Raw genomic sequence first — 283,082 nt, 5'->3', positions numbered from 1 at the left:
TACTATTGAATATTACTGCAGTTTAAAAGTCCAAAACATGCCAACTGTTAAGCTAATTATTTTAGAACATCTTATACACAACCTTTTCTCAGGTATAAAAGGTATTAACTAGTTTGTTTTTTCCTGAAAAAGAGCAAGTGCGTGCGCGTAAAAATTACCCCGGATCAATATTAAGACTTCCATGCGACTAGAACTAAAACGGCCGCATTTTTATCTTTGTATTATGACAACGGCTGAGCAGAATCAACAAACGCTTATATGTAAACGACCCTTTCTTTTTAGGATGATATAATTTAGCATTATTTAAAAAAAACACGAAAGCAGTTCGACAACTTTAGTAGCTGATTTTCATAAGCACAAGCATAAACAAAGAAGATAAGTTATGCAGTGGCGTTATGCAAAATTGCAATATACAAGAACGAGTGAAAAATACATCATTATCGACTAAGGGTTACATGGAGCGAGTTATCCCGGCTAGGCGAGGTAAAAAGCGCATCACATGCATGAAAGGCTTAACCTGCATGATTAGTCTTTCATTATATGCAGTTCACCTCGCCTATAGCCGGGATAACTCGCCCCATGTAAACAGGCCCTAATTCTCCTTTATTATTCGTTTAAAATCTATACGCTCGGTGCAATCTGAGCCTGGTAACTCTTTATTTCATGGTCCAGTGGTTCAGGAGACTGCCGGACGCTCCTGATGCCATTCATGGGTATAGACATGCCCGCGATCATTAAGTTTCCTGTTGTGGAAAAGTGCAACTGACCACAGCACCAATTGCGATACTCATAAAGGCTGCTTTTATAAAAGTTCGTGTCTATTTTATAGCGCCGCCTACTTAGAAAAATAATTAGATGTGAACTTGAACGATAATTCGGCCGCCATCTTTGAAGCCGAAGCGGTCTCTTTCGATTGTTTTTGTCTTCACGGTAGACGATCGCGATAAAAAACAACAAAAAAGGACTGGCACTCGTATCAATTTCGGCTTCAAATTGACTTCAAAGATGGCGGCTAAATTACCCTCAGTTATCGTTCCATGGTTTATAGAGTTCGCTGTATGTTATTTCTGAAAATATTGAATTGAAAGACATAAATTAATGATGCCGTGATATAGGGTGGCACTGTTTACATCATCTTTAAAAATTGATAACATATATATTGCAAAGAAATGCAAAATCAATGCAAGAAAACGTGCAGTACCTTTAACTAGAATAACATTCTACGATTGTGAAAAAAATGGCGGATGTCTGCGGTCTGAAATGAATTATCACCTCCCTGAGTTTGAAGGACAGACATAAGAATAGAGGTTGTTTTGCTTTGGTTGCCTACACCGCTACCACCCTTTTTGAAATCATAGATTGCATCAGGCTCAAGTTGCTGTCGTACAAATGTCTCTTTCCCTCACCAGTGACTACACCGGTCCGACTAGATTTTAAGGCAAGAGACGTTCCCAAACTCCAATTATATTTTTCATTTCCGGCCTTGCCTTAGGGTCTTTATTCGTACACGCTTTCACAAGCTGTTTAACATTCTCATATGGAATTTCATTCATTTGATTTCTTCTATTTTGTGGATCAGGCATTTCGCAGATGGACATCTCACAAACAAGAATCCCATAGCTATATATAGACATCTATCTGTGTAAATAAATTAATCGCATTAATACAAGTCAAGTAAATTAAAACATTCGGCTTCGAAACCATCAGAAATTAACCGCAGGAAGCCCTCTAATTAAGGGAACGCATAGAAAAGTTTACTTAAATTTTATTACCTTTGGGCCGTGCCTATCTTCGTTACCTTCAGGTGCGGCATAAAGGAACGCCCCTGGAATTGATGTGTCATTTCTTTCTTCCTGAAGTAGCGGAATGGTAATCTCCGCTCTGATCTTATCATCCTGAAGTTGCATAAATTTACTTTTCATTTCATTCTTTTCTATATCTTTGTTCTTGTTTTTTTCACAAATTTCATCAATTTTGTCATTCATATTTCTGTTTTCTTGACGAAGTTCCTCAACTTCTTTATTCTCATCGTTGTTTTCCTGACGAGGTTTCGTAGACTCGTTATCGTTTTTGATGGCGTTTGTTTCACGAAGTTGTTTGATTTCCTTGTTTTTGTTATTGTTTTCATGACCAAGATTTACAATTGCGTTATTCAATGCGTTGATAGATTGATGAAGCATCTTTATTTCTATGTTTTTGTCTTTGTTTTCACGATCAAGTTGCTGGATTCTGCTATTTTGGTTGTGGTTTTCTTGGCGAAGTCCCGTAGTTAGGTCAACCATTTCCTTAATTTGTTCACGTAGATGACCAATTTTCTTGTTATTGCAGTTGTTTTTGCGACAGAGGTTTTTAATTTCGTTATTTTTGGCGCTGTTTTCCGACTCCAGTTGGCTAATTTCGATACTTTTGCTTACGGTTTCTTCCCGTAGTTGATCAATTATTTTACCCATCGTTTTCTTAATTTGATCAATGTTTTTAATTTCTTTACTCTTGTCGTTATTTTCTAGACGAACTTGTTTAATTTCGTCTTTTTTGTTGCTATTTTCGCGACGAAGTTCCATGATTTCGTTATTTTTGTTGGTGATCTCATGACGAAGTTGCTCAATTTGGTCATGGCTTACGCTTTTATATTTACGAAGTTCCTCAATTTCGTTATTTTTTTTGTTGTCTCCTTCGCGAAGTTGCTCGATTTCCTTTTCTTTATCGTTGTTTTCTTGACGACGCTTCTCGACTTCTTTATTTATTGTGTTGTTCTCTTGACGAAGTGACGCGATTTCATTATTCCTGTCACTATTTACCTGAAGAAGTCGTTTGATTTCCTTGTTATTGTCGCTATTTTCTTGGAGAAGTTGCTCAACGTCGTTGGTTTCGTTGTTGTTTCCTTGACAAAGTTCCTCACGGATTTCTTCATTCTTGTTGTTTTGTCCACGAAGTTGTTCAACTTCTTTTTTTCGGTGGTTGTTTTCTTGAAACAGTATCATGCTGTTTTTGCTCAAGCTGTCTTGTGTAATATGTTGCATTTCGGTGTTTATGCCGTCATTTTCGTTTTGAAGTTGCTAAATCTCGCTGTCTTGGGCTTTACTTTTTTGTTGAAGCTCATTGATTTCATCTCTTATTCGCTTTCCGTTTATTATTTGAAGACGAAATTCTTCGGCCTGCTCTTCGTCTTCTTTATCATAATTTAATACGCATTCTGTACAGGGTGTATCAAAAAAAAGGTAATCCAACTTTGGTGCGCTATTGTACGTGAACTACTCATTCTATTAACGAATTTCTTTCACATTCCGAAAGGTTAGGCTTTTAACTATCGAATGACATGTTTTTGATACCAAATGGTGAAAAAATGAGCAAATAGGAGGCTGATAAAAAGTGTTAGTCAAAATCGCATATTTTCACCTCTGAGAGTTGGGACTAAAGCCATTGAAAATTAACTCTCTTTGGGATTAAATTGAAGAATTTTGCTTTTGAATAAACTACCCGCATATGCATATTAAGTAGGAATAAATCACATCAGGAGAACATTTTAAGCAATGCGGCATAAAACCAGTGCAAGCTGTGACATGTTCGTGATTAATTGTTTTTTTCTTTTGTTATGCACTGCTTTAATTAGGCTCAAAGGTGAAAATATGCGATTAGGACTAACATTTTTTATCAGCCTCGTATGTGCTCACTTTTTCACCATTTGGTATTAAAAACATGTCATCCGATAGTTAAAAGCCTGATCTTTCCGAATGTGAAAAAAAGTCGTTCCTAGACTGAGTAGTTCACGTACAATAGCGTGTTGAAGTTGGATTACCTTTTTTTTGATACACCCTGTATAATTAGAAGGCAAACAGGAATAAATATTTTATAAAACATAAAGGAAAGTGTACAATGTAGCTGTGTTCTATATGTGTGATATTCACATTGTGACGTTTTAATTCGTGGTTTTTGCCTTCTACCATTTTCGGTAAACAACTAACTACTCGTATGAACTAATATAACCAGGGAGCAGCGTGGCAGCGTCTTCAAACAACTTAGCATCAAATATGGTATAACAACTGCCTAAAATAGACAAACCCCCTCTCGACGTTTAGACCTGAGGGCCTTCGTCAAGGGTCGGTACGTACCTATATGAACAAGCTTTGCTATTGGTTGATGATAAAAATAAAACAAAATGAGCTATAGAATTGATTTTTAAAAGAACGAATCATGAACACTGTTCACTTTTGTTACAAAAAGCCAAACACAAAACTCGTTCATACTAGGTAGATACTTACTGTTCGTCAGGAGAGTTAGTGTGAAAATAAATAGGGAAGAATAAATGTTTTGTATGTGGAAAACGCGTGATAAACACGTGGGAAAACACGTGGCCCGGATATTTTTAAAGAGACTAAGGGTTATCGGTGAAAGTGGAAGATGTCTCGGGATAACGCTGCAGGATATGAAATTCCTAAGTATGACATCCCTAACAGTAACAGCAAAATTGAGGGATGACGTGTCAGAACTAATTAAGCGGGTGTAAGAACTAATGCTAGGGGTGGTAGAGACAGGGTTTCTAAGGGTGTCTAAGAGGGAAATGTCGGAAGCCTTAGAAAAGACAGTGCCAATAAGTGAGGAGGGATCGCCCGATAAAGAATGTCCAGTCTCATCTCCAGACACTTGGCTTGGATAAAATGAACCCAGTTATAGAGTTGACCTAAATAAGCCGGAAGTACTTGCGAATTGTTTGTGTTGGAACGTCCGGGAGAAAAATGTTCAACTTCAGCTTGGAAGATCTTTCCTCCAAAAAAGAGAAAAATTTGATTAATTAAAGATATGCAGAGGAAATCTGTCACAAAGAACCACGTCTTTTATTCTTATAAAAATTCGTTTTCGCCAAATTTTGTTCACATTTTTCTTTTTCCTACAAACTATCGTCTCGGGAAAAATGAAGGTAACCATATAAGTACTTGTTAAACTTCGTTGTTACAATAACTTATGTGGAAAGCTGGATTGTGCCTTCGGTTTGTTTACTCGTGCATGTTCAATGCTTTTTATCCGTGTACACGCTGTGAAAACCCTGTTTAATTTTCCATGTAGTTATTACTTTCAATTTTTTATATGGTTATTACCTTCATCTGTCTTTCGTTCATTTCTGACCTTTTTCCTGACCTAAATGAATGATCGTACAGCTTTTGTGAGATAGAGTTTACAGTTTAACCACCGAGCGCGTACCCAGACGCTTAATTGCCTTCGCCAATATTCATTGCGGCAGAATATAATGAAAACTAGCACTTTTGCTCTCCTGCCTGGAGTAAACTGAGTCCTCTTCTAACAATAAATTAAACTGATTTATGTTAAACTGATGGAGATAACTATGCATGCAGTTTACCTTTGATACATCTACACTTGGTTGGGCTCTTTGACTTGACACGGTTGGTGTTCGAAAAATGGGTCTGAAAACTCGATGCCATATTAAATCCCAGGGCCCACGGTAATCAAGACTATCGCTCCCAGACGAGGCCATGTTTGTATGCTACACAAATAGTGTAGCTTCATTCCATCTTCAATAGTAGACAATTTTTCGTTGTATATCTAAGTATTGCTCTCTAAATTCAAAAAATATATGTGCAAAGATGTAAGGCTGGTTCCCAGTAATCTGTTTTCATACAAAACACAAAACATGAAAAGAAAAATACTAACAAAATTACATTAACAAAATGTACACAAGTATAAAGTAAAACATTAAGTCCACATTTCCCAAGCAATCAACGAAGAAGAATATTTACTCAGATGGCAAAAGTACATTGCGAATGTTTGGGATGGCTGATGCCGTAAATTCTAGTTTAGAAGGAGATGGTGCTGGATTAGAAAAGGTTTTAAATTGTCAGGTCATGTGATTTATGTATAATAAAAAGAGCATTGCAAGTGACGAAGATAGAACAATCATTGGATATATTGTGGTTTAAAAGATTTATTTCACTGAATAGTTATTGACATGCAAATTAAATTGGTTACATGCAGCAACGTTTCCTAGCGGGTCCGCTAATAACAATGTGTATATATAGCTAATTGATTTACATTGCTTAAATTTTTCCGCATGTCAGTTTTTTTACATCGAAAATCTTATTGATTATTCCTACACTATATATGATATTAATGATATTATATAGAATATATAGCAACTAAAAATGTCAACGAACTGAACGAAGTGTTGCATTTATATTACGGACTGTGAACCACTTTCAAATCATCAAATAGCATCCAATCTTGGTTTCACTTTCGATTTACCGCAGAAAAATCCATAGTTCCCAACATATATGAAGCAGGCTTGTCGCAAATGTGATAGCTCAACTGTCAACATGGCAGACAGGTTAATTTAATACACGGCTATGATACGACTATATATAAACCCCGATTCATACGGCTACTTCGTATAGTAATAGCTAATAATTAATACTCGAGATCGAAGTTTGTTAGCCAAATTTCGGTCTATTATCTGTGCAATTTTTGGTGCGATTTTATATGTAATTTTCTTCTTTTGAGAGATGTGAACGAGTGAATTAATTACTGATGTTCAAGTAAGATTTCGTATACAACGTTCACATTTATCAAAAGAAAATCGCAGCAAAAATCGAAAGTGTAAACGAGCCTTAACGTAACGACATGAAATTCTATACGTTTGCCCTATATAGGCCTATGTTTCAAATGTGCAGCCCGAATATAGCTATCATTTTCGTATAACAAACGAGAGCAAAAAAACTGAGACTGAAAAGAAATATCTGCACGACGAATGAGTTATCGTTTTGATAACTTGAGTAACTGAGAAAGTGATGACAATTTTTTGCATAAATCTACCTCAACATATACAGTTGTATTGTAGTTTTATGTGGTCTCAGAACCATGTATATTCTACTATTAACTGTGGGTGAATAATGAGCAATCGCGTTACCAACGGCTTACGTGAAGTTCAAAAGAAAGCGAATATTTAATCAATACACTATCACGAAACCATTGAAGCGGGTAATTTTACAGCACTTTCGATTTTAAAAATGATAGTGCGAAATTTCCCGAGGAAAAACCCCTGGCTTCTTGTGAAGAACCCTTAATAGTTTTACAAATGTAAAAACTTGCAACCAATGTCAATGTGTGTAAACTTGCATGGGCGCATGGAATATATTTTCATGAAAACGTTTCATCTTGGAAGGTACTTGGAATACTTTTCCATCAAAACTTGCTATGGAACAATCATATTACCGAGCTAACCTCGTCCTGTTATGGTGTTTTAGCAGTCTTGAAGAAATTAAAGCGGTTTACGCCATTTCATATTAGAAAGAAACTTGCGGAAGCTCTGGTACTTTCCAAATTAGATTACTGCAATGTTTTATATAATACTTTGCCAATCTACCTCATAAAAAGGTTACAAAGAGTACAAAATGCGGCGGCTGGTTTCGTACAAGGTCGATTTGCAGACACGGCAAATGTATTGGACTTGAAATGGTTGCCTGTCAAGGAACGAATTGAGCTAAGTATAATGAAATACCTGCTTTTTCTAAATAGTTACGTCTTAAGTGTCCATAATCAATCATGTAACAAACTAGCCAGAATAAAAAATGTCTACAAAACGATCGGGAATGGCCCGATCTCCACATTAATGAGGCTGATTGTTCGCTCTCGCGCCACGATGCAGGATAACCATAAAGAAATAAAATAAATATAAACAAACCTGGCGAAGTTCGTCAATAACGCAACTGTGTATACTTTTACTTCCTGCTGTTCGGTTGCTGGCAAAACCAAACAGTTGTCGTTTAATATAAGCTCTGTGTCGACTCTACATCATTCTTAATTGTGACGCGTAGGTCATATGAAACGTTTGAAAAGCTAAACCGTTCCAAATCTGTCTCAAAGACAACATTCACAAAAGGCAGGCTGCAGTCCAACAGTTGCAAGCTAAATGCTCGCACAAGCTGAATTTAAGGAGTTCCAGGCGCGGATCTAGGGGTAGGCAACATAGTCAAATGACTGTGGTAAATTATCCAGATATTAATTACAAAATTCCCAGTTCCCAATTCCGAAAGTATTCATTCATAAGTGGAAACATGCAGTTCATTATTCATATTTTCATATCACAGTCCAGTTATTTATTGATATACAGCTCATTGGTATTTAGGCAAGCCATGAAGCAAGCCAATGAGAGGCAGCTATTTTGCCTATGCCTGGCGGCCGATACAGCCTTTTGATTGGCTAATAGCTTTTTTGCCTAACCAAGACGAATTTGCCTAACTTGACGTAATCAGGAAGCCTTATGATTGGGTAATTTTTTTTAAATCTATTCTTTCATTGGCTTGCAGATTTTGCCTATCTTTGGCGAGTTGAACCAATCACTGTGCTTCGTAAGCATGCCTGTGTTAGTCATGTTAGGCAAAGACTAGGCAAAGAGTGGAAACATTCCCTTTCAATCGCTCTGAGCATCGAAGGATTAAATTTCGCGTTCGCTTATTGTGTTATTTTACAATGTCTTCATCGTCTTGTAGTGATTTGTACGAGCCATTCGAACGATTTAGAGTGTCTAAATGACGCGATATTTATGCGACGTTTCGATCTTTGTATTTATGAAGGCGACACGCTCTGACAAGGCTTTTTGTGTGGAGTTATATGTGCCGAAGCACGCTCGTAATGGCAAGAAAAAGGCTTGTACTGCAATAAGCTAACTATATTTTGTTTATTCCATGCTACGCTTCTATATAACTGTGTTTTTAGATCTCAAATCGGCAAAATGATTGTCGAACAACAACAAGCATGGCTAGTCTTTATGTATTCAAATATAAATTTACATATGTCTGCGCTGGCCGGGTCAAAGGTTGCTGTATATGAATATATAACTTAAATATGATAAGAAAGACACAAACTTAGCATGTTCACTTTTAGTTACTTATTATTATTCGTATTCCTGATGTATATCACATGTATAAATACGTTCATATGAAAATTATGAGTGAATATACATCATGATGTTGACATTGTAATTCTGCCGTCAGTACGCGATATAATTGTTAGATACTTGATCTAGGCTTCTAGCGTGATTTTAATTTCCTGTTTTGAATATTTTCCTACTTCTCCTAAGTTCTGATGCTTCAGCTTCGGCCCTAGTACTAGTAGGTAACAATAATACTCAAAGTTGGGACTACTCAAAGTAGAGACTAAGGAATACTTTGGGAGTAAGTAGACTCTCCCCTCAATGTCATCTCAAAAACAATTATTAGCGTATATTTTTAAAAGTATCCTTAAAAAATCGAACATCTTTTAATATGCCTGACACCATACGTGACGTCATAAATGACGTCATAAAATTTGACTAAGGTATGAAAAATCCTAGATCCGCACCTGAGGAGTTCCCTGTGTAAATTATCATTGTTGGAATGCGTGACGAGAAATATTTTCCCGCGGATTCATGCTGTTATATTTCTGAAGCCTTTGCTGCTGTCAAAGTTTATATTTAACTTCTCGAACGGTCGGTGTCGCTTATTAAGATAGTGCTTTCAAAATCCAGCGGTATTTTAACGTTTTTATGACTGCTTTGGATATATTTTACACCGTCGCCTTTATTATATAAAGTTTCGTTCGGCTTCATAAATGTGCTTACATGATAAAATTCCTGGATGCTGATTGGTCGAGAGGCGTACTGTCATTTCATTAATAATAATTTAACCAAAATAAACAAAACAGCGCGAAATTATTTGCATACAAGATAAATAGCCCAGGAGAGTAACTAAAAAAGGTCAGAAAGGAGAGGGAAAATTAATACTGTCAAAGTAAAAAATAATGGAAAAGGCCTAAAAGGGCTATGTTTTTACAAGAAACGTTCATGTATGCGTAAAAAATTACGTCCTAAAAGATCTCAACGAGGAGCATAAAAAATTTACGATTTTATTACGCTAATAATGAACAAATAATCATGCGACGTTGACAACATCATGTTGTTCCTGCAAGAAAGGATTAGTAGCACTTGCGATCTATATATTTGCAATTTTAAACTTAAAAGTTTTACAATAAAATTTATAATCTGTGCACGTTCTGCTATCGGCAGTTCACGCTGGAAGATTTTATTACATCTTGAAACTGGAAATGTTTTAAAACTTATGAATTACGTTTCTTTTTTTTAACATTATCGATGTTCAGATATAGAAAATGGAAAATAAAAAATAGAACAAAATACGTGAATATTGGATTTTGCGGACTGAAAGTGTTCGCTTTTCGAAAGGCGAGATCGAATGCAACACGCTTTTAATGAGCTAAAATAATTGCATCGCAATTACTTTGTCGATCTAGACACATCATTTCTTCTTAGAGCATTGGGAAAAATTCCTTCGCCATTTCCCAAGAATTGCTTTGCCATTTCCCAATTATACTCTGCATTGTAGGTCTGTCTTGTGGCTTTGGTTCCGTACAGGATTTTACCAGCTTTTTAATACTTTTGCTTGAAATTCTTTCTCTTTGCATTTCTCTATAGCTGGGATCAGGCAGTTCACAGATTGCTATCTCACAGACCAGAATTCCATAACTGAAGACATCGATCTATGTTGAAAAACAAGAACATTATCCCTTTAATTAACTGCTTTAAATTAAGAAAACTGTTCCCGAACTTCCCATTACATCATGGTTTATAGAATATACATTCTTAGAAGAAAAAAAAACTACAATACAATTCAATAACTATGTTGAGGTAGATTTATCAAAAAAATGTTCGTTTCTCATCACATGTCGATTGTATTTTGTACAGATAAACCAATAACAATATTTTAACATATTTTTCAGGTCAAGGTTGAGGAGCTTAGCAAGACGAATGCCATTGTTAAATTTGGCTAAAATACAATAGACAAGAAAGGAACCATTTTTTCGATAAACCTGGACAATAGCATATTTAATAATTTGTATTGTACTTTTATTTAGTCTCCAAACCATGTCAGGGGCGGATCCAGAGCAAAAATTGACCGTATCATGTACCCCTTGAGCACCGGAGGTGCGAACCGAGCGCCGAAGGCGCGAGCCGCCTAGAGGGGTCCGGGGGCATGCCCCCCCGGGAAAATTTGAGAAGAAGAACCTCAAAAACCGCAGTTTGCCGCAATCTGGGCGTCGAATGTTAATAAATAAACATCAAAATGACCAACCCTCCTCCTTTCTCATCCGGGCTTGGGACCGGCAATGGCGGAGTAAAGGATCTGCTTCTCGCCATGAAACAGCACCACGATGCAAAGTCTTATATTTATATTAATTGTTGTTCTTTAAAATCTTGAAAAGGAAGGGAAAATGTTCAAATGTACTCCCCATGAAACAGCACCACGATGCAAAGTATTATATTTATATTAATTGATGTTCTTTAAAATCTTGAAAAGGAAGGGAAAATGTTCAAATGTACTCTCCATGAAACAGCACCACCATGCAAAGTCTTATATTTATATTAATTGTTGTTCTTTAAAATCTTGAAAAGGAAGGGAAAATGTTCAAATGTACTCCCCATGAAACAGCACCACGATGCAAAGTATTATATTATTAATTGATGTTCTTTAAAATCTTGAAAAGGAAGGGAAAATGTTCAAATGTACTCTCCATGAAACAGCACCACCATGCAAAGTCTTATATTTATATTAATTGTTGTTCTTTAAAATCTTGAAAAGGAAGGGAAAATGTTCAAATGTACTCTCCATGAAACAGCACCACGATGCAAAGTTATATTTATATTAATTGTTGTTCTTTAAAATCTTGAAAAGGAAGGGAAAATGTTCAAATGTACTCCCATGAAACAGCACCACGATGCAAAGTATTATATTTATATTAATTGTTGTTCTTTAAAATCTTGAAAAGTAAGGGAAAATGTTTAAATGTACTCTCCATGAAACAGCACCACGATGCAAAGTATTATATTTATATTAATTGTTGTTCTTTAAAATCTTGAAAAGTAAGGGAAAATGTTTAAATGTACTCTCCATGAAACAGCACCACGATCGATGCAAAGTCTTATATTTATATTAATTGTTGTTCTTTAAAATCTTGAAAAGGAAGGGAAAATGTTCAAATGTACTCCCCATGAAACAGCACCACGATGCAAAGTATTATATTTATATTAATTGATGTTCTTTAAAATCTTGAAAAGGAAGGGAGGCTTCACGATAATTTTATTTCTTGCGCAATCAAAACACAGCAAAGGTATCGAAGGGTATCCAACGTCACAGATACACGACCTATGATTGGCTAGATACCCTCAAAGGTATCCAAATGCCTTATTTAGTTACTATTTTTAGTAAAATTTGAACCGCGGACCGTATCAGTACACCGTGGACGCATAAAGAATATTTTCCCGATCAATTTCCGATTGAATTTAATTCCTCGGTTCGTGCTTTCGGAAAGTTCTCGGCTTTTTTCGGTAAAGCTCCATTTAACGACGTAGAAACGTGTTACGTTTATACGACAATATACGTTAAGAGCTGTAATTACTCGAATCTTCATTATTTTTTGTGAACAGAAATAGCATGCGATAAAATGGAATATTTTCGGAATATTTTATAGAAAATATTTCACGGGAAAATCTGACCGTATCTCGAGCTACGCTCGATACCCTCTGGATCCGCCCCTGCATGTATATTCTATTAACTGTGATTACAACACCTTCACGTGTTTACGAGGTATTTCCTAAGCAAGGTGTAGAAAGGTAGTTTGGTAGACACTTGGTAAACGTGTTCCTGTCACATGAATCGTTATCGAAATATATATATCGAAAAATATTTTTCTATAGATGTCGGTTCAATGCCTTAGGTGATGAAGCAATTATTTTGTTGCATGTTATGTGAAAACGCAGCCACGCTGCAACTCGATAGTCATGGGCATTTAGTAAAAAAATATCACATCGAGAAGCCGGCGTTTGCCATATGCAGCATACAGCACGATGAGTCACTTTGATATAATTTAGTTCTACATTATTTACCTTAGGGTCCTGTCTAGCTTGCCCGGCTTCAGGTGCAGCGTAAAGAACTGTTCCTATATTTGGTGTGTTGCATATATCCATGTAATTAGCTGAGCCATAATCTGATATCTTCGCTCTTATAACTTGATTAGAAGTGTCCATCAATAACAATACGTTGGAACTGCTAACATCGCGATGGACTATTGTGTTTTGTTTTGAATGAAGGTAGTTAAGACCACACGCAACGTCCAAAGAAATCGATTTAATTTGCTGATAACTCAATCGCAAATTCACGTTCGCTCGTTCCTCGAGAAAACAACGCAAAGTCATATCCATCAGTTCTGTCACGATTAACAAATGATTTTGTTCATTTCTTGTTGCGCATATGAACTGAAGTAAATTCGGATGACGACACTGCGATGCGATATATACTTCACGTTGGAGAAGTTGCAAGTTATAATTAGATATAAGAACTTCGTAGTATTCTTTAACCGCTACTTTAGATCCATGAAAGTCTCCCTTGTATACAGTGCCATAAGCCCCTCGTCCGAGCACATTAGTTGAAACCACTACGGCACTTTCTTCAACCTTAGACGCAGCATCTAATGTCATATTGTCGATATGTCTTCGAAGTTGCCCATTTCTTTCTCCCTGAAGACGCTGTATCTCATTACTCATCTCATTCTTTTCTTTCTTATGTTGCTGAATTTCATTGTTCATCTGGTCGATACTGTCCCGAAGTTGCTGAATTTCATGGCTCGTCTCATTTCTTTTTTCCTGAAGTAGCGGAATGGAAATTTCATCAATTTTGTCATTCATATTTCTGTTTTCTTGACGAAGTTCCTCAACTCCTTTATTCTCATCGTTGTTTTCCTGACGAAGTTCCGTTGACTCGTTATCGTTTTTGATGCCGTTTGTTTCACGAAGTCGTTTGATTTCCTCGTTCTTTTTATTGTTTTCATGATTAAGATTTACAATTGCGTCATTCAATGCGTTGATAGATTGACGAAGTTTCTCTATTTCTATGTTTTTGTCTTTGTTTTCACGATCAAGTTGCTGGATTTTGTTATTTTGGTTGAGGTTTTGTTGGCGAAGTCCCGTAGTTAGGTCAACCATTTCTTTAATTTGTTCACGTAGATGAGCAATTGTCTCATTATTGTGGTTGTTTTGCTGACGGAGTTTTATAATTTCGTTATTTTTGGTGCTGTTTTCCACCTCAAGTTGGCCAATTTCGATACCTTTGCTTATGGTTTCTTCCCGTAGTTGATCAATTATTTTACCCATCGTTTTGTTAATTTGATCAATGTTTTCAATTTTTTCACTCTTGTCGTTATTTTCTAGACGAACTTGTTCAATTTTATTCTTTGTGTTGTTCTCTTGACGAAGTAACGCGATTTCATTATTCATGTCACTATTTACTTGAAGAAGTCGTTTGATTTCCTTATTCTTGTCGCTATTTTCTTGGAGAAGTTGCTCAACGTCGTTGGTTTCGTTGTTGTTTTCTTGACAAAGTTTCCCACTCATGTCTTCATTCTTATTGTTTTGTCTTCGAAGTTGCTCAATTTCTTTTTTTCGGTGGTTGTTTTCTTGAAACAGGTGAAGTATCATGCTGGTTTTGTTCAAGTTGTCTTGTGTAATATGTTGCATTTCGGTGTTTATGCCGTCATTTTCGTTTTGAAGTTGCTGAATCTCGCTGTCTTGGGCTTTACTTTTTTGTTGAAGCTCATTGATTTCATCTCTTATTCGCTTTCCGTTTATCATTTGAAGACGAAATTCTTCGGCGATTTCTGTTTCAGCTGCAAACTTCTTCTCCAGCTCAGCAATATCTTCCTGACGTGCGTTTTGCAGCGTCGTAATCTGTCCGTGAATTCCACTCATTCGCTGGATAAGTGCATCGCGATTTTCTAACATCGATTGATTAAATCCCTCAATCCTGAATATTATTCGATTCAAAACCAGATTCATCCACCTAAGAGAAATAAATATCATTGTTGAAGTCCAAATTTGCCGTAACTGTCGTGAAAAAGTCATTTTCTATGATGCGGAATAGTCTGGTCGTAGTTCCTCCCTCGTGTCTCGTAAAACGCCCCCTACAGGCCTACTGCTTTTCATTGCAAGCATTGCAAGTTCTTACTTTGTTATAATATGTGCACTTACGCCCAATGGTTGATTAGTCTGCTGTTGATTGCTTTCAAAACCATCGACTTGATCCCTTCAATCAAAGCATCGTATTCTTCGCTCTTTTTACCTTGCCTTCGTTTGTCTAGTGCCTCCTTAGTGGAGACGTAAACTGTTTGTTCAAGAGGATTACCGTCTGGCCAATACTGCTTCAGTTCCTGCACAATACGTTGCTTCACCTCATGCTGTTCATCTTCGTCCACCTGATCCCACTTGTTGGCAACGAAAAGAGCGCACTCGGCCAAATGATTTGAATTCATTTCATCAGCAGATTCAAGACTTCGAACTTTATCCAATATTCTTACCAACTGCAGAAATAAACAAATCCAGTATTGATTCTTTGACACAATATCAACACTTATCCTTTTCTTCAAAAAGAACCGGGAACTGGTAAACTTATCACGGGTAATCACTAGACCTCAGACTTTCGACTTAAGGAAAGTTGGTGTGGAAAGAAAGGAAGTTTGTATTCGGTGAGTGGGCATGTGTTGTCCAGTGAATCAAAATCAGGCAACTGACTATGTCATTGTGAACTGGACTGATTCGCAATGATGTCGGCTAGCCTTTGTGTTGCCTGCCTTGTCAGTTGATAAGTGATTATTAAGTGAGATCAAATTTAAGTGGACTGGGTGTGCGAAATGATAAATTGGAAGAAGACAAAAGGATATTCAGGAAAACTAGGAGATCATGTGTTTCAGTTGTTTTCTACGGTCGGTGAAACAATATTAAATTCGAAAAGAGAATTTGGCAATATCTACCCTGTCTTTTTGTATTCCACCAGCATTTGTACTATTTATGACATACATGAATGCAAAAGCATTTGGCAGGTAACTCATCAAAGTTTGATCCATTATTTCGGATTCGCCAACACCTGGGCTGTCGATTATGACAACGCCGACCTACAATATGTGATAACTATTATGATTAAGTGTCCTTTCTAATTCCCACCCCTCTCCCCACTTTCCGCATGATTTCACTTTACTATCAACAACTAGAAACGTATAAAGCCTCTTTAGACCTCCCCACAATATAATAGCAAATTAGATTGCAGTCGCATCCTGCAACCTCACCATGCATTTACTCATCGCATGTTTTTTTTTCAAACGCTCAGAAATTGCCCGTTGTTCGTTATAACTTGCGTTAAAGCTTTGTAGCCGCGTTATCCAGCTTTCGTTAGAACCGGCCCTAGTACTCTTTTCTTCTAACCTGTAACAATTCATTGGGCCAGAAAATTTCCACTTTTTCATACGAGGATCCTTCCCCCCTGTCTTTCTTCTTGTGTACGTAAGGAGCAATTTGTGCTTTGTAGCTCTTCTCACAAACGCGAGGCTCCTTCAAACGCACCGTTTTCGGCGGCAAAGGTGGATAGGATTCTGAATTGTCGCTGGTAGCTTTGCGGTGTGCCACAAGTTTGGGGTCGATTCCGTATTTTATTTCGCATATGGTAGATGTTGTACTGAGACAGGAGTAAGGAAGCAGCTCCACGCCAAGCAACAAGTTTATCAGACAGCTTTTCCCCGAACTTGTTTCTCCTAGAAATGAGTCAAATTGTCATTTTTCCAAACTTACCGTAATTTAATCAAACAAATCAGTTGAAGAAGGACTTGGTTTTCGAAGGTCGAATACACCGGTATATGGTATACTCGACCTTGATAATAAAAAAATGAGTGAAGTTCAAATATACCGAATAGGGTATACTGTCGGCAACTGACAGATAAGATGAGTCGTATTTGCCATTTTCTGGCGAATATCACCATGGTCGCATTCGGCATTCGCCATTTTCCGGCTAATATGACCATGGTCGTATTTGCCATTTTCTGGCGAATATGACCATGGTCGTATTTGCCGATTTCGATCCGGCGAATATGACCATGGTCGTATTTGCCATTTTCCGACGAATATGACCATGGTCGTATTTGCCATTTTCCGGCGAATATATGACCATGCATGGTCGTATATTTGCCATTTTCCGACGAATATATGACCATGGTCGTATATTTGCCGTTTTCCGGCGAATATGACCATGGTCGTATATTTGCCATTTTCCGGCGAATATGACCATGGTCGTATATTTGCCATTTTCCGGCGAATATATGACCATGGTCGTATATTTGCCATTTTCCGGCGAATATATGACCATGGTCGTATATTTGCCATTTTCCGGCGATAATATGACCATTGTCGTATATTTGCCATTTTCCGGCGAATGTGATTATATAGACAAATGTCTCTTTTACTCGATTATATTCTAGTGATGTAACCGTGATTGATAGGATGAAGGTGTATGTGGTGTGGTCACGAGAGCGAGAGAGTTTGTTGGACTGAGACATTCAGTGAGTGAGGAACTATGGCGAGCGAGAGAGAGTAATTTATAGCCCGTGTGCTATCTGACGGTGTGAGTGGTGAGATTCGTTTGGAAAGTGTTAATAGACATTTGGAATTCTTTACTGGGTTGAAATATAAATATACTATGAAGACTATGTAACTTGTCGAGGATCACATTTTGAGGCAAATTCTCGACAATACTCCACCTTGGTAATAAAAATATAGTGAAGGTCGAATATACCGGAATAAGGTATACTCGACCTTGGTAATAGAAAATCAATTTAAGGACGCATATGCCAATCAATATTTGGTATACTCGAGGGGACTATATAATAAATAATTATTGAAGGTCAAATATACTGGTATATGCCTATATCAGTGGTATATTCGACCGTTGTGGTATAAAAAAGTGATATAATAGAAATACCGGTATATAGTATATTCGACTGGGTAATAAAATATTCACTTCAATCGCGGGTTAATTGTCACGGCAATGTCAGTAACAGGAACTTAGATACGGAGCATTAAAAAAGAAATTATATCTCAATGGTTGGATTCACACAGGCGGGGAATATTGAGATTATATATACATACCAGCGACAAGGATGTAATAATCTCTTTGCTGTAGTCTCTTGATTCGTTCTTCTAACGTTTGCATAACGTCTGGAAAATCTTCCGATAACAATTGCTCCAGACGAGTTCTTTTCAACCCATCCTCTTCCTTCGCATCCAAAATTATCGAAAGACCCTGAATGAAAAACGGAAATTGTTACTGGTTCTTCTTCTATTGACGAGTTTGCCTGTTTGTACTACAGTTAGCCGGATTTTAAGAGGCTTATTAATCGTGATGGAAACGAACAATCATTTGTAGGAAAACAATATTTTTAAGTGTTTTAATTGAAAAGTTATGCATGCGTTATGCATGCATAAAATCGCGACGATGAGGAAGTATTGCCACTCGTCGCCAATATAGGAATGTATCAATAGTACTCGACTAAGATTCCTACAAGTTTAAAATATTGTTAGTTTAAGAGTACACACATAGCTACATTATATTTATGTATTATACTATACCAAAATAACTAAATTCGTCATAGCTAATATTTATATGTATATAATTATTCAAAAGCCTTTGTAATTGATATTATAGGCTCAAGATATCTCAAGTTCAAGTTGTCTCAGCTCAATTCATTTCAAGATATAACTTCTCTTACGAGTTTATGGCTCTCCTAAACGCCATACATATGCATGCTGGGCATGATTGACTTCTATCAGAAAAATTGACTCCTATAGTATGCTGATAACGCGTGGTGTATTTATAATTCTTTAAAATCTTTCTCTACATGCAGTGGAATACTATGAGAGTTTGAAAGACGCCTTTGACAATTTCCACTTCTCAAATTTTGATAGATGCGAACGAGTTGCTGATGCTTTCAAATGTAGAATTAAGTAGAATTACCTAAATACAATTAAGGGAGCATTTACAAATACGTTCACGAATGCATCAATTCGAAGACTGACAAATATCGGATGAAAATTCAAAGAATAAATGGTCTTATGTCTTTCTATATGTATACGTCGTTGACATACATGTATAACACGCATCTCTTTGAACTGCATGTTTACTCGCTGTAAGATTTATTGAGAGTCCATACACAAGAGTCATATGTATTGCATCGCATATTACATAACAACTCTTGTGTAGACAATGACGTAATAACTTTGAAGCATGATTTTCATGAAGAGTTATCCTAATTTTGCGAGTAGTATTGCTCATTGGTTCGGCTAATTTATCTAGTTTCATGTATGAGCAATATCATTGGGATCAATTTCCAAAAAAGCAAATAAATACCTTTTGGAAGCCATTATAAGTCGCTTCTCTTGAACCTCCGGAGGACATCTTTGTAGACGACATTACCAGAAATTTGAGACATTTTGCGTCCGCGTTCGTGGGCAGCGTCCGCTTCTTGACCCAAGGAATTGGTGAAAATTTCATAAAATGGCTCGATGGTATAATTATGCAATTATAATTATGCTTCAAATGTGTATGGCCGGATGCTTAACACACTGAAAAATCATGAAACGCTGTGGGAACCGTGGCGGTAAAAAATACGAAGATACTTATGAGTTATATCGGTAGCTATATCACAACCAAAGACATTTCCAACTCCGAACTTTGCATCGTCCAAAAGGAAAGTGGTGTATTTGACCAGATTGTAGAGCATGTTTACCGATATTACTATGGTTTATATAGCCGAATCATTCAAATTGGACTTGTATATAAATCGCACTCAGGAACCTAGAGGATTTGCTAGTGAGTGAATTTTTTTGTTATAACTCTTCCTTTCTGAGCGATTTACAGAATTCGAACTCCGAACCAAGAAAAAAACACACATAGGAAGCGTAATTTAAAGTTTTGTGATTAAGCCATATTGTTTCGCATGAAATTTGGCCGCCATGTTTGTTTTTATCCCAATGCAAGACGCCATCTTGTCCCAAATTTCTGGTAATGATTGAGTAAACTAATGTTCGATGTAGTTGTTCATTTCGTAGCCTCGCAATTCATGATATTAATACATTTCAAAAGATTGACACTTCACCAAGACTGACCAAAGTCAGCCAAGAGCAATATCTATTTAACTATATGATATTTTGATTATATATACCCACTGCACTAACAAAATCATGCAGGAATTTCAACACGGATTGTTGAAGAATGCTACAATAGTCTTTAGTGCGAGTTCACGCTGATAAAATTCTATGGGTTTATACAACACGAGACATAATAATAATTAACTCATCATGTTGAAGTCTATAATTTCTTTATAAAATATGCAGTTCATTGCCTTTCAAATCCGTCTCCGTGATTGGTCGAGAAACGTGTTTTTATAACTGTATAGAAACACGGGAATTTTCCCGCCGAAAGTGACAAGCGAAGTAATGTAATGAGAATTTGTAATTGAATCGAATTATAATATTTGTAAAGAATCTTTTTATTGAGTTATACTATAAAAAAAATAGAAATAACGTGGAAATAAGCCTTTTGAGAGGAACAGAGCCAAATAGTTAATTTTATAGTTCATTGAGCCTTGCCTCTTCTTTCTAAACAAAGAGTTTGCCGGCAGCCTGCAGCCGGCTTTATTATCACCTAATTATTCGACAGAATCGATTAATAACAGGCAGTTTTCCATGCATATATAGCTAGGATTCATTGCTTGTGATTTGAAAATGTACGAAATGAATTGTATGTAAAAATTGTTTAAACAGCATAGCAGGGCGCAATAATTAATGCCTTTTGCGTAGAGATATTTCAAATCCTTAGAAATTAGACCTTGTTTCCAAGTACTGCACGATTAGATAGCCATCTATGGAGAATGCTGTAAATAGCAGCTTCGATAGTAGCTACTTCTCAAGTTTCTGAGGGAAACATATACTTCACATACGCGGTTCCGTTCATGGGCTGCTTTGTTTATTTAACCTTTCGAGACGAAAAATTTGACGGGAATTTTTTTACTAGCTGGAACGGTTTTCATTGTATAAAACTACGTAGCGCCGTGTTAATGGAGTTTGTTTAGGCCCATTATGCGTACACTTTGCAATTTGTCGCGTATACGATTCTTACCCTGGAGCACGCGCGTACTATAAATGTTATATTATAATCAAAAGTCGATGGTGGCTTGGAAAAACGAAGATAGAAACATACGATTATTGTTGTAAAATGTCTTAAAAAGGTGAAATGTCCTAAATGTTTAAGCTTACGTTGTTTAAAATCATTCTCAACACTTAATTTTATGTTAAAATGAAACAAAGGAATGTAACAAACAATTAATAGCGACTACGCTTTATTTAAGAAACAGTTTTAACTAAAAACTGTTGCCTATGTTTGTCTATATTTTAACTCATGTAATATATATTGCTATACATGCCGTGGTCGTAGCTATATTGACACACTTTAGATCTTTCTTACAGCTAGTTAATGTAAGAAATATTTCATGATTTACATCTTTCAAACTATCAGCTACGATCATGATCTTTGTTGATTACAGTGTTGATTAAATTGAGTACAGTGTTTTGGCTGTGAACTATTCATTCTTCGACTTCGTTGTTTAGCTATCGATGGCCGAACAGTTTCGAATATATCCTTATAAAGTAAATAATTGGTTGCTAGAGTTCTAGAAAAAAATTAAGAAGAAGATATTATATAATAGATTTTTAATTTTTTTTTGTTATTTTGCACTATAATGGCATCACATTTACGTTACCGTTACACAAAATTTCACTTCACTTCCGCAAAAAGGGAAAACGGCCCGTGTCTTGAGACTCGTAGCGTTTCCAATGTTCAATCACATCCTGCATCGTTGGCCTTGCTGGTGGTTCAGGTTTCGTGCAGGTCTTCACCAGTTGTTTCACATTCCTGTTTGGAATTCTTTCTCTTTGATTTTCTCTACTTTCAGGGATAGGTAGTTCACAGATGGACATCTCACACACCAGAATCCCATAACTGAAGACATCGATCTGTGTGGGAAAACAAAAACATGCCATAATAAAAAAGAACGGCGTGCAAAACTCGTTTTTAACTGCCTAAATTAAACAAGGAAAACTTTGACTCGAGAAACTTTGCCAAAACATCAAGACTTTTCGCATCCATCTTAAGTAGTTTTAAAGTAAATACGCCGGTGTTAGTTAATTAAAACTACTTCTCAACGACGTCCCTATTATCTACCACATCTCAACTGATCGTGATTACCTAGGTTATAAAGAATTCAAACAAGCTAGCTTTATGGAGGGCACGACAATAAATTGATCTCTGAAGAATTTTGTTCTATTCTCATTACCTTAGGGTCCTGTCTAGCTTGCCCAGCTTCAGGTGCAGCGTAAAGAACTGCTCCTGGATTTTCAGTTTGACACATATCCATGAAATTGGCCGAACCATAATCTGATATCTTCGCTCTTCTTGGTGAATGATTTCCAATTTTTAACAATACGTTGGCACTGCTGATGTCACGATGGATTATTGGCCTCGGTTTCTTTGTATGAAGGTAGTTGAGACCACATGCCACGTCCAAGGAAATTAATCTGAGTTCCTCGTAATGCAGCCGCAAGCTTAAACGTCCCATATATGTACGTAAATTCATATCCATCAGTTCTGTCACGATTAACAGATGGTTATGATTATTTCTCTCCGCGCATATGAACTGTAGTAAATTCGGATGACGACACTGCGATGCAATATACACTTCACGTTGGAGATGCTCCAGATTATGTGGAGATATGATTAGTTCGTGATATTCTTTAACCGCTACTTTAGATCCATGAAAGTTTCCCTCATAAACGGCACCATAAGCCCCTCGTCCGAGTTCATTAGTTGAAACCACCACATCACCTTCTTGGATAGGGGTTCTAGACATAGCCTCTGATGTCATATTGTCGATATGTTTTTGAAGTTGCTGTATTTCATATCGCATAGCATATCGTTCATCCTCAAGACGCCGTATTTCATTACTCATCACGTTCTTTTCTATCTGATGTTGCTGAATTTCATTGTTCATCTGGTCGATACTGTCCCGACGATGCTGAATTTCACCTCTCATTTCATTCTTTTCTTTCTGAAGCTGCTGAATATCAACCTCCATTTTGCTGTTATCGCCCAAACGTAGCCGAATTTCACGGCTCATCTGATTTCTTTCTTCTTGAAGACGATGAATTTCATTGCTCATTGCATCATTTTCTGCCTGAAGTTGTTGCTTCTTACTGTTCGTCTGGTCCATGCTGTTCCGAAGTTGCTGATTTTCATTTCCCATCTCATTATTTTTTCTCTGAAGCTTCTGAATGCTGTTCTCCATTTTGGTCTTATCACTCTGAAGTTGCTGAATTTCATTTTTCATTTCATTTTTTTCTGTTTGAAGCTGCTCAATACTGTTCTCCATTTTAGTCTTATTGTCCCGAAGTTGCTGAATTTCATTTTCCATCTCATTTTTTTCTGTCTGAAGCTGCTCAATACTGTTCTCTATTTTGGTCTTATTGTCCCGAAGTAGCTGAATTTCATTTTTCATCTCATTTTTTTCTTCCTGAAGCTTCTGAGCACCTATCACTATTTTGGTCTTATTGGCTTGATGTTGCTGAATTTTAATTTTCATGCTATTACTTTCTTTTTGAAGCTGCTGATTACTGTTCTCCATTTTGCTCTTTTCACCCTGAAGTTGCTGAATTTCAATTTTCATGCTATTACTTTCTTTTTGAAGCTGCTGATTACTGTTCTCCATTTTGATCTTATTGGCCCGAAGTTGCTGAATTTCAATTTTCATGCCATTACTTTCTTTTTGAAGCTGCTCATTACTGTTCTCCATTTTGATCTTATTGGCCCGAAGTTGCTGAATTTCAATTTTCATGCCATTACTTTCTTTTGAAGCTGCTGATTACTGTTCTCCATTTTGAGCTTATTGGCCCGAAGTTGCTGAATTTCAATTTTCATGCCATTACTTTCTTTTTGAAGCTGTTCATTACTGTTCTCCATTTTGGTCTTGTTGGCCTGAAGTTGCTGAATTTCAATTTTCATGCAATTACTTTCTTTTTGAAGCTGCTGAATACTGTTCTCCATTTTGCTCTTTTCACCCTGAAGTTGCTGAATTTCATTTCTATCCTGATTCTTTTCATTCTTAAGCAGCTGAATTGTATTATCCGTTTTGATCTTATCGCCCTGAAGTTGCCTAATTTTACTTTTCATTTCATTTTTCTCATTCCAGAGTTGCTGAATTTCATTTTTATTGCCAATGTTTTTTTGCCGAAGTGTTTCCATTTCAGTCTTCAACGCCTTCTTATCTTCTCGAAGCTGCTCAATTTCATCTTCCTTACCAGCGCATTCATTGTTGATTTTTTCCACTTCTTTCTCCATTTGATTGATATCTTCTTCATGTTCCCGTATTTTCCTGTTCTTACTTGCGATTTTCTCTTGGAGTTCCTTCACTTCACCCCATATCTCCTTGTTCTCTTTCTGAAGTTGCTCAATTTTGTTGCTCTTGCCAATATTTTCTTGCCGAAATGTCTCCTTTTCCTTTTCCGACGTCTGGTTTTTAAGTTGCAAATTTAAGATTAGCTGCGAAAGTTCTTCTGTTTCATTCCCCTTTTCATTTACAACTATCTGGAGTTCCTGAATTTCTTGTTGCAGATCATCGTTCTCTTCTTCCAATTGACGTCGACGGCTATTTCGTCCAAAAAAAGGTAGGCATCTCGAACTGTCGTTCCTTGACGTAGTCATATTCGAAGTCATAATCTCGTTCTCTAACGTATCATCATCCCAGCCAACAAATATCGTATCTATGATAGCATCTAAACGGAAGGATTATACGATGTTCAGCCCAGGGCTCAATTGTTCGAAAGCTGTTTAGGTTAAACGGTGGATAAGCCAAAGTTTCAAAATACTCTCATAGATCTTGCGAATGACTGAACTTGCATCTTATACGTTTAATTTGTACTTCCATTGAAAATTAAACAATTTACATCAAAATATTCCAGCCCGGTTGTTCAATAAATCGATAGTTTTGTTTTCCATTTTGAACTTATCCATCGTTCAAGCTAAACGCCTTTCGAATAACCGGTCCCAGGACCTGTGCTGCGTTTTTTTGTTATTCTCGCAAGGAATTTAACTGTTTTCGTGTTGAGCATTATTGAATACAGCATTCCAGGTGCTGCATACTAAGCATTTGATGAAGCATTTTTATCTCTCTACTAGATATCAAAAGTACGAATTGACATAAAGGTTAATTTTGCAAATATAAGGTTCTTTGTCAGGTGAAAAAAAAATTTAGTGTAGGGCTAGACTTTTTTTTGGAAACTGCAGTTTTAATCCGCGTTTATACTACGTGCTTTGACCTGGCGTCGACCAGGCCTAGGCCTAAATGTGAACGTTGTTTATCCAGCCTAGACCAAGCCTGGACCTGGTCTAAGCCACAAAATCCAGGCCAACAGTAGTAGGTGGCTTGGATCAGACATGGACCTGACCAGGAGCAAAATGTTGGTAAAGTGAACAGGCTTTACCCACTCCTGACAAATTTTGAACTTAACAATATGATTTGTATAGGATACATATAGTATTACCACTTTTCGGCGTGGTTTGGATCTCTTTCCAAGTATTTTGCCAATTACTTTGGCTTTCCGATATCAGCAACAAGTAAGACAGTGTAAACGTGGCACATATTACATAGATTTTTCCTAGACCTGGTCCAGGCCAGGTTTCGGCCTGAAGTGTAAACGCGGCTTTAGTAACTGATTATCATTGTAAATCACCTGGCATGGATGGTAACCTTCATAGTTTATTTGGGAGAAAAATTACAATTAATCAATTATTTGATTTCAGGTAAATTTTCATGGCATCAAATGGTACGTCAGCAGACAATATATACAGATACAGCATTGATATTTTCGGAAAGCTGATTTGGATGAGGAAAAAAAGAAAGTTTTGATGGTGAATTTTGAGTTTTGATCAGTGGCAGAAAATGATATAGAGATCAGGTGATCGAATAATGAGCAATCGCGCCACCAACGGCTTACGCAAAGTTCAAAAGAAATAAATATTTAATCAATACACTATCGCAAAACCATCGAAGCGGGTAAATTTATAGCACTTTCGGTTTTAAAAATGATAGTACGAAATTTCCCGAGGAAAAACCCCGGCTTTTTATGAAGAAACCTTAATAGTTTTACAAATCTAGAAACTTGCAACCAATGTCAATGTGTGTCAACTTGCATGGGCGCTTGAAATATATTTTGCGAATACCTATGTAACAATAGTAATAACGAAAGTGCGGTAAAAATTCTCAGAAAAATTTCGCAATTACTGTCAATGTATTCGTATACATGCAGAATTCTCTCGATTTAACTAAGATTTAGCTTTAATTTCTTCGGCGTAGACGACTGTTATCCTCAAATTAGAATTACTTTGTGAAAAGCAAAGATTAATCGTTACATGGTAAAGCTTTGCGTTCTGTCTCGCTTTCGATGCACAACTCTTTATGTCCGCGATGAATAAAGCCACTCAGGTTTTATCAATGAATACAAAGTGTATTAACTTTCTAGGGCACCTGTACTTTAGTTATATTTGTTAACGAGAGACAATATGACGATCTCTTAATCGAAAATCGTACGCCCTGCCTCAAAATAGTTACGTCTCAAGTGTCCATAATCAATTATGTAACAAACTAGCCAGTATAAAAAATGTCTACAAATGTCCGCGATCTCCCCGTGAATGAGGCTGATTGTTCGCTTTCGCGCCACGATGCAGGATAACCATAAAGAAATAAAATAAATATAAACAAACCTGGCGAAGTTCGTCAATAACGCAACTGTGTATACTTTTACTTCCTGCTGTTCTGTTGCTAGCAAAACCAAACAGTTGTCGTTTAATATAAGCTCATTATTGACTCTACATCATTCTTAATTGTGACGAGTAAGTCATATGAAACGTTTGAAAAGCTAAACCGTTCCAAATCTGTCTCAAAGACAACATTCACAAAAGGCAGGCTGCAGTCCAACAGCTGCAAGCTAAATGCTCGCACAAGCTGATTTCAAGGAGTTCCCTGTGCAAATTATCATTGTTGGAATGCGTGACGGGAAATATTTTCCCGCGGATTCATGCTGTTATATTTCTGTAGACTTTGCTGCTGTCAAAGTTTATATTTAACTTCTCGAACGAGGTTGCTTATGAAGACATTTCTTTCAAAATAAAGTGGTATCTTAACGTACTTTATCGTTTTAAATAACTGTATTGGATATATTTCACACCATCGTCTTTATTATATTAAGTTTCGTTCGGCTTCATAAATGTACTTATAATTAGCATGATAAAATTACTGGATGCTAATTGGTCGAGAGGCGTACAGTTATTCCATTAATAACAGTTATTTGCATACAAGGGAAACAAGTTATTCGCATACAAGTTAAACAAGTTACTTGCATACAAGTTAAACAAGTTATCAGTTTGCATACAAGTTAAACAAGTTATCAGTTTGCACACTGTTATTTTGAGGGAGTTATTTTAACTCCTAAAATAGGAGTTACGGAAAAAGGTACAGAACAACTCACTTTTTGGAGTTAAAAGCAGGGGCGCCGGAATATCGATAATAACGGGGGCAGATATTCATATATTCGTGTTCGCAGATCGTAAAAACAATCGATTTCAAAAGGAGTTAATAATGCGGAACACGAATATATGAATATCTGCCCCCGCTATTATCGATATTCCGGCGCCCCTGGTTAAAAGTAACTCCAGATTTGGAGTAAAATATTAACTCCGTTTTTGCAGTCAGAATAACTATCATTTAGGGGTTAAAATGTAACTCTTAAAAAGGAGTTAAGCAGTGGTAACTCCACTATCGGAGTTATATTATTTCTACTTTCAGAGTTCTGATGCAAATTGTGTTTGTGTATTGGATTATTAAACTAAAAACATTAAAGCCAAAGGTTCTCGTAGTGTCATATTGGTAAATTTATCTCACAAAATTTTTTATTATCAATTCACATGCATTTGTATAATATTGTGAGTTGTATATTTGAAAAGACAGATCAATACAAAAGCTCTAAATTGCTATATTAATTGTCTGAAAGGATCACCTTTTCATAGCCCACTTTTAAATAATTCTAACATCAGTTGTTGCTTTTAACCTCAATAATACTCTTCCTATACCCTTAATTATGAATTACTTCTGAAAGACTTTGATTACTGTAAATTTTAAAGTGATAAAATGACCTATTTAATATTGATTTTTGCATCCGGCCCGCTTGAAATGCATCCGGCCCGGTGTGAAATGTGAATAAAACGGCCAAACCAAAGCAACGTAAGGCTAAAATGTGTAAAAACCTTTCCGGAAAAGGCTAAAAGTATGTTAGAAATAAAAAACATACCCGAAAAACGTCTTAGTTTGGATTTTTTACTCCTTTTTTCGCTGCATTTTACGTTGTTTTTCTAGTCGATTTGCCCGAATTTGCCGTGATTTAGTTGCTATGGTAACAATATCTGCCATTTCATTGGCTGTTTCCCGACTAGAATATCCTTTTAAGGAGTTGTTGACGTATTAAAATTCTGAAATGGCTTGTAGCCTTGTAGATTGCAGAAATTATAGTTTTTATATAGTTATTTGCTAATTTTTTTGCTTTTTTTGTGTTTCATGAAGTCAATAATGTAAAGGTAAAAAAATAAACACGTTATATACCGCAGCTTCAGCCCGGAGGCAAAAATCTGTGCTCTCGGTCTCGAAAACTTCCCTCGGCCAACGGCAAAGGTTAAAAAATAAACACATATTTTACCGGCAGCTTCGGCCCGGATACAAAAAACTGTGCCGACGGTCTCGAAAACGGAAATAACGACCTCACAGCCAGAAATAACATATATAATCAATAGATCATCGTCAGCCCTGCCATTTTTCCCTATTTTATGGGGGGAATGGCTTTGATATACAGATGAACAGAACAGCCTTATAAACTTGAACTTAAAAGTTAAATGCCGTAGGAAGAAACTTTATACACCGGGATGAAGAAAGCGATATAAGTTAAAATATAGGGTTTAGAAGTCAAATTATATTAGTGGCACAAACATTCGTAATTTTTACAAGCCTTTTCCGCCTTTTTCACTCCAGAGTTAAATCAATTCACGTTTATAAGACTAAAATTTATAATAAACTATTAACCCGCTCCTCTTGTGCACGCCATTTTGAATTTTATTTAACTCCAAAAAGAGAGTTGAATTTTTATCACCCCCAAAAAAGGGTAATAGGTGAGTCAAAATAACTCATAAAAGAGGGTTAGATTGCTTAACTCCCCCAAAAGGAGTTAATTCTGCATAGTTAATAAGGTCTAAAAATTATTAACCCCTCAAAGAGAGTTATTTTTACTCCAAAACTATAGTTAAATTTTTAACTCCACTAAAAAAGGATAATGGGAGAGTTAAAATAACTCCCTGAAAATAACAGTGCATACAAGTTAAACAAGTTATCAGTTTGCATACAAGTTAAACAAGTTATCAGTTTGCATACAAGTGAAACAAGTTATCAGTTTGCATACAAGTGAAACAAGTTATTTGCATACAAGTTAAATAGTCCAGAAGCAACAAAAAAGGCCAGGGCCCAGTGGTATCAAAGCCGTTTAGCTTAAACGGCGGATAAGTCTTACATCTCTCTTGAATGAGTCAACTTGAATATTATGCACTGAATATGTAGTTGTAAACATTATCTTTGTATTAAGGTTAAAAACATTTAGTTCGCTTCTTGAATAAAACGTTAGACTTGCTTTCTATTTTGAACTTAACCACCGTTTAAGCTAAACGGGCTTGATACAAGCGGCCCCAGAAAGGTGAAGCTCTGTATCGGCTCTAGTTCACTGCAATGAAACATATAAAACTATGATGAAACATTTGAAACGGCAACACTTACAGAAGGCTTCAGCTAAATAATAGCAAGCTAAATAATAAGCCGTCCTGATTTCAAGGAGTTCCCTGTATTAATACTCATTGTTGGAATGCGTGACGGCGGATTCATGCTGTTATATTGTAGCTCTAAAATTTATATTTAACTTCTCGAACGGTCGGGGTCGCTTATGCAGACAGTGCTTTCAAAATTTAATGTATTTTATCGATTTTATACAACTGCATCGGACATATTGACGTTGTCTTAAGTCTCTTGTCTACCCAAAATCAAGTCGCAAGCTCGACTGTTCGCATTTAATACAGCCAAGCATTGTAATTGGACGAAATTACCCGCGAATTCATCTAAATAATAGCCGTCGTATGATTTCCTCTAGACAAAAAACTTTGGCCTTTTAGTTGCATTGTTACTTTTCCCAAAAACCGTCTGTCCCTGGAGCCGGTTGTATAAAAAGGTAGTTAACTTTTAACAATATAGTTAGTGGCAGAAGTGGCTAATCAGAACCGTGTATTTTCTAATAACTACGATTTACCTAGTTAAAATGTATTGTAGTTAAGAGCTTTTTACAGCTGGCCCCTGATAACTAAAATATCTAAAATATCGGCTATAGTGTGCAGATTTAAACCTAAAAGTTTTGCGCATGCGTACACTTCATCCACAGGTCTGCTGTTCACATTTTTGATTAAAACAAATTTGTGCACGTATACCTCATCTGATGGTCCGCTGCCGACGTTTTCGGAATTTAAACCGAAAGACGAAGTTATTTTGTGATCGATTGGAATAAAAGCTAAAATTTAGAAGCTAAAAAATCTAAATATTAGATTTTTTGGACTGAACGTGTACCCTACTCGAAAGGCGAGATAGATCTCAACCACATGTGTTTACAGATATTCCCCATGTGAAATACATGTGTATCCCATGTAACCACATGCGCATCACATGTGGTTCACATGGAGACTCCGTATAAGCACATGTATTCACATGTGAATCACATATGATCACATGGTATGTACATGTGACTCACGTGTGATTTGAATGTGATTTTCATGTGTCTTTTTCGTAAGGGCCTTTCTTTAATAAGTTTTAAGATAATTGCATCGAAATTACATGGAAAGATCCGTTCAACTTAGTTTCGGCAAAAAGCGACGCCGGCCGGTGTTGTCTGACGAGTTGCGTTGCCAGTTCTCAAGTACTTTCTGCATTGTAGGCCTGTCTTGTGGTTCTGATTTTGTACAGGATTTCACAAGTTTTTTGATATTTTTGTTTGAAATACTTTTCCTTTGATTTTTTCTATTTCTGGGATCAGGCTGTTCACAAATTGCTATCTCACAGACCAGAATTCCATAGCTGAAGACATCGATCTATGTGGAAAAACAACAAAAAAACATTATCACTTTAACTGCTGAAAATAAACAAGAAAACTATTCTAGCTTTCGACTTATAGGCCTTTGTACGTGGAAGCATAGAAATTCCCTATTTGTAATCAATATCTTTACGACAATTACGATTAATTGGAAAGCAGACCAAAACAGGGATACAAAGGAAGTTTGGTAGACACTTGGTAGATGTCTTTCTGGCACATAAATCGTTACGGAAATACAGTGAATGACGTCATAGATATAGTTTTACGGACATATTTTGCGTTTTTGGAAAACCGTACTAGGTAACTCAATGTGTTTTTCAGATGTCGTTTCAAAAGCGGCTCGCGCGTGAATATGGTACGAGAAAATCCGCTTTGAAACGTCGGGAAATTTTATCTCTCGTGAAACCCTAATACAATTCATTTTCATTTGTTACCGTTTTCACTACCTTTGGGTCTTGTGAATTTTGGTTTGCTTCAGGTGCGGCGTAAAGCACTGCTCCAGGATTTGATGTGCTGCACATATCCATGAAGTTAGCTGAACCATAATCTGATATCTTCGCTCTTCTTGGTGAATAATTCTCGATCCATAACGATACGTTGGCACTGCTGATATCACGGTGGACTATTGGGCTTGGTTTGATTGAACGAAGGTAGTTGAGACCACATGCCACGTCCAAGGAAATTAATCTGAGTTCCTCGAATTTCAACGGCGAACGAGGGCTTGCATGTCCCTCAATATATGCACGCAAAGTCGTATCCATCAGTTCTGTCACGATTAACAAGCGATTTTGATCGTTTCTCGTCGCGCATATGAACTGTAGTAAATTCGGATGACGACATTGCGATGCGATATATACTTCACGTTGGAGAATTTGCAAATTATAATCAGATATAATAACTTCGTGGTATTCTTTAACTGCTACTTTGGATCCGTAAAATTCTCCCTTGTAAACAGCACCATAAGCCCCTCGTCCGAGAACATCATTAGTTGAAAATACCACTGATTTTTCCTGTATGCGGTAGCGAGACTTAGCAGCTTCTCGAAGTTGTCGAATTTCATTGTTCATGTCATTTTCATATTCGAGAAGTTGGTCAACTTCATGTTTTTAGCAACGATTTCTTCTTGAAGATCTCGCAATTCAATGCTCGTCAAATTCCTATCTTCTTCAAGTTGGTGAATTTGATTGTTCTTGCCAACAATTGTTTTCATGAGTTCTTGCATTTCATTGCTCATCCCATTCTTATCTTCTTCAAGTTGGTGAATTTCATGGCACTTGGCTACAAGTTTTTCACGGAGTTCTTGAATTAAATCGCTCATCTCGTTTTCATTGCCTCGACGTCCCTGACATAACTCTCATTTTGTGCCCTGACATAACGTCTGTGGTGTACGATCTAAATGAAAAGACCAGCATGCAGTACTAAAACTGAATATCAATTTCAAAAACCCCACACGTTTGAAGAATACGATCAAGCACTATCACAGCATCAACATTTACATTCGTTAACACATTACACGTATATTAAACGCTAATGTAAGTTATATATGATGTTATCAAATGAAAAAAATAATACAAGCACAAGTGTAAGACCATAAAGTGAAAGTCATGCCCGTATGTAAACATATGGTTTATTTACATTTTTATACTTCAATGATTTTCAAAGTACGATGTCCTTTCTAAATGTCGAACAATACTTAAGTTTGCGAAGCTTCTGAATGAATATGAACTGTAGTATTTATAGTTCAAAAACTTTGTATTGGAAAGACTGGACTTGCGCGCGCGGAGTTAACGTCAGAGCAGGAATGCTGTTGTATAGATATGTCAGTCCTACTTTTATAATTGCTCAAATGTCCGTGTCTAGTATAGAAATAATGTGTTGAGACTAAAGTACTGAACCAGGATGAGCCTATATCGCTCAGTTAACGAGGCGAACTGTTTCTGCTGTTGCCATAGTGCAGGTTAACTATAAAGAAACATCTAAGTTATATATACAATGCATACCTGGTAGAGTACGTTGATAATGAAACTATAACTACAATCCCTTGTTTATGCCAAGACCTAGCACTTGTCCACTGTAACTCTTCACTACAGATACTCTACATCACTTTTAATTGTGAAGCATGGCATATAAAAGAGTACTCCGAAAGGATAAACAAACATTCCGTTCTCTGTCAAAGACAGCAATTAAAAAGGTAACAAACTGAATGGCAACACAGATTTTAAAAATTTGCATAAATTATCATCAGAACGATGTGAATCTTATTTACAGATTCATGCTGTTATGAGTTGCATGGCTTTCAAAATAGAATGAGGTGATCATTAAATACACGTCAAAAAGGAACTAGAGTTAAAGACCCTGTTTACAATAGAACGAAAGTTTCCAGATACATGACGAAAGCGGAATGTTTTAGTATACCGGGTTCATGTTTCTGTTTACACACGCAGCAACGAATCCGATAGAAAATGTACTCGGTTTTAAGCCGTATCCGGAAACTTTGAATCCGTAAAAGTTTGTGGAAACTTCGTATCCAGAAACATTTGAATCCGGAAAATTTTCTTGTGTAAACGCTTTGCACGACGAATCCGAAGAAATTCTATATGACGACCAAACAATTCTCCAAAGAACAAGTAATGTGAGTGTAAACGGACAAATCCGCATACAGAGACAACTAAAGTGTAGTGTAAACACCTGACGAATCCGATACATGTGTGTAACAATGAATCCGGAAAATTTTACAAATCTGGAAACTTTCGTTCTAGTGTAAACGGGGTCTAAAAGTATAAAAAATGAATATATATATATATATATATATATATATATATATATATATATATATATATATATATATATATATGAAAAATGCATATATAGGGGTATAAAAAATACAAACGTTTCAACAATGCTATCTTTTTAGAGTTCTAAACATAAAAGTAGGTGCAAACAGAATGCAAAATCTAGTACAATTAATAAGGCAAAAATACGGCATAATAAGGCAAAAAACCCAGACTTTTGTATATCGCATGCAAAAATTATTACTGAAAGTATATAAGTTTCGGCCTAAAAGGTGTTTAAAGATGTTAAAACCGTTTCTGTCCCTAATACAAAAAGTATACATGCTAATTTCATTTCGATTTTTTTATATTCTTCGTTGTTCGGATATTGCATGGTGGCTCCCATGTACAGTTTCGAATATATTCTTATAAAGTTATTAATCGGCTACTAGAAAAAATTGAAAAAAAAGAATATTATGTTTAATTGTTATTTAAAATATTTTTGATATATTTTACCGTAATAACATCGCAATCACGTTACCGTTACACAAAAATTCATTTCACTTCTGCAAAAAGGGAAAATGGCTCGTGTCATGAGACTCGTAGCGTTTCCAGAGTTCAATCACATCCTGCATCGTTGGCCTTTCTCGCGGTTCAGGTTTTGTGCAGGTATTCACCAGCTGTTTCACATTCCTGTTTGAAATTTTTTCTGCTGTTTGATATTCTCTACTTCCAAGCTGTTCACAGGTGGACATCTCACATACCAGAATCCCATAACTGAAGACATTCATCTATGTAGGAAAACAAAAATATGCGAATAATAAAAAAGAACAGCATAACCGGTTTTTTGCTGAAATTAAGCAAGGAAAACTTTTCAAGATTTTGACTTGAGAAATTTTGCCAAAACATCAAGAAATTTTCGCATCCATTTTAAAGCATCTCTCTTATATACCACGTCTCGACTGATCATTTATTACACAGGTTATAAAAAAATTCAAAAAAAAATAAATTGATCTCTGAAGGATTTTCTATTTCTACTTTCATTACCTTAGGGTCCTGTTTTCCTTGCCAGGCTTCAGGTGCTGCGTAAGGGAATGCACTTGGGTATACAGTTTTAGACATATCCGGCACCATGAAAGTGGCCGAACCATAATATGATATCTTCGCTCTTCTTGGTGAATGATTCTCGATCCATAACATTACGTTGGCACTGCTGATATCACGGTGGACTATTGGGTTTGGTTTCATTGAATGAAGGTAGTTGAGGCCGCATGCTACGTCTAAGGAGATTAATTTTAGTTCCTCGAATTTCAACGGCAAACGAGGGCTAGCACGTTCCTCAATATACGTACGTAAAGTCGTATCCATCATTTCTGTCACGATTAACAAGCGATTTTGATCATTTCTCGTTGCGCATATGAACTGAAGTAAATTCGGATGACGACATTGCGATGCGATATATACTTCACGTTGGAGAATTTTTAAGTTATAATCAGAAATAACAACTTTGTGAAATTCTTTAACCGCTACTTTAGATCCATGAAAGTCTCCCTTGTAAACAGCACCATAAGTGCCTTCTCCGAGCTTATCATTAGTTGAAACCACCACGGCACCTTCTTCAATAAAGATGCTAGCCATAGCCTTTAATGTCACATTGTCGATATGTTTTCGAAGTTGCTTTATTTCATTGCTCATCTCATTTCTTTCTTCCTGGAGACGCTGAATTTCATTTTTCACCTGGTCGATATTCTCCCGACGTTGCTGAATTTCGCCATACTTCATTTTCCTCTTATCGCCCCAACGTTGCCGAATTTCATGGCTCATCGCATTATTCTCTGTTTGAAGTTGTTGCGTTTTGCTGCTCGTCTGACCCATGCTGTTCCGAAGTAGCTGAATTTCATTTTCCACCTCATTTTTTTCTTTCTGAAGTTTCTGAATACTGTTCTCCATTTTGGTCTTATTGTCCCGAAGTTGCTGAATTTCATTTTTCATCTCATTATTTTCTTTCTGAAGCTTCTGAATGCTGTTCTCCATTTTGGTCTTATTGTCCCAATGTTGCTGAATTTCATTTTTCATCTCATTATTTCCTTTCTGAAGCTGCTGAATGGTGTTCTCCGTTTTGATCTTATCGCCCTGAAGTTGCCCAATTTTACTTTTCATTTCATTTACTTCGTTCTGGAGTTGCTGAATTTCATTTTTAATGTCAACATTTTTTTGACGAAGTGTTTCCATTTCATTTTTTAACGCCTTCTTATCTTCTCGAAGCTGCTCAATTTCATCTTCTTTACCAGCGCATTCATTGTTGATTTTTTCCACTTCTTTCTCTATTTGATCGATATCTTCTTCATGTTCCCGTATTTTCCTGTTCTTACTTTCGATTTTCCCTTGGAGTTCTTTCACTTCACCCCGTATCTCATTGCTCTCTTTCTGAAGTTGCCCAATTTCATCCTCCTTATCAGCCAATTCATGGGTGATTTTAGCGATTTTCTCTTGGAGTTCCCTAATTTTATCTCCCTGAAGTTGCTCAATTTTGTTGCTCTTGTCAATATTTTCTTGCCGAAATGTCTCCTTTTCCCTCTCCGTCGTCTGGTTTTTAAGTCGCAGAGTTTCGATTTGCTGGGAAAGTTCTTTTGTTTTATCCCCCCTTTCATTTACAACTTTCTTGAGTTCCTGAATTTCTTGTCGCAGCTCCTCATTTTCGTTGTGCAGATGACGTCGACGGCTATTTTGTCCAAGAAAAGGTTGGCATCCCGGACTGCGGTTCTCTGACGTAGTCCTATTCGAAGTCATATTCTCGTTCTCTAACGAATCATCATCCCAGCCAATATCTAAACGGAAGGAATATACGATGATCAAGTCAGGAACTGAGCTGCGTTTCTTGTAATTCTCGCAAGGAATTTAACTGTTTTCATGTTCGGTATTATTGAATACGGAATGCCAGGACTGACCAAATAGCTATCAAAAGTACGAGTTGACATAAACGTTAATTTTGCAAACATAAGGTTCTTTGTCAGGTGAAAAACAATTTAGTGCAGGGCTAGATCCTTTTGTGTAGACTGTAGATCACTTGGCATGGATGTTCTTATCATCTTTGGGCATTAGTTTATTTGGGAGAAAAGCTACAATTAATCAATCTTTAATTTCTGCTAGATTTTCATGGCATCACAGGTATACGTAAACAGACAATATATAAGATACAGCAATGGTTTTTTAAAAAAAACTGATTTGGATGAGGAAAAAAAGAAAGTTTTAATGGTGAGTTTTGATCTGTAGCAGAAAATAATATAGAAGTGTGTCATGTGAATCACAATTAATAGAATATACGGCATGGTTTGGAAACTAGATAAAAGTGCAATACGACTCACTAAGAACACATGCCAAAAATGGTTCCTTTCTCGTCACGTGTCTATTGTATTTTAGCCAAACTTACCAATGACAATCGTCTTGCTGAGCTCCTCAACCTTGACTTGAAAAAATGCTAATTCAAAGATCGCTATTGGTTTATTTGTACAAAATACAATAGACATGTGATGAGAAAGGAACAATTTTTTGCATAAATCTGACCTGAATTTCTGACCATTTTCGTGTCTTTTTTGTCCCGATGGACCTAAATGAATAATCGTACAGCTTTTGTGACATAGAGATTAGAATTTAACCACACAAGGCGTACCCAGACGCTTAATTGCCTTCGCCAATATTCATTGCGGTAAAACATAATAAAAACTAGCACTTTTGCTCTTCTGCCTGGAGTAAACTGAGTCTCCTTCGCCTCCTTTCATTCGAAACTTACAATAAGTTAAACTGATAGAGATAACTATGCAGTTTGCCTTTGATACCTTTACACTTGGTTGAGCTCTTTGACTTGTCGCGGTTTGTGTTCGAAAAATGCGTCTGAAAACTCGATGCCATATTGAATCCCTGGGCTCACGGTAATCCAGAGTATCACTCCTAGACGAGGCCATGTTTGTATGCTAATCATTGATTACTACACATTGATTTCATCTTTAATAGTGGACAATTTTTCGTTGTATCTAAGTATTGCTCCTAAATTCAAAAAATATATCTGCAAAGATGTAAGGCTGGTTCCCAGTAATCTGTTTTCATACAAAACACAAAACATGAAAAGAAAAGCTGATTTCTTGATGTGTGCAAACAAATGACATGATGGGTGCAAACAAAAAGTACACAAGTATAAAGTAGAACATTAGGTCCACCTTTCCCAAACAATCAATGAAGAAGAATATTTAATCAGATGGCAAAAGTACATTGAGAATGTTTGGGATGGCTGATGCCGTAAATTCTAGTGGAATAGAAGAAAATTATCAGGTCATGTGATTTATGTGTAATAAAAAGAGCATTGCAAGTGACAAAGACAGAACAATCATTGGGTGTATTGTGTTTTCGACAGTAGCCTATTTTACTGAATAGTTATTGACATGCAAATTAAATTGGTTACAGCAGCGTTTCCTAGCGGGTCCGCTAATAACAATGGGTATATAGCTAATTTATTTACATTGCTTAAGTTTTTCCGCATGTTTTTTTTATATCGAAAATTTTACTGATTATTCCTACACTACATAGAATATATAGCAACTAAAAATGTAAACAAACTGAACGAATTGTTGCATTTATATTACGGGCTGTAAACCACTTTCAAATCATCAAATAGCATCCAATCTTGGTTTCACTTTCGATTCACCGCAGACTATTTCAAAAACTATTTACCATAGTTTTCAACATATATGAAGCAGGCTTGTCGCAAATGTGATAGCTCAACAGTCAACATGGCAGACAGGTTAATTTAATACACTGCTATCATACGACTATATATAAACCCCGATTCATACGGCTACTTCCTATAGTAATAGCTAATAATTAATACTCGAGATCGAAGTTTGTTAGCCAAATTTCGGTCTATTATCTGTGCAATTTTTGGTGCGATTTTATATATAATTTTCTTCTTTTGAGAGATGTGAACGAGTGAATGAATTACTGGTGCTCAAGTAAGATTTCGTATACAACGTTCACATCTATCAAAAGAATCGAAAGTGTAAACGAGGCTTAACGCAACATCAAGAAATTCTATACGTTTGTCCTATAGGCCTACGTTTCAAATTTGCTGCCCGAATGTAGCCATCATTTTCGTACAACAAACGAGAGCTAAAAAACTGAGACTAAAGAGAAATATCTGCACGACGAATGAGTTAACTTGAGTAACTGAGAAAGCGATGACAATTTTTTGCATAAATCTACCTCAACATATACAGTTGTATTGTAGTTTTATGTGGTCTCAGAACCATGTATATTCTACTAACTGTGGGTAAATAATGACCAATCGCGTTACCAACGGCTTAAGTGAAGTTCAAAAGAAAGCGAATATTTAATCAATACACTATCACGAAACCATCGAAGCGGGTAATTTTACAGCACTTTCGATTTTAAAAATGATAGTGCGAAATTTCCCGAGGAAGAACCCCTGGCTTCTTGTCAAGAAACCTTAATAGTTTTACAAATGTAAAAACTTGCAACCAATGTCAATGTGTGTAAACTTGCATGGGCGCATGAAATATATTTTGCGAAAACCTATGTAACAATAGCAATAACGAAAGTGCGGTAAAAATTCTCAGAAAAATTTCGCAAATACTGTCAATGTATTCGTATACATGCAGAACTACTTTGAAAAAAGCAAAGATTAATCGTTTTAAAGTACATGGTAAAGCTTTGCCTTCTGTCTCGCTTTCGATACAACTCTTTATGTCCGAGATGAATAAAGCCACTCAGGTTTTATCAATGAATACAAAGTGTGTTAACTTTCTAGGAAACCTGTATTTTAGTTATATTTGTTAACGAATAACGAGAGACAATATGACGATCTCTTAGTCGAAAATCGTATACCCTGCTTTTTCTAAATAGTTACGTCTGAAGTGTCCATAATCAATCATGTAACAAACTAGCCAGTATAAAGAATGTCTAGAAAACGATCGGGAATGGCCCGATCTCCACATTAATGAGGTGATCGATTGTTCGCTCTCGCGCCACGATGCAGGATAAGCATAAAGAAATAAAATAAATACAAACAAACCTGGCGAAGTTCGTCAATAACGCAACTGTGTATACTTTTACTTCCTGCTGTTCTGTTGCTAGCAAAACCAAACAGTTGTCGTTTAATATAAGCTCTTTATTGACTCTACATCATTCTTAATTGTGACGAGTAGGTCATATGAAACGTTTGAAAAGCTAAACCGTTCCAAATCTGTCTCAAAGACAACATTCACAAAAGGCAGGCTGCAGTCCAACAGTTGCAAGCTAAATGCTAGCACAAGCTGATTTCGAGGAGTTCCCTGTGTAAATTATCATTGTTGGAATGCGTGACGGGAAATATTTTCCCGCGGATTCATGCTGTTTTATTTCTGAAGACTTTGCTGCTGTCAAAGTTTATAGTTAACTTTTCGAACGAGGTTGCTTATGAAGACATTTCTTTCAAAATAAAGTGGTATCTTAACGTACTTTATCGTTTTAAATAACTGTATTGGATATATTTCACACCATCGTCTTTATTATATTAAGTTTCGTTCGGCTTCATAAATGTACTTATAATTAGCATGATAAAATTACTGGATGCTAATTGGTCGAGAGGCGTACAGTTATTCCATTAATAACAGTTATTTGCATACAAGGGAAACAAGTTATTCGCACACAAGTTAAACAAGTTACTTGCATACAAGTTAAACAAGTTATCAGTTTGCATACAAGTTAAACAAGTTATCAGTTTGCATACAAGTTAAACAAGTTATCAGTTTGCATACAAGTGAAACAAGTTATCAGTTTGCATACAAGTGAAACAAGTTATCAGTTTGCATACAAGTGAAACAAGTTATTTGCATACAAGTTAAATAGTCCAGAAGCAACAAAAAAGGCCAGGGCCCGGTTGTATCAAAGTCGTTTAGCTTAAACGGCGGATAAGTCTTACATCTCTCTTGAATGAGTCAACTTGAATTTTATGCACTGAATATGTAAACAGTATCTTTGAATTAAGGTTAAAAACATTTAGTTTGCTTCTTGAATAAAACGATAGACTTGCTTTCTATTTTGAACTTAAGCACCGTTTAAGCTAAACGGGCTTGATACATGCAACCGACCACGGAAAGGGGAAGCTCTGTATCGGCTCTACTTCACTGCAATGAAACATATAAAACTACGATGAAACATTTAAAACGGCAACACTCACAGAAGGCTTCAGCTCAATAATAGCAAGCTAAATAATAAGCCGTCCTGATTTCAAGGAGTTCCCTGTACTAATTATCATTGTTGGAATGCGTGACGTGAAATATTTCCGGCGGATTCATGCTGCTGTTATATTTCCGTAGACTTTGCAGCTCTCAAGTTTGTATTTAACTTCTCGAACGGTCGGGGTCGCTTATGCAGACAGTGCTTTCAAAATTGAGCGGTATATTTTAATGTATTTTATCGATTTTATACAACTGCATCGGACATATTGACGTTGTCTTAAGCCTCTTGTCCACGCAAAATCAAGTCGCAAGCTCGACTGTTCGCCAGCCAAGCATTGTAATTGGACGAAATTACCCGCGAATTCATCTAAATAATAGCCGTCATATGATTACCTCTATACAAAAAACTTCGGCCTTTTGGTTGCATTGTTACTTTTCCCAAAAACCGTCTGTTCCTGGAGCCGCGGTTGTATAAAAAGGTAGTTAACTTTTAACTATATAGTTAGTGGCAGAAGTGGCTAATCAGAATCGTGTATTTTCTAATAACTACGATTTAGCTAATTAAAATGTATTGTAGTTAAGAGTTTTTTACAACTGGCCCCTGATAACTAAAATATCTAAAATATCGGCTATGGTGTGCAGATTTAAACCTAAAAGTTTTGCGCATGCGTACACTTCATCCACAGGTCTGCTGTTCACATTTTTTATTAAAACAAATTTATAATTTGTGCACGTATACCTCATCTGATGGTCCGCTGCCGACGTTTTCGGGATTGAACCGAAAGACGAAATTATTTTGTGATCGATTGGAATAAAAGCTAAAATTTAGAAGCTAAAAAATCTAAATATTAAATTTTCTGGACTGAAAGTGTACCCTACTCGAAAGGCGAGATAGATCTCAACCACATGTGTTTACAGATATTCCCCATGTGAACTACATGTGTATCCCATGTAACCACATGCGCATCACATGTGGGTCACATGTAGACTCCATATAACCACATGTATTCACATGTTGATCACATATGATCACATGGCATGTACATGTGACTCACATGTGATTTGCATGTGTCTTTTTCGTAAGGGCCCTTTAATAAGCTAAGATAATTGATCGAAATTGCATGGGAAGATCCGTTCAACTTAGCTTCGGCAGAAACCGACGCCGGCCGGCGTTGTCTGACGAGTTGCGTTGCCAGTTCTCAAGCACTTTCTGCATTGTAGGCCTGTCTTGTGGTTCTGGTTTTGTACAGGATTTCACAAGTTTTTTGATATTTTTGTTTGAAATACTTTTCCTTTGATTTTTTCTATTTCTGGGATCAGGCTGTTCACAAATTGCTATCTCACAGACCAGAATTCCATAGCTGAAGACATCGATCTATTTGGAAAAACAAGAACATTATCCCTTTAACTGCTGAAAATAAACAAGAAAACTATTCTAGATTTCGACTTATAGGCCTTTGTACGTCGAAGCGTGGAAATTCTCTATTTGTAATCAATGTCTTTACGACAATTACGACTAATTGGAAACCAGACCAAAACAGGGATACAAAGGAAGTTTGGTAGACACTTGGTAGATGTCTTCCTGGCGCATAAATCGTTAGTGAATTACAGTGAATGACGTCAAAAATATAGTTTTACAGTCGTATTTTGCGTTTTTGGAAAACCGTACGAGGATAACTCAATGTGTTTTTTAGATGTCGTTTCAAAAGCGGCTCGCGCGTGAATATGGTACGAGAAAATCCGCTTTGAAACGTCGGGAAATTTTTTTCTCTCGTGAAACCCTAATACAATTCATTTTCATTTGTTACCGTTTTCACTACCTTTGGGTCTTGTGAATTTTGGTTTGCTTCAGGTGCAGCGTAAAGGACTGCTCCAGGATTTGATGTGTTGCACATATCTATGAAGTTAGCTGAACCATAATCTGATATCTTCGCTCTTCTTGGTGAATAATTCTCGATCCATAACAATACGTTGACACTGCTGATATCACGGTGGACTATTGGGTTTGGTTTCATTGAATGAAGGTAGTTAAGACCGCATGCCACGTCTAAGGAAATTAATTTTAGTTCCTCGAATTTCAACGGCGGGCTTGCATGTCCCTCAATATATGCACGTAAAGTCGTATCCATCAGTTCTGTCACGATTAACAAACGATTTTGATCATTTCTCTCTGCGCATATAAACTGTAGTAAATTCGGATGACGACACTGCGATGCGATATATACTTCACGTTGGAGAATTTTCAAGTTATAATCAGATATAATAACTTCGTGGTATTCTTTAACCGCTACTTTAGATCCATGAAAGTCTCCCTTGTAAACAGCACCATAAGCCCCTTGTCCGAGCACATCGTTAGTTGAGAATACCACAGATTTTTCCTGTATGTGAAAGCGAGACTTAGCATCTTCTCGAAGTCGTCGAATTTCATTGTTTATCTCATTCTTATCTTCGAGAAGTTTGTGAATTTGATTGTTCCTGTCATCAATTGTTTCCCGGAGTTCTTGCATTTCATTGCTCATCCCATTCTTATCTTCTTCAAGTTGGTGAATTTGATTGTTCTTGTCATCAATTGTTTCCCTGAGTTCTTGCATTTCATTGCTCATCCCATTCTGATCTTCCTGAAGTCGCTGAATTTCATTTTCCATATCTCTTTGAATTTCCATGTCGACGTCACCGTTCTCTTGTTCCAGTAGACGTCGAAAAAAAAAAATTACCGTCCATAGGTCACCGTTCTCTTGTTCCAGTAGACTTTGAAATGAAAAAATTACCGTCCATACAAAAAAAATCATGCTAACAATACAGCAAAAATCTTTAAATCACAAGCTTAACAGACAAGACGTCCAAGAATGTGAGATGGCGTTAGCAACCGCGTATTGACGGCGATTGTAAATCGCAAATAGATTTCCCTCGCTTTACGTAAGCTTTGGCTTTGGTTTTTCGACGTGAATAATTGTTTTTCTTTATTGACCTATCAAGATAAAATTGGTGAGGAGAAAATTTACCGTCGAACGTAACAACTGCCTAAAATAGACAAAGCACTTCTCGAAGTGTCGAACTGAGGACCTTCGTCAGGAGAGTTAGTAAGCTAACTCACCTAATAATTAGTTATGCTAACTAACTCTCCTGACGAAGGCCCTCAGGTCGAAACGTCGAGAAGTGTTTTGTCTATTTTTAGGCAGTTGTTACACCAACATTTGATGCTAAGTTATTTGAAGACGCTGCCATGCTGCTCCCTGGTTATATTGGAATGTTATACCCTATTTTTATAATTGTTCAAGTGTCCGTGTAATTTAATTCCATCACAAAACGAAAGCTAAAGAGGTAGTATAGAAATGTTTTGAAACCGAACGAGGATAATTTTATCGCTTAGTTGACATGCAAGGCAATTAAACTGTTTCCGCTCTTGCTACAGAGCAGGTTAACTGTAAAGAAATACAAGTAATATACAATATGCATACCTATAGGCATAGCGTAGTACGTCGATAATGAAACTATATACCACCTTGTTTATGCCAAAACCTAGCACTTGTCCACTTTATATCGACTCTATATAGCCACTATAAATCACTTTTAGTCACTTTTAATTGTGAAGCATAACATATAATAGCATATAAAAGAGTAACCTGAAAGAATAAACAAAATATATGAAAAATAACCCGTTCTCTGTCAATGACAACATTTACAAAGGCAGCGAACTAAACGATGATACAGATTTAAAAAATTTCCATAAATTATCATTATTATAGATTACGCAATCCTGCGCAGAAAACGATTTGGTAATCGCCTTAATGCATGCAGGCAAGGAATTACAGGAAACAGCAGGACACGAATGTCGTATAGATGTTTCTTTCTATCTAATTTTGCGATAAGTACCTCCTTATGAGATCACTGATTGACAGATACCCTGAAACATAGGAATATCACACTGGATATATATATAGCGAATATGGTGGGTAACGACATAGTTCTCAAATTTCCGTGTTAGTCATATAATATAGTTTGATTAGTTTTGTTTATAGTTCTAGCACGTAATGCCACGTATTCAAGCATGCACAAGAACAGTTCCTGGTTTGCTATTGCTATAAGTACACCTAAGCCAATACTTTAGCTGTTTTCAAAAAATAGCCTGCCGGATTTGTGGCTATTCAGATTACACGAGTAACTTAGCAGAAGTAGGGAAAAATGCCACTCTCGGCGCGAGTGTACGCAGCTATATGGAAATAATAATAATATCAATTGTACATTTGCTGAGAGAAATGGCCTACAAGATGACCTGAATTCCCTAATAATTATTGTTTGCGGCTATATCGTGGCTTTCCCAAGACCATTCGATTTGCAAAACGTATAGATAATTCTCGGATTTTCGGCATGACATAGCTGACAATAGCATCAATAAATCGCCAAGCAAGCCATCTTTGATCGAGGATCATCACGAGAGCCGTTATATAACTATTAACCACGTGAACGGTTTGTCTTGCCGGCAACGTGCGCGACAGACTACGTTTTTTAGTTGTGGATAACTTTTAATAAGTATAAAAAGATTGAAATGGAAAGTATTATACAATTACTTAATGGTTTCCGTGTTTGGATGGCCTGATCCAAAGTTCAAACATGGGCTTCGACCAATCAGAACACGCGTTATATACATGTTATTTTATATTAATAAGTCATGGTCGTTTAGACAACGGAAACCGGAAATGACCGAAACCGGAAAAAATCGGTGGAAACAATACAAGTTAAAATTGCGTTCCCGCAAAATTGCCAAAAATAAAGAAATAAAACTAATTAAAGAAATACGACTAAAATTCCTACTTGTCCAAGTTTTGCTTAAAATAATCCATAAATTTTCAACTTTTTTGATTTAACCATTTAATTTATAATAGCACATTAATTGTCAAAGTTGGTGATGTTTTGTCACAATTAATGACGATGGTTGTATTAATGTATCCCTAAGATATTTAGGATATAATAAAGGCCAAGTTAAACAAATACTACCGGTTTATGATAAAATTTTCTGATTTAAATTTGAGAACTTTTAAATTTTAGTTTTACTGCATTAGTTTGCGGCAAAAGTTGCACTTTCATCTGAAAATGAAACCACTCAGAATTGCTGTAGGCCTAAATAATGATCTCCTATATAGTTTGTTGAGTGGTATTTTTTGGGACACCATACATAAAAAAATATTCTTCTAGATTTGGATATACATTGTCACTGGATCGTGTGGAAAAGATGAAACCGATTCAATATATACTGTTTGATTGGTATGAATAGTAAATGGCTGAAAGGTCGACGTTTTGGGGGCGCCTTTTATCTAGCTTTAATGCAATTAATAATAATATATCCACGACGAACGTAAGGGATGAAGGAGACCAACCCGGTGAAAAGGTATGAACTTGCTTTTCCTCACCAGCGAAAACTTAGCTCTGTGCATTGTAATATTGATACTTCTCTTAAATTCGTCCAAAAAAATGCCCTTCATCGTATTCATTATTACAATATAAAGGCACGCCACTCTTTTTATATATGGTCACAAAAAGAAACTTTATAAAAGGGGTGATACGACTGTCCACCAAAAGAGGAATAAGCACCACTGTAAACACCACCACCCATCCCCAGTATCTTTTCCCAGTAACGTCGCTCTGTCATTTGCTTTATAGAAAGAAGAATGTTGCGAGCCGAAGAACAATGAACAAAGACTGACCAACGTTGAACAAACAGGTAGAACCTTGAAGTTATAATATATCTAAATATGGATGTTTAGAAGAAATCAAATAATTATATACTCTCGGGTTTTAAGGGGTTCGGGTGTAGGATGTTCGCTGAGAATTTAAATGCTTGACAGACCATAGTAAAGGATTTGAAATACCCTGGCCCGTCGGAAGCAGGGGTGCGGTGTGTGTGTGCGAGACAAATACGACATTATATATAAAAGTTAATTGTAACTGACAAAAATTCACGTGACGAATTTTTTAGCTATTCAGTTTAACCGTTAGGCGTTTAGTCCAATGCAAATAAGGCATTGCGTGTTGGAAATAAAGCTGCTATGCTTCAAGCCTTGCTTTAACTTATTCATGGTTAAAACTTGATTTGATTTTAAGTTAGAGAAGTTGAGCGAACAACAGAAACGGAACCTCTTCAAGATGAGAATGTTGACCTCAAAACGAAAATGGAAAGTCTTCAAAATGAAAATGAAGATTTGACCACCAAAATTGAGCATGTTGAAAATAAGAATAACAATCTAAGTATTAACGTACGACTCCTAGAAGACAGAATTGCTGTAGAGAGGAGAAAAGTAAAAAGACTTCAAGATGAGAACGTTGATCTTACTACGAAAATGGAACGCGTCCAAAATGAGAATATTGATCTGATCACACAAATGCGACGCCTGGGTAACGATAACGAGGATGCACGCAACGAGAATAGAAACTTGAAACTAATTAATGAACTTATGCAAGAAGATAACAAAAGAGTTCAGTTAGCGAACCTAGGTCCGATGATGGAGTTGCAACTTAATGGATTGGAGTACTTTAAGAAGATAAAGGAACTGCAAGAAGAGAACAGTATGCTTAGCAATGAAATTGAACAACTCAGACAGGAAAAATGTTGCATGGTTCAGCAACATGAAGAAGAGGAAGGTAAATTAAAGGATCAAATTGAACAGTTGCGTGGAGATAAGAGGAAAGTGAAGCAAAAATATAAGCAACTTCGAGAAGAGAAATGTCAAATAAGCGCCCAAATTGAAAAACTTCGTCGAGAGAATAAGGAGAAAAACAACGAAAATCGGCAACTTCGAGAAGAGAATGCTTCCAAATATAGCGAGATCCAGCAAAATGAAAGAGACAAGAACGCTATGAGCAACGAAATTGAGGAACTCAGGAAAGAAAGAGAAGCAATGGGCAGTGATTTGCAAGCACTTCGACAAGAGTGTACCAGCATGAAAATAGAAATTAAACAACTTCAAGATACCACAAAGTCAAGCTTTATAACAGAATGTGGGACAGTGAGAGTTTCTGACGTTGAACTGGGAAGAGGAGGTTATGCAGCTGTGTACAAAGGAGACTTTCACGGAACGGAGGTGGCCGTAAAAGAATATTATCACGTTATTATTTCCCCGCATAATATGAAAATGCTGGAACGGGAAATTAATATCGCTGCACAATGTCGACATCCTAATTTGTTACAGTTTCTATGTGCGACTAAAAATGAACGAAATAATTTGTTAATCGTGACAGAATTGATGGATATGACATTACGTTCTTTGCTCGAGCAACGTGGAAAAAAGAATTCGCGGTTAAATGAACAGGAAATTAAATTAATTTCCTTGGATGTCGCACGGGGCCTAAACTACCTTCATTTGAAGAAACCAAGCCCATTAATACACCGTGACATCAGCAGTGCCAACGTGTTGTTGAGCATCGAACATGGCGAAGTGAGACGAGCCAAGATATCAGATTATGGTTCAGTAAATTTTATGGAAGTCTGTGCAACACCGAACCCAGGAGCAACCATTTACGCCGCACCAGAAGCAAGACACGCTCAGCATAGCCCAAAGGTAACGATTAAGTTATGATTAACGGTAACGATTACGTTATCGAGTTGTCAAAAAATTGCATTGGCGGGACAATGCCTAGCGCGATAATTGGGGGGGGGGGGGCGTTCTTATGGACACGTATGGGTTTTCTAAGGCATCTGTCGGACGGAACCGGAAGAAGTTTCTCGCCTATCGCGCTAATTATTGGCCGGTTGTACGAAGGCTGGATAGCGCTATCCACCAGGTAGTGATTTTTTCAAACGTTCTAAAATGCTTGAAAAGCAATACAATTTCTGCTTTGAAACCAGCAATTGTTAAATAGGACCCTTATTTTAGGAATACTAAGATTTAATCAAAGTTATACCCAACAACGGGAGATTTTAAAGCGACTGAAAAAACCACTATCCAACTTTCTTACAACCGGTCCCTGTACATTAGACTAGTTGAGTCAACATAAATTTGGGAACCTTGAAAAGATGTTCGACAAAAGATTAGTTTATTTGAAAGTAAAAGTTTCATATTATTTTGTTTATATTATGTCAGATTGACGTCTTCTCTTATGGGCTGCTGGTTTGTGAGATGTTCATTTCTAAGCTTCCCAATAAAGACATAATTGGTTTTCAAGTGAAGAGAATTAAAAATGAAAGGATCGAAAGCTTGGTAAATATTTGTACAGCCATGGATCCACAAAAGAGACCAACAATGTCGCAAGTAATTAGTTCATGGCAAGAGATGTGACCAGAATGATGCGACCAATAATCTTGACGCAACTTGATTTACCTACTATGACTTTAGCCTGCACAGGTTGTATATATAAATATGTTATTGAAAATGTCTAGTTTGCTAGACTCTCAGATCTCAAAAACTGGTATCGTACTGAAAGAGTCTGCGTGCGAGCTAGTGAGCTTTTAAATAACAGACGGTAGAATAACATTGCACTAAATTTAATCAAAACTTGCATTCTTTTCAAATCTCAAATACCTTTGGTATGGTGCCTAAACTCTTCACAATTTAGTATTGCAAGTTATCTTCTATGGTAGTCAAGTACTTTGTAGGTCCGCCAACAGGGAAGTGCGAAGTTTATGTTGCTCTCACGAATAGCTATCGCGGGCGCACATGCAGTAAGAAATATAGAATCAGGGTGAGGGCCAGCGGTTAAAAACCATAAACGAAACCACCAAAGGCTTCGCTTCTCACCTGTAAGTTTGAGGGCAGAAAATCATAGGGTAGTTTTTAGGTTTGTGATAAATGTTATGTAAATGGTGTTTGTGACCCAATTTACATAGTTGAACGAATAGCATAGTTAATAATTAAACTGTTAATTTTATAATCTCAAAACGATAATTCTTTATAACAAACACTTTCAGAAACTATCGAAGTATCATACGCTGACAAACCGACTTAATCTCTGTAGTGAATACTACACTCGCGCCATAAAACGAAGTGACAAACTCTTCCTTTATAGCAGTTCAAGGTGGTGGAATCAATATATTGTCACGTCATGAAATTTAAAAAGTATTCCCCTTTCATGCAATGTTTTGATCAGACTGCGGTTGCTTTTTAATTTTCTTTTGATCTTAACTTGTATTTGCATGTCAGAAATCGGAGGCATCGGAGCCTCTTCGTCCACTACAGCATGCACAGATTTTATTTTAAGTATTCTTTGTTGATAGTGCATTAAATACTTAATATTTACTGTTTTATTGCCGTCTCCTAGCCGTAAAAACCTCCCTTGACCTCTCTTGACCGCGAATTAAAATGACACTGCAAGTCTAGGAAATTCGATTGCATTTCCAAGTATTTGTCAGATATATTGTGTTCGTAGTGTAGTTATGGTTGGTCTGGACGTGGTTTATTTCAACAGCGATTTGTATTAAATTTATGGTAAAGCCGATTCGTATATTCTCAGCTAGTCAGGTACGTGCACATTCATCGTGATTAATATGCTGCAGTTGTTATTTTATCTCAATCAGACAAGGAATGTCGGTACTGAGGTATTGCTACATGTATCGACATTAGCCTTGTTACCAAATTTCAACTCTTTCCCGGAATACTAAACATTTTCAAACATTTTAAAATAACGTTATATTGCAGCTAAATATGGACAAAAAACCCCACTAAAAATACAGATAAAATTTATACGGATAAAATGAATCATTTCGGATCTGAAGTATTGTTTACATATAGTTATAGTCTGATAGATATGCAATTCAATTTCGTATATCTTTCCTACTCGCTAAAGCAGTGCAATTCGCGTCGAATAGCAATGTCTGCGATGATGTTGTACAATCACGCACGACATATATTTAATCCTGCCTAACATATACTGTATAGATCAAGATCAGTGATTAAGCTAACAGTATTATATACTGCTTGTTCCATTCAAAATTCTTGAAATCGAAAGTAACTGCCATATCAGTTCAATACCAGGAATTGTAATCTCTGAGGTCTATATATATCTGGAGTATTATGCAGCGTAAATTGAAACCAAATCAAGTGGGCGTCATTTGCAAAGTGAAAGCTGCTATATTCATATATTCATATGCAGTTAACCTCTAATTTTTGAGAGAATATATAGAAATACATTAATTATTGTGTTATCATATTTACTTTATTCGATAAGTATTGTTAATAAATGGGTTTAAATAAGCTTTACGTTTGTATATTTCGGGAAATAAGGATACTAATTGCGTTTTAAGCTCCGTGCAGAAGGCAAGTTTTCCTTGCCAAGTTTTATTTGCTCGTGTGTACGGGAAAAATTGACAAGTTTTCCTTGAAAAGGAGCCTTGTTCAAAAGCTAGCCATGCCAGCTTTTCAAGTAACAATATATTCGAGCCAATTGAGCGGTTTTTGGAAGTTTTATCATTTCTGTTTGTTTTGAGATTCCATCGTTAACTCGTCTCATTTTATCATATTGTCGTAAATATACTCGACATATATATTATCCGTAAAACTTGTCAAGAAAAACTTGTCAAGGAAAACTTGTTCGCCATACACACCAGTAAGTGAACTGGTCAAGAAAACTTGTCAAAGAAAACTTGCCCGTCTGTACGGGGCTTTAGTATTAAAAACGGCAATTAATCTTTCGTTTAAATAGATACATGAAACTGTCTGGAAATGGCCTCGTCAAGAAGCAATTTTTCTAATGAACATGGTCGCGGAGTATCAATATGGCGTCGAATTTCCAGATTGTTTTCGCCACTGACGTCAGTTGCTTTGAATCAAAGAGCTCAATCCACTTCAAAGGTATCTTAATCTAAGATGGTGTATTCGTTTTTAGCCAATTTATACCCAGTTCTTTTAAACGTTTGGCGAACTGACGTTTTGTTTTGCACCACTTGATACTCTGTGCATTTCATCCATTTGCTCGCAACGCGATGCTAGGATATGTCGAAAAGAGTTCGCTATATAAGATGCTGTATATTTGGTTCTTGAAACGTGAGAAATAACAATAGGTCTGCATCATTCATCTAGGAAACTGAGGAAGAAGACAGACAAAAGCTCAAAAGCGAACAAGAAACAATTAAAGGTAAAATGATCATTTTTGCTACCGTGAAAAATCATCGGTAATCAGATGTTGAAAATATTAACAAAACATGAAGACATTGTGTTACACAATTAGCGGACTTGCATCGAGCTGGAAAACTATGTTCATGATGGAAGGGACCACCAAAATTTGTTTTCGTTCCGATTTCCAAAATTCTCTGTAGAACTCTGCGATTAGCTTATGTTGAAACATGTGCCGTAAATGATGCGATACATGAATATAAAACATGTACCTTAAGGCTATAATTTATGTTTTGGTCAGTAATACGTTATTTGCATTCTTCTCTTCCGCTTTATGACGTAGAAGAAGATCTCATCGACGTTGCTATAACAGATGAAGGGCAGAGTGAGGAGCTTCATCTGGATTTAGAAATATTTGAAGACGCAAATGACGAGATGAATGAGCCAGAACAGGAATGGAAACCAGCTGAACCGGAAATACAGGAGGTGAAGGATGAGACTAGTGACCATCGTGTCCGGGAGAATATTGATGTTACAACGAGCATGCTGTGTTTGAAAGATCAAGGAATGCAAATAAGAAATAAAACTCGCGAACTTCAAGAGGAGAATGCCAAGAAGGATAACAGAATTTTTCAGCTTGAAGAAGAAAGTAGGACCAAAGATGTGAAGATTCAGCAACTTCAAAACGAGCAAGTTAACACGAAGAACGAAATACTGCAGGTTAAACAAGGGAATTGCGACAAAAACAATGAAATTAATGAACTGCAGGAAGAAAAAAACTATCAATCTAACGTTATTAAACGACTTCGACAAGAAATCACACAACTTAAACAAACAATCAACGGAAACGAAAATAAGATTAGGCAAACTCAAAACGAAAACACCATTAAAAATAACGAGCTTCTGCAACTTCATGAAGAAAACAGTAACAAGAATGATACCAACGAGCAACTTCGAAGAGAAAACAACCAGAAAAATGACGACATTGAAAGACTCCTTGCAGAAAACAATGACAAAGATAACGAAATTGACAATTTGCGACAACAAAACAAAGATAAAGATGAAGAAATAGGGCAACTTCGCGAGGAAAAGAACATTACAAAAAACGAAAATAAACGTCTTTGTCAAGAAAACAGTATTAAGACTAATGTAATTGGAGAACTTGAACAGAAAATTAACATAAAAAACAACGAACTTGGGCGGCTTCGTGAAGAACTTAACAACAAAAATAACGAATTAGAGCATCTTCGCCAAGAGAACAATACCAAAAATAATGAAATTGGACAACTTCGCGAGGAGAAGAAATTTGAGATAGAAGAAATTAAACAACTTCGAGAAGAGAACAAGAACAAAAAAGACGAAATGGAACAACTCCGTCAAGAAAACAACAACAAAAATGACGTAATTATGCAACTTCGTCAAGGAAATAACATTAATAACAATCAAATTAAAAAACATCAACAGAAAATCAAGATCAAAAATGACGAAAATGAACAACTTCGACAAGAAAACAACAACAAAAACGACGAAATTGAGCGACTTCGTGAAGAAAACAACAACAAAAATGACGAAAATGAACAACTTCGACAAGAAAACAACAACAAAAATGACGAAATTGAGCAACTTCGTCAAGAAATTACCGACATGAATAGCGAAATTCAGCAACTACAGCAGGAACATCAACAACCTCAGGAAAATACTACGTCTACTTTCATGACAGAATATGGAACGGTAAAAATTTCAAATGACGATCTGCTTGGGAAAGGTGCTTGGGGAGCAGTTTACAAGGGAGACTTCTATGGTACGACAGTAGCAGTGAAAAAATTTCACGAAATAATCATCTCAGATTATAACAAGCATATTCTTCAACGTGAAATAGATATTGCTTCGCAGTGCCGCCATCCGAATTTACTACAGTTTATATGCGCGACAAAAAACGCTCAAGATCAACTCTTAATCGTAACAGAACTGATGGACACCGCTCTACGTACGTTACTTGAGCAACGAGTCAGAAAAAAGTCTAATTTTGAGTACCAGGAGATCAAAATTGTTTCCAAACACGTTGCCCTTGGACTCAATTATCTTCACTCGCAAAAGCCAAGCCCAATCATCCATCGTGATGTGAGTAGTGCTAACGTGTTGCTAACGGTTGAAAACGGTGCAGTAAGACGAGCAAAAATGTCCGATTTTGGGTCAGCCAATTTCATGCAAGTTTGCAACACACCGAATCCAGGAGCGGCCCTTTACTCCGCACCAGAAGCCAGGGGAGCACACCATGACCCCAAGGTAACATAAGTTCTGTTTATATGACAGCCGGGGCGGGAAGTTTACTGGGACTGGACGATGCTCGGAATTCCATCATGTATATGTATTTCTATAATATTTCTACTCCGCATTCCCAGTTTCGACAAGTAGGATCCCAATTTAAACGGGATGTTTTCTGCCATAGTGAATGCTCCATCCTGCCTAATGCAACATATTATGCTGACATGCATAACTGACCTTTATATAGCTATCAAGGTTGTTTTGGTAACCGTCTCGCTTGCTTAAACAAGAAGCGACAAACATGAAATTCTGGTAGCAAAATAAATTAAAAACTGCTAAACAGCCCTTAGACGAAAAAATAATTACAATTCCCCGAGGATGAATTGTGTTTTACGCACTCTTGAGATTATTTACAGTCCTGCAGCTTTCATACTGAATAACTGACTTCAAAAGAGCTTTCAGTTTTGATACACTGTGTATAAGTATAATTTATCTCATTTCTTTATTATAAAACAGATCGACGTTTTTAGCTACGGAATACTGGTGTGTGAGATGTGCATTTGTGAGCTGCCAAATCAAGCGAAGAGAAAAGAACAATTTGGAAGAATTTCAAATGCTAATATCAAAGCTTTAGTTGAAGCTTGTACGAGGAGAGATTCTAAAACAAGACCGGCAATGGAGGATGCAATTGACTTTTGGCGGTGTGTGTAGTGCAAAAATTGTACTGAGATATGTTATACGGAGTTAATAAATTTGGGTTATAAAGCGTTTAGTGTTCTGTATATTCTTATAAAGACTTACCTTGCAACGTCCACAGCCACGAGGTTGAACATTTGTTGAACGTCGTTCAAACAAAACACACTTGATATAATCCAATCCTTGCTATAGGCTATAGCATGTTGAAATCCTCTTTAAACTGGCTTCAAGATCGTACATTGCTTTCTTTAACCAAGTTATTAAATAATTTATCGTCTAGTAGAAACCATTTGCAAATTGTAAACATCAAATTTCCCGCGTGACATACCGGAAGTACATGCATCGTATCCCGGATGTAATGATGCAATTCGACCGTAAAATATCACAAGGTAGCTAGAGCATAATTTTGCAAACCCCAGAACCAACGTAACGCCACGACCTTAATATCTTGGTGAAAAATTTTTGAGTACTAGATTTATTTTCTGATTGAAATCTGTGTTGAGATTAACTTCGTTTCGAGTTAATTTCTGGGCAGCTATTTTCCTGTTAAAATAATAATAATAAAAAATTCTATTCGAATACAAGTTCGATGACAAAATTAAATATTTATATTTTACAACTGCCCAATTGAAGTATATAAAAAAAACGCGAAGTCCGAGAAAGCCACACTCATATGACAAGGGGGAATTTCGTTTAAAACCAATCAACAAGTTTGTTTACACTTTCAGACATCTCAGTAACCTAATCAGAATGCATAAATTTAGACTACTTCCAGTGAAAAGGTACATTATTTGCTATTTTACATGAAGTATTAAAAATGTAGGCATTCTGATTGGCTTTGCCTGAAAAATGTAAACAAATATAAGTCGATTAGTTTAAAACGAAATTGTTCACTCCTTGTTCACTCATATACACTTTTTTAGAACATTTTAAATTACAATGATAACTAATTTGTGCAGTGAGAAATAGATATGTGCGGCGATAAAATGCGATATTAATAATTTATTTTTTATACATACACTTTACGCACATATGGGTATAGTACATGTGTATTAATGCATAATTTAGTGGAATAGAATTAGTCAATTACGTAAACTTTGAATGAGTTCGTAAAATATGAATTATGAACCATACTCATCGTGATGAAAATGGCTCACGAGCGCCACGAAAGACCACGTACAAGGCTAAAATGGCCTGAAATGCCGATTCTGACAGGAGAATAAAAGAAGATAATACATAAAGAAGATAAAATAATGTTGATGTTTAATTATTTGTACCACATAATGGGGGATTATCACCCCTATAGGGCATTCAGTCTCTCCTAGTGGGGCTTATAGATCCCACACAGGAGGAAAGCATAAGGCCTTAATGAGTCTTTTGGGATGTACAACAGTACAGTATGCTAATCCGGAGTACCTCACCCCCATGACCCATTCTCCCACACAAAAAAATTTGCATCAATTGTGTCTGATTTTAGCTCATAGTATGTCTCTCAAGAGCAATTGATCATTAACGCGATGGGAGTCCATTTCACTCGCTGCATGGTGTTAATTAAATTAAGTTCATATCAGGTCTGAAGAAAGATTACATTATAAAATAGAAGATACCATCGCAAAAGTCTCATTAAAGCGATGTCATTTTTTTATTTTGGTATATGATAAATCATTATTAGACGCTCTGCTCGAGTGATTCGGCGGAACATTTCACCCTAACTTCCTTAGTGATAATCCTATATATCTAGTGAATTGTGTGAATTGCGGTGTTTATTTTTATCACGCAATACGGGTAGTATTCCTCTTTAAAACAATTGTGATATCTCACTTTATATTTATAACACCGTTCCAACTAACTATACGATGTGCTTTAAATAACACAACTTGGGGTTACCAATGTCTCGATAATACGAAATTCGAGTGTATTATATATATATATATAAAAAAAATCTAATTCCTAAATCATACTTAAAGAGAAAATAACCATCAAATGCGACAGAGAATATTGACATAGTGTCCATATTGACATAGCAAAACAATTATTAGCTACCGTTCATCAATGACAGTTTAAATATGCATTGTGGAAAATTTGCGGAACAGCACAGTAGGATGCAAAAAATTTACACGCCCTATTATGTTAAGGTATTGCAAATCTTAGAAATTAAACTGTGGTTTTCAAGTATTGTGTTTATATCGACAGTATATTTCTCAAACTTCAGATGGAAACTTTCAATCCGGTATGTTCGACAACTTTTAGAAGGTTGTGCTTTTTTCAATTTTCAGTATATATAAGGAAGGGGACGAATTTTTCGTAGTTCATGCTAGTTTAATTTTAATGTATGTTACGGTTTTGTGATTCCAGTCGGTATATAGGCTACATTGTATAGAGTTCTGGCACTTTTTTGGTATATGATTCATCTATATTTGGTATATAAATCATTAATAGACGCTCTGCTCGAGTGATTCGGCGAAACATTTCACCCTAACTTCCTTAGTGATAATCCTATATATCTGGTAAATTATGTGAATTGCGGTGTTTATTTTTATAACGCAATACGGGTAGTATTCCTCTTTAAAACAATTGTGATATCTCACTTTATATTTATAACACCGTTCCAACTAACTATACGATGTGCTTTAAATAATCCTACTTGGGGTTACCAATGTCTCAATAATACGAAATTCGAGTGTATATGTATATGTATTGAAAAAAAAATCAGATTTCTAAATTATACTTAAAGAGAAAATAACCATCAAATGCGACAGAGAATACTTTTTATGAAACCCTATATATGTTAGATATATATGTATTTTTTACTGTCCTGTCCACCAAAGCAAATAATATCGTTCATCAAAGACAGTTTAAATATGCATTGTGGAAAAATTGCAGAACAGCACAGTAGGATGCGAAAATATGCACCCCCTATTATGTTAAGGTAATGCAAATCCTTAGAAATTAGACTGTGGTTTAAATGTGAATTGTGGAAAAATTGCGGAACAGCACAGTATGATGCGAAAAATTTGCACCCCTATCATGTTAAGGTAATGCAAATCCTTAGAAATTAGACTGTGGTTTTCAAGTATTGTGTTTATATCGACAGTATATTTCTCAAACTTCAGATGGAAACTTTCAATCAGGTATGTTCGACAACTTTTAGAAGGTTGTGCTTTTTTCAATTTTCAGTATATATAAGGTAGGGGACGAATTTTTCGTAGTTCATGCTACTTCAATTTTAATGTATGTTACGGTTTTGTGATTCCAGTTGGTAGGCTATATTGAATACAGTTCTAGCTGGCACTTATAGAGTTTGGCATTTAAGAGTATTTCTCAACAGTTGACACGCAGACAAGTCATAACTGATACACTGTGTATTTCATTGTTATGCATCGTAAAGCAATACTGATATCGCATATACCCGTTCAAAAATGCTATTATAGTGCGTGGTAGACACTAGGTATAAACGCAATTAGTCATTGTTAGTAGATGGCGCAAAACATGAGATAATACTTGTTTTATCGCTATTAACTTTTTGTTAAAATTGTTAATTGTTAAAAGACTCGCATGGTTTCCTATATGACCAGCATTGTCCAAATTATATTATATATAGATCGTGTTAAAGGTATATAGCCTGACCCTGTGTGAATTTCTAAAATGTTTTAAATAATTTTATAAACATAAAAAACGGAATGTGTTATCATAAATGTTGAAGCCCAAACGTTGAATAGACGGTCCAGGCAAAACTTAATTTCTAGAGCGAATCTCTTCCTAATCCCATATAGTTTATATTATGGGTAGCTTTCAGTAAATAATTGTAAAATCGACTGAACGGCTTTGCTATATGGAAGATGTTAAGGTGACAAAGATAACAATTAGAGACTACAATCGCGACTCCAAATTTTGAATTTCAAAGAATTAGATGCGGCATCTATTCAAAAGCCGAGTGGTCTCACAGTCTCACAAAAGAATATTGAAAGAGAAAAATGAACACACAAATCATATACTTTTTCTAGTTTTACACTACATCCGAAAGTTTTATTTATTCACTTTTTTAAACACTTTTTCAAACCGAATTTATCAAACCTATAGATATTAAACAGTCATTAGTATTCTTAAATTTAGGCTTCTTTTTCACAACAGTTTGCTCCAAATCATTAATTTCATTTCTTTTTAAGCATGTGCTCCCCTGATTTGAGAAATAACATTAAAACTGCGTCACGAATCATTTTAGGACGCAAGGGAGGAAACGCACAGGGAAGAAATCACAGACGAACAAAATAAAGCTGAAGGTAATAGTTAATAATCGTTTCAGCTAAATAATGTTGAACTATAGAAATGTAATCTTTCCCCAGGATGGACCCTAATGGGGAAATATAGGCGACACTCAAACCTAGCTAACTATACAGTCCGATATTTTACCTCTCCTATAATAATAGTCTCTGTGATTAACAGATTTAAGTGATGAAGAAAATGTCGAGCGTGATACTGTCATTCCTAACGAAATGGAATACCAACAATATACAAATGTTCAGTCAACTCGGGAAATGCAGCACCCTGAAGATAAGAAAGTTAATCAGGCTACAAAAATGGTTCACCCTTCATGTGACGAGTACATGGTCCTAAACAACGGGAAACGAACCCAGAAAGCACCAATACCAAAACCAAGAACCGGTAAAAGTAGCAAAATTCCGAAAAGTGATAGAAAAGAATTTTCTGGGGGAGCGCCAGAGAAGGTAAGCAACTTACATTTTTGGACCACGAATGGCCACATAAACTATTATAAATGCATCCATACAAGACATGCACCGTCTTATGAAAAGCTATTTTGTCCAAGACATGAGCAAAAACACCAGGGGCCGGTTGTATGAAAGCCGGATAGCGCTATCCACCGGATAGTGATTTTTTCAACCGTTTTAAAAATGCTCGAAAAGCGATACAATTTCATTTTTTTGGCCAGCAATTATTAAAGAGGATACTCGATTTAGGAATACTAAGATTTAATCAAAATTGTAGCAAACAACGGGCGATTTTAAAGCGATTGAAAAAATCACTATCCGGTGGATAGCGCTATCCGGCTTTCATACAACCGGCCCCAGCTATTTAAGTCAAAATCGAGTTTAACTAATATTTCCACCAGATCGTATTATACCATTACAACAGGGCTTAAGCATGCATGATCTTTTTCTACTGAGACAGTTATCTCAAATAAAAAACATAGACTTGGGGAATAATAAAATCAGTTTTGCACCATCCATTGAACTGCCGGAATATTTAAGAATACAAGTTTAATTTCGCTTCTTATTTAATCCCTCTGCGACCATCAATTAAGATATGAAATTGCTAGACGCTTTGCATCTCTAGTAATGCAGCACACAGAACTTAATTGTTTTCCTTCCACTGACTAGTATGTTCCATCATGTTTTAGGACGCTAGGGAGGAGAAAAATAAGGAAGAAATCAAAGGTGAACTGGATACTTTCAAAGGTGATTGATTGATTGATATATGAATTTGCAAAAATAAAGAAATTAAAAAAAATTTAACCGTCAAAATCTATCTAGCATGTTTGCAACCAACACCACAATCCTATATTTGTAAGCAATCCGCAATAATTCTGTTGTTTCAAATTAGAAGGACGAGCCCCACTGCATCCAAAACAAATGGTAAAGAGATGGGAAAATGAGGGCAGCGACTATGAAGACATGTCTTCAGCAGAAAGGGATCACGGGAAACAGTCAGCAGAAATTAAAGTGGAAGGAGCAGTTGCCAGCAACTCAAATGCAGCAATTGAAAAACCAGCACTAGATACTGATTCTCTTTACAAGGTAGATAATTTGACCTAAAGCTAGGATATGATTATAGCCACAAAAACATCTTTTTTGCTAATAGAAAAATGTTACAAAATAAAGCAATGGTTACAAAACATTTACATCGAACCACCACCACTTATTTATTTGTCGCCACCACCTGAAAGAGCAGTATACATGTGCCCGTTTTGGAATGCAGTATTCAAACTGCCAAACAACCTATATCTTTAATACATCAAACAGTAGCGTAGCCAGCCTGACGATTTGTCCCGCTATGCTAATATTTTGGTCTTCACTGTCTGTGAAAATAATAAATATTTACATAGCGGGACAAAATCGTCAGGTTGACTACGCCACCAACACCAAGGCTTGTTAATTGACCTTTTTTAGTAATTTACCAACTAGAATATTCTTTAAATATCATATTAGAATATCCCACAAAATCCACAAACCTCCTCAAAGCCTATGAGTGACACAGTGCGGGAACCTAGTAAACATGCATAGTAACGCCTTACTGTGAAATTTTCTGTCACTTATATATAAGAAGATAAAATATTAAACCGCTTTATTGAAGTGAATGTTTTTTTCCACAGCCAGATTACCAAGAGGAAAAGGTGTCTCGACGTTACCGTCAAGAAAAAACGCCAAGAAAAAGTGTCGACGATATAAAAAACATCCGCGATATGTTCGACGTTTTTGATCTCCTTCATATAGAACACGATCCTGAAGAATTAAGTCTTAAAGAAATGAAAAAGACGGCGAAGAAAGTGATCGAAGATCAAAGTTCTGGTAGCGGGAAATATTTAAATGGAACAACGGTGATCTACACATTTTCCATACAGTTATTAGACTATTACAACTGCAAATCTTTCGGTCTGTTTGTAGCAGTATAGCTATATGATTCAAAAACAAAACGCAGATTAAACACCCAAAAACGGGACCCGAATATTTTTTAAACAATATTTGCAAAAAAGTTAACTGCAGGCAATTTTTCCTCTCATTACCTGTTCTATTCGGACAGCCATTCATTCACTATTGAAAACCTTGTTTTGTCAAAAATTGTAGATACCAGAAATAATACTTTACATGAGTAAGTCCAATAACGATAACAATATTGATTTTTCTGAAGTGGTATGCGATTTAAACACAAACAAACCATTGCTAGAAAATTTAGAGCGCGCCTCGTTTTGAATAAAATATTACATGCCTGAAAGGCTCTGTTTATATAAAACAAAAAACTGTTGTATCCGAAAGAATATTCGTTTCATACCTCAATGTATTTTCTACTACATTTCAAAGGGACTTGAGGTGATTACCAAGGCTAAAGACGAGGATAAATTGAAAAGAAAAAAACTGGAGGAGTTTTATTTTGACGTTGAGGATTGTGTCAAGAAATTGGATGAAGAGGCAATTGAGGTACTAGACGTCTACTATGGCGATCGTGGTGTCCTGAATGTTTTAGCTGAACAAAAAGAACGTTTAACGAACGGAACGGAATACAACGTTCTTATTGCAGGTATTGAACGTTTCATATACTAATACTGTTGGACCATTCTGCACTGGTCTGAAATATTGTACGAAAATCCTATTACAACTTTTTAGGTGAAAGTAGCGCAGGAAAAAGTAGTTTATTGAATCTAATTCTCGATGAAGAGCTTCTTGCACACCATGTTCTCAATACCACATCGACAATGTGCGAACTGAAGTTTGGGGAAGAACGAAAACTCGTCGTTCACTATGAGTACGACAAGGAACGAAAGAAGCGGCCCTTACCTGCAACAATTCCGTTGAAAACCGAAAAGGAATGCGGCAAAAATTTTTGTGATCAAATAGCACCTTACGTTAAGACGGAGCCAGACCAGCGACAAAAGGGACCGAAATACACTAGAGTAGAAATCATTTGGCCGCATGAATTACTCGAGGTGATTTGTCTTCCAAAATGTATATATATATATATATACACCCATTTGCAAAAACGTTGGCCGCAGATAGATAGATAGATAGATACTCGAAGTCTAATTAGAATTGCATATGATTACATTTGCATGGGATTTCAATCATATTACACAACATATGCAATTCTAATTAGATTTTGGGTATCTATCTATATATCTATCTGCGGCCAACGTTTTTGCAAACGGGTGTATATATATATATATATATATATATATATATATATATATATATATATATATATATATATATATATATATATATATATATACATGGTTTCAGAAACGTTCACTTCCCCATCTTCTTCGAGTTGTTGACGGAGTAGTGTTTTTAGTATCGTAGTAATTGGACGTACCTTAATTGGTATTTTTGACGTATTTTAGAAAGGAATTGCTATCATTGATAGTCCAGGCCTTGGGGAATCGGATGAAATGAATAAAGTTCTGATGAATTATCTTCCATATGCTTTTGCGTTCATTTATGTTCTTGACGTTTCCCATGCTGGGGGAATGCAAAAGGATATCAAAGAAAAGGTAGATATAGAAAAACCTAACTTTCAAAACATATGTTTAAAAATAAATTATTAGAATGCTTAAATACTATTTCGTAGTTGATGGATATCGTGAAAAAGGTGCACTCGTCCAGTGGTAGTGTTGAAACCCTTCAGTATTTAGCCGATTCCTCGCTTTTCATCTGCAATAAATGGGATCTAGTGAAAGAGGCTGAAAAATCAGAAACGAAAAAACATGTCGTCGCAAAGCTCAGCGAGTGCTGGGAAGATTCCAATTTGAATCATCAAATTGTGTACATGTCAATAGAGAGAGCCATCAAAGTACAGGAATATGGCGGAGTCACAGAAGAGTTCAATGATTTACTCCAAAAAATTAAGACGATGATATTGAAGGCAATAAATGTCAGACTATACAACCACTGGCTGTAAGTACATCTTATAGCATATTACTATTGCAACTTACAGACCCTACCTCCCAAAGTGAGAGCCCTGGGTCGGATCAAGGGCCGCTAGAGACTATTAACAGGGGAGCTTGACATTAAATTTTAACAAGGGGGGATGAGCCCCCCCGATGAGCCCCCCTCCAATACACAAATCAAACAATAGCAAATATTTTACAATATGCAAAACTACATGTATATTTTTGATTAAATGAAAAAGTTCCCAAATGAAAGGGATGGAGTATGTAAGGTGAAGCATTCACATTTTTCTTTATTTTGCAGAACAGAAACAAAAAGTAATTAGAAATATTCTTAAACACCTGTGATTTTTTATATTATTCGCTCGGGATTTAGCTATTTATTGTTACAGGCAATTTCTTGAAGGAGAACTTTTTTCTTCCAGGTGGTTGTATGTAGCAATGCATCATATATATAGATTAACATATTTCATCAACCAAGAGACACAATCATCTCACCAAGAAACTTTTGAACGAATGGAAGCAATCGAACGACGCATGGAAACAATTGAAAAACAAGAGCAAGACGTCAGAGAGAACATGAAGGCGAGACTAGAGGATCAGACCACAGTTCTCCACCACAAATTGGAGGCGTACATCAATTCGACTGATTTCAAAAGAAATTTCTGCACGTGGACTAACAGTCCACTTCCACAAAATGGAAAAACGTGGGAGATAACAAAAGGCAACGTGAACAAAGCAATTGATTCCAGATTCAAAGAATTGCTTATTCAGTGGGAAAATGAAAATCAAGTGTACTTTGAAATTCACAAGCAGCTTCTTTACGAATTTCGTACAAGGTTTGGCACACTGTGTGTATATCTAAAACGTGATGGTGCAGGAATATTTTCTTCCCACGTTCTAAATAGTTCTAGCTGAAGATATATTCTTTGCTATAGAACTCCTTATGAATCACTTACCAGTTATCATACCATTTAACAACGTGTCTCGCAGTGAAACTGTATATAAGTACGTTGTTTTACAACTGGGGCTGGTATAACTAAGAAATACACGACTCTGATTGCCTAATTCTGTACTTAACTAAAGTTATGCAACTGGCCCCTGCACGAATTGAATGAATCCATTCATCAATGTCATCCATAATTATCCTTTATCGTAATAATTCATTTAATTAAGGTTGAATCTTTTGGAAGAGGAACTTCAAGGTGTTGACAAAGCGATGCATAGTATGGAAAGACAAGCTGATTATGCAAAGAATAGAAGAAAATTTTCGACAAAAACCAAAGTTATCTTCGGTGCAACGAGCCCTCTTTGGATTCCGTTTGGTGTGGCGGGTTTGGTGATTGGTATGCCCGTTTTAGGAGCAATGGCAGTAAAACGTAAAGTTGATGATAACAAGAAGTTGGATAATTACAAAAAAAATCCCAGTGACTACGTGGAAAAAAGATCACGAAAATACCTTGAGCGACTCTCAAAGGAACACGTGTTAGCATATGCCCAACGACAGATGGAGAACACCAAAAAGGTGTTGTCAAAATATGGAGATCAAATTCCCATCCTGATAGAGGCAGGTCGAAAACTGGTGAAGCATTTATCTAATGAGACTCGAACACAGGATGAAGTATTGAGACTTTATGCCCCAATTGAGAAGAAAATTGTTGAGATGATAAACAAGATCACACCCTTGGGAATTGAGCTATGTCCTGAAACAGTGAATACAAATGATCTTGAATGGAAGGAAGAGAAGGAATCATGTTTCGGAGAAGGAGAGTTTTCCAAAGTTTACAAAGGGAAGTTGAAGAATGCTGGTGGAGCCAAATTACAGAATTCAGAAATAAACGTGGCAGTTAAAGTGTTCAAGCAACCATTTGATGATCTAAATACTAGATTCTTTCTGGATGAAGAAGTGAAAATCAGGTATATATGTATATTTGTGTATTAAAATATTTTCAAGTGTCAGTGTGTAAATCTTCAATTACATTGAACAATAACAGAACTTGAATTATGTAAATTGTTCAAACAAAACTCTCTTAAAGGAGTACAATTTATTATAGAGAAAGATTGAGGACACCTGTCTAGCTGCCATAGTTTACGTAATTGTTGTCTTACAGGCAGAGAAAAAAATGGTAAAAAAGCTGGCTGGCTTTCCGTACTATCGTTTGATTTTCAACTCAATTCATTACGAAAATTTTAGCTCATTTCATTTCGAAATCTCCTGAGAAAGCCACTGGAAAGAGAGACATCAAGATATTTTAGCCAGGGTACTACCACATTTGATGAGAAGGTAATCAAACAACATATATGACATTTTCTTTTTTTTACTAGGGATCTGGAACATAAAAACGTTCTCAAGTATTTCGGAGCAGCCAGAGTTAGTACTCCTCATGAAAGTAACAAGTACAAATTTATATTCGTGATGAAAGCTTGCCAACAAAACCTGCGAAATGTCATTTTCGGAAATGCGACTTTTGCACCTGCGCAGTCTGAAAACTCCAAACAAGCAATTGACAAGTTCAAGAAATGGGCGATGGAGATAGCGGATGGTTTAAACTATATTCACGAACGAGGACTTACACACCGTCATCTGAAGCTGGAAAATATTTTGGTTGGTACCATGTAGATACATCTTTAACTGCTTAGATTTGCATTTCGACTTAGTAATACTTGGCTAACGATGACTAAAAAGTTGGAATGATGAAACATTTGCATTTGCATGCTATATATAACGCGAAAACTTCTAAGTATAACTTTTTTAAAGTACTTTACTGCATTATAATAACCTAATCAATGTCCAGCCAAGACATTAAAAAATTAACGTTCTAACGGATCCTAAGGCTCACATCATTACGATAGCACACCAGCTCTTACACTATATTTTTGCCCGCTGCCGATCGGTAGGGATGGAGACGGTATCCGAGCGAAACGGTCGGGCTAGGGGTGAAACGGTGTTTCTTTTGAGTTTGCTGTTTTCGGCGCAGATAATAACTCAACGAACCATGCTATTTTAACGGTACCTCCTCCATCCCGTGATCAACTGTCACACGTGAGTCACTGAAGTGAAACCGTGGAATAAACGATACGAACATCAAAGTACACACACACACGAAACAAAAAAAAAATACCTGTAAATGTGGCGATCATTAATGAATTTACCTTTACCCCAAACACCAATTCCACGACCAAAACGGGTGTGAAAAGAACTGTGCTTAATCCTGCAAAACAAACTAACAAAAAAACAAACCCCAGCGAGATTAATAAGACGCTTCTCCCGTAGAGTTCACAACATCGCCTGAAGTCGTTAGGGAAAGGGGCGGGATGGGTCACGCAAGCAACTAACAACTCGATCAGGCAAACTGGGCTCATATTTGTACTCACCGGAGGGGGCAAGTAGCCGACCGGACAAGCGTCCTAGGACCCGCGACACTACGATACGAAGACCCGTATAACATTAACTTCCTTTATTATTTAATAATAAATACATGTAAAAAAAAAATCCTAATGAGCAAGCAGTGTTCTTTAATTCCAAAGTTAATAGTTCTTTTATGAATAATATATTGTATTTTCAAGCTTCCTTGCTTTTTCGGAGTTCGAGTTTTAAAAAAATAACTTCATAGTTATACGTGACATATTTGTCTGGTTGCTGTAACTTAGCTGTGTATATAGCTAGCTACATGAAATATCGGTCAACCATCTTTAAAAATTTTCAAAGTATTCATCTGTTTATTTACAGGAAGATGAGGACGGGACGGTGATGATATCTGATATTGGAATTGTGGGTCAACATCTGGAAACAGAGAGAAGCATAACTTATCTTGCACCTGAGGTATTTGAAGATCAGATGAATTGTACAAAAGAAGCAGATATTTACAGCTACGGCATCATGTTGTGGGAAATGTGGTATGGAAAACAGGCGTTTACAGAACTAATGCCCATTGAAATAGTTGAATTCCGAAAAGAGCTAGCTGATGGGCATCGCCCAAAGACAGGCTTCACGACGATCAGCATTCCAGCAATACATGCTGTCATGGTGAAGTGCTGGGCGACTAAAGTTGAAGAACGGTATTCCGCAAAAGAATGCTGCAGGGTATTTCAGGATATCATAGAAGGCTGAGTCAGCAAGAAAACAATTCGCACGACTAACTATAATTTTAACTTTCCAAATGGGGATAACACATAATGCATTCAACTGAGCGACTTTTAAACTGCAAATACTGGGAAAACAATAAAAATATAGAAATAAAGTAAGCTATAATATAGTCTAGGTGGCTAATAGCAAAATATTTTAAAAACCGTGACGTACGTAGCACTATCCAGCTTTCGTAGAACATTTACATTAATCAGGCGTAGTTTGAAGTATTTAGTAATCTAGCAGCCCTGCATGGTATAGTGGTATATTTCTAGAATTTTTGCACGCGGACATTGGATATCTTCTTAAAGTCTGCACTATAAGCTTACTTAATCGGGCATATATAGTTGTCATTATAAAAGTCATACAATTCAACATATAATAACGAAGAAACAGATAGACATTAACAACTAGAGCGGGCGGGTAAATTAGAAGAAAAAGTAATATAATTGCTATCCCCGTGTCCCAAACCATAGATATTTGAACGAGATGCATGGATCGGCATCTATAGTATTTTGTATACTTCAGTAATCTTAAATCCAGAAACAAATACATTGCATGCACAACTTACTGAGATAGTTATATATGCGCAAGATTTCTGTATATGAGCATATAATTTCCATAACAGGTCGTGCAATATTTGTTGCCGGATCTGTTCAATGCCTCTCTCTTCTGCTCAACGACACCGCGGAAATGGGTTTGCATAATTGCATTCATATTTGCATTCTTAATTTCTTACAGGCTTCAAATCAGGTGAGCAAAAAGTGTTATAAATGCTCAACAAAATATAACTTGCACAGGAGATTTGAAGCTTGCACACGGCAAAAACAAATCGTCTGAATTAATAACCTTGTGCATGTATAATACGCTGTTTCAAAGCTGTCAGATCTTTTTCATGAGCTTTTAAAATATTTCAGAGCACGTATTGAGATAAAATTTAAACTTGTTTTTCAGTAGTATTTTCTAAAATTTGATAAGCAATTTCAGGGATGTCCTCTCTAATATCTATGCTTAAACTAAATGTCTATTCTATATACCACCATTCATAGGCTTTCATTCTATGCCTGTTAAGATACCCTACAGTATAAAATGTCATTATTCATAAGCCTCAATACCTCATAGTAATACATTTTTTATTAAGCATAGAAAACGATAAAGCTATAGAATACAATAAAAATAAATTTTAATGCAGGCAAAACAAATTTCATAAATGTCATGAAAACTTTAGTAACACATTTAGTGTCTGCCGATGTTCAGCTGAGGCGAGGATTTATACTGCATGAATGCAGGTATTACAAGTACAAAATAATCTCTATAAAAATGGTATCGCTTGGTTTAATACATGGAATTCATATAAACGGCGTCCAGCCGGGCAATTATACAATTATCTTAAACTGTTTATCAAAATCTTATTTCAGTCTATAGTTTTATCAGAGCTATGCAATGAGATCTGTGTATTTGTTGATCTAATTTATTGGAAAACGAACTAGGAGCCAACAGATGTGATTAGTCCGTAAGTACATCCACAACTAAGCATGTTATATATTTGTTAAATTTAAGGTTGTATGCATGAGATACTGTTCTACCGATCAACAAAGTGTAGTTGGCATGCAGTTTGTTTGATTTATACCAGAGTAGGTCGCCCTCTTCACAAACTTTACGAAGAAACTACTAATTACACACTGAGTAAAGTTTCCAGACATTCGGTAATGATTGGGGGCGATATATGTCTATTTGACTGCGTATATACATTTATTCATACAGATTATCAGGCGCATGTTATATACATTTCCTATTATACTGGATCGTCTATTATACTGGATGATCCGTCCTTACTGTATATATTAATCAAGCTACTGTGTTTGTTACAGCTAATGTTACTGCATGCGTGAGAACTGATGTATCCGTTTGCTGGACAATAACGCGAATGTAGGTTCGAACTAGACTGATCTAAATGGAAATTAAAAATGACGTTAAGTCGAAGCCTTAATTATATCATCATTCAACATCGCTTTAGGAAATTCGGCATCGTTTTTTCTCACTTCGGATCTAGAGTTTGTCTTCCATAAACATTGCATTCTTATATAGTTTCTGGGTGGTTAGGATAAAGAAATATTGCTTAGTATTTATAAATATACGTCGCATTGCGAGTTTGGCTAATATTTAGGAATGTTTGACATGCTTCACCGCAGCGGTAATAAAACACATTTTAAGAGACTTGAGCTAGCTTCTGATAAACAGAATATTATAATAATTCCTTATTATTCATCATGATTTTAACGTTTTTGCTTTGATTTATGTAATAACGTCTAAGTTTCGTGAATTTAAAGAAATTTATTTTAAAGTTATTGAAATACAATAATTTTGTGTGCGGGGGAGGGTTAAGTTGAGAATATCCGCTGCACGCTTTGCTTAGGATCATATATTGCTTGAACAATTTGTGCACGTTCGTAAGGGTTTCTTTTTGACGGGCAATCATATCTATCCGTAGCGAGAGGTAGCGGAATTCTTTCTATATCGTGGGTATTCACTTGAATTTTTCACTATGAACTAGATCGTAACATATATTTTATTAAAGCACGCGTCTACACATTGCGATTTTCCCGCTACGATTCGTAATTAGCCACATGTATTCCAGTTGACCCTCTTGAAATAACAGGGTTTTAGAATTTGAAATGCCATCGATTTGAAATACATCGATCAATAGTAATCTCGTCAATAATAAAAAGAAGCGTGTATGACAAATCGCAATGTGTAAACGTTGCTTTTGGGCAATTATTATTTCTTTTTCAACAAAATATAAAGCACGACGATTAAACGTCTCTCTTAAAATTGACTCATTCAATCTAACAGGTCCGTCTTTTTCTTATCTGAAATATTTTGTCTTTGCTTAAGGAATCAAAGATTTTATTTTGTTCGTTTGGTATGTACCATAGAGTAGCATCGAAATGGCAGAAAAACGTTTTTCTATAGAAGAATTGAATTTCTTTAAATTCGCATCAATCGTTTACGATGAATTTCCCAAAATGTTACGTTCGATATTTGTGAGACTATGGAACACCAAAATTGCGCCGTTATCAGGTTACCTAGAGTGGGACGACACTCCCCTAGTGCGAAACCTTCTCTTGGCAAGAGAAGGAGGTTCAACGGACATACCAATCAATAAATCGTTCGAGGAATGGGATTGTACAGCTCTCTTCAAAGCTACCATCTACTCCAAAAGTTTTAATACGACGACGACGACGACCACCATAAAACGTCCCACAATCAAGACGCTGAGTGACCAATTTATAAAAGGAAAAAGTCCCACTTCTTTTCACCTGTCGCTTACCAGTGCAACTGGGAACCAGGATGAAACGATAACTTTAGCAATCGACCAAGTTCGACTTCTTAGAAACACCTTATGCCACATGCCGAAGTCTACAATGGCAAAAGCTGATTTTGATAACTATGTTCAACTTGCAAAGGATGCTTTTGCTGCGGTTGGATTCCCAACATATAAAATTGACGAAATTGGTGAACTCAAAGAGGAAGACTTCCCAACTATGAAAGTCGATGAGTTGAATAAGAAGATTAGAGATGATCTGCAGGAGATCAACAAGTTTCTTCAAGATATGATAAAAAAGCAGGAAGACAACAAGCTTTTCCAAAAGAAGGCTATGCAAAAATTGGATATGATTATAGGTATAGTTATATATGACATAAATATCAGACTAATACTTCCGTTTGCATGCTCTGGCTAATGAACATGAATGAATGCACCAGCTACGAAACACGCATTAATTGTTTAGTCATCGGTTTCCAGAATGCGTTGGAAAGACTATTATGAAAAATACACTACTCTATATTTGTAAGAGAATGTCTTCAGAAAGTCTTATTAGAGACCATGAGATCCACAGAAGCTCGACGGCGCGCGACGTCTATTTAAACTTTTGTTTGACAAGGAAAGCTACGCGAGGAAAGCAAGAATGTTTATCACTAGTGGATTTAGTAGAATGTAGAATAAGCGATTTGATAAGAAACTAGATTTTCTAGACGTGTATAGGATTAAGTTGAGAAAGGACATTCAGCCGAGAAAAGTGGTCTCGAAGGTTTATGAGGAACTCGGCGTGCTTTAGTCTTCAGAATTTGTTGTTTTTAATCTCTAAAATTCTCGGCTTGGTGTTGTTTTCGCTTTAGTAGGTTCAGAGAGCTAAGTTGCCGGGGAAGTAAAGACGGTGACTGCCGTTAAGGTAACTTAATTGACGTAGCTAACCTCGCGTCACAGATATATATAACATTCACGTTGCTAAGGGGCTGTTTACATGAGCCCGGTTACCCGAGATTCAACGAAGCATGAGATGATTTTGAGGTATTGAACTGAGCAGTTAACATGATCCTGGCAGTCGTATAATCACCACAATAATAGCATGTGCTTGTTTGGTGTCATAAAGACTTTTTTCAATATCTCAAAGTCCTCTCACGCTTCGTTGAATCTTGGGTAACCGTGTTCATGTAAACAGCCCCTAAGAAAACGCAATTATGCTGTAAGTTTAACGTTGTTTCAATAACAGTAGCGTTATCAAATTAATTATATATATACTTCTTGGACTAAGATAATTATACTCTTTGGATCACTCTTTTAATTTTGTTTTATACAGAAAATCCCTTTGTACTGAAGGCGCGCGCGTCGTCGAGCTGTCGCTTCGAAGATCTTAAGGTCTCTATTGTTTCGCGACAGCTAGCGTTTAAAACGCTTAGAACCAGTCTACCTAAAGTCGTGCGTTATTCTGGGATGGTTTAGTGGAATCTCTTTTAAGAGATTTTTAGAGCTTTAAAAAGCTCTAAATTCAGCTTTATATACAGAGCATTTCGCTATAATAAACGGTTTAAAATACCAAATGATGGTAATGTCAGTACGCAACTGACGACCATTGTAATTCCTTCCTACCCATTCGCACATCAAACGCAAACAACATTTATATACAAATAACTGACTAATTTTGCATTCAACTTTTCCAAAATTTTACATAAACATCACTTTCCTCTAATTTTCCTCTAATGGTGTGCAATTAAACAAGGAAAGATCGATGATTTTTGGTCATCAGTTGAAATGAGCCGTGAAGGAGGTAAGGTCGTTATCTCTACTGACTCTGACGAAGTTGAAGGGAATAAAAATGAGGTTTTCAATGATTTTCAATCTGGGAGGCTGAAAAAGCGTTCGCTGGAGGAACCTTCGCGGAATGGAGTTGAAGTGAAAGGAATGAAAATTGAGACAGTGAACATGGAGAATGTAAACACAACGATGGAAGCTATAAATAAAAGGTAAAAAAATTTGCTCACATTTAGTTCTGTCCCCTTATAAGAGTGGTCAAAAAGGGGTGACTGAAATGATGTTTGGATTAAAAATACAATAATAAATTCCTACTTAACCTATAACTACTCGGTTGTAGGTGTTTTAGACGTTACACAAACCCAGTTATAGAAGCTCAAAAAATTTAAAGATAGTTTTATACTAGATTTTTAGGCCTGTTTTCATGTTGTACGTCAAAATCTAGAATTTTTAATCGTCGGCGGCCTACGCGTAATTTCTAAAACTTACATAGCTCATATTTTATTGAGCATGCATTTAATCCCGCAAGATGTAACAAGTGACATGCCGGATTTTTGGCAAGGCATAGGCATTTTTTTCTTTTAGTGCATAATGCATTTGTCTTCCAGGAATACCGCTAGAACGTGGAACGCAATTAAAGAAGGAAATCTCGAGGAATTAAGAAGCCTTGTTGAATCCGGTGTTGATGTGAACCGGAAAGTTACGCAAGAATTATCATGGCTTCATCTCGCAGCACAATTTGGTTCTCTGGACATTGTCAAGTATTTGGTTGAACATGGTGGCAAAGTGACAAGTGAAGACAACAGTTTCCGAGAAACAGTTTTGCACTCGGCTTGTCGCGGGGGAAATGACGCAATTGTTCAATATCTTCTTCAACATGGAGCTGCGAAAGACATTAATAAGAAAAATCCTCCTGGACTTACACCGTTGAACATAGCTTGCTCTGAAGATCATACAACCGTAGCTCAAACATTAGCAAAGGCATTGAATGGTGATGATAAAATTATTCTTATGCAGGAGTTAACTGAACCTTTCGAAGAATATCATAATCGGGAATCGAGAATTGAGAAGACTGCAAGGTAATACAAACTTAAATTTAATTTACATTACGATACACTCACTCGACTCACTCGAGAGTTTTCTCAAAGACGACAATAGACCTTTTGCATTATAAACTACATTTTGATCTGGGCAAGGAAATGCAAATAAATCACCATAGCTAAAGAGAGTTGCGAATTGGAGCCTTTTAAAGTTTGCAAATTTGTGTACTTTTGCACTACGCACAGAAGTGTTGCCAGATTTAAGCCAAAAACGCTAACAATTTTTTATTTTGAATTTGGCCAGTGAAATTCAAGATCTACAAGATGAAAATGTCAAAATGACCACCGCAATGTTACGCCTGCAAGATGAAAATGTTGACCTTATGCCCCGAATACAACGCTCAGAAAGAGAGGATGCAAACGAGGATGACATTATGTCTTTACCAGAGAAGGTGAGATTACGTGAGAACGAAAAAAATTGAAGCTCTGTTGGTTATTTTAATATTTGTACAGCCTCGTACCCAGGCGCTTTAATAGTAAAATATATAACGTTGCATTCAGGTATTATATAGAGGTCGGCTGAAAAATTGACTGTTGATGGGCTAGCCAATTATTACGAAAGTTTCCTTTGGCGAAGAATCATCTAAAAGTACTTTTATTTAAATGTTTTCCGTCGGAGTGACTATATCGTAGAGCACTCGAATAATCGCCTGCCGTATTTACTTATTTACTATTGGGAAAAGCAAGCGCATTTACAACATATTAAGAGGTTTCTGTCCATGACATAAAAGATAAACTTATATTCCTTTGTTTACCGGTTTATTAATCTGATGATTAATTCAACGCGATATGGCAACAACTTGAATATAATTATAATAACTTGTAAACAATTATAATAAAGTCGCCATGCAATCATACAAGAAAACTTGAATATAATTTGTAACATGAAATGTTCAATATTAATCAACTTATCACATTTTTAAAAACCAGTGTATCTGAAAAAACCTGAATCTAATTCAAGTAATTATAGTATATAATTATATAGTAATGTATTATACTGTATAATTCATTTGATTGTTTACATGTTGAATTCATTTTCTGCCAGGCGCTTCCTTTAGCAAAACCACACCAAGCAACCCGCGCGCTCGCGTTTTTTTCAGCTGACCTCTACACAATAACTGAATGCATCATTATTTTTCTACTATTAAAGCGTCTGGGTACGAGGCTGATATTTATATGTTATATTTCGACAAACCGTCAACAGGAAGTGGACATTCGGAATCAGATTATGAGGTGCATCGTTTGATTCTGAAGGTTGACAAAGGACAAATTGAAAATATTGTTAATAAATATTTTTGCTTACAAACAAATTTTACTGCATCATGCATAAAAAATAAAACTGCTTGTGGCAAACATTTATACACCTGTGGGTCCCAACAGAGTGTTTAGACATTCAAACTCTAACAATTACACTGTTATGGGCGATTTCAATAGTTTTCGGGTTTTTTGAGACACCCTGTTCATTGTTTGTTTGTTTATTAACTGAGATAAATATTTTCTATTTTTTAAACATCATTTATCAACAGGACATGTCGGCATATCAACACATCTCAGAAGATTATAACCCACAGGTGAAGTAGCAGATATATGGCCAAGTATAGTTTTTATCATTTATGTCACAAAAATGGTGAACAACTTTTTGCCGAGGTGCTAATTATATTTATTATCAGCATGAAAAAATCACTGGAAACTGACTGGTTGAGAGAAGAATAGTTACATCATTAATTCATCTTTTGTAAGCTTGAAAGATTTTACTAAAATATATACGAAATAGCAGAATGTTAGCTATATTTGCATACAAAAACGTCCTGTTTATCACTGAGCGAAATTAACACCAGCTAATAACTCACGAAATCAACTACGAAATAGATCTAATTAATCATGTGGACTGGCATAGTGCCAGACAGGCGTAGCTATACCTTTGGACAAAATATGTGAACCAGAGCAGTCTAATTATAAATACATTGTTTGTTATTAACTGAGATAAATAATTTCTATTTTTCAAACATATCAATTATCAATAGGACATGTCGGAATATCAACACCCCTCACGACGATATATTAACACATCCACGACACCAGAAGATTCACGTTCTAACCCACAGGTGATGTAGTTTTAATCATTTATGTCAAAAAAATAATAAACAACTTTTTTGCTGACGTGCTAATTATATTAATAATAAAAACGTCCTGTTTCCTGTTTATCACTGAGCGAAATTAACACCATGCAGCTAATAATTTACGAAATCAATTACGAAATAGATCTAATTAATCATGTGGACTGGCATAGTGCCAGACAGGCGTGGCTATAACTTTTGGACAATATATGTGAACCAGCCGTCTAATCATAAAAACATTGTTTGTTTATTAACTGAGAAAAATATTTTCTATTTTTCAAACATATCAATTATCAATAGGACATGTCGGAATATCAACACCCCTCACGACGATACAACACATTCACGACACCAGAAGATTCAAGTTCTAACCCACAGGTGATGTAGCAGATATATGGCCAGTATAGTTTTAATCATTAATTTATGTCACAAAAATGGTAAACAACTTTTCTGCTGACGTGCTAATTATATTTATTATCAATATGAAAAAATCACCGGATACTGATTGGTTGAGAGAAGAATAGTTACTTCATTACTTGTAATGCAGTACAATCAAAGATTTCCCTAAAATATATATATATACGAAATAGTAGAATGTTAGCTATATTTGCATATCAACTAGGCCGCCCTATAAGAGCTAAAAGTGCCAGAGCGCTAAACGAAAATACTGGCAGAAAGTACTTGAATATAAATGATCTGGCAGAATTTGGAACGAAAATGACGACAAAAAATCCACTATTGAAATCGTTAAAGTTTAACTGTAAATTCAAGTGGTCCTTTTTTTAGAAATATGAACACCGCAGTGCCACAACAAGAATTCGTCGTAGACACCAAAAACGAATATCCGGAAAAACACCCAAAAAGAATGTGGAGGACATACAAGACATAAGCGAAATGCTTGGTTTATTTCGTCTGCTCCATATAGCTCACGACCCTACTAAATTAGATCTTTCCGAAATGAAGAAGACGGCTAAAAGAGTACTAGAAGACCAAGGTTCTGGTAGCGAAAAGTATTCATATGGCACAACGGTGATTCTTTTACGAATTATTATATTTACGAAAAGTAAACGCATGCTTTGAGAACTTTTGCCTAGTACTGGTGATGAAATGTCCCACAAAGCGATAAAGTTTCAGTAAAGGGTTAGCAGGCCAAAGCATGGTCGAGCGACCTTTGCGTCACCTTTCGAGCATACGGACGCATTTAATCACTAATATACCCGAAAGCTTTACGTTTAGATTGTAAAAACAAGATTATAACGAGGTTGAAAATTGCCTCAGATTTAACCCTTCAAATTTCAGGTGTTCTCGTCGTAACTCGTTGTCATCACATTTAACATTTTTTTGATGAGACGAAGTCGAGGTTTTTATTCAGTGATTTTAAACAAGACTGCGGCAAAAATTATCCACACTTCAACATATTTTCTACTATATTTAAAAGGGATTTGGGGTAATAGCCATGACTAAAGACGAGGATATGTTGAAGAGAAAAACACTGCTGGACTTTAATCTCCAGGTTGACGATTGTGTGAGGCAATTGGGCAGCCACGCGATTGAGGTTCTAGACGTTTACTATAGCGGTGGAAGTGTTTTGAATGTTTTGGGAGAAGAAAGGGAGCGCTTAACGAAAACAGAATATAACATCCTTATTGCAGGTATTGAAGGTTGTAGTTGGTTATATATTGTAACGGCAGGTTGTTCAAACCCAAATTATCAGTGCCAACCCTGTCCTAAGGCTAAAACTTTTACCTGCTGTTTTCGTTCTTGCCAGTCGAACACAAAGAGACACAGTAATACATTTCTGGATTTCTGTTCTGTTCAAGACTTAGAAAATCGAGTCTCTATCGAATCGGACAAGATTTCTGAAACAACCCCTTCAAATTTATAAATGAACTGTTAAAGCCTGAGCCAGTTGTAAGGCTGGAGAGCGCTATCCACCAGGTAGTGACTTTTTCAACCGTTTAAAAAATGCTCGAAAAGCGATAAAATTTCATCTTTGTAACAAGCAATTATTAAAGAGGATCCTCGATTCAGAAATACTAAGATAGAATCAAAGTTATGGGAAACAACGGGCGATTTTAAAGTGAATAGAGAGGTTAAGATACCCCGTTCCGGTGTACGGGTACGGTATGTTTATGTTTAAGGTATAGCGAAACCGGGGTATCTTAACCTCTCTATTGAAAATATCACTATCCGGCTTTCACACAACCGGCCCCAGATTTTGAATGCATTAGCCATGCAGCTAGAGTTAACCTAACAGACATTTAAACACATACCTCGTGCAGCACCATGCAGTATGCAATAAAACATTGAAAAAAATTCTCTTTAAAATTTTTTAGGTGATAATAGCGCCGGAAAAAGTAGTTTAGTGAATCTTATTCTCGGAGAAGAGCTTCTTCCACACTATTCTCTCCATACCACCTTCACAATCTGCGAAGTAAAATATGGGAAGGAACGAAAATTGATTGTTCACCATAACTACGATGAGGAACAAATGACGCCGCCCTTACCTGAAATTTATTTGTTGAAAACAAAAGAAGAATGCGGCAAGAATTACTGTGAACAAATCGCTCCCTTCGTGCGAAGGAAGTCCAACGAGGGATCTAAATATACTAAAGTAGAAATCTTTTGGCCGCATGAATTACTTGAGGTGAACCGTTGCTTTCAAAGTATTAAGAATTCTTAAATTAAATTAAGCAAAAATATTTAGAATTCTCTTCGTTTGACCCATGGTGGAAATGTAGGATTTCAGAATATCAGTCTATCTGTTCCTCTGATACATGTGCATATGGTTACCGTTATTGGTTTTAAGAAAAAGAAAATTGGAAGATAGTACCTAAAATATTTCAATAAGGATTGGAAAAACTTTGGTTACAAATGTGATTATTGAAAATTCTGGCCTCTGATTGGTCGAGCGACCTCAGATTATTATGCGACTGAGCGGAATTCTCAAAAACAAATCCGGCGAGTTGTTTTTGTCAAAGTGACGGATGAAGAAATATGTTATTTTGACGAAAATGCTGTGCATGAAAGCGCAAAAGAAGTGAAAAAATTAGACATAAAATTATTTTCATGGTAAATACTACTTTTAGAACGCTTTTCAACTTTATTTCGCGAAAATATGCATTGTTTTAATTGAATCGTCGTAAAACTGTCGCTTCTACAGCAGATTTTTCTTTCAAAAAACCACCTTTGTATTATTAATACTTTATTCTGTATTTTAGGAGGAAATTGTTATTGTCGATAGTCCAGGTCTGGGTGAATGTGATGAAATGGATGAAGTTCTGATGAATTATCTTCCGAATGCTTTTGCGTTCATTTGTGTTCTTGACGCTTCCAGTGCTGGAGGAGTACAGAAATATATCAAAGAGAAGGTGAATAAAGGAAAACTTATTAATATTTCAAAGTCCATAATATATTATAATTAGGACTTATTGACAACGGGTGAAAATACGCGACAAAAACGTTGGCTGAACTCTGAAGGTCATATGTCGCGTGTTGTGACGTAGCATCACGACTTCCAATTAATCCTGGTGGTTAAAGTATTAACCCCCTATCAAACTGGTTCAAACCTTCGACAAACGAGATTCTGCGGTAAACATTCGGATTTCCCGCCTTTCACGTGACGTAGTCAGATTCTGGAACAGATAAACTTCGAAGCTTGCTATATAATAATAATAATATTTAATACCATAATATAATTGCATCTTGACTGATACAATCGTATCACTCGTATATTGCAGCTAAGGAACATCTTAAAAAAGGTGAAGTCATCTGATGGCGGCTTTGAGACCCTTCAACATTTAGCCGAATGTTGGCTTTTTATCTGCAATAAATGGGATCAAGTAAAAGAAAATGAAAGGTCAGAAACGAAGAAATATGTCGTCGCAAAGTTAAGAGAGTGTTGGGAAGATTCAAATTTGAATTATCAAATGGAGTACATGTCAATAACAGACGCCATCGAAGTACAGGAATATGGCGGAGTCACAGAAGAGTTCAATGATTTACTCAAAAAAATTAAGACGATGGTTTTGAGGGCAATAAATATTAGGTTATACAATCACTGGCAGTAAGTATACAACTTTTTATTACATGTGATGAAATAAAAACCATTTTTTCAGAGTAAATTAACTTTATACATATTTTGGACGTACGATATTTCCACGTGTATAGAAATGCCATATACTTGCTATATAATGCTTTGGCATTTTGACCGCAATTTGTTGTCATTCTTTTCAAATTAAGATGGCGTCGAGATATATAGGAGTGAGAATCCATGCAAACGTAATTCTTAAATTTCAGCACATTTTCTTTATATTCGACACATAACAAAATCTTTAAGAAAGAACATCTAACTTCCATTGAACAAAATTACAAAGACGGTAATAAATATGTGTTGATGCGTAAAATTTTGATTTTTGTCACTGGCTGTATTTTTGTGTTTAAAAGGCGTTTTCAAATTAATGTCTATACACATTTAAGAATATCATTATAGCTTAGATTTATGCACAGACATTCGTAAATTGCGATGAAAAGACACTTTTTAGCTACTCGTTATCTATTTACGAAGAAATGAAAATGTTTTCGAGATTCAGGCTCAAAAAGAATATTAACAATAGGTTAAATCTCTATATGTGATTTAATGACGTTTATTAATATTATTTTTATTATTTTATGTACAAGTTTTTCATTTATTAGCGACCCCATAATGTCTGAAATAAATTAAAGTTATCTGGCTGGATTAACTTTGTTATTCAGATAACCTGCACTATTTAGTTGAATTTCACTTTGTAATTGTATAATGTATGTTTTTCTATGGCGCTAATAAAGTTTATTATTGCCGTTATTGTTGCTACTGTTGTTATTAGCTATAATAGACAGGATTGCGAACGTAGCAGTAGGCTACTCTTTTTATATGAGAAAAGTACCTGATGAAAGGAGCAGTATTTAAATTCCTAATTTGGTAGTGCAGAAGCAAAATTGTCTAGATGAGTCTCCAAAACTGTTGACTCTTGAGCAGACAATTATATTACGCGTTTCTTTAAAAGAAAACTATTTTTTTCTAGGTCGTTATATGAATTGCTGTATCAAATTTATAGAGTAACCTACTTCTTCAACCAAGAGGTGCAATCAACTCACCAAGAAACCCATAAACGAATGGAAGAAATCGAGAAACGCATCAAAGAAATTGAACGAAAAGAGCAAGATGTAAAGAGAGAAATGGAGGAAAGAGTGAAAACCCACACCAAAGTTCTCCAAGCCAAACTTGAAGGTTATATCAACTCGATGGATTTCAAAACGAAATTCTGCTCTTGGACGAATTGTGCACTTCCGAAGGGAGAAATAACTTGGGAAATGACAAAGAGAAACATCAAAGAAGCAATTGATAGCCGATTCAAAGAATTGCTCATTGAGTGGGAAAATGGCCATCAAGTTTATGCTGAAATTCATAGGGAGATTCTGGACGAATTTCGTAAAAGGTTAGGCAGATCCTGTGCATTTTCAATTGAAGAGCTTACATAAGTATCGTGGCAATTTTCATGTCCAAAAATTTTATGCTAAACTAAATGCTTTATTTGGTAATAAATCACGATCTGAATCGCTCAAAAATGTTAAATGTAGCTAGTATATATTTCAAAGGCACCTTTCGCATTATAATTCTTTTATATAAAAAATAAAGGTCTTACAGGACAGGGCAACGTTTTCGAGAGTTTTTTTTTGTTTCCAAGCAAAAATGGATGCTTAAAGGATACTTGTATAATGCCCTCGTAGGCTAGCATAGCAAAAAAATATCTAATTGTTAGCGTTGTAAAAAAAACTAACAATTGGACGAGTATATCGGGAGAGAATACAGAGTAGGGGAACAAAACCTAAGAAAACACTGTACAAAAAGATCATTAATCAACTACGACCAGTCATATAAAACTTGATTTTGACAACGCGACTTTTAATATAGTACATTTAATTGTTGATTATTTTCGGTTATTTATATTTTCACGCCAATTAGTTAAGTTAAAGTACATTGTGTACTGCCTGTTTTTAAATGTTATCTATATAATTGCCGCTTTAGTTTGAATCTTTTGGAGGAGGAACTTGAAGGTGTTGATAAAGCGATATATAGTGTGGAAAGACGTGCTTATCATTCAGGGAACAAAAATAAAATTCCCTTAAAGGCGAAAGTTATCTTCGGAGTGATTAGTCCTCTTTTGATTCCATTCGGTGTGGCGGGTTTGGTGATTGGTATGCCAGTTTTGGGAGCATTGGGTATAAAAGGTAAAGTTGATAAAAAAAAGAAGATTCACAACATAAACAATCCGCTTGAACAACTTAGAAAACGATCCGAAAAATTTTTGGAGGAACTTCCAAAAGACTACGTGTTACAATATGCCCAACGCCTGATGGAGAACACCAGAATGGTGCTATCAAGGTATGGAGATCAAATTTCCACCCTGATCGAGGCCGATCGAAAACTGGTGACGCAATTATTTAATGACAGACGAACACAGGGTGAAATATTGGGAATGTATGACCCAATTCAGAAGAAAAGTCTCGAGATTATATATAAAATCCTACCCTGGGGAATTAAGCTCTGTCCAGCAACAATAAATGCCAGTGATCTTGACTGGAAAAAAGACCACAGTTCATGCCTCGGCGAGGGGGAGGTATCCAGAGTGTACGCAGGGAAGCTAAAGAATCTTGGAAAAAATAAATCACAGACTTCTGAAATGAACGTGGCGGTAAAAGTATTCAAGAAACAATTTGATGAACCGAATTCAAGATACTTTTTGCAAGAAGAATTGCAGATTAGGTATGTATCTTGTTTTGCGGAACCAACAAACGTCATTATGATCGAGAAAATTTTATTGTCCTAAGCCTTAAATCGAGCGCACACTGTTACACTTTTCACGCATCGACACATCACTCGACCTACATGTGTTCCTAGTGTCACTCGTGTTATAAAATTCAATGCCATCAATGCCGAATTCCATTATGATATTTTGTTCAACACATACGTTCCTGCATGTCCAACCCATTTCAAATGATCCTAACGTGTACGATATCCTTTTTTTCTCTAGAGATTTGAGACATAAAAACGTTCTCAAGTATTTTGGAGCAGCCCGAACTAGTGATACTCTTTTATCCAACGACCACCAATTTATATTCGTGATGGAAGCAGCCCGACAAAACCTGCGAAGTGTCATCTTCAAAAACCGAATTCTGACCCCAGCGGAGTCTGAAAACTCCAAACTAGCAATCGGCAAGTTCATTAAGAGGGCGATGGACATAGCGGATGGTTTAAACTACATTCACGAGAGAGGACTTATTCACAGACATCTCAAGCTGGAAAATATTTTGGTTAGTACACTTATACAGTTATTATACTGCATATTTATATTGAGGCTATTAAAGCTATACTTTTCGGCCCTTTAATAGGTAACCTGAGTTAAAAAACTGAGAGATCACCATAAGCTTAATTTTTATTATTGCTATAATGAAGCGATTATTATCACTTTTTAGAAATAAGTATATATAACGCACTTTAAGGAATTCGCGTGACCGAGGGTGAACAATTGTTTCATTTCTGCCTTTGAACTGTTTTCTTAGGTGTTTTTTAAATTTTGAAAAATTTAAAAATAGTAATTTATTTTTTTGCCCAACAGGAAGACGAGGACGGGACAGCGATGATATCAGATATTGGAATTGTGGGCCAATTTTTGGAAACAGAGAAAAGCATAACTAACCTTGCACCCGAGGTGCTCGAAGACCTCAGGAATCGTACAAAAGCAGCAGATGTTTACAGTTATGGTATTGTATTGTGGGAGATGTGGTATGGCGCCCATGCGTTCAGAGAATTTATGCCTATCGAAAAAGTCCAATTCCGAGAAAAGCTGGTTGAAGGGTATCGTCCAGAAATGGATAACAACAAAATCAACATACCAAAAATACATGGGGTCATGGTGGCAAGCTGGGCTACTGAGGTTGAAAAGAGATGGTCAATGAAAGTGTGCTATGATACATTATCGGATGTGACAGAATGGAGACTGGAATGATGAATGTCCAAATGCGGGGGACATTTAAGCACATTTTACTCTATGAAGAACATAGGGCCTATAGCCTGCCATAAACATATATACAAGTAGATAAGCATAGAGGACAATGTTTTGGTATTTTTTGATATAAATTGCACGTTTTAATTGAAATATATAACGCAAACTTAATGAAGCACGAATAGTACTGTCAAAATAGTAGTTGAAAGTAGTTTTTCAAAAACACTCGCGATGTAGCAAATAAGTATCGATTACAGTGTAGTAGTTTGTGCATTTTTAAATATATGTTAACTTTTCTTAACCAGTTTCTGATTTGTTATCGAGACCAACAAACCACCGAGCTAATGATCATTTGTTGTAATAAGTTGCTTTGCAAAATCTGTCATATGAGAACCGCTATTGGCATATTTTTTTGTTTTAGATCGACGTTTTTAGCTACGGTATACTGGTGTGTGAGATGTGTATTTGTGAGCTGCCAAATCAAGCGAAGAGAAAGGAACAATTTGGAAGAATTTCAAATGCTAATATCAAAGCTTTAGTTGAAGCTTTGTACGAGGAGAGATTCTAAAACAAGACGGCAATGGAGATGCAATTGACTTTTGGCGGCGTATGTAGTGCAAAAATTGTACTGGATATGTTGGAGTTAATAAATTTGGGTTATAAAGCGTTTAGTGTTCTTTATATTCTTATAAAGACTTACCTTACAATGTGCACAGCCACGAGGGTTAACATTAATTTTGTCGAAAGTCGTTCAAACAAAACACACTTGACATAATTTAATCTTTACTATAGGCTATAGCATGTTGAAGTCCTCTTTAAACTGGCTTCAAGATCGTACATTGCTTTCTTTTACCAGGTTATAAAATAATTTATCGTCTGTAGGAGCCATTTGCAAATTGTAAGCATCAAATTATCCGCGTGACATACCGGAAGTACATGCATCGTATCCCGGATGTAATGATTCAATTCGACTGTAAAATATCACAAGGTAGCTGGAGCATAATTTTGCAAACCCCAGAACCAACGCCACGATCTTCATTCATATCTTGGTAAAAATTTTCAGAGGAAAAGCTTTATTTGCTGATTGAAATCTGTGTTGAAATTAACTTCGTTTCGAGTTAATTTCAGGGCAGCTATTTGATGAAAATGGACTGATTCTAATTAAAGAATATGCATGCATGCACGTAATGTACATTTCCTTAAATCATTTCATTTGGGAAAGAAAAGAAAACAACATAATTCAATTGTATGAAAATATGATTGTTTAATCGTGTTTTAAATAGTAATTGCATCTACTGTCACATTTCCAGTGTGAAAAAACCTGGAAGTTAACAAAAGGCAATGTCGACTAGGCAATTACAGACTTCAAACACCAAGTATTTGTTTATTCAGTTTGAAAATCACAATGAAGCTTGTGAATGAATTTTGGTACAAGGTTTGGCATATTCTTTGCATTATAAACTATAAAGATTTAGGCATATCGTTAAGGTCTCTAAAAACCGAGACAATTAATATTCATGGTACATAATTATGCCATGAATGATTCATTATACCGCTTGGCAATTAACACACCTGTGATCCTTTATCAAAAAACCTACCGCAAATATTCCATTTTGTATACTGCGCTACGTGAGCCAAAAATTACCACTGATTTTTGTGTTGAGGTATCTAAATTTCTATAGAAATTAGAGGTATCTACGTATTGCGTGACTGTTTAAATAGGTCGGTATAGAAAATGCTTATCGTATAAATATAATAGTGTCGCTGAACAATACTGCACGGGTAGGTAAACGAAACAGCATCAAAAACATGGCAAAAACTTAAAGTCAGGTATGTTGGACAACTCTTAGAAGTTAATGCTCTTGCTTCTTTCTATATCTTGTTTGATATAATGTTTGATCAAGGTTTGATATAATGAAACTAAATATTATTTTATATGGTTCTGCGATCCGGAAATAGGTTTAGTATATTGAAGTTCCCGGTATACATTCAAAGACAATTCTGCAACAACTTACTGAATCTGTCACAATTTACCATGTACCTTAAAAAGCTATAAAGTTGAACGCGTTCACTAATAAAATAAGCCGAAAATATTGTCTGCAGTGAATACAGGAAATTATGCCTTGTTTAGTTAAAAAATACTTTTGGTTTTATCTGGCTAATTTGACTACCATTAATATACTCTATATAAATGTCATTAATCTGCTCTATTTCTTACTGTTATATTACCATAATATACTTAAGCGAGTGCAACAACATTTATCGGTTTACGTCTCGTGAGGAGGCGGCAATAGTCTGACAAACGATAGCGACACACCCGCATGATCTTTTCTCAAAGAACATACCTGAAATATTCAAAGTTTTAACACTGCACTGCGGGAGACAAATATTATCACTGCTTTTTGTGTTGAGGTATTTAAATCGTATAGAAAATGAGATTTAAGTCTCACAGTATTGCATAAGTGTGAATAAGTATGTACAGATCGTAATTAAAAGAGCGTCGGCAATATACTGTAGGTAAATGAAATCTCATCAAACAGTATGGCAACTTAAAGTCAGGTATGTTCGACAACTTTTTGAAGGTATATAATGCTCTTGCTTCTTCTATATATCTACGTACAAGGTATTATCATCTATATAAGGAATGGTATTACATTCGTGCAGGTTTTGATAATGAAACCAATTATTGTTTGATATGGTTCTGCGATTCCAAAATAGTTTTTGCAGTGAGGTTGTCGTTATACATTGAAAGACAACTCACTGAATCTCTGTCACAATTTATAATGTAGCTACTTTAAAAACCTATAAAATTGAACGCGTTCTTTAATGAAATCACCGCGAATACTGCCTGCATGTGAATACAGGAAATGATGCCTTAATTGTTTTTCTAAACTCGAATTGGTTTAATCCCTATAGCTAATGGTAATATGCTCCTGTTCGTACTGTTATATTAACATAATATTCACGTATTCAAGTCATCATTGTATCTGATAAACCAGGTTTTGCTAAGTCTATTCTATTGTAATACTTTCCAAACGAAAATTAATAAACGAGATAGTACATGATTACATATTATCATTATTAGCATTTAGCATAGTATATTAAACCGCAGCGCTAAAATTCCTGGCGAATTAACGATTTCAAGACTACAACTAGAGCTATTTGATTTCATATAAACTTCCTTAAAAGACGCCCAACGGAAGTTTATAGCAATACCACAATATTTAAATTATTCTTTGTCATGCGGATTTTTGTGACAATGAATTTCCAAGTATTGTTAAAACACACCGAAAATTGCTTGTTAAAACTCTTTTCACCAATGCAAAGTTTCGCAATGGGGTTCCTATACCAATAAGGAAGCCAGCATACCTAAATAATGACCGATGCATGTAGAGACAAATTTAACAGTGTAATATAAAACAGTTAAGCAGAAATTCTAACAGTTTTTAAACAAGGCCTGGCCTAGTGCATGTATTGCCTGGCTTTGGACTTGATTTCCATGCATGTATCTACGAAGCGTTTACGCCTATCTTTTGATCAGACTCACTTTAACCCAAATATTACACTTTTTACAACGACTGGAGAGTAACCTCAAAGAAAAATGCTGAAATGGCGGGCATTCTTCAATGCAATGCATGTCATTCTGGCAAAGAAACGATACCCGTCGTAAGGTCAGTTATTTTCACAGGAATCAACAGTAGAGTTAGTAAAAGATTAAGAGCATAATTGCATGGAATGTGCCTCTATACATATAGGCACTGTCTAGACGATGCCAGAAGAATTTGAAAACGCAAAAATATTTATCCGCGTCCACACGTAAACACAAAAACGACCCGAAAACGCTAAAGTTATTTGATCCCGCAACACACCTTCATGTTTTCCACCCGCGTGTCACAGGTGGGATATCGAATTGAAAGCAGAAATCTACCAAATCCAAAGTGAAAAACAAGAATGAGGACTTTGTTTGGACAGACGACAAGCCCAAACTCATAATTATTGTTGTTGAGTATTTGTTAAATGCATTTCGTGCATACGAAATTGTGTATAACCATACTCCGACATTTTGGACATGTTTCTCTCGTAAAATACTTCCGCAAATGCTACAAGAATTTCCGAAGATTTTTATCATCATGAAAATAACATAAATAAGACTTATTTGAGGCTAATATAGCAATATAAAGTCGAGCATAAGCCACCAGACTTGAAACAAGGCTCATTAATATGGAAACGACTTGGTACGTCATCGTCATAATATTTATCCGGCAAAGCTGTCCACAAGTATCCGCTCAGCCACCTTTTTGAAACTCTTCCACTCTGGAGAGCGTTTTCAGATTCTTCCACTCTGGAGATCTTTTCAGATTCTTCTGTTTTCAGTGGGCGAAAACGCCGGATACGTGTGTACGGTACGCGTAACCGTGGGAATATTCTTGCGTTTTCAAATTCTTCCGGCATTGTGTGGCATAGTATTTGTATTTATAGTTGTTTGTTAAATGAAAAGTAAAAAAATTACAGAAACCACACTATAAGTATTTTGGTAAGCAAATACCAGCGGCGGATCCAGAGTAACTAAGCCAGAACAAATTATTTCTAGAACTCTAATTTGCCTTCGCATTGGTGGATTTTTTTTCTAATAGAAACCCATAACAAATAGCACTGTCATTAATGTACTTTGTGAAATTAATGAATAATTAATGAGTCTAACTTGCAATCATTGCGCAGTATTTTGGTCACATGTATACATCTGTAATTCTCCATAAAGGTCTCATGAATTGTTAATTAATATATTAACTTTGATACAACTAATCTTAATTAGTATTCATAACTTTTTTACACACATGCCCTAATATGCATTAAGCTTAATTTATTCATTTCACGTGCTACGCACTCGCCATTGTAAATACCCATACAGATCGGCCGCGAGTATTTTAAATAGTACTTATTTAAAATAAAGAAGCTGTGTAGTAATATATTAGTTCTAATCCAGGGGCCGCTGCTGATTGTCTGTTCATATCACAACACATCTTACGGTAGTCTTATAGAAAAATATTATGAGTTCTCGAGAAATGACCTATTGTTACTACATGAAAGCACTAGGACCTTAAAAAAAAACTTGTGAAATAATTTAGTCTTGTGCACGGGAGAAACATATAAATGATTGCATTTTCAATATACCCGGCATGGATTTAGTTCTTGCCTGGCATGAAGATAGTAGGCCAGTCAGATTCTAATGAAAGTTGATTAAGATGACAAGTGAAAGCAAAGGCTCTTTTCCACTTACACCGTCAAAGTCTAAAACCTTATACATGTTACCTTTGAAAAAACTAAGGGGCTGTTTACATGAGCCCGGTTACCCGAGATTCAACGAAGCGTGAGATGATTTTGAGGTATTGAAATGAGCAGATAACATGATCCTGGCAGTCGTATTATCACCTTAACAATAGCATGTGCTTGTTTGGTGTCATAAAGATTTATTTCAATACCTCAAAGTCCTCTCACGCTTCGTTGAATCTCGGGTAACCGGGCTCATGTAAACCGCCCCTAAGTGAATAAATTGAAGGAACTTAGTTTTCTGCATATTTTTGTATGCATTAGTTGACCTAGATGTTAAATAATAAAAATTTAAAGCATTCAAAATTTCCCGTACGTGTACGTGCGTATAAAAAACGCGTAAGTGGAAAGCAGCCTTATGATAATAAGTATATGACCATACAGGCATAACGGAATAACTTCGCTGGATAGGTCTGATGTTTGCCAGAAATCTAACACGGAATATATTACAGTTTGCGGAAGTCATCCTGTATATCCACGTTTAAAAAAGATCTAAAAACTTATCTTTTTAAACTTTTCATTAGTGACAGTTCCCTGTATCATTCTCTTGACTGATGTAGATGGGTTATAAGTATGTAATTATTAAGCAAATGTAAAAGATTGTAAGTGCATCTACTTCTCCTATTTGTAAAGTGCCTTGAACTTTAGGATATGTGCGCTATAAAAATCGAGGATATTATTATTATCATTATTATTACATAGACGCTAAAAAGATTGCATATTGCAGAATGACATGATAATCTCATTCTATCTTTATCTTATAGTTTGTAAAGAGGTTATATCTTAGCAAATCGAAAAAAAGAGGGCGGGATACGAACTAAGTCGGCGCGAAAAAATGTCAGGCACGGGCAGTGAAGAAACCGCCAGAGGTGCTTATGGCGTTTACGAGGTACATCAAGGAAAGTACAGTACTGTCCAGAAATAACCTAATAAAAAACCGCGGTTAACCTAGGTCAAACCTGGGTCTGATCGCGGTTGCATGAACCGAGGTCAGACCGAGGTCGAACCGCGGTTAGACGGAGGTTGAACCTCGGCGTATATCTGTCTGACAGACATTTCTTAAGATTTTTTCGATTTGATTATTGTGTTGTCGTTCTCAGCTGTTCATAACATTCCGTTCGGAAGTGAACGGCCACTGCGAAGGTATTTCTTCCCTTGCCGCCCTCAGGATTTTTATCGGTGGACCGCAACTCAATTGTTAGGTTATTTCTGGACAGTACTGTAGCTATAAAAACGTCCTGTTTTCCTGTTTATAACTGAGCGAAATTAACACCAGCTAATAATTTACGAAATCAACTACGAAATATATCCAATTAATCATGTGGACTGGCATAGTGCCAGACAGGCGTGGCTATACCTTGTGGACAATATATGTGAACCAGAGCCGTCTAATTATAAATACATTGTTTGTTTACAAACTGAGATAAATATTTTCTATTTTTCAAACATATCAATTATCAATAGGACATGTCTGAATATCAACACCCCTCACGAGGATATAACCCATTCATGACACCAGAAGATTCACGTTATAACCCACAGGTGATGTAGCAGATATATGGCCAGTATAGTTTTCATCATTTATGTCACAAAAATGGTAAACAACTTTTTTGCTGACGTGTTAATTATATAACGTCCTGTTTCCTGTTTATCACTGAGCGAAATTAACACCAGCTAATAACTCACGAAATCAACCAAGAAATAGATCTAATTAATCATGTGGACTGGCATAGTGCCAGACAGGCGTAGCTATACCTTGTGGACAATATATGTGAACCAGAGCCGTCTAATTATAAATACATTGTTTGTTTATTAACTGAGATAAATATTTTCTATTTTTCAAACATATCAATTATCAATAGGACATGTCTGAATATCAACACCCCTCACGAGGATACAACCCATTCACGACACCAGAAGATTCACGTTCTAACCCACAGGTGATGAGGCAGATATATGGCCGGTATAGTTTTAATCATTTATGTCAAAAAAATGGTAAACAACTTTTTTGCTGACGTGTTAATTATATTTATAATAAAACGTCCCTGTCCTGTTTATCACTGAGCGAAATTAACAGTAGCTAATAATTTACGAAATCAATTACGAAATAGATCTAATTAATCATGTGGACAGGCATAGTGCCGAACAGGCGTAGCTACACCTTTTGGACATTATATGTGAACCAGAGCCGTTTAATTATAAATACATTGTTTGTTTATTAACTGAGATAAATATTTTCTATTTTTCAAACATATCAATTATCAATAGAACATGTCTGAATATCAACACCCCTCACGAGGATACAACCCATTCACGACACCAGAAGATTCACGTTATAACCCACAGGTGATGTAGCAGATATATGGCCAGTATAGTTTTAATCATTTATGTCACAAAAATGGTAAACAACTTTTTTGCTGACGTGTTAATAATATTTATAATAAAAACGTCCTGTTTCCTGTTTATCACTAAGCGAAATTAACACTAGCTAATAATTTACAAAATCAACTACGAAATAGATCTAATTAATCATGTGGACTGGCATAGTGCCAGACAGGCGTGGCTATACCTTTTGGACAATATATGTGAACCAGAGCCGTCTAATTATAAATACATTGTTTGTTTATTAACTGAGATAAATATTTTCTATTTTTCAAACATATCAATTATCAATAGGACATGTCGGAATATCAACAGCCCTCACGACGATACAACACATTCACCACACCAGAAGAATCACGTTATAACCCACAGGTGATGTAGCAGATATATGGCCAGTATAGTTTTAATCATTTATGTCACAAAAATATTAAACAACTTTTTTGCTGACGTATTAATTATATTTATTATAAAAACGTCCTGTTTCCTGTTTATCACTGAGCGATTTTAACACCAGCTAATAATTTACGAAATCAATTACGAAATAGATCTAATTAATCATGTGGACTGGCATAGTGCCAGACAGGCGTAGCTATACCTTGTGGACAATATATGTGAACCAGAGCCGTCTAATTATAAATACATTGTTTTTTTATGAACTGAGATAAATATTATCTATTTTTCAAACATATCAATTATCAATAGGACATGTCGGAATATCAACGCCCCTCACGACGATACAACACATTCACGACACAAGAAGTTTCACGTTCTAACCCACAGGTGATGTAGCAGATATATGGCCAGTATAGTTTTAATCATTTATGTCACAAAAATGGTAAACAACTTTTTTGCTGACGTGCTAATTATATTTATTATCAATATGAAAAAATCACCGGACACTGATTGGTTGAGAGAAGAATAGTTACGTCATTACTTGTAATGCAGTACAATGAAAGATTTCCTAAAATATATACGAAATAGTAGAATGTTAGCTATATTTGCATATCAACTAGGCCGCCCTATAAGAGCTAAAAGTGCCAGAGCGCCAAACGAAAATACTGGCAGAAAGTACTTGAATATAAATGATCTGGCAGAATTTGGAACGAAAATGATGACAAAAAATCCACTATTGAAATCGTTAAAGTTTAACTGTAATTTCAAGTGGTCCTTTTTTTAGAAATATGAACACCGCGTGCCAGAACAAGAATTCGTCGTAGACACAAAAAACGAATATCCGGAAAAACGCCCAAAAAGAATGCGGAGGAAATACAAGACATAGGCGAGATGCTTGGTTTATTTCGTCTGCTCCATATAGCTTACGACCCTACTGAATTAGATCTTTCCGAAATGAAGAAGACGGCTAAAAGAGTACTCGAAGACCAAGGCTCTGGTAGCGGAAAGTATTCATATGGCACAACGGTGATTCTTTTACGAATTATCATATTTACGAAAAGTAAACGCATGCTTTGAGAACTCTTGCCTAGTAATGGTGATGAAATGTCCCACAAAGCGATAAAGTTTAGTATTACAGGCCAAAGCATGGTCGAGCGACCTTTGCGTCACCTTTCGAGCATACGGACACATTTAATCACTAATATACCCGAAAGCTTTACGTTTAGATTGTAAAAACATGATTATAACGAGGTTGAAAATTGCCTCAGATTTACTCAAATCTCAGGTGTTCTCATCGTAATCGTTGTCATCACATTTAACATTTTTTAATGAGACGAAGTCGAGGTTTTTATTCAGTGATTTTAAACAAGACTGCGGCAAAAATTATCCACACTTCAACATATTTTCTACTATATTTAAAAGGGATTTGGGGTAATAGCCATGACTAAAGACGAGGATATGTTGAAGAGAAAAACGCTGCTGGACTTTAATCTCCAGGTTGACGATTGTGTGAGGCAATTGGGCAGCCACGCGATTGAGGTTCTAGACGTTTACTATAGCGATGGAAGTGTTTTGAATGTTTTGGGAGAAGAAAGGGAGCGCTTAACGAAAACAGAATATAACATCCTTATTGCAGGTATTGAAGGTTGTAGTTGGTTATATATTGCAAGGGCAGGTTGTTCAAACCCCAATTATCAGCGCCAACCCTGTCCTAAGGCTAAACTTCGACCTGCTGTTTTTGTTCTTGCCAGTCGAACACAAAGAGACACAGTAATACATTTCTGAATTTCTGTTCTGTTCAAAACTTAGAAAATTGAGTCTCTATCGAATCGGACAAGATTTCTGAAACATTTACCCATTCAAATTTATAAATGAACTGTTAAAAGCCTGGGGCCGGTTTTCACTATCCGGCTAATATCACTATCCGGCTTTCACACAACCGACCCCAGATTTTTAAATGCTTTAGCCATGCAGCTAGAGTTAACCTAACAGACATTTAAACACATACCTCGTGCAGCACCGTGCAGTATGCAATGAAACATTGAAAAAAAATTATCTTTACAATTTTTTAGGCGAAAGTAGCGCCGGAAAAAGTAGTTTAGTCAATCTTATTCTCGGCGAAGAGCTTCTTCCACATCACAATCTCACTACCACCTCCACAATATGCGAAGTAAAATATGGGGAGAAACGAGAATTGATTGCTCACTATAACTACGATGAGGAACAAAGGATGCCCAAACCTGAAATACATCCGTTGAGAACAAAAGAAGAATGCGGCAAAAGTTACTGTGAACAAATCGCTCCCTTCGTGCAAAGGAAGCCCAACGAAAGATCTAAATATACTAGAGTAGAAATCTTTTGGACGCATGAATTACTTGAGGTGAACCGTTGCCTTTCTAATTATTAAGAAATCAATTAATAATATTCAGAATTCTCTTTGTTTGACACATGGTGGAAATGTGGGATTTCAGAATATTATCTATCTGTTCCTCTATATATGTACATATAGTTATCGTTATTGGTTTTAAAACCGTATAAGAAAATTGGGGGATTGTAACTGTTTCACTAAGGATTGGAAAAAACTTTGATTACAAAGATGATTATTGAAAATTCTTGCCTCTGATTGGTCGAGCGACCTCGGATTATTATGCGACTAAGCGGATTTTTCAATCCGGCGAGTTGTTTTTGTCAAAGTGACGGATGAAGAAATATATTATTTTGACGAAAATGCTGTGCCAGAAAGCGCAAAAATTAAAAACTACTATGGTAAAAACTAACGCCAAAATATGCATTGTTTTATTTAAATCGCCGTACTGTCGCTTCGAAATGTACTAATCGAACTGTCGCTTCTACAGCAGATTTTTCTTTCAAAAAATCACCTCTGTATTATTTAGTGATATTCACACCGCCTTCGGAGAATAATTGTTAAATAAATACGATAGTTAATGACTGTATGCACATGCATGCATTACGGTTTAAACTTTCTTTATTCTGTACTTTAGGAAGAAATTGTTATTGTCGATAGTCCAGGCCTGGGTGAATGTGATGAAATGGATGCAGTTCTGATGAATTATCTTCCGAATGCTTTTGCGTTCATTTATGTTCTTGACGTTTCCCGTGCTGGAGGAATACAGAAAGATATCAAAGAGAAGGTGAATAAAGGAAAACTTTAAAATATTTTAATGTCCATAAAATAATATAATTAAGAATTATTAGGCAGAGAAACTATGGTTGAACTCTGAATTTCGAAGGTCATATGTCGCGTGATGTGACGTAGCATCACCACTTCCGGTTTTATTAATCCCGGTGGTTGAAGTATTAACCTCCTATCAAACCGGTTCAAACCTGATAAACAAGATTTTGTGGTAAACACTCGGATTTCCCGCCTTTCACGTGACGTAGTCTTAACCAATTAGATTCTGGAACAGACAAACTTCGAAACTTGCTCATATAATATTTTAATACCCTAATATAATTGCGTCTTGACTGATACAATCATATCATTCGTATACTGCAGTTAAGGAACATCTTAAAAAAGGTGAAGTCATCTGATGGCGGCGTTGAGACCCTTCACCATTTAGCCGAATGTTCGCTTTTTATCTGCAATAAATGGGATCAAGTAAAAGAGGGAGAAAGGTCAGCAACGAAGAATCATGTCGTCGCAAAGTTAAGAGAGTGTTGGGAAGATTCAAATTTGAATCATCAAATTGTGTACATGTCAATAACAGAGGCCATCGAAGTACAGGAATATGGCGGAGTCACAGAAGAGTTCAATGATTTACTCCAAAAAATTAAGACGATGGTTTTGAGGGCAATAAATATTAGGTTGTACAATCACTGGCAGTAAGTATAGAACTTTTTATTACATGTGATGAAATAGAAATCGTTTTTCAATGAGTAAATTAACTTTATACAATATTTTGGATGTATGATATTTCCACATGTATATAGAAATGCATATACGGCTTTGGCATTTTGACGGCAATTTGTTGTCATTCTTTTCAAATCAAGATCGCGTCGAGATATATAGGAGTGAAAATCCGTGCAAACGTAATTGTTAAATTTCAGCACATTTTCTTTATATTCGACACATAAAAAATTCTTTCAGAAAGAATATCTAACTTCCGTTGAACAAAATTAGAAAGAAATTGAACGGTAATAAATATGTTTTGATGCATAAAATTTTTATTTTGTCACTCGCTGTATTTTTGTGTTTAAAAGGCTTTGGTTTTCAAATTAATGTCTATACACATTTAAGAATACCATTATAGCTTAGATTTATGCACAGACATTCGTAAATCGCGATGAAAGACACTTTTAGCTAGCGTTATCTATTTACGAAGAAATGAAAATGTTTCCGAGATTCAGGTTCAAAAAGAATATTAACAATAGGTTAAATCTCTATATGTGATTTAATAACGTTTATTAATATTATTTTTTATCATTTAATGCTTGTACAAGTTTTTCATTTATTAGCGACCCCTTAATGTCTCAAATAAATTAGAGGTTATCTGACTGGATTAACTATTGTTATTTCAGATAACCTGCACTATTTAGTTGAATTTCACTTTGTAATTTAAAAAAAAGTTTTTCTATGGTGCTAATAAAGTTTATTGTTGTTATTGTTGTTATTGTTGTTATTAGCTATAATAGTTGCGAACGTAGCAGCAGTAGGCTACTCTTTTTAATTTACATGAGAAAAGTCCCTGATGAAAGGATTTAAATTCCTAATTTTGTAGTGCAGAAGCAAAATTGTCTAGATGAGTCTCCGAAACTGTTGACTCTTGAGCAGACAATTATATTACGCGTTTCTTTAAAAGAAAACTATTTTTTTCTAGGTCGTTATATGCATTGCTGTATCAAATTTATAGAGTAACCTACTTCTTCAACCAAGAGGTGCAATCAACTCACCAAGAAACCCGTGAACGAATGGAAGAAATCGAGAGACGCATCGAAAAGATTGAACGAAAAGAGCAAGATGTAAAGAGAGAAATGGAGGAAAGAGTGAAAACTCAGACCAAAGTTCTCGAAGCCAAACTCGAAGTTTATATCTACTCGATGGATTTCAAAACGAAATTCTGCTCTTGGACGAATTGTGAACTTCCGAGGGAAGAAATAACTTGGGAAATGACAAAGAGAAACATCAAAGAAGCAATTGATAGCCGATTCAAAGAATTGCTCATTGAGTGGGAAAATGGCCATCAAGTTTATGCTGAAATTCATAGGGAGATTCTGGACGAATTTCGTAAAAGGTTAGGCAGATCCTGTGCATTTTCAATTGAAGAGCTTACATATGTATCGTGGCAATTTTCATGTCTAAAAATATTATGCTAAACTAAATTCTTTATTTGGTAATAAATCACGATCTAAATCGCTCAAAAATGTCGTATGTAGTACACATTTCAAAGGGACCTTTCGCATTATAATTTTTTTATATAAAAAATAAAGGTCTTACAGGACAGGGCAACGTTTTCGAGAGTTTTTCTTTGTTTCCAAGCAAAAATGGATGCTTAAAGGATACTTGTATAATGCCCTCGTAGGCTGGCATAGCAAAAAAAATATCTAATTGTTAGCGTTGTAAAAAAACTAACAATTGGACGAGTATATCGAAAGAGAATACAGAATAGGAAAGGAAAACCTAAGAAAACACTGTACAAAAAGTCATTAATCAATTACGACCAGCCATATAAAACTTGATTTTGACAACGCGACTTTCAATATAGTACATTTAATTGTTGATTATTTTCGGTTATTTATATTTTCACACTAATTAGTTAAGTTAAAGTACATTGTTTACAGCCTGTTCTCAAATGTTATCTATATAATTGCCGCTTTAGTTTGAATCTTTTGGAGGAGGAACTCGAAGGTGTTGATAAAGCGATGTATAGTGTGGACAGACATGCTTATCATTCACGGAACAAAAATAAAATTCCCTTAAAGGCGAAAGTTATCTTCGGAGTGATTAGTCCTCTTTTGATTCCATTCGGTGTGGCGGGTTTGGTGATTGGTATGCCAGTTTTGGGAGCATTGGGTATAAAAGGTAAAGTTGATAAAAAAAAGAAGATTCACAGATTTATAAACAATCCGCTTGAACAACTCAGAAAACGATCCGAAAAATTTTTGGAGCAACTTCCAAAAGATACGTGTTACAATATGCCCAACGCCTGATGGAGAACACCAGAATGGTGCTATCAAGGTATGGAGATCAAATTCCCACCCTGATCGAGGCCGATCGAAAACTGGTGACGCAATTATTTAATGACAGACGAACACAGGGTGAAATATTGGGAATGTATGACCCAATTCAGAAGAAAAGTCTCGAGATTATATATAAAATCCTACCCTGGGGAATTAAGCTCTGTCCAGCAACAATAAATGCCAGTGATCTTGACTGGAAAAAAGACCACGGTTCATGCCTCGGCGAGGGGGAGGTATCCAGAGTGTACAAAGGGAAGCTAAAGAATCTTGGAAGAAATAAATCAGAGACTTCTGAAATGAACGTGGCGGTAAAAGTATTCAAGAAAAAATTTGATGAACCGAATTCTAGATACTTTCTGCAGGAAGAACTGCAGATTAGGTGTGTATCTTGTATTGCGGAACCAACAAACGTCATTATGATCGAGAAAATTTTATTGTCCTAAGCCTTAAATCGAGCGCACACTGTTACACTTTTCACGCATCGACACATCACTCGAACTACACGTATTCCTAGTCACTCGTGTTATAAAATTCAATGCCATTAATGCCGAATGCCATTATTATATTTTGTTCAACACATATACGTTCCTGCATGTCCAACCCATTTCAAATGATCCTAACGTGTACGATATCCTTTTTTTCTCTAGAGATTTGAGACATAAAAACGTTCTCAAGTATTTTGGAGCAGCCCGAACTAGTGATAATACTCTTTTATCCAAAGACCACCAATTTATATTCGTAATGGAAGCAGCCCGACAAAACCTGCGAAGTGCCATCTTCAAAAACCGAATTCTGACCCCAGCGGAGTCTGAAAACTCCAAACTAGCAATCGGCAAGTTCATTAAGAGGGCGATGGACATAGCGGATGGTTTAAACTACATTCACGAGAGAGGACTTATTCACAGACATCTCAAGCTGGAAAATATTTTGGTTAGTACACTTATACAGTTATTATACTGCATATTTATATTGAAGCTATACTTTTCGGCCCTTTAACTATAATAGGTAACCTGAGTTAAAAAACTGAGAGATCACCATAAGGTTAATTTTTATTATTGCTATAATGAAGCGATTATTATTACTTTTTAGAAATAAGTGTATATAACGCACTTTAAGGAATTCGCGTGACCGAGGGTGAACAATTGTTTCATTTCTGCCTTTGAACTGTTTTCTTAGGTTATTTTTAAATTTTGAAAAATTTAAAAATAGTAATTTATTTTTTTGCCCAACAGGAAGACGAGGACGGGACAGCGATGATATCAGATATTGGAATTGTGGGCCAATTTTTGGAAACAGAGAAAAACATAACTTACCTTGCACCCGAAGTGCTTGAAGACCTCAGGAATCGTACAAAAGCAGCAGATGTTTACAGTTATGGTATTGTGTTGTGGGAAATGTGGTATGGCGCCCATGCGTTCACAGAATTTATGCCTATCGAAAAAGTCCAATTCCGAGAAAAGCTGGTTGCAGGGGATCGTCCAAAAATAGATAGAAACAAAATCAACATTATAGGAGTGCTTCAGGTCATGGTAGCATGCTGGGCTACTGAGGTTGAAAACAGATGGCCAATGAAAGTGTGCTATGATGTATTATCGGATTTGACAGAATGGAGACTGGAATGATGAATGTCCAAATGCGGGGGACATTTAAGCACATTTTACTGAAGAACATATTAGCCCGCCATCAACATATATATATACAAGTAGATAAGCATAGAGGACACTGTTTTGGTATTTTTTATTGATATTAAGTGCACGCTTTAATTGAAATATAAAACGCAAACTTAATGAAGCACGAATAGTTTACTGTCATAATAGTAGTTAAAAGTAGTTTTTCAAAAACACTCGCGATGTAGCAAATGAGTATCGATTATATTTACAGTTTAGTAGTGTGTGCATTTTTAAATATATTTAATCTTTTTTTCAACCCTTTTTGATACGTCATCTCTCAAGCAAGCTGCGTTTCTCTGATTATGCGTTGCAATAAGTTGCTATGCGAAATCCGTCAATCCGTCATATATATATGAAAACCGCGATTAGCATTTTTTTTTCGCACCAATTGTGATCGTCTTACAGCAATCATATTTTATGAAAACCGCGACCGGAATAACGAAAGTTATGGCAAAATCAAGACAGTATTTTAGTCTCCAGTACCCGTTACTAATTCGCAAAACTTGGCTTCTATAAACGACTTAATGCATATCAAAGCGAGACTATTCAATTTCCCCCAAAATATCGAGAAAAAATTAACTTTTCCGCACGTTTTAGTATGCAATCGATGACGTAGCTTTATGACACTCAAGAATTAATCAATTTAAGAATTTAAAACTGGACCAGTCATTAAATCATAACTTTTTTAAAGATTTTAAATTTTTCTTTGATTACTAAATATCCACCATATTGGATTATTGAGATGATAATGCAGTTGATCTTGTATAAAATTCAATAGTTATTTTCAAGTAATTACAGTAGGACAGACGTAAATAATCATGAATATAAAAAACAACCGATCACTTGCATGTGATCGTATAAAACAACGTATCTCGAATTAATATACACATTAATATCCAATTTTGCCCAAAAAAACTACGGCCGCTGTTGTCATTATACCATGCCCGTGATCTTTATCAAGCGGCATCCTTAAAAAATGAAAATTAAAGCTTAACAAACGAAACAACACAACGAAACGGTGGCCAATAAATTTTATATATAATTTATCATGTCTTATTTGCAATTCATTTCTAAATTACGCTTTCCGCCTGTACGGTGTTTAAATCGCCACTGAGTCAAACGGCATACTTCAAATATTTGAGGTTTTGAAACTGCACAATGGGGGGCAAAATTATCACCACTCTTTAAATTGTGGCATATATAAAATCTTTAGAAATTAAAATTGTTTTCAAGTATTGCATGACCTAATAGCTATTCATAGTATAAACACGGTCAGTATGTGAATGAAGGAACTCGAACAGCTAACATCCACAGTTCTCGTATATTTTTGATTGAGCCTTGTGGTCAGGTATGTTCGTCAACCTCAACCTCTAAAGTTATGTATCATTGTTTCAAATCCAGTATATGTAAGAAAGGGTAGGATATTCAAGCTGGTTGTAATATTAATCTATTATATAGCGTGTTGTGGTTCTGCTCGTCAGAGATTTAGATTTTGTATTAAACGTTTTAGTCAACTCGAAAGACGACTATATACAACAACTCACTTGTAGATCAGAGTATCAGACCCAATATTATTTAATTTACAGAGCAACAGAGTAGTATGCGTTTTGTAATGAAAAGCACGGATACTGCATGCTAAGACAGGAAATGATGACATAAATCGGGTCTTTCCTATAAATATTGCGTTTATAGTTCTCTGCATACGACTGCTACAGAGTCAGATCTGAAACTAGATACATTTTTAGTCATACTCTACATACTATAATTGATAAAAGTTCGCGAACATGAATATATAGTAATAATAAATATCATAATATATAAATCAGTTAGTGACAAAAGATGAAAGGGTGCTTTAATTTCAGCCAAACATGTCACTACACTTGTTTATCCGGTAGGGTTTGGTTTACCAATCCGGAGAGATCTTTAATATCGATTCTAAATCGCTTCTTTTCTTGTAGTAATCGACATGTATGAAATTTCGGCGTCTTTCGGCGTTTCAATATTCCATATTATTATATATATATAATAATATATATATATATATATATATATATATATATATATATATATATATATATATATATATATATATATATATATATATATAACGCGTGCAAATACCTTTACAAATTAGTGACTTTGAAAGTAAGGCGATAAGTATCTCATTAATTGTTCGTCGTTTTGCATTTGAATTTAATTGTAAAGAGAACGAGGAAGATAATAATATTTAAAGAGCCAAAACAATCCGTAAAACACAGCTAGAGTTTTCACAGGAAAATAAAGGTGATTATTATTAGAATACAATCGGATACTAAAAATTTAATGCTAGCGCTCAGAATACAGAGACGTTCACAGCAAGAGACATGAACCACAACAATTGTACTATCAATTGTATATCACGCGATCATAATTTGATTCAATTTTCAAGTATATTGTTAAAAACAAACACAAAAATTGTCTTTTATATAAAACTCAAACCCTGGTTTGGCGGTCAGCGGGTTCTTTATTAAAGCTGTCTGTAGATTATGACCGATAGTAATGTCGACAAGCATTGTAGACTTGAACAAAATAAAGAAACTTGCGTTTTTGTGAAAAAACTCCCCGCATTTTGTGAAACTTTACGCGATGAAGAAGAATAAGGGTTTAAGGGTCTTAATTTCGAGTGGGTATAGCATACACAACTCAAACTTTATAGACACTTCCTGAATTTGTTACCAGGAATGAAAACCATCCCACTAACAATAGCTTACATTACCCGCCTCGTTTCAAAGCTATTGTTTTGTGGGCACTCAAGCAAATTCGGGAAGTGTTTATCAAGCCAGGAACAGATGAGAAAAATGTGTCAACTATCGGTCCTCCGGATCAAACTTGGGGCAATGCTCTTGCCCCTGGGCTACAGAAGTAACTGGTTTCCACTCGAAATAAGAGCCTTAAACAATTATAAGGGCGCTTTCCATGGTAAAAACGGCCAAACTGGTCCTGTTGAATTTCGGTGCAAACATGCAGTTTACTGGTATTTTAGAGTGCTTCAAAAACTCTGCATTTAAGTATGTATATATCGTTGTTTACATCTGCCTAGCACGGAAAATGAAATTTCACATTTCAGTTTATCTATTATTTCAATCGGCTCTTGAGAAGTACAAATTTCATCCATGGCGATGATTATTAGTTGGTATACACTTTCACTGTCTAATCATAGTACGTCATTGTAAGGAATCGTAGCTATATAATCGGAAGTGCATGCATGGATTTGAATATCTCTTCATATCACAGGTTTGACGAAGCTTAAATATCTTTGCACAGCGCAAAATTGACCGTATGTCTTCGCCAGAGGAGAAGGAGGATACAACTTGGCGTGAAAGGTTCTTAAGCTCTTCAAGTTACTTCGCCAAATCATCACCAGTATTAGAGAGAGTGCGCCGCACAAAATCAGATTGTTCAACAACTCGAAAACCAAACACTGTTCCTGTTTACGAGGTAGATTAAGAGAAAATGCTATAACAACTTCCCATTTGCCATTTCCGATTTATAGCAAAAGAAAAAAATATATAAAATATTTACGAAGTAATCCTCTAGCCGTTATCTTAGATCCAATTAATCATTGGCGTATAGGTATAGTCATACCATTGAAAATTAAATAAGGTAAAGCCGTGGGTGTTAATTGCATTCTTTAGATTTGTTTGTTTGGTGAAAAAAGTATTTGTGCTTCTTTAATCATTTCACTGGCTTAGGATATTCCTGAGAATCCACAAACCTCAAGCGATCTCTATACCAAAGTGGTGATACCGGAGAAAGATACAAGTCATGAACCAAAGGTGATGCGACAGACATGTGGCTATAAACGTACCAAATAAATCAATTTTCAAACACTTATACCACAAACGTTTTATACACGAAGACCTTATATTGGATAAAAAGCATGAGTGGCAAGGCTAAGCATATGTACTGAGGTGAATTTTCCTTATTTAGGTATATGAAGAGCTTGGTACTTTCCAACATAGAAAGGCTCGGTGTATCAGCCCGAAAAAAAACGTAGACGATGTAAACGATATTTACGAAATGATGGAGTTATTTAAACTGCTTCATATTGAATATGATCCTCAAAAATTGGTCCTCTCAGAGATGAAAGAGACGGCAAAAAAGGAGATAGAAGAACAAAGTTCCGGCAGCGGAAAGTATTCAAATGGAATAACGGTGAGTTTACACATTAGCATATGAACGCAACAGTCCACAATATATAAATCATATCGCATGAATCTTGTTTGGGATTATATCATTTCTACTATCATTCTAAACTTTTTCACTGCATTTTAAAGGGATTTGAGGTCATTGCAAAGGCTAAAGCCGAAGATACGTTGAAAAGGGAAAGGCTGAGGGAATCGTATTTGGAGGTTGATGAGTGTGTCAAGCAATTGGATCAGTATGCGATTGAGATTCTGGACGTCTTCTATGGCGATCGTGGGATTTTGAATGCTTTGGCAGAACAGAAAAAAAGCTTAACGAACACAGAGTACAACGTTCTTATTGCAGGTACCGGGCGTTATGCGTTGTGTGTATAAGCGTAAAGTCAATCTACTATATAGTTTACATTGAAACTATGCAATAAATTCTACTTGCTTTCTTTAGGTGAAAGTAGTGCTGGGAAAAGTAGTTTATTGAATCTTATTCTTGGCGAAGAGCTTCTTGCACACCATGTCTTGAGTACAACCTCGACAATATGCGAACTGAGGTTTGGGGAGGAACGAAAACTGGTCGTTCATTATAAGATAACGAAGAAACAAAGACACGTCCTTTGCCTGTAATATTCCCCTTGAAATCCCAGGAAGAATGCGGCAAAATTTTTTATGATCAAATCGCTCCCTTCGTGCAAATGTCAAATCAGCGAGAAAAAGGCTCCAAATATTCTAGAGTAGAAATCTTTTGGCCGCATGAATTACTTAAGGTAAATGGATGGTGGTTAGTTTTTAAAATTGATGATTGGATGATATAGTAACTTAAAAATTCTAGACGCGAGCAGACGAAATATACATTTTTGGAAATGTAGCTACTTTAGGGCATTACCAAAACGTAAATGTAGTCTGTTCGCGTCAGCAAACAGGTAAAATTATTAAGTTACTATTTTTACTTTCTATATTTTAGAAAGGAATTGTTATCATTGATAGTCCAGGCCTAGGTGAATCTGATGAAATGGATGAAGTTCTGATGAATTATCTTCCGAATGCTTTTGCATTTATCTATGTTCTTGACACTTCCCACGCTGGGGGAATACAAAAAGACTTGAAAGAAAAGGTAAAAGGATTTTCCAAATCTTGTGCTAAGAATAAGCATTTGGATAGGTTCCTATAGGCCACAGCGCCTATGTATAAAAGTCATAAATTTGTTTCAAAATTGAGGGGGCGTAGAAGATGGCGTACATGCATAGCTTATAGATGATCCATACATTCATATGTTATTGTAGTTGATGAACATCATACAAAAGGTGCAGAAGTCTCAGACTGAATGCAGTGTTGAAACGACGACCCTTCAACATTTAGCCGAATGCTCGCTTTTCATCGGCAATAAATGGGATCAAGTAGAAGAAGATCAGAGATCAACGGTGAAGAAACATATCGTCACAAAGCTGTGCGAGTGTTGGGAGTGTTCAAATTTGAGTCATCAAATTGTGTATATGTCAATAAAAGACGCCATCAAAGTACAGGGATATGGTGGAGTCACACAGGAGTTCAACGATTTACTTCAAAAAATTAAGACGATGATATCGAAGGCAATAAATGTCAGACTATACAACCACTGGCTGTAAGTACATTTCACAAATTTCTATCCTCATTTATTATAATAATGGTCCGAATAAACTCAATTGACATTACTTAAGGAAAAATCTGGAAAAGCAGGAAAATTAGTAATCACCTCAAAATTTATAATAAATTTGAATCTAGGCAATGCCTTTGAAGATACTTATTTTCTTGCAGGTGGTTGTATACATTGCTGCACCATATTTATAGAGTAGCATATTTCTTCAATCAAGAGGTTCAATCATTTCACAAGCAAACTCGTGAACGGATGGAATCAATCGAAAAACGGATGAAAACGATTGAAAAACAAGAGCAAGATGTAAAGAAGAACATGGAAGAAAGACTGAAATACCAGACCACAGTTCTCCAAGATACACTGAGGAAATACATTTCTTCGACAGAATTCAAAGCAAAGCTCTGCAGGTGGAACGATTGCGTACTTCCACCGTACGAAATAAATTGGGAAGCAACAAAAAGCAACGTGGAAAAGGCAATTGATTACCGATTTAAAGAATTACTCATCCAGTGGGAGAATGACAATCAAGTGTACTCGAAAATTCACAGGCAGCTTTTGCACGAATTTCGTACAAGGTTTGGCATTATATTGTGTGTAGGTGCATGTACAGTGGTCATTCGTGAAAATATTTTCCTCAAAAATAATAGAGGCCTTATATTACATCAACGACTTGTTGGCTCGAGGACATTGTTGCCTCTGCTATATGCTTAATATCAGGAGATACCTTTCCCATTGCCAAAAAATTACGTTTCATGAAGAACAACAACGCTGTTCCTATACCCTTAGGACAACAAACCGTAAGGCGAATTTCCAACAGGCGGAATTTTTTGACTGAACGAAATTTTTCACATGAGATTCATGAATTTTTCGTATAAAATCTCACATGGGAAGTCGACCGAAGTGGATCCACTTACCAAATCATAAGTAAAAAGAAAAATTTCGTTGATCGAAACATCCCGTCCAGTGGAAAACTGAACACTGAAAACAGGGAATATACAAGTGGGCGGTTGTATAAAACTTTAATGTAACCATTGATCTTTCGTTAATACTTTCACATCAAGTTTATAACTCAGTATAGGTAGAGAAGTTAACAACCTGTTCTTTTAAAAGGTTAAGTCTTTTGGAAGAGGAGCTTCAAGGCATTGACAAAGCGATGCATAATGTGGAAAGAAAAGCTGATTATGCAAAGAATAGAAGTAGATTTTCGACAAAAGCCAAAGTTCTCTTCGGAGCAACGAGCCCTCTTTGGATTCCGTTCGGTGTGGTCGGTTTGTTGATTGGTATGCCCGTTTTGGGAGCAATGGCAGTGAAACAGAAAGTTGATCATAACAACAGGTTGGATAATTACAAAGAAAATCCGCGTGACTACCTCAAAAAACGATCTAAAAAATATCTCATGCGACTGCCAGAAGATTTCGTGTTAGATTATACCCAACGCCAGATGGAGAACACCAAAAAGGTGTTGTCAAAATATGGAGATCAAATTCCTATCCTGATTGAGGCCGATCGAAAACTGATTACGCAATTAAGAAACGATGAACGAAGCCAGGATGAAGTATTAATAGTGTATGGTCCGATTCAGAAAAAAAGTGTCGAGTTGATAGACAATATAATACCCTTGGGAATTGAGCTTTGTCCGGCAACAGTAAACGCGAGTGATCTTGAATGGAAAGAATGTCTCGGCGAGGGAGAGTTCTCCACAGTGTACCGTGGGAAGCTAAAGAATGCTCTGAAATGTTCTGAAATAAACGTAGCGGTGAAAGTATTCAAGGATTTATTTGATGATCCAAATAAAAGATTCTTTCTGTACGAAGAAGTCCAAATTAGGCAAGTATATTTTTAGCGACTTTGTAAAGAAAACGTTTAAATTTTAAGAGAGAGGGAGAGTGCATGTGATATAATCGCGCAAGAGTATTCATCATTCAAATTAGAACAATAGCGAAGAGTAGCCTAGTTTCAAAAGGCCTACTAACAAAATTTGATGGCTAATTAAATTTTCACATATTACCTTTTGCTTTAGGGACTTACAACATAAAAATGTTCTCAAGTCATGGCCAGAAATTGCGGACATGGAATATGCAGATTGCCGTAGCAAATTTGCATATCTGTTCAAATATTATTCGTTTGCAGAACTATAAATTATATTGCGCATTCTTAAATTTCGCAAAATTTAAGAAAATCATTGCATCTTTGCAATTTGCCCTGGTTGTTTCTTGTAATTCGTGTCATATTAAAGATCCTGAGGTAATATTTTGCTGGTAAAGGTTTATGTCGGCTCTGCATTTTTATTTATTTCTACGCTATTACGGTTTTCGTTTTATATGGTATTCAACGTGATAAATGACCGAAACTTTGTTTTGAAGATGCAGGACGAATACTGATAAAACAATTTGAAATACTATAAAAAAATATTAAGATTAACTTGCTCTGCAACGAGCAATTAAGGCAAATTATAGTCGACCTACCTAAAGGTGTATTTTTAGCGTTTAGTACTGTGCACATTACAGTTTACTATAAACTCACGAAGCTTTATTTTGACACCATATGCAAATTTAGGCGGAAGTAGAATGTTAATTATGTCCGAATTTTCTGGCCATGATTATGGAGCGGCCAGAATATTACGTGATACTCGTTCATCCAACAAGTACAACTTTATATTCGTGATGGAAGCAGCCAAAATCAATCTACGAAATGTCGTTTTAAAAGACAGAAATGACACACCTGCAGAATCTGAAAACTGCAAACAAGCAATCGACAAGTTCATTAAGAGGGCGATGGACATAGCAGCTGGTCTAAGCTACATTCACGAGAGAGGACTCATCCACAGACATCTCAAGCTTGAAAATATTTTGGTTGGTACCTTTTAGTTTATATTAGATTGTTGTTGATTGTTGTATAATTGATGTGATATGACTGAGACCATGGATATGCAGCGAAGAAATATAAAAGCTTTGAAGCGAGCTTTAATTACACCCGTTTTAACCTATATGTGACTTGGGTTTAAAAACTAAATAGCACTACCCAGAATGACGAACTCTATACTTACTAAACCCCTGATATTGGTGCAACCGTTATTCGCTGTAAGAAGGATCACGGGCGCAGCTGAAGAAATATTTAAGCATCAACCTTTTTCTTACAGGAAGGCGAGGATGGGACGGTGTTGATATCAGATGTTGGGATTGTCGGTCAATTTCTGGAAACTGAGAAAAGCATAACTTATCTTGCACCTGAGGTACTCGAAGACCTCACGAATCGTACCAAGGAAGCAGATATGTACAGTTATGGTATTGTGTTGTGGGAGATGTGGTATGGCGCCCAGGCGTTCACAGAACTTATGCCTATCAAAAGAGACCGTTTCCAAGTACAAATTGCTGGTGGGCATCGTCCAAAGCGGGACCACACAACGATCAACATTCCACTAATACATGCTCTAATGAAGAAGTGCTGGGACACTGAGGTAAAAGAAAGGCATTCCTCCAAAGAATGCTACGAAAAGTTACAGGGATTAAATGACGAAACAAATGCAACCTACACTAAACATTTAATATAATCTCCTAGTGTTGAAACTGACTTACGTAATTACAAAATTCAACGGATGCATGCAAAAAGTAAGAATTAGGAACTAGTACCTATAATAACCTTTATTATATACACAAGCGCCAGATATGAGGTATGCTGCAATTTCATTGGTTGGCTACTAGACAGATATTAGCTCATATCTGTCTAGTAGAGAAAGTAAACAAAATGGCTGAAAAATTTTGGGAGTTGAGTGAAATATAGAAATCCAAGCTTTAGTTGATAATAGCACACCAAAATACACCGATAGGGCGACAAAGTTTGTGTATATAATAAAACAGTTATCTGCTCACAATCAGCTCATATACGACTCGAGTTCGCAGAATAACTGTTAAATATTTGCACATATTATCTAAATATGATTCGCACAGGGAAACCTACTAGCTTCAAGTCTGAACCGCTAAAACAAGGCTTATTAAGTCTTCTCCAACTTTTAATAAAAATATGTAAAAATATCTTTGTAGAAGAAAAAAAAATAATTTCAAAAAAATTTCTAGACACTCAGGTAAAAGCTGTATATTTCATTCCATTTGGAGTACAGAAGAATTCAGCATCATCGCTTCGTTCTGAAAAATCTTACGTTTTGTCGATAAATTCATTTGTTGAATCTATAAAATTTATTGTGATAAGCGTTGCTAAATATTGTTTTGATTCGCCAAGCGTATTTGTTCGATGGCCGCAAACCCTCGATTTCAGAGTTATGTTGTTCAGATTTCCAAATTACATTACTCAATATCCGTCATATTGAATGATACTAGTTGCTACTGTATGAAATTCAAAATTTTATTTTCGTGGCAATTAAGCAATAACAATGGGTGAGACACAATTAATATCCAACCGATACATAACGGATCTCCTAACAATGCACCGGCATGTGATCGTAGAAAACAACATATTTCAAATAAAGACAAAAAATTTTGTGATCTTTGCCAGCTAAATTGTTTATTCTAGGCTGTTGATCCAGGGCCTTTATCAGAGAGCTTTGAATAACATATTACATTGAGTAACATAAACTTAAAAGAACTATATATATCTCAAGTATGCAGGAAGTTTTAAAATAACTGCATGCGGGAGACAAACATTCCTACTGCCTTCCAAGTATTACATAATTAGATATGTTGATGCGTGGTATATCGTAGGTGAATCGATGAGCTTCGACAGTCTCAAGTTCCAAAGAACTTACAGTCAGGTATGTTCGACAACATCTATATATATGTATATATAGCCTATAGGTAATGCCCTGGCTATAATTTTTTATTTTCCATGTGTAAGGAGAAGTACGACTGATATACATACAGAATTGGCGATTTGGTGTTGATTTTGTATACAAAATATTCGCTTCCCTGAATAAACGATTATGCAACAATCTACAACATTTCGGTCATGATTGAAGTTCATTTATAGAGCAGGGGCCGGTTGTATCAAGCCCGTTTAGCTTAACGGTGGTTAAATTCAAAATAGAAAGCAAATCTATCGTTTTATTCTAGGAGCAAACTAAATGTTTTCAACCTTAATACAAATATACCGTTTACAACTGCATATTCAGTGCATAATATTCAAGTTGACTCATTCAGGAGAGATGTATGAGAGTGCTATTTAATTTTGACTTATCCACCGTTTAACCTAAACGGGCTTGATACAACCGGCTCCATGCAGCAATATAGCATCTATATGAGTTCTGTATAGTAAAAGACACGAATATCACCTGTTGAGACAGGAGACTACAGCGGATATGTGCGCTATCTTCTTTCATATTGAATCTTGGATAACTTTCACAGAATCAGGCTTTGTCTAAGGTTGATACACGATAAACTAAGACTGCATTATAAGGGTGATTCATAATAATTAGCGTTTAATAAGACAGTAATCGCTTTAATTAATTAACATGCATAAAATTCAAGCGTCGATATTTTACATTGTTATGCCTATGAGTGCTATCCAACCAAGCTAATTTTAGAACTACCTCTGGGAATATCAGTATTCACCGGTGATTACAAATCGCGAACATCACGCGAGACCACACGCAAGGCGGGAACAGTGCATGTTTGCTAGAAAACAAGAAATTACCGATTCTGACGAGATGATAAAAAATAATGAAATGATAAAGTTATGTTAAAATATAACTCTGACAGACAAATATAACTTCTTTCTGCATGCATGCAGTGATAATGATAGTGATGAAGTGATGATATTTCCCTCAGTAACAAATTATCACTTCGGGTAGTAATAATAGGACTACTAATATTGATACATAAGCTATCGTAGCTGTAAACCAGAGAGGTGCTGAAATCACCTAACGCTCGCCTGCACTGTTTGTCTAGAATAAGGCTAAACTCTGTATGAAAGGTATCTGTATGAAGCACAAATTACCGATCTTTTTATTACAAATTACAAGGCTAAAATCCGCGTTGGAAGGTAATATTAAGCACAAACTTCAGATATTAGTTGTGACCTCGGAATTACTGGCCAAAACTGGCCTCGGAATTACATTAGTTTTATTTGTGACCAATATTTCTTCCGTTTCTTGCAATCCGCGCACGTGATATCAACAGGTAAGTTAACGGACCAGGCAAAAGTCCCTGCTTTAAGCCGGGCGCACACACAACGATTTTACGGTAGTTGGTCCATTCAGGTTTAGACATATAGGCAGCCCTTGCCCAGACATGTTTTCCTCGCGCGCCGCGCGTGTACGCGAGTCTACTTGGTCTAATATTATGACCAAGTATGGATCACCAGTCGCCACATTTTGATGAAAACATCCATTTAGACAATCTAGACAGGAATCGGCCGACTAAAATCGTCGTGTGTGCGCCTAGCTTTATGAAATAAACAAGATTGGATTTTTATATCTACACAAAAAAGGATTATGCATCAAACAACGAAAAGGTATGTACATAAATCTTATAGGTGCTTTAATAATATATTTGCATGTGTATCTACATAAAAATATGCAAATATATGTCACATGCGTTGCCATTTGCCTTTGCATTCCGCTTAGCCTATCGGCTTTCTACTTATAAATACTTATGTGCAAAAGCTTGTAATTGCGAATTATCTGACAATATTCTTTAAACTTTAACGTTGGACTATGTTTTATATATTTTCACTCCCTGAATGATTTCTATATTAAGCGATTGAATTTTGATACGGCATGTCACAACACAATCTCATAATTTATAATTGTACATGTACAATACAAACAAATGGTAGCATACAGGTGAAAATATTTGAAAGTTTTTCATTTGGCTTAGGGTTGTACAAATAGTTTCGTTAAATATGATTCAGCTACAACAACTTTGAACTAAAAAAAACAGGGCTACACAATAGCCCTGAAAATCGTAATGAGCGTGATAACTCTGGATAACTCTAACATTGACCTTATCATGATGCTAATAAGTTTAACATTTGCCTTATCATTTGATAATTTTGAGCAAAGCTCTCTTTATTATTGTATAAATGTGTACCAAATGGCACTGAATAGTCACAATGCATATCGATAACTTATATTTATGATGATTCCTGTGATATGTAAAACCATAATATTTAAAAAATATAGCATCTTAACATTGACCTTATCATTATGCTAATTAGCTTAACATTCACCTTATCATTTCATAATTTTGAACAAAATTCCCATTATTTTTGTGTAAATGTGTACTAAATGTCACCATATAGTCAAAAGACATATAGATGAGCTATATTTATGATGAATCTTCTGATGCAAAGCCAAAATATTTAAAAAATATAACATCTTAACATTGACCTTATCATTATGCTAATTAGCTTAACATTCACCTTATCATTTGATAATTTTGAGCAAAACTCTCTTTATTATTGTATATATGTGTACCAAATGGCAATAAATAGTCACAATGCATATTGATGACTTATATTGATAATGATTCCTCTGATGTAAAGCCAAAGTATAGAAAAAATATAGCATTTTAACATTGACCTTATCATTATATTTTGTTGTATAATGTTCACTCCCCCCTGGTAAATGGTTCTTTTGCAACAAATAGACTCCTTAAGTAGATAAGTTGAAAATAATGGGAAAATAAAAGTGGCATCTTAACATTCTACAATTATCATGTAGTGTGGACGCGGAGGGGGACGAGGACGAGGACGAGGACGAGGACGGGGACGGGGACGGGGACGGGGACGGGGACGGGGACGCCAAGACTATAGCAATAGCTCTCTTGCACTAAAGTGCAGGCGAGCTAAAAACGAGATATCATTATTCTTGTCTATTGAAAATAACTTTGCTTGTCTAACTTTCAGTGAGAAAAAAGCGCTAAAAAGATTTAAGTGCATGGAGTTGGCGATCTGTTCACATCCGCAAAGTCCGTAGAAAGGTTATTTCAACAAATCGTAAAATTGACAGTATGTCCTCGCTAGAAAGGGAGGAATCATGGGAGAGCGAAGACCCTGATAGTTCTTCACACCAAACGCCAAGAGAAAGTGAAGCGAAAGAAGAAGTCTTGGAATCAAAATATACAGAAACTGAAGAACTACAAACAGACGCCATTTACGAGGTACGTAATTTGACCTTTAGAAAAACGGCCTTGAGCATCGTTAGATCTATAATAAATTATGTGACGTCATAACCTGATTTTTTTATGAGGTTGAATAAATATTTGTGCTTCATAAAATCATATTAATTTTTCAGGTCCTCCCCAAAAATCAACAACCCTCAAATGACGTGTATGACACGTTGCAGGACACTAAGGCGTGTTATGAAAATGTTTCACAGGTGATGTAACGACATTTTATATATATCACTTACGCAAAAATATACTAGGTATAGGAGAAAGTCATGCACCTGGTACTCCTAGCTTATGGCATGAAAATGTAAAACCACTACTACACGTTCTATTGCATAGATGAAAATGATTGCATAGATGAAAATGATTGCATAATGATGGCACGATGCAAAGTGGATTTTTACCTTTTTAGAAGCTTAAGGAAAACAAGAAGGAACGAATACAAGAAAACAAGCCAAAAAAGGACGTAGAGAAAATAGAAGACGTTTTCGAAATGGCTAAATTATTTAAACTGCTTCATATCAAACACGACAGTAAAAAATTGGACCTTGATGAAATGCTTAAGACAGTGAAAAAGGAATTAAAAAAACACAGTTCCGGAAGCGGAAAATATTCAAATGGAACTACGGTGACTTTGTTTTCAAATTTCTGTACAGGGTGTGTCGAATCCCAGGGGCTACGGTCTTTCGTTATTGAAAAGAAACGAATGCTCATTAATATTTAGTAGCCGCGTTTTTAATACACCCTCTTGTATCTATATTTTATATATGCCGCATGTCTCTACTACACTGATATTAGCTATTTTCCGTTTTATGAATTTTTAAAATTTTATAGCAAAATAACGGGCAATTAATTGTATTATCACTTTTACATTATTTCTCCTAAACAATTGTTATTATACTCACAGGAAATATGAATACATGCATAGATTTGTCCCTACTTATCAATGCATGGTCCGCATCAGGTCAAAATGTCTAAACAAAACAATCAAAGCAAACTGTTTAAGAAATTATAGTGTTTTATAAACACCCGACTAGAATTTTCGTTCTTTATTAACTTCTTTTCTCTCTATTACAAAGGGATATAAGGTGATTGCAAAGGCTAAAGCAGAAGATATGTTGAAAAGAGAAAAACTAGAGAAATTATATTCCGAAGTTGAAGATTGTGTGAAGCAATTGGATGATCGCGCGATTGAGGTTCTAGACGTCTATTATGGCGATAAAGGTGTTTTGAAAGCTTTGGAAGAACAAAAGAAAAGCCTAACAAACACAGAATATAACGTTCTGATTGCAGGTAGTGGTCAGGACATTATACATTTTGCTCCAACACACATAAACGTAATGAGATCTCATTACTATTTTTTTAGGTGAAAGTAGTTCTGGGAAAAGTAGTTTATTGAATCTTATTCTTGGTGAAGAGCTTCTTGCACACCACGTTCTCAATACCACATCCACAATATGCGAACTGAAGTTTGGAGAAAAAAGGGAAATGATCGTTCACTATAAGTACGACGAAGAAAAGAAGTCACGTCCTTTGCCTGAAATATTGACGTTAGAAAGCGAAGACAATTATTATAGTAAAATCGCCACCTTTGTGCAAGTTAAGCCAAACGAGCGAGAAAAGGGATCCGACTATGCAAGAGTGGAAATTTTTTGGCCGCATGAATTACTTGAGGTGATCTTGTATATGAAAATTTCTCAAAGCTAAAATCACAACAATCTTTTTTTGCATATATTTTATTGCAATCAATTTGACAGTATGAAATATAAATGGAAGCAAAAAACTAAAATATTTCGGTTACATAGAAAAATTGTTTTCACAAATTTCTATATTCTACGGAGTATAAACCACTTTAAAGTTACTTTTTGTTACTGTACTTAATAAATCTTGTATTATAATTTTTCAATTTTCTCAGGAGGGTGTTGTTATCATTGATAGCCCAGGCCTGGGTGAATCGGATGAAATGGACGAAGTTTTAATGAATTATCTTCCGAATGCTTTTGCATTTATCTATGTTCTTGACACTTTCCATGCTGGAGGAATTCAAAAAGACATCAAAGAAAAGGTAAATTGAAAATTAAATTTTTAAAAAGTTAAAAAAGAAAATTAAATTTTCGTTACCACTTCGCTACCCTGCAAGATACCCTGCCAGTCGAAGTATACTTTTGTAACTAAATATTGTAGTTGATGGACATCTTAAAAGTGGTGCAGTCCTCTGATGGTGGCGTTGAAAACCTTCAAAATTTAGCTGAATGTTCGCTTTTCGTCTGCAATAAATGGGATTTGGTAAAAGAGGATGAAAGGCCAACAGTGAAGAAATATGTCACTGCAAAACTAAGCGAGTGTTGGGAAAATTCAAATTTGAATCATCAAATGGTGTACATGTCAATAACAGACGCCATCAAAGCACAGGAATATGGCGGGGTCACAGAGGAGTTCAATCTTTTACTTAAACAAATAAAGACGATGGTATTGAAGGCGATCAATATAAGACTATACAATCATTGGCAGTGAGTATCATCATACTATTCCGACACTTTTTTACACAAAATAGATATTCGTTCGCAAAGCTATATGTAAACAAAATGCCGAAATATATGGGAAAGCTGCAAAAATAATCTTTCAATGAATGCTCTTTCTACCTTTACATGCTGGTTTTTCCAGAATAACTCAATATTTTTGTTGCTAAGCAACATCAATTAGTATATGTGTAAAGAGAATGTCAAGTTTGTCTTTGATAATTTGGAATAAACATGTACCTCTTCCAATGTTTTCTTTTTTCTTTTTCCACCGTACAACTTGAAAATATTTTTCAGTGGTAGTCAAACACTCGGCTTGTCTCGTACTTTTCCAATAACCCTTCATGCTGCATTATTACACCATAAATGTACAGGGTGTGTTTGAAATATAAATAAATTTTGAAATATTTTCTCACAGGTGGTTGTATGCAGTGTTGCACCATATTCATAGAGTAACCTACTTCTTTAACCAAGAGATACAATCAACCCACCAAGAAACTTGTGAACGGATGGCTTCAATCGAGAAACGCATTGAGAAAATTGAAAAGCAAGAGCAAGAGGTGAGAAAGAGCATGGAAACAAGAGTGCAATACCAGACCAAAGTTCTCAACGGCAAACTGGTTGGATATGTCCATTCAACCGATTTCGAAACGAAGCTTTGCACTTGGGTCCGCTCTTCATCTCCACCGCCTGGAGTCGACTGGGAAACAACAAAAAGCAACGTGAAGAAAGCAATTGATTATAAATTTAAAGAATTGCTTATTCAGTGGGAGAAAGAAAGTCATGTGTACGATGAAATTCACAGGAAGCTACTGGACGAATTTCGTACAAGGTTTGACCCATTGCGTAGATTTTATATTCCAAAGGTGCATGCATGTATCGTTCAAGTTTTACCTTCAAGAAAAATGCCTAATAACATGTTTCTTTTGCTAATTTAGCCGTCAAATTAGGTTTAACATCAAAAACTGTCCAATATTATTGGCTTAAATTATTCTCATTTAAAATATAGCAAGTATATAAGTGGATCTTTTAGAACCTTCTTTGACTATTGTATAATTATCTTTTCAAAAAGGTTGAATCTTTTGGAAGAGGAACTTCAAGGTGTTGACAAAGCGATGCATATTGTAGAAAGACAAACCGACTATACGAAGAATAAAAGTAAAATCCCAACCGCAGCCAAAGTTCTCTTCGGAGCAACAAGCCCTCTTTGGATTCCATTCGGTGTGGCGGGATTGGTATTTGGTATACCTGTTTTGGGAGCATTGGCGGTGAGACAGAAAGTTGATGAAAAAAAGAAGCTGGATGCTTACAAAAAAAACCCCCTTGACTACTTGAAAAGAAGATCTCGAAAATATCTTGAGCGACTCCCAAAACTACACGTGTTACAATATGCCCAACGACAAATGGAGCACACCAGAATGGTGCTATCAAAATATGCAGATCAACTCCCCATTCTGATAGAGGCTGATCGGAAACTGGTGAAGCAATTAACTAATGAAACCCGAAGCCATGACGATATATTTAAACTTTATGATCCAATTCAGAAGCAAAGTGCCAGGATAATAGATACTATTATACCCTTGGGAGTTGAACTTTGTCCAGCGACTGTGAATGCAAACGATCTTGACTGGAAAGAAGAGAGCGTTTCATCCCTCGGAGAGGGAGAGTTTTCCACTGTGTACAAAGGGAAGCTAAACGATGCTGGTGGAACGGAGTCAGATATTTCTCAAATGGACGTGGCAGTGAAAGTATTCACGCATCCATTTGATGCACCAAATACTAAATTCTTTCTGTACGAAGAAGTACATATTAGGTATGTGCATGTATGCATAATAATCTCTATAAATTTAACATTTTAAATTTTCATGCAGAATCCTCTCGCCTTTTCAATACCGACGAGGCATGGTCGACTGTCGACGACAGCTTGGCATGGGATAACTTATTTAATACGCGCGTGTTCTTACCCAAACATCTCAACAAAGACAAAACGTAAAACTAATCAAATTGTTATATACTTTTACTCTAGGGATTTGGAACATAAAAATGTTCTCAAGTATTTTGGGGCAGCCAGAATCACATCTCTCTCATCTAACATGTATCAGTTTATATTCGTGACGAAAGCCTGCCGAGAAAACCTCAGAAGTGTAATTTTCAGAAACCGAAATCTGACACCAGCGAAATCCGAAAACACCAAACTGGCAATTGGCAAATTCTTTAACTGGGCGATGGACATAGCGGATGGTCTCAACTACATTCACGAGAGAGGACTTATCCACAGACATCTCAAGCTTGAAAATGTTTTGGTTGGTACTCCCTAGTTGTAACTTTCAAGATGACATTTTACATTTGTATGGTATTAATGAGGTGTTGGAAGAGTTCAAACTTTTAATTTCTAACTAAGTAATCAACTTAAGTTCGTAAATCCTAAAAATGTCCCCTTGAAAATGATTAGCAATCTCCATGAAAATTTGCTGAAGAGACAATACTTGTTCTTCAGGAAATACGTGCATATTGACCTTGAATTTTATAGAGACCTAACCGCGAAACGCTAGAAATATGCTTCCAAAAGACCTTCGGGCTCAGCTAAGCTATTTGGCAAAATACTGCATCGTGATTCACATATTCAATAAACAATATACGATCTTTGTTTTAAACAGGAAAATGAAGATGGAACAGCGATGATATCCGATATTGGAATTGTGGGACGATTTCTGGAAACAGAAAAAAGCATAATTTACCTTGCACCTGAAGTACTAAAAGTCCTCACAAATCGTACAAAAGAGTCAGATATTTATAGTTATGGTATTGTGTTGTGGGAGATGTGGTATGGTATGCCGGCGTTCATGGAACACATGCCAATAAAAAAAGCCCAATTCCAGAAAATGATAGCCAATGGGATACGTCCAAAGGCAGATAACAAGAAGATCAGCATTCCAGCAATACATGATGTCATGAAGAACTGCTGGGCCACAGAAGCAGAAAAAAGATATTCCGCCAAAAAATGTTCTGGAAAGTTTCGGGAATTACAAAACGAGCCAAGTGAAACCGAGGACACAACATTCTAACGTTTATAACAGGATTTTCCTTAAATTTACCCTTAATGTATTGCAGCTAGCACACTCAGAACATTACTGAAAACACATATTTGTGGAAAAAGATTTCCCATAGGAAAGCCTGTTTGTAGTAGCTTCATATTTTCGAGATTTCTAAATTGTATTATTATCTGTAATTCTATTTTCCCATTACACATATTTAGACAAATTAATGTGAGCAATAGTTACATAATATGGAAACTCATTCACAGTACATGCATTTGAAATCCTTGGGGTATTCTCCATTTTTCTAGTTTGACTTCGCTTTCTTGGTAAATAAGGGGGAGGGCTTCGAGGGATCATTAGCCTGCAACGCCGGTGTTTTGTACCTCAAGTATGGTTACATAATGTTCATGGGGTTATTCTAAGCTGGAGTTGCTACCACTTTTTGAAATTGTAAGAAAATTTCTAGAAAAGTAGTAAGAAATTAGGAATAATTGTATATCAACAGTTACCCATGTACTAATTTCCATCTCCAATAAATTCTTGCAACTTCAAGAAGTGGTAGCAAGTTAGCAACTCCAGCTTAGAATAACCCCTGGACTCGAGCCTTTAAATTATTTACTATAATGTGCTTCGGTCTCCATTGTGAGTGCTTGTCATTGCACAATCAAGTATTTTAAAACTTCAATGCATGTCCCTTCGATTATAATTAGGCTTATTATATCTCTAGAACTATTTTGAAGTTCAATTGGCTGTTTGAAATACAATGTTTTATTTCAAATCTATATTATATTGTAGTCTTTGATGTCTCGTTAAAATTTTTGTCTGCATTCTTTAAAATAAGGCATTCAGAGCAAAATTATTACAAACCGCATATGTGGTATTTCTCCCCTGCTGTTAGGTTAAAATTTCGTGTCATTCCAGGTGTTTTTCCTTCCCAAACTCGTTCCCAGGGTATTCGCTCTGCCTTCACGTGAGCAAAGTAGCCTGGTACGGCTTGTTGATGTATTACGCAGATTTTGGGCAAAAACGAATAATGGTAATTGTGGTCGAAGGACGAAAGCATGCAAGCGTTGAAAATTACGTCCTAAAAGATCTCGACGAAGCGCTTTAAAAATTTCACGATTTTATCATGCTAATAATAAACAAATTATTCATCCGAGTTCAAAACACCGTGATAGCGACATATATATAGATAGAGATTACTTTATAGCCTAGTTGGCAAGTGCGTACGAATTTAATTTTTAAGACTCACCAGAGTGCATCACTGCATGGCTGATCCAGGGTACGTCAGAATAAATTACCACAGCTCAAACTTGCAATCAGATTGGTAGATTTTAACGTTCAAATATTCTTTAGAGTTTAGAAATTAATAACCAATAGTATTGTTACACAACTGCAGTTGTTTGTTGTTATATAAGCGTTGTTGTTATATAATTGTCTCGCAATCACGTTACATATAATGTCGAATAACATCCTGCATCTAGATTCTCGACATTTTCGTTTGGAATACTTTTTTTTTACTTGTTCTTTCTTATGCATCAGAAATAACAGACGACGAAAAATGTCATTGACAAGAAAATAATTAAGTTTCACATTTCGTCTGGTGAATCAATCACTACGGTTTTAAACAGTCCAAGGCTATATCAAATTAAATTCAATTTTTAGAGTTTTTAACATCTTTAGTGATTTTCAAGAAATCGATTGTATATTTCACGAAAACCATAGGCAACACTCAACTGTATATAACAACCTGTGCCCTAAGAAACAAACCTGCAACCCCCCCAAAAGATAGCGTTTGCAAGAGTATTCCGCTGTGAATAACACGAGGGATGCTTGAGTGGATCTATGGCATTTAAAAGTGGCGTCCAGCTGGGCTGTAAAAGTCAAACTTGAATACTATAATTTAGCTCACAGAACTATTTAGCTCATACAAATATTAATGTATCAAATACAACAAAATATATATACGCTCACCATGCGAATATAAACAGCAAGTGAACCAGCAGACAGATAGCATTGGTTGGCGTTATATTAAGTCCGTAAGTACAACCATACATTACAATTCAAGGTTGAATGTTACGGCTATGTTTTAATATATGCATTATATATCCGTGGCAGCATCTTTTAACAAATCCGCATCAAATATGGTATAACGACCACCTAAAACGTACCGTAACATTTCTCGACTCAAATCTCTCGACGAGGGTTTTTATTTGAAACGACGAGAAGTGTTTTTGTCGGTTTTAGGCAGTTATTATTCCACCTTTGATGTGAAGTAACCGGCTATGATTTGAAAATCAACGAAGTTTGACAGACTTTAATCATGTCGAGTAATCCGTCTGACTGGACGGGCTTGTGTGAAAGGAACGAAGAACGAACTTTCCAGATAGTTAGACTGAGTTTGTGTTAGTAAAGGTATAAACTGTTTGGTTACACGCATTAACACAGACGAATTATCACAGAAATCATATTTCTTTCTAGACATGCATGATCCGGTTTAAATTCTGTATAGTATAATTAAACTGGCTACTGACTTCACGATATTTAAAAAATTGACTTCGATAAATCTATATACACTCAAACACGAAAAAGATATCAATAAATATAAATAGCAAATATTACGTTTAAATTACAAGGAGTCCAGCCTTATATATAGTCTTACAGTGTTTATATACGCCGCTATATAAAAATATATATATATATATATATTTATATATATATATATATATATATATATATATATATATATATATATATATATATATATATATACAGTGGTTATCAAAAAGGTTGTCCCTATTAATATATATACAAATATATAAATATCAATCACGTGAGCATTAAACATTGTTTATTCCGCTCATTTTTGTCTTGTTTCTTTATAATTATCAATATTGTTAACCTTACTATCATATTTATGAAATTTTTAATAAAGATTTTCACGGATTTCCCATAAAATTAACGTATGCAGTAAAATCACGTGACTGATATTTACGTATTTATATATATTTCAATATGACAACCTTTTTGATAACGACTGTATATTATACTATATATATATATATATATTATAATATATATATATATATTATATATATAATATATATTATATATATATATATATATATATATATATATATATATACATAGAGCCGCTGTAATGTTGTCCAAATCAAGTATATCAATATACCTACGGTATCAGTATACCAATATATATATATATATATAAAGCTTCAAATCATTAAAATCAAAAAGTAAAACATCATTTGAGAAGAAAAAAAATATATATTACGTTTCGGGGCACAGCCCCTTCGTCAGAAACGATATAAGATCCTCTCCATGTCATTAAATACCATAGCCTAAGATTGCATTTTACAGCAATTAATCATCCTTGACAATAAACTAATACTCCTCCCTTAAATTTAAACCCCTTGGAATATAAGTATTCAATTTCTCAATCCAAAAACTTTCCCTTTCAGTGGGTTTATTAACATCAGTGACCTCAATAATTTGCACTAAAAAATCACTAAACCCTGAAAAAAATGTTCTGCCTCAAAAAAATGTTCATACAAATGCTGTCCACAAATACCCCTTTGTCCTTTAGCAAATCTATTAATCGAACTCTTATGGTTATTAAACCTTAACCTAAATGACGTCACTGTGTTGCCCACGTATTGTTTACTACAAGTTTTGCAAGTTATATATGTATATGTATATGTATATTAATATATATATATATATATATATATATAAATATATATATATACATATATAATATAATAATAATATATATATATATATATATTAATATATATATATATATATATATATATTACATATATATTCTATAAGATGCCGTGTTTTATTGACGAATCCGCCATTTTGAGAAGCAATAATAGCACATGTACGATTATTCATCATAATAACACATGAGCGATTATCATGTTTGATCCACCGACTTGGAATCGGGAAGAGGGATAAAAAACTTTTCCAAAAAAACAGTTTTCTATTATATAATAAAAAGAGTAATATAAATCGATATCATTCTCAACACTCGAATAAATTCCATATTTCCGCGCATCCATGAATTGTTCCCTATATATGATTAAATCCTGTTTGAGGTTTTTTAGTTCTAGCAACAATGTTTTCTTTTTGCTGAAGGTATAAAAGAATTTACTTCCTTCCTTTGTTACATCCTACGATACAGCATCTAAATGGCAGCAAAAGCTTTTTCAAAGGAAGAATTGAATTTCTTTAAATTTGCATCCATCGTCCTCGATGAATTTCCAAAAATGTTACGTTCGACATTTGTGACACTGTGGAACACTAAGATTGCACCATTGCCAGGATACCACGAGTGGGACGACACACCCGAAGTACGACAACTTTTTTTGGCACGCGAAGGGGGTACACCAAAAATACCAGTCAGTGATTCGTTCGAGAAATGGGATTGTACAGCGTTGTTTCAAGCAACTATTTACTCGAAGAGCTTTGGAGTCTTCATGACTTCACCGACCACCAAAAAGACGCCAACCATCAAGACACTCAGTGATCAATATATAAAGGGGAAGAAACCCAGACCTTTTCATCTCTCCTCGATTAGTGCTACAAAAAACCATGATGAAACGATAGCTTTAGCAATCGACCAAGTTCGCTTGCTTAGAAACACTTTATGTCACTTGTCCGGGTCCAGAGTAACAAAAGATGATTTCGATAACTATGTTCGACTCGCTAAGGACGCTTTTGATGCAGTTAAATTCTCAACATCTCAAATTGATAATATTGCAATTCTTGAAGAGGAAGACTTTCCAACTGACAAATTTAATCAGTTGAGTAAAAAAATTGCGGCTGATCTTCAGGGAAGTAACAAGTTTCTTCAAGAAAAATTAGAAACGATTATAACAACGCATGTTGATGAAAGCAAAGTCTTTCAAGAATCTGTTTTACAAAGACTTGATAAGATGCAAAGAATACCAAGAACCAGGATAGTAAAAAGAAGTAAGACAGGTATTTATAACATTATATATTCATATATCTTGCAAATGCTGCAATTTCATTGGCTAAAACTTGATAAGGTGGAGGAGAATACTAAGGACCAGGATAGTAAGAAAGATAATAAGACAGGTATCAAAACATTTTCAAAATTTCTCCAACTGCTGTTTGTATATCGTTATAATAACACTTATATTCTAGTGACTCACTAATATTCCCCTTTGTGACATTAAATTTCCTATTACATATTTTTAACCTTCGTCACACCATTTCATTACACTTACATGCCGGCGACTTGTCCTAATCTATTCTGCGTTTTTCAAATCTATCATTAGTTTTTTAAAATTCCACAGTATACATAGTAATATTTCTAAATTTAATACACAGTGGGCTAAATTTTGTATACAATTTATACAAATACTTGAAATATTAATTCAACGACTGCTTTTAATCCAATATTTTCATTGACAGTAACTGGGCAGGAGAAACTTTTGGCGATTAATGCCCTGTGTTCCGGATCGAGCAGTGACGGAGGTGATTTTGTATTCCGTGTTACCGCCAAGCATGTGAAAGTAATTACGGATATGAACATCATCGCTGATGTTACTCTTGGTGAACTTATCGATACAATGGAGATAATTAACCCAGCGGTTTTCCAGAAAGCTACGAAGAGAAGTTTTGGTGATGAACGAGATGACCAAGAATTTAAAAAGTTTAAAAAAGGAAGTCTTCTTGTACCACTGCACTGTTTTACAGATGAAGGGTTTCTCGAGGTTTTGGATGATTTTAAATCTGGAAGACTAAAAGAGCGTTTGCTGAAGGAATTTTCGCTGATTGGAGTCACAGTGGAAGGAATGGAGATTGAGATAGTGAATATGGATGAAGTAAATAAAACGGAAGAAGCTATAATGAAAAGGTATTTGTGTGCATGTGTCATGTATTGAAGCTTGTGGTCCAATTACTGTTTCTTAGAGCGTTTTGATATATGGGTGACGTTTCATGAAAAGCTTGCACGTTAAGTGAAATGAGAAGCGAAATGCGTTTATTTGAATAGCCGTAAAACTGTCGAGATATTTATTTACGTTTGTGAAACATGTATTTCCTACAACAGATTTGTTCTTTCATGCAAAAAACCCTTAATATACAAGGATAGTTCGAACAGTGTTACGAATTACTATAAAAAAAAATGTCCCAAATGTAAAATTTCCGTTTTTCAGGATATTTTGCAGAATTGGCAAATTTTGTGTTCCTAGAGATAGTTAAGACTTATCTGGTATACCTAGGCCAAGTTTGGTTTTTCATTAACAAAATTATGTTACCGGGGACGTGGTTCCTTTCCACTGATATTGAGAGGGCTTGCGCGCGAAAATGTGAAGCTGAAATTGAGATATTACTTAGCTGTCTAAAAGTAGGAAAGCTTTTTAATAAACTGTCAAAGTTTCAGGAAAAATAATGCAAACTGGGAGCAACGCGCGACCCCTGAAAGTGACAAATATTTCATTGCGCGCAGTGGATTAAATGCATGGTTGATTTTAGCGTGACCGATCTCATGCAAGGCTGGGCAAATGAATAAATTAAAGCGAGAAACTGAACAAGAAGACGAAGCGATTTAATAACAAGATTTTTATTCTTGATGTTAATCCTCAACATTTCCACCATTTCTTCCTAAGCAAACTGCGGCTCGTCTGAGCATGGTAAACACTGAACGGCGAACCACATTTGTCTGTCCTGCCTCCTATTATCCATTTCGTTCGAAATTCTTTCTTACAAATCGCCTACTCTACCACCGGCAAATCTAGGCGAATGGACAGACAAATGGTTCGCTGTTCAGTGTTTAGTATGCTCAGACAAGCCGCAGTTTGCTTAGAATGAAATGGTGGACATGCTGAGGATTAACATCACCAATAAATCGCTTTGTTTTTGTGTTCAGTTTCTCACTTTAATTTATTCATTTGCCCAGCCTTACATGATATCGGTCACGCTAAAATCAACGATGCATTTAATCCACTGCGCGCAGTGAAATATTCGGCACCTTTAGGGGTCACGCGTTGCTCCCAGTTTGCATTATTTTTCCTGAAACTTTGACAGTTTATTAAAAAGCTTTCCTACTTTTAGACAGCTAAATAATATCGCGCGCAAGCCCTCTCAATATCAGTGGAAAGGAACCACCCCCCCCCCGGTAACGTAATTTGTTAATGAAAAACCAAACTTGGCCTAGGATACCAGATAAGTCTTAACTATCTCTAGGAACACAAAAATTTGCCAAATTCTGCAAAATATCCTGAAAAACGGAAATTTTACATTTGGGACATTTTTTTTGATACACCCTGTAGTATTGAACTTGTGAAATATACGTTGTAACAATCTAAAACAATAGAAAAAAGTTTGTTAACTGCTTTGAGGGTGGTTGTTAAGCAGAATAAATTACTACAACTCAAAATCGGAATCGCATTGGTAGATTTTAATGTCAAAATATTCTTTTCAAATCAATAACGAATAGCGTTGTTATTAAGGTGTTTTGAATTTAAAATTAAGCTGTGTAATTTATTCTGTCCACCCCTAGATCCGCCACTGATGGTTTTGGTGCTGGTTTGTTCTTAAGGGGGGGAGGGGTTCCGGGGTTCTTTAGGCTTCCTAGTTCCAATTAGGGCTCCTATAATTAATGAGCTATTTTATATTTTTTTAACAGAATCAAACAAGGCAAAGAAGTAAACGAAAAGCAAAGGCTAAAAGAAAAAGGATCAGTTGAAGGACCTTGCGATGATATCGTAATTTTTCCAACAAAGGTTTGTTTTATTTGAATCGCCGTAAAATTGTCAGGATATTTGTTTACGTTTGTAAAATATGTATTTTCTTTGTTCTTTCATGCAAAATACCACCATTAAAAATCATAATCGATTAATATTATCTATTACAAAATCCTTGTATATTCAATACAACACACTAATATTGCAGTTTCATATAAGCTATGAAACAAAACAACTATCACGTTGCAACTGCTTTCGTGTCGTCGAGGGGCCGGGAAGGCGTCGTAAGAATGACAAGCTCATCGTTATTGGTTACTTTAATGCGAGAGTTGGAAAGATGTGATCAGAAAGCATGGGGTTGGCAGCTATAACAGCAACGGTCTACTACTCCTCCAGATCTGTGCAGAGCATGACTTTCTGATCACAAACACCACCTTCCCTTACCCGTAAAAAAACAACATGGATGCACCCGCGCTCAAAGCACTGGCATCGCTTCGACTATGTCATCGTCAGGACGAGGGACAGGCAGGATGTACGAGTCACGAAGGCTATGTGTGGCGCAGAGTGCTTGACAGCCATCACCTCACCGTCTCCAAGCTCAGGCTTCACGTCCAGCCCAAGAGACGACCTACTACCTCCGGCGCTTCCCCACTACTCAGTGCAGATGGATCAACACTGATGAAAGACAAGAGAAAATCCTCGAGAGTTGGGCCGAAAACTTCGACAGGGTACTGAGCCACCCGTCCACCATGAACAATGAAGCCATTGATCGGCTACTTCAGGTTCTGTTCAGATGCTAGACGCCATACCCACTCTGGAAGGGACTAAGAAAGCCATACGTTTGCTACCTAGTGGCAAAGAACCTCGCTCAGATGCCATCCCAGCCGAAGTCTATAAAGAGGGCGGTTTGCCACTAGCGAACTAACTCTTCCAGCTTATATGGCAGGCCCACAAGACTTCAAAGATGCTTCCATCATGCATGTAAACAATTAACGCAAGGGAGATCGTCAGGCATGTGGTAACCATCGTGGAATCTGAGTTCTGCTTAACCGTCTTATCGCCTACCTTGAGCAAGGTCTTCCACCAGAAAGCTAGTGTGGCTTCCGGAAAGAACGCGGGACTAACGACATGGTGCTTGCTGCTAGATAGCCTCAGGAACAGGGCACCAACCTGTACTCCCCCAGTGTCGATCTAACCAAGGCCTTTGACACTGTTAGTTCAGATGGTCTTTGGAGAATCTTTGCGAAGTACGGATGCCCCAGAAAGTTCATCGCCATCGTTCGACAATTCCACGATGGAATCCTTGCAAATTTCGTGTGCGTCTATATATATATATATATATATATATATATATATATATATATATATATATATATATATATATATATATATATATATATATATATATATATATATATATATATATAGGCTTATTGCAGAAGTGGGCCAATTCGTAAGGTAGCAACTTTAGCATAGACTTTCGACGCACTCGAAATTGTCTGCGGCCTTCCCTCTAAGCCATATCTGAACATCGTTTAGATTACTGCAAGAATATTGCGTCTCCCCTTTATTAAAACTCGATGTCAAGTCAAGAACGGGGGAGCTGGTCCACAATTATAATTTAGTCTTTGAGATTGCAGAATTTCAATGTTTGAACTTCTATTGTAAGAAATTTAGCCCCTGCAGTTAATAAAAGCTAGTTTGTCTTGTTTGTAATGCACATGCATAAACGTTTAGAATAAAGCTAGAAACCTAGAAAGGTAGTCAAATGTATCGGAGAGTCATACTTCCCATGTGATTGAAAAATATTTTAGGCCCGGTTTGAAAAGACACCATGTAATCAGCCCCTCAATCTTTGTAATGTTCTCTGTATGGAATTTTAATACAATTCGCTAGAGCGCATAAAACAATCATCATAATAAAGAGAACTCAAAGCTTTTTTCAGTTATATCTGTTGTATAATATAAACATTTTCTACATGCATAATACACAGCGCAAAGATAATTATTGCCTGCATCTGTCTTTGTTTTTAAGATACTTAACTTTTAACAAATGTTTATTGTTTTCTCAATTTAAAAATATTATCTCATATTATCTCATGCATTTGGTAAAAAAAATCTGGTAAAAATCTGTTGTTTCCGAAACAAAATTTTCCTTTTACGACCCAACATATTTTCTAATATATTTCAAAGGGATTTAACGTGATAGCGAAGGCTAAAGAGGAGGATGAGATGAAAAGAAAGAATTTGGAGGAGTTTTATTTCGAGATTGAAGAGTGTGTCAGGCAATTGGATGTTTACACGATTCCGGTTCTAAACGTCTACTATGGCAATCGTAGTATTTTGAATGTTTTGGCAGAACAAAGGCGACGCTTAACGAACACAGAATATAACATTCTTATTGCAGGTATTGAAGGTTAAAGTGGTGGGGCAGGTTTTTCGCACCCTGATTAATGCTAACCGGCATTAATCTTTACTATTTTTTCAGGTGAAAGTAGCGCTGGAAAAAGTAGTTTAGTGAATCTTATTCTCGGAGAAGAGCTTCTTCCACATCACGCTCTGAATACCACCTCCACAATATGCGAAGTAAAATATGGGAAGGAACGAAAATTGATTGCTCACTATAACTACGATGAACGATCACGGAAGCGACGCATACCCACAATACAAGAGTTGAAAACAAAAGAAGAATGTGGCAAAAATTACTGCGATCAAATTGCTCCCTTCGTGCAAATGCAGTGCGACGAGCGAGAAAAGGGATCCCGATATACTAGAGTAGAAATCTTTTGGCCGCATGAATTACTTCAGGTGAATCTTTTCATTTTAAATTATCAAGTATGAATACTTAGAATATGAATGAATACTTGCGTTTGACAATTAGCGAAAAAATAGGGTTTCAAAATAGTGCATCCGTTCCACAACACATGAAGATATGGTTAGTGTTAAAAAAGTGTAAGATAATTAACATAGATAATATAGATTAGTAAGCGAATACAATTCGGGATTAATAGTACCACAAATCGTACATTTTTTGTAATGCAGTACAACTAATGAAATAAATCCTTCTCTCGACCAATCAATATACCTACAATATTTCACAGCACATTGAAAGACAATTTTGATTACTTGCTTTCAAAGTAATGTAGATACATTACGGTAATATATACGATAATTATATTACATAATTATCGTATATATTCTATACTTTAGGAAGGTGTTGTTATTATTGATAGTCCAGGCCTGGGTGAATCTGATGATATGGACGAAGTTCTGATGAAATATCTTTCGAATGCTCTTGTGTTTATCTATGTTCTTGACACTTCCCGTGCTGGAGGAGTACAAAAAGAGATCAAAGAAAAGGTAGAACCTATAAAAGATTTATTTCTTATATAATACCTACTATAATTGCTGAATTGAATTGATTAAAATTCAGTGCATATGACTTTTGAATTGAAACGACTAGTTGAAGTCGAAGACGTAGCATCGCTTAGACAGAACTGATATACATTCGTTATTATTGTAGCTAAGGACTATCTTAAAAAAGGTGAAGTCCTCCAGTGGCGGCCCTGAGACCCTTCAACATTTAGCCGAATGTTCCATTTTTATCTGCAATAAATGGGATCAAGTAGAAGAGGATGAAAGATCAGAAACGAAGAAACATGTCGTCGCAAAGTTAAGAGAGTGTTGGGAAGATTCAAATTTGAATCATCAAATGGTGTACATGTCAATAAAAGACGCCATCAAAGCACATGAATATGGCGGAGTCACAGAGGAGTTCAGCGATTTGCTCAAAAAAATAGAGACGCTGGTATTGAAGGCAAGGAATATCAGTCTATACAACCAATGGCAGTAAGTATTGCTAGAATTTAGCGATGGATTTCTGATAAGAAGCAATTTTTAGTAAGAAGCCATAGTATGAAGCAATTTTTTCTAATACTTTCGACGATTTTGTGCTGCCAGGCTCGGTATCTATTGACTAAAAAACAATGAGCAGCGTAGCCCACCTGAATGTAGGTTTTGCAATAGTATACCTTTATATGAAAAAGTTCCCAAGTTTGCAGTGCAGTGGAGATTTAATACCCTATTAGACATTTTTTTAAAAAAAACTATTTCCTTCCAGGTGGTTGTATACATTGCTGTGTAATATTCACAGAGTAGCGTATTTCTTCAACCAAGTAATACAATCATCTCACAAAACAACTCGTGAAAAGATGGAATTCATCAAAAAACGCATAGAAAAAATTGAAAAACAAGAGCAAGAGGTAAAACAGGACATGGCAGAAAGAGTGGAATATCAGACAAAAGTTCTCCTCGCCAAACTCGAAGAATATATACATTCGATGGATTTCAAAACGAAGTTCTGTTCTTGGGATAACTGTGCATTTCCACCGCATGGAATAACTTGGGAAGTAACAAAAAGCAATGTCAACATGGCAATTGATAACCGATTCAAAGAATTGCTTATTGAGTGGGAAAATGACCATCAAGTTTATGCTGAAATTCACAGGCAGCTTCTGGACGAATTCCGTACAAGGTTTGGCACATTGTGTGCATTTGAAATAAATTAAAGATGCATGTATATCATTAAAGTTTAAGTTATCCCCTTCAAAAACATGATTCCAAACGAGATTCTTCTTTTGTTAGTAAATCTTAATCATAGTAGGATATAAATCATTATAGTTGTAGTAGTTGTAGTTTTTCCGGTAAAGCAATGTTCGTCCTGATGTTCGTCTCAAACCGTTTCATATCGTTTGATCAAACTATTTTTATCTATATCTATCTATCTATATTTCTTAACTATTGTTGTTATTGAATGTTATCTATATAATAATCTTTTTGACAGGCTGAATCTTTTGGAAGAGGAACTTCAAGGTGTTGACAAGGCGATGCATAGTGTGGAAAGACAAGCTGATTATTTGAAGAATCAAAATAAAATTTCGACAACAACCAAAGTTATCTTCGGTGCAACGAGCCCTCTTTGGATTCCCTTTGGTGTGGCGGGGTTGGTGATTGGTATGCCTGTTTTGGGAGCAATGGCGGTAAAACGTGAAGTAAGTACAAGAAAGATGTTTGACAATTACCAAAACAATCCGCGCGACTATCTGGAAAAAGAATCTGAAAAATATCTGGAGCGACTGCCAAAAGAATACGTGTTACAATATGCCCAACGCCAGATGAAGAACACCAAAATGGTGCTATCAAAATATGGAGATCAAATTCCCATCCTGATCGAGGCTGATCGTAAACTGGTGACGCAATTAATTAATGATACCCGAAGTCAGGATGAAATATTAAAACTGTATGACCCAATTCAGAAGAAAAGTAGCGAGATGATAAATAGAATCCTACCCTGGGGAATCAAGGTTTGTCCAGAAACAATAAATGCCAGTGATCTTGAATGGAAACCAGACAAGAATTCGTTGATTGGAGAGGGAGAGAGTTCCAGAGTGTACAGAGGGAAGTTAAGTTGTCCCAGAACCAAATCGCAGACTTCTGAAATGGAAGTGGCAGTGAAAGTATTCGAATATCCATTTGATAATCCGAATTCAAAATTCTTTCTGTATGAAGAACTGAAGATCAGGTAGGTACTTGTTTACTTCTTACTTGTTTATGTTTTCACTCTGCAAACATATTGATTGAAACACTAACTGCTGTGCATGTTGGTACAAAAAATAGTTTGGAAATTATATATAAGAGCATTTGCCCACTTGTAAATCGCGAAATATCTAAGCCGTTTTTTTTAATCTAGGGATTTGCATCATGAAAACGTTCTCAAGTATTTTGGAGCAACCCGAATTAGTACTCCTCTTTCATCATACAAGTACAAATTCGTATTCGTAATGCAAGCAGGTCGACAAAACCTAAGAAGTGCCATTTTTCGTGACCGAAGTCTAACACCTGCAGAATCTGAAAACCCCAAACTAGCAAATGGCAAGTTCATTAAGAGGGCGATGGACATAGCAGCTGGTCTAAACTACATTCACGAGAGAGGACTCATCCACAGACATCTCAAGCTTGAAAATATTCTGGTTGGTACCTCATAACTTTTTTTAACTGACATGTAATACACGGAAGCGAGTACAAGAAAGCACAAGACACAAATTCTTTCAATCGAAATTTCGGAAAGACAGGACTCATCTTTAAAACTACCAACGTCGATGCATTCTCGGATCTAACATAGGGCGAAAGTCATATTTCAAAACGCATAACCTCATGCTCTGATTTTCGCTTATAGTATCATTACAAACACGATATTTGTGAAGCACGTAGTTTTTAGCAGAGGAATGAGAAGGCATGCAATGAGGCTCCCATAAAAGTTCATGTAACTCCGGCCACACTCGCAAACCAACCAACTGCACGAGTCCAGTAAATTCCAACTAACCGATTACAAAGCAAGAAATGGACTGATTTGACTCCCTTAAGGTGCAAATCAGCCTTGATAAGTCCTTGATTTAAAGATAAATTTGAATATTTTATCACCATTTTATCACGAAAAATCGTCCGACTTACTGGACCTAGATTCGCCTAAAATGATGACCGGATGGTAAAAAATTTCAAAGCATTAATCTTTCACCTACAGGAAGATGAGGATGGGACCGCGATGATATCTGATGTTGGAATTGCGGGACGATTTCTGGAAACAGAGAAAAGCATGCCTTATCTTGCGCCTGAAGTACTTGAAAACTTGACGAATCGCACAAAAAAAGCAGATATCTATAGTTATGGTATCATGTTGTGGGAGATGTGGTATGGCACCCAGGCGTTCACAGAACTCATGCCTATCGACAAGGTCAAATTCCGAGAAAAGATAGCAGATGGGTACCGTCCAAAGATCGACCAAATAACGATCAACATTCCAGAAATACATGCTGTCATGGTGAGATGTTGGGCCACTGAAGCAGAAGAAAGGCATTCTGCTAAAAAATGCTACGAGATATTTCAAGAAATGATTGAAAAAGAAGTCAGCGAAATGTTGGCAAAAGAGTAAGCAAAATGATAGGCTTGCGAGGTCTTTACGGAGAGATATCGGATATCGCATTTTTCGTTCATAACAACAGGCTCGACCTGTACCAAAAGACAGCGGTCCGATAATTCTCGGTAAAGACCTCGCACTCGGTTAATAAGAACCGAGATGAAATCATATTACACGGTTACGAAGATTTGAATTTTATGTTCGAAACAGAAACAGTGTTCCGTTTTATCTCGTATTTTTGCTTTGCTTTACCCCACAAGAGCTAACAACAGGCTCAGATTGTAGTGTTTTATGAGTTCTACGAGTGTTTTAGTTGCCAATGAAACACCACTCCAAATATAATGAAAATTTGACATGAAATGTCTACCGATAAAGCATAGTCTTCAGGCCATGTCAGAGCATTAATGTCGCGATTATACACTAATAATAAGAACTAATAACAAATTATTTTGCCTATACGCTTAATATGTTAGTTTATACAAAAAAATTATTTAAGTCTGTTTGGTTCATAAGTGATGTATAGGAGTTACCCAAACCAGTTTTTCACAAATATTAAACTAAACTTGGAGCATAAAAACTTACCCCTCCTCACCTCGCCGAAGGAGTGGTGAGGGATAAAACGTTGTATAATAGTTATATATAATGAAAATTGACTGTTCTTCTTTGAAGTTTTAATGAAAAATCAGATGTCATCAAGAAGTAAAACCTATATTTTGATTTCAATTCTAGCCGAGGATGTGTCGAAATGTTATGCACAGAACCATCTGAAGAAATACAGTTAACATCTCCACCACCAGAAAATACATCTCATCAGGAATTTGAACAGTCCGAAATCAACAGGGAAACTCTATTAAAAGCACTTGCGGATATTGAGAAAGAGATTGAAAAGTTAAATCAGGTCAATCTCGCAACACGAGTGAAAGACTTGCGAGCGCAGGTTAGTGTTGTCTTGGAAGTACACTCTAACGATATCAGACGCCTAAACGCTGAAATCGATAGTCTCAAAGAGCAAGTTGAAATGTTGAAAGCAAAAAATGACGAGTTAAATAATAAAAACGAGCAGCTCATGAATAAATTAGCGGTTGCCCAAACAACGTGGGAGTGGGAAGCACACTTAGCAAGATTTGTGATCGAACCCCGAACACGAATCTATTCAGTTGCCAGGTTTAAACAAATGCAACGGTACCTTAAAAGAGTAGGAACAACAGACAACCTTTGGAAAAAGATACAAGACCATTATGGTAAATGGACTAATGACCATTGGGAAAAAATCTATGATGTGAGATCGGAGAGAAATTGTATTGCACATCCGGATTTTCTCGAACTTGATCTCGTAGAATCTGAAATACTGAACATGCCACCAGACTTTCATGAACCCATGCGAGACATGTTGGCAATGCTAAAGACGACTGCCAGTCTGATGAAATTTGGAAGGCTAACAAAGTTCTTCACTAGAAACAACTTATTTCCGTCTGGAAAGGTAGGTAGTGAAGAATTGGAGCCGCAAGTACTGAAAGATATCACCTCGTGGGATCGTGAATTTGAACAAATTGATGGTCTCCAGAACATCGAGCACCAAGAAGCGAAAGGGTACTTAGCTAAGTACGTAAACCAACCTGAAAAAATCACGCAGTATTTTTCAATCGTTGACCTGATCAAGAGTGAAAACAAGAAACCATTGGGAAAACTGGCTTGGGAGTTCGAAACTCGTTATTCTTCGAGAATGACAAATGAAGAGAAGGAAGCATTGGCCGAATTGAAGAAGTTGGCCCCAGAAAATGAAAGAAAGGTGAGAATTTTGGATGCCACCATAGCAAAGTTGCACATACCCGACTTCTTGCCAAAGCATTTGTGGAAACATGGTTTAAAAATCGTTGACAAATATTCTAAATTGTAGAAATAAAAAAGGTCACGTTCATCACGTAGATCATTCACAAGAAACTTTCCTTTTTTGTGTATTTCAATAACTCGCACATAGTGAAAACTGTCTCGAGTAGTTAATTAAATGTTTATATATACAAAACTAATGTATGTCGTGGTAACAATTATACCGCTATTTAACGATGAAGAAACTTTAACATGTAAGATAACGAATGAATATAACGTAGGTGTTTGCACATTCGGGCACAGTGAAGAGAAACAATAGCATGTAGTCAAAAGACACAACAGTATTCTGAAATATTTAGAAGTAGAAAACATTTCTTGCAGGCACCTGAAGCCGTTTTAAAATCGATATAACTCTTATAATGAGACTTTTGTCGGTATAAATAAGCATTAAGCATTTTTTATGTCAAATAACATATGCATGTATTAAATATTCGTAGAGGTGCTCGAAGACCTCACGAATCGTACAAAAGCAGGAGATGTATATAGTTATGGTATAGTGTTGTGGAAGATGTGGTATGGCGCCCAGGCGTTCACAGAACTTATGCCTATCTAAAGAGTCCAATTCCGAGGAAAGCTGGTTGCAGGGGATCGTCCAAAAATAGATAGAAACAAAATCAACATTATAAGACTACTTGATGCCATGGTAGCATGCTGGGCTACTGAGGTTGAAAACAGATTGCCAATGAAAGTGTGCTATGATGCACTATCGGATGTGACAGAATGGATCCTGGAATGATGAATGTCGAAAGGCAGAAAGCATTTAAGCACATTTTACTGAAGAACACACAGCCCGCCATCAACATATATATATATATATATATAAATATATATATATATATATAATAATATATATAATATAATATATATATAATATAATATAATAAATAAATATATATAATATATATAATATATATATATATATATATATATATATATATATACAAGTAGATAAGCATAGAGGACACTGTTTTGGTATTTTTTATTGATATTAAGTGCACGCTTTAATTGAAATATAAAACGCAAACTTAATGAAGCACGAATAGTATACTGTCATAGTTAAAAGTATAGTATACTAGTATAGTTAAAAGTAGTTTTTCAAAAACACTCGCGATGTAGCAAATAAGTATCGATTATATTTACAGTGTAGTAGTGTGTGCATTTTTAAATATATCTAATCTTTTTTTCAACCCTTTTTCATATGTCATCTCTCCAGCAAGCTGCCTTTCTCTGATTATGCGTTGCAATAAGTTGTTATGCGAAATCCGTCATATATGTATAAACCGCGATTAGCATTTTTTTTCCGCACCAATTGTGATCGTCTTACAGCAATCATATTTTATGAAAACCGCGACCGGAATAACGAAAGTTATGGCAAAGCAAGAAAGTATTTTAGTCTCCAGTACCCGTTACTAATTCGCAAAACCTCGCTTCTATAAACGACTTAATGTATATCAAAGCGAGACTATTCAACTTCCCCCAAAATATCGAGAAAAAAATTAACTTTTCCGCACGTTTTAGTATGCAATCGATGACGTAGTTTTATGACACTCAAGAATTAATCAATTTAAGAATTTAAAACTCCACAAGTCATTAAATCATAACTTTTTTAAAGATTTTAAATTTTTCTTTGATTACTAAACATCCACCATATTGGATTACTGAGATGATAATGTAGTTGATCTTGTATAAAATTCAATAGTTATTTTCAAGTAATTACAGTAGGACATACGTAAATAATATCAAATATCATGAAAACAAAAAACGACCGATCACTTGCATGAGATCGTATAAAACAGCGTATTTCGAATTAATATAAACAATTAATATCCAATTTTGCCCAAAAAAACTGCGGCCGCTCGATTGTCATTATATACCCCGCTCGTGATCTTTATCAAGCGGCATCATCAAAAATGAAAATTAAAGCCTAGCAAACGAAACAATACAACTAAACGGTGGCCAATAAATTTTATATATAATTTGTCATGTCTTGTTTGAAATTAATTTTTAAATTACGCTTCCGCCTGCACGGTGTTTAAATCGCCACTGTGTCAAACGTCATACTTCAAATATTTGAGGTTTTGAAACTGCACAATGGGGGGCAAAATTATCACCACTCTTTAAATTGTGGCATATATAAAATCCTTAGAAATTACACTTGTTTCCAAGTATTGCATGACCTAATAGCTATTCATAGTATAAACATTGTCAATATGTGAAGGAACTCGAACAGCTAACATCGACAGTTCCCGTATATTTTTGATTGAGCCTTGTGGTCAGGTATGTTCGTCAACATCAACCTCAAAAGTTATGTATCCTTGTTCCAAATCCAGTATATGTAAGAAAGGGTAGGATATTCAAGCTGGCTGTAATATTAATCTATAATTATATAGCGTGTTGTGGTTCTGCTAGTCAGAGATTTAGATTTTGTATTAAACATTTTAGTCAACTCGAAAGACGACTATACATGCAACAACTCACATGTAGATCAGAGTTCCAGAATCGATATGATTTAATTTATAGAGCAACAAAGTGGTATGCGTTTTGTAATGAAAAGCACAAATACTACATGCTATAAGACAGGAAATGATGACATAAAATCGGGTCTTTTCTATAAATATTGCGTTTATAGTTCTCTGCATACGACTGCTACAGGGTCAGATTTGAAACTAGATACATTTTTAGTCATACTCTACGTACTAAAACTGATAACAGTTCGCGAACATGAATATATAGTAATAAATATCATAATATATACATCAGTTTGTGACAAAAGATGAAAGGGTGCTTTTATTTCCGTCAAACATGTCACTACACTTGTTTATCCGGTAGGGTTTGATTTACCAATCCGGAGAGATTTGTAATATCGATTCTAAATCGCTTCTTTTCTTGTAGTAATCGACATGTATGAAATTTCGACGTTATTCAACGTTTCAATATCCCATATTATTAGCTATATATATATATACATATATATGTGAACGTGCAAATACCTTTGCAAATTAGTGACTTTGGAAGTAAGGCGATAAGTATCTCATTAATTGTTCGTCGTTTTGCATTTGAATTTAATCGTGAAGAGAACGAGGAAGATAATATTTAAAGGACCAAAACAATCCGTAAAACACAGCTAGAGTTTTCACAGGAAAATAAAGGTGATTATTATTAGAATACAAACGGATACTAAAAATTTAATGCTATCGCTCAGAATACACAGACGTTCACAGCAAGAGACATGAACCACAACAATTGTATAATTACTTGCATATCACGCGATCATAATTTGATTCAATTTTCAAGTATTGTTAAAAACAAACACAAAAATTGTCTTTTATATAAAACTGAAACCCTGGTTTGGCGGTCAGGGGGTTCTTTATTAAGGCTGTCTGTAGATGATGACCGATAGTAATGTCGACAAGCATGGTAGACTTGAACAAAATAAAGAAACTTGAGTTTTTGTGGAAAAACTCCCCGCATTTTGTGAAACTTTATTACGCGATGAAGAAGAATAAGGGTGTAAGGGTCTTAATCTCGAGTGGGTATAGCATACACAACTCAAATTTTATAGACACTTCGTGAATTTGTTATCAGGAATGAAAACCATCCCACTAACAATAGCTTACATTACCCGCCTCGTTTTAAAGCTATTGTTTTGAGGGCACTCAAGCAAATTCGGGAAGTATTTATCAAGCCAGGAACAGATGAGAAAAATGTGTCAACTATCGGTCCTCCGGATCAAACTTGGGGCAATGCTCTTGCCCCTGAGCTACAGAAGTAACTGTTTTCCACTCGAAATAAGATCCTTAAATAATAATAAGGGCACTTTCCATGGTAAAAACGGCCAAACTGGTCCTGTTGAATTTCAATGCAAACATGCAGTTTACTGGTATTTTAGAATGCTTTAAAAACTCTGCATTTAAGTATGTATATATCGTTGTTTACATCTGCCTAGCACGGAAAATGAACACATTTCAGTTTATCTATTGTTTCAATCGACTCTTGAGAAGTACAAATTTCATCTATAGCCATAACTATTAGTTGGTATACACTTTCACTGTCTATAATCATAGTACGTTATTGTAAGGAATCGTATAATCGGAAGTGCATGGATTTGAATATCTCTTCATATCACAGGTTTGACGAAGCTTAAATATCTTTGCAAAGCGCAAAATTGACCGTATGTCTTCGCCAGAAAAGAAGGAGGATACAACTTGGCGTGAAAGGTTCTTAAGCTCTTCAAGTTACTTCGCCAAATCATCACCAGTATTAGAGAGAGTGCGCCGCACAAAATCAGATTGTTCAGCAACTCAAAAACCAAATACTGTTCCTGTTTACGAGGTAGATTAAGAGAAAATGCTATAACAACTTCCCATTTGCCATTTCCGATTTATAGCAAAAGAAAAAAAATATATAAAATATTTACGAAGTAATCCTCTAGCCGTTATCTTAGATCCAATTAATCATTGGCGTATAGGTATAGTCATACCATTGAAAATTAAATAAGGTAAAGCCGTGGGTGTTAATTGCATTCTTTAGGTTTGTTTGTTTGGTGAAAAAATTATTTGTGCTTCTTTAATAATTTCACTGGCTTAGGGTATTCCTGAGAATCCACAAACCTCAAGCGATCTCTATACCAAAGTGGTGATACCGGAGAAAGATACAAGTCATGAACCAAAGGTGATGCGACAGACATGTGGCTATAAACGTACCAAATAAATCAATTTTCTAACACTTATACCACAAACGTTTTATACACGAAGACCTTATATTGGATAAAAAGCATGAGTGGACAAGGCTAAGCAAAAGTACTGAGGTGAATTTTCCTTATTTAGGTATATGAAGAGCTTGGTACTTTCCAACATAGAAAGGCTCGGTGTATCAGCCCGAAAAAAAACGTAGACGATGTAAACGATATTTACGAAATGATGGAGTTATTTAAACTGCTTCATATTGAATATGATCCTCAAAAATTGGTCCTCTCAGAGATGAAAGAGACGGCAAAAAAGGAGATAGAAGAACAAAGTTCCGGCAGCGGAAAATATTCAAATGGGATAACGGTGAGTTTACACGAATTAGCATATGAACGCAACAGTCCACAATATATAAATTATATCGCATGAATCTTGTTTGGGATTATATCATTTCTACTATCATTCTAAACTTTTTCACTGCGTTTTAAAGGGATTTGAGGTCATTGCAAAGGCTAAAGCCGAAGATACGTTGAAAAGGGAAAAGCTGAGGGAATCGTATTTGGAGGTTGATGAGTGTGTCAAACAATTGGATCAGTATGCGATTGAGATTCTGGACGTCTTCTATGGCGATCGTGGGATTTTGAATGCTTTGGCAGAACAGAAAAAAAGCTTAACGAACACAGAGTACAACGTTCTTATTGCAGGTACCGAGCGTTATGCGTTGTGTGTATAAGCGTAAAGTCAATCTACTATACAGTTTACATTGAAACTATGCAATAAATTCTACTTGCATTCTTTAGGTGAAAGTAGTGCCGGGAAAAGTAGTTTATTGAATCTTATTCTTGGCGAAGAGCTTCTTGCACACCATGTCTTGAGTACAACCTCGACAATATGCGAACTGAGGTTTGGGGAGGAACGAAAACTGGTCGTTCATTATAAGTATAACGAAGAAACGAAGACACGTCCTTTGCCTGTAATATTTCCCTTGAAATCCCAGGAAGAATGCGGTAAAATTTTTTATGATCAAATCGCTCCCTTCGTGCAAATGGAGTCAAATCAGCGAGAAAAAGGCTCCAAATATTCTAGAGTAGAAATCTTTTGGCCGCATGAATTACTTAAGGTAAATGGTTATGGTGGTTAGTTCGTAAAATTGATAATTGGATGATATAGAAACATAAAAATTCTAGACGCGAGCAGACGAAATATACATTTTTGGAAATGTAGCTACTTTAGGGCATCACCAAAACGTAAATTTAGTCTGTTCGCGTCAGCAAACAGGTGAAATTTTTTAAGTTACTATTTTTACTTTCTATATTTTAGAAAGGAATTGTTATCATTGATAGTCCAGGCCTGGGTGAATCTGATGAAATGGATGAAGTTCTGATGAATTATCTTCCGAATGCTTTTGCATTTATCTATGTTCTTGACACTTCCCACGCTGGGGGAATACAAAAAGACTTGAAAGAAAAGGTAAAAGGATTTTCCAAATCTTGTGCTAAGAATAAGCATTTGGATAGGTTCCTATAGGCCACAACGCCTATGTATAAAAGCCATGTATTTGTTAAATTGAGGGGGCGTAGAAGATGGCGTGCATGCATAGTTTGTAGATGATCCATACATTCATTTGTTATTGTAGCTGATGAGCATCATACAAAAGGTGCAGAAGTCTCAGACTGAATGCAGTGTTGAAACGACGACCCTTCAACATTTAGCCGAATGCTCGCTTTTCATCGGCAAAAAATGGGATCAAGTAGAAGAAGATCAGAGATCAACGGTGAAGAAACATATCGTCACAAAGCTGTGCGAGTGTTGGGAGTGTTCAAATTTGAGTCATCAAATTGTGTATATGTCAATAAAAGACGCCATCAAAGTACAGGGATATGGTGGAGTCACACAGGAGTTCAACGATTTACTTCAAAAAATTAAGACGATGATATTGAAGGCAATAAATGTCAGACTATACAACCACTGGCTGTAAGTACATCACCAAATTTCTATCCTCATTTATTATAATGGTCCGAATAAACTCAATTGACATTTTCTCGATACCTAAATGAACTTAAAGGAAAATCAGGAAAAGCAGGAAAATTAATAATCACCTCGAAATTTATAATAAATTTGAATCTAGGCAATTCCTTTGAAGAGATTCATTTTCTTGCAGGTGGTTGTATACATTGCTGCACCATATTTATAGAGTAACATATTTCTTCAATCAAGAGGTTCAATCATTTCACAAGCAAACTCGTGAACGGATGGAATCAATCGAAAAACGGATGGAAACGATTGAAAAACAAGAGCAAGATGTAAAGAAGAACATGGAAGAAAGACTGAAATACCAGACCACAGTTCTCCAAGATACACTGAGGAAATACATTTGTTCGACAGAATTCAAAGCAAAGCTCTGCAGGTGGAACGATTGCGTACTTCCACCGTACGAAATAAATTGGGAAACAACAAAAAGCAACGTGGACAAGGCAATTGATTACCGATTTAAAGAATTACTCATCCAGTGGGAGAATGACAATCAAGTGTGCTTTTGCACGAATTTCGTACAAGGTTTGGCATTATATTGTGTGTAGGTGCATGTACAGTGGTCATTCGTGAAAATATTTTCCTCAAAAATAGTAGAGGCCTTATATTACGTCAACGACTTGTTGGCTCGAGGACGTTGTTGCCTCTGCTATATGCTTAATATCAGGAGATACCTTTCCCATTGCCAAAAAAATTACGTTTCATGAAGAACAACAACGCTGCTCCTATACCATTAGGACAACAAAACGTTAGGCGAATTTCCAACAGGCGGAATTTTTTGACAGCTTCTGCACGAATTTCGTACAAGGTTTGGCATTATATATTGCGTGTAGGTGCATGTAGAGTAGTCATTCGTGAAAATATTTTCCTCAAAAATAGTAGAGGCCTTATATTATTATACCGTCCCGATTGCCAAAAAAATTACGTTTCATGAAGAACAACAAAGCTGTTCCTATACCATTAGGACAACAAAACGTTAGGCGAATTTCCAACAGGCGGAATTTTTGACTGAACGAAATTTTTCACATGAGATTCATGAATTTTTCGTATGAAATGTCACATGGGAAGTCGACCGAAGTGGACCAAATCACAAGTAAAAAGAAAAATTTCGTTGATCGAAACATCCCGTCCAGTGGAAAACTGAACACTGAAAACAGGGAATATACAAATGGGCGGTTGTATGAACTTTAATGTAACCATTGATCTTTGGTTAAGTATTTTCACACCAAGTATACAGCTCAGTATAGGTAGAGAAGTTAACAACCTGTTCTTTTAAAAGGTTAAGTCTTTTGGAAGAGGAGCTTCAAGGCATCGACAAAGCGATGCATGATGTGGAAAGAAAAGCTGATTATGCAAAGAATAGAAGTAGATTTTCGACAAAAGCCAAAGTTCTCTTCGGAGCAACGAGCCCTCTTTGGATTCCGTTTGGTGTGGTCGGTTTGTTGATTGGTATGCCCGTTTTGGGAGCAATGGCAGTGAAACAGAAAGTTGATCATAACAACAGGTTGGATAATTACAAGGAAAATCCTCGTGACTACCTTAAAAAAACGATCAGAAAAATATCTCAAGCGACTCCCCGAAGATTTTGTGTTAGATTATACTCAACGCCAGATGGAGAACACCAAAAAGGTGTTGTCAAAATATGGAGATCAAATTCCTATCCTGATTGAGGCCGATCGAAAACTGATTACGCAATTAAGAAATGATGAACGAAGCCAGGATGAAGTATTAAAAGTGTATGGTCCGATTCAGAAAAAAAGTGTCGAAGTGATAGACAATATAATACCCTTGGGAATTGAGCTTTGTCCGGCAACAGTAAACGCGAGTGATCTTGAATGGAAAGAATGTCTCGGCGAGGGAGAGTTCTCCACAGTGTACCGTGGGAAGCTAAACAATGCTCTAAAATGCTCTGAAATAAACGTGGCGGTGAAAGTATTCAAGGATTTATTTGATGATCCAAATAAAAGATTCTTTCTGTACGAAGAAGTCCAAATTAGGCAAGTATATTTTTAGCGACTTTGGAAAGAAAACGTTTAAATATAGAGAGTGCATGTGATATAATTGCGCACAAGAGTATTCATCATTTAAATTAGAACAATAGCGAAGAGTGGCCTAGTTTCAAAAGGCCTACTAACAAAACTTGATAGCTAATTAAATTTTCACATATTACCTTTTGCTTTAGGGACTTACAACATAAAAATGTTCTCAAGTACTATGGAGTAGCCAGAATAAGCGATTCTCGTTCATCCAACAAGTACAACTTTATATTCGTGATGGAAGCAGCCACAAACAATCTACGAAATGTCGTTTTAAAAGACAGAAATGAGACACCTGCAGAATCTGAAAACTGCAAACAAGCAATTGACAAGTTCATTAAGAGGGCGATGGACATAGCAGCTGGTCTAAACTACATTCACGAGAGAGGACTTATCCACAGACATCTCAAGCTGGAAAATATTTTGGTTGGTACCTTGTAGTTTATTTTAGATTGTTGTTGACTGTTGTATAATTGATGTGATATGACTGAGACCATAGATATGCATGCAGCGAAGAAATATAAAAGCTTTGAAGCGCGCTTTAATTACCCCCGTTTTAACCTATATGTGACTTGGGTTTAAAAACTAAATAGCACTACTCCGAATGACGAACTCTATACTTACTAAACACCTGATATTGGCGCAACCGTTATTCGCTGTAAGAGGGATCACAAGCGCAGCTGAAGAAATATTTAAGCATCAACCTTTTTCTTACAGGAAGGCGAGGATGGGACGGTGTTGATATCAGATGTTGGGATTGTCGGTCAATTTCTGGAAACTGAGAAAAGCATAACTTATCTTGCACCTGAGGTACTCGAAGACCTCACGAATCGTACCAAGGAAGCAGATATGTACAGTTATGGTATTGTGTTGTGGGAGATGTGGTATGGCGCCCAGGCGTTCACAGAACTTATGCCTGTCAAAAGAGACCGTTTCAAGTACAAATTGCTGGTGGGCATCGTCCAAAGCGGGACCACACAACGATCAACATTCCACTAATACATGCTTTAATGAAGTGCTGGGACACTGAGGTAAAAGAAAGGCATTCCTCCAAAGAATGCTACGAAAAGTACAGGGATTAAATGACGAAACAAATGCGACCGACACTAAACATTTAATAAATCCCTAGTATTGAAACTGACGACGTAATTACAAAATCAACGGATGCATGCAAAAAGTAAGAATTAGGAACTAGTACCTATAATAACTTTATTATACACACAAGCGCCAGATATGAGGTATGCTGCAATTCATTTGTTGGCTACTAGACAGATATTAGCTCAATCTGTCTGGTAGTGAAAGTAAACAAATTGGCTGAAAGATTGGGTTGAGTGAAACAGAAATCCAAGATTTAGTTGATAATAGCGCACCAAAAACACCGACAGGGCGACAAGTTGTGTATAATAAACAGTTATTCTGCTCACAATCAGCTCATATACGATCGAGTTCGCAGAATAACTGTTAAATATTGCACATAATTATTATCTAACTACGATTCGCACAGGGAAACCTATTAGCTTCAAGTCTGAACCGCTAAAACAAGGCTTATTAAGTCTTCTCCAACTTTAATAAAAATATGTAAAAATATTTTGTAGAAGAAATAAAAATACGAGTTACGCGAAAACGATGAGAGTCAGCATTTTGTTTCGCCGAATTTCAAAAAATTTCTAGACTGGTAAAAGATGTATATTTCATTCCATTTGGAGTACGCATGAATTCAGCATCATCGCTTCGTTCTGAAAAACTTACGTTTTGTCAATGAATTCGTTTGTTGAATCTAATAAAATTTATTGTTATAAGCCTTGCTAATATTGTTTTGATTCGCCAAGCGTATTTGTTCGATGGCCGCAAACCCCGATGTCAGAGTTATGTTTCAGATTTCCAAATTAACATGACTCAATATCCGTCATAGTGAAATGATACTAGTTGCTACTGTAGAAATTCAAATTTTGTTTCATGACAATTAAGCAATAACAATGGGTGCATAAGACACAATTAATACCAACCGATATAAAACAAATCTCCTAACAATGCACCGGCATGTGATCGTATAAAACAACATATTTCAAATGTAGACAAAAAATTGTGATCTTTACCAGCTAAATTGTTATTCTAAGTCGTTGATCCTGGGCCTTTATCAGAGAACTTTGAATAACATGTTACATTAAGTAACATAAACTAAAAAGAACTATATATCTCAACTATGCAGGAAGTTTAAATAATGCGGGAGACAAATTCCCACTGTCTTCCAAGTATTACATAATTAGATTATGTTGATGCGTGGTATATCGTAGGTGAATCGATGAGCTTCGACAGTCTCAGGTTCCAAAGAACTTACAGTCAGGTATGTTCGACAACATCTATATAAATATATGTATATTATATATAGCCTATAGGTAATGCCCTGGCTATATTTTTTTTACATTTTATGTGTAAGGAGAGGTACGACTGATATACATACAGAATTGGCGATTTGGTGTTGATATAGTACTAAACATTCGCTTCCCATTGCAACAATCTACAACATTTCGGTCATGATTGAAGTTCATTTATAGAGCAGGGGCCGGTTGTATCAAGCCCGTTTAGCTTAAACAGTGGTTAAATTCAAAATATAGAAAGCAAATCTATCGTTTTATTCTAGAAGCAAACTAAATGTTTTTTATACAAACTTAATACAAAGATACTGTTTACATACTGCATATTCAGTGCATAATATTCAAGTTGACTCATTCAAGAGAGATGTAAGAGTGTTATTCAGTTTTGACTTATCCACCGTTTAAGCTAAACGGGCTTGATACAACCGGCCCTATGCGGCAATATAACATCTATATGAGTTCTGTAGACTGTAATTTTAAAAGACACCGATATCACTGTTGAGACGGGAGACTACAGCGGATATGTGCGCTGCCTTGTTTTCATATTGAATCTTGGTTATCTTTCACAGAATCAGGCTTTGTCTAAGGTTGATACACGATAAACTAAGACTGCATTATAAGGGAATTCATAAAATTAGCGTTTAATAAGACAGTAATCGCTTCAATTAATTAACATGCATGCATAAAATTCCAGCGTCGATATTTTACATTGTTATGCCTATGAGTGCTATCCAACCAAGCTAATTTTAGAACTACCTCTGGGAATATCAGTATTCACTTGTGATTACAAATCGCGAACATCACGCGAGACCACACGCAAGCCGGGAACAATGTTGTTTGCTTGAAAACAAGAAAATACCGATTCTGACAAGCTAATAAAAAATAATGAAATATAATGTTGAAGTAATGTTAAAACATAACTCTGACAGTAGTATTTTTTTACGCTTTGTTTCAGCATCTTTACAGATTTATAAATACATTTAACACTGTAAGCTAGGTTTGTATACTATATGTGTACTATATGTGTTGCGACTCAACGACCCCCCACTCGAGGTATTCGGCAGAGTGATAATATTTCTTTCTGCAGTGATAATATTTCTTTCTGCAGTGATAATACTTTTTTTTCTGCAGTGATAATATTTCTTTATGCAGTGATAATATTTCTTTCTGCAGTGATAATATTTCTTTCTGCAATGATAATATTTCTTTCTGCAGTGATAATATTTCTTTCTGCAGTGATAATATTTCTTCATGCAATGATAATATTTCTTTCTGCAATGATAATATTTCTTTCTGGAGTGATAATATTTCTTTCTGCAGTGATAATATTTCTTTCTGCAGTGATAATATTTCTTCATGCAATGATAATATTTCTCTCTGCAGTGATAATATTTCTTTCTCGTTTCTTTTCGAAGTGATGATATTTTCCTCAGTAAAAGAATAACATCACTTCGGGTGATAATAATAAGACTATTAACATCGAACATCCTAATAACGAGAGATCAATATCCTTGTGTGTTGAAAATAACTTTGCTTGTCTAACTTTTAGTGAGGAAAGAGCGCTAAAGAGAGTAAGTGCATAAAGTTGGCGATCTCTTCAAATCCGCAAAGTCCGTAGAAAGGTTATATTTCAACAAACCGTAAAATTGACAGTATGTCCTCGCCAGAAAGGGAGGAATCATGGGAGAACGTAGACCCTGATAGTTCTTCATACCAAACGGCAAAAGAAATTGAAGCGAAAGGAGAAATCCCGAATGCTGAAACAAAAGAACTGTCAACAGACTCCACTTATGAGGTACGTAATTTGACTTAAAGAAAAACGGCATTGAGCATTAGTTAGATCTAATAAATTATATAACGTCAAATTGAATCGTCAAAGTGCTTGTTCTTATTTAAATCAGATCAACTTTACAGGTCATCCCAAAAGATCAACGACCCTCAACCAACGTGTATGAAACATTGCAGGCCACCCAGGCAGGTTATCACAGTGCATCACAGGTGATGTAACGACATTTTCTTTACTATACTTATGGCAAAATATATACCAGGCATGAAGAAAGGCAAATGGTATTCCTGGGTTATGAAATGAAAACGTTACGAAACCAGTATTGCACGTCATATCAAATAGATAAAAATGATTCCACAAGATGGCATAATACGAAGTGAATTTCTTTTTTTTTAGAAATATGAACAGCCAAGTTCCCAAGTGAAAAAGGCGTTTTACGGCCAGAAAATAACGTCAGAGAAGAAGCCCAAAAAGAACGTCGGGGATATAGAAGACGTTTTCGAAATGGTTGAATTATTTAAACTGCTTCATATCAAACACGACCGTAAAAAATTGGATCTTGAAGAAATGCTTAAGACAGTGAAAAAAGAATTAAAAGAACAAAGTTCCTGCAGCGGAAAATATTCAAATGGGACTACGGTGACTATTTTTCCAAATTTCTGTATAGTTATTATCCGAAGGGGGCTATGATCTTTTGCTTTTTATATACACCCGGCTGTGTTTATATTTTATATATGTCGCATCTTGAAGGCCAATATCATGTCTATACTACACGGATATTAACTAATTTTAGTTTTATGAAAAAAAACGGGTGGTAATTAGTTAATTGTACATTACTACCCCTAAAATGAATTGTTATTATACACGCAGTAAATATGAATACATCCCTCGAAATTTTCGTTCCCTCAACATCTTTTCACTGCATTTCATGTTCAAAGGGATATAGGGTGATTGCAAAAGCTAAAGCTGAAGATATGTTGAAACGAGAAAAACTGGAGAAATTATATTTTGAAGTTCAAGATTGTGTGAAAAAATTGGATGATTACGCATTTGAGGTTCTAGACGTCTATTATGGCGACCAAGGTTTTTTGAAAGCTTTGGAGGAACAAAAAAAGAGCCTAACGAAGACTGAATATAAAGTGCTGATTGCAGGTAGTGAACGTCATACATTGTGTGCTAACAACAACATAAGGTCCTGCAATAAATATAGTTTGTACTCAAATGATTTAATAAATCTACAATTTTTAGGTGAAAGTAGTGCTGGGAAAAGTAGTTTATTGAATCTTATTCTTGGTGAAGAGCTTCTTGCACACCATGTTCTGAGTTCCACCTCGACCATATGCGAGCTGAAGTTTGGAGAACCAAAACTGATCGTTCACTATAAAAGTGATAAAGAAACGACGCGTCGCTTGCCTGCAATATACGAATTAGACAAAAATGAAGATTATTATAATCAAATCGCCCCTTTTGTGCAGATGTTGTCAAAGGAGCGAGAAAAAGGATCAGAATATGGAAGAGTAGAATTATTTTGGCCGCATGAATTGCTTGAGGTGATCTTGTATATAAAGGTTTCTCGAAGCTAGAACTTCAACCGATATTAAAATTTTTTCGGCGGCTATATTGAAAGCTTAACCCATGCAGTCAATTAAATTTTTTTTGCCATCGTACTATAAAATGTTGTATTCATTTTCCAATATTTTCAGGAAGGAGTTGTTATAATTGATAGTCCAGGTCTCGGTGAATCTGATGAAATGGACAAGGTTTTGATGAAATACCTTCCAAATGCTTTCGCTTTTATTTACGTTCTTGACACTTCCCGTGCAGGAGGAATTCAAAAAGACATGAAAGAAAAGGTAAATAGAAAATTGCAATACATATATAAAATTAATACTAAACTTCACTATAAAAAATTAAAGTCTGCAAATCAAATTTGGCTACCCTGCAAGATGTGCTAACAGGTGGCTACCAGTTGAAGTATACTTTCGTTATTGAATATTGTAGTTGATGGACATCTTAAAAGTGGTACAGTCTTCTAATAAAGCCGTTGAAACCCTTCAAAATTTAGCGGAATGTTCGCTTTTTGTCTGCAATAAATGGGATTTGGTAAAAGAGGATGAAAGGCCAGCAGTGAAGAAACATGTCACTGCAAAGCTCAGCGAATGTTGGGAAGATACAAACTTGAATCATCAAATGGTGTACATGTCAATAACAGACGCCATCAAAGCACAGGAATATGGCGGAGTCACAGAGGAATTTAATCATTTACTTCATCAAATAAAGTCGATGGTATTAAAGACAATAAATATAAGACTGTACAGTCATTGGCAGTAAGTATCATCATACTGTTTCGACAAAAACGTTCACCAAAAATCTGCAAAATATGATATTTGAATGCTCTTTTTCACTGTTACATGTTGGTTTTTAATCAAGATTTTTGTTGCTAAGCAACACAATTAGTATGCGCGTAAGAAGAATTTGAACTTTGACAATTTGAAATAAAAACATACCTCTGCCAATGTTTTCTTCTTCCATCGTAGAACTTGAAAAAGCCTTGACTGTACGCGACATGTTTTTAAAATATTTTTTCTAAAATATTTTTTCCCAGGTGGTTGTATGCAGTGCTGCACCACATTCATAGAGTAACCTACTTCTTTAACCAAGAGATACAATCAACCCATCAAGAAACTTGTGAACGGATGGCTTCGATCGAGGAACGCATTGAGAGAATTGAAAAGCAAGGACAAGAGGTGAGAAAGAGCATGGAAACAAGAGTGCAATACCAGACCAAAGTTCTCAACGGCAAACTGGTTGGATATGTCGATTCAACCGAATTCGAAGAGAAGCTTTGCACTTGGGACCGCTCTTCATCTCCACCGCCTGGAGTCGACTGGGAAACAACAAAAAGCAACGTGAAGAAAGCAATTGATTACAAATTTAAAGAATTGCTTATTCAGTGGGAGAAAAACAGTCATGTGTACGATGAAATTCACAGGAAGCTACTGGACGAATTTCTTACAAGGTTTGACCCATTGCGTAGATTTATATTCCGAAGGTTCATGCATGTATCGTTTAAGTTTTCCCTTTAAGAAAAGTGGCTAACAAAATGTTTCTTTTCCTAATTTAGCCGTCAAATTAAATCTAACTTCAAAAACTGTCCAATATGATTGGTTTAAATTATTCTTATTTAAAATATAGCAAGTATAAGTGGATCTTTTAGAACCTTCTTTGACTATTGTATAATTATCTTTTGAAAAAGGTTGAATTTTGGAGGAGGAACTTCAAGGTGTTGACAAGGCGATGCATAGTGTAGAAAGACAAACCGATTGTACGAAGAATAAAAGTAAAATTCCAACCGCAGCCAAAGTCCTCTTCGGAGCGAGCCCCCTTTGGATTCCATTCGGTGTGGCGGGCTTGGTATTTGGTATACCTGTTTTGGGAGCATTGGCGGTAAGACAGAAAGTTGATGAAAGAAGGAAGCTGGATGATTACAGAACAAATCCTTGTGACTACCTGCAAAAAAGATCACGAAAATACCTCGAGCGACTCCCAAAGCTACACGTGTTACAATATGCCCAACGACAGATGGAGCACACCAGAACGGTGCTATCAAAATATGCAGATCAACTCCCCATTCTGATGAGGCTGATCGGAAACTGGTGAAGCAATTGACCAATGAAACCCGAAGCGATGACGATGTATTTAAACTCTATGATCCAATTCAGAAGCAAAGTGCAAGGATAATAGATTCTATTATACCCTTGGGAGTTGAACTTTGTCCAGCGACTGTGAATGCGAACGATCTTGACTGGAAAGAAGACAGCGTTACATGCCTCGGAGAGGGAGAGTTTTCCACTGTGTACAAAGGGAAGCTAAACGATGCTGGTGGAACAGAATCAGATATTTCTAAAATGGATGTGGCAGTGAAATTATTCACGCATCCATTTGATGCACCAAATACTAGATTCTTTCTGTACGAAGAAGTGCAAATTAGGTATGTGCATGTATGCATAATAATCTCTATAAATTGAACATTGTAAATTTTTATGCGGAATCCTCTCGCCTATTCAATACCGACGACGTATGGTCGACTGTCCACGACAGCTTGGAATGGGATATCTTCATACGTGCGTGTTCTTACCCAAACATTTCAACAAAGACAAAACGTAAAACTAATCAAATTGTTATACTTTTACTCTAGGGATTTGGAACATAAAAATGTTCTCAAGTACTTTGGGGCAGCCAGAATCACATCTCTCTCATCTAACATGTATCAGTTTATATTCGTGACGAAAGCCTGCCGAGAAAACCTCAGAAGTGTAATTTTCAGAAACCGAAATCTGACACCAGCGAAATCCGAAAACACCAAACTGGCAATTGGTAAATTCTTTAATTGGGCGATGGACATAGCGGATGGTCTCAACTACATTCACGAGAGAGGACTTATCCACAGGCATCTCAAGCTGGAAAATATTTTGGTTGGTACTCCCTTGTTGTAACTTTTAAGATAATAATGTACATTTATATGGTATTAATGAGGTGTTGGAAGAGTTTAAACTTTTAATTTCTAACTAAGTAATCAACTTAAGTTCGTAAATCCTAAAAATGTCCCCTTGAAAATGATTAGCAATCTCCATGAAAATTTGCTGAAGAGACAATACTTGTTCTTCAGGAAATACGTGCATATTGCCCTTGAATTTTATAAAGAGCTAACCGCGAAACGCTAGCAATATGCTTCCAAAAGACCTTCGGGCTCAGCTAAGCTATTTGGCAAAATACTGCATCGTGATTCACATATTCAATAAACAATATACGATCTTTGTTTTAAACAGGAAAATGAGGATGGAACAGCGATGATATCCGATATTGGAATCGTGGGACGATTTCTGGAAACAGATAAAAGCATAATTTACCTTGCACCTGAAGTGCTAAAAGTCCTCACGAATCGTACAAAAGAGTCAGATATTTATAGTTATGGTATTGTGTTGTGGGAGATGTGGTATGGTATGCCGGCGTTCACGGAACACATGCCAATCAAAAAAGCCCAATTCCAGAAAATGATAGCCAATGACATACGTCCAAAGGCAGATAACAAGAAGATCAGCATTCCAGCAATACATGATGTCATGAAGAACTGCTGGGCCACAGAAGCTGAAAAAAGATATTCCGCCAAAAAATGTTCTGGAAAGTTTCGAGAATTACAAAACGAGCCAAGTGAAACCGATGACACAACATTCTAACGTTTATAACAGGATTTTCCTTAAATTTACCCTTAAAGTATTGCAGCTAGCACACTCAGAACATTACTGAAAACACATATTTGTGGAAAAAATATTTCGCATAGTAGCTTCACCTTTTCGAGATTCCTAAATTGTACATAACATTATCTGTAATTCGACTTTCCACGCATTTACACGCATTTAGGCAAATTCATACAAATAACTGTTACATAATTTGGAAACTCATTCACAGTACATGCATTTGAAATCTACATTTTTAGCAAGTTAGCAATTCCAGCTTAGAATAACCCCTGGACCCGAGCCTCTGAATTATTTACTATAATGTGCTTTGGTCTCCATAGTGAGTGTTTGTCACTGCACAATCAATTCTTTTAAAACTTTCAATGTGTTCCCACGATTATAATTAGGCTTATTATAACACTCGAACCTTTTTGAAGCTAAATTGTCTGTTTGAAATATAATGCTTCACTTCAAATCTTGTAAATTATATTGTAGTCTTTGATGTCTCGTTAAAAATTTTACCTGCATTCTTTAAAATAAGGCATTCAGAGCAAACATATTATAAACGGCATATGTGGTATTCCTTCCCTGCTGTTAAGTTATCCGCCTTTCATGCCGTAGTGACTCGGTTCGTTATTTTCACTACGGAAGCGAGTATGAGAAAGTTATAGTCAAGGTGTCATGTATAGTAATAAAACATATATTTTTGTTTGTATACAGTTCAAAGACAGGTTGAGTACTCAGCCAATAGCTCCGAATGTATACAAATTTCAAACTCAGCACAATCCGTAACAATCAATTTATGCAGTAATTATAAAATAAGTCAAGCTATCAGAATATCAGTTGACAGTTGTATTGATATTTATGGGATCTCACATTAAAATTTATATTTATGGGATCTCACATTAAATTCTCTGTCCGCTGATAAAGTTTATCGACTGCAAGTATACAATACGTTGTGTGGCTGTTGGGACCGCATGCATAGGTACAGGAATTAAGACTGAATCGGCATACTGTTTGAGAGCTGTGTTTTTTTACATCAGTAAAATATGCAAGAATTTTCAAAACAACATGACAAACTTAAACACTATTGTCTTTAATTGTTGTTGTTTCAAGTGTCGAGATATTAGACTGCAATTCTAAGTATTGATGGTTATAAATATATAGGCTATGTCCATCTATATATTATAGTATATGTGATTAGAGTTTTGTACGGACAGTACTGTACGTCTCGGGCGAAATTGTCTAGTGGAAATTGCGAGTCAGGTACGTTCTACAACACGAGAAGGTAAGTACTATAGCTACTCTAGGAATGAATGAAACATTCAAAGCGTGAAATATACATAACAATTTATGACTTCTTTTGCGATGAAAGTCATAACTCGTGAACGAATAATTCGCAGTGGCTCGCTTTTAATTTCGTCAGCATGAATATTTGAACTTCATGACTGCCGTGTCTTAGAATTAGACTATAGAAATCTTCATAGTTAATATAGCTATTAATATTAGCTATATTGCCTATATTATGATTAATGGTACATACAACATGCAGCAGTATAAATTATATTTAAGCAGCTTTGTTCATAAGAAAATATAGAGCTTTGGTGTAGTGAGTTATGCACGCATATAAAAGTCTGTCTATATATATGACTAAGAGATATTTATTTGGGTTATAATTTACTTCTACATTTATATTTGTTTGTTATTATATTTATCGTATTAAATTTAATCGCGCATTATTCTTTTAAGCGAAAACGGATTATCTATTAATTCGATCTTGGTGTCCATCAGGCACACCTTTCACTGCTAACCTTATACGTCTCAGAAAATAATATTAAATTCCTGTGTAAACAACAATTAAACGATTCATACAAAGTCATTTCGAAACATTCGCGAAGGTTTAGCGGAAGAGCAGCATAAACAATTGTAAAGGGAACTTAACAGCAGGGGACCGAATACCACATATTTTTTATAACCTCTGCTTCTTTGTTTTCTGTTTGAACACGCAAAATCGATCACGACACGTCTAAGAGTTAGACTTCCGTTAAAATTTATAACTTATAGCATAGACTATAATTTCAGAACAACGCGCAAAACCGTATATTCGACTGCTAACTAAAGTAAATTCTTTATAGCTGTTTTATTCAGTACGAAATATCGACAGTATGTCTTCGCCAGAAAACGAGGGGAATTGTGAACCGGCTACTATCATAAATCAGGATTCAACTGGAATAAAGGATAAAGAAATAATCACTATACTTTGTTCACCGAACGATGTAGCGCATGAAGGAAGAACAGAAAATGGTGAATCGATTCTTCAGGTAGATATCTTTACAAAAGAAAACTTAGAAAATTAAAATTCTTTATACTTATCAGAACACAATTATTGACTAGAAAATATGAAACAGTCCAACTCGAGATTTTTGGGGTAGATGTCTTCACAAAAATGAGAGGAAAATATCTTTATACTTATTCAAATCAAAATTATTGAATAGATAATATGAAACAGCCCAATGTTAGGTTCTACTAAAATACTCGAGAACTTATAAGGTTTGTCTCAGACGTCAAACTTTCTATATGCCAAATTTCGTGGATGCAAATTAGCTTAAACAAAAACCTTAGCTTATTAACATTAGGTATGGAACATGAAAAATCAAACTAAAACAAGCTTTAGTTTTAGAAGTGACAAATGACTTCCACAAATGTGCACAGGGAGGAAGCCACGTATTGCCCTAAAGTTTTTCTCAATCGAAAATCAAATTTTCCAACGTAAAATTTTATGTTTGAATGTTCTGTTCACTTTATTGACAAATAATGATTGTTTTCCTACAATATGTAGACCACAGAGCAACAAGATGAAAATACCGACGAAAGTGATAAAACCTCTGCAAAATACCAGATGTGGCGTCGACTGATACCGAAAACAGTTTGGCCGAAGTCAGCTCGACCGAAGTCAGAACAAATGGGGACGAAGAACAATTGCCAAAAACAGATTCCAGATGTACATCATTGGAAATGAAACAGGTGGATGACCAGGTAAGATAAGTCTGATAAGACGTGAAGAAAAAAGTGGAAAAGGAAAAAAATACTGGTGCTACTAGTGGAAATAGAAAACTTGACATCGTCACCACCCTGCAGACCTGGTAAACCCAGTATCATTACCGCTATATTAATTTCAAATTTTTTTGTTAAAGGATAAAGTTATATGCGCAACATTTGAGAAAACAAATGCAGAACCAAAGATTTTATGTTATATTCTGGAAGAAAAACTTGTAATGTAAGCTTTTAAGAAAAAAAATAAAAAAAAATATAAGTGACTTTATTGAATTCGTTAACAACTCTATTATGTGACGACCTGGAATATACCCACATTATATTTTACCTCTTCATAGACTCCAGGTTTAGCCAGCTTTATGGTATAATAATGCCACAGGATCAGTTGATAAAGGAATATACTCACATTATGTTTTTACCTCTTCATAGACTCCAGGTTTACTCTTCCGAAATATTGATCCGAAAAGCCAGCTTTATGGTATAATATAAGGCCACAGGATCAGTTAATAAAGGTACATGCTATGTTATTACTGTATTTCTCAGTCTGTGGTTTCATTGATTTTTGATGAGACGTCGGTTTCGTTACCAGGTCAATGATCAATATGTCAAAAACTCAGATATCCATTCAGTGAACCACCTCCTTGATAATCTATCTGGAAGTGTCACACTTGAAGTACAAAGGTACACAGCATTTGCATTTATAATTCCAATGCATGTCAAATGCATGTTGTTGATGCAAGAAAAAGTTGTTGTGTGTTAAGCGCGGGCATGTGAACTATTGAAGGCAAGAAAAACAAAATATGTTGATGTAAATAACGAGGTCATATATTTGTTTAAACATCACAGGAAGAACTCAAAGCAAGTGTTGAAAGAAATTGATTCAAATGTTAAACCTTTTCCTGGAAAGGTAATATTTTTGTGATATTTAGGATGTGTGCAGTTGAAGTACTCACGCTACTTAAGCATACCTGGCTTCCGTCAAACGATGCACAACTGCTCATGCGCCGAAAGCATTAAAAACAAAGCGTGCATGGCCAATGTAAAATAATTATGTTTTGAAACACATAGAACATAGAAATGAAAACGAAAAGAGACAGCATACAGCGTATCCGAGCAAAAATAAAAAGCAAGATGCCAGAGAAGAGCATCGATGATGTAGACGATGTAATGGAAATGGCAGAGATATTCAAACTCCTAAAAATTGACTACGACCGAAGAAAATTGAATCTTGAAAAAATGAAGAAACAAGCAAAGGAAGTGTTAGAAGAACAAAGTTCTGGTAGTGGGAAATATTTAAAGGGCACAACGGTGATTTACATGAATTTGTTATATTATATATAGTTTACATTCTGAGAACTTGATTAAGTGAGTTTTAGATAGAAAATTTGCTACTAATGAACTTTATTTTCTTTTTCAAGGGATTCGGTGTAATAGCGAATGCTAAAGAGGACGATAATTTGAAAAGAAAAAAATTGAAACAAATGTATTTCGATGTTGCAACTTGTTTACAAGACTTGGATGAAGATGCGCTCGTCATAATGAATTCCTACTATTCTGGAGGAGGTGTTTTTGCTTCCTTAAGCGAACAGATAGGTCGTTTAGGAAAACGAGATTATAATCTTCTTATTGCAGGTGACCACGTGTAAACACTGGATGTATTACAGATTTATAGCTAATGTTTGTCATTTTATGAGTGCACTGCACCCCATCAAAGTTAAACTGCATGTTTATCTTTTTATGGCAGTGCAATTGCAATGCAAACATTCAATGTTGACAGGCTTTTCCTGATATAACTATATTAATGACAATGAAATCTATGACTATCCATTTGAGTGTACGCTACGTCCAATTTCACCCAATTCCTGTAAAAAAATTCTTAAAACGACTGCTCACTAAACAATCGTACGGCTTCACTGAGAATATCTATTTAGTCTCGAAAGTCCGTATTGAATTAGACCGTTTGCATTATATTGCAGGTGAAAGTAGTGCTGGGAAAAGCAGTTTGCTGAATCTTATCCTCGGAGAAGAGCTTCTTCCCCACCATGTTTTGTGCACCACTTCAGCAATATGCGAACTGAAATTTGGAAAAGAAAGAAAACTGGTCACTCACTATAAATACGACGATAACTGGCAACAGAGGCCTCCACCTAGAACTTTGTATTTGAAAACCAAGGAAGAATGTGGGGAAAGTTACCAAGAGCAAATCGCTCCATTTGTGTACTTGGAGCAAACTGAGCGTGAAAAAGGATCTAGCTGTGAAAAAGTCGAAATCTTCTGGCCGCATGAATTACTTGAGGTGAACTTTGTTTTTCCATTAGATAACCACTAGAATCAAAATAGTTAAGGCCTAATACACAGAAACAAAAGAGACGAACCCTTCAGAATGTTATGTGCTCTTTCTTTCGTAAAATTCTATCCACTTTTCATTTTTCAAATACGCTGCGCAAACGATTGACGTTAATGTTATATCAAAGTCCATTGACGAGTAAAAACTGCAATGAACTGTTTATTTTAGGAAGGTATTGTAATCATCGATACTCCAGGCCTGGGTGAATCCGACGTGATGGATAACGTGTTGATGAATTATCTTCCAAACGCTTTCGCATTTATTTACGTCATCGATGTGTCTCACGCTGGCGGAGTACAAAGAGATATAAAAGGAAAGGTAATGCACAGAAACATGTTGTCTTAATAACATAATACTTATAAAAATACCGGATTCGCATGGTCACGGCATCAAAATTAGACATGTTAAAGCGAGTTTTGACCCCAAAAGTACACATGGTCTCCCAAACATAAAAGTTCTGGGGACAGAGATACCGTTACAAAACTGAAAGTGATCGGTGTCTAAATTAGTTCAATTGTTGGTGAAAATTTGTGTTAAAGCTACAAGTCTCCATCTTACAAAGACAATTCAACACATGAAAAATGTGATGCTTTAAAGTTCTTATACAAGATCCTCGTCCTCATACAAGATGGACTTCCCGTACCCTATAAGAATATTGCCGAATTCACGTGAGTTTTCTCCACTATCTAGCTAATGGAAATCTTAGAAAGATTACGTAAATTTGAAGGCCACAATGAGACGTTCAACCGCTTAGCTGAATGTTCACTTTTTGTCTGCAATAAATGGGACCAAGTTCAGGAAACTCAAAAAGCGGAAGTGAAGAAATACGTTTCCGACAAGCTGAGCGACTTCTGGCAAAATGAAAATTTGTATCATCAAATTGTATGCATTTCCACAACCCAAGCCATCAAAGTGCAACAATATGGCGGAGTCACAACAGAATTCAATCACTTACTTGAAAGCATTGAGAGGATGATCTTAAGGACAATAAATACCAGACTGTACAACCACTGGAAGTAAGAGATGTTATAGTTTGATTTTTATGTTTAAAAAATGTGTTTCCTATTCTTAGAATTCTTAGAATTATCTATTCTTGGAATATCTTCTCATAATTCTTATTCCATTTACCAGGTGGTTGGATTTGGCACTTCGGTACATCAACAGAGTTGCCAGCACTTTCAACCAAAAGATAATCTTCACTAGCCAAACAAATCGTCAACGAATGGACTCGATCGAAAGGCGTATGAAAAAAATCGCAGGTCACGAGCAATCTTTACAAGAAGATATAAAAGCGCGTATCGCCCAAAAAACCAAATATCTTGATTACAAACTGGAAGAATATATCTATTCGCCAGAGTTCCAGCAAACCTTCTGCGACTGGTCTAAATGTTCATATCCCCATATTGAAAATTCATGGGCCAAGACAAAAAGTAATATTGTAAAAGCTGTCCAATACAGATTTGAAGAATTGATGCTTGAATGGGAGCGAAAAAACCAAGTCTACTCAGATATTCATCGAGAAATTGTGGATGAATTTCTTGCAAGGTTGGTTAATTTTCGTATACAAAAAGAGGTACACCAACTTAAGCATGAACACTGTCTTGTATAATATATTGCTTCAGCGATTTGATCTTTACCCAGCGGGAAAGAGCAATTATTATTTGGCTTTCCAGCATCCTCGTTCCTAGGTTTTCTGCGTACTGCGTGGTAGTCCCAGTGAGCTCCACATATATCTGCAGTAAGAACTTAAGACTTCCGTGAGGCCAAAAAGTGAAGCCAAAGATGGCGGAGAGGATAGTAGTGTTGAAGCGTTTCGAAACAAAAAACGAAACAAGAAACTCAAAACATAAGGTGGAAATTTATGAAAATAACTCAAAATTAAACAAATCTGAAATGCGTAGTTGAATTTACGGCGAAAAAGGTATATTTACTCACTCGTACAGTCGGAAAATGGGGCACCCACATCGGGTAGATGCAGAGAAATAGATTCTCGGTAAAATGAATCAATTTTTTCCATTCTTGTGCTCTCAAAATGATGAAAAACACGAAAATCTGAGGGTTTCGGGAACGTCACTCCCGGTCAAAAACAATGAGAAATATTTGGCCGCGCGAGTTAGGGGACTGAAACTGACGTACTATAGCGCTTCAATTTCCGCTATCTTTGGCTTCACTTTTTGCACCCAAAGTTCTTACTCCAGATATATGTGGAGCTCACTGGGTAGTCTCGACACATGCAGTACGCGGAAAACCTGGAAACGCAACCGAATATCAGATTTTTTCGTTGTCTTAACATACGACAGGCATCCTTAGAAAGCTAAACAGTTAATGCTCTTGCAGCATGTGTATGAAATATTCTTGTTAAACGCAATATGTCATGCTCAATAACTTTATACACCCTGTATGTACTAGACGATGTAAAACATTGTACCACCTGCTGTAATTTTTCTCTGGTTGCACATCATCATATTTGAATTTGTTCTTAATGTAGGTTGAATGTGATCAAAGAGGAGCTTGAGTGTGCTGAAAAGGATTTGTATGAAACAAAACTTCATGATGAGAATAATAAAAGTAAATTATTCACACCAGCCAGGCTTTTTGTCGGAGCAATATCTCCTCTTTGGGTTCCTGTCGGCGTAGCAGGTTTCATCATCGGTATTCCTGTCTTTGGAGCGTTCGCAATTCAATACAAAGTCTCTCAAAAACTTAAACTCGGCGAATATATAGAAAACCCGCGTGCTTATCTGGAGAGAAGATCCAACAAGTTCCTGAAATCCGTAAAAGAAGATGGGGTGCTTAAATACGCCGAAGAGCAGATGGCGAACACGGCAACCTTAATGAGAAAATATACAAGTGCAATTCCGAAGCTCCTTGAAGCCGATCGAAAAATGGTTTCCAAATTGTTGAGTGAAAGACGAAGCAAGGAAAAACTAACCGAACAGTATACTCCGATCATTCAGAGAAGCATGGAATTGAGAGAATATATCATACCAGCCCTGGGAATTGAACTTTACCCAGCAACAGTCGATGAATGTCACCTGGAATGGAAAAAGGACGAGGACTCGTGTCTTGGAGAAGGAAAGTTTTCCACGGTGTACAGTGGTAAGCTCAGAAATGGCGGAATAGATAGAGAACGAGATCCGAATAATGATTTGGAAGTTGCGGTGAAAGTATTCAAAAAGCCATTTGATAATCTAAATTCAAGATTTTACTTGTATGAAGAAGTGACGATTAGGTAGGTTTTATGAGACTTCTATTATGATAGAAGGGGACTCCTAATATCTATTCCAATGAAATTGAAGTGAAATCGGGCCAAAACGATGATACTAAAACAAAAATCATGGTGACAACCCAGCGCCTTTCTTACTCTCAACCTTTTATATGTAAGAGCGTTTTTACCCCTCAATACTATAAGTAAAGCATTGAAGTATTGACATAGAGAGGTAAACATTTTCTGTTAAATTAGCATGTTCAACAGTCTTAAACATATCCAATATGTTTGAGCTTTACACATTTGCTGCAGGTATTTAAAGCACGAAAATGTGGTCAACGTTTTTGGAACAGCGCAGGTGAATATTTCGCACTATGTTAATGATTACACGTTTATATTCGTGATGGAATTATGCAAGGAGAACCTCAGAAGTTTCATTCAAAAAGACGAGAGAAAAACGCCAGCAGAATCTTCGACAATCAACCAAGCAATTCAGACGTTTTTAAAATGGGCGAAAGAGATTGCAAGAGGGTTAAACTACATCCATGAGATAGGCCTCGTTCATAGACACTTAAAGCTGGAAAATATTTTGGTAAGTATGCTTCACTTGCCATCGGTTGAGTAGCTACAGTGATCACGAGTGTCGCATGATTAAGATTATTATTTCCCGTATTATACATCCTATCTCAAGAAGTCTCTAAAGACCTTCACTCCAATGGACCAAGTGTAGTAGACCAACTTAATATAAGGAAATAAATCACCACAGCTAAAAAGAGCCGGTATACTGAAATTGGTGTAATTGCCAAGTTTGGCTGCAAATGTCGAGTAGTTTCGCTATGCGAAGTACGCAATTTTTGTATACCTTTGCACACCTTTTACAATGCTTTGTATGTCCTTTTCGAAAACTCCCTTTTTGCCGCCTAAATCAAAAGTTCGTCTAGTATGGAAGTCCGTTAACTATTCTTTCACCAAATCCATCTTCTCATACCATAAGGTAATTCTAAAACGTACTCAATAGAAGACACAATGTTGGAGCATTCGACAAAATTTTCCAACGTACATATATGTACTATTATCATGAATGCTTCCCATATCTAATACACAAAATGACTTGGCACCAAGAAAAGAATACCTTCTAATATCAAACCTTTTATTCTGTCCCAAAGGTGGATGAACAGGGTACAGCAAAGATATCCGATATTGGGATTTTGGGCCAGCTTTCGGAAACTGAGGTAAGCATGCCTTATCTTGCACCTGAGGTACTGGAAGACCTCACGAATCGCACAAAACAAGCAGATATCTACAGCTATGGTATCATGTTGTGGGAGATGTGGTATGGCACCCAGGCGTTCAAAGAACTTATGCCCATCGACAAGGTGACGTTCAAAGAAAAAATAGCTGGTAATTATCGTCCAAAGGTCGATCACACAACGATCAACATCCCAGCAATACATGATGTCATGAAGAAGTGCTGGAAGACTGAGATAAAGGAAAGGTATTCTGCTAAAGAATGCTACGAGATATTTCAGGAATTAGTGGAAAAAAGAGTCAGCAAACTTTTAAGCTAAACCTCGTTCGATTCATCCGATTTAGAGTTGGTTCTCTGAAGACTGAATAGCTTAAAATTTATTACAAACTTTATTATTGTCAAAAGAAGCACTAACTAGAATGCGTATTCATTGTAGCATAGCTCTTACACGCTGAAGAATGCAGATATGTATCGGAAAGTAGAGAATTTGTTGATGAACGTAGTGAACATGAAGTATTTAGAGCTACACGTATACTGAAACATTGCATGCCACAATATTTATTTGATAGATCTTCACGGTGATACTGGTTGTTTCGTCTTAAGAATTTTTGGACGGAAATTGCACGTAGCGTACACTGTGTGGTTATACTTAATCAATTAATCATGGATGTAAAATATAGTTGAAATAGGTAATAGTATAAGTAAAAAAGGAAATAAGCATCGAAAACAGTTGAGAACAAGCAGAGGTAAAATTATCCGTAAAAATTTGCACTCTTTCTTACAACGTGTGAAATCAGTGACCCACGCAAAACTGTCTGGAGCATCACTAGTTAGCCATCGTAGCCGAGTGACAAAAAATTTTTCACAGCGCACTAGAGCCAAGTCTCCTTAAAAGCACGCCGCTATGAATGATATTTTGCTCAATAGACAATTTGGACACCCTTTAGGAAAGCTCGTCACTTGGCTATAGAGCCTCGCTTAGGACTGTAGGATTCGAGTAATCTTGTAAAAACCAATAAATACCTTTACTTTTATTACGCCTCTTACAGACGAGCAAGTTTTTTATGACAAGTTTTTATGCGACAATTTTTAATTGTTCGTTCGTACGCGGAACTTTGACAATTTTTTCTATGACAATTATACTAGTTCAAAATCAAGTATACTTATACGTATTTATGCAAGAATTTGACAACGCTGCGGGATATGACCATTATCTGTGGAAATTAGAGTTCGCTTCCAAGTATTGTATGATAAAATATTTACTGATCAAAAGTATACAAGAAGTGACATAAACTGCTTTGACAAGTGGTCTCAACTTTCTTATGGAAACTTTCAGTCAGGTACGTTCGACAAACCTTCCGAGGTAGATACAGCCCTTGCTGTGTTTAATAATACCAGAGTGAAGGATATTTCACGGTAGGTTTTCCTAATGAAACCACACATATTACGGGTCGGCGGTTCAAAGATAGATTTCGCACGATAGATTCGGGGCTCAAAAAACATCACAGAATTTTAGTATTGATGAAATAGCTACGTGGTATTGAAGTGCATTGTTGAAGCAACACCGACACAATCAGCTGAAGGAATCCTCTGAATTTAAATAAGAAAACTTTTCTTAGAATCCGCGCAGTTGTGGATCGTAATTATCGTTTAGAAGTAAAGATGTATAAAGGATTCAATATTGATTCTTATTAATGCTTTTTTATAGTCTACGGAATTATATATATATTTAATTTAAGATTCTGTCATCTCTGATGCTGACACGCCTTTAATTGATATGACTTAATGTTACAACTCTATTCGTTTCTTTTCATGTTGTCAATAGGTAGGCTACATTAAGGTTGAACTAAAACTAGCTTTACACAAGACGTTTGCCTTGCAGAGGCGCCAAATGTCACAATAATGCGACCATGCAAACGTAGCTATTGCATGTAGACAGTGACATATCTATACACATGCGCTGGTCGCTGGACGTAATTGGCAGTACATCAATTTCTTGTGAACGTCAGGCAGAAGACGTTAACAGAAGAATTTACTAATTTTGCGAGATATTGATAAAAAAATGAGGATATACTGTTAAAGCTAATGTCGTGTTGATGTCTGCCACATAATTATATAATTTGAATATTATATCAACGTCCATCTGAGTCGGCCAATTTACCATAGTTGTGTATGAAATAACGTGGCTTAGAGTTGATAAACGAAGTTAATCGTGATTGTCATCCTGGCGTTTTAAAACTAGAAGATTTCATTACCGATATGTCGACAATTCAGTATCAACTACATTGTGATTTACATACAATATTCACATTGGGTGTAGAGTTTTAATAAGCGAGCAGAACAACCAGGGGGCGGTTGTATAAAACTCTTTAACTACATTATACATAGTTAAATCCTAGTTAACTTTGAAATACGGTTAAAAGTTTACTATTGCAATATATATTAGGACCGGAGAAAATGCCGACATATTTGTTATTCTTTTAACGTTTGTCTACCAGCAATTATTTCACAGCAGGGCAGGTATAAACAGCGATTGTATTATTAATCGTATATCACGCGGATCTATATAATTTGAGCCCATTATTTAATGCAAATATTCGTTTAGACTAGAATATGCGTAGACAATGCAGCTGCTTGAAAACATTCATCTCAAAGATTTATTATGTAAATACAAGGTTCGTTTACGCTACATTCAAGCCTGGTTTACCCAACACACGACCCTGGTTTACACTACACTCAAGCCTGGTTTACACTACACTCAAGCCTGGTTTACACTATACTTAAACCTGGTTTACATTACATTCAAGCCTGGTTTATATACACAACACATAAGCCTGATTTACACAACACTCAAGCCTGGTTTACACTACACTCAAGCCTGGTTTACACTATACTTAAACCTGGTTTACACTAGATTCAAGCCTGGTTTATATACACAACACATAAGCCTGATTTACACAACACTCAAGCCTGGTTTACACTACACTTAAACCTGGTTTACACTAGCTACATTCAAGCCTGGTTTACACCACACTTAAACCTGGTTTACACTACATTCAAGCCTGGTTTACACTACACTTAAACCTGGTTTACACTACACTCAAGCCTGATTTACACTATACTTAAACCTGGTTTACACTACATTCAAGCCTGGTTTATATACAAAACACATAAGCCTGATTTACACAACACTCAAGCCTGGTTTACACTACACTCAAGACTCGTTTACAACACACAAACCTCCTTTACACTAGCTACTACGAATCACGGCTAAGCGACGGGGATGGAGAAATTTCATGTCCGTTTTTAGGTACAGTAAATCAACGGAAAGGTTATCTGGTATACCAACTTGTAAAATTGACGGAACACTGAAGTATGTCTTCGCCAAAAAAAGAAGTGCCAAATGAACGTCAAAGAATGTCTAGCACGGCTAGTTATTTCGATGAAACAAAAACAGCAAGGGCAAAAGAGTTCGTCAGGAGTCATTCGGAATCGAACTTTGCAACGTCTCAAGGAATAGAAATAGACGATACTATTTTCGAGGTAGATGGATGAATTTGTATTATAGATTTGTATTTGTAGATAGTTGATGATGTATTACACGATAGATGAATTTGAAATAGCAGCGAATCTTTTGCCTTTGGAGTGAATGTTATAATCATAGCTTTTGCATATATTTCCAATATAGTATTTGTGGAACAATACTATCAAAAGTTGAAGTTCTATCTACTATTCCAGAAAGTTAAAATAAGCATACTTCTTTAATAGGAATGTCGACAGACTAGTAGTCGAATAAAAAAGCTGTCTCGACGAAGTCGCCGGAGAACAACGACGAAAAAAGCGCCAAAAAAGAACGTGGACGATATTCAGGACGTGTTTACCATGTTTGAAGTATTTAAACTTCTCCATATTAAACATGATCCACAAAAGTGCGACCTTATAGAAATGAAAAAAACTGCAAAAAAGGAGATAGAAGAACAAAGTTCAGGAAGCGGGAAATATTCCAATGGAACAACGGTGAATATTAAGAACTTACTGACTGAGAGTGAGGTCTGTACGGTAAAATATCAAACCGAGGTCGTGCTGTATTGACCGAGCGATAGCGAGGTCAATACACCAAGACCGAGGTTTGATATTTTACCGTACAGACCGAACAGTCGAAGTTAGTAAGTTTTTTATTATATGGCATATTTCATGCAGACATTGTAATGATTAATCTCATCCGGGCACACGACACCAAAACATCGGCCTAAAGTGAAAAAAAAAACACTCTATTTTGTAAAATATAAATTTATTATTTTTATTTCAAATTCATTATTTTCCGTTTAAGAATTTAATCTGTTTTTCAGTTTAAATTTAGTTAGTTTTTGCCGTGAGTTTTGCCTTGTTTTCACAGGGCAATAAGAATTGCGTATTGCCCGTGGGCAATACGGGGAAATCCGGACCTGTCAGCAGCCAATCAAATTGCAGAATTAACCAAAACAAGCGCTTGCCATATAATAATAAATGATTATTGACCGAGCGGAAGGTGTTCACTGTGAAATAACAGACGAGGCCCTTAGTATGGACCGAGCCACGAATTAGAGGTAGCGAGGTACATGCAAAAAACCCCGGTTTGATATTTCACAGTACAAATCGAACAAGCGAGGTTAAACGGTTAATGCATGCATAAGAAAATATAAAAACGACATAATCGGCCGTTTGTGTTTTTTCGTTTTTGTATAAACGCTCTGCAATCATTTAGTTTTTAACGAACTTATTAAGGTGGCTTCATCAGTCTAGTTTCAAAGATTACAGAATGGGCTTTTAGGATTGGGCAGACATTAATTACTTGTCACATCTTATTCTTATAACTAGGGATTCGAGGTGATAGCGAAGGCTAAAGACGAAGATTTGTTGAAAAGAGAAAAGCTGGGGGAATTTTATTTGAAGATTGATAATTGCATCAAACAATTGGACAAATGCGCGATTGAGGTTCTAAACACCTATTATGGCGATCATGGCGTGTTAAATGTTTTAGACAAACAAACAGAACGCTTGGCGAAACTAGAGTATAAAGTTCTTATTGCAGGTACTTCACGTTTCGTTTTCGTTTACGGTTCTGGGGCCGGTTGTATCAAGCCCGTTTAGCCTAAACGGTGGATAAGTTCAAAATAGAAAGCAAGTTTGCCGCTTTATTCAACAAGCGAACTAAACGTTTTTTACCTTAATACAAAGCTACTGTTTACAGCTACATATTAAGTGCATAATATTCAAGTTGACTCATTCAAGAGAGATGTATGAGTGTTATTTAATTTTGACTTATCCAGCGTTTAAGCTAAACGGGCTTGATACAACCGGCCCCTGCACTCCAGGTGATCCCGTGCTCATATTTTAACCCTTAGAAGGTTGACGAAATAGACATTCATCTTTTGTTACTCTTTACGAAACTAGACAAAAATTTGTGATTATGCTCAGTTTAAAAAATTATAGCTCTGACATGAATTTTAAACCCGAAAGAAAGCATATTTCAAGAGATATTACGTTGTTTTAACCACGAAACGCCAAATTTCCCAGGCCTTGTCTGCCATATGAGATCACCTGGCTATTTTTTGTCAAACATTTTTCAGGCGAAAGTAGCGCCGGGAAAAGCAGTTTATTAAATCTTATTCTTGGCGAAGAGCTTCTTCCACACCATGTTCTCAATACCACTTCCACAATATGCGAGTTAAAGTTTGGAAAAGAACGAAAACTTGTCGTTCACTATAACTACGACGAGGAACGAAAGATTCAGCCGGAACCTGTTGTTTATACCCTGGATAAAAAAGAAAATTGTCAAGAGCAAATTGCTCGATTTGTGCGCTTGGAGGATTCGAGAGCACGAGAAAAGGCTTCCTGCTATGCTAAAGTTGAAATCTTTTGGCCACATGAATTACTTGAGGTGAATCCGACTCATTTTAACCATTAGAAATTCAGAGGTACTCAGCTGACCTAAAGTATCGATTAATGTTTCAGGCAAATTTAATTTGTTAAGTTAAATAATTATACAAAATATAAAAATAGGTTTATAAGTGCATCTTAACCTGCTCAAAAAATAGTTCGAAATGTTGGAACTATTTAACGTCGCGAAGTAACGTTTCGTCAGTATTTAATCTTCTCTTACAACAGAAAGGTCATTATGTCGTATAGGTAAGGTCCCTACGGTGAGAAATCCTGGAAATAGGCTAATTGTGCTTAACCCAATTTAACAATCTTGACACAAAGATTTATCTACGTAGTCAGTAATCTTTGTTCCTCGTGTCACTTTTGACTATTTGACTATCGGATGGCACAGTACCAAAATTCATTGTATATTCCATGTGTTATAATATAGGAAGGAGTGGTTATCATTGATAGTCCAGGGCTCGGTGAATCTGATGAAATGGACGAAGTTCTTATGAATTATCTTCCAAATGCTCTTGCATTTATTTATGTGCTTGATATGTCCCGTGCTGGGGGGATACAAAAAGATATGAAGGAAAAGGTAAATAAAAAATGTATATTTTCAACACCACAACAGCTTAAAAATGCGGTAAAATCTAGTTTCCAAACACTGGAAATGCAAAAGCGTTGGTTCGATTCCTGTAGGAGGATCTATAGTTAACAATTTTTTTCTTAAATGTTGCTGTCTTAAATTTATGATATGCATAATTCCCACTCTTCGTCTCTTCAATTAAGTAAATTAAATAACAAGTAAATTTATTTTTCTATAGCTAATGGGCATCTTAAGAAAGGCAGGTTCTGATGCTGGGGTTGCCAGCCTTCGCCATTTAGCTGAATGTTCCCTCTTCGTTTGCAATAAATGGGATCAAGTGAAAGAGAGTGAAAGGGAAGCAGTGAAGAAATATGTCTCAACAAAGCTGAGCGAGTGCTGGAGAGATGCAAGTTCGAATCATCAAATTGTTTACATGTCAGTAACGGAAGCCATCAAAGTACAGGAATATGGCGGAGTCACAGAGGAGTTCAATCTTTTGCTTAAACAGATTAAGACGATGGTATTAAAGGCAATAAATATAAGACTATACAATCATTGGCAGTAAGTTTCTTTTATTGCTTATATTAATTTATACAGTTTATATTCACAGAGTGAACAAAAAATCTTATAAGATGAACTAAGGAAATAATTGATGCATTTTTTTATATACAACTAAACTTGACTTTAAATTCTTGAAATAATGCCTCGAACGGATAAAATATTGGCTGTATTAAAGTCGTGAACTGAATTAATTTGATGATTTTGATCAGAATCAGCGCAGAAAGATAACATAGAGCATATTACTTCATGTAATCACGTTTTGGAGGATTTATTGCTAGAGTTTTATTTGTATATACATGCACGTTGAGACAACCATGTTATATTTAAAAATGTTCTCAAAATTTAATGTCTTTTACCAGGTGGTTGCATGCAGTGCTGCAACATATTTATAGAGTAACGTATTTCTTCAACCAAGAGATACAATCAACTCACCAAACAACTCGTGAAAGGATGAGTTCAATTGAAAAACGCATCGAAATCATCGAAAAGCAAGAAGAAAGTGTGAGGAAGAACATGGAAGCAAGACTGGAATATCAGACCAAAGTTCTCCACGCCAAACTAAAAGAGCATATTCAATCGCCAGGATTCAAAACGAAGTTCTGCAATTGGAACGACTGTTCACCTCCGCCGAATGAAATAAATTGGGAAACAACAAAAAGCAACATTACAAAAGCAATTGATTACCGATTTAAAGAATTGCTCATCCAATGGGAAAATGACAATCAAGTGTACTCGGAAACTCACAGGCAGCTTCTGGACGAATTTCGTACAAGGTTTGAAACACATTTTATAATTAAGCTTCACATCTCGGAAGCTGCGCGTTGCCCCCAAAATATCAAACAAATTCTATTTGTTACCGAAGTCTGGACTCGGCCTATTAGAATATGCATGCACATACAGTATTTTTTCAGAAAATGAAAAAGTGAATTCTAACTTGTTATCTTTTTGAAAGGCTGAATCTCTTAGAAGAAGAGCTTCAAAATATTGACAAAGCGATTCATGGTGAAAGTCAAGTTGATAAGAATAAAAGTAAAATTTCGACAACAACTAAAGTTCTTTTTGGTGCAACGAGCCCTCTTTGGATTCCGTTCGGCGTGGCGGGTTTGATAATCGGTATGCCTGTTTTTGGAGCAATGGTTATGAAACGTAAAGTTAGTCAAAAAAGAAAGCTTGAGAATTACCAAGACAATCCTCGTGATTACCTTGAAAAACAATCTCAAAAATATCTACAGCGACTAACAAAAGAATTCGTTTTAAAATATGCCCAACGACAGATGGAGAACACCAGAATAGTGCTATCAAAATATGGGGATCAAATTCCAATCCTGATAGAGGCCGATCGAAAAATGGTGAAACAATTAACGAATGAAACCCGAAGCCAGGACGAAGTATTGAAATTGTATGTTCCAGTCCAAAAGAGCTGTGTCGAAATACAAAAAGATATCATACCGTTGGGTATCGAGCTATTTCCAGCGTCAGTAAATCCAAGGGATCTTGAATGGAAGAAAGACGGCGAAGAAGACAGCCTGGGAGAAGGGGAGTTTTCCATTGTGTACCAAGGAAAGATAACGAACCCTGGAGGAAACAAATCGCAGATTTCTGAAATAAACGTGGCGGTGAAAGTATTCAAGCATCCATTTGATGACCCAAATTCAAGATTATTTCTGAACGAAGAGGTAAAAATTAGGTAAGTATATATTTTCTACTCTACAACTCATCACAACGTTGAACCAAAGGCACAATAAAGTCCGCACAAGAATGTGCTCGGGAAAAATTTTAATTGGAATTCGATAATCAGGTTTATGCCTAGTTAGCATAACATAACAGGCTTAAGGCACAAAATAATGCGTGATTAAACATGAAAATTTTAACAAACACAACTGCATGAAAGAGCAAGTGCATGCAGCTGACCTACGGCAAGTCTAGACACAAACTTTTTAATCCATTAAAGACGTGGACAGAAAGCCTCAAATTCATCAGAAATCATTTCTTAATTTCAAAATTTTGTACTAGTTACCTTAACGAAAAAATCTTTCGTTTGAAATTTGAAGACATTCTTTTTGCAACGCTGGCGCGTGCTCTCCTTAATTTCGATCGTTACCTCGTTAGTAGAGTTAAACCTTTATCGTGTTTAAAATCCTTTTAACTTCAGAAGATCATGTTATATATTATTATATGGTTATATGTTATGGGATTTATCTTATAATATATATTTCACTTTAGAGATTTGAATCATAAAAACGTTACCAAGTATTTTGGCTCGGCCAGAATGAGCATCTGTCTTTCATCCAAAAAGTACAGGTTCATTTTCGTTATGAAATCCTGCCGAGAAAACCTCAGAAGTGTAATTTTCAGAAACCGAAATCTGACACCAGCGAAATCCGAAAACACCAAACTGGCAATTGGTAAATTCTTTAACTGGGCGATGGACATAGCGGATGGTTTAAATTACATTCACGAGAGAGGACTTATTCACAGACATCTCAAGCTGGAAAATATTTTGGTTAGCAATAACTGCATAATACTGCATTTCATACAGTTTAGGGCCTGTGTATAAACCATAACTTCTCGTTATGTACGTTATATTAGAAACTGGGCTCAAAATGTAGCTCGATACAGTTTTCAGAAATTTAGGTGCTTAACACGCCTTTGAACCAAACCGTTTACAAATTATTGAACTCTACTGTATAAATAACTATAACCCCCAAATCACCTCGTATATTGGGAAAGAAAGAATGGTGACCCCAAAAAACTGCCCGGTAATTAAGGCTCTAAGACCCGGTAAGATATAGACTATCTATCTTTAGAAAATTTCAAAGTCAGTATTTTTTATCTACAGGAAGATGAGGATGGGACAGCGATGATATCCGATGTTGGGATTGTGGGTCAATTTGTAGAAACAGAGAAAAGCATAATATATCTTGCACCAGAAGTACTCGAGAACCTCGCGAATCGTACGAAAGAGGCGGATATGTATAGTTATGGCCTTGTGTTGTGGGAGATGTGGTATGGTACCCAAGCGTTCACAGAACTCATGCCCATCGACCGAGCCGCATTCAAAAAAAAGATAGCTGATAATTATCGCCCAAAGATGAACAAGACAACCATCAACATTCCAATAGTTCAAGCTATAATGACCTTGTGTTGGGCGACCAAGGTAAAGGACAGGTATTCCGCCAGAGAGTGCTATGACAAATTTGAGAACATAAAGAACGGTATTGAAGACACCGCGATGTAACCTTTTGTGCTGGAGAATCTGCACAAATTATTGTGATTTTATAGAGGACGCATGTTACAAATTTAAAAAGGAAACATTCTTAACGTTATAATCGTTGTCTTATGATCATGTGCTGTCCAGTGGCGGATCCAGCTTTAGATAAAATAAATTATTGCAGGCACAATTTTATAGTCAAAGTACGGCCTATTAATAAATAGATGCAATTGGCTATGAACTTCTAAAGAACTGAAATTTACGAATACATTGCATGGGATTTACTCTAAAGGCTTTTTGTTAATATATCAATTTGTTAGGTGTTATAACCTATTTTGACTATACCCTACCCCCATAATCCACTGATGTTGTTTTAAAATCTTATAATCGTCTGTTAATCTGTTAATCATATAGTATTGTTTGTGGAAGCATAAACCGTTATAATACATAATTTTTATTTTATTCTTTTATAATAAGAATAACAATATAGCTAAGTACAAAAAGGTCTTACAAACCATGCACAATAACATTTCTTTCTTTACAATTTCCTCTATATGAGACGTGCAAAGGGTATAGCTTTAAGTTGCAAGTATAATAAAAATATTTTAGTTAAGCCAAAAATAAATATTGGTTAATAATGAAATGAAATGAAAATATTGAAATGAAGTTGAGTGCACCTAAAATACGAACTATTTGAAACGTTTTCTCCTTGTAGCGCTTCAAAATCGGGAATCAACAGTTAAAATTTAAGCCTGGAACGCTGGCTTATATTTTTAACGACCATGCACATGCGGAGTATTTTGGTGTTTGAGACAAACTGCGAGTCAGAAGAATCACAGAACAGAGACGTTATAAATAATAAATATTAAGGTCCTTAATAAGCATGTAGGCCGGGTACGCGATGACGACGTGGTTGAAACATTAAAATGAATGCTTTGAGAAAGAGTTGTGGTGTATTGTGTACTATTGTCTATTGTACGAATTTAATTTCGCCAAATATAATAACTCTCCATGCACAACCACATGCAGACGTAATTAACGAGTACAAAAACAACCGCTGTGGTGTATTATATAGGTAGCCTATAGCAACACAGCTGTGAGCTTATCATGCAAACAGCATACCTCAAACCACACAACGTTTTTGAGCTACGCTGTGGGAGACAAAACTCACCACTGCTTTTAATGTTGAGTTATATAAATCCTTACAAATGTTTCCAAATATTACATGCATGGATAAATATAGGTATGTATACACAATACTATATTAAAAAAAAATCGTCGGCAATACTAACGGTATATTCACAACACTCTTGGTATATTATAAACAGTATCAACAGTATGGTATAACTTCAAGTCGGGTATCAACTCTTAGAAGGTAATTTTTGAAAGTCTTTTTTTATCTATGTACACAAAGGGAAGATACGATATTCATGCAAGTTTTGATGACGAAACCAATTATTGCTGTTACAAATATGTAATTATAGTGGAAATGCATGCACTCGTTCTGCAATTTAGGGATACATTTTGCATTGAAGTTTTGGTTATATAGTAAAGACGATTATGCAGAAACTAGCAGTCAAAATCTTAGTCACAATTTAGTGTGTACGTCGAAAATTGTGCGAGTTTTATTATGGAAGACGGGAATACCGCCTGGGAAGACAAATATGATGCGTCGTGTTGCTTTAATATGTTTATACTTTACTATGTCTAATGGTATAATACCTTATAAACTAAAACTGCTAAAGGAAATATTAATTCTCATGGAGTTTGGGAGATTGGCTTTGATTAAGTCTGGTTAGTCGTAATTGTAGTGAACAAGTATTCAAATCAAAAACCATGACCAGCCGACAATTTAAAAAAGTAAAGTAAAAAGCAAATTCCGAAAAAACAAGACATCTTGAGAATCAAAATATAATTCAAACTAGACACAGATCAATCTGTGTCTTGTTTGAATTATATTTTGATTCTCAAGATGTCTTGTTTGTTCGGAATTTGCTTTTTACTTTAAGTATTCAAATCGGTCATTGTTGACTGCACCCACATAAAAATATCAGCATCAGCCACCTTGACATGTTCACGACATTCACGACTGAAAGGAAACCAGGCACTAATCAGGGTTTTAGTTTCACGTTTTTCTTCAACCGCCAACCGCGTTTGACGTTGAGATTTTGCCGTTGACGTCGACTTTTGACGTTTGCAGTTCAATCGCTGGAAATGTATTTTCATTTACCTGAGCGGTTGATCACTGCGTCTAGTTTCACGTAAAACCAGTTCTAGTAGGCACATTGGATATCCTGATTTTGTTCTTACTTTCAAGCCAGTTTTCAATAAAGCGGCTAACATTATTCAATAACACGTTTGCAATTACAATATTGAAGTTCGATAGTCGCTTGGTAAATTACAAAATCTTGTAACCTGGTGTAAACGAAGTTCGTTCATAAAAAGTTATGAAGCATTTGGAATATAGCTGGTATCGATTTAACAGCGAAACTGTTTATATATATACGCCAATTTTGAAACATTCTAACATGCATAAGATATAGGCAATGTCAAAACTCTCCAATTAGCATTCATTCGCAAGCTGTAGAGGACTGTCCAAACCATACCAATAGCTAAATAATGGCCGTATTTATATTAGAGGATGGCTTAGACGTTTAACGTCTGAGACGTTAAAGTCGTCTTATATCAATACGAGAAAACGATGAAACGAATTAACCATCTAGACGAATTAAACGTTTCAAATTAAGTGCGTCCAAATGACGCTCTTAACAGATGAATTAACCGTCGTAGGCGTTTAATTCGTGTCATATAAATACGAGACTATTGAAAATGGACACATTTTTGCACAAAGGCGGGGCCATCAAGGCGATTGTATGGGTCCAGACCCCATGCAATCTGGTCCAGACCCCATGCAATCTGGTCCAGACCCCATGCAATCCCTATTTTTTTGGGCGTGTTTATTTCGTGCAGACGTCTAAGCCGTCCTCTAAAACAAGGAGGAATTTCGTTTCAAACTAATCGCCATATTTGTTTACATTTTTAGGCAAAGCTAATCAGAATGCCTAAATTTTAAATACTTCATGTAAAATGGTATATATTGTACGTTTTATCAAAATTTATGCATTCTGATTACGTTACTGAAAATGTAAACAAACTTGCTGATTGGTTTAAAACGAAATTCCCCCTTGTTATCCTCTAATACAAATACGGCCAATGCCCGACATATCTACAGATAAAGCTGTCGAAGTTAGACGTTAAGGGGCGGTTTCAGTTTTGAAATAAGGCGGCTTTCATGAATCATTAATTCGGATTATTAAGTCCGCTAGTCTATAGTATTGAGCCATGCAGGCATCATGACGGAGTCGACGCTAAAAAGTGACGATCTCTTTGTATTTCTATATAGTTTGTAAAGGGATTATATCTCAGTAAATCGAAATATTGACAGTATGTCTTGGCCTGCTGGATGTCCCAACGAACCGTCAACTGAAAATCAAGCGAAGGAAGAGGCTGCAGTAAGTCAAAACCAAGCAACAGATGAATCTATTTACCAGGTAAATCAAGGAAAATAGCTTTAGCGTTTCCTGTTTGCTGCTTTCACGACATTATCAGCTATCAGTCAGCAAACTGCTTTATATAACGACTGCAAAGAAACACGCAATTGGATTGGTTTGTAGGCGTGCAGTATGAAACAATCCTGCACAGAAAGTTCACATTGCCGCTTTGCGCGGGAAATTTCACCGTCGTTTTATTGTAGTTATTTTATAAAGAAAATACTAAATGGGGCAGGATTGCGTGCATGATACTGCACTTATGAAATTGCTCGACTTTCGGAGAGCGTGAAAAAGCACCCGCCTACGGCTCGTGTGCAATTTCCCTTGCGCAGTATCACGCAATCCTGCACGGAAAACCATTTAGCATTCCTTTAGTAAGGACTGGTTTCCACTCAGGAAAATTAATATTTTCCGGACCGGATTTGACAGTAAGGTTTCTTTTCTGATAAAAACAATTAGTTTTAGTAATTAATTTGGTAATTTTGGTAATTTGGAATTAATAATAGTGGAAAGGTATTTGTATACCAACTAGACAGGCTAGACAGAAGAGCTAAGAATGTTAGTAGGGGAAACAAAAGTAGGACATATTGTCTGGCAGGATTGGAAAGGAAAACGACGAAGAAAAGTATACTATATAAATATTTTAAGATGATGTGATGGTTCCTTTTTTTAGGAGCCTGCAGATAGCCAAGAACGAACGGCGCTTCGTCGTAAACATCGAAAACAAATCTTAAACAGAAAGCCCAAAAAGAATGTCGACGATATAAAAAAAATGCGCGATATGCTTGACTTATTTGAGCTGCTTCACATATCGTACGACTCTGAACAAATGAACCTTCCAGAAATGAGAAAGATAGCGAGAAAAGTAATCGAAGATCAACGTTCTGGAAGTGGAAAATATTCAAATGGAACAACGGTGACTTTTTTACGATTTTTTTGTAGATAAAATAGTCTATATATAGCTATATATCCCTGCCGCTTCTATTGGTACGACTGTAATTCCCATTGGCGAGTGGAAATATTTCGTCGTTTATCTCCTTCATTCCGGATATACTAGAAATACATGCATGCAAAATCCCCTCGACTAAAGAAATAAAGATATATTTCAATCACTGAAATTCTATAATTTCTCGTGAATGATCGAAGTCGTATAAGTAAAATCCTATAGCTATCAAGTACAATTATAAAGTCGAATCTCGAGCTATCATTTCAAATTCAACTATAGTCATAATTAAAAACTCTTTCGTATCTGTCATTGTTTTCAAGATACTTAACTTTTAACAAACGTTTATTCTTTCTTCAATTTAAAAATATTATCTCATATTATCTCATGCATTTGGCAAAAAAATCTGGCAAAAATATTTTGTTTCCGAAACAAAATTTTCTTTTTACGACCCAACATATTTCCTAATATATTTCAAAGGGATTTGAGGTGATAGCGAAGGCTAAAGAGGAGGATGAGAAGAAACGAGAGAATTTGGAGAAGTTTTATTTCGAGATTGAAGAGTGTGTCGGGAAATTGGATGTTTACACGATTCCGGTCCTAAACGTCTACTATGGCAATCGTAGTATTTTGAATGTTTTGGCAGAACAAAGGCGACGCTTAACGAACACAGAATATAACGTTCTTATTGCAGGTATTGAAGGTTAAGGTGGTGGGGCAGGTTGATCACACCCCGATTAATGCTAACCGGCATTACAATGAAACATTGCATAAAATCTCTTTACTATTATTTTTCAGGTGAAAGTAGTGCTGGAAAAAGTAGTTTAGTGAATCTTATTCTCGGAGAAGAGCTTCTTCCACATCACGTTCTCAATACCACTTCCACAATATGCGAAGTAAAATATGGAGAGAAACGAGAATTGATTGCTCACTTAAAGTATGATGAACAATCAGGGAAGCGACGCGTACCTAAAATACAAGAGTTGAAAACAAAAGAAGAAGGTGGCAAAAATTACTGCGATCAAATTGCTCCCTTCGTGCAAGTGCAGTCCGACGAGCGAGAAAAGGGATCCCGATATACTAGAGTAGAAATCTTTTGGCCGCAAGAATTACTTCAGGTGAACCTTTTCATTTTAAATTATCAAGTATGAATACTTAGAATATGAATGAATACTTGCGTTTGACAATTAGCGAAAAAATAGGGTTTCAAAATAAAGCATCCGTCCCACAGCACATGAACATATGGTTATTGTTAAAAAAGTGTAAGATAATTAACATAGATAATATAGATTAGTAGGCGAATAAAATTCGGGATTAATAGTACCACAAATCGTTAAATTTTTGTAAGGCAGTACAACTATAATGAAATAAATCCTCCTCTCGACCAATCAACATCCAGTAACTTAAATTTATCATGCTAATAATAGGTTAATACCTAAAATATTTCACAGTAGATTGAAAGACAATTTTGATTACTTGCTTTCAAAGTAATGCAGATACAATACGGTAATTATTGTACATATTCTATGCTTTAGGAAGGTGTTGTTATTATTGATAGTCCAGGCCTGGGTGAATCTGATGATATGGACGAAGTTCTGATGAAATATCTTCCGAATGCTCTTGCGTTTATCTATGTTCTTGACACTTCCCGTGCTGGAGGAGTACAACAAGATATCAAAGAAAAGGTAGAACCTACGAATGATTTAATTTCATATATAATTCCTAATGTAATTACTTGATTTTTGACTTGAAACGACTGGTTGAAGTCGAAGACGTAGCATCGCTGAGGCATAACTGATATACTCGTTATTATTGTAGCTAAAGACCATCTTAAAAAAGGTGAAGTCCTCCGATGCCGGCGTTGAGACCCTTCAACATTTAGCCGAATGTTCCCTTTTTATCTGCAATAAATGGGATCAAGTAGAAGAGGATGAAAGGTCAGAAACGAAGAAACATGTCGTCGCAAAGTTAAGAGAGTGTTGGGAAGATTCAAATTTAAATCATCAAATGGTGTACATGTCAATAAAAGACGCCATCAAAGCACAAGAGTATGGCGGACTTACTGAAGAGTTCAGCGATTTGCTCAAAAAAATAGAGACGCTGGTATTGAGGGCAAGGAATATCAGCCTATACAATCAATGGCAGTAAGTATGCTACAATTTAACGATGAATTTATGATTTTGATATTTTCATATGATAAACATCACAAGTAATCTGATTATTTTATAAAGTCCATAGTAAGAAGCAATATTTCCTAATACTTTCGACAACTTATGCTCGAAAAACACAAAAAGACGATTTTGTGGTACAAGGCTCGGTATCTATTGATCAAAAAATCAATGAGTAGCGTAGCCCATCTGAATGTAGGTTTTGCAATAGTATCCTTTTTATGAAAGAGTTCCCAAGTTAAATAGGATATATGATAAAGATTTTACATTCTTAATTTTGGAGTGCAGTAGAGATTTAATACCCTATTAGGCATTGTTTTAAAAAAGAACTATTTCCTTCCAGGTGGTTGTATACGTTGCTGTATAATATTCATAGAGTAACGTATTTCTTCAGCCAAGAAATACAATCATCTCACGAAACAACTCGTGAAAAGATGGAATTCATCATTAAACGCATAGAAAAAATTGAAAAACAAGAGCAAGAGGTGAAAAAGGACATGGCAGAAAGAGTGGAATATCACACAAAAGTTCTCCTCGCCAAACTTGAAGAATATATACATTCGATGGATTTCAAAACGAAGTTCTGTACTTGGGATAACGGTGCATTTCCCCCGCATGGAATAACTTGGGAAGTAACAAGAAGCAATGTCAACATGGCAATTGATAACCGATTCAAAGAATTGCTTATTGAGTGGGAGAATGACCATCAAGTTTATGCTGAAATTCACAGGCAGCTTCTGGACGAATTCCGTACAAGGTTTGGCACATTGTGTGCATTTGAAAAAAATTAAAGATGCATGTATATCATTAAAGTTTGAGCTATCCCCTTCAAAAACATGATTCCAAACGAAATTCTTCTTTTGTTAGTAAATCTAAATCATGGTAGGATATAAATCATTATAGTTGTAGTAGTTTGTAGTCTTTCCTGTAAAGAAATGTTCATCCTGATGTTCGTCTCAAACTATAAAGCGCCTCATATCGTTTGCCCAAACTATTTTTATCTATATCTATCTATCTAGATTTCTCTAACTATTGTTGTTATTGAATGATATCTATATAATAATCTTTTTGAAAGGCTGAATCTTTTGGAAGAGGAACTTCAAGGTGTTGACAAGGCGATGCATAGTGTGGAAAGACAAGCTGATTATTTGAAGAATCGAAGTAAAATTTCGACAACAACCAAAGTTATCTTCGGTGCAACGAGCCCTCTTTGGATTCCCTTTGGTGTGGCGGGGTTGGTGATTGGTATGCCTGTTTTGGGAGCAATGGCGGTAAAACGCAAAGTAACTATAAGAAAGAAGTTTGACAATTACCAAAACAATCCGCGTGACTATCTGAAAAAAGAATCTGAAAAATATCTGGAGCGACTGCCAAAAGAATACGTGTTAGAATATGCCCAACGCCAGATGGAGAACACCAAAATGGTGCTATCAAAATATGGAGATCAAATTCCCATCCTGATCGAGGCTGATCGTAAACTGGTGACGCAATTAATTAATGATACCCGAAGTCAGGATGAAATATTGAAACTGTATGACCCAATTCAGAAGAAAAGCAGCGAGATGATAAATAAAATCCTACCGTGGGGAATCGAGGTTTGTCCAGAAACAATAAATGCCAGTGATCTTGAATGGAAACGAGACATGAATTCATTGATTGGAGAGGGAGAGAGTTCCACAGTGTTCAAGGGGAAGTTAAGTTGTCCCAGACCCAGATCGCAGACTTCTAAAATGGAAGTGGCAGTGAAAGTATTCCAACATCCATTTGATGAAACGAATTCAAAATTCTTTCTGTACGAAGAACTGAAGATCAGGTAGGTAGCTATATTATAAGCAACCATGCATGTCAGGTCGGCACCAATACACTGATATACATGCAAGGTGTATAAAAAAAACGCGAGAAACTCCAAGGCTATCATTACTTGTTTATGTTATCACTCTGCAAACATATTGATTGAAACGCTAGCTGTGTTGGTAATTTGCAAGAGCAATTCGCCCACTTGTAAATCTTCCTTACTTTTCGAAATATCTAGACCTTTTTTTAATCTAGGGATTTGCATCATGAAAACGTTCTCAAGTATTTTGGAGCAACCCGAATTTCTACTCCTCGTTCATCATACAAGTACAAATTCATATTCGTAATGCAAGCAGGTCGACAAAACCTAAGAAGTGCCATCTTCCGTGACCGAACTCTAACACCTGCAGAATCTGAAAACTCCAAACTAGCAATTGGCAAGTTCATTAAGAGGGCGATGGACATAGCAGCTGGTCTAAACTACATTCACGAGAGAGGACTCATCCACAGACATCTCAAGCTTGAAAATATTCTGGTTGGTAACATATATTTCTCTGAAACTTTCACCTTGACTCATTGTTTATTGTATGTATAACTTGCCAAGACTGAGGCTTTTACTAATATTCACATTTTATATCATCAACGTTTCAAACAGTTTCACACACAAAAACATCTTAATTTACAAAGTAAACTATTTAAAACATTAATCTCTTGCCCTGCAGGAAGGCGAAGATGGGACAGCGATGATATCTGATGTTGGGATTGTGGGTCGATTTCTGAAAATACCGAAAAGCATCACCCATCTTGCACCCGAGGTGCTCGAAGACCTCACGAATCGTACAAAAGAGGCAGATATCTACAGTTATGGTATTGTGTTGTGGGAGATGTGGTATGCCACCCAGGCGTTCAACGAAATTATGCCTATCGAAAACGTCACCGATTTCCGAGAAAGGCTGGTTGAAGGGTATCGTCCAGAAATAGATAACAACAAAATCAACATACCAAAAATACATGGGGTCATGGTGGCAAGCTGGGCTACTGAGGTTGAAAAAAGATGGTCCGTGAAGATGTGCTACGATGCATTTTCGGAAATGACAGAATGGAGAATGGAACGTCCAAATGAACAAGACGCATTACTGTAGCCGGACTGAAGGCCGATATAGAATAAGAACATATAGCCTGGTATCAACATAGATACAAGTAGATAAGGATAGACGACATGTACACGGTTTTGGTATTTTTATTGATATAAATTGCACGTTTTAATTGAAATATAAAACGCAAACTTCATAACGCATGAATTTATAGCAATGGCATTAATAGTAGTTATTCAGAAGATACTCACGATGTAGCAAATAAGTATCGATTACAGTGTAGTAGTGCGTGCACTTTTAAATATATTTAATCTTTTTTTCAACCCTTTCTGATATGTTATCTCTCCAGCAAGCTGCCTTTCTCTAATAATCTCCCTTTAATAAGCTAGAACTTTAACTTCTTACCTTCATCTCACTGTGATATTGAGCTGTTTTTCTTGGTATCTAGGCTCCATCTGCAAAGCTCCTCATATGATACTATTCAACTCTGAATAGTACACATACTCAAAATAAACTGCCCTACCATAGCTTAATTCCTTTTTTGCAGTATGTTTATTCTACTCCTGCAAAAATGCTTTTTAAGCTATTTGTTTAACGACAATTAGGCAGGTGTCAAAAAGAAGATATTTTTTAACAAAATAAATAGTAAAAGTTTAACTAAACTTTTAGAAAATTTTCGGTCTTCTTAATATGTCTGAACAAGTGTTTGAAGAACAATTGATTGCTTGGCATATGTGATATGCAGCAAGAAAAATATTCTGAATAACTACCGGGTGTCCCAGAAAAAAGTACTCCGGTTTGATTATTAATAGCTTCTAAACTAGCTAAGCTATTAAACTGACATAACTTTCACTAGATAGATGGAAGAATATATTACAGTTGTATTTTACTTTAAAATTTACGGAGATATCAATGTTCAAAATTGGTAGCATATTTCTGGATGTGTCTAAATTATATTGATTAACATTTGATACGGCGTTTTTTGCATAATTTAGACACCTCCAGAAATATGCTACCAATTTTGAACATTGATATCTCCGTAAATTTTAAAGTAAAATACAACTGCAATATATCAAAATCTAAGTTAGTCTTTCCTCTATCTAGTGAAAGTTATTTCAGTTTAATAGCTTAGCTAGTTTAGAAGCTATTATGAATCAAACCGGAGTACTTTTTTCTGGGACACCCAGTAGTATTAGTTTAATATCTGGTATAGCTTTATTCAGTACTGATCTTCAACATCGACCAGGCGCGGCCATTTTCATGTGATGCGTACCTGAATTGACCACAACTCTTCGAGACGTTTTGGAAACATATGTCACCTGAGATAATAATCAATAGCAGTCGAGAATGCTGCAAATCCAGCACAACCAAACAATGCAGCCTTTCCACCAGCTGCAAGAAAATAAGTAGTCTTGTATGTTTTCTCTCATACTCTACAAGCTATATTGAGGTAATATAGGGATATATATATAAGGATACAGGGAGGTAAACCGGAAAAATCAAGCACGTGGTAACACCTAAGCATGGCTATTTAACGTATCGCAGGTCAAACACATCTGAACTCAAAAGCAGTTTGGAAACATGGACCTAGTAAAAATTCGTATTGCTTTTTGTTGTATTTGTATTTGTTTAAGGCACAAATAACCATATTCTGTATGGGCGGTGTGAGTTCTGTTTAGCTTTTTGATCCGTTAATGATATCGGTTTAGATACGAACCTCTGAGACCTATAGCTCCACCTGTTATACACCCTGATAATGTTCCATTCTTCCAATCACTCTTACCACGATACTAAATCAGAACAAAATCCACCTGTTAGAAAAATATATATCCTCATATTTTTCATATAACACGTCTATCTTCCCGCTTTTTCATTAAATTTTGTGAACAATGATATTATGATTTTGAGTTGAAGTATTGTTTTATAGAGATGAGCAGCTAAAAACAACTAAATTATCTCGAAAATTATAGACCATCTTGACCTCACTGCCATTTGTAGCATTTATGTGACCAATTTTTATCATTCTTACAATTCCACTATATCACATCCCCTTCCCTTTCTTATTACAAACCCAAATGTTTCTGCCTTTACCACCCACCACTGTTGTCAGAATTAGCTTTCAGGATGCATTAGATTCTTTCAAAATGAAGTACTTCAAAGTACATTTTATCTCAAACATGTACTTCATGTTAGGACAATTTAATGGATCTTAATCCTAACTTTAACAGGTATAAAAAGTTACCAAGTGTATTTTTCATATTAACTACAAGTGTTTGATTAAATAAATGTATTTTGTAAGACAGCTTTGTTACATTATTAATTGAGTAATTAAATCCTTTAATGTCACCATCCATCTTACCGATTCAACCACACATTCTGTTCCAGAAAACATTGCACCCACAACACCAAAATTCTTGCCATAAGAGGAGGCTCTTTTCCCCATTTCACGTAAGGCTGCTCTGGCAGAAGTATCGGCTTGTCCTGAAATACTACCAATGGGCATTGATGTGTCCAAACCAGCTGTGAATAGACCAAAACCCGCCCCCAGGAAAGAACCTGAAATAGTACATAATGTACCTACAGCAAACTATTCTGCGTGAACATAGGTTTCTAATTACTCAATCAATGGCATTTTTTTAAATGATCACATTACTGAAATTTAATGTTTGTTGCACCAGAATTTTGTGCCACTTCAATATTTATTATTCTCAACAACAATCTTCCCCCCAAAATAGGATGCTGCTACCCCCCCCCCACTCCTTGAGAACCTCACTGGATTACATTGTCTAGATATTATGGTAATGTTGTGTATTTTTCAACTCAGCAGTCAGCAGTCGGAGATGTCCAAGAATATATTTGTAAATCACTATTAAAAGATGGTCATTTCCTAATTAAAATATGGTGATTTTTTAATTAAAATATAATTTTTGCCAGCCTAAAGATGACAGGAGCCTGGACAGGCATGCTCCCCCCCCGTAAAATGTTTAAAATCATGTCCCCTTCAAACACATAATCTTCCTATTTTATATTCTTAAAACATTGCTCCCCCCTGCAGAAATAATTATTTTAATTTAAATAAACATTATAATATGAAAATCTACATTGCATTACATGTCTCACTACAGTATCAGACAACAAATAAGTAAACCAAATATGCATGCACGTACCCATGACGCCGGCCAAAACAGATTTAAAAACACAACTTTCCATTATACGTTCAATTTTTATTTGCTGTGGAGGTCTTGGCGACTGAGGAAGCCCTGGGAAAATATCTACCGGGCCTTTCTGTCGCCTCAGTTGCTCCATCATTGGAACAACCGATGCAAACGATGTGCTTTGAGGGAGTATGTTTTCTTGAGCTATATTTTCTTGCTCCCTCGCGTCCGCCATCTTGAAAAATTATCGAGTGGAGACTGGTTTTGAGGTTTTGAAACTTTCAGGAAATCTGAGGAATGTAAGGGCAACGGTAGGGAATTTCAAAACTTGATTCGGTTGACACCACTGGTTGACACTGACTGGGCAAACCACTGGGGCAAACCCATGGGCATGGGTGTCATGTTTTCTGCTCGTTTTACGTTAGCAAATAGACTCCGCTACCGGAGTGTGTAATACTAGCTATGGTTAAAAATAGCAAAATACGAAACCTGATACCTTATTTCGGACACACAAGCACAGTTCATCGACTCAAGGATTATTGCTGTATAAAGGAGGATTCAGTGTTTTGCAGCGCTATCAATACAAGATGGACTTCAATGCTCAAGCGTATGATGAATTGAGTAAAATGCAATTTAATGCCGGATGTCAATTTGTCAACAGAATAGGCATATCCCTAGGAGACAAAGTGCTCGACATTGGTTGTGGTACTGGGAAAGTCACAAAATATATCGCTGATATTGTGGGCCCCGATGGTTCAGTTACAGGCATCGATCCGGATGCCTCGAGAATCCAAATCGCTGCAGAAAACTTCAGAGACGTCCGTAACCTCCAGTTCCATGTTGGGAGCGCAGCCACAGGATTTCCGCACGAAAGTGAAGCGTTTTACGATGTTCATATGGGCACGAATTCATTTCACTGGGTTTCCGATGACGAGAAGAAAGTTTACTTAGAAAAAGCACATCGCTCTCTAAAACCGGGGCGAAAGCTTGCCATATTGTGTGGAGAGAAACCTGTGGGTGTTGAAAAGAGTATTTTCGGGCCTCATATGTTAACGTATGACGGATATCTGAAGTTATTTCAAGATAGTGGGCTCTTCACCGATGTCGTGATCAAGAAGGATTTGCACGTAAAACGGTTTGAAACGTTAGAAGAATTTAAACCATGGTACGAAGCTTCAAGAGGTCATAGTTTTGAAATCTTGAATAAAAAAGAGGTGCAAGATTATGTTATCACAGAAGATGATGGCAGTGTCACTTGTAAAGTACCGAGTCTTTACATCACAGCCAGTAAAAAATGAGGGCAAGTCTGGGCGACGAAAATACTTCAATATAAATATATCCTTGCAATCGTAGCAAATATTAACATATGGAAAGGCACTACATGACAAAGCCTGATTTATAATTTAGTACTCAAGGGACCTTGATCAGTTGTCATTTGCGCATGCACATCTTATTTTTGCCTACTAGGATCGAACAGGCTGTTGACCAAGAAATTTACGTATAAGTTGAATTACCACAGGTTTTGTATCTCGTTCAGTATATATAAACCCTGCAGAAATGAAGTATTGAATTCAGAACATACCACTGGTCATATATTTCACAGGCTCTCAGTGTTCTTAAATTAGTTTTATGGCGGTAATAATGAAGAATACGTACAATAAGGCTGCGTTCAGGCTGAGTGCCCGGCAACGGTGCCCAAAGTCAAACTGGTTCAAAACATGTTAAGCACAGTGCCTTTGAAATAGTGCCCGTTCTTGGGTACCATGCCCAATTTTATTTGGAAGCGTCGCGTAAGTACATAATGTACCTACAGCGTCATGTTCAACAAAGCGATGGGCACCAGTGGCGGGTCTGAGCGCAGCTTATATAAGTGTGTTTGGAATGAAATTCCCTGCAAAGTCTTATAGTGCATGTCACGGTTGGGTAACGGGTTACTGTGAGACTGATACCAGATTTAAGAAAGCCAGTTGACGCCACTAGAAATGGCAAATTTGTAGTACCGAGATGATTTGCAGTAAAAAAACTATTCCGTGCAGGACTTCAATATAACACACAACATGGTCACCTGTAGTAAAGCTGTAAACAAAATTGCTATCTACTCGGCTACTAGTCCTGGTAATATAGCGCCATTGCGAAACTTGCATTTTAGGATGGTTCTCAAACAACGCGCCTCTGTTGAATATCGTCACGTTTCCGCTGAACCCAATGAACCGGAGTATTCTGAAAGCGCATCCACAATGAGCTTCTGAAAGTTACTTTGTACGGAGCAGTCTTTGCCATTTCGACCGTGAAGTTGTGTCAAGGACCATTTGACGCAAGGCAAGGCACGTCCGAACGGCGATCAAAACTCCCTAAAATGACAATCGCATCGCATTTGATTGCATCGTTTTGGGCGAATAGGTGGTTTCACGAAGCATAATAGGCCTAGTCAGAGAAAATGTATAACCCTTGGGGCCTGTTCCAAGTTGCACGAGAAAATAAAAACTAGTCATTTTTCCCGCGAAAATTTCAAAATCATGTGTTTACTTCAAATTGCAGTTAACTAATTAAAGTGAGATATAATGAAAAATATTTATATAGGGTTTTTACTCATAATTTGCACATAATTTTACATACCCGAAGTTTAGTTCTCCCGACAAAAGCCACAGGTCTTGAAATCTATACAAAAACAGGTAATGCTCAGGAGTACACAAATATTTTGGCGGGAAAATGCTGAAAATTTCACCCCGCTCTGAAAAGGAGTAATGCTTATAGCAAAAACGTAATGATTATAATAATTTCAAAAAAATATAGTTTTACTTGAACACCCTCCAGCCAAGGATGTTTAAGACAGTCATCAGCGGAATATCTTTCTTCTGGTTCAGAAACAAGAAGTTTTGAAATCTGCCGAAAACAACAGACATATTACAAACATGTCCAGCCTTCCGAGAAACATCCACAGCCTGCGGATGTTTCATGAGGATAAAATAAATAAGGAATATCTTAGTTATTTACCAAGTCTTTTGCAGAATCGGAAATGTCGGCCCATTCTGCACCGCTGAACTGATAGCGACATTCTATTATGGAACGAATCAACACGGCTTGCCTTCGATGCCAAAATGGCGGACATCCAGACAATCTAAAATATTATGCAGCAACAAAAACATAAACCTGACATGGAAGCAACAACTTATACAAAATCATGGAAGCATGAACATTTCATTGACATACTAAATAGTCGCTTTAAACCAAATAGCTCATAGAAATGCATGACAAATATACAAAAGCAAGAACTGAATTTAAATAAGCTTGCATATAATTTCCGACTTTTGAAAAAATCGGACATTTTGGAAATAAAAAGGATTTGAAAACATTTTGTTTGGGCTCAATTGAACGATTAGTTGTTTTTCATTTTCCTGTGCAGTATTTTTACTTTTAAGGGATCGATTCGGATCAAACTTATTATTATTGACTACATTGTATATTTACGAAAACTATAAATAATTATTATTAATAATTATATATTTTATGCTAATGAGTATCATTTATAAATTATGACTTGGTTACGTAAACAAAAGACTAAAAGCTATGGTGAAAAATTTATGTGAAACAGTGGAACAGAAACACAAAAAAAAAGGTGAGAAATAATGTAAACAGAGAATAACATCTCTTTGAAAAATGCATATTAGTTGCTTAATACTCACAAAGTATACAAAATAACACCACATGCCCAACTAAAAATGTAGTAAAAAGTGTAATAAGTTTATAATGCATGAAAATGTATGTATAAAGTGAAATTATTAAAACAAGACAAATGAATTTTTGAAATATTACAAATACCTATACAGCAAAGAGATTGCATAAAAACACATATTTGTTTGCAATGCATCAGGTTTGTGCAAGGAGAGGGAGTTTTTACTTACAGATCAACTTTAAACCCATATCCAGGATGATCATCATATAAATTAGTGCGAAGCACTTCAGGAGAGAGGTAACCCAGAGTACCACATAGATCTGGATGTAACAGAAAAAGAAAATCCTTTTCATCCTAATTCATTCAATTTTTCAACCAAATATTTCTTGATGTAAAAATTGGAAAGTGCAATATTGGCAAAACAAACCTGTGAGTGTTTCACCTGCTTCCAACTTTTTAGCAAACCCAAAGTCTGATAGTTTTATCATCATTTTGTCATTGAGAAGAATATTTTCAGGCTATTAAAAATAGGTTTGAAATTATGACTATTTTTCTGATAATATAATACATTTCTGCAAAATTGTACTGGCTAAATATATACCTTTAAATCTCTATGAACAATGCTTTTTGAATGCATGTACTGGACAGCAGTTAAAATTTCATACATAACTTTCCTATAAATAACCAAATAAACACGAATTGAATATAAAGCCAAATAGATTATTTAGCTGAAATGGTATATATGTGTTAGTTGATTATATGCTGGAGATTATTGTGCTATAATTTAACCGTCCATAACACAAATGCAAGGTGTTATGGCGTGCCTGTCAAAATATGTATATAGACATGACTATGTACTACAATTTTGCACTGATGAAGGCCCAGTTTAACAGGACATAATTTAAAGCTCTGCATGTAACAAATAGAAGTGTTGTTTCTACAAATTGATGTTTCAAGTCATTAGTTCACCATGCAAAAGTACACAAATGTTACTGCTAGAATATGCTGTTTAATGACAAGGTGACAGGCATGGTCTACTACATCTGCGCCTATATGAAGTACCAGCTAGTATTAATTTTCCTTGAAATAAAGGGGGGAAAGTAACCTTGCTCTTTTCTCTGAGAATGTTACATCCTTGGTCAGTTGATCAAAGAGTTCTCCTCCAACAGCACTTCATAAAATTGGTGATAAAAATTAGTTTGCATCTCTATATTCAAAATTAACATTTGACTCTACAAGTATGCACTAATACTTACAGCTCAAAAATAAGGAAAAAGTATGTCGGTGACTCAAAAAAATCAACAAGCGATACTGCAAAAAATATTGGAAAATGGGGTCAATCCATGAAGTTGTGTACATTTTTGAACTCATTCAGTCCTGCTCAATTCAGGGCATTTTTAAATGTAACTACTGGGTATTTACCCCCCGTTAGCCTTATTTTCCCCTACTGCCCCAGTTTTCTTATAAAATGGGCCCTTCTGTCACCAGTGAAAGGCTTAAAAAATCCTTTTCATTAAATGTGTTTCATTAACTGCATTTGCTGTAATGTAACAATCTTGTTTCTTGCAATATAGCCCAGTTATATATACATGTTTTCCCTGCTTGCAAGCTAATTTGTATGCCATAGTCATAGTTATTACAGTCAAACCTTCTTTATACACTGCGAGTGTGTTAATAGGTTATGTTTCTGTTGTGTTGTGTTGTGTCAGTGCCTTGCTTGTACAAGAGCCTGATCAATATTGACACTTTACCCTGATCAATATTGACACTTTACCCTAGTTGATATAAAGGTTTCCTGTAAAATGCCCTGACTCCTCATTGGAAGAATGCAGTGACTCAACTTCACTATTTTCAACTTCAGCTTACTGATATTTTTATGTCCAGAAAGTGCTGCCAAAATATCCGCCTCATTTTTTGTTACTTTTCCAATATCTGCATCACCATGATCACCCAACTTATCGACAATTTTTACCGCATACTCCTGACCTGTCGCTTTGTCTACACATTTTCTCACAACACTCGACAGGCCGCTATCAATGAATGAATCAACACATCACACACCTGCTGATAGCTATTGTGACAACATAATACCTCAAAATTATGAGAATGTGGGAAATTCTAAATAACATATATATGACAACATAAGAATTGCAAACTTAGTCTTCTAAAAACTTTAGATGTAGTAACATAAGTTAAATAGATTCTATTTCAAGTCAAAGTGACAATCAGTTATGTGGTATTTATGTAAATATGTAGTAGACAGATCTGTATCTTCAAGTAGCACATTTGTGCTTTTATTATTACTGTTTTTATTGACCAATATTTGAAAAGACTACAAGTTTGAAACTCTATGTTTGCCATAGATGCAAAACACAGAATAAAACACTGCAATAATATAATAATCAAGTGATCTTCAGCAATTATAAATTTTTGTGTTTTTTTTGCCACGATTAAATATTCAAGACCTGCAACAAATCTATCTCAGCTTAAGACAAACAAAAGGACATTTTGAACAATACTCACGCTCCAAGTTTTTCCTTAAGCTTATATTTGGCGTAAAAGATCTGGGTTGCTTCATTCTCCTCCAAAACAGGCCCATCTAAATCATCCATGTATGATGTATCCGGCCTTTTGTGCAAAGATAATTTCACGACATATTAATAACCCTTGAAATCGACTTTCTAATTGAGATCTAACCACTCCAACACTTCCTTATTCTCAATATTTATTTCATATGAAAATGAAACGGTTTGTTCAGCTTCTTTCCGTGTATTTTTGCCGGCCTTGTTGATATTTGACTGTCTCTTGTTTACATTTGGCTAATCATTAACGACTATCCCCCCCCCTGTAGATGCATATTGGAATTCTTCCCCCCTGAACATATTCCTGTGTGTTTTTTTTCCACTTGATAAAAGAAAAATTCCCTCACAAAATAAGACCGTGTTTGTTTCAGAGTGTTTGTGATCTTGTGTAGTATGACTGTATGATGAACACCTAAATATTCGTCGTAAATCTAGACATTTAAGTTATTCTCAAATAGAATGTTTTGTCAACAATGTAATGTTTTGTCAACAATGTCCCCAAGTTGTTTTAGGTGATCTAATAATAATACCTGATGATTCATTTAGTTAGGACTGGAGTTAAACTAAACACCAACAACAAGTGTCAAAAACCGACGACAACCGTAAACAAACGACAATTACCGACAATAAACAGATGAATGCCGACAAAAATTTGTCCAAATAAAAACCATTCTGCAGTATTTAATCGATTGTATCTTCTTTTTTCTTTTATGAGACTAAATTTTGTGATTATGTTTAGTTATTAGATGTATTAAAAGCTCTGACATAAATTTGAAACTAAAATATATTTCAAGAGATATGAAGTTTTTACAACCGACTGAAATGGAACTTTATTTCATATCTAGTTCCAGTCCTTTCCCGCGATTTCATAGCACCTGGAATCACTGTCTGAAAAACGAGATTGCTGAATGTAGATAAATACAGATAACAGTTTAAAAAATAAAAAACAAACTAAAAATGCTAACAACAACCTAATAGATGGCACTGAAATTTTTCCAGAATTAGTATAGCGTGACTCATCAGAAAACGCGTACTCAAGACCTTCATGTATACACCATAGGCGGCCATATTGAATCACCTTTCCAAACTGCAATAGAGTTCACTGAAATTACCGAACAACAACGAATGAACAAAAATAGACTTTTTTGAAAAGTCGACCGTGCCAAAGTTTGTTTATTTTCACTTTTTTGCTGTACCTGTTACAAGCGCCTAAACTCAGATTTAAATAAACAATGAAATAAACAAATGATTTTGAAATTTTGGCAGTGGCAAACCTGACTGGCCTCGTTCTCGCGTAAGTCGCAACTCGTAACAGGCACCTTTACCTTTTTGAGAAGGTCTTTGGCGTTAGATATTAGGCCAAATATATATCGTAGTAAAGTTAAATAAAGTGGAAGTAAAGTTCAATATGACCTAATCACGGCTTAACTCAATCCTAATCCTAACCTAACCTCAAGGGTTAAATTCATAAGTTTATATAGGGATTACTGAACATTGCATGACAGGAATTCCGGTCTGGTTGTTCACCAATACACTTAACCTTGCCATATGGGATTATATGCTCGTGGACAAATTTATAAATTTATAATTTGAGTTCGATGCTCAGTATTATGGAATGTAAACAGAATTCCGCCCCACTAAACATGGAAATAATTTCCAAAGCCGTAAGAATATTTTCATTCATGAACGAACTTTGAAACGCTTAGAGATTCTTAACAAACGGCGCTTAATCGCTTTATATATCATATATACGCGGTCGTCTCGTCCATTTTTTACTGTCAGGGATTACTTTTATTCCAGGTACTATATTATTTCAGCTTCAGTTAAAGTAAATGCATACCTGCTAACTTCTGTAGTATTAAAATCAAGTGCATGTTTGAATTATTGATGTTTTCAGACGTGGCCTTGTCATATCGTATCAGCGTTTAATTCACGATACGATGTCCTTCGATGGCTTGTTTCAATGACCTAAGGTAAGTTGGACACTCTCTTTAATACTTTAATAGACTTTATCGTTGTAATGTTAAGGAGAAGCATTGTATATATTTCGTCAAACTTTACTAGCACAAACAATAATACAATATTGTCTACCACGCCATTGCTGTGTTTAAATTACATACTTGACTTGGCTCTCTGGCTAAATTGTTGCATTTAATTTTGCTTAAGACTGACTCGTTCCGAATTTTAAGTACGTTGTTTTGCATTGCACAAGTAAACGTAATTTGTAATTGTTTTTAAAGCACAAATGACAGCAAGTATCTGATGTGATTTTTTATAGACTGTTATCATTGTTTACCGCCTGAAGTTATCAATAATGTTACTGTGCCAATTCGCAGGGTCGGGGTATTTTACGGGTTAGGCTAGATTATGAAACCGAAACTGGCTTGTTCGAAAGCCCTTTAAAATTGTGGGCATATAAAGATAAAATTCTAAAACGAAACGGCTAAATATACACTATGTAGTTGGCTGGTTGAGGATTTTATTATGTAAATAATATATGCATCGTAAGTGGCGGCATACTCACACTCACGAGTCCGACTAAAACGATCAGGAGCCGGTTGTATAAAACTCCTTAACTACATTTTGCGTAGTTAAATCCCAGTTAACTCAGAAATACACGACTTTGATTGGCGAATTCTGTCTTTAACTACAGTTAAAAGTTCCTATAGTCTTTTATACGACTGGCCCCAGCCCACGTTGACGCAAAATTGATATGGACAGGATGCAATAATGTCATGCTGTCCACATATATTGTTCAAAGTTGTTATAAACATTGATCAATACTGTCGCATCTGAGCTATTTTCAACAATATTGTTCAATGTTGTTGACAAATTTGAAAAATATGGGCAGCACTACATTGCTCAGTGCTCTTAAACCGTGTTTTCAGAGTTTTTAGCCGTTTCCATTAGGCATTAGGGGAATTGAATATTCTTTCTGTAGTTCGGAATTCTTCGTTATTATTTCTATAAATAATGCCTAAATGTCTAGTGTTATGTTTACAGGACACTCTTTGTGAAGCAGAAAGGCTTTTTTCTTATCCTGACACTCATCGGAGCATTAACTACTGCGATTTTGTGGCAAACACGAGCTTTCTTTGAAGAACAGGTTCGAAAATAGATACACGATGGCCGTTTACGGTCATATTAGATGGCTTCCACTCGCATGTTGAGCCTTAAGCCGATTTCAAACGTCGAATTTGTCTTGTGCCAAAGCTAATGTTATATTGAGAAAAACTGAAAAGTCATTGTATCAGCTCATTTGCACTTGATACGGCACTTGAAAAGTTTGACGTCTGAAACGGTTCTTATGCCTATATTTATAGGAATTTTGTTATAACTTATCAGTTAAGAAAGTTATTTCTTACTCAATGCCGGGAATGATCTAAGATGAGACACTGGAAAATATAGCTCTTATTCGACTGAAATCACCATCATGGAATGTTATGAGAAGATTGGAACTTATTAAAATGAGTTTCAGTATAATTACGCCAAGGTCAAACATCGCTCTTTTCTTGCACCGAACCTGCTAAATTAAAGTCTTTGTTTGATCTCATTTGTATTAGAAGTGTGATGTTTGACCTAGACCTAAGTGAGCTTTTAGAATACAGTCTCAATACCTCAAAGAAATTTCGCTTTCGCATTTCGCTTAATCTCAGTTAAACGGAATCATGTTAACCGAGCCCCTTCAGACTACTCGAAGCCACTTAACACTTTGCTTAATCTTGTCTAAGCGAGGTTAGATAAATATCCAAAGCAGGAACATAGGTTGGTGGGAACTCGGGGTATGCGCCCGTACGTGCAAGAAGTGGAGGGGGGGCTGCTGATTTGGAAGAATTTGTGTCCGGGAATTTGTACAGCGTAATGTGTGCAGGCGCGTAATTATATGTTACAAATTAAATGTGTGTAAATGTGCGTTTTATGAACTTTCAGCTTCCCATATCGTCGCAACAGATTCATGAAGAATCCAACGAATGGATAAGCAAGAATATTTCTGATTCTGAGGTATTTTTATTTTATGTGTTCGTGTCAAGAACTTACATCTAACATCTAATCCTGAACGACGAGCTGTGTATTGAAAGATCTGCTTCGCAGTGGGAATGAAAAGACTTTACATCTTTACAAAGTCGTTACATCATACGTCATTACAATACAAAACATCACGTCATCACAATACAAAACATTACCTCAACTACGTCAACACAATACAAAACAACAAGAAACAAACATCGGCTTGCTAAACTGAATGTAAAAAAATCTCTTACCTCATTTCATAGATGAAATGTGCGCCCAAAATCGAAAATTCATTTTCCAAGATATCACAATCAAATATGAGCTGTCGATTACCAGTTCTCGATCCATTTGATCCATCTATGATGAAGTATATCTCGAAAACGACTTACCCAGAATGCCCCGGAAAAGAACATGGGCAGTTGGTCAATGGGATATTTAAATTTACAGGTAATTTATATCATCATTTTAATTCCTTCCAAATGTACAATGATGAGAAAGACACGGCATAGAGATATTGTTACATATGATAATCTTTTATAGATGACGTTTTAAATGCAACGTATCGCTCAATCACGAGAAACGGTGATTTTGCGGTAAAGTTGAGTAAAGTCAAACCGCTACGCCACGACCAACCAATCACAGACGAATTCCTGGAGGTCGATTTCAAACTGAAAGATGGCACCACGTCCAAAGAATTTTTTCCCCAAGTTGTTCCGCGCGAAAGTTTGCTGAACCGACGCCCGCAAAAACCGCCCGGGATTCCGTTGAACATTCTCATAATCGGCGTCGATTCTCTTTCTCACGCGGGAGCGAAACGCAAGCTCCCGAAAATTTACGAGTTTTTGCAGAAAGAGCTCGACGCGGATGTTTTCCAGGGTCACACGGTGACGGGTGATGGAACGACACGACAATTAACTCCCATGTTGACTGGAAAGAAGTTTACAGAGCAATACGAGGGAAGAGCAGGTTTCAAAGGGGCTCGCACTCTTGATGACTGGACCTGGATCTATAGACAGTTGACAGGTGAAGGATGTGAATTTTCTTGTGAATTTTCTTCTGAATTCATTAATTCTATAATATTTTAAAGGCCCTGTTACACGGTGCAGTTTTTCTTGCAACTTGCAATGCAATTGTACTGCTAAGAGATGTAAATTAGTGAAGAGTCTTGCAGAAGAAAAGTGCATGAAGTGTAATAAACACAAAAGTTTCGTTATTCCCAAATATTGATCTCTCAAAAGTAGAATTGCACTGCAAGTTGCAAGAAAAATTGCACAGTGTAACAGGGCCTTAATGATGTTACGCAACCGTTATGCCCAAACACTGGTCCCAACTTACCAGTTCTACTGGATAACTCTACGGCCGCCATTGTCTTCAGTATACTCAGTGGCGTAGCCAGCTTGGCGATTTTGTCCCGCTATGTAAATTTCGAGTTACTATAATTATTCATTTCTTTAGAAATTTTATTGTTTTCACAGTCAATCAACACTAAATATTAGCATAGCGTCAGGCTGGCTGCAACATATCGTCAGGCTGGCTGCGCTACTGAGCATATATAAGAGTTGCAGTAACCTTGATTCTTAGAATCAGTGTTATAATCGAATTATCTAACAATTTCAGAGCATGGCTACATAACAGGCCACTCTGAGGACAGTATCGAGTCCGGACCATTCCACTATCGTCTCAAGGGATACACAAATCAACCGACTGATTTATACTCAAGACCTTTCTTTGAACGGGCGAAGAGATTCAACAAAGGACGGCCAAACTTATGTCTTAACAGCAAAAATATTGCGCGGTACCAATTTGATTATATCAAAAGTGTGTTCGAAAGACTGCCGGACCAACTGAAATTCTTTTTTTCCTTTAATGGTGAGTGATTACGATCAGATTAAGTCTTGAGTGGAATACATAATTGATCAGTGAAAAACGGTTTACAAGTATACAAATATATTTCACAACATAGAACCTAGAGCGCTGCGAGTTTGCAGATGAAGTATGTTTCCGATTAGACAACTGAGCGCATTGATCAATCGGAAGCATGCTTTCTTCGCAAACTACGTCATGACGTCGACTAAAAGTCCAATATATTTTTTGTATCAAATATTTCATATCTAGCTTTGCTGTATTTTCAGCCGGTCACGGACATCACGGAGTGAACCTAGTCCAAAAAATCGAGCGAGATTTTCTCAACCTGTTGCGAGAAGTAAAGTCTAAAGGCTACCTTAACAATACTTTACTGATTGTGATGGGCGATCATGGATTACGCTATGGGCAGTTGAGACAAACGGTTCAAGGAAAGCTAGAGGAACGCCTCCCTCTGTTCTCGATGACCTTCCCCCCCTGGTTCAAGTCTCGCTACCCAAAACTTGCCGCAACTTTAAAGACGAATACGAAACGTTTGACATCATGGTTTGATGTGTACGCGACGTTTCGTCACATGTTGTCGTACCCAGACCTCCCATCGGATTTGAAGCACGGTCAAAGTCTTTTCACCGAAGTGCCGAAATCTCGCACATGCGCAGAGGCAAGCATCCCCGAACACTGGTGTCCGTGTTTGGAGTGGTCAGGGGTAAACGCGCAGCACAGCCACATCAAGAACTCGGCGTTAGCTACTCTAGAATTTATTAATAGTCTCAACGAGGAGAAAAATAAGAGCAGAACGTTGTGCGAAAAATTGAGATTGAAAAAAGTCAGCTATGCAATGCTTGAGATGCCCAACAATCGTGTTCTACGATTTCGTGAAGTGGGCATGGATTGGAAGACCAGGTTCAATGATGACTACGGTGGTCCACTTGCGTACACCTGTAATTATCAAGTGCAATTCGTAGCAGCGCCTAGCAACGGTATTTACGAGGCGACGGTTAGATTTGTACGAGGCAAATTTATAGTAAACGTCGGAATTAGTCGTATTAATGTCTACGGCAGCCAACCGAACTGCATAGCAGACGAGTTTCCGCATCTTAGGAAGTTTTGCTTTTGTGCGAATGGTACAAAAAGCTGACACAGGGCGTATTGATGAACGTTCGACGAAGACAAACCATGTCCGTTTGCCAGAACTTTACGATCATTCAAAAATCGACGACAGTTGGGAGTAGCCTTGCATTGATGCTACAGGAAGGTTCAACAATAAGAATCAAGAACGGTTGACCCTGCTGTGAAAACGAGGGCATTTTCATTTTATTCAGTAGCATTAACCTTTCTTGAAGTTGAGTTAGTAAGTTAATAAAGAAGTGTGTAGCGTGTTTTGTACGTCGAATCTGAGTCGTCCCAAACGCATTTGACTCGAAAAAACTCGAGGTTATTGACCGCATTAAATCTCACTGTTTACCGTTTGAATTGCGTTCGTATCAAACACACGTATACTTAAATAACACAGACCATGTTTTGTAGAAAAAGAAAGGGTTGGTTGTACGAAGCCCGAATAGCGCCACCTACCACCATATAGTGTGTTTTCAATCTTTCTAGAATTGCCCGTTTTTTGGTACAATACGAATTGAACCTTCATACACTTGAAGTAATATTTCTCTTGATTCATTTTTGGCTCAATATCGAAAAAGAATTTTTGCACTGCTTGAAAAATTCACGGACCGGTGGAGAGCGCTATCCAGCCTTCGTACACCCCCCCCTTGACATGGATGCATATCAAATGACACAAATCTATTCCTATAAACAAGCAAAGACAGAGTTCACATCAGATGTGATACCTTGGCGAACATTGATGATCAGCCAACGACAAACAACAACAACAAATCGCACACAGTTCATCAAATTCCCGCGTGACTAGCTTCGGTTTCGGTCGTGCACGTAAAGTCCCGTGTACGGACCCGAGGCGTATCCTCCCTTGTTATCCATTCTACCTCTACCGCAGGTACAGGGATCTCTTACCTCCAAGATGCCCCACTTTTTCGAAAGCAAAGAGTGGACAGTTTGATCGTGTCTGTTGCCAACGAAATCTTTAAAATTTGGCTTGCCAAGAACGTTCTTTCTGTCGCTGAAAATCCGAAAGTCCATTGTGTATGCCAGGTACTCCATGAAATATTGGATCGTCTCGCAATTCTTCATCGCTACAATGAGATTAGCCAAGCGTTGTGTCTGACCTTTGGCGGAAACGATCGGGTGGTCCATGTCCATTAGTATGAAGGCGTCTCTCTTAGAGTACAAACGCTCGTCGTATGGCATAGCGAACGTCAAAATGCTCGGCTTAATCTCTTGGCAAATCTTAAGCAGGGGTCCGATGTCGTTAACGAAATACATGCCGGAGTCGTGGTACACCAACATATCTCCGTCGTTCAACTTATACAGTAAAGCTTGAAGTATGATGTACGCTTTCCACAGCCAGTACCCGGCCCCTTTGCGCAGGCGCAACTGCTCGCTGTGTGATATCTGGAATGACACTGACAAGGCGGAAAGGTCTAATGACTCCGCATAGTCCATCTTCGCGTGTCTGATTGCAGCATTGACCGCCCTCACTTTGGAACCATTGCAGCAATTATGGCCGTAACTTAGCAGGATCTTTCGCCGTTTTATCGTTCTCGCCGAGACGTTGTACCGTCGTAAGAGATTCTCTGTTTTCTTCGGGTTAGTTTGCTTCCAAGGATAATTCCATCGCAAATGCGTTTGCTTCAGCTTGTTCAAATCGACCCGGGCACGAAATTTCCATCGCGTCCGGTTTGTCTCGTGCGGAAGTTTGATCTTGAGACCGTTAAGTATCTCTCGTGCAACGCCGTATAAATGCGGACATTTCTTCTCGTCTGCTGACGTATCGACCTCAATAGGGCTATCAAAACGGCCGCTCGCTTGCTGTAATATCGTTTCTTCCAAGCGATTTCCTCGCGTTGTTCTCGAATGATTTTACATTTCAACTTGTCGGGATCAAGGCAAGCATCTTTTCTGAGATTTTCGACCGTTCTTAGCGTCCAACGAGTGTTGGTAACATATCCAACTTTCCTGGTCGTTTCGACTTTCGAAATGTCAAAAATATCACGAATCCTGTGAGCACTAACCATAGTAAGAAGCATGTTGAAATAAAGCGTCTAAACTCCCTGTTTGACCTACGCAGAAACATCAATAAGTTTCTTAAACCCGGCATCGAGAGCGACGAAACCTAACTTTAAGTAGTTTTATCAAAGGGACATCTTTGTTTTCAAACCGACCTTTCACTTGTAAAGGAATTTCGGCCTGAGTATTTGCATAAAAATTTTTGTTGGGGTAATTATACAGATAAAAGAAAACAAATAAAACGCAGGTATATTCATTCTTCAGAATCACACGTTGCAGCATCATGCTGTGTTAATATATAATGATGTCGCGGCAAGTCTTACTTCAGCGTGTATACAGAAAAAAACACGTAAACAAACTTCGGTGTAGGCCCTTGAACCAAATATGAAATACTTTATGAATGTCATAATATAGAAATTCAATATTTTGAGAGTTTAGGAGCTGTTTTTCAAAGCGAAAGAATCGTCTATTACCGTCATAATGGTCATATTGTGATCGTTGGTGTATAAAGAATCCGTCAGCTAGTCAGAAGAAGTCTATACAAAGGACCTCGAATAAATTAAAGAACTGTAAGAACATATTCACACGCACATATTTGAGTTTCGATCTGTCGATATTCTTGGCCATTCCAGAACAACTGAGATTTAGAACAAAGGAAATATGGGTTTAGAATGTATATTTTCTTCTATGATAGTTTGGGTTCCCTGACTGAAACTATAAGATAGTTTCTTCTTTTGAAGTTTTGAAAGAAGTCCTTATATAAGACAAAACTAGATGACAAGGATCGTGTCATTTATTCATTTCAATACCTCAACAAGGAAAAGTTGTGAATTTTTTTGCGTACACACGAGCAAATAAAACTTGTCAAGGAAAACGTGCCCGTCTGTACAGGGCTTTCTTTGAGCTGCAGAGGAGAAGATATTTGGTAATAAACATATGCCTAAACGTTGCAGTTGGCAACAATACGTTTAAACTGTCCAGTCACTGAAACATTGTACCTCCTACCGGGTATACTTTGGTCTGTGTAGTTATATTCAGACTTCATAGTGCACGAAATTCGACACGCTTCGTAGGTTCTGTCGCTAGACACATTTGGATTGCCGGCGACTAAGTTTCATGAGTAAATTTTCGATAGCGTGCGAAATACGCTCGTGACCAACACGTTAATTTTTGTCGATGCAGTTTGCATCATTCTGTCATGTTTCTACATTGGTTTTCATTTGGGCACGTGAGAATGCGAATGTACAGACGAATACTGTTTGCAGTTTTCTGGGTGATGTTGGCCATTGTCGCTTTTGAGTTTTATTATAACTCGTTTCATCTTGCTCGGCATGGGAACAGTCGTGTGGTGGTTGTTGGTAAGTGAACTCACGAGGTTAATTATTAACCTTGGAAACTTATACTTGTAGTGCTAGTAATATTCTGTCAAACATGATGGCTTTTGATCTGTGATATAGCGTGTCATGTTAAGTGATTTCAACCTTGAAAACAATTCAGTAGCGTTTATCGTATATTGAATTATCTATATCGTATATTATCGTATATTAGTTTTCGGTATAGTGAAGCGGCCTTGCCTTGTCCAATTTCTTTCGATTACTTTGATTATTTATGTTCTAATGGGTTTCACAGACGAAAGAATGTGAGACAAGTGAATATATGTGGGCGATATTCCATCCAGCTAATGTCCCAGCTAATTTTAAAACTTCAATATAAAAGGTGATTTCTAAATCTGTATATATAGCTACTTTGGGTTTGTTATAATGAAGTGTGAAACGGACCTAATAAGAATTGATACGTTCCTTATCACTACCAGGTTATAAAAAGTTACACTGTTATCTTTCCTTCAGTATTAACTTATTTTGGTCTGCTTCACCAATAAAAAGCTTTAGCACAGAAATAGAATTAATGAGCACTTTAGAATAAATTTATATATTAATAACGACCTCGCGAGGAAGTTAGCTCAGCGCCTCAGCCCGAAAATCATCCGCACACGTGAGAAACTTGCCTTTCGAATTCCTCACGAAAACTAACCCCACACGAGATAAACCTGCTGAGCTAACAGCCTCGCGAGGTCAGACTCTAGCCCAGCTAATATAGCTCTCGTGTGCGGCGTGCTTAATATTTCCTTTTTGTGTAGTGGAAACAGTGAGAGGGGATGACCACGTATATAAGATCCAGGAGAAGTCAAAAGCAATCAATTCACAGATAGGAAAAACATCTAGTGAGCTTGGATTTCATATTACTGGTCCAGCTGTTACCAAGAGTGTTGAAAGGCCGAAACCAGAGGTTTTAAGCAATGCCTCGTACAACGATAAAAAGCTCCGAGGACGAACAGGTATGAATCTCGCGACGTGCACTAAAAAAATTACGCCACGTAGTTATGCGCCATCCAGTTCTAGGCTTGTATCTATTATAGAGAGCTTTAGAATTGACTACGGTTCCCGTGTGGTGTAACTGGTGTTTGCTTACGCCATCAGCAAAACTCGTAGTCGTCGAGCTTTTAAGCAGGAGTTTGTTGATAAATTTCGTATTCAAAAGATCGACGACCACGAGTTTCGTCAGATGGCGTAGGCAAAAGCACCGAGTTAGGCCCGAAGATGACGAATCTTGTACTCGTAGACAGTAGTCGTACTCGTAGTGACTCCGGTACTAAATCTCCCTTCCCGATGCAAATCTTCAACATTTCGCCATGCCCACCATGGTCATTTTTTAAGGCGGAGATCGACAGCAGAAAACGAAAAAAAACGGTGGAAAAGGTCTGTCGAAACCTGAACGTCACGAACGTTTTGAAAGCGCCAGCAAACCGCAGGGATAGAAAGAAGCTTCTTCAGAGATTCAACGTCCTGCATCATATTATTGTAAACGAAAAACACAAGGTCCTGTATTGTTTTATACCAAAGGTTGGATGCTCAAATATGAAGAGGATATTTTTGGTTATGCAAGGCTTATACCCAAGTGTTGAAAAAGTGAAAATCGCCGAAATGAATGTGGAGATCGTGCGTCTTGATAACAGAAATTTACGGAGGAACAGAGGGAGCACATGTTAAAAAACTTTTACAAATTTCTGCTCGTACGCGATCCCATGGAAAGGCTTGCTTCGGCGTACAGAAATAAATGGCAAAACGACCGTAACGTCGAACTTCACGCGAATCTGGGAAAACGGATTATAGAGAAGTATCGCTATAATAACACTAGGAAGGCAGAACATGGCCATGATGTTAGTTTTACGGAGTTTTCGCGGTATTTATTTGACACCCCACCTTGGGAACTAAACGAACATTGGATAACCTACGAGGATATCTGCCGTCCGTGCAACGTGAAGTACGATTTCATTGGTTCTATGGACACGATCGCACGCGATGTGCCACATCTGATGAGGAAAATACATGCGGACGAGACGAAGTATCATCTCAAACATGCGAGGCGGTGCGCCGCCGCTGACCAAAACCAAAGCGGCGGTACAAAATTTACTACGCGAACTTCCGAAGAAGTATTTTGATCAACTAATTTCCCGGTATAGAATAGATCACGAGTTATTCGGTTATCCTATTCCTAATTTTGAGAGTTTGCATAAGAAGCTATGATCTTCATTTAGCCCGTGACGTTCGGTCTTAATGCATTACTAATTTTGGTTAAACCACAATTTCAAGGCATTCTTTTTTAAATTATGAATGAATATGTGTGTAATTCGATATAATTATTTCTGTGTTCCAGTTGCTGTTTTTAGAGATATGGGCGTTTAATATCAGATAATATTGATTGGGTAGGCACAGCAAATGAAAACAGGGGCGTCGTATACAAATGTGCATGTAATTTAAACTCTGGTGATAATTTCATGTTAATTCTTACCCCATTACTTATACTAAAGGCCCTCCGGTCACCACGCCCCTGGATGGGATGCATTAATAGTATATTTGCATAAAAATACAAGTTCTTTGTTCTTCTCTGCTCGGCAGAGAATTCCCTTGACGTGACCACCTCGAGCTAATATCAAGTTGCTTACCATAAAGTCTCTTATTTTGAAGCCCAATAAAGATTTATAAAGTTTGACAAGATTTGCGATGTGTAGATTGGGAAAGTTATGGAGTTGTATAGCTATATTTTACATTCGACCGAGAAGGTCAACCGTGGGAACTTTCGCTGTCCTAGTTCTTCTGTTGTTACTCAGTTCTGGAGTTTATTACTACAATTATCTGGGCAGATATTTCGTCAAGGTAAGATAAACGTTCTTTCCGAATTAAAATAGTTGTTTTACAACTGCAGCCGATGTGTAACTACGGCGTATTTCATAATGAACACATATCTGAATTCGTATTGCACTCAAGTTATTATTCATATATGCCATAATGAGAGAAATGAACTATGAACTACGTAAGAAAACAAACAGGTAATCGATGATTAGCACACGGCTTGGACGAGTCATCAGTTTCACCGTGGCTCATTCAAACAAAGCCTATATATGACCCCCCCTTCCAAAAATTTGCTTCAAACTGCACGTGTTTCAGAAACTCCATGTGAATGAAGCACAGTAAACGCTAAACATAAGATCGATTAAAATGTTTCTGTTAGTGCCTAACAGGATTGTTGAAACTGAAAGAACAATATATTTAATACCGGCCTCTTGATTTCGACGCTGCATGTTTGTGAAGGGAGGTGTGAGGAAACTCCACAGTACATGCTAAACATACGATCAATTAAAACTGATGTTTCTGTTTGTGCCTAACAGAATTGTTGAAACTGAAAGAACAATATATTTAATGCCGGCGTCTTGATTTCGACGCTGGTTGTGAAGGGACGTCTCTTATATTATTACTAAAACATACTAAAACGTTAAAACTTAATTGGCTTTAATGTTTGGCCTTAAATGAACATAAAATATCGATTAGTTTTGCGAATGCTATGCGAATATTATACTTATGGCGAATTTGGGCATGACTAAAGCAAATTAATTGTTTGATGGTCCAGTGCTCTCTAAACAGAAACGTTATGCTAGCAAATCAAAGGTCGGTTGTTTGAGTTTATATTAGAGACGGATTTGGCCTGGTTTATACTAGAGGCGGATCATCCGTCTAGACGAACTTGGGCAAGCGAAAGATAGTTCGTCTTCTAGTCCGTCTGTGTGTAAACACGACCAAGCAGACGGTTCATTAGTCAACACAAATTATCTGCATACTCCCTCGATTTAGACAAATTTGAATGGTAGTTCGTCTTGACGTATCATTCGTCTGCTAGTATAAATACGAGATGGGGACGAAGCACGAAAAATCCATCATAAAACGGCTCTTGTATATGCACCCTTTTTACCACATAAATAATTTCACAATTCCCATGCACTTTAAAAACGCGCGATTCTGTTTCGTTTGACATATTCGTCTACACAGTTCGTCTGGATAGTGTGTCGTTTGTCACCATAGATGTCAGTCACGAAACAACTCATTGTCTTGTTCTCCTCAGACACATTACAGGATATTCTCTACGGAATGATAATTGTCTTTCAATTCCAAAACACAGGGTGTCCCAAAAAAACCCAAAACCATTAAAATCACCCATAACAAAGTAATAGCTGGAGTTTTAATGCCAAAGCACCCCTGTTGGGACCCACATGTGGATAAATAAATGTTTGACATTCTTCGGCATGATGCCTGGTTTTCATTTGGTCGTGCATGAGGATTGAGGAGTGTTGTGAACATGTCAAGGTGGCTGATGTGATTGAATATATTTCTAAGTGTGTACAGTCAACAATGACCGATGTGAATACAGAAATAAAGACAAATCTACGTCAGGACTATTTCTCATCTGTTGAAATGACTTGCTCACGACAATTACGACTCGAAGGAAACCTAGATTAATCATTAATCCATCCTTTTGCAGGTTGCTAATGCTGACATGGTGTCGGGGGATTTCAATTGTAAAAGTTCCATCTCAAACGCGACGTGTACGTTCTCGATGAGCGAAAACAATGGGATGAAAATTTGTCTTCATCTCGGTGAAAGGTGCAAAGGGTTCACGTACAATCTTGGCCCAAATACCGTCACTTTGAAGACAGGGGTGTTGAGTAAACCGAAATTTTCCCTCGGTGTTATCACTGTACTGAAGAGTGAGCATCGAGATATCCTGGAATTTGAGGAAGAAAGCTGTGCTCCTAGTTTGGTGAGTACTTCTTTTTTATTGAATGGCAAATAAGAAAAAATTATAAGAAACTTTAGGTAGGATAGACTAAAGGGTAATTGGTCTCAGATTTAATATGATATAACACTATGTCAATACGTTATTGCAAAGATTTCTGTCTGTAGCCAAGATCAGATCTTCAGTTCTTTGACAAACCAAAGGAGTTACAGTTTGATGCGTTTACAGGTTATCAAATTTTGGGATTTGGGGGTTTGAGTGGGGTTTTGGGGTTTGGAAGAAAAACCTGACTTCTTATCAAAATGGGATTTTGAGGATAACTCCCGGTATGCAAGGAACTTAAACAAGAATGACGGATAAGTCGTACAGTAAAAAAACAAACGAAGTGTTTAGTGTTGCTCAAAAGACGGTTGTTGGCAAACATACTTTGAAATTAAGAATACACTATGTATAATAGCTCAACATTTACATAGCGGGAAAAAATCGTCGGGCTGCCTATGCCACTGTTTTGGGTACCATCATAACAAAAATTGGATATCACTATAACAACAACAGCTTATCAATTCTAAGACCGTTTCAGACGTCGAATGTTTCATGTGCCGATCCTATTGTGTCAATGAACTGAAGTCTTTGTTTAAGTTCATTCGATTCGGCGCATAAAATGTTCGACGTCTGAAACAGGCCTAAGTCTGTAACTTTTGATAACCCAATGCTTTTGTAAATAAGAACAATAGTACGTGGTGAAGACAAGAACTGTGTAGTTTTGCATTGATTTTACTCGGTATATGAACATGTGTAGATTCATTTAACCCCATGTGTGAAACTTTTTAGAAAAGCCAAACAAAGTCTGGCAAAATTAATAAAAAGAACGAAATATGTAATCTTCCCAACATTGACCCATTTGATCCAACTGTGATGAAAATGATTGAAAATGTTCCACCTTTGGTTTGTAAAGGAAAGAAAAACCTAACTTCTTATCAAAATGGCATTTTGAGGATAACTCCCGGTATGTAAGGAACTTAAAAAAAACGGATAAGTCGTACAGTAAAAAAACACATGAATTGTTTAGTGTTGCTCAAAAGACGGTTGTTGGTAAACATACTTTGAAATTAGGAATACACTAACTATAGCTTGTAAAGATGTATGTTTGTAATGGTTTGTAATGCAATTCTTCTTTCATACACAGGTAAGAATGTGAAGAAAGTTAACTATCAAATTCTGAAAAGAAAAAGCAATACAGGGCAAGGTTACGACGTTTCCCGAACGGGCACGTTGACGCCGTCGGATCCCGAAGCCCAGCTGAACGAAGACATGGTGTACCTTGAGGTACAAACCGTCGATGGTGATGAGCAAAGAGAGTTTCACCTTGATGTGCAATCACGTAAGGAGTACGTAGAGCGTGTTGCAAAAACTAAACCAGGAATACCGCTGAACGTAATGATGGTAGGCCTAGATTCCACGTCCCACGCGCATTTTCAAAGGAAACTGGGACCAGTGTACAAGTATTTAAAGGATGACCTAAAATCCGTTGTATTCAACGGACATTCAATTGTTGGTGATGGTACAACTGAGAATGTTGTAGGAATGATCACTGGTCGCCTGCTAGATGAACTACAAGAAGCTAGGGTCGGGTAAGACAGTCTAGTTTGTCATTTGTCCACAATCCTAGCTCACTGGGGTTGAGAATACCCATTTATGGAATTTGTATATATACACAATTCATTACAACGTTTTCACGCCTCCCCTTTAGGAGGCTAGATGGGTCATGTATTGACAGCTGGCCATTGATTTTCAAAGACATGCGGGCTCATGGTTACGTCACATATTACAGCGAGGACGAAGTTTACAATGGCGCAATCACACATCGCCTACAAGGCTTCTGTAAACCACCAATTGACCATTATCTGCTTCCATTGTGGTATGCTGCTCTTAACAAAATGACAACATTATACAGGAAGGTTGCTGAATTAGGCACGTACATTAAGGGTCACTGCCTGGGCTCTCAAGCGATATACAACGTTAGCTTCAACGCTGTTCAAAGCTTTTTTGACGCATACCCCAACACGCCGAAGTTCGGGTTTCAATTCAATGCCGATTTTTGCCATCATGAATCGTTCAATTTTATTTCGCTGGTCGAAGATAAGCTCTTAAATTTTCTAAAAGTCATGAAAGATAAGAATTATCTTAATAATACTCTTTTAATATTATTTGGAGATCACGGACTTCGGTACGGTTTTGTTCGTTCCAGTATTCTTGGTCGGATGGAAGAGAGATTACCTTTTCTGTCTATGACTTTCCCGCCTTGGTTCCAGGCCTCTTATCCAGAACTCTATGCGAACTTACGAAGAAACGCTGAAGTGCTTACGTCACATTTTGACCTTCATGCGACCCTAATGCATTTTTTGACGTATCCGAACGAGCCACAAGGTTTACCTCACGGAAGGAGTCTTCTGACAAACATCGGGTGGAGAACCTGCGAAAAGGCTGGGATACCTTTTCATTATTGCCCGTGTCTGGACTGGGACCCGGTTAGCACAGACCACAAACATGTTGTAAAAAGCGGGCTCGCTGTCGTCGCCGCAATAAATGATATGCTGAGGCAGAATGGACTCGCAGAGAAATGTGCAAAGTTGAAATTGCAGAGGATCAAATCTTCTATAATTGTGACTTCGACAAGGGGGGATACGAGGAAAAAGTCAATTTCAGGGTTCTAAAAGGTGTGTGGCATTTTTTCTGTGTATAGAGTTAAGTAATTTCAGGATAATATATTCGAATAAAGCTTTTTTATCCCCTAATTATGGTAGGTTTTATCTTTTGTCCACCAGAGAGCCTGTATTCCGAAGTTAATTTCACAATTTTTAGGTGGGTGTATGTACCAACTTCAGATTGAGACTTCGCCAAACGATGGCATATACGAAGCAACAGTACAAATGATCAGCGGTGAGCCTCGTGTGAATCCTGAAATAAGCCGAATAAACGAGTACGGAAATGCAGCTCGCTGTATAAGAACTACACAGCCAATGCTTAGGAGATTTTGCTATTGTTTATGATGATTTATTAAAGGTTGTAAGGCAGCTCGTTCTCATATGCTACCGACGGTCGGCAATGGCTATTGTCGGAGATCATTCGTGAATAAAGTGTTTTGTTATTTTGAAAAAATGTTCTTCGTGACCGGCCACAAACAATACATCGCCGACTGTCGGTGACTCGGTTACATAATTATGACATATTGCTTTAGCAATACAGTTGTACATTTCAAATGTTCTACTCATATTAATGACGACGTTCTTTCGTTTGCAAAAACATAAAATATTTTATACGTTCTATCAGAAAGATTTTGTCATGAAAATAAAAAAAATTTGAGTATCGCATTGCCATCTTTGACTTTCAATTCCTGTAGGCTCGTTTCAGTTCCTGTAGGTTCGCTCCTGAACGGGACGAAATCACAAGTCAAATTGACCTTTGAAATCAACGACCGTCACGCATTGCGCGCTTGAAAGATAAAAGGGGAATGGTCTATTATATGGCTTTGAAGATGGTGCTGTACTATTCTCGTATCCACTTCTCCAGAGTCCGCCTTTGCCTCCCGTCGCAGTTGTCAACATCTAACCTTCTCCAAACCGAACGATTGGTCTGCGCTAGTCTCATGCACACTTGACAAAACAGCGGGCTACCTTCCCACCACTCCGCGATCCGCGACTCGTAATACTCCCTCGGGAAATTGAAGCCTTCGTACTTCCATTTCAGGAATTTGTTGTACTCGGCTTCGTTCCGCGAAAGCCACAAAAGGTGTTTCGCCAGTTGTCGAGGCGACTTGAAGTCCCTAACCTTGATCACAGATGTTTTCAGGTTCCCCCATTTCAAGACCTCGTCGATTGTATCCGTTCCCATCCAGACGGGAACGGCACCTGAGGACAAGGCGATGTATATTTTCTCGGTCATGTAATAGTCGCAATCGGCGTTTGGAAAAACGAAGGCAAACTTATATTTGGACATGATTCCTACTAGAAAACCGTGATTATCTTTGGTTCTAGGAAGCACGGGCATCGTTCGCATACATTTTCCGTAGAAGTCAATTGGCATGTGCTTCATCAAACGGTGTAGATACAAAGTTCTGGTTTTCTCACAATGACTGTAAACGGCGACACTCAAGCCAGTTTTCTTTGCAAATGCAACGGGTCTGGTCAATTTCGGTTTATAGAATTGCGGGCAAGGGAAATCGGAATCCAGCCGATACGAGGCAGAGTACGAGAACTTCTGCATAATGTCGCCATTGCGAAGTGCTTTCGTAAAAACGGGGTTCTCGTTCGCGTGAAATATCCAAGGAACAGTGTTGTGTCTGCTTGACGCAGGAGGCATTTCTTCCGCGTCACGTCCGTGTATCACAATAGCCGAAGCCTCTGCTATACGACTTTTGTTGCTAGTTAGCTCGCATTTAACCGGGCATTTGTCGCTCACGGCGAAAAAAGGGAATTTGTATTTCCCATCGATGCCGGTTACATTCACCTTACGTCCGAAAACCGAACTCCAATATAATATTAAAATCGTAGAGTTTTCCGTGTGATATGAAGTACCCGCAATAGTGTCATTGAGGATGCTTTCCGTTGGCAAAAAACCTGACCAATAACTCTTTAAGTTGCTGATTTGAAAAATGATAAAAAGAATGCTAACCACAGATAACAGCACTATTATTGAGTATCGCTTGTTCATGTTAAAAGAAGAAGTACAAGCTCTATGCCAAAGGCTATATGAAATTCTAATGTTTGCGCTTTTGAAGTGTTGTGCATGTATTAAGCATGCAAGCTTGTATTACGGAAGTAAATATGCGGAAGTTATTAAAACAAACTATTTTTAGTTCAATTTATAATGACGGAGACCGAGTAGAGTATCAATTTCAAATCGAAAATGACAATTATCACGCACGATATTGAACGAAGAGTATTAAAGAGAGGTCAAGGGCATTTGACAATTCAAATTGAAAAGGACACAGAAAATCAAATGAAACCTAGCAGGTATTGCAACCATTCGTTGATTTGTTTTGGCGTTTATTTGTTTACACCATCCGAATGTTTTCAAAACAATTTAATGAATTATAAATAAGCATTTTGCCCTTTGTATACATTAAGAATGTAAACAATCAATTTGAGTGTTTATTGTAGTGTTAAGGGGCCGGTATGGTTGTGTAAACCTCTGAACTACATTTTGCGTAGTTAAACCGTAGTTTACTCAGAAATAAATGACTCTGATTGGTCATTTCTGTCGTTCTAAAGCTCAATTCTATGGTCGAAAGTTAACTACGTTTTTATACAACCGACCCTAGGTATGTTTGATTATATCGGCTATGTTGATTTTTGTGTAACGATAGCGGTATATATTTTAGTAGCATATTTTGTTAAACAAGGCATGTTATTTAAACAGCAATTAACTCATTTTTTATGCATGAATTTAATTAAATATAACTTTTATAAGGAAAGGAGCACATACAGTCAGGGACAAGGAGAAACAGTTTTGTGTCACTTTTCTCTATGTGAAACAGAACAATATTATTATAGAAATTCAAGCAATCTTTTATGATTATGACTATACTTTTGTATAAAATATGGAAACAAAAAAAAAGGTGATTCTAATTTTATTTGTGTTTTGAACAAAGCAAGCATTTTCTACATTTAGTTACCACTACTCTAGTGTTATCTATTGCCTGAGTACTTTTTCAGCATAAGTATAAATTTCAATTTGATTCATTTAATCTCAGACATCTTGCCCTGCAGCCTTGGCAAATTCTGAAGACTAGGGCACAACCTTTTCTCTGTATGCAAGAAACAATGATAGCATTGCTCCTGGCGAGATAATAAATGTTAAAATTAAAATAACTGGACATATGAAAAATAATAGCAAAAGCTTGAAGACATATCGGCCTGAATTCTTAAATTTCAACTGCAGAGTTTTCAATGCAAAGAGCTCTAGTATTACAAATGTTGATACAATTATTGTGCAACAGATAAGATCAACAGAAATGGCCAACTGATATGGGGCACCAAATGCTACCAGGCTGAACATCTTGAAGTTTAACCATTCATGTGCCACCATAAATGTTGCAATGATATGATGGAGGGTGATGAAAGCACCAAGAAAAATAAGGAAGAAAAAAATTGAAGTATTTGTAGTGTAAATGGGTTTGATCCCTTGAATTGAAAAGTTTGCAAAAGGTAGAAGAAACGTTGTAGCCAAAAATAGCACCATGATTATGTTCACTTGAGGTAATGATGCTTTGTTATGGTATACAACAATGGCACAGCCAAGAACGGTTGAAAGTACTTGTAAATAAAATCGACCGGTAGTAACTTTAGCAACAAATGGGGTCGCTGAAGTTGCCTGGCAGAAATGTACTAGGACCAATGCCAAAACACCACCAAAAGAACTGGTAAGTCCAAGCGCTATGTAACCAAAGATGTGGTGTAATTTCAGATCCATATCTTTGCTGTACATGTTGATAAACACGACGAACGAGAGGGTAAACAGCAGCAATTGTGAAGTTATCCAATAATTTTCAGTCGTATCGAGTGTCAGCTTGTGTGCCTATAAAGAAACGGAATATTTCAATCTTCAAACTGGAAGATTTAAGCAAATTCTAACTAAAGGATTTGCATCAGTAAAAAGAGGCTAAGGAGGCTAAATATATTCCAGTGGCGTAGCCAGCCTGACGATTTATTAAGGCTATGCAAATTTTATGTTATTATCATTATTCATTTCTTTAGAAATTCATTGTTTTCACAGTCGATGAACGCCAAAATATTAGCATAGCATGACTAAGTTGTCGGGCTGGCTACGCCACTGATATTTTCGCCCGTGCACGTCAATAATGGTCAGCTAGCCAGTAGGTTTGTGAAAAGGCTTTCTTATCCGGCATCAATTGGTAAACTGAATAACTGCTGCAAAAGCTCGGTATATACACTTAGTACTCAACGCTCAACCCTCACTCTTGAACAGCTGAAAAATACTTTTATCAACTCAAAACTCGGTGTGCGAAAGATTCATGCTATAGCACGAACTCTTATAGCAAGATGGAAAAAAACACAACACAAAAAACGCATAATTACAAGTAGTAATAATATACTGCATATATAGATTAGCTGCGACATTTATTCTAAGCTGTCAAGGCTCAAGGTATTCCTCCGCCTATTTTATATTTCCATGTGAAACAATGATATTATAATCTAAACTAACAGTTCGTTTACTGATAGCCGACCAAATGCAATTTGCAGTTCGGTAAAAAAACAACAACATAATAATGGCTGGCGCCAACTTGGCTACACTTTTTATAATATGGCGTTTTGATGTAGTTAGCGTTCCAATGTTTATTGAGTTTTACGGACTATGGGTTTAGTTATAATGTGTAAGCTACTTCTTACTAATATAAAGTCGGCCAACCGTCTTTGCCAAAGCACAGGTTCTGTCACCAATTCAAACTGATGTAGGAAATCCCTCATCCAAGTTTTTCTTAACTGTCCAAGAAAGGACACTGACGATAGAAGATATAAACACCATATACTCCATTTTGCGGCGGTAGTTTTCGATGGTTTTAAGTAGTAATTCGCCGCAAACACGCTGGTCAGACCCGAGATAAACACAAGAAATAAAACAGGCAAGAAAAGGTCATCGATTGTGACATAGTGTTCTGCCATTAGTACTACTAAATTCGACTCGACTCACGTGATATTTCGCTTTTTATCCTCGTTATTTTCTGACTCGTACAACGTCAAAAAACATCGGAAAGTCGAGGAAATAAATACTAAAGGATCTGTGGCACCCGCACAGCAGTGAGATTTAAAAAACAACGTCTGTTTAGCCTCAAAACCAGTCAAGCGAATCTGTTTACATTGTTGGTCTGGGCATAGGCAGCCCAGACTTTGACTTGCGCGTGTGATACTCGCGCGCGTGTCGCGCTTACGTTGTTTACTTCGTCTATATATTATGACAAGGTAGGAAAGAGTTTATCAAAATATGACAGATATACCTTCGTAAATGTATAATTATCTAAAAAATTACTTGAAGAAACGCCACAAAAACTACAACCTACTAATCACCGATGATTAAACTACATTATCCTGAAGTTTTCATGTTTTTAAACAACATCTAAAGACCTCAAATTAGCGAAATAAAACAGGAATTCATACGGAATTTTGAGAAAACTATCCGAGGGTCACTCCGCCTAAGGAAACGTCATCTTTTTTGAAATATTAGCTAAACGCTCATTGGTTCTCATTGATGGTCCTGCAGGTAAGCCAATGAGCGTTTAGCTAATATTTCAAAAAAGATGACGTTTCCTTAGGCGGAGTGACCCTCGGATAGTTTTCTCAAAATTCCGTATGAATTCCTGTTTTATTTCGCTAATTTGAGGTCTTTAGATGTTGTTTAAAAACATGAAAACTTCAGGATAATGTAGTTTAATCATCGGTGATTAGTAGGTTGTAGTTTTTGTGGCGTTTCTTCAAGTAATTTTTTAGATAATTATACATTTACGAAGGTATATCTGTCATATTTTGATAAACTCTTTCCTACCTTGTCATAATATATAGACGAAGTAAACAACGTAAGCGCGACACGCGCGCGAGTATCACACGCGCAAGTCAAAGTCTGGGCTGCCTATGGTCTGGGCCGAAATTTGATACGTTCAATTAGCCTTTCTGCGCAGTGCGACCAAGCCTTCTGTGCGATTTTTGAGTCCGCGCGGGGCCAAAGGACGACAACAAACAAAATTGATATTTCGCAACCTCGAAGCCTGCGTATTTCTCTGAAAACTTTGCTGGGTTTTTTCCTGTGTAAATTTCCTATATTTTTTTATTTGTATGGCAGGTGTAAGGCAGACATTAACGTTCGAATTTTCAAGATATAATATTATAGGTAGAATTCCTCTAAATTACTTATATCTTTGTTATATCTATGCTAAGCTTACGGGAGCATTGTGTCACGTTTGAGCGTCTGTTTCAAAGGCATACAATCGACATAATCGTCTTCTCAATGCTGCTACAATCTTGTCTTTAAAAACTAACGCGCGCTCATCTTGGACACGCTGATGTCGTTTCACATCTTGGATGACGGATTTCGAGACTGGATGAAGCCCCCCTCGAAACTTGCGGTAATGGTGAAGCAAAGCACAATCTGTAGGCACAACATGGCTCGTTATATGTTCTTCGACATGCTTAAACATCTCGTGGACGCCGACGACAGACGAATACAGAGGTTTGGTAATGAATTTAGACTTTTGCCTAGAAGGATAGACCTTTTGTGAACGTACAACGTGCGTCAGAAATTGCGGTAATTCGGCGAACTGCGATCCATCGCAAAGGACGTGAACATCAATGGCGTTTGCATCGAATGCTGTTTCATTATAGTTCGCGAAGAAGAAGGCATGTCTAAAGACGAAAGTGCCAAATTGCGGATTCTCCAAATCTTTCATCAAAGTACCCCATCCTAGCGATTTCCTTGGGACGATGAATTCGTCTAAATCTGCGTACACCAAGTACTTCACCCTGTACAGATTTCGATACATGCATTCGTTAATGCTCAATGTCTGGCCGAAGTAATGAGTGGAAGCTCCGGGCAAACCTTTTCCCCAGTTCAACACGACCTCGACAGTTCCCTCTCTGACGTATTCATGGAGCGTCTACAGTAAAGTGGAAGCACGGAATTAGAGTGCACGCAAGTCGCAGGGATGTTAAGCACTTTGGAAAGGAGGGGAGAGGGGCACCGGGGGCCGGGGGAGGGTAAACGGAGGGACACCTTGATCTGATACGTCTTTAGCTGTCATGAATCACCATGCATCATGAATGTACGTTAACCTTATACAGGTTACAGCTAAAGCAAGCAACGGGCGACTTAAAAGCATTGGGTACCTTAGAATTTCTTCAAGTTTAGAGAATACGCAAAGTTCAGATGGAAATACCTGTAGCACGTTTTTGTCAGCGGAGTAGATGTAAAAGGTAAACCATTCTGCGCCAAGAACTTTGTTGATTTCAATGTTTTCAATGATGGTCCGTGGCTCTATCTGTCCAAATAAGGGCGAGTTGATGCAAACCCCAAAGGTTTTCGTTGAGTAGACTGGCTTTGTTATGAAAACCGCAGCTTTTGTTTTTCCTATTGCAAGACATTAGAAAAAACGGCGTCATCTTCGCGTTTGTTTGTCCATAATTTCACAATCAAGAACTCAATTACCTGTGATAAGATGAGTTTGCTCAACTGTGATGGCACTCACGTGATTTGCAGCAGTAACGTGGTCTGGCAACGGCCACAAATAGGCGTAAGGTCCAAGTTTCCCTATGGTATAATCCCCGGTGGGGTTCAACTTCCTTTTCTCCTTAGACTCCCCGAGTTCAACCCTTGCGCCGCTGTGAAGCAGTAATGTTCCATGGAGTGGTGGCTCGGACTTCTCACCAAAGCCCATAACCGTAATTACTGGCGCGCACGGTTCGCGATCGTCCAGATAGGCCGTGAAGACGTGTGTGGCCAAACCAAGTCGTCTCCATCGACCGCTTGTGTCTATTAAACCAGACTCGTTGAACCTTGTATACTGAAAGCTATCAAGACACGAGTTGACCGTACCAATTGTCTTGTGTACGAAAGGACCCATCAAGTTTAAAATAGCGAATCCACCGAGGATAACAGCCAAGAGTACTAAAAAAGCTTTACAGCGATGTGTTGCAATCATGATAAGTATGTCTTAACGCAGGTAAATTGCAGGATCCTCATCATAATTTTAAAATTAGCGGGCGGTGATCAGACCCGACCGACTGTATATTACCTTAAAAACGAAGGGTAATGAGGGTCCTGTGTGGGCTGGATAATAAAGTTTCCTAAGCGAAGCAGCTGATGAAATGCCCATCCTACTCTGCCAATGTTTTGCAACAGGTGCATTTTGAACATCTTCAGAAGGCTTTGTTTACATTTGGAGCCAAAGCCATGCAACATGTTTACTGGTGGTCCCAGCAAACCGTGTTTACAATCATGTCATGCATGCATCGCTGAGCCGACCCAACCTAGCCGTACGAATACATTTTTTTTATACAAAGATTCCCAGATAGCACTTTGCAGTCTATTAAGACTGAATTGCGTGCTCTTTTACAGGAATTCAATAGAGATATGATTTACAGAGTAAAACATTCAAAGTTGAAATTAATAAAATCTAAGGCTGGCAAAGAATATTCGCTAAATATTTACAGTGGCGTAGCCAGCCTGACGATTTGTCTCGCTATGCTAATATTTTGGTGTTTATTCACTGTGAAAACAATGAATAATTATAATAACACGAAATTAGCATAGCGGACAAAATCGTCAGGCTGGCTACGCCACTGAATATTTAGAAACGTATTGTACAGTATTATATGGTTATAAAGTAATAAAATTGAGGATCTAAGAAAATTCATCAATGCTCGCCGGTATAAAATTATTTAAAAATCTATCTGTTTTTATCTTTGGAAGATGAAACTGGGGGTTTTCCTCAGGTCGTAATTCGCAGAGTGACGGTCTGGCAGGAGGGATGATAGTTTATGATGTAGATCATTGATGAATTGATTGTGATAAAAAGTGATAAAAAGTCACCCTCTTTTACTTTTATCAGTGTAACATAATATAATAATAATAATTGGTTTAATAATCCGTTTGGCAGTAAAAACTGAATTACACGGTATAAATAACTACAATTAACACAATATATAACAACTAACTAATAATATTTAAAGGTAATAAAACTTCTACGACGATCAATGTTTGCAAAAATCTTAGGAAAATTTTCAAATCTTAAGTTATAACATCGTATACAGTATCGCAGAATTCAATTCATATCGTCTATCCAAACTTTAAAGTTTTTTCCTCAAGTCATCGCCTAAAGTGGGCATTAGTGACCAAGACGACCAGAGCCAACACTTGCCTCGTATCTATAGCCGTTATAGCCATCGCACCAAGTTGCAAGTTTCTAGCTAGAACCAAGTCCTTCCACGCAATGTAAACACGCGATCGAGCACTTCATACACTGCGCATGTCAAGAGACTAGAGGTCAAATTTACCCTAAATTATTTGCATATCTATCTCAAGGTGGTCAATTTTCGTCAATTTTACTTCAAGTAAAGCACAAGCGTTTTCTTAATCCGGCCACAATCCTCGTTTTGAAGACCAGCGCGCGCGCATCTGGGACAAGCTGATGATTCACATCGGTCATAGGAGAAATCCCTTCTTCAAACCTACGACAGTGATGAAGTAAAGCAAACTCAGGTGGTACAACGTGGGTCCTGACATAATATGTGACGTGCTTGAAAACCTCGTGGACCCCAACCGCTGTCGCGTACGACGGCTTGATCATGTATTTTGACCTCACCTCTGGCGGGTGGATCTCTCGCGATCTTCTCACGCGTGATATAAAGCTGGGTAGTTTCACGTTCTGCGACCCAGAGCAAGGGAAGGAAGTTTTAACTGTACTTGTTGCGTTTAAGTTTTCAAAGAAGTATGCATGTCTGAACAAGTATGTTCCATCTCTAACACTCTCAATGGTTTTCATCATGTCCTTCCATCCTAGCGATTTCTTTGGAACGATGAATTCGTCCAAATCTGTGTAGACCAAGTACTTCACCCTGTACAAATTCCGATACGCGCATTCGTTAATACTCAATGTCTGCCCGAAGTAATGTGTGATGTCTTTGGGTAAACCTTCCCCCCAGTTTTGTACGACCTCCACCATCCCTTCGCTGGCATATCTCTGCAATACCTGTTGTATACAAAAAAGAATTTGAATATGGCTCTAATGGTTCCCTCTAACAGCCGGATTAGCAAACGTTCCATACAAATATTCCGAATTTTTTTCGGAAATTCTCTAGTCTATTACGAAGTTTAAAAGATTATAATTAAATCACAATCTGTTTCGTAAAAATGTTTTTTGTGTGGAAAGATTTGCTGAAACCAAATTTAATTTAGGGAATCTATTTCACATCAAAAATTTATAATGAAAAAGTTTAATTTTGCGACACTGAAACGGTGCTTTTAAGAGGAATAGCTTTTGCTACCCTTGTGATTTTCTGCCCATTTTCAGAACATGTCAAAGTGAATGTGAGAAATTAATCCTTTTGTAGAAATCAAGCCAGGCCAGCCCTGAGACTCATGTACGTGCAAAGCTCGTAGCAACTAGGATCACTAAAAACAGCATCTACGAATTCAAATTTGTATCAATGATGAGAGGTATGTTATCATGGGTTAGTTCTCCAACTTTAAAACGACTAAACTTAATCTAAGACATAATCCTAACCTAAACCTAATCTAAGACCTAATCCTAACCCTAATCTAAGACCTAATCCAAACACCTAATCTAAGACGTAATCCTAACCTAAACCTAATTTAAGACCTAATCCTAACCTATCCTAATCTTAAGGATTAAATTCGCGTATTTAGGATTTACTGAACACTGAATGATATAAATTATTACAAATACCTGAAGCGCTGCTTGATCGGAGTTGTAAATATAAAATGTAAACCATTCTGCTCCGAGCACTTTGTTGATTTCGATGTTCTCGATAATGGCACGTGCGTCTACATTTCCAAATAATGGTGAATCTATGCAAACTCCGAACGTTTTGGTCGAGTAGACCGGCCGTGTTATGGGAATTACAGTTGTTTCTGTTTTACCTAAAACCAAGAGAAACCATTGGCTTAAATGACCCATCAATACGATAATGAGAGAATCGAAGGGATTCTTTATACATGCGTGATAAGGTGCAGAAAAAAAGCGGACGAGTTTCATGTTGGACTGATTTCTTATCTGCAGAAAATAATGGAAATTGCAAAGTTTCACTGCATGCGATGTCGAAAAATGTGGAAAATATGGCCTTGCAAAGTTCAATCTCTCGCTCTTTATATGGCAATTTGATTGCTTCTATCAGTATGAAACGATACATTTGCACCTGGTTGCTCGTGCAGAAAAGGAAGTTTCTTTCGTTACCTGCGTACGATCTAATCTGTTGAACCTCAATCGACTTCAGATAGCCTACCGAAGGAACTGTAGCCGGCAACGGCCAAGAATACGCATACGGTCCCAGTCTCTCGAGCGAGTAGTCTCCGTACGGGTTCAATATCATCTTTTTTTTGTACTTTCCGAGCTCTATTCGTTCACCGCTGTGCAGCAACAACGTACCACGAAGTGGCGCCTCTGACATTATGCCAAATCCTAAAACAGTTATAAGTGCCATGCAAGGATCACGATCATCTAAATATGCTGTGAACACGTAAGTAGCTTTCGCCAGTTGTCTCCAGCAGCTGCTCGTGTCTACCACTCCGGATTCGTTGAAAATGATGCGAGAATTACAAAGGCATGGACTAATCGTGCTGAATGTCTTGTTTAAGAAAGTTTCGACGAAGTTTAAGAGCGAAACACTGCCGATGACAGCGAGGAATGTGAGAATAGCCTGGCGACGTTGTAATCTTACCATGGTTTGCTAAAAATTTTATGGAGAAAAATTTACCAGACAACTGAAGTAGTTTCATGTTTCGTGATGTTTTGAAAACAACACAAGTGCACTGAAAGTCAAACAATGTTATGTTTCGACTTTTAGAAACAACTGTTCTTCACTGTAATCTCCGTTTTGATTGGTTAGCCACATACAAAATTCCTGATATTTGTAATTATGACGTGAAACTGATATATATTGAAATGACAGTAAGTAATCTTTCAGGGCCTGGTTGTTCAATAGCCGGTTACTTTAAACCAGGGTTAACTCAAATTTTCACATCATGGGCCGGTTGTTCGAAAGGCGTTCAGCTTTTAAACCCAATGTTTAAAAATTCTTTCATACAACAACTTGTGAATGACGGAACCTACATCATGAACTTATCCACCGTTTAAGCTAAACGCCTTTCGAACAACCGCCCCCAGTTTTTTTAATGGCTCGTTTATGAAATTGATAAATATTTTGTTTCTTAAATATTTTGAGGACAAAGAAGTCTTATTTTGTAAAGTTTTGAAAAGGTGCAGAAGTGCGACAAATTACAACAATCGACATATAAAAAAAGTATTTATCAAGCTAAACGACTCAAGCTGAACGATGTAGAGATTAAACTGTTCGCACTTAATGCGTTCTGTACTTGCACATCGCACTTTGTAGGGAACAGAGAAAGACAGTAATGTTTACAAACCTTAATTAGGACTGTGCTCCTGGGGCCAGTTGTTCGAAAGGCGTTTAGCCTAAACGGTGGATTAGCCAAAGATTGAAAAATGCTCTCATACATCTTGTGAATCACTGAGCCTCTCGTGCATCTTTAAATAATTATGTACTTGAAATATGCACTTAAATATGTACATTGAAAATTAAACTATTTACATCGAATATAACCAGGATTAGGAAGCAGCGTCTTCAAACAACGCTTTAAATATGGTATAACAACTACGGATGCGTAACTCGGATACTTTTCATAACAACACACTTGTATTAAGTCTCTCTAATTCTTCGCTTAACTGCATGCAATAAAAGACAATTTGTCATTCTATTTGTCAAATGGATTGGTGCCTGAGGCAAGCCAGATAAATTTACACCGGTAAAGTTATGCGAATCTATAGTTCGATCTTCTGGCTGTGTAATGATAGGTCATGTGTTGTTGTCAATTTCAAGGTAGCGAAGATCCACACACATGTACAGTATATAGTTCTTCTCAAAATCTTGGCAAATCGCGATCATCTGTACATATTTGAAGATAATTGCATTTTGCATTGCAAATTTCTTTATACGACATCGACCATGCATGGATAATTGGAAATATTGCATGTTAAAACTGCGTCATATCGATGATAAGTTATTGTCGTATTGTCATTAAAAGCTATACTGTATTAACTTTTAATTATACAGTTAGTTACAGAGCTGGCCAATCAGAATGGTGTTGAGTTTAGTGCGATTTAACGACGCAAATGTTTGCTAAGTGCGTATATACAACTGGCCCGAAATATTTACTTCGATAAATCGTCGCGGATCTGGTCTGATTGTCTTGCTGTGGTGATATACCAATTTATAAAGTTATTTTAATTCAAAATAAAGTTATTCCAATTTTAAAATATTAATATAAGACCCCAAACTCCTCTTAGATGTATGATGAATTTTGCAATGCATGATGTACTCGTCGACGAAAGAGTGGTGTGATGCAGATAATTTTCCTCCGTAAATCTTGGAGATGTAATGTGGTCGTCCAACTGCATTATGCATGTTATTTCAATATCTTTCATGTGGTTTAGAGAACCGAAAATATTGATAACTATTGATAACTATCAATTTCTCTAGGTATTGCGGAGCAATATCTATCAATAGTAGTCATCGTGATACGCAGGATTTTTTTTTTCAAATCTTCTTTACAGTCTGTTAACGTGAATATATGAATATTGCCCCCCCCATTTATGGATGCTGGCCAAGCTACCGAGAAAAAAAACGCCACGTATCACATCCACATACACACACACAAAGACTTTTTATTTCTATCATACATGCATTCTAGTCGACAGTCGAGGACAGCCGAACCCAGCATATGGTGATCTGTATTTACGGCTCTGTCCTTAATCGTGCACCTCCAAGCGAGGGTATGTTAGGCCTCTTTCAAGAATAGGCGTGAAGCTATCTAAAGGCTTAGCAAAGTTGTGGTGAAATTACTTTCTCTTTGCAAAACTCTTAGTGAATTATACATACCATAGTTTTCCTCCCTCATGTTGATGTTATAACCTCGAACAATATATATGATCCGTTATGATCTTTAAGCCTAGCTCAACGGGTTTTTTTTCATTCATCGCGTGATCAGAATGTTGGAATCATTCCCTCGAGTACTACTTCTTTCGAAGATGAATGTTTGAGTAATCAACTCGGTAATAGCGAGGTTCAGATTTGACTACCACTACGACTACCACAACCTTCGAGGGAATATAAACCAATCAAATGTGATAGGTCTATCAGACTAACCAATCACGAGTTTAATAGATTAGCGAGAGGTAGTGGTAGTGGTAGTGGTAGTGGTAGTGGTAGTGGTAGTGGTAGTGGAAGCCAAATCTGAACCTCGTTATTAACTGCATGACTGCATGACCATGATGTTTATGTCGTCACGACTTATGAATCACTGACTATGAATCTATTCAATACTATGAATCACTGACTCACTGTTTTACCAGATGCTTTTGTCATTCATAACATTGAAGATTCTGCAAAATGCATATCAACTGTATATGTATTCGAGTTTCAATATTTGTAATTGAATGGTATTTCGAACTTCCGACGATTTCGTCATTGTAAACAACTGAACTTAAAAGAACCTGTACCAAATCTTGGAGGATCTATAATCTGATCGTCCTACTGCATGGTGAAATGTTATTTCAATTTCTTTCATATGGTTTAAAGAATCGAAAATATTGCTAATTAAATCTCAGACTCTCTCAGATCGATGATATTCATGTTAAGCATGTATGTTAGTTAGAAATTAGAATTGCACTAAATGTTTATTATTGACCTCGGTTAAGAGCCAAAATGTAGGTAAACTGTTCAAGCACTTTCAAGCACTAAAACTTCGACAATCTCCGAAGATTTCATTTCTCTATAGGTGTTGTGGAGCAACAATAAAAATATAAAAATCTATAAAACTAACTCTGACTTCCTCAGATATGCCTGTAATTATGAGTTATGTCTTGCGTTGTCAACCTCAACGTGGAGAAGAACCAGATATATAGTTCTTTTCGAAATCTTAGTAGATCTCGAATGTTTGAATAATCCGCTCGGCATTAACTATATAGTATATGAATCACTGACTTACCTAGTCACCAGGGCCCGGTTGTATTAAGCCCGTTTAGCGTAAACGGTGGATAAGTCAAAATTAAATTACACTCTTACAACTCTCTTGAATGAGTCAACGTGAATGTTATGCACTGAATATGTAGTTGTAAACAGTATCTTTGTATTAAGATTAAAAACATTTAGTTTGCTTGTTGAATAAAACGGCAGACTTGCTTTCTATTTTGAACTTATCCACCGTTTAAGCTAAACGGGCTTGATACAACCGGCCCCAGGTGTCATTTTTAACTTTCACGATTCTGCAAAATGCCTCTATTTTAACAAAATTATCGGTATTCGCGTTTTAATATTGGTAATTGTCTGGGGCCGGTTGTATCAAAGCCGGATAGCGCTATCCACCGAATAGTGATTTTTTCAACCGTTCTAAAAATGCTCGAAAGGGGATAAAATTTCAGCTTGAAAGCAACAATTATTAAAGAGGATCTTCAATTTAGGAATACTAAGATTTAATCAAAGTTGTAGCAAATAACGGGCGATTTTGAAGCAATTGAAAAAACCACTATCCGGTGGATAGCGCTATCCGGCTTTCATACAACCGGCCCCAGAATGGTATGACGCACAGGGTTCTTCATTGGAAGCTAGCCTTTTTCGAATTCATTAAAAACAACTGAACGTAAAAGAACTGGAATGCTACCGCCTGATTGACATGCTTAAACATTTGAAGCCAAATCATTCCTCCAGACACGCATGTTTTAACTGACATTCTCGCGAGGCTCTTTAAATTTAAAATGATTTAAATTGAAAGGATCTTAAATTTTGAATACTTTTTAGTTTTGACGGGCGGAAGTTTTTATCGTAAAAATGCATTAAAAATGCGCTGTACGTACTCTTAAATATGTTTTTATAGATAGCAGTCTTTAGTTATCAATCAAGGGCGTACCGAGGTATTTCCATGCATGCAATTGGGTGTGTGTTTGCGTGTACGTCCCCCAGGTTTTACCAAGACAGTTCACTAAAAGTCGCACATTTTTACTTATGGAGCGATATAATAGCCGAATTTATATTAGAAGACGGATTTCCGCCTGAGACGCAAAACTCGACGAAGACGGGTAACTCGTCTTGATACCTGTGCCCTCCTCTTGGACGGCATTTTGTATCCCAATATACACCGCAAAGCTTAATTACCAGTCTTTTATTTCAATTTTATTTCTAAAATTTGTCTGATGAATCGTCAGATATAAATTTAGACGGAGTTTTCCGTTAAGGACAAGAAATTCGTCCAATTTCTTCGTCGTTTGAACGGAAAAGTTGGACGGAGAAATTAAGACGAGAAATTAAGACTGCCTTTGTTTTAAAACAACTATCAATTCCCCCGCTCCTCACGCCCAACCTGCTTGGTACCCCCTGTTTATCATAGAAAAACGATATTCAAAACATACGTTTGAGTTTACAATGTTTTTTTTTAAATAACGCAGTATAACCTTTACTGCAGTTGATTCCTGAGGCTTTGGCAAAAAAAATAAAGCTGGATTTTTTTAACAGGCTAAGCGTATCATTGGTGAACGTAAATCCTCGCCCGTTGACGCCATCTTAATTTGAAACTCCACAGGCTTTATCTTTTTTGAGAACGAAGTCCCCGATTTAAAACGTTCCCGATGTCTGGTTTGTCAACTGATGGCTTCCTTGCAAAGTGTTTACAAGCAACGTGTCATTATACTAGTCTGGGGCCTACTGGAGGTTATGTTTTTATCGGCTGTCATCTTTGGTTGGGCCTCTCTTGTAGTATTCTTAAAGAAAGAGGGCTTTTTTCGCGACTTGTGCCCGTCCAAGCACGAAGGAAACGTGACTTCCCATAATGACTATTGCATCAAGCAGGACAAACGGTTGAATTTGGTCTTTCTGATCGGTGTTATCTCGTTAGCTTGGGGTGCGTTCGTTTCCGGGGCCTTTCTGGACCGTTTCGGACCAAGAAAAACAAGACTTCTTTCAAGGTAAGAGCTAGCTGCTGTCACACTTCATATAGCTTGTATCACAAAGTTCAAACAAAAGGCATTATAGGCATAAAACCATTCATGTACTTGCCAAAAATCGTACACTTATCATGGTCCATTAATACAAGACATTGGCAAAACTATTTAGCCATTTTGATCTGTTACCGAGTCTCCTAACTACACAAATGTTACTATCTCACTCTGACATATTTGGGATGAATTGCAAGTAGTTTTTACACAATTTTTCGAATATTTCTTCACCACCTGAAATGACCTTTGTAAGTGCTGTTAAACATCACCCCGCTTAGGTGCTGTTTACACGCATATAAGCCCGATTTATATCCAGGCTTCAACGAAGGGTGGTATTGAAATAAGTGTTTATTGAAACAAGACGAGAAAATGCTGTTGTTGGGATGAATACGAGTGAAAGGATGATGTTATCTACTGATTTCAATACCCCAAAGTCATTCAACGTCAGGTTTATAATCTTGGCTAAGCGGGATCATGTAAATAGCCTCTTAGTCGTGATGAGAGAAGGCCTGACATGACTTTGAAATGATTAAATATAACATGATCCCGATGTAGTCACCTCAACAAAAGCATGTTTGTTTCATAAAGATTTATTTCAAAGCCTGGCTCACATGTCGTAACTCGTCGACGATGTCTGTTTTCCGTGGCTTGATTGATGAAAAAAATCTGGTTGGGCTGTTTATGTACATTTGACCAAATATGGTAATCAAAATTACCAGATCTGGTCACACTGATATGTGGCCTAAGACGCAGTTCGTCCCAAAACAGCCCCCAAATCTCGCGATCACTATCTACCACAGGGGCCGGTTGTATCAAGCCTGTTTAGCCTAAACGGTGGTTAAGTTCAAAATAGAAAGCACGTCTATCGTTTTATTCAACAAGCAAAGTAAACGTTTTTAACCTTAATACAAAAATACTGTTTACAACTACATATTCAGTGCATAATATTAAAGTTGATTCATTCAAGAGAGATTTAAGCGTGTTATTTAATTTTGACTTATCAACCGTTTAAGCTAAACGGGCTTGATACAACCGGCCCCAGTACCTGTCCTCACTGCTATTTTGAAATGATTATAACTTGAGAGTTTGATGCCACCTACGGCTACATGACGAGTTATATTATTGAAAAAGGATGTCTACAATTTGCAAATAAACCACGAATTTTGAGCTTTGGCCCAACAGAAAAACAATTAAAAAATTTTGTGTCGAAGACTCGACTTTGACATTGTTGTAATTCATTTCATACACCCGACTGCATAACAATAGCAGAAAAAATTCACAAATTAAGTGCTACTCGTACTGGCTTCTTAAGGGATTCGTTTCTCAAAAGTCACAGCGTTTCTGGAGCTTCCAGTTGGACATTCCTGTGAAAGAACAACGTGTTTTTTGTCCACTGATTAATTATTATTCGTTGAGATCAAACATCAACGCCGACGCCAAGGCCACCGGGCCACCGGCGCCTTTCGTATTTATTATTATGCAAAGTAATATCTAGCGTGACTTGTATTAAAATGGCTGCCCTTCAACGTGTTTATAAGCAACGTTATTTAATACTATTATGGAGTGTGTTAGAAGTATTTTTCATGTCAGCCATAGTCTACGGCTGGGCATCATTAGTTGTGGTCTTGAAGCAGGAAAATTTTTTCCATGGCTTGTGCGAGGGTCATACAAAGTTTGAAAATAAAAGAAATTCGAGTTCTGTAACCGGCGATTGCTTGCAACAAGACGAGCGGTTGAATTTAGTATTTTTGACCGGTGTTATTTCGTTTTCTGCGAGTGGTTTTTTCTCGGGAGCCTTTCTTGATCGCTTTGGACCGAGGAAGACACGACTACTCTCAAGGTAGGCTCAACTTCGACGAAGGCAAGCCGACATAATATTAGCACGAGTATTAGTAAACATACTTTTAAAGTCGTTTGATGGCAGCTCAACTCGGAAAGCAAATGAGCAATTTGAAGCAAAGTATAAATATTTGTGGAACCGTAGTATCGATGTAAACTTCAGCTTGAAGAAGCAATTTACAAACTTTATAGAATATAGTGTCAATTGAGGTCAAGGTTGTCATTAAGTGTACAAATTTGAAATGATAAATTTGACTAAAATAATTGCAATAATATTATGTCAACGAAGCATTGAATATATTCAGTCATTAAATGCTGACACGTTGATCTTGTTTCCGATTTCTAATCAATACAATCATTACAATGCATGTGTATTAACAGCTACAAAGCCAGTAATTTAAAAGCTTTACGATTACTGAATTTTTATGAAAACATGTTGAAACAGGGACCGGAATATCGAATGAGCTGCAGATATGTAGATCATGTTTACACTATACCGGATTGCATCGTTGCGTCGCAATTTTCATACTGGATTCAGTTTCTGTCCGCATTCATTGGAGGTGATATTAAAATTAATCCGGTACATGCCGGTGCACGTAGTGTGAACAGTATAAAAGTAGTGGAAACGCGCTTCAAATTTCGCGCCGCATAGCCGCATTAATAAACAATCCGATACAAAAATTCAGCCGAAAATTTAACAGATCTTAAAAGGAAATTAAACCTGAAATGATCACAATGACATGGCCAAAGGGATAAGTATATCACTTGAAAACGTGAGCCCGTGATCAGCATTGCAGCGGAGCGTGTTACTGAGCCCGCAGTCAACATTAATTTGCTGCACTTATTGCTAACAGCATATTTAATCGAGTGTAACGATTACGAGGAATATGCCAACGATTGTGAGCGCTAGTCCGTGCAGAACTTTGCAGTTTGCAGCCAAATTTATTCCAACAACTTTTTCTCATTATTTTTACGCGTGCACGGGGTATAAAATACTGGTCACGTGCTGCAGCCTAGTACACAACACATGCGCTAAAGTGGTCTTATTTTTTTATTCTAGTTTCCTTTTCGGGTTGACTTTCCTGTTCTTTGTGCTGGCAGACAAAGGTATTTCGTTAAATATCAGGAGTAATCTGTTGCAAAGGTTATATCATATGACAATTTCACAACATTTTTACAGACAGGCCAAATTTGATTTTTCCCGGGATTCTGACCCTGTCAGCGGCTGGACTCACCCTATTACTGACCATTTTTCAGGTAGAGTGTACTTCTTAATATTGCGAAACTACACGTGATGATTCGATTACACTCTCGAAGCATCATGGTCAAAAAACCGCAGAAACTCTATAAGCTAAGAAGGCAAAGGGGGCAATTTGCCCTAGCAGGCCAGGCTTAATCAAGGGTTCCCAAAATGATCAGGCACAAGAGAGCGGAATAGAAAATTTCATTTCTGCCAATTAGGTTGCAAATATGTTTGAAAAATGGAAGTCTTCAGTCATAAGTGTATTTAATGGAGCAGTAGATTCATCAGCAATCGTACTACTGTTTTTCAAGGTAAGGCTGTGTGTAATCTATGCTATATGCTATGCTGTGCTGTGCTGTGCTGTGCTGTGCTATGCTATGCTATGCTATGCTATGCTATGCTATGCTATGCTATGCTATGCTATGCAATGCCATGCCATGCCATGCGATGCTATGCTATGCCATGCTGTGCTATGCTATGCTGTGATAGAAGTTTAGTTCTAGAAAAAATTGATATAACATTAATCAAATTATTCTTTCTGTTTCTACCTACTAGTTGGTGTACGATGCTGGTGTTCCATTACGGTCGATCAATATATTTTTTTACATTTTCGCCATTGTTGCCATCCTTATCTTCACATTTATACTACCTTCTTTTACAATCACCTCTGAGAGAATTCGTGAAATCAATGGTTCGGAGAATCCAGAGTCCTCTCATGACAATATTCATTCCACACACGAAGTAAGTTAATTCGATGACTGTATGCTGGAGTTGATATGAACTATTTTTTAGCCCCAAGATATTTCTTCCCTTTAAGTTATTGCTTTTACAACAAAGCCTCAGTTAGGTGTAAAGAGAACCTAAGCACTGAAGTTAGGCTTGGTCCTAGCGAAATTTTGTGCTGATTCAATTTCAGGCAAAAGAGAGGAGGCGGAAGAAACATTTAGTAAAGCTAAGAGAAATGAAAAATGTTCATTTTTTCTTTGAAGACCGTAGACAAGCCACTTGTACAAGGTGATCAAGCAAACGGAACAAATAGAATAATTAGGGAATCGGAGTCGAATTCGATAGGAAAGACTCCTGAAAAGAATGGAAAGGTGCAAGAGGAAGCCGATTCACAGTTGTCTCCACTTTTTCAATCAGAAGAATACGAAGACGATGAAATAAAAGATAAAAAGGACGGCGGTGGAACTAGCCCAGGTACAGAAAAGCTCACATACTGACGATGTTCTTGGAAGACAAGATATCACTGATATATCACAAGAACACTTGATGTCTTCGTTTGAAATTTGTTTTATTTTTGCTTTTTTTTTGTAATTGTCTGCCTTCAGTGGTAAAGCGTCACAGCATATTATAACTAACATCATTTCTGTCTTTCTATCACAGATTCCACGCCCCGATTGATAAGCTTGATGTTAACCTCCGAGTATATCCACACGACGTTTTTTCTTAGTTTGTGTAACCTTCGTTTGTGGTTTTACGTCGGTTACTTAAACTCGTATTTGGAATTCATGTCTGACAATGACCATGATACAGGTAAATAAGAAATGAAATGTAGGAAATGTAGTGAAATGTAGAAAGTATACTTGGAAACGTAACATCTTGAAGACTTTCGAGATGATATTTCATGATCAATTTATCGAACTAAATAGAGTAAAATAAAATATGAAAAGTCGAAATTTACATGCAGTATTTTCGAAGAACTTGTCTTCTAGTTCTGAAGTGTGATACTCAAATTTTATGAAATCGAATTTCGGCAGTTCTGGTGGACCTAGACGTGAAACCTTAAGGCCCTGTTACACGGTGCAATTTCTCTTGCAAGTTGCAATGGAGTTCTACTTTTAGGAGATGCAAATTAATAAAGATCCTCCAAATATAAGTGCGAGAAACTTGCATGGAGTATAATAATAAACACAGAAGTTTCGTAGTTGCTAAATCTACATCTCTCAAAAGTATAATCGTATTGCAAGTTGCATGAAAAATTGCACCGAGTAACTAGGGTGGTAGAAAACCAAGAGCGCATTCTTTTATCTAAAAGTCATTAGGTCTAGCCGACGCTCGAGAATCAATGATATTTAGTATCTTGTGTTTCCACGTTTTTTAGTAAGTCACTACACGAACTGGTTCGGGATCGCGCAGTTTTCCGGTTTTGTTTTCGCCCCTATCGTTGGTATTGTCATGGATTGGAAACCGAAAGGAAAGCGAAATCAGAAGACTGATTTGGGTTTTGTCGTCGGGTTTTTTCTTACCTCATTCACCGCTTTCGTTTTAAATATTTTGGTTCTTGTCCCTGACCTTTCTGTGCAGGTATGAACACGCCGCATGCGTCGATGGAATTATCTTTTTTTAGCTAATTCCACTAATAACGAAGTGTTAATATATACCATTTTGACGTTCTAGTATGCGTCTTTCGTCGTTCAAGTTGTTCTAAGAGCCTTCGTCTACACTGTCTATTCAGCGTTTCTCTTACACAAGTAAGTTTCCTGCACATATACTTGTGGGACAAATATATTGACATTTATTGTATTGCCAATGCTTAAAACCCTGGCGTTTTTTCTCTTCTCATAAACACTTTGTCAAAAATATTGGCAAAAATGAATTCCAATTGCATCAGGTTGCTACAGTCGTGTGCCTATTGATCGCTGCATTCGTAACGTGGTGTTTTTTTCGCTCTGGGCTTTGTGTGCTTTTGATAGGTATTTTGTACTAACTTATTCCCTTTTTAATTAGATTTCCATTGTCGCAATTCGGAAAATTATACGGCGCAGGCCACCTGATATCAGCAGTAATAGGTTCTATACAGTATGGTCTGTTTACGATTTCCGAAGATACCCTTGAGAAAGATCCATTTTGGGTACGTACTGCACTTGATATATTCAGCTATTTATCTATGAATATGTAGACCAATGCTTATATACGTTGAAGAACTACCCGTTATTAAAAGTAAAATCATTTTTAATCGCTATATGTATAGTTTGGCTTACTTCATACATCTTCACATTATTTGAGCCAAACAAATTGAACTTGTCGTAGCCCATCTCAACCCTATCTTAAATCACCTGCGGTTGTGATAATTTATACGTAACACTCCAGACACATGCAACGTATCATGCATATCAGTGGTGGTCACACTATAAGCCACTTTTTATGGGTGATTTCACCAAAGCAATTTCACGTATAGCATGAATATTTTCAAGAGACCATTTTGAATATAGCGTGTTTCTTTTTCGATATAGGTGAATGTTGGTTTTCTAGTGTCTTGCTTGTATCTGAATGTTCTTCCAACCCTTTTGTGGTTTAAGGAAAGGAAAGCGGAACGACTGCAAAAACGTAATGGCGAAAAACGTATAGTAATTACATAACACTACTATCTATGCAAGCCGGTGGTGAAGGGAGGGAGTTAAAAGAGTTGGAATGGTGGATGCTACATGGTCGCATTTACACCCTGTAGCTTCGGAACGAGGAATTTTCGTGTCCGAGATTGATTAGAAAGTGTTGATTGAAAGGAATGTCTTATGACCTGGGTTATTACGGTTCTAAAATTAGTGTCGGTTTTTTAAACGTTCCCGTTTGCACGAATTTGAATGGAAATGTTAAAATACGTAAATTTTTACCTTCATGCTGTTAAAAAGCATGCATATTGTTATTAGTATGCATTCTGCCTCTGTCCATGAGCTATTATCACACGATGCGCGTTTTCAGTCTGCATCGTTTGGTTGTGCCATATATATAAGATGCAATTTAGAGAATGTGCACGTGTTAGAATACGAATCATGCATGCGTATAACGAAACACATTGCGCTGTGAAAAAATCAAAACATTTAGACTGGGTGCTAAAGTTCGGACTAACAGAAAACACTTAGGAAATTAGTTAATCACATTTTCCCTAAAATTTTTTTACGAACCTCTTAGATTGTCATATTTACAATTTAATTTCTTTTCATGTTCACAGTTCCATTTTTCTGTTCCTCCATATTTTACAACCGCAATCTATAACAATACCATCATCAGCGCGAATAAAACTCTCAACTTAAACTTACGAAACAATACATATAGTGAACATATGTTGACGATTGGTCTGGTTCATATTCACACGATATTAAACTATATGGCTCATATGCATGTGTAGAAGAACGTAAGCGCGGGACTTTTACGCATGCGTACGTAGCTGCATATAATTTCGTATGACATTCCTATGGTTTTCTACATTCTTGGATCATTCAGGCAATGAAAAGCCAAAAGAGAAAAGCGAGTGCCACCCAAAGGAATATTTTTGAAAGAAATTGTTCCTGCGCTTCCTGAGGTGATCCGGGAGCCGGAGCTGTAAAAATATCGAGAATTACTATATACAATATATATATAATAATATATAGGGGGCGGTTGTATCAAGCCCGTTTATGGTTTGGCTTAAACGGTGGATAATCAAGATTAAATAACACTCTTAGATCTCTCTTGAATGAGTCAACTTGAATTTTATGCACTGAATATGATGTAGTTGTAAACAGTATCTTTGTATTATGGTTGAAAACATTTACTTTGCTTGTTCAATAAAACGATAGACTTGCTTTCTATTTTAAACTTAACCACCGTTTAAGCTAAACGGGCTTGACACATCCGGCCGCAGAAGTTCAAGTTTACGAATGAGCTTATGTTCAACTTTCCTGAGTTTTTTTTTCAAGTGCTTGACGTGCTGATGTAAACAGCAGATGGACATGCGATAATAATATGTGACAAATATCTAATCCGTAGTCTTGACTCTTGATAAGAAGACTTAAACTTACCCTGTCCAAAACCACCGACATTCTAAGATAAAGCAAAGAAAAATAAAATATTTTATTATTAATGTTTGTTATTATGTATGTATGATTAATTTCCATCCGACTAGGGCCTCCTTAAGATTCAATATCTTTGGAGTTTGGTATGCAATCAACATCAACGCCCCCCATGTAATACTTACACCAGCTCCTGCTGTTAAGAATGTGAAGGGAAAAGCTCCTATACCAAATGATACATGCCAACCACCACCCATATCCAACCCAGGAAATATCTGAAGCGAAGTAATATTAATTCATCGGGTGAGAATTTTAGTATAGGTTGATTGCATTACTTTGAACACACGATCACAAGTGTAATACACGATAGGCTTTAGTTATTACAATGATATTCAAGCAATTTTTCGTGCCAAAATGCTTAGAGGACTTGAACCTTGACGCTAAAGAAAAACGGCTGTAAACTCGGGAAATCACGTCAACTATTGTGAAGAGAAATCTTGTGGAAATTACAAATTTCGAAAGAATAACAATCTTTGATAGTGGAAGCACCTTTGGCGGCCCCATTTTGATTTTTGACCGTTTCAATCAGTGGTTTCAATAATTTAATGGAAGACAGTTCCATTGGCCTTCCATATTTCGTTTTTGAAAGACTGAGTAATAAAAAATCTCAACAATCCTTCAGCGAAACATAAGTATTTTATCTTTTTCTTGTTAAAAATGCATCAATGAAGTTTTTTATCGCTATTTTGTGCTATTGAGTAAATTTTCCAGGTGAGATGGAAGCAAGAGAAACAAGAACATGAAGAATTTTAAAAATACGACTGACCCACATTCTCTTCGACAACGGTAAGAAAACGAAAAAAGGTAAGGCATTTTTATGTGAAATATGGAAGTGTAAATGCAGATGTGATAGTTTTGCTGCAACAGAATGCTATTGATTGATGTAATTCACACACCATGTCACAGGAGGGGTATGTAACCCCTTGAGGTGAATGTTGTTAGGGGGTTCCCCCTCCTCCCAAAAAAAATACATAGAGATTTTTCATACAAAAAGTTACAGCAAAGTTGCCAAGAAGAGGCAAGTAGGTTGGCAAAAAGGGGAACAAAATGTCACAGTTGGGACCTCAAGAAGTTTTTGTGTATCTTACTCCATTATTTTCTGGTTCAGTTCTTTGTCCTTGAGGTCTTGGCGGTGTTTTATCTCTCGGATCTGTTTGATCACTGCTCCCCCGGCCATACAGAGGGATCACTTTGTCCCGACTGATACCCGCTTTGCACACAGGGCATGCAGATCTGTTTGGTCTTGTCTCTAACCACTGTAACATGAAAAGACACTTAAATCACCAGAAAAAAACATGATTCTTATTTAAAGTTGGTTTAATGGTTGATTTCTTTGAAAATGTTTTAACCAATTGTTACTTACCCTTGAGAGACACGGCCAACTAAAATGAAAATGACAGGGTAGTTAAGGTGGACACTCTCCTTTGTGGAATTTGTATCTAGAGGATGTAATGTGGGTCTGTATTGAGGAGCTAAAGTGTTCAAAAAAATGGGTACTAACCCATTCTAAAAATGCGATAGTCTCTTCCAAAGCCATGAAAAATTACTTTCATGAATGGCATCGACTGCAGATTTGAAATTAGGAAACCCTTATTAATGCCACTATAATACCTTATCGATAAGGATGCATTTTTGATATGGGATTATTAGGGCCGCCTGGAAACACTATGAAAGTTAAAAAAAAGTATGCGTACGTCCTGACCATGTTTTTGTACGTTTAGGACCATGTTAAATCACGCATAAAGTGCCAAACGGAACGGAAATACGGACGTAACCCGTTTACACAGGGCAGTTGAATTGATAAATATTGTATATGAACACTATTATATTGCCCACAAATGTGTTTTTTTCTTACCAAAACAAATGGCCGCACATACTAATTACAGCTTCTTTCGCCGTATCAAGACATATGTTACATTCAAAGTTTGTATTGTTGGGTTCTTTGCTTTTGTCTTGATCTGAGGGCGCTGTTGGATCTTTTTTATTCTCGTTTTCGCCAACATTTTCCTCTGTTGTATTGCTCGCCATTTTTGTTTACATCATTCTTGGGCTTCCACTTTGGTTTGAGAATATTCATTTCTTTGGAAACTTATGTTTTCCGAAAAAAAGTAAAAAAAGTAACTGTTTTATGTTGTGTTAGTGGAATTCTCAAAGCGCGAGAAATACAAGAATATTTATATTCTTTCATAAAAATTTTAGCTCTACTGACCTTGTAGTACCCCCAATTGTTCTTCATTTCTTTAAAATTACACTGCAACAGTCCATTTGAAGTACCAAGGAGCATGCTTGCTTTATATATTCTGTGATTTAACATTTGCTGGCTATATTTCATAGACGGTGAGTTTAAAGTATAACTGTAAAAGAAAGAATGAAAAAATACTCCAGTTTGCTACCAATTGTAGCCCCAGAACGAGCTCGCCGCTTTGTGCGTTCCGAAAACTGGTATCTACTCGCAGTTGCCATAGTAACGAAATACAATATGGCGGCTCAATAACAATGACAGTCCGATAAAATGTAATTTCGTTCGCGAAATTTAGCGTTCTAAATCGTTTTGCATGCTTCAATGTTCTCCCAATAGTGATGCCTGAATTGTGTGCAACGGACGCTTTTTATAAACAGCTCAAAAGTCTTCGAATTGAAGACTTTCCTTGCGGCCTTGGATCTTGGGTATGTTGTTGCTCTTATCTTAACGGATCGTTTTAATTGTACCAAATATCGATTATCGAGTCACTAAAGTATATATTTACCCACTTTTTAAGTTTTTTTAAACAGAGGCTTCAAAATATACGTCCTAGTTTATCTAAAAAAGCTACTTATGTATTCCAGTACAGAACTATTCCTAATCACATTACCTAATTTTCTGGGGTTAAATTTCAACAATGTTTGATGTTTTAGAGGCAAGCATTGGGCCGAAGTGTATCAAAATATGGTAAGACTGAAAGATTATCGAAGACCTAGTGGTTAAACAAACAACATTTTGACTCGTGACAGTACACCTTCTTGCCTAGATTCTGGTGGAGTGCAGTATGAAAGTGTCGAAGCTTTGCTAGACCTTGAGAAAAGTTCTCCATATGCTGTTGATGGTGGTTGGAGCAAAGAGGCAGCAGACTTACGAAAGATTGCCATAGAGACGCCACATTTCTTGCAAGATCCTAGTTTCGTATTGAGACACTTCACAACGCTCAGAATTATAGACAAAAATGTAATTTATGAAAATTTCATTCGGTAAAAGGTTGCTGGGGCTTGCACAAAAATCGCAAGTCTATATTCTCTTTTTTTGGAGCCATCTTAAATCGTAAATAGTCTAAATTCATCTCCATTTCGCATTATTACACTTTCAAAGTGTGGCATTTTATTGATCTAAACCACTCTTCCTCCAAACTTCCTATTGTCGCAATAAATACGGTCCAGTATAGGGTAACTCCAAAACTTTCATCATTTTTACCTTTACACGTGTAAACTCGCTTCTGTGTTGAGTAATCGAACGTTACGTTCATATGATGTAGGCTAACATTTACCGAAGGGTGCAAAACCCATGTGTTGTGAATTATATTCATGCATGGCCAAAAGTATATTTGGTGAGTCTAGATAGTAATGTTGACTATTGTACAATTCAGGTTAACATCATAGACGAAGGTATTTTAAAGTTCGTTAACTTAAAGGAGTTAATTCTGTCTGCAAATCATATCAGCAAGATAGATGGGAAAAATTTACCGAAAGGATTAGAGGTAATTTTTGCGGAGACGACTGTTGTAATCAGTTAGTAGGAACGTTCATGAAGAAAATCCATAAATGGTAGAGGTGGGACAAGGTCCGAGTGTTTTGGGCGTGGAGTGGGAGCTTAAATCGTCTTCTGTCTATATTAGGTCCTAGAGTTAGCTGCAAACAATGTCTCTGACCTAAGTGCATTGAAATCTGCCAATCTTTGCTCATTGCTGCATCTTGGCTTGGCTCAAAATCAGGTCACTAACATTTTACCACGTTCTTATACTCCTTCAAAATGGTGAGTTAGAGCTACAGTACCAATTACTTAGGTATTGTTGCAAGTCCACTGTTTTCTATATCAGTTCTTGTAAATGATATTTTAAAGTTGGGTGTGGTTTCCAATTTGAATCAATAGCTACAAAAACAAAACACTCAAAACTCCTCAGTCCACTCAACCATATTTTAACATCCACGGTAGGCCATCATTGCTATCACTTGATCTCAGCTACAACAACCTCAGCAATCTTCAAAGTACTGTAGAAATTCTGAAACAACTTCCAGCTCTCAGAAATCTTCTACTTGTCGGTAATCCACTTCATGTAAGTATGTGTAATACAGCTGTGACCAACCATGAACATATTCATTGGTGGATACAAGAAAACTTTTTGATTGCTTGTTGCTGTTCTTTCTCCAGTTGGCGAAATGCTACCATGGTTTCTTGATTGACAGCATTCCAGGTCTTTCGTATCTTGATAATCAAGAGGTCTCCGCTGATGATAAACATCGTTTCAAATCATTTTCTAAAATCAAAGGTAACCATGTATTTTGAAATTACATACTTATGCTGTATTTATATTGAGTATTTATATTTGTTCTCTTCATTTTCTGGAATTTCAAATATGTGTTAACTTTGTACACCAGATTTAGACGTGAATAACAGTTATGTGACTCTTCGAATCATTGGCATAAATGATGTTAAGAATCCTGTCCAAATAGAGGTTTGTTTACTCGTAATCATCGATGTGGAGGGGCCTTGTTTTGCACCCTAATCACGCAACTTAGCAACGACCAAAAGGATATCAGCAAGCTAACTATTCAGAAAACAAAACAACGTCGGTACATTTTTTTATTTTCACACTTTCACCTTACGTCCAGCCATATTTGTTTGTTTAAAGGACCCCGAAGATGGCGATTTTCCAAAAGTTGAGCATAAATATCACGTCGAATTTATGTTCATGAAGGACAAGGTTGAAAAACAAAGCGATATTACTGAAAATATCGATGGTAAAGAATTCGAAGATACCGCCGCAAACGATAGCGAAGGTGAATCATAGTTTACCAAACGTATACCAAGAGGATTCTGTATTACAACTCATCATTACAAAACTACCTTGTTTAATGGCGCTTATTAAGGAATTTTCATGCATTCACAGGCAACCTTGATTGTATTTCCACTGACAACCTACTTTGGGCAGAGATGCTTGAGTTTGACTTCTGTAAAACGATCAAGATTTCTGAGCTGAGTCGGCTTAGGAGTTTTCTCAAAGACGGCATCACTTTCGGGGTGGTTGCCGTAAAACACTCGTACGTGCCGGACGACCCAAGCCTTAGCGAGGATCAAAACATTGCTGCTGTGGTAGCTGGCGAGAAAACACAGGAAAAGCATGCCGTCAAAACTAGTGCGTCTAAAGATCGTATTAAATTGGACGGGAAAAAGTCGGCGAAAACTAAGGTAACCTAATGCAAGTTGTGTAACGTAATAAAAGTGAAAATATTGCCTAAAAAGGCTTTTTGTGCAGTTAAAAGTAAAAGTATAGCTTCCGAATATACCTAAGTACTATTGAAATGAAATCTTTTCCTGCACATTCTCCTCTTAGTCGAGTGTAAAACTATGTATTATTTTTAATCAGCTTGTCTTTTCCAGAGTGCTGTCAAGGTGACGGTTGGGAAGGAAAAAGGCGGGAAAAAGGACAAACGTGACGTTAGCGAGTTATTCGAACTACCCCAGGAGCGCAAAACCGTGGGCACATGTCACGTGTTTCTTGCGTCATTTCTGGATGGCGATACTGTGGTCAACGTCAGCTCTCCGTGTGTGGAGGAGAATACGGGGGGTGAAAATGATCGGACAACTGAGGGTGATGCAGAACTGCAGAGTGCTAAACGATCTGATGACAAGAAGAAAGGGAAAGGTGGGTCGTGACCTGGTGGTTGGCGTTAGTTTGCAATGCACATAAAAGTTTCTGATTGGTTCAAAAATCTTGATTTCAATTTTCCCCCTAAATCAGTTTATGATTTTAGCGGGCAATGAGATTTTAAAGCAAGATGCGTTTGTTTAAAACGTTGTATTCATATTGTAAGGTATTTTTATCTCTGACAGGGGATGGAGACAAACATCCTAAAATTATGCCTCCAGCAAAAGGTAAGACGAAATCCGCAAATCCTCTTGCTGGAAAAGGAAACAAAGGTGGAAAGGGAAAAGATAAAGTGGAAGAATTAAGTGAGGCACACGGTGACGAGGAAGCACCACCCCCGCCGCCACCGTTGTCTATAAAACTGGAGGTGAAGCTGGAGCGTTTGACTTGCACAAAAGATGCTTTGGTAGAAGACAAAAGCTAGATTATTCCAAATGTTGTACATTATGTAGAGTTTTGTACAGTAACGTTTTGTGATCATAAGTTATTTAAATTCACAGAAATGGATTGAAAATTGATATTCACGGCGAACTTAATAATGAATATTTTTGGAATTTTATACTTTTTTGGAATTCCCGGTCAGATTTTTCCCGCCTCTCCGTGGTTCCTCATCCGAAACCCTTTTGCAAGGCTATAGGAATCGGGTGCAAAATGGCGGTAGAGGCGGCAGTGAATCGCTTGGAAGCTTTGGTACGATTTGTAAATATATCTTCAGTGCTAAACACTATATAATAGCTTTTGCTTCTTTCTTTAAATTAAATAGCTTTTGCATCTGTTTCCGAATACATTCCTTCAAATCCTTAATATTTTGGAGTAATTTGCCCGTTTTTTTTTGAATATATTTTAGGCGGGAAATTTGATTTATATTTCGTCGGGTAAATTTAGGTTGAAAAAATCGACGCAGATTTGAACTATGCCGTGCTGAAATTGTCAAACGGGTTCGACAAAAGTTCTGAGGATGGTTTACGAAGCGGAGTGAGCATATATTTTAAAATAGATTAATTTGTTCAGTGTTTACAGTGTTTAGTTCGTTATAATGACCTTTATATACTGTATTAAACTATTCAAAAGCATTCTTACTCAAGCCTTAGATAGTTGATAGCTATGGCATGCACCTGAGGATGGAAGGTCTAATTTTATGATGCATTTTGTTGATAATAAATTTTAACAATCTGTTATACAATCAGTATTAAAAATCAGTATTAAACTATTCTGTACTTGCCCAGATTGGAAAACTTATATCAAAATTTTCTATGCGTAGTTGTGAGTGATCTGAAACGATTAGTTGCAAGCTTTGAGTGGTCAATATCAATCTGATGCAAACTATGAACTAAATTTGAAGAAATCTAGTCATAAACAAGAGAGTCTTCCATGCTGGACACTTGGATCTAAAAGTCTAATATTCCACAATGGTTTCCTTAAGTTGTGTGTCTGCCCATAAAGAGTGTATGTACTGTAGTCAGCAAGATTGTGAGATCTTGAATACTGTTTTAGATTAATCCAGTTCGTCTTATTGAAAGACTTCAGAAAGCAAAGCAAGATTTCAGGACTTTAATGAAAGAAAGTGATGAAATAGAAACAAATCAAAAGGTATTATCAAGTCTTATTGCTGTGTAGATGCCATGTATTGGATTGTTTAGTAACAATTTTAATTTTTGAACCTCTGTTTGATAGACAATATCACAGGAATTGTCAAGATTAACATCAGACCAAATAAGGATGGTTAACAAACTTCAGCTACACACTGGAATGCAGCAATCCAGTACACATGTTGACAATGAAGAGTTTAGGATTCTTCATCAGGAGTGTGTACCGGGTAATGCTCTTGAATGTGGAAATATTGTCGGTAATATATGTATTTAGCATAGGTGAGATTGTTCTAATTTTTGGGGTGTTCTCTATTCAGATTTAATGCAAAATACAACATGCAGATCCCTTGACAGTGCTTTCCAACCTGTGACAGAAAATGAATTCATGAGCATCTCAGATTTGGTGCGTGGAAGGTCAAAGTTAGAAGATGTCAACCAGGTGCATATAAATTAAGCTTATTTTGTTGAATAATAGGGTCTTTGACTTTTATGTAAAATGTACTTTAGAACAAGTTTAAAATTTGTTTCAATGCCTATTTAATTATATGTACATAGAAAATAAATTACATTTTACCAAAAATAGATTTACCACAAGATAGATTTCTGATCAGTTTTATTACTGAGCAAAGATCAGTATTGCATAAGTAGAAATACCTCCAGCCTTCATGCAATAATTATTGTTTATATTGTTTTTGATAGGTTTATGATGTTTTGTTCACATATTTTCAAAAGAATCGTAAGGCCAGGTTAGCTTTAAAAATATTGGATTTGATTTATATATTACAATGATATTTATAATCTTTGGAAGGCTAGTTTGTCAATGACGTTATTTTAAATTGTGTTTTGATGTGACTCATTACTATTGCCATTTGTTCTTAGTTGTCTAACATTGAAAGAAATGACAAAACTTGGTTTGAAAGTTACCGGAGCGACCGGAAACGCGAAATTGAAGGTATTTCATGTTTTCATATTATATAAACCTTGTATTTATGTGGCAAACTACTGGCTGCAGTCAGAAAAAAATAGTGGTGATAATATAGTGACGCCACTCAGTCGTCAAACATGACAGACTAGAACCAGTCATTTTAAACTGGAGTAATTGGTAGACTTGCGCAAGCCTGTCGTCGAACGTTTTTACATGACAGACTGGCACCAGCCTGTCGTCGAACTTTTTTACATGACAGACGGGCGCCAGTTTGTCGTCGAACTTTTCTACATGACAGACGGGCGCCAGTTTGTCGTCAAACATTTCTACATGACAGACGGGGCAAGCCAGTCGTCGAACATTTCTACATGGCGAACTGGCGCCAGCTTTTCGTCGGACTTTTCTACATGACAGACTGGCGCCAGACTGTCTTCGAGCTTTTCTACACGACAGACGTGCGCCAGTTTGTCGTCGGACTTTTCTAAAAGACAGACGTGCGCCAGGTTGTCGTCGAACTTTTCTACATGACAGACTGGCGCCAGACTGTCTTCGAACTTTTCTATATGACAGACGTGCGGCAGTTTGTCGTCGAATTTCTCTACATGACTGACGGGCGCCAGCCAGTCGTCGAACATTTCTACATGGCGAACTGGCGCCAGCCTGTCGTCGAACTTTTCTGCATGGCAGACTGGCGCCAGGCTATCGCTGCGGCTTGTGTAAGAAAAACCTTTAGAACATGATTCGTACGGTTCAAACGCAGTGTAGAACTACACGTTAACTTTTATGGAGACATCACCCCGGCTATTTTAACACTGTCCTTGATATTCGCATTTGATTTAATTCGCATGAGCGAAGCGATGTATAACTAGTGGCAGTGCATGACCTCATTGAAAAATACTATAAGCAAAGTACTTTTAGGTTTTGAAAACTTTAAAAATTATCGACATCGGAAAAGATGGAAGTGTGAAGATGCTGTAGACACGCTCGATCCTTGGGGAAACCAATAGAACAAGGGAAACATTGATCCGGAGACAATATTATCTATACATGAATTTTAAATGGAGACTAGCTGTTCAGGACGCCTGAAGCTTTTGTACACGAAGTTAAAGCGGTTGCAACTTGCAAATAAGTTGTAGCCGCTGCTTCGGTCACAAAGCGATGTATGATGGTATGGTAAATTTCCATGGTAAAGGACATGTCTGAGTCTTGTTTTTCCATAACTGCTTGACGTCTATAGTTTCGACAAAATATCTATATAAAGAAACTTTCTCGATGAAGAAACGCATACAGCTATTATAATTTTTGCACACGCTTAAATATTCGCAGCGTTTTCAGAACTTTGCCTATTTTTAAAGCTGGTTACTTTGTTTGTATATATTTCTCAAAAAGTAGATAAAGTGAATGGCCATGCAAATGCATTGTTTATGCATTTATGGTCACATAACCTAGCTCTTCCCAGAAATTAAGTTGAAAACTTTTAACATTTGATCATAAAATAATTCACAATGCAGTATTTTATACACAACTATGCACTACTATAGTGTTCTTTATCGTAAACGCGACTGTAATATATTATAAGTCCCAGGCAATAGGAACAATCATTGAAAATAGAAAGGTGTTTTATTTTATATATTTGCATATAGTTTTTTAACATTTAGGCATGAACATTATACAGTATACGCTGATTGTATATATATATATAGCTAAACATAATTGAAAAGTTAGGCAAAGTTAAAAATATATAGCTAAACATAATTGAAAATATAGGCGTACACCTATAGGTATAGCTATGATTTTTGCAGATGGAAACATATTGATGATGACAATAATATATACATTAATTTTATTTTAACTGGATTAAATTGCAGTTTAGAGTTCAATTAAAGATTATTTACTCACACCAGAAACCAAAATTTATATTTGCAAAAGAATAGTATATAAATCTGGATTCATTGCAGTGCTGAAGAAATGGCAAAAGGAAATGAATGAGAAATGGGATTGATTTGTACTCATCTCATTTATACACAAATTGCCGACTTTATTTAAGTTGCCCAATTTGCATTTTGTGTTTGTAAGCTACCACCTTCCTTTAATTGTTGTGGTTTACATTGATTTATCCCAGAGCACTGATTCATTCATTCCAAAGTGGTTCATGCAAATTATTTTTGAAATCTAAAAATCGTAGATTTTATAGAACGGAATAACAAATCCTCGAAATGAATTAAGTTCTATATCAATTGGTTCAGCATTGTTCGTTATAAAACTAAAAGTTTTGCTGGGTTTTTTCCTCCTACTACATACGGTAAAGTATTTTCTTCAGTCATCGTTATCAGAGACATAAAGCAAACAAAATACCTCTGCTGACGCAATTAACTAAACACTTTATTTAAGATGCGCAACCACAATTTTTAGTATTGTGTTTGTAAGCTACCACCTCCCTTCAATGTTGTGGTTTACATTCATTTATTCCAGATCACTGATTTTGAAATCTAAATTTCGTAGATTTTTCCACGAAATAACAATTCCTAGAATGATTTGTATCTCACTTGGTTAACCATTGTTTGTTATATTGCAAAATTTGCCACATCAGTGATCATTGAAATCCATAATACGTAGAATCTTCTTCCACGAAATATCAAATCCTCGAAATAAGTTTAGCTCGGTCGAGCATTAATAATTGCTAGATTATACAATAGTTCAGGTGTCATAATATATATTTTCACAACGCCATATTGCCCACAATGGCTTGAATAATTTATAAAAGTAAAAATCAATACCAGCCAACAATTACCTATATTTTGGTTTTCAAGATGTTAATCTTCGGATTTTGTTTTATTTAGAAGTAAATACAGTTTATTTTATACATATCGTGATTGTGCTAATAGATTACATTACGTTACTTTTGTACGCTGAAAACGATCCATGTTTTCCCGCATGGTTTTTCTATCCGTACTTATATCAATCACATTTTAAATTCAGCGATTCATTCATTTTTATGCGGTTAAGAATTAATCCTTTGAAGTATATACTCATTATCTTGACAGTAAAGTATTTACTATACTTATTCCAGACCACTGGTCATTCATGCCTGCTTAAGTAGCTAGAATTTGTTAAAATACCTGCGGTTTGGCGCTTTATTAGGTATGTCAATTTCCGTTTCTTACTTACAAATTCAAAAGGTTAGCGCATAAATATAGGTCGTGCAGTCAGGCGAGTTTGCAGTTTATGCTTTGGATACTGTAAGACCAAGACACAAAGTTAAAGGTAAGTTTCTCGTTTTTTATTCACTCGCTTCACTGCCAAATGCATGCGTGCACAGATTTTATGTGAAAGTTCTTTTGCATACATACAAAGTCAACCTTTCTTGCAATTCTGTTTTGATTGCTTAACAACTTCACGTGCACATTTCAACTAAATGTAATATCGAATTATATTTAAATCAACGTTGTTGTGATGGGTGCTTTATTGGTAAACTGCTTTATTGGTGTCGTGAACTGCTGTAAAGTTTTAAATTAACGTTGTTGTGATGGGCGCTTTATTGGTAAACTGCTTTATTGGTGTCGTGAACTGCTGTAGAGTATGAATGCCCATAAAGATTATCTACAGACATCCCTGAAGTTCAAGGCAAAATTGTGGAACTTTCATGTCATTTTCGACATCATTTTTACCTATATTATTGCTCTTCGCAACTGCGGTTAATGCAATGTAATGCGTTGTGTGTGAAGTCAAATCGTAGCTGCTACTAAAAAATCATGTATTAATTTTCTGGCTGTGTTTTGTTAATTTTAAGGTTGAGGAACATTTTACAAAATGAAGATCATTGCAATTGCTGGTTTTTTCATTGCCTTTATGACTACCTCTGGGAGCTGTGAAGAGGTCAATGCGCTTGATGGGGTGCAAAACGGTATGGAATTACTTGCATTATTTTCTAAAAGTTTTCAGATAAGTACAGATCCAGTTTAATGTCACAAGATAAAAAGGCAACTTCCCTCTAACATTTACATTAATTATTACTCATTTACTTTCTTCGCATTAGTAACTAACGTCATTATCCAAATTACTTTGAAATTACTTATACCCCAATTGGAGAGTGTGTTGATGGTCTCTGCTTAGAGTAAACGTCAGCAAATTACTTAATAACCTTTTTGAGGTGGTTGACGTTATCTTGCTTCTGTTTTACAGCAAACTTTATAAATCACTTAGAGCCTTATTCAAGTGATTGTTGACGTGATCATTCTGTTTTGAGTTCTGTTTTGTCCTATTTTGAGAAATTCAGTGTTCATTTTACCACTTTCTTTTTCTTTGCCCTGATATAGATTTATTGAAGTATTTCTGTGGTGAGTACCCAGAATGTACTTGCTCACCCAAAACTGGTTCATGTCCTTACGGCTACGACGTTTGCGACAGCGCGAAATTTTGCAGACTTGACACGAACAAGCCGTGTTGCAAGCAGAGCTTCTGTGGCGACTACCCAGCCTGTACCTGCCAGGCGAAAACCGAAGCATGTCCATACCGTTACGATGACTGCAGCTACAAAAGATCTTGTAACCTTTCCGGCAACAGAGCTTGTTGTAAAAAGACCTTCTGTGGTAACTACCCGGCCTGTACCTGCGTCGCCACGGGTACTTCGTGTCCCTACAACTATTACGAATGTCACGACTTGAAGTATTGTAACCTAAGCAACAACAGAGCGTGCTGTCAACACCAGTAATGTCTCGGTAGACAAGCAACACCCAAAGGCTTAGATGATGTATTTTCGTAGAATATAATTATAAAAGTAGATACGCTTGCGCAAACATGTATTTTTGTTCGCTTTTAAAAGCCTAAACTATTGTATGGGTGAATAAATCTGTAACAACAATAATCCTTGTTCGTTCAATTTTTACACGTATATCAAAACTACCTTGTTTTACCTTCGATACACGAAACTATGCATATATAGAGTCTATTTTTTTCTTCTTAGAGGCTGTCTTTTGCTTCCACATGCATTGTTGATTATATAGGCATTTGACTGAGTGCGCGCGATACACTACAAAAGCTATTACTTTTTACTGGCTAACATTGCGATTTCCACGTTAAAAGAAACAGACCTGTTTAAACATAAACCGCTAGCTAAATGAGTAGGAAGACCTTAAGTGCTGCTTTGTCTTCGATTTGATCCGTGCTTTAGTAAAAAGTCAAAAGTAAATGCCCTGTTACACGGTGCAATTTTCCATGCAACTTGCAATGCAATTCTACTTTTAAGCCATGTAAATTAGTGAAGAGTTCTCAAAATATAAGTGTAACAAACGCCATGGAGTGTAATAACGACAAAATTTCGGTAGTTCTTTGGACATAACACAAGAAATTGTCGTAAACTAGTCGTTTTCAATAATGGGAAAATAGTCCGAATCTAAATTTGTCTTTATTTCTATATCTGACCCAATTTTTTGGAAGTACTTAATGTACTTATTATCATAACGACTTCTCAATAGTCAATCCCAACCAATAATTTTCATGTCTGTTCTTCTTTAATTTTTAAGTGACACTTTACATGTTCGGTAATTGAAGTCAAACTCGAATGAATGTAATTACCATTCAAGAAGTGACATCTTCAAAATCATGCTGCAACTCATTTACTCCTCAAGGACGTAAGAATGCCCGCGGTAAAATACATCAGTATTTCCATAGCTATGAACGCAAACCTACAAAGCAAAGCTACTAAAGACTAAGTACTGTACTCGATGTTTAATGCATTGTGGTATGTTAAAGTGGCAGTTTAATGCATTGTGGCTTTTAAAGTGGCAGTTTAATGCGTTGTGGCATGTTAAACTTCTCTCTTTTAAACCCTGTATAAATATTTGAACATGGTCATTTTGATAAATGGTCAACCATATTAATACTTATCATGGACTATGCAGTCTTAACCCTAAACCAGGGTTTCTACGATCCAAGGAAATTTCCTTGCAATTGACAACCACGGGGGAAAGAGGGATCTGTTTTAATACAGGGTGTCCGCAAAAAAACGAAAACTATTGAAATCACCCATAACAATGCAATTGTTAGTGTTTGAATGCCTAAGCACTCTGTTACTGATTTTTATGCATGCATATGATGCAGTAAAATTTGCTTGTTCGCAAAAATGATATTTATTAACAATATTTACAATTCACAAATATGGATAACAATGTTTAAATGTGCATCTCAAGGACCATGACCTTCGACATGTCCCCTTTCTGTAGCAACACAAAGCATTTAGCATTTGATAAGTTGCTTAAATCCCCACGGGCTGAATTCGTGAACACAGCATTCAAATTTTAACAATGAGTGATTTCAATAGTTTTCGTTTTTTTGGGGACACCCTGTGGAGTATTCATTATTTTCAAAAGTTCTTTGTTTTTCTCTTTTGTCATTGCCACCCCCCTGTGAGGACAGTCATATGCAAATAAGTTGTAGAATTAACCCTGTCCTAATCCTATGAGTTGGCTAATATCCAGTGATTTTCAAAAGTATTGGATACACACACGTCAGGATCCAAGCGATATAAAAGATTGACATGCAAATGACTCCAATCCAAGAACATGCGATTGTTCATGTATACAATTTTACAGTCATTTATAAGAAACCATTCAACGGCAGAGAAACTATTCAATTCCTGAAAATTGGTGTAAAGGTCTGTTCACACGATCCAATTTTGTTGCATTCAATTCACTTCTGATGGATGTTTTATCGTCTGTTGACTTGCAATGTATGTGGGCAACAAATCAACGTAAACCAACACAGTACTGCTTTATCAATAACTGACTTCATTCCATTCGTCAAAGTGAATTGGGTCCAACAAAGTTGGATTGTTTGAACAGACCTTAACGAATCCACATATGGTAGTGTTGTTCCAATCTAATTGACAACGTTCTTTATGCAAATACCTAACACTCTCAAATGTTTGATCTTGACATCATTCATAGAATCAATATCCGGAATCTATGACGTCTTATAGAACCAAATTGAATTGTTGTGGTTTTCACCACTTATTCCAACTCATTGATTCAGTCATTATTAAGTGAATAAACTTTATTAAAGTTTATTAACCGTTTTTAGACACAAACTGAGAAACTAAAGCTTAGAAGGCTCGTTGCTAGTGAAGCATTTTCTGCTTTGCCTGGTTAGTTTAACAGAACAAGGGAAGGAAATAAATAAACAACAACGATATTAAACGTTAGAAGCAGGGGTGGATTTGTAGCACTAGTGCACAAATTTGCATTACAAAAGAAAGTGGTTATTATTAGCAGTTCCTGGATACACCCCTGGAAGCTTGTAGATTATTGCAAAGCATCATTTCAGAGGCACCAGATTTTGCCGAAATCTGGTTAATAAACTTCGCATGAGCCTTTATTCAATTTTTAAAGCCTTAGTAAGTACCGAAAAGCATTCGTCGCCACAGTTTACCAGTAGGATGAAATCTGTGTTAGAGTAAGTTCCGAACACTATTTTGTTCTTAATAATTGTACTAAATTTGCGCTTTTTTGGAAATGCAATTTGTCCAGACACATACATAGACGCTGCAGGTGTCAACCTTTTCATAATTGCCATTACACCAGAGCTGTGCAAGGAACCAAAACGAAGGACAAATTTACATTGTCACTGTCAAACGTTTTGGGGGTAAAATATACGTTCCCTATAATTTAATCCCATCCAGCTACCTTAATTTGGTATTGTCATTCACACTTCAATGAAAATTAATTTTTCTGCCTGATAACATAAAAAACAAATTCCGAATAAACAGGACATCTTGAGAGTCAAAATATATGAATCAAACAAGACACATCTTCAGACTGTTGAATTTTCGACTTTCTGTCTGAAGATTTTATCGATTAGGTTCCAACTGTCAAATCGCTTGCCCATAGTCAAAAAGTCATCATAAAGATATTTAGGTCCGAGAAGAATTGTTTCCATTAAAAACATTACAGGGTCCAAGTCTGGAAGAGGAGTCGTTATAATATAATATTATAAATATTTTTAGGTACAAAATAAGTAGGTATTACAGCTTACAATATTGATCACATTTTCACAATCACCCATTTTATCTTGAACGATATCTTAGAATAGTGTGTTACACTGTTCATATATATTTTGTACATCTGGCGACCATAGTGCACACTTACCTAGAGATTTACAATAATTATAGCAAATCGTGTTAGTTCTACAATTACAGTGAAATACATCCATGCTAGCTTGCATGGTTTCTACGTAGAAAGAGCCATCAATCATTTCTAGTTCAGTGATCCATCCATTCTAAAGTGGCTTAGAATCCTTCAAAGGGTACCCATTAACCATGCTCGAATAGATTTGTCAATAAGCTTATTTTAGATCAATGATCATTCTCAAGAGGCTTGAACATTCGCCAAGATGCCTGTTCATTGCTTCGCGCTCTGTCAGCTTTTCCCATTTCCGTTTCATACTGGTTCTGATTTGAGAAGCTCAGGGTATAAATATAGGCTAGCCAAGGATGTTTGCAGCAGTTTACGTTTTGGATACTGAGAACGCAAGACGCTCAAAACTTTAAGGGTAAGTTCTTATTTATTATTCACGCGTTTCTATATTACATCTTTTTTCGTGTGATTGCAATCTCAGAAACACATGCAGTGAATCATACACATCTCGTGTGATTGCAATCTCAGGTTTACATGCAGTGAATCATAGACAATTTTGTGTATATATTTTGGTTTGTATTTTCTCCTTGAAGAGATACCGTCATAGGAATAAGGTCTTGAACAATTAATCGACTGTCATTAACCATCTTTAAACGAATCTTATTTTCCTCGACTGCTGTATTACCAAACGGTGGTTAACCTTTTGATTGTTTTCATTTTAGCGAATCGTACCAAGTTGAAGAGATATTCTCGAAAATGATGGTGATTGCACTTGCTGTTGCTATCGTGACTTTCTTCCCTGCCTTTGGCACCTGTCAGAACTCTGCGCTTGATCTCGTTCAAAATGGTAAGAATTACTGAATAAAGAAATTGATTTTGTCAGGCGAATTCAATAGTTCGATCATTGTTACAACATAACAGGGGCGGGTTGTACGAAAGATTTTGGAAAGGCATTTTTCCCTTTAAAACGTTTCACAGTGTAGAATTGTCCTTCATTTTAGCTAATTGCGCAATCGTAGTGATAACGTTTGAGTACTGAAAAGCATTAGACACCACAGCTTACTAGTGGAGAGGAATCTGTGTTCTAGTTAAGAAATAGAAAACATTTTCCGTGTTTCTATACAGTTATAGAAACACGCGTGGGAGTTTGGGAGAACGAGAAATAATCAGTGGGAAAACGAGCCCGTAGGGCGAGTTTTTCCACGTTATTTCGAGTTCTCCCAAACTCCCACAAGTGTTTCTATAACTGTATAGAAACACAGGAAAAAATGTTTTCTATTTCTTTTATAATATAACTCAATAAAAAGATTTTGTACAAATATTATGATTCGATTCAATTACAAATTCTCATTACATCGCTTCGCTTGTCAAGTTCGGCGGGAAAATTCCCGTGTTTCCATACAGTTATAGAAACACGCTTCTCGACCAATCAGCACGCGCGTACTATAAATGTTATATTATAATCTAGTAGGTTGTCAAACTTTTCCGTTATCGCCATTAACACCAGTGCAGTGCAAGAAACTAGAATGAACAAATCCACACTTCCTATTATCTGTTCGTATCAAGCAACCTTAATGCAATTTCTTCCATATACGTAAACTTTCTGCTTCTTTATTCTTAATAGATGTGGATAAGTTTTTCTGTGGTGACTACCCAGACTGTACTTGCTCACCCAAAACTGGTTCGTGTCCTTACGGCTATAACGAATGTGACGACGTGAAATATTGCAGACTTGGCGAAAATAAACCCTGCTGCAAGCAGACCTTCTGCGGCGATTACCCATCTTGCACATGCGAAGACAAATCACTTTCATGTCCTTGGCGATACCATGATTGTGCTTACAAAAAGTCCTGTAGACTTCCCGGCAACAGAGCGTGTTGTAAACAAACCTTCTGCAGTGACTACCCAGCCTGTTACTGCTACGATAAAAATCTTGAATGCCCCTACAACTACTTTGAATGTGGTGACTTGAAGTATTGCAAGCTTGACGGAAACAGAGCCTGCTGTCAGCGTCAATAGAATACTCCTTTTTAGGACTATGACTATAACGTAAAATAGGTGCAGTAGAGACTTCATGTAATGCTTTGCTTTTAGATACATCTTTGTTGTATGTAGAAATAAATATATTTCGACATTGTAATGCTGTATATCCAATTTTTTCCACTTACAATAAAGCACCTTGTGCCAGAAATAATATAATAGGTAGGGGTGAGGTACGCTATGTTCATACAATAACCCCTCGCATTAATTGAAAATATTTCTCTCAATATTGTCCAATGATGGATATAAATGATTTTCGCTGAAATAATAAACCCCTTTTCTTTCTCTTTGAGCTAGTGCTTCGCTCTTGCCCCATAAGCGTATTTGGTCAGGTTGATGTCTTAGTGGCAAGCTACCTCATTCATATATAGTATGTAGCGTGTGCGCATACATGACATAATGCGCGCGTGCGCAGTTGCATTCTGCCCTAATGGGCAGAATAAACGCCAGGACAACGATTTTAAGGCCATTTAAGAACGAGTCTTTTGGATGAAAGATTGATCATAATACAATTACATCCTATAAGAATGCTTGAATGTTTCTATATTACCTATGATTTTAAATGTTTCTATATTATCTATAATTTTAAATGCTTCGATAATATCTATAATTTTAAATGTTTCTCTATTATTATGATTTTAAATGTTTTTATAATATCTATGATTTCACTGATGCACTGACTATAATCATCGTTGCAAAGTATTAATATAATAGATGTTTTAATTAAAACTAAATACATTTTTTATGAAGTCGTAAAAAGAGAAATAATTTCCGTGACAATAGCTCATATCTGTCTAGTAGAGAAAGTAAACAAAATGGCCGAAAGATTTGGGGAGTTGAGTGAAATAGAAATCCAAATTTTAGTTGATAATAGCACACCAAAATCAGCTCATATACGACTCGAGTTCGCAGAATAACTGTTAATTATTATCAATCAATGTAAAAGTCCATTCTTTATTAACGGAAAGATTTAATGTTAAAAAAAATTTGCAAATCAAGCTCTTATTCGAGTGAAAATACCTTCATATTATTTTTATGCGGTGACTGAGATCCGATTCAATAAGTTTAAATGTGAATGAGCTAAATTGAGCTTTTAGAATACAGGCGAAGTTCATGCATATGTTATTTGAAAAAAACGTAATTAAGATGCAGGGAAGAAATTAGTTTTCCGTTCATTTCAGTGGCCATCTATTGACCAAGCTGTTAAACAATAAAAATTTAGAAGCATTTGAAATTAGCCCGCTGCTCAAGAGAGTGAGGTTCCCAGGCTACACGCCTAAAAACGCTCAGGTTGATGCAAGTTGATATAAGCAGGATGGAGCAATGTTGTGCTGCCCACATTGTTCAGAGTTGTTATCAACATTGAACAATATTGTTACACCCGATTCAGTTTCAACAATATTGTTCAATATTGATAACAACCCTGAACAATGTGGGCAGCACAACATTGCTCCATCCTGTTTGTATCAACTTGCATCAACCTGAGCGTTTTTACGCGTGTAAACAAGGATAGCAGTAAAACTGTAACTAAATATAAGATTTTAGATAAAACATGTATTTCACGAATCAGTGTAACACAGACCCTTCCAATGTTTCTCCCAAACGTTTTTCAACATAATGAAGCATTTTTGAGGCCGCTTCAACAGCTTCTTCTGCCTCCCTTTTGTCGAAAGCTTTAGCAGGAACAACATACGGCGGTTGACAGTTTGGATAGCGGGTTTTCAAGTAATATCCCGTAACTATTCTCACCCACTTCATGACCATCTCGTCCGGCAGCCCTATTTCTTTCTTGAGCTCTTCTCCTAGTTCAAGCACTTTGTGATTTTCAAGACTGCGACCGGAAATGCCACAGAAGTTGAAGAACATGGCCTTTAAGCATTTCTCCACCACTTGCTGACTCTGGAAACACGCATGCGCATTGAAGGGTGCACCGGATTGAAGTAACCATTTAGCACCATCCAGGTCATTAATAGATTGTTGTAACCAACGTCTCGCCTCGTTACGATCTTTTGAAAAAAATCTTTCATCTTCTGCTTTATCTGTAGTCCTGGCAAACATTTTTATAAGCACTTTTAACAGCCAATTTTGCTTACAATGACTATTACTCTTAATTTTAAAACTTAAAAATCCTTATTAGTAATCCTATCTTAACTTCTCAGACCTTCATGCTAAAAATGGAACTATTACTCTTTGTTACCAGAGTGCAAACTGCTTCTTCCTTATGCTAACCAACTACTGGTGAAGCTATGATATAATTTAATAATATAATATGATGTAATTCTCACCTTGAATTACCCCCAATTACACCATAACTCGAGTGATATCGATCACCACGATAACCAACTGCGTATCCGTCATGATCATGATAATTACCTGAACCCACACCCAGATTCATCCCGTAATCCCCACCATGATACACCCTCGTCTCTTCATGTCGAGCGGGAACACCACACTCTCTATTGTACAGACTTTCGCGAAAAGATAGGTCGTCATCCAAAGAATCGAACTCGTCAGCTGTGTCGGAATGGATTTGGGGTATACCGAGAGCATTCAACTTAACAGAAATATCATTTGGTGATGAACATCCCAGCATTTTAATCAGTCCAAATTTTTCGTTTATGCATTCTCCAAGGATCGCATCAATACATGAAGCAATAGAAACCAAGTCGTCTTCAAATTCGTGCTGAATGAACAATATCCACGATTCTTCGCGATGTACTGCATAACAACTGTCTTCCAATTCATCAATAACTTCATTGGTATCTCGACGTATGACATTGATCTTTATCATACCAAATCCTGTGCATTTCACTTGGACACAAGTGATAAGCCTTCTTATATGCTCGAAGCTTTGTGGATTACGTCTACCCTTAATCAGTAACCGTTGAAGGCCTTCGTTGAACTCTTTAGATTGCAACAAATTTTCATATCGTTGTTGAAAGTGACACACAGAGTCATCTTTCGCCTTAGGACATATGCCATTTTGAGATTCCTGATCCACTTCTTCTCGAACTAGCTCTTTGAACTTTTTCGGACGTAATTGATCAGGAAGTTGATTGATATAATCACAAGCGGCCTTCTTCAATCCACACGCCTCGAATCGCATCAACAAAGGACGTCGGAGTCTTTCAGCAGAATCTGTATACCTTGACGAAACCATACAAACCATTTGAGACGATTTGACAAGACATTTACGCTGACTGGGCAAATACAGCTCATCGATGCCGTGAAGGTTCTCGCCTTCGTAAAGACGTTCAAAGAGTAAATGCATTGCATACTTGACTTGCATTTCTTGATCGGACGATAGCACGCCGTCCCCAACTTGTTCGTGAATTGATCTCAGAACGTAAGCAATCTGAAACGTGGTTGGTCTGTCGGTTGCGCCCAGTCGTTTAAATAGATCTTCGAAAACGCCGAATTCTAGAGGTATGACATAGAGGAACGGTTTAAAGTCGCATTTGTCGTGTAGTTTAAACACCAGCTGTTCCGCTTTAACAAAAATCTTGTGGTCTTTTAGAAAAACACAGGGAACATCCTTCAGACGAATTTCAATTTCCTTGTAAACTTCACCGCGGGTGTCGCATTCTATGGACGCCGATAAAAATTCGTAAATAGGTTTGGTAATCTTTTTATCCAAGTGATCAGCATCGACCAATTCAGCACTGTACGCTGCCGCTACATTTTTTAGATGCTCCAGAACGTCGATATATGAAGGTTTGGAACAAGTATTATGAAGGTTTGCAATTTTGTCTGGTTGTGCCCAAATTGGAAGGATTGGAGCTGTTGTCCAGATTAAAAATCTAGAAGACCAACAGACGGCATTCCTGAATTGTGTAAAAGGGGGATAGCCGTTCTTTGTGGACTTGTACTGCTCGTGTATTAAAGACAGTTTTTCCTCCACTTTTTCGGATGCAATGAACTTTATCTGCGATACTTTGGTTAGAAAAGTTTGGGATAGAAACCTTTTATCGGGTAATAATGTCTTCGAAAATAGACATTTTACTAGACTTTTAGATTGCACACGATTTTGTCCATTACTTGGAAAATGTTTTCCGTTTTCTGCAACCTTTGTGCAGAATTCCAGGAATAATGCAGGCGTGATATCAACTTGCAATCCAATTGCTTCAAGAAGGAGAAGCCAACCTTCATTTCCGAATGGCGAGGGAGGAAATTTGTCCCGCTCGTCATCAAACATCGCTTGAAATACTTTGTTCTTTGGATTGAAAAATTCGCGTGCAAAATGAAGTTGGCCGTGCTCATCGGGTATGCAGGGAGTTCCTTTCATACATTCCAAAAATTCTCTTGATTTAGTTGAACCGCCTTGGGGAAAATTCGGGTAGATCTCATCGTGAATAAATCTTAAATGCTGCATTTGGTTTTCACGAGTAAACATGGTAAAATTCTTAAAGACATGCTTAACGTAGAATTGCGTGACGTCCTCATCCACGATAACGCCAAGGTCTTTGTAAAGGTCTTCAAGTGCAGGCAAGGCATCGGAGTTTAGAAAAAGACAACCAGTTCTCATTTGTAGTTCATCTAGTTGTTGTGTAGGAACGTCGAAAGAAATGAAATCACGCGAAGAATACTGACCAACCAAACTCACAAACTGTCCCTCAAACGTCTTGTGAATAGGAAGATCTTTTATTATTTGTTTGTGCTTTTCTAATAGTCCCGTTTCTCTGAAATTATTTTGAAGGAACAGAAGAAATTCGCGAATGCTTTCCGCGTCTACTTTCGAAAGATCCAGCTTGTTTTTTCTTAACATATAATGCAAGACCATCAAAATCTCTGCAGCATCATGTGGGTGGCCTACAAAATGATCAGTGACGGCTCTTTTTCTTTCAAGATGTCCTCTTTCAGTGCTTGATACGCTATTTTTGCCTCCAGGAATAGTAGCGTCCGCACTAGGTTGGCTGTCTTTGAAAGTGATTTTCTTGTTTAATACTGGACAGTTTAATTTCAGCAGGAATTCACGGGCTTTTCGCTGATCTGGAGACTCGTTTCCGGCAATTGTCATATCCAAAACAGATTTTCCATCTTTAATTGCCACAAGTCTACCACAAGTTGTTGGGATAACTGGCCATTTGAGAAGACAATTTAACATCCACCGATTTTTAACAGGTTCGTGTTTTACATAATCCTCCAAGAAACCCCAAAAACGTTCTAACCACTGCTCAGATAGAATCCCCTCGGTTGGAAGTTTCCATGTCTCTTCATCGTTGATAGCTTTCAACACGGATTTCGTGAACACGTGCGGCAGTAATTCAGCGAGATCGTAAACTGTAAAATTGCGGACAACACGTTTTTTTGATTGGGTAGCGCTCCGAGGGATATGATGGACAATTTCTGAATGAAGGAACAACTGCATCTGCGTTGGAAAAAGATCTCCGAATGTAGAACGAAATACGGGCTGACTCGGTTGATAAACTCGTAGGCAGCCATCTTGCGTAAGAAGCAAGGGCAAGCCAGATAATTTTTTACCAAAATCGTCTTCATCAGAGCAGTATCCTATCAGCGCAGACAATTCTGGAATACTCTTGACCACGGTGGCTTCTAGCCTTTTTGGAAGGTTGCCAATCGCGCAATTGGAAACTTTCGATTTGAACTCTTTCAAGAAAAGAATGACGCTGCAAGGACTAACGTAATTCGAAGTAATACGAGCTGATCTAAAACCATGGTATATTCGGTATGGAGCGTGCAACAAAACAGGCAGCCCGATTCGTATTAACAGGTGCGAAAAGTTCTCCTCTAATTCAGACGTTGCGAAGTATCCTTCGTAAGCTGAGAGCCATCCTGCTCGCGAAAAATTTTTGGAGGTGCATGATTCGGAAGAGTCAGCTTTCTCCGACATCTCTTCACCAAGAAAAAAGGCCGCATCGTTTTTTTCAGACTCAGTTGGGACAAGCAACGGCAAAACCTTGGCTCTTGTGCGTCCAAGATAACGATACAATTCAGTGCTGAGGGTTTTCCAGGAGGAAGTACTCGAGACATTCGGAAACAAACCGTGGTAAAGCGAAAGTTTATCGTCATCCTCGTCATTGCAGAAGTGGCTGCGAGCTTCCATGATCAATGCCGCGTAGGTAGGTGGTAATACACAGCTAAGCATGAATCGGTTCCACTTTGACTTTTCTTCCTCGCCATCTGTGTCGGTCCACAGTCGTCGACGGGCTCCATCTACGGTAAAATGACCATTGATGTGAACTGGTAGGCCAGTGCACTTCTCCGGAAGAGGCAGGAAACAAAACACCAAGCCACGAAACGCAGAGTGCTTCTTGGAGGACGATGAACGCGTCCACAGTCGAGCTGCCACGCCACCTCGTGGAAGAAGACCAAGTTTGCGACCATCCGGAATTGGACTCATTCTATTTGCAGTCGAGGTTGAAGTAATTGATCCAATACCCTTCTGTATCAACCATTCCTCGACTTCTTCGTTGCCCTCCTTGATGGACATTTTGTAGCTGACTCCATCCCATCCAATTTCCGCTGTAGGTGTATCGCTGTTGTCCAAAATTTTCCGTGCCAACTCACGACAGCTCTCCTCCGCTTCTGGAGATAGTGCGGACTCGACGCGATATATCTCTTCAATTTCGTTTTTGGAATTAATTTTCGAGAGAGATATCTTCCTAACATGATTTAGAAATAACAGTGATATTCGGGCTTCTCTTTTGAAAGAATATATAAGTTTCTTCAGATCAGGGCAAAATTTGGATATTTTAGATTCATTCTGTTTTCGTCTAAGCGGAAAACGGAACATTGTCGAGCCCTTAAGGTCGAAATGGTCACCAAGATATCCCTTAATTGTGTCTGAGAAATCCTTGCGTTGGTCGGTGTTAAGCGTAAACAGTTTGCCAGGATCTTCATCAAGAACGTAACGGCGACATGGATCAAGAATAACTAGGGTGTCATCATTTGACAAAAAACTTGGACAATCCGTGAGGTTATAAACGGAGTTGAATCCAATCCCATATCTGCCTGTCATTTCCGGGCTACCTCGTTTACTTCCAATACCAAGATTCTTAATTCCTTCGAGGTCTGTCTTCGAGAATGGTCTATCGTTGTACACGCAAAGTGCTGGTCCCTGTATTTCTGGGGTTGTTCCGTCTTCTGTTGCAACTTTTTTACATCGAAGGAATCTGGTATCGTGTATGAAGTGTATTTCCGAGGCTTGTGCATCGTCGGCATTTTGTACTAGTTCCTTGAGTATTCCGTCAACTGGATATCCTTCCAGAATTCCTTTTAGTCGGTCAGTTAATTCCTCGTGTTGTCCAAACGCTTCTCCATAGCCAATACGACGCGAAAATTTCTCCAATATGAGATTCTTCAACGGCTTCGCTCCGAGTGCTTGTGCTATTTGCGGTGGTATTTTCTCGTGCACTTTCAGATTATTATCTGGATCTTTGAGCCATAAACTTAAATTTACTACGACATTTTGACTTGGACGTAAAATACTGTCGGTGTCAGGTATTGGGATCTTGCCAATGTGATTCTTCGCGGCGGGATTTTCAACATTTATTTGATTGATGAAAAATATTGCCGTATTTAATTCATCTTCTGTGAGGGGATTTTCTTTCTTCGCGCTTTTTTGATCATAAAGAGCATCGATGTAGTCTTCAACTTCAAAGCTGTGTTTGATTTGCAACCTGTGAAAAAGATTTCGGTAGTCTCTTATGTAGGGGGGTGGGAGGGTAAAGAGAAATGGAGCACCGTTTCCGCTGGACTTATAAGCCACCTTTTCGCTTCGCACAAATGTTCCTTGAAGAAATAACCATTCTCTCCCGCCGAGGTCGTTCACAAAACTTTGATCCCCTGTACTCTCATCCGCTCTTTTATCAAAAAATCTGTAAATATCCTGACAGATCGACTCCATCGCGAACCTTTCTCCCATGTCTCCTTTTCCTTCTGCAGACAGCTTGCCCCAATATTCGATGGCTTCGTCTAACTGTTTAATAACTAACCTGTCTTCAGGCAAACGACTTGCGAATCCTAAAATTATTTCTACTTTCTCATGGAGCTGTCCGCAACCGGTTTTGCCGGACGTGTCTACGATTAAACATCCTGAGCCGCAAATACTTGCTTCTCTTGGCAGAAAACCGTTTTTTGGTGCGCAAAAAGGGCCAACATGAATCTTTGTTCCTTCCCATGATAAACGGTACTCACTTAAGGGGTTTTTTAACACTGGCAAGAACTTTACCCCCTGAAGACGAATGGAATGGTATTCGGAGTTCGATAGTTGATCTGCTCGCTTGTTAAGATATTCGATCAATTTTCGTGAACGCTCGGACCTTGCTCGGCTACAATTTGCAATCGACTGAGCTCTATCACAGATTTCATTCCAGTCAAGGTCATTGACCATACCAAGCTTTTCTAGGACATGCAATCTGTTTGCATCACACAGAATATTACCAACAGGAAAGCGGTGATCTTGGTCAGAAAACAACTCAGCTGCTGGACCGAACGGGTTTACAAGTTCACAAGGTTTTGCTAAGATCTTCTCATCGTGCGAGACGGCGATACAAGGATTCTCTTTGAAGAGATCACTTTCTTCAGTTGCTGAAAGAGAAGATTCTTTGAAAATACGATCTAAACCGAAGCAAACAATAGCATCTCGCTGAAACGGGGAGAGGATTTTGATGTTCGGGAAAAAATACCGTTCCATAAATTTTGGAAATGTCAAAGTGCGTCTATGAAGGATTTGCCGCCATCCATCAAACTTCGTCAAGGTTCGTAAAATGTTATTGGGAAGATTAAAAACATGTATTCCCACTGTTCTCAATACTTTCACTGCTGTCTCGTTAATATAGGCAAAATCATCGTTTAGTAAGAAACCGTCGTTTATACTCATCCATTTTCCATCGCTGTAAAATAACTTTGTTTTTGGATCCAACAAGACACTGCAGATTTTCTGAACTAGCTTCTCCCAAGATTTCATGTCAACGGTGTCACTGCTTGGCCACAGACTGTGAAATTTGTAGTCCTTAATCTTACCGATCGAATCTTTCAAGTTTTCAAGAAGCATGATGTAAGCTCTGGCTAGTGCATCCTCCATCAGCGCTTCGTTCCAATTCACCTCGACTGGTTGGTTTCCCGTAGTCGATCGTTTCCAAATTTCAACGCGATTAGACATGATTGCAAAATACCCGTTGACATGGACAGGAAGCCCAGTGGAAATAGACAAAGGGAGGAAACAGAACAGTTCCCCAGAAAGATCTGAGTTGGAATTCTGTTTGGAGGCTTTTTTCTGAACGACAAACGCTGCCCCACCACAGGGCAAGAAGCCACGAGTACCACCTTCTGGTGAGCGAGCAATTTTGAGAGAAGCGTCAGTCCCACTTGCTGAAACCACAAACCAAGTTTCGTCACTTCTGTATCGACCGTCACATCCACTCAATTCTGACTCTTCCTTTCTGGTCTCAATGTTAACAAGCTCACAACTGGATGGGAATTCCTTGCAAATGTTTTCAGAATCACGGTTTTGTTTCCACCATTTGGAACACTGCTTTATAAACGGTTCTGTGCTGTTTGTCCCCTCTTGCCGGAAGACTTGAACGCTTGGTTTCTTCACAGACAGCACCAAACGCATTTCGTCTGGTTGACTTGATTTATCCAATTCAAAGACGACTACTTCTTTCACATGTTGGGAGAAGATTAAAAGATTCGAAGCGCATTCACAAATGCTACAAACAATGGCTTGAATCTTGTCTCGACCATAGGAGGTTTTTATTATATCACTGGTTCTTGCTTGGGCGGCCGTGCGGAAAGGAAATCGGAATAATGTTCCATTATAGTGGAATGCTTCACGTGTTTCCGTTGTAATGCAACCAAAGACGCCATTGTATGGTTGAAACTGATCCTGGTAACGTGTTAGCGACTGTGGTTGCTTGGCAAGATTGATGCGAATTCCAGGACGGGATCTGTCCTTGATGTGACGTTCTTTTAAATGGTGAGTGTTCGGATCAAATACCACCAAGTGTTCTCGGCTGATGAAACTTGGAACGTCTGTGAGGTGATAGACGGCGTTGAAACCAAGACCAAACCTACCAATCTTTGAAATATCTTCAACTTTCGTTTCTCCTGCAAGCTTGTTGATGTTTTCAAAATCATCGTCAGTGAACACAGCATCGTTGTAAGCCCACAATGCTGGTCCTTGACATTCAGCCATGCCAGGGGAAAAAAGACTCTCCGTTCTTCCGTGTCTCCAGTCCACCAAAAACTTGACTTTAGTTGCTCCAGCATCGTCTGCATTTTGAATCAATTCTTTGAAAATACCGACGCCATCTTTGTATTCACGGAGTATATTACGTAGACGAGTCGTAAGAGGTTCGTACTGCCCTGTTTGTTCGAAAAGATCTGTGGGAGAAAAATATCTGTGTGCAATCACAGTTTATAACATAAACATACATATACTCGGGTAATGTCTTATGAAAACTTTATATACTTTGCTCAACTATCTTAACTATACCCATTACCAAACACAAAGCGCTAAAGCACAGATTGGACAAAATGCTGTTGCTATTGCATCAATATGCTGATGAAAAACGGCTTTTCTGACAGACTCTCTGTTCCCAGTCGCGTACGAGAGATGATAGTTGGGGGGGGGGGGGTGGGGGGTGTCACATATTCATATATTCATGTTAACAGACCTGTAAAGACAATGGATTTGAAAAGAAATTAATTTTGCACAACATGAATATATGAATATCTCCCCCCCCCACCAAACCCAAATATCGTCTCCCTTACCACAGAATACCTAACAGAAGTAGAACTCCTGTACTTTTTTCGTAAGTGTGATTCGTCATGATTCGTCACTTAGCAAGTGCATTTTTTTGAGGGTGTCACCCCCCTGCCAATGTCCAAAATCAGCGCATTTTTAGTATTGGCAGGGGGGTGACAACCTCAAAAAAATGCACTTGCTAAGTGACGAATCATGACGAATCACACTTACGAAAAAATAGTATAGAGTTCTACTTCTGTTAGGTATTCTGTGCCCTTACGCCACTGTCTGCTCCCGCTTTTAGAATATCATTTCTACTATCAGGCTTTGTCCATAGGAAATTTAAAGGAAATGGCAATGAACATTTTCTCTTTTTTATTAATTTCAAAATTCTTTTGCATATTTATGAATAAGAATATTAGCTTCATCTTGCTTGACAAAAGAAATAGATTTATTACATGACGCTATAATATACTTTAATAACTCTTGAAAAACGAATTAAGCTTTTGTTTTAGAATGCAGGAATAGCAAGATACTTTGGGAATTTGGTGATTTTAGGTTGCCATTACAAACATAGCTAAGATACATAATGTAAACCCTTTTCCGGCGTCAAGAATATTTGATCCTAGTCATATACGCGTATCCAAGATTTGCGCGTTAATTTCGCAGTAAAATTTTATCATATCAATCACCCTACCTTCCTCGAACTGCTCAGACATGATCCACCACTAGTAATGATATGATCGCATTGTTCACGGGAAGAGACGAGTGCTGAGACTTGAAAAAAAGCATACACTTAAAATTAACATCAACAGCAATATTTTTAATTGCATATTCGGATAGACAGTAGAACTCCGCCAATATCAAGGACGGACACAACTATACGTTCCACATACATTAAAAGCAGTTATTAAGGTATATTTAAGGGTTAGAGACTGTTGTGAGTGTTTTGTTGACAAATAAACGCACCCCCTGACCATACAATGAACGAGAAATTTCAATACTGAAATTTCGAGTCTCGATCGAAGCTTCGTTGCAGGCTGTCATTTTTGAATAAACCACGATTTTCATGGGTTATTGCGAATAAATTTTAATTCCGATGATCTGTTGCCAGACAACAAGAAACCACGTGATTAATTTTGACCAATCGCGTGAGTAGATTTAGGCCAATGCACGAAGATTGTATATTAAGGTGATATAACCAGCTGAGCTGGTTAATCATCATTGGTATGCGGCGAATAGGATAATTGTTTGATAACATAGCTTTAACTTTATAGGAATGAAAATAGGTAAACTTTTATTACATTTTCGACGAAAATTCCGACTGTATTATAGGCTATTTTTGATACTTAACGTATATGAGCTGGCATACACTACCTCAGCTAAACAGATTGCGCGCTTATACGGTGGGCGGCTATATTATTACCATATCATGATAGGTAATAGTTACTGATTATATTAGAACTAAATATTGCAACTTGCAAACGATATTTTCGTACTCAGGAGCTTAATTTTGGCGCACAGAAACATATACAGTTTTGTTTCGTACAGAAAAACCTAAACGTCTTCTGGAGAACAGCATACTATTTTCCATTTAATTAATGTGCTCGGGCCAAGTTGAAATAGATATTTTCTATATCGATTGATATGTTGGAACAAACACCGTACGCAATGGCCTTCGAACTACCTGACTCTAAACCATTATTGCTGGCGATTATGTAACTATAGGCTGGCTTATTTTACTGTAAATACGGTCGACGCATCAACAGCTTTGACAGACATGTTAGTATGAATCGCGTCTGCTTTGCGCGTTACAGCCAAGATTCTCAGCGCATATTTTAGTATAAATTGCACAAACGCGCTCTTTTTAGATAAATATTCGTGACTATTGTATGTTGCGTTAGTATGTTATGGGATTCGTTATATTCATACATTTGTATATTGTAGAAATTATTAGTTCATGATATATCATTTGAACCCATCGAGGACATTTGATTCCCATTTCATTCTTTGATAAAGGCAGTAGTATGTTGCGTTAAATTTACCTTTGTGTAGGTCTTCGGTATATAACACGTTTTGTTCGCTTCGGCTAACCAGATAATCTTGATTGTTCAATCGTTAGTCAAATACAGCTCAAATACAACGACTTTGGCCGTTTGTAGTTCATTGACTCATTTACATCGCCTAAAACTGGGTGCGGTTTTGAGCTTCCGGTATTTTTAAATAAATGTATTAAAATTGCGTTTCCCAAGGTCACAGAGCTAAGCTGTCTGGGTTTTCTGAGACTGTGGAATTGTGTGATATAAGTGTTAACTCCGAGCATAAAAGATATATTGCTGCTTTTGATGTGAGTTCTTTTAAGGGATGTAAGATAAAGAAGGAAATTCACGTGCAGTTTAGATGACTGAAGTTTTGTGAAGGCTGAATTTCCTGAAGTGGTTTGTTGATATTAATATTTGGTAAGTCTGAGTACGGATGTATTTAAAATATTTTATATTCACGATCGTGGTACAAAATCGTGCTCCATTAAGAATATGAACTATTAGAATTAAAGTCAATACTAGCGAATAAAGCTTTAGACTTGTGGTATTACCAATATGAAAATACATATTTGCAGCTCTCAAGTGCAAATTCTATACACGACATACTTAATAATTTAGGCTCGGTTTACGCTGTCAACTTAATTGCTGTGGATTTTAACATTTACTGTCATTTTCCTTATGAAAGCAAATTATGTAAGCGTTTATAATATCTCTTTGCAAATTTGTTGAAAGTGTCTAAGGGACCTGAAACAGTGCTTAGCACTGAGCTATTTATTACCCTGATATATTTGTTACTTGATCTTAAAAAGTACAAGGAATTGACTATGTAAATTTCAGACGGTCTAGACCTGGTTCTGGTAAATATACAAATAGTTGCCTATTCTTTTAAATCTACCTGTGCAATTTTGTCGGTTGAACTACAGCTTTACCCAACTATAATCGGGGGGAATCCGGGGAAATGTGAGTTCAACGTTTCATATTTGATCACCTCAGACACGACAAGCCGGAAACATGGCCATAGAACGAACATTGTTTTTGTCGAGCATGTACCACGAAGCATCTTGAAAATCACCAAAATTGCCCTTCTTGTAATCATGAGCTAACTGTCGAGTCACTCGCAGACGCACCGCGTATTGTGAGAAATCTACTGTCGGAAAAGCGAATTAAATGTGATTATTACGAGCGCGGTTGTGAAGAAATCTTTGGGCTTGGAAACCTGGCAAGTCATGTCGCTGTGTGTGGCAAAGCTCCAGTTGTGTGCTCGAATGAAGAATGTTCAAGAGAGATCAACAGAGAGGATCAAACACGACACGAGAGCGAGGAATGCAGATTTCGTCAAGTGAAATGTCGAAATTGTGAAGAGACGGGTTCCATGATGCAAGAAATTGGAACTAGTTTGGGTGAAATACTGAATTACTTGTTCGAAAATATGAATAACTCTAAAGGAGTCGTGGATAAGTATATGCAAATATTATAACACTCATTATACAAAGGTCGGGACCCGAGAGCTAGTATGTCTATGTCTGGCTATAGTTTTATAATCATGCTTGCTCTCACGTCCTAGGTCACATGACCTGGCGCACAGACAGGTATCCCATAACACAAATATAATTTATATGTGATGTGTATGCTATATGATGTGGCGTCTATATCAGAACACAGAATTCGACAAAGATAGTGTTATGTAAGCACTATAGTAAAGCATAAAGGACATAATTACTACTTTGCTGTTTTTAATGGATGTAAAAAAGCAAATTTTTGAGATTTGTGAAGGTTTCGAGTAATTACTCGATGTGTTTGTTGCTATTGATAAATATATTGAGTATCAATCAACGAGGTAAGTCCAAGTGATGGTTCTTTTTGAAATATTTTCTTATTCATTTGAACACTTATTTGTAACGACACATGCCAGGGTGACAAAACTGCGAGACGCAAGGAGATCTCCTTTAAATTTAATTCTAAAATGACAAATTTACAAAGATATAACATGCACATTCCAATCATATTTTACAATACCAAAGATAATGTAATAATTAAATGTTCGTTAAAATCTACTTTAAAGCTAACTAAATTCACCACATAACACTAAAACTGTTCACGGAACTATAAGACTATAAAATAGTACCTGAAGGGTGGATCTCCTAACGCTCGAACTTTCTAAAACGATTGCTTCACTTGCTTGCTTTAAGGTGCGACTTTACTTCGCCTGTTTGCTCAACTAATAATCTAATCAATTACATATCATGCAGCGATGACGTAGTCTGTAATTGCTAATTAACGCAACTTATATAATAAATAAAATGCCAACTGTCCAAAGCAATTGTTATATTATTGTTGCTGCCCGATTTTGAATGCCAATACAGTCTATGTTATTGAACAAGACACCCTAATTAATTCTATCAAGATTGCATGGCTGTGATCACAGCTGGAATTTTTCAGGTATATATGTGTAAATGGTATTTGAGGTATTTGCTATAAATCGGTTTGAAGAAACTATACTTTATTCTCACAATATTCACTATGCTGTAATATACTGTATATACTTAGCAGTTAGTAGGAAATAACTCTCCTGACGAAGACCCTCAGGTCGAAACGTCGAGAAGTGTTTTGTATATTTTAGGCAGTTGCTATACCACATTTGATGCTAATTGTTTGAAGACGCTGCCACGCTGCTAGCTAGCTCCCTGGTTATATTGGAACGTATATACTGTATATACGTTTCAAAATAACTGAGGAGCAGCGTGACAGGCTCTTCCTCCATCAAATGTGTACACCTTCGTAGGAGTTGTCCATTGTCATTGAACTGTAAGCAACTGGAACGTTTTGAAGCCAAATTTTACCTCTAGACACGCGTGTTTTACCTCCAGAAACGCGTGTACATGTTGCGTGGCATTCTCGCAAAGCCCTTGAAGGAGGAATCATGCAGGGTTTGACGGCGAAGTTATGATTCGTATGGGCAAATAGTTCGACTTTTTGTCGACTTCAGGCAGTTCTTGTACCATATTTGATGCAACCATCTTATACATAAATCCTCCTTCCTAAACAATACCTAATACACGTATATGTAGGATACATGTACATGATACACAACCGTTTGTCGTTACAAACCTTTACTTTCCCTTTTAGAGCTGAAAGCCACGAAGTGCAGGTCTTCAGGTGCTCACTCTAATAATGAGTGCAGTTTAATATTCCACTTAGACACAACAGACAAAGCAATATGGCCGAAAAGCAAAGCCCAGTCCTCGAGTTTGGCTACCCCGACGAACGATTCGAATCCGTTGTAAGCGAGAATCTATACTGTGCTATTTGTTCGTGCGTGTTGAAGAATCCATTGATGTGTAAAAACGAACACTGTTTTTGTCAAGCATGTATCACGATGCATCTTGAAAATTATCAAAATTGTCCTACATGCAAACACGATCTGAGTGTGGATTCCCTGATGAAAGCACCGCGTATTTTGAGAAATCTGCTGTCGGAAAAGCGAATTAAATGTGATTATTACGAGCGCGGTTGTGAAGAAATCGTTGAGCTTGGAAACCTGGCAAGTCATGTCGCTGTGTGTGGCAAAGCACCAGTTGTGTGCTCGAATGAAGAATGTTCAAGAGAGATCAACAGAGAGGATCAAGCACGACACGAGAGCGAGGAATGCAGATTTTGGAAAATTGGATGTCGAAATTTTGAAGAGATGGGCTCTATGATGCAGGAAATTGGGACTAGCTTGGGTGGCCTGTGCGAGCAAGTCACAAACTTGAGCAGCAGTGTCAATGAACAGATCAGTGAAGTAAAAACTGGTTTGACAGCTGTAGAAAACAGATTTGATGTGATGGAAACCAGATTCGAAGTGTGGGGGAAAAAGTTTGAAAAAATCGAAAAACAGCTCTTTTTCCTTGAAAATCAAACATCTAGAGATCAGCGGTATGAAGTCGTGGACGATTTACGTGTAAAAAGTGATCAGGCGACTGCAATAGATCCATCAAACGATATCATTGACGGAGGGAATCCTGTAGAACATGCATATGTTGTGGCAGGTGGATACGGAAAGGACACGCAGGTTTTAAATTCTTGCGAGGTTTTTGATAAAAGCTCAAATTCATGGAGGCCGTTGCCACCAATGGAAAGGTGTCGTGCTAATGCAAGTTCGGTTTGTTACAATGGCCATGTGAACGTTGCTGGCGGTGTCTCGGAGGACAAGCGCGTTCTGAGCAGCGTTGAGCAGTTTAGTCGTTTTTGGTCCAACTTTCCAGTTAATTTGCCCAAATTATTGAAAGGACACCGTACTGTTGGAAGTGGCGATAAAATGTTTGTTGTTGGCGGTTACGACCAAGAGAAAAAGGGTTACTCTAATATGATATACGAAATCCAACTACGCCTCCCTTTTAATACAAAGGTTTTGGCCAGACTTCCTTTTTCAACACCTGTCCGTGGCTGTGGTGTAGTAAGAACGAATGACAAAATTCTGATATTTGGAGGTAGTGCGAGAGATACAAATCCTGCTACGGCGATTGTCACAATGTACGATTTAACTAAGAACGAGTTCAGGGAACTTGCACCATTGCCATACAGTGTGTGTAACATGGCAACAGCCAAATATGAAGAAAACGTGGTTCTTGCTGGTGGTTCTGACAATTATTTACTTGGAGACGTAAAGAATACAGTCATCAGTTATAATATTGAGACACAAAAGAGTGTCATGCTCCCACCAATGAAATGCAATCGCTCTGAATGTTGTGCAGTCGTTGATGGAAACTCTTTGGTGGTGATGGGAGGAGAAAATCGGCGTTTCAAATGCCTGAACTCAGTAGAAGAATTCAACTTTAGGACATCGAAATGGACAGGTCTTCCTTCAATGAAAACAGAAAGGAAGGCTTTCGTTGCGGAGGTTATTTAGAATCAGTTAATCACGACAATCTTTGAAGTCCTATCTGCATGTAATCTTAAATATTGGGGGTTCTCAATGAATTCTGACCACGCCGTCAGACTAAACTTGTTCTCCTTATTTTCGTAACAGAATAGTTATCAAAAGCGACGACAACCTTTTGTCTGTTTTGGCAAGATGACAACTAAATTTACTAAGATATTGTTAAATTTGCACCTGGCTTTTTTTGGAATAAAACAAGATTATAAAAAGATTAAAAATCGTTGTTTCAAACACGTTTAGGCGACTCTATTGATCATTAAAATACTGTTCAGTATTTTGTTTAATATAGTCATAGATGTTAATTTTTCGTGCTGTGTTAACGATTAATATTTAAAATATAATAATCATGGAACCTTATGAAATTATATACTATATCATATGCATGACATGCCAGAAAAAGCGGCAAAGATAGATGGAAACTGCTGAGAGCTATCAATCGTTTTTAATTTTCATCACACGTGACAGTTTAGAGTCTTCGAATTCCTGGAATTAATTCAGCCCTGTAGTTCCAAGTAAACCGGAAGTGGTTAATCCAATTTGCTTTTAATTCGAAAGCGATCCAGAACTGTATGTCGACAAGATATAAGTAGGCATCGATAAGCGTCGTGTAAAACGAACACGTTAATACTCAATTTTCAGCTTGCGCTTAATTGGCTAAAGTCTATAGACGAGAATATTTTGCATTACATAAGGTAAGTGAAAGAATATGGATTTTCAATATTAGAACTGATGCGTGCCCGCCTGCTTAGACACGTACCCGCATGATATAACTTCAACACGAAAACTAAGTGAAATAATTGTCAGTATTAAGGTTAGCTGGATCTTTTTGTGCGTGTGTGAGTATAGCTACTAGAAGCACTTTGGTCGTTTGAGTAAAGTTAGGTTTTGAATGTATCTGTTTTTGTGGGATATAGAGCTGTGGAAAACATTATAAACAGCAATAAAACATAAATAAATTATCATTTGACAACAGCAGCTGATGTGAAAACGTTGGCCATGGCAACTGACTGGCGTATGACAGTTTGACATTCGTAACAATTTCACATTTCGAGACACAAATCGATATTAGTTCCTTGTCTGCAAAACGCTCAAAAGCCGCGGAGGTTCAGTAATTTTTCTCAACAATTCGACACATTGCTATTCACTTCCTGGCGAGGTGTATAATTTGTTGAGTCTAGTTAATTCGTCTAGGCATATTTTAACACCAGGAAGTAAAGGTAACTATTCAACTTTATACTCAGTTTTTTACCGACACTAGCTGTTTTGCCTGCATGCGTTGCTACATATACAGGCTGTTCACACAAAACCATTTGAGAGTCGCGTAACCAACGGTGCAAATCTGCCACGAAGTCACAAACAGTTATAAACATGTTTCACATCGTTTCTTTTATAATTTGTTAATACACGTCTGTGCACTGGCACTGTTTTGGAAACAAAGGACTTGTTTTGTTAGCGGGAAACTTGAAGCAAGCGTGTGGTTTTTTTAAGCGTTTTCTGACGGCAAAATATTAGCGTTTATACTGGTTATACAAGTCGATTTTACTGACAAAGCAACGAAAGGCAGCTGTGAGTACATGGTCGGCATTTTGATATTTTTGCGTTTACTGAAAATTATGACGGTTGTATATAATCGCTTATAAACAAATCTTAACTATAAGTAGCAATTAGCCTATATACCGGCATTATGCTAAGGCATTTGATTCACTTCAACACATGCATCGGTTTGTCAATTTTTTTACAAGATTTCTCATAGTCATGCCTTGTCACATAACCCTTATTGGAGGTTACTCTTGAATATCCGTCTCGCCGCTAGTTTCGCCATTCTACTGAGTACCGAGGTTGCGTTGCAACTTCAGCCAAACATGACCTCGCTGTTTTTGGGCCACAAAGTTTATATGTTATGATGATTATAGATGATCGACTGAAAGCTGCTAGTTTCTTTGTGGCTGTTCGTGTACCAGCTTCGAGAGATGTCTGACGAAGGTATGTAATAGAAAAAGTATGAATAAATTAAAATTCCAATGCCAACATAGTCTCACGAGTGTGTTCGGTACTGCTGTGACTCTCCCAAATAAATAGTAAGAGTGATCGTGTAGAATCGTGTAACATTGTTTTGTAATGGCTCAACCATGTTATGAACATCAGAGATACCTGATACAGTAAATAGGGTAGCCCATGTTGTTCTCGTTTAATGAACTTAAATTGAGTTGACAATTTTTCACAACTCGATCGCATAGGATAAATATATAAATATATATATATATATATATATATATATATATATATATATATATATATATATATATATTATATATATATATATATATATATATATATATATATATATATATATATATATATATATATATATATATATACAGTATTTTGCTTTGAGTGATGGCACGTCTGTTACATACTACTATTGGAAAGGAAAAACTCATATTTTTCCATATGAAATTTATGGTCTCATTTTGTTAACTCGGTATTATGAATTTATCTTGTTTATGATGGATAGAATTACTTTTCTCGCGACAGATCTTTTTGAACAGACAGGGCAGTACGAACCCGTCACAACTCGCATTCGTAATATACTCCGTGAATACAAGGATGGCGTTGGTATTTTCAAAGAATTGATTCAAAATGCAGACGACGCTGGAGCTACAAAAGTCAAATTTTTGGTGGACTGGAGACGAGGAAGAACGAGGAGTCTTTTCTCCCCTGGCATGGCTGAATGCCAAGGACCAGCATTGTGGGCTTACAACGATGCTGTTTTCACTGACGATGATTTTGAAAACATCAACAAGCTTGCAGGAGAAACGAAAGTTGAAGATATTTCAAAGATTGGTAGGTTTGGTCTTGGTTTCAACGCCGTCTATCACCTCACAGACGTCCCAAGTTTCATCAGCCGAGAACACTTGGTGGTATTTGATCCGAACACTCACCATTTACAACATCACATTAGGGACAGATCCCGTCCTGGAATTCGTATCAATCTTGCCAAGCAACCGCAGTCGCTAACACGTTTCCAGGATCAGTTTCAACCATACAATGGCGTCTTTGGTTGCAACACAACGCAAACACGTGAAGCATTCCACTACGACGGAACATTATTCCGATTCCCTTTCCGCACGGCCGCCCAGGCAAGAACTAGTGATATAATCAAAACCTCATATGGTCGAGACAAGATTCAAGCCATTGTTTGTAGCATCTGCGAATGCGCTTCGAATCTGTTGATCTTTTCCCAACATGTAAAAGAGGTAGAAATCTTTGAATTGGATGGATTGAACGAACCAGACGAAATGCGATTGGTGTTGTCTGTAAATAAACCAACTTCGCAACCATTCAAACGACAAGGGGTAAACAACACGGAACCTTTTATAAAGCAGTGCTCGAGATGGTGGAAACAATACCGTGAACCTCAAATGCGTTGCACTGAATTCCCATCCGGTTGTGAGCTTGTTAACATAGAAACGACAAAAGAGCAATCTGAATTAAGTGGATGTGACCGTCGATCCAGCAGTAATCAAATGTGGCTTGTAGTATCAGCCAGTGGGACCAACACTTCGCTTGAAATCGCTCGTTCACCGGAAGGTCGAGCTCGTGGCTTCTTGCCCTGTGGGGGGGCAGCGTTTGTCATTCAGAAGGCATCGGAGGAAGGCTGGAAATCTGGCGTTGATCTAGATAACTTGGGGGAATTGTTTTGTTTCCTTCCGTTGTCTATTCCTACTGGGCTTCCTGTGCATGTTAACGGCTACTTCGCAATCATGTCTAATCGCGTTGAAATTTGGAAACGAACGAGTTTGCGAAGCCAACCAGTCGAGGTGAAGTGGAACGAAGCACTGATGGAGGACGCATTAGCCAGGGCTTATATCATGCTTCTTGAAAACTTGAAAGATTTAATTGGTCATATTCAGGAATACAAATTTCACAGTCTGTGGCCAAGAGGTGACACCGTTGATATGAAATCTTGGGAAAAATTGGTTCAGAAAATTTGCAGTGTCTTGTTGGATCCCACAACCAAGTTATTTTACAGCGATGGAAATTGGATGAGCATCAACGACGCTGTCATACTGAGCGATGATTTTTCCGAAATCTACGACACAACAGTAGAAATATTGAGGTCCCTGGGGATTCACGTTGTAAGTCTTCCTCGTGAAATATATAATACCCTGGCAAAGTTTGATCAACGTGGCATTCTTCAACGACGCACTTTGTCCTTTACAGAGTTTATGAAGCAGCACTTTTTTCCAAAGATCAAAACTATTTTTCCAGTTCAACGAGATAAAATCGTGTGCTTTGGTTTGGATCGAATCTTGAGAGCTAGTGGATCACTTCACTCCAATCTTTCCCAAGGCCAAGAGATCAGTGCTTTCAAACAAAATGCCTGTATTTCAGTTTCAGGATGTGGGAAAATTCTCGCGAAGCCTTCTGCACTTATCCACCCGTTCAGTTCTGCGGCTAAGTTGTTTTCCGAACAAGATAATCGTTTCCCAATTGGAGATGGCCTGTGTACTGCGATCAGATTGCATGTCTTGAAAAAGCTTGGTATGGTGGAAGATCTAGATTGGGCCGGAATCTTTGAAAGAGCTCAGTCGGTCGCTAAAACTAGAGATCTCGAACGGTGTCGAAAGTTAATCGCGTACATGAACAAGCGAATAGATGAACTGCAGCCACCTGGTCAATATCGCACTGCTTATCGCACTGTTAAGTTTCTGCCAGTGCTAAAAAATCTGATCAATCATTATCCTTTACCATGGAAAGGATCGTCAGGTTCCGCATTTTGCTCACCAGACAATGCTTTCTTACGAAAAGATGCAAAGCTCGTCGGATCTTCCTGTCTAATCGTTGATACATCGGACGAAACTGGTTGTGGAAAGATGAATGCAAAAGTGAAAACTCTTTTGGGATTTTCTAGTCGTCGGCCTGAAAATAAGTTGGTCGTTCACCAGCTGGGCGCAGCGCATATGTTTTGGAGCCAGTTATCAGATGAAAGAAAACAAAAAACTGAAGTGAAGTCTGCCATTGAATCCATCTGCCAAGAAATTTACCAATTTTTTAATGATAGAATCGTAGAGAAGGCAAAAGTTGAAATATCCCTGAACAAGCTAAAGAAACAACCTTGGCTGTTTCTTGAAGGCAAATTTGTGCATAGCGAAAAAGTAGCCTATGTGTCCATGGGAAACGGAGCTCCATTTCTTCTGACCCTACCAGACAGCTACAAAAGGAACTATCCGAAACTTTTTTTGTCGATGGGAATCAAACGTCTCTTTAGTGTTAAAGATTACATCGACGCTCTTTACGAACTAGAAAACACGAAGCGTGGAAGTGCTCTCAGTGGTGAAGAATTACAAACTGCAATATTTTTCATCAGTCAAATAGATGTACAAAATCCCGTCGTGAAGAATTACATTGGTGAGATTCCACTTCCGGACACTGATAGCATTCTCCGACGAAGCAAAGATGTCGTGGTCAATCTGAGCTTATGGCTTGAACACCCAGAGAAAACGCTGAAAGTTCACGAGAGGGTGCCACCACACAAGGCACATGATCTTGGTGCCAAATCCTTGAAGAAGGTAATATTGAAGAAGTATTCACGTCACATTGGCTACGGAGAGTCATTCGGGCAACACGAGGAGTTAACTGAACGACTAAAAGGAATTCTGGATGGATACCCGGCTGATGGAATACTGAAGGAACTTGTGCAAAACGCTGACGATGCTCAAGCCTCGGAAATACACTTCATACACGATACTCGGAACCTTGGTTATCAAAAAGTGGTGACAGAAGAAGGAATATCTGCGGAGATACAAGGACCAGCACTTTGCGTGTACAATGACAGACCATTCACAGACAAAGACCTGGAGGGAATTAAGAATCTTGGTATTGGAAGCAAGCGAGATACTCCAGGAATGACAGGAAAATATGGAATTGGTTTCAATTCCGTTTACCATCTTACCGACTGTCCCAGCTTTTTATCCAACGACGACACTCTTGTGTTTCTCGATCCTCATTCCCGATATTTTGATGATGATCGTGGCCAATTATTCAAAGCCATGGATGCAGAATTTCGAGATCTCAACTCGGATACACTCGATGGATATCTTCCTGGCAAATTTAACCTTAAAGGCTCTACTATGTTCCGTTTTCCCTTAAGACAAAAAGGAAGTGAATCCAAGATATCCAATGTTTCCCCAGATATAGAGAAACTTCTGCAGACCTTTCATACGGAAGCACAAAAGTCGTTATTATTTCTTAATAATATTAAGAAGATAACTCTTTCAAGGATTGATTCAAATGCCAGACTGGAAAAGATATTTTGTGTCGAGTCCGTGATATCTCTGGAGGGTGAGGGAAAGCGTCAGCAACTGGCACGAAAAGTTTCCCATCTCAAGAATATTCCTACGACAGAAATTGAATGGCAAGGAATCAATTACATACTAGAAATAAAATTAAATAACCAGAAAGTTGAAAAGTGGTTGATACAAAGGTGCGTTGGGTCGACATTTGCTGCGAAAAAGAGAAATGAAATCCCGGATGGTCGTAGACTTGGTCTTCTACCGCGTGGTGGCGTTGCAGCTCGACTATGGACGCGTTCATCATCTTTCGTAAATGGAACTGCGTTGCGTGGGATAGCCTACTGTTTCCTGCCCCTGCCGCAGAATTACACTGATCTTCCTGTTCACGTCAATGGTCATTTTGCGTTGGATAGCACAAGACGAGGGCTTTGGACCGACACTGATGGAAAAGGAGTGAAGTGTGAATGGAACCACTTTATAAAAAGCTCTGTATTACCACGTGCCTACGCTAATTTGATCATTGAAGCTCGTAATCTGCTCTGTATAGACGAAAATCAATTTTCACTTTACCATAGTCTGTTTCCGAGTTTGAGAGAGAATCCCTGGGAAATTCTTACCACTGAATTGTATCGTTATCTTGGACAGACAAGAGCTAAAGTGCTGCCATTGCTGGTTCCAGCTGAGGTTCCAGGAGACGAGGCAACTACTAGTTCTGGAAGGTCCATCTCTTCCTACAAGTCAAATACGGCAGCTCCTAAGCAATCCCAACGCGTACGCTTTACTCTCGACGATTGGCTCTCTGCTGACCAAGCCTACTTTAGGAATTCTGATCAAAATACTGATTTTTTGTATCTGTTGATACGAATTGGCCTTCCTGTGTTGTTATACACTCCATCTCGGATATACAATGGTTTTTGCTCAGTTGGTGTGACTTCACATGAAGTAAGTCCAAACAGCGTAATTGGTTTTTTAAGAGAATTCGATTCTAGCACATCTCCTTGCAAAATTGGCAATCTCCCAAAATTGTTGCAATTCACTGTGGTCGAGAATATTCCGGAATTGAAGGCCCTAGTAGAATATTGTCACGAGGATGAAAATTTCGGCAAACACTTGGAAGGCTTGCCTTTGTTGTTAACACAAGATGGCTACCTGAGAATCTTTGAGTCACGTCATCCGGTGTTCCGTTCTATATTCGGGGACCTCGTTCCAACGCAGTCGCACTTGTTTATTCATTCTGAAATTGTCCATCAAATCCCATCGGACGCTATCAAATCGGAGGAAGATATTGTTCGCATTTTTACTGAAAAAGATCTCGCACGATTACTGCCGCACGTGTTTTCAGCCAAAGCGTTGAGCGCCATCAATAATCATGCAACGTGGAAATTTCCAAAGGCAGGAATTTTTTCAGAAAGGTGGTTTAAGCGACTTTGGGATTTCCTTCAAAATTATACAAAGCCTGAGGCCGATGAAGAATCTGTTTCCTTAGAATGCTTATCAGAATGGCCAATTATTCCGACAACGTGTGGAAAACTTGTGACGATCAAGGAGGCGAAATCTGTTTTGGACATGACAGTTGTTGGAAATGAGTCGGTGCAACAAGAAAACGTTCGCGCATTCTTGGTAAAACTGAAGTGTCCAGTACTAAACAAGAAAATGACATTTCAAATGAACTCTCTGGGACTATTTCGCGCCGTAACTGATCCTTATGTTGCTCACCCTCACAAAGTCGAAGATGTTTTATTCGTTCTTTGTCACATGTTGAAGACAAACGAGCTCGACATCTCAAAGGTTTACGAAGAAGATATTCGTGTCTTTCTTCGGTTTGTACAAGATGACTACGAAAGGTCCGAAAATTTGGTAAGATGCAAGAAAATGGTAAAGGAGTTGCCTTTTCATAAAGCATTGGATGGAAAGTTTGTGACTTTGCTCGGTCGCTATTCTTCTTATGCTCTTGTTCCGCCTGGCGTTCCAACACAACAGCTGATGAGCTTCAAAACCAAACAGAGTGTCTTTTCCTGAGCTCAGACGCATTACGTACACTCGAGAAACTCTACACTGATCTTGGCGTGAAAGGTGGTCAAAATGTCACACAATTTTACGTGGAGTATGTGTTCAAACATTTCAAGATTTTCACCAAAGAAAGTCAAATGGAACATTTAAAGTACGTAAAGGACATGTTTTCCCGTCTTTTCCGCAAGGTGGGTCACCTGACAAGATCAAATTCCTAAAGAGCATGAAAGAAACGCCTTGTATTCCCGACAAAAATGACCGCCTGCATTTCGCAACCGAGTTCTTCGACCCGAAGAACAACCTTTTCATGGTTATGTTTGCAGGCGATGGTGAGAAATTTCCTCCCCCGCCATTCAACGATTTAGATTGGTTGAATCTACTTGAAAGTATTGGACTGCAGGTTGAAGTTACACCTCAATTATTCATTGAATTTTGTGGAAGTGTTGCCAGGAATGGTGCAGGTTCTCCTGAAGACCAACTAACCCGTCTGCAGTCTCAATGGTTAGTAAAGTGTCTTTTTTCGGAGATGGTTTTGAGAGATGGGGAATTCTTATCACAAGTGTCGCAGATTAAGTTTGTTGCCTCTGGTGAGGTTGAGGATGAACTATCCTCAATACACGAGCAGTACCAGCGTCAACATAACAAGTGTCCACCTTTCATTGAATTGCGCAATGCAGTGCCATGGGATTTTAGATATATATCCTGGACTACTGTTCCTGTTCTCCCAGACTGGGCAGAACGAAACCATATGGCCGAATTGAAAAACCTTGGTATTGCCTGCTCCGGACCTGCTTACACCATAGTCGTCGATCACCTGCAAAACCTAGTCAAATCGTCTTGCCTGGAGTCAGTTGATAAAGATCTTTTGAAAAAAATAACCGAATCAATTTATCGTTTTCTTTTTGGTGCTTTGCAATGCCCCAGCCGCAACCCTGATGACGGATGCAGTGACATTTGTGTGAATATTGGTACTAAACTGAAAGATAGCTCTTGTATATTTCTACCGGAGGATAACACATTCGTGACAGCAGGACAATTGGTAATGAAACCACCAGAAAAATTTCCATTCAAACCATTCTCTTCCTGCACCAACAGAATTTAAAGAGCTGCAGCATTTTTTATACGACTTGGCGCAACCGAAAAATTAACACCGTTTCAAATTGCTTTCTTTTTGCAATCCATACACGAACAGGTCGGAGAAAAACTTCTATCCACTGACCAAGTGAAGAAAATCAGCCATGCAATGCGCATGATCTTTCATTTACTTCACAAACGTATGAGTGCTGATGGAATTGTTGAATTGTATTTACCAAGTCAAAGTCATCATCTTATGAAATCCTGTGACATGGTTTGCAAAGTTTCACCACGTTTTACGGAAGTGATTAAGAACCTTCGATTGCCTATTCTTTTGCGATTTGAAGATTGTGGCCTTACAAAGCCCGCTGATAGTTATATTGATGCATTACCGAAGCATTTAACTCCGATTAAATTTGATGATGTAGTAAGGGAGGAAGTCGCTTCTGAGTGCAAAAGTTCCACATGTTCCAAAGCTCGAAGTGGTGCCATATGCCAATTCCAAGAACAATTTCAAAATCTTTTACGATCCGATGAATTCCAGGAAGGACTGAGACGGTTACTAGTCCAAAATCAACAGAATCCCAAGGAATTTGAAGAAATCTTGAAGAGACTGCAAACGAATGTAACGATGAAGTGTATTGGATTAAAAAAAATCAGAGTCAATGTGATCGAACGTAGTACGAGTAGAGTATTGGATAATTTAGAGAAGAGTTGCTATGCAGTACAAGAAGACGGCGATTGGTCATTGTACATGCAACACGACTTAGAGGACGATGGAGGAAAGGTTTCAACTACTACCTGTGTTAATAAGATTCTAGAATATTGCATTCGAGAGCAAAATGGGCTGACTGCGATGCTCAACTGCTCATCGCCAAGCGAAATATCAACTGCGTTGAATAACCTTGATATTACACAAAGTACTTCTAAAAATGCCGGGGAGTCGGACGATGAAA

At 36.8% G+C, this 283,082-nt stretch overlaps 35 protein-coding genes, 1 long non-coding RNA gene and 1 pseudogene across 40 annotated transcripts; 25 read left to right on the top strand and 12 right to left on the bottom strand.

Annotated features, from left to right (window-relative positions):
* Window positions 1-1,023: 1,023 nt before the first annotated feature.
* On the bottom strand, window positions 1,024-3,020 carry LOC114523833 (putative leucine-rich repeat-containing protein DDB_G0290503). The gene is made up of 3 exons (XM_028544868.1): window positions 2,016-3,020; window positions 1,799-1,895; window positions 1,024-1,067 (listed from the first exon to the last, which is right to left on the bottom strand). Exons 1-3 carry the CDS (start codon window positions 3,018-3,020, stop codon window positions 1,024-1,026), a joined length of 1,146 nt encoding a protein of 381 aa, XP_028400669.1.
* A 6,908-nt stretch (window positions 3,021-9,928) lies between these two features.
* LOC114523791 (putative leucine-rich repeat-containing protein DDB_G0290503) lies at window positions 9,929-19,346 on the bottom strand. Its single transcript, XM_028544824.1, has 7 exons — window positions 19,275-19,346; window positions 18,017-18,170; window positions 16,304-16,629; window positions 15,856-15,996; window positions 15,077-15,405; window positions 12,941-14,888; window positions 9,929-10,536 (listed from the first exon to the last, which is right to left on the bottom strand). The coding sequence occupies exons 1-7, from the start codon at window positions 19,335-19,337 to the stop codon at window positions 10,306-10,308; spliced, it is 3,192 nt and encodes a 1,063-aa protein (XP_028400625.1). The 5' UTR covers window positions 19,338-19,346; the 3' UTR covers window positions 9,929-10,305.
* Window positions 19,347-21,302: 1,956 nt separating this feature from the next.
* Window positions 21,303-26,854, bottom strand: LOC114523832 (golgin subfamily A member 6-like protein 7). The gene is given in 5 exon segments (XM_028544867.1): window positions 21,303-21,594; window positions 21,685-21,937; window positions 22,258-23,811; window positions 23,814-24,748; window positions 26,736-26,854. Coding segments are annotated over 3 exon segments (2,664 nt in total). The 5' UTR covers window positions 24,690-24,748; window positions 26,736-26,854; the 3' UTR covers window positions 21,303-21,594; window positions 21,685-21,703.
* Window positions 26,855-30,934: 4,080 nt separating this feature from the next.
* Window positions 30,935-32,358, bottom strand: LOC114523801 (probable serine/threonine-protein kinase DDB_G0281745). Its single transcript, XM_028544836.1, has 2 exons — window positions 31,642-32,358; window positions 30,935-31,193 (listed from the first exon to the last, which is right to left on the bottom strand). Exons 1-2 carry the CDS (start codon window positions 32,260-32,262, stop codon window positions 30,954-30,956), a joined length of 861 nt encoding a protein of 286 aa, XP_028400637.1. The 5' UTR covers window positions 32,263-32,358; the 3' UTR covers window positions 30,935-30,953.
* Window positions 32,359-34,181: 1,823 nt separating this feature from the next.
* Window positions 34,182-40,088, bottom strand: LOC114523795 (probable serine/threonine-protein kinase DDB_G0271682). The gene is made up of 5 exons (XM_028544827.1): window positions 40,049-40,088; window positions 37,803-38,010; window positions 37,531-37,573; window positions 35,014-36,794; window positions 34,182-34,757 (listed from the first exon to the last, which is right to left on the bottom strand). The coding sequence occupies exons 2-5, from the start codon at window positions 37,926-37,928 to the stop codon at window positions 34,527-34,529; spliced, it is 2,181 nt and encodes a 726-aa protein (XP_028400628.1). The 5' UTR covers window positions 37,929-38,010; window positions 40,049-40,088; the 3' UTR covers window positions 34,182-34,526.
* Window positions 40,089-41,238: 1,150 nt separating this feature from the next.
* LOC114523799 (probable serine/threonine-protein kinase DDB_G0281745) lies at window positions 41,239-44,031 on the bottom strand. 2 transcript variants are annotated; one of them, XM_028544833.1, is made up of 2 exons: window positions 43,004-44,031; window positions 41,239-42,570 (listed from the first exon to the last, which is right to left on the bottom strand). In XM_028544833.1, exons 1-2 carry the CDS (start codon window positions 43,982-43,984, stop codon window positions 42,331-42,333), a joined length of 1,221 nt encoding a protein of 406 aa, XP_028400634.1. In that variant the 5' UTR covers window positions 43,985-44,031; the 3' UTR covers window positions 41,239-42,330. The 2 variants fall into 2 exon arrangements, with proteins under 2 accessions (XP_028400634.1, XP_028400635.1); XM_028544834.1 differs by having other exon boundaries at window positions 43,016-44,031.
* A 2,439-nt stretch (window positions 44,032-46,470) lies between these two features.
* LOC114523831 (probable serine/threonine-protein kinase DDB_G0271682) lies at window positions 46,471-55,251 on the top strand. The gene is made up of 8 exons (XM_028544866.1): window positions 46,471-46,581; window positions 46,854-46,914; window positions 47,295-48,748; window positions 49,271-49,461; window positions 51,832-51,973; window positions 52,202-52,256; window positions 52,578-54,520; window positions 55,016-55,251. The coding sequence occupies exons 1-8, from the start codon at window positions 46,471-46,473 to the stop codon at window positions 55,208-55,210; spliced, it is 4,152 nt and encodes a 1,383-aa protein (XP_028400667.1). The 3' UTR covers window positions 55,211-55,251.
* Window positions 55,252-63,745: 8,494 nt separating this feature from the next.
* LOC114523796 lies at window positions 63,746-68,911 on the top strand. The gene is made up of 5 exons (XM_028544828.1): window positions 63,746-63,879; window positions 64,298-64,711; window positions 65,049-65,789; window positions 66,198-66,477; window positions 67,603-68,911. The coding sequence occupies exons 1-5, from the start codon at window positions 63,752-63,754 to the stop codon at window positions 67,981-67,983; spliced, it is 1,944 nt and encodes a 647-aa protein (XP_028400629.1). The 5' UTR covers window positions 63,746-63,751; the 3' UTR covers window positions 67,984-68,911.
* A 517-nt stretch (window positions 68,912-69,428) lies between these two features.
* Window positions 69,429-83,176, top strand: LOC114523825. The gene is made up of 15 exons (XM_028544859.1): window positions 69,429-69,511; window positions 70,894-71,682; window positions 73,059-73,302; window positions 73,699-74,169; window positions 74,435-74,582; window positions 75,717-75,761; window positions 76,215-76,295; window positions 76,608-76,685; window positions 77,094-77,336; window positions 77,746-77,959; window positions 78,644-78,954; window positions 79,529-79,678; window positions 80,048-80,373; window positions 81,371-81,784; window positions 82,375-83,176. Exons 2-15 carry the CDS (start codon window positions 70,947-70,949, stop codon window positions 83,174-83,176), a joined length of 4,263 nt encoding a protein of 1,420 aa, XP_028400660.1. The 5' UTR covers window positions 69,429-69,511; window positions 70,894-70,946.
* Window positions 83,177-83,440: 264 nt separating this feature from the next.
* On the top strand, window positions 83,441-84,612 carry LOC114523803 (serine/threonine-protein kinase STY8-like). Its single transcript, XM_028544838.1, has 2 exons — window positions 83,441-83,660; window positions 83,966-84,612. The coding sequence occupies exons 1-2, from the start codon at window positions 83,472-83,474 to the stop codon at window positions 84,353-84,355; spliced, it is 579 nt and encodes a 192-aa protein (XP_028400639.1). The 5' UTR covers window positions 83,441-83,471; the 3' UTR covers window positions 84,356-84,612.
* Window positions 84,613-93,336: 8,724 nt separating this feature from the next.
* On the top strand, window positions 93,337-98,644 carry LOC114523798 (uncharacterized protein in xynA 3'region-like). Its single transcript, XM_028544832.1, has 7 exons — window positions 93,337-93,481; window positions 93,878-94,091; window positions 94,528-94,835; window positions 95,458-95,607; window positions 95,973-96,298; window positions 97,294-97,707; window positions 98,293-98,644. Exons 1-7 carry the CDS (start codon window positions 93,347-93,349, stop codon window positions 98,621-98,623), a joined length of 1,878 nt encoding a protein of 625 aa, XP_028400633.1. The 5' UTR covers window positions 93,337-93,346; the 3' UTR covers window positions 98,624-98,644.
* Window positions 98,619-100,513, top strand: LOC114523800 (serine/threonine-protein kinase STY13-like). Its single transcript, XM_028544835.1, has 3 exons — window positions 98,619-99,032; window positions 99,301-99,583; window positions 99,886-100,513. The coding sequence occupies exons 1-3, from the start codon at window positions 98,623-98,625 to the stop codon at window positions 100,273-100,275; spliced, it is 1,083 nt and encodes a 360-aa protein (XP_028400636.1). The 5' UTR covers window positions 98,619-98,622; the 3' UTR covers window positions 100,276-100,513.
* Window positions 100,514-103,641: 3,128 nt separating this feature from the next.
* LOC114523824 lies at window positions 103,642-105,497 on the top strand. Its single transcript, XM_028544858.1, has 6 exons — window positions 103,642-103,800; window positions 104,055-104,138; window positions 104,293-104,517; window positions 104,640-104,853; window positions 104,950-105,265; window positions 105,463-105,497. Exons 1-5 carry the CDS (start codon window positions 103,642-103,644, stop codon window positions 105,123-105,125), a joined length of 858 nt encoding a protein of 285 aa, XP_028400659.1. The 3' UTR covers window positions 105,126-105,265; window positions 105,463-105,497.
* Window positions 105,498-106,309: 812 nt separating this feature from the next.
* LOC114523823 lies at window positions 106,310-107,974 on the top strand. The gene is made up of 2 exons (XM_028544857.1): window positions 106,310-106,706; window positions 107,242-107,974. Exons 1-2 carry the CDS (start codon window positions 106,384-106,386, stop codon window positions 107,972-107,974), a joined length of 1,056 nt encoding a protein of 351 aa, XP_028400658.1. The 5' UTR covers window positions 106,310-106,383.
* Window positions 107,975-108,664: 690 nt separating this feature from the next.
* On the top strand, window positions 108,665-109,796 carry LOC114523802 (serine/threonine-protein kinase STY8-like). Its single transcript, XM_028544837.1, has 2 exons — window positions 108,665-108,983; window positions 109,271-109,796. The coding sequence occupies exons 1-2, from the start codon at window positions 108,699-108,701 to the stop codon at window positions 109,679-109,681; spliced, it is 696 nt and encodes a 231-aa protein (XP_028400638.1). The 5' UTR covers window positions 108,665-108,698; the 3' UTR covers window positions 109,682-109,796.
* A 1,038-nt stretch (window positions 109,797-110,834) lies between these two features.
* On the top strand, window positions 110,835-120,071 carry LOC114523788. Its single transcript, XM_028544821.1, has 12 exons — window positions 110,835-110,896; window positions 113,989-114,242; window positions 114,377-114,460; window positions 114,664-114,879; window positions 115,331-115,544; window positions 115,618-115,925; window positions 116,167-116,316; window positions 116,436-116,761; window positions 117,189-117,602; window positions 117,843-118,583; window positions 118,797-119,073; window positions 119,428-120,071. Exons 2-12 carry the CDS (start codon window positions 114,093-114,095, stop codon window positions 119,833-119,835), a joined length of 3,288 nt encoding a protein of 1,095 aa, XP_028400622.1. The 5' UTR covers window positions 110,835-110,896; window positions 113,989-114,092; the 3' UTR covers window positions 119,836-120,071.
* A 1,717-nt stretch (window positions 120,072-121,788) lies between these two features.
* On the top strand, window positions 121,789-137,201 carry LOC114523822. The gene is made up of 13 exons (XM_028544856.1): window positions 121,789-121,847; window positions 123,970-124,932; window positions 125,272-125,716; window positions 127,490-127,586; window positions 129,740-129,953; window positions 130,035-130,354; window positions 130,757-130,906; window positions 131,070-131,395; window positions 131,667-132,080; window positions 132,390-133,127; window positions 133,296-133,575; window positions 134,127-134,530; window positions 135,249-137,201. The coding sequence occupies exons 2-13, from the start codon at window positions 124,023-124,025 to the stop codon at window positions 136,414-136,416; spliced, it is 5,466 nt and encodes a 1,821-aa protein (XP_028400657.1). The 5' UTR covers window positions 121,789-121,847; window positions 123,970-124,022; the 3' UTR covers window positions 136,417-137,201.
* A 1,419-nt stretch (window positions 137,202-138,620) lies between these two features.
* LOC114523797 lies at window positions 138,621-144,484 on the top strand. Of its 2 annotated transcripts, none has more exons than XM_028544829.1 (10): window positions 138,621-138,683; window positions 140,535-140,738; window positions 140,994-141,077; window positions 141,233-141,457; window positions 141,582-141,795; window positions 141,892-142,211; window positions 142,412-142,561; window positions 142,728-143,065; window positions 143,253-143,647; window positions 144,402-144,484. In XM_028544829.1, exons 2-10 carry the CDS (start codon window positions 140,580-140,582, stop codon window positions 144,404-144,406), a joined length of 1,890 nt encoding a protein of 629 aa, XP_028400630.1. In that variant the 5' UTR covers window positions 138,621-138,683; window positions 140,535-140,579; the 3' UTR covers window positions 144,407-144,484. The 2 variants fall into 2 exon arrangements, with proteins under 2 accessions (XP_028400630.1, XP_028400632.1); XM_028544831.1 differs by lacking the exon at window positions 138,621-138,683 and adding an exon at window positions 139,474-139,555.
* A 238-nt stretch (window positions 144,485-144,722) lies between these two features.
* Window positions 144,723-146,157, top strand: LOC114523821 (serine/threonine-protein kinase STY8-like). The gene is made up of 3 exons (XM_028544854.1): window positions 144,723-145,119; window positions 145,305-145,584; window positions 145,876-146,157. Exons 1-3 carry the CDS (start codon window positions 144,734-144,736, stop codon window positions 146,155-146,157), a joined length of 948 nt encoding a protein of 315 aa, XP_028400655.1. The 5' UTR covers window positions 144,723-144,733.
* Window positions 146,158-147,440: 1,283 nt separating this feature from the next.
* On the top strand, window positions 147,441-154,988 carry LOC114523820 (annotated as a pseudogene).
* Window positions 154,989-158,106: 3,118 nt separating this feature from the next.
* On the top strand, window positions 158,107-165,474 carry LOC114523792 (dual serine/threonine and tyrosine protein kinase-like). Its single transcript, XM_028544825.1, has 12 exons — window positions 158,107-158,122; window positions 158,200-158,291; window positions 158,457-158,517; window positions 158,679-158,918; window positions 159,029-159,242; window positions 159,587-159,906; window positions 160,126-160,275; window positions 160,648-160,973; window positions 161,089-161,502; window positions 162,446-163,189; window positions 163,478-163,757; window positions 164,332-165,474. The coding sequence occupies exons 4-12, from the start codon at window positions 158,688-158,690 to the stop codon at window positions 164,731-164,733; spliced, it is 3,081 nt and encodes a 1,026-aa protein (XP_028400626.1). The 5' UTR covers window positions 158,107-158,122; window positions 158,200-158,291; window positions 158,457-158,517; window positions 158,679-158,687; the 3' UTR covers window positions 164,734-165,474.
* A 211-nt stretch (window positions 165,475-165,685) lies between these two features.
* LOC114523789 (dual serine/threonine and tyrosine protein kinase-like) lies at window positions 165,686-175,282 on the top strand. Its single transcript, XM_028544822.1, has 11 exons — window positions 165,686-165,754; window positions 167,725-167,957; window positions 168,183-168,431; window positions 169,272-169,485; window positions 170,024-170,334; window positions 170,767-170,916; window positions 171,146-171,468; window positions 171,828-172,241; window positions 172,421-173,155; window positions 173,692-173,971; window positions 174,308-175,282. Exons 2-11 carry the CDS (start codon window positions 167,790-167,792, stop codon window positions 174,704-174,706), a joined length of 3,243 nt encoding a protein of 1,080 aa, XP_028400623.1. The 5' UTR covers window positions 165,686-165,754; window positions 167,725-167,789; the 3' UTR covers window positions 174,707-175,282.
* A 719-nt stretch (window positions 175,283-176,001) lies between these two features.
* LOC114523790 lies at window positions 176,002-184,516 on the top strand. The gene is made up of 11 exons (XM_028544823.1): window positions 176,002-176,054; window positions 178,083-178,230; window positions 178,904-179,146; window positions 179,654-179,867; window positions 179,972-180,291; window positions 180,709-180,858; window positions 180,992-181,317; window positions 181,685-182,098; window positions 182,417-183,154; window positions 183,391-183,670; window positions 183,858-184,516. The coding sequence occupies exons 2-11, from the start codon at window positions 178,126-178,128 to the stop codon at window positions 184,275-184,277; spliced, it is 3,210 nt and encodes a 1,069-aa protein (XP_028400624.1). The 5' UTR covers window positions 176,002-176,054; window positions 178,083-178,125; the 3' UTR covers window positions 184,278-184,516.
* Window positions 184,517-185,373: 857 nt separating this feature from the next.
* On the bottom strand, window positions 185,374-187,619 carry LOC114523738 (mitochondrial import inner membrane translocase subunit Tim22-like). The gene is made up of 4 exons (XM_028544767.1): window positions 187,397-187,619; window positions 186,589-186,785; window positions 185,947-186,019; window positions 185,374-185,621 (listed from the first exon to the last, which is right to left on the bottom strand). Exons 1-4 carry the CDS (start codon window positions 187,617-187,619, stop codon window positions 185,545-185,547), a joined length of 570 nt encoding a protein of 189 aa, XP_028400568.1. The 3' UTR covers window positions 185,374-185,544.
* A 352-nt stretch (window positions 187,620-187,971) lies between these two features.
* Window positions 187,972-188,682, top strand: LOC114523819 (demethylmenaquinone methyltransferase-like). The gene has a single exon (XM_028544853.1). It carries the CDS (start codon window positions 187,972-187,974, stop codon window positions 188,680-188,682), a length of 711 nt encoding a protein of 236 aa, XP_028400654.1.
* Window positions 188,683-189,636: 954 nt separating this feature from the next.
* Window positions 189,637-193,916, bottom strand: LOC114523818 (phosphorylase b kinase gamma catalytic chain, liver/testis isoform-like). Its single transcript, XM_028544852.1, has 12 exons — window positions 193,581-193,916; window positions 192,924-193,087; window positions 192,314-192,368; window positions 192,163-192,228; window positions 191,659-191,731; window positions 191,485-191,575; window positions 191,287-191,377; window positions 191,068-191,097; window positions 190,379-190,502; window positions 190,184-190,267; window positions 190,001-190,042; window positions 189,637-189,735 (listed from the first exon to the last, which is right to left on the bottom strand). The coding sequence occupies exons 1-12, from the start codon at window positions 193,667-193,669 to the stop codon at window positions 189,637-189,639; spliced, it is 1,008 nt and encodes a 335-aa protein (XP_028400653.1). The 5' UTR covers window positions 193,670-193,916.
* Window positions 193,917-194,449: 533 nt separating this feature from the next.
* LOC114523747 lies at window positions 194,450-196,346 on the bottom strand. The gene is made up of 3 exons (XR_003687053.1): window positions 196,164-196,346; window positions 195,480-195,607; window positions 194,450-194,527 (listed from the first exon to the last, which is right to left on the bottom strand). It is a non-coding gene; the product is annotated as an uncharacterized LOC114523747 (long non-coding RNA).
* LOC114523746 lies at window positions 195,180-200,703 on the top strand. The gene is made up of 8 exons (XM_028544778.1): window positions 195,180-195,439; window positions 195,537-195,612; window positions 196,643-196,745; window positions 197,570-197,641; window positions 197,914-198,097; window positions 198,191-198,673; window positions 199,268-199,519; window positions 199,783-200,703. Exons 2-8 carry the CDS (start codon window positions 195,590-195,592, stop codon window positions 200,649-200,651), a joined length of 1,986 nt encoding a protein of 661 aa, XP_028400579.1. The 5' UTR covers window positions 195,180-195,439; window positions 195,537-195,589; the 3' UTR covers window positions 200,652-200,703.
* Window positions 200,704-204,944: 4,241 nt separating this feature from the next.
* Window positions 204,945-206,147, top strand: LOC114523817 (carbohydrate sulfotransferase 14-like). The gene is made up of 3 exons (XM_028544851.1): window positions 204,945-204,983; window positions 205,363-205,605; window positions 205,662-206,147. The coding sequence occupies exons 1-3, from the start codon at window positions 204,945-204,947 to the stop codon at window positions 206,145-206,147; spliced, it is 768 nt and encodes a 255-aa protein (XP_028400652.1).
* A 382-nt stretch (window positions 206,148-206,529) lies between these two features.
* LOC114523861 lies at window positions 206,530-211,835 on the top strand. Its single transcript, XM_028544904.1, has 6 exons — window positions 206,530-206,862; window positions 208,520-208,798; window positions 209,606-209,780; window positions 209,961-210,405; window positions 210,525-211,491; window positions 211,637-211,835. The coding sequence occupies exons 1-5, from the start codon at window positions 206,710-206,712 to the stop codon at window positions 211,486-211,488; spliced, it is 2,016 nt and encodes a 671-aa protein (XP_028400705.1). The 5' UTR covers window positions 206,530-206,709; the 3' UTR covers window positions 211,489-211,491; window positions 211,637-211,835.
* A 2,703-nt stretch (window positions 211,836-214,538) lies between these two features.
* Window positions 214,539-216,604, bottom strand: LOC114523739. Its single transcript, XM_028544768.1, has 2 exons — window positions 216,184-216,604; window positions 214,539-215,350 (listed from the first exon to the last, which is right to left on the bottom strand). Exons 1-2 carry the CDS (start codon window positions 216,454-216,456, stop codon window positions 214,562-214,564), a joined length of 1,062 nt encoding a protein of 353 aa, XP_028400569.1. The 5' UTR covers window positions 216,457-216,604; the 3' UTR covers window positions 214,539-214,561.
* Window positions 216,605-228,393: 11,789 nt separating this feature from the next.
* LOC114523625 (solute carrier family 43 member 3-like) lies at window positions 228,394-235,603 on the top strand. Its single transcript, XM_028544606.1, has 11 exons — window positions 228,394-228,551; window positions 231,481-231,527; window positions 231,601-231,677; window positions 231,882-231,974; window positions 232,219-232,404; window positions 232,653-232,863; window positions 233,050-233,199; window positions 233,768-233,970; window positions 234,064-234,137; window positions 234,394-234,517; window positions 234,900-235,603. The coding sequence occupies exons 4-11, from the start codon at window positions 231,891-231,893 to the stop codon at window positions 235,023-235,025; spliced, it is 1,158 nt and encodes a 385-aa protein (XP_028400407.1). The 5' UTR covers window positions 228,394-228,551; window positions 231,481-231,527; window positions 231,601-231,677; window positions 231,882-231,890; the 3' UTR covers window positions 235,026-235,603.
* Window positions 235,604-235,611: 8 nt separating this feature from the next.
* LOC114523627 (E3 ubiquitin-protein ligase RNF185-like) lies at window positions 235,612-238,614 on the bottom strand. 2 transcript variants are annotated; one of them, XM_028544611.1, is made up of 6 exons: window positions 238,351-238,614; window positions 237,859-237,877; window positions 237,584-237,751; window positions 236,621-236,710; window positions 236,445-236,466; window positions 235,612-235,984 (listed from the first exon to the last, which is right to left on the bottom strand). In XM_028544611.1, the coding sequence occupies exons 1-6, from the start codon at window positions 238,521-238,523 to the stop codon at window positions 235,884-235,886; spliced, it is 573 nt and encodes a 190-aa protein (XP_028400412.1). In that variant the 5' UTR covers window positions 238,524-238,614; the 3' UTR covers window positions 235,612-235,883. The 2 variants fall into 2 exon arrangements, with proteins under 2 accessions (XP_028400412.1, XP_028400411.1); XM_028544610.1 differs by lacking the exon at window positions 235,612-235,984 and having other exon boundaries at window positions 236,124-236,466.
* Window positions 238,615-238,869: 255 nt separating this feature from the next.
* LOC114523624 (leucine-rich repeat-containing protein 43-like) lies at window positions 238,870-242,904 on the top strand. The gene is made up of 12 exons (XM_028544605.1): window positions 238,870-239,162; window positions 239,391-239,424; window positions 239,504-239,697; window positions 240,113-240,223; window positions 240,362-240,498; window positions 240,679-240,799; window positions 240,895-241,012; window positions 241,122-241,198; window positions 241,376-241,523; window positions 241,634-241,932; window positions 242,125-242,389; window positions 242,578-242,904. Exons 1-12 carry the CDS (start codon window positions 239,076-239,078, stop codon window positions 242,814-242,816), a joined length of 1,830 nt encoding a protein of 609 aa, XP_028400406.1. The 5' UTR covers window positions 238,870-239,075; the 3' UTR covers window positions 242,817-242,904.
* Window positions 242,905-243,002: 98 nt separating this feature from the next.
* On the top strand, window positions 243,003-247,523 carry LOC114523626 (spindle and kinetochore-associated protein 2-like). 2 transcript variants are annotated; one of them, XM_028544608.1, is made up of 8 exons: window positions 243,003-243,082; window positions 243,278-243,367; window positions 243,887-243,982; window positions 244,067-244,208; window positions 244,299-244,420; window positions 244,681-244,727; window positions 244,861-244,933; window positions 245,825-247,523. In XM_028544608.1, exons 1-8 carry the CDS (start codon window positions 243,044-243,046, stop codon window positions 245,882-245,884), a joined length of 669 nt encoding a protein of 222 aa, XP_028400409.1. In that variant the 5' UTR covers window positions 243,003-243,043; the 3' UTR covers window positions 245,885-247,523. The 2 variants fall into 2 exon arrangements, with proteins under 2 accessions (XP_028400409.1, XP_028400408.1); XM_028544607.1 differs by lacking the exon at window positions 245,825-247,523 and having other exon boundaries at window positions 244,861-245,218.
* A 9,118-nt stretch (window positions 247,524-256,641) lies between these two features.
* LOC114523816 (sacsin-like) lies at window positions 256,642-265,538 on the bottom strand. Its single transcript, XM_028544850.1, has 3 exons — window positions 265,535-265,538; window positions 257,361-265,422; window positions 256,642-257,122 (listed from the first exon to the last, which is right to left on the bottom strand). The coding sequence occupies exons 1-3, from the start codon at window positions 265,536-265,538 to the stop codon at window positions 256,642-256,644; spliced, it is 8,547 nt and encodes a 2,848-aa protein (XP_028400651.1).
* A 9,174-nt stretch (window positions 265,539-274,712) lies between these two features.
* On the top strand, window positions 274,713-282,154 carry LOC114523815 (sacsin-like). Its single transcript, XM_028544848.1, has 3 exons — window positions 274,713-274,729; window positions 275,282-281,047; window positions 281,169-282,154. The coding sequence occupies exons 1-3, from the start codon at window positions 274,717-274,719 to the stop codon at window positions 282,152-282,154; spliced, it is 6,765 nt and encodes a 2,254-aa protein (XP_028400649.1). The 5' UTR covers window positions 274,713-274,716.
* The last annotated feature ends 928 nt before the right edge of the window (window positions 282,155-283,082 follow it).

The sequence above is a fragment of the Dendronephthya gigantea genome, unplaced genomic scaffold (assembly GCF_004324835.1).
Source record: "Dendronephthya gigantea isolate DGI-Jeju-01 unplaced genomic scaffold, DenGig_1.0 000028F, whole genome shotgun sequence".
Classification (NCBI taxonomy): Eukaryota; Metazoa; Cnidaria; class Anthozoa; order Malacalcyonacea; family Nephtheidae; genus Dendronephthya; species Dendronephthya gigantea.
Note: the sequence above shows the minus strand (reverse complement) of the source record. Positions and strands in the feature narration are given on the sequence as shown.

Coding starts and splice junctions, on each gene's coding strand:
- LOC114523819 (XM_028544853.1), top strand. CDS start 187,972: ATGGACTTCAATGCTCAAGCGTATGATGAATTGAGTAAAATGCAATTT.
- LOC114523624 (XM_028544605.1), top strand. CDS start 239,076: ATGCCTGAATTGTGTGCAACGGACGCTTTTTATAAACAGCTCAAAAGT. Junction 240,800..240,894: donor TTGTCGGTAATCCACTTCAT/GTAAGTATGTGT, acceptor TTCTTTCTCCAG/TTGGCGAAATGCTACCATGG. Junction 241,199..241,375: donor AGAATCCTGTCCAAATAGAG/GTTTGTTTACTC, acceptor GTTTGTTTAAAG/GACCCCGAAGATGGCGATTT.
- LOC114523823 (XM_028544857.1), top strand. CDS start 106,384: ATGGAATCAATCGAAAAACGGATGAAAACGATTGAAAAACAAGAGCAA. Junction 106,707..107,241: donor TTGCACGAATTTCGTACAAG/GTTTGGCATTAT, acceptor TTCTTTTAAAAG/GTTAAGTCTTTTGGAAGAGG.
- LOC114523816 (XM_028544850.1), bottom strand. Junction 257,123..257,360: donor GTAATTGGGGGTAATTCAAG/GTGAGAATTACA, acceptor AATGTTTGCCAG/GACTACAGATAAAGCAGAAG.
- LOC114523833 (XM_028544868.1), bottom strand. CDS start 3,020: ATGCAACATATTACACAAGACAGCTTGAGCAAAAACAGCATGATACTG. Junction 1,896..2,015: donor ACAACGATGAGAATAAAGAA/GTTGAGGAACTT, acceptor ATGCAACTTCAG/GATGATAAGATCAGAGCGGA. Junction 1,068..1,798: donor CCTTTATGCCGCACCTGAAG/GTAACGAAGATA, acceptor CAATATTTTCAG/AAATAACATACAGCGAACTC.
- LOC114523626 (XM_028544607.1), top strand. CDS start 243,044: ATGGCGGTAGAGGCGGCAGTGAATCGCTTGGAAGCTTTG. Junction 243,368..243,886: donor AGGATGGTTTACGAAGCGGA/GTGAGCATATAT, acceptor ATACTGTTTTAG/ATTAATCCAGTTCGTCTTAT. Junction 243,983..244,066: donor AAATAGAAACAAATCAAAAG/GTATTATCAAGT, acceptor TCTGTTTGATAG/ACAATATCACAGGAATTGTC.
- LOC114523822 (XM_028544856.1), top strand. CDS start 124,023: ATGGCAGCAAAAGCTTTTTCAAAGGAAGAATTGAATTTCTTTAAATTT. Junction 129,954..130,034: donor ATATAACATTCTTATTGCAG/GTATTGAAGGTT, acceptor CTATTTTTTCAG/GTGAAAGTAGCGCTGGAAAA. Junction 130,355..130,756: donor GGCCGCATGAATTACTTCAG/GTGAATCTTTTC, acceptor TCTATACTTTAG/GAAGGTGTTGTTATTATTGA.
- LOC114523825 (XM_028544859.1), top strand. CDS start 70,947: ATGGCAGAAAAACGTTTTTCTATAGAAGAATTGAATTTCTTTAAATTC. Junction 74,170..74,434: donor AGAATTGAGAAGACTGCAAG/GTAATACAAACT, acceptor GAATTTGGCCAG/TGAAATTCAAGATCTACAAG. Junction 79,679..80,047: donor AGAAATATATCAAAGAGAAG/GTGAATAAAGGA, acceptor CGTATATTGCAG/CTAAGGAACATCTTAAAAAA.
- LOC114523831 (XM_028544866.1), top strand. CDS start 46,471: ATGGCTGAAAGGTCGACGTTTTGGGGGCGCCTTTTATCTAGCTTTAAT. Junction 48,749..49,270: donor ACGCTCAGCATAGCCCAAAG/GTAACGATTAAG, acceptor ATATTATGTCAG/ATTGACGTCTTCTCTTATGG. Junction 54,521..55,015: donor GAGCACACCATGACCCCAAG/GTAACATAAGTT, acceptor ATTATAAAACAG/ATCGACGTTTTTAGCTACGG.
- LOC114523627 (XM_028544610.1), bottom strand. CDS start 238,523: ATGGCGAGCAATACAACAGAGGAAAATGTTGGCGAAAACGAGAATAAA. Junction 236,711..237,583: donor CTGAACCAGAAAATAATGGA/GTAAGATACACA, acceptor ACTTCGCTTCAG/ATATTTCCTGGGTTGGATAT. Junction 236,467..236,620: donor TCTTAACAGCAGGAGCTGGT/GTAAGTATTACA, acceptor GCTTTATCTTAG/AATGTCGGTGGTTTTGGACA.
- LOC114523802 (XM_028544837.1), top strand. CDS start 108,699: ATGTTAATTATGTCCGAATTTTCTGGCCATGATTATGGAGCGGCCAGA. Junction 108,984..109,270: donor TCAAGCTTGAAAATATTTTG/GTTGGTACCTTT, acceptor TTTTTCTTACAG/GAAGGCGAGGATGGGACGGT.
- LOC114523799 (XM_028544833.1), bottom strand. CDS start 43,984: ATGATTTTTTTTGTATGGACGGTAATTTTTTCATTTCAAAGTCTACTG. Junction 42,571..43,003: donor ACCCAAAGGTAGTGAAAACG/GTAACAAATGAA, acceptor TTTTCCAAATAG/ATCGATGTCTTCAGCTATGG.
- LOC114523800 (XM_028544835.1), top strand. CDS start 98,623: ATGGAGAACACCAGAATGGTGCTATCAAGGTATGGAGATCAAATTCCC. Junction 99,033..99,300: donor CAGGAAGAACTGCAGATTAG/GTGTGTATCTTG, acceptor TTTTTTCTCTAG/AGATTTGAGACATAAAAACG. Junction 99,584..99,885: donor TCAAGCTGGAAAATATTTTG/GTTAGTACACTT, acceptor TTTGCCCAACAG/GAAGACGAGGACGGGACAGC.
- LOC114523817 (XM_028544851.1), top strand. CDS start 204,945: ATGCCTCGTACAACGATAAAAAGCTCCGAGGACGAACAG. Junction 204,984..205,362: donor AAAGCTCCGAGGACGAACAG/GTATGAATCTCG, acceptor TCATTTTTTAAG/GCGGAGATCGACAGCAGAAA. Junction 205,606..205,661: donor TGCAAGGCTTATACCCAAGT/GTTGAAAAAGTG, acceptor TCTTGATAACAG/AAATTTACGGAGGAACAGAG.
- LOC114523824 (XM_028544858.1), top strand. CDS start 103,642: ATGTCTTCGCCAGAGGAGAAGGAGGATACAACTTGGCGTGAAAGGTTC. Junction 103,801..104,054: donor ACACTGTTCCTGTTTACGAG/GTAGATTAAGAG, acceptor TCACTGGCTTAG/GATATTCCTGAGAATCCACA. Junction 104,518..104,639: donor AGTATTCAAATGGAATAACG/GTGAGTTTACAC, acceptor TGCATTTTAAAG/GGATTTGAGGTCATTGCAAA.
- LOC114523821 (XM_028544854.1), top strand. CDS start 144,734: ATGGAGAACACCAAAAAGGTGTTGTCAAAATATGGAGATCAAATTCCT. Junction 145,120..145,304: donor TACGAAGAAGTCCAAATTAG/GCAAGTATATTT, acceptor CTTTTGCTTTAG/GGACTTACAACATAAAAATG. Junction 145,585..145,875: donor TCAAGCTGGAAAATATTTTG/GTTGGTACCTTG, acceptor TTTTTCTTACAG/GAAGGCGAGGATGGGACGGT.
- LOC114523790 (XM_028544823.1), top strand. CDS start 178,126: ATGTCTTGGCCTGCTGGATGTCCCAACGAACCGTCAACTGAAAATCAA. Junction 178,231..178,903: donor CAGATGAATCTATTTACCAG/GTAAATCAAGGA, acceptor TCCTTTTTTTAG/GAGCCTGCAGATAGCCAAGA. Junction 183,671..183,857: donor TCAAGCTTGAAAATATTCTG/GTTGGTAACATA, acceptor CTTGCCCTGCAG/GAAGGCGAAGATGGGACAGC.
- LOC114523803 (XM_028544838.1), top strand. CDS start 83,472: ATGGAAGCAGCCCGACAAAACCTGCGAAGTGTCATCTTCAAAAACCGA. Junction 83,661..83,965: donor TCAAGCTGGAAAATATTTTG/GTTAGTACACTT, acceptor TTTGCCCAACAG/GAAGACGAGGACGGGACAGC.
- LOC114523795 (XM_028544827.1), bottom strand. CDS start 37,928: ATGGCCTCGTCTAGGAGTGATACTCTGGATTACCGTGAGCCCAGGGAT. Junction 36,795..37,530: donor GAAAATGGTCAGAAATTCAG/GTCAGATTTATG, acceptor CCTTCCGTTTAG/ATATTGGCTGGGATGATGAT. Junction 34,758..35,013: donor AAGGAAAACAGGACCCTAAG/GTAATGAAAGTA, acceptor TTTCCTACATAG/ATGAATGTCTTCAGTTATGG.
- LOC114523746 (XM_028544778.1), top strand. CDS start 195,590: ATGGCTTGTTTCAATGACCTAAG. Junction 195,613..196,642: donor GCTTGTTTCAATGACCTAAG/GTAAGTTGGACA, acceptor TTATGTTTACAG/GACACTCTTTGTGAAGCAGA. Junction 197,642..197,913: donor AGAATATTTCTGATTCTGAG/GTATTTTTATTT, acceptor CTCATTTCATAG/ATGAAATGTGCGCCCAAAAT.
- LOC114523815 (XM_028544848.1), top strand. Junction 281,048..281,168: donor GAGCTTCAAAACCAAACAGA/GTGTCTTTTCCT, acceptor AAACATTTCAAG/ATTTTCACCAAAGAAAGTCA.
- LOC114523789 (XM_028544822.1), top strand. CDS start 167,790: ATGTCTTCGCCAAAAAAAGAAGTGCCAAATGAACGTCAAAGAATGTCT. Junction 168,432..169,271: donor AATATTCCAATGGAACAACG/GTGAATATTAAG, acceptor TCTTATAACTAG/GGATTCGAGGTGATAGCGAA. Junction 170,917..171,145: donor AAAAAGATATGAAGGAAAAG/GTAAATAAAAAA, acceptor ATTTTTCTATAG/CTAATGGGCATCTTAAGAAA.
- LOC114523625 (XM_028544606.1), top strand. CDS start 231,891: ATGTTTGAAAAATGGAAGTCTTCAGTCATAAGTGTATTTAATGGAGCA. Junction 233,200..233,767: donor TGACAATGACCATGATACAG/GTAAATAAGAAA, acceptor CACGTTTTTTAG/TAAGTCACTACACGAACTGG. Junction 234,138..234,393: donor TCAGCGTTTCTCTTACACAA/GTAAGTTTCCTG, acceptor CTTTTTAATTAG/ATTTCCATTGTCGCAATTCG.
- LOC114523788 (XM_028544821.1), top strand. CDS start 114,093: ATGTCCTCGCTAGAAAGGGAGGAATCATGGGAGAGCGAAGACCCTGAT. Junction 114,461..114,663: donor GTTATGAAAATGTTTCACAG/GTGATGTAACGA, acceptor TTACCTTTTTAG/AAGCTTAAGGAAAACAAGAA. Junction 116,317..116,435: donor AAAAAGACATCAAAGAAAAG/GTAAATTGAAAA, acceptor TAAATATTGTAG/TTGATGGACATCTTAAAAGT.
- LOC114523797 (XM_028544829.1), top strand. CDS start 140,580: ATGTCTTCGCCAGAAAAGAAGGAGGATACAACTTGGCGTGAAAGGTTC. Junction 142,562..142,727: donor AAAAAGACTTGAAAGAAAAG/GTAAAAGGATTT, acceptor TTGTTATTGTAG/CTGATGAGCATCATACAAAA. Junction 143,066..143,252: donor AGACTATACAACCACTGGCT/GTAAGTACATCA, acceptor ATTTTCTTGCAG/GTGGTTGTATACATTGCTGC.
- LOC114523792 (XM_028544825.1), top strand. CDS start 158,688: ATGAAAACGAAAAGAGACAGCATACAGCGTATCCGAGCAAAAATAAAA. Junction 161,503..162,445: donor GTGGATGAATTTCTTGCAAG/GTTGGTTAATTT, acceptor TTCTTAATGTAG/GTTGAATGTGATCAAAGAGG. Junction 163,190..163,477: donor TATGAAGAAGTGACGATTAG/GTAGGTTTTATG, acceptor CATTTGCTGCAG/GTATTTAAAGCACGAAAATG.
- LOC114523798 (XM_028544832.1), top strand. CDS start 93,347: ATGCTTGGTTTATTTCGTCTGCTCCATATAGCTTACGACCCTACTGAA. Junction 93,482..93,877: donor AGTATTCATATGGCACAACG/GTGATTCTTTTA, acceptor TATATTTAAAAG/GGATTTGGGGTAATAGCCAT. Junction 96,299..97,293: donor AGGTTGTACAATCACTGGCA/GTAAGTATAGAA, acceptor ATTTTTTTCTAG/GTCGTTATATGCATTGCTGT.
- LOC114523739 (XM_028544768.1), bottom strand. CDS start 216,456: ATGGCAGAACACTATGTCACAATCGATGACCTTTTCTTGCCTGTTTTA. Junction 215,351..216,183: donor GGTTGGCCGACTTTATATTA/GTAAGAAGTAGC, acceptor GTTTCTTTATAG/GCACACAAGCTGACACTCGA.
- LOC114523796 (XM_028544828.1), top strand. CDS start 63,752: ATGTCAATAGAGAGAGCCATCAAAGTACAGGAATATGGCGGAGTCACA. Junction 63,880..64,297: donor AGACTATACAACCACTGGCT/GTAAGTACATCT, acceptor TTTTTCTTCCAG/GTGGTTGTATGTAGCAATGC. Junction 64,712..65,048: donor CTTTACGAATTTCGTACAAG/GTTTGGCACACT, acceptor CATTTAATTAAG/GTTGAATCTTTTGGAAGAGG.
- LOC114523818 (XM_028544852.1), bottom strand. CDS start 193,669: ATGGATGATTTAGATGGGCCTGTTTTGGAGGAGAATGAAGCAACCCAG. Junction 191,098..191,286: donor TATGGGTTTAAAGTTGATCT/GTAAGTAAAAAC, acceptor CTACATTTTTAG/TTGGGCATGTGGTGTTATTT. Junction 189,736..190,000: donor TCGGGAGAACTAAACTTCGG/GTATGTAAAATT, acceptor TTGTCATTTTAG/GGAGTTTTGATCGCCGTTCG.
- LOC114523861 (XM_028544904.1), top strand. CDS start 206,710: ATGTGTAGATTGGGAAAGTTATGGAGTTGTATAGCTATATTTTACATT. Junction 209,781..209,960: donor CATTTTGAGGATAACTCCCG/GTATGTAAGGAA, acceptor TTTCATACACAG/GTAAGAATGTGAAGAAAGTT. Junction 210,406..210,524: donor CTACAAGAAGCTAGGGTCGG/GTAAGACAGTCT, acceptor CCTCCCCTTTAG/GAGGCTAGATGGGTCATGTA.
- LOC114523791 (XM_028544824.1), bottom strand. CDS start 19,337: ATGTCGTCTACAAAGATGTCCTCCGGAGGTTCAAGAGAAGCGACTTAT. Junction 16,630..18,016: donor TTATTACATCCTTGTCGCTG/GTATGTATATAT, acceptor ACTCATTTCTAG/GAGAAACAAGTTCGGGGAAA. Junction 15,406..15,855: donor GTGGAATACAAAAAGACAGG/GTAGATATTGCC, acceptor TTATTTCTGCAG/TTGGTAAGAATATTGGATAA.
- LOC114523738 (XM_028544767.1), bottom strand. CDS start 187,619: ATGGCGGACGCGAGGGAGCAAGAAAATATAGCTCAAGAAAACATACTC. Junction 186,020..186,588: donor CAGAATGTGTGGTTGAATCG/GTAAGATGGATG, acceptor GTTCTGATTTAG/TATCGTGGTAAGAGTGATTG. Junction 185,622..185,946: donor TGGAGCTATAGGTCTCAGAG/GTTCGTATCTAA, acceptor ATTTTCTTGCAG/CTGGTGGAAAGGCTGCATTG.
- LOC114523801 (XM_028544836.1), bottom strand. CDS start 32,262: ATGAACAATGAAATTCGACAACTTCGAGAAGCTGCTAAGTCTCGCTAC. Junction 31,194..31,641: donor AAAATTCACAAGACCCAAAG/GTAGTGAAAACG, acceptor TTTTCCACATAG/ATCGATGTCTTCAGCTATGG.